Source organism: Populus nigra, chromosome 1 (genome assembly GCF_951802175.1).
Source record: "Populus nigra chromosome 1, ddPopNigr1.1, whole genome shotgun sequence".
NCBI lineage: Eukaryota > Viridiplantae > Streptophyta > Magnoliopsida > Malpighiales > Salicaceae > Populus > Populus nigra.
The window spans coordinates 45,914,879-46,195,260 of NC_084852.1; the positions used below are offsets into that span (position 1 = coordinate 45,914,879).

Here is a 280,382-nt window from a genome sequence, read left to right on the forward strand (position 1 = left end):
AAATTAAAGTTAAATAAAAAGTAATTTAATGTATTTGGTTAATAATGTTTTTGAAATTAAAGTTATAAAATAATTTTAAAATATATATATTAAAATTGATGGTTTTTAATTTAAATGTTGTAAATTTAACTATTGTTATTACTTCATGAAATAAATAATACTTTATATAAAATATTTTTTATTATATCATTTAAACCATTTACAATTCCATTATATACAAAATTCATTCGAAAAGAACTACAGTTTCTATAATTTTTTAAGCATGTAATAAAATTAGATAAAATATTATCAGGAATAAAATTTGATTTGATATTACAATGTGAGTGAATTTAATTTGCTCTACACTATTTTTTTGAGAAAAAAATATTATTTATGTAACAATGTATAACTAGTTTTTTTAAAAAAAATATATACAAAAACTAAATATACTGAAAAATTAAAAATAAAAAAGTTCCCTCAAACAATGCAAGTAAATTGCACTGTTCGTGAACAGTGCAAGGTGCACTTAAACACAGAAAATACTGTTCAATGGAGAATTTTTTTTTGTCAATAATGAAGATTGAACTTGGTAACTGATTTAACATGAAATAAGCAAATAAAAATGCTAAAAAAATAATCTGTATCACTTTTTTTTTTGTTTTTTGTAAATATAAAACATAGAACAAGTGAACGTTTATTAAACAAAAATAAAGTTGAGTTTCAGGAATCCAAAGCCATCAAAGCACGTAAAACAAAACCTGAACAAATATTGACTATACCATGTAATCAACCTCTCTCTCTCTCTCTCTCTCTCTCTCTCTCTCTCTATATATATATATATATATATATATATATATATATATATATATATATATATATATATATATATATATATATTTCAAGCAGGACTGGATAGAGTTCTACAGGCAGTACATAATTTACTTTCAGGGACATGGAGGCCAAAAGCTGATAGGAGTTGTGTGCTACAAATGACATGGATCATTTGGCTGGGAATTCATCTACCCTCTTTAGGCCTAAACTCAATTCCTTCAATAATGAGACCTTCCTTGGTAGTGTGATTATCAACCTCCCTTAGATACGCCACCACGCTGCCATCATCTTCATTGTCATAGAAAAACTCACCCATCTCAATCTCCATCCACCCATCGCTTCTCTCCCGAGGCAGTGGAGGCATATCATAGTCTGGAGGGACATCGAGGAACACACGGAGCTTTTCCTCGCCCACACTTTCTTCAAAGTTGACACTCAGTTCAACAAGTCTCTTATCAAAACCACTTGTGGAATCAGTCAGCTTAAACACAAGGTAAGCTGCATAGGTTGTTTTGGGAGAAAAGATTTTAGCATCTATTCTCCCCCTGACATCAAGCCACCACACGTACCCAAGCTCAGCCACCTCAGAGAACCTATAAATCCATTATCACAGAGCAATATGGCTGTGAAAATGACAAATTGGAATTTCAATGAAGAAAACTAACAAGGAAATAAAAGATTTATAATGTACACTGATGGGCTCATGGATTTCGGATTTGAAGATGACCTCCTTTGCGCAAATTAATTAATGCAGAAAACTATCAGCAACATTTGATTTCTTTTCTTTGTTATCATTCATGAACCTTTTAAGTTCTGAAAGAGAAGAAAAATGCTTTCCCTCTCTGACAAAAAAGTTATTTGGTCAACATCATCACATGTACCGACTACAGGAGTCGGCCAACGTCATAATAGCCCAGCAATTTCATTGGAGGAAATTTCCTATATATGAAGTTCAGGGAGAAAACAAGGAGCTCAGGCTGAAGTTTGGTTAATCTAGTAGAAATTAGGCAATTATAACCTTTCGTAACGACTGGGACACAAATACACAATAAAGTTAGCAAATGAGCGTAAGGGTTAGGGATCAAGAAAAGCAGATCAAGGACAGTGACAATAATGGCGGTGGCTAGTAAAGAGCAGCCAACGCTTGCATCCTTCTAGGATGGCCTGCACTGCTTTGGAAAACATATAGGTCATCCTTCTAGATGATCTATATATAGCTTGCAATCTACATTTTTTTATGAGAAGTCAGCATCACTCGTATTTGTTTTTGGTTATAGAGGTGAAGACATTGATCCTCCATTATGTTCAACAACAGCAACCATACTACTGAAGAAGAAAATCTTTTCCCATCATCATAAACTTCACAAGTCTGTCTATATATCTAAGAACCTCATTTAGTTCCTGACTAGCTATGTGCAAAACATCATCTGGTAAATACATCAGTAAAATGAGAGAGAGAGAGAGAGAGAGAGAGAGCAAACCTAGACTCATCTGGTAAGGGTTTCCATGTCCAATATCTAGGTGTATCTCCCCAGGTAATTGAAAGTCCTCTTGCTCCAATCATGTAGCATTTTTTCCCACCATGCTTCTCTAGTGCAAAGCTCTGTTTTAAGTTTTTTTAAAAAAACAAAGGAACGTCCAAGATCATCATAGTAGAACAGGAGCAAAAGAAAAAACCAATACTCCACTGAAACATGACTAGCTAAACCTCCTAAACTTGTGCAACTAATTGAATGCAGGACACACACGGTGGCGGAGCTAGGATGTTTTTCTTGGGTGGGGGAACTCATTTGCAATACCACAAATACAAATATAAATTATACTTTCAAAGATATGCTAAACATCAAGAAAAAACTTTTTAGGATGTATTTTCTATGTTGAAAATTGGTTTAAAACATGGTTGAAGGTCAAATTAAATGCAGGTTTATTCACATTGGGATTGAGATTTTGTTGAAAAACTTTCTTCAACGTAAATACCTTAATATAGAAGTTTAACATGTCTAAAATCAATTATAGATTAATGAAAAATTAATTCAATTTAAAAAGTTAAATTGCAGATGATAAAGGCTCTATACTACGTAGACTGTAAATCGCATGTGCCCACCAATTTGGAACTGGGTTAGCTATAAAATGATTTTTTAGTCCAAGAAATTATTTTTTATGAATACATGAACTAAAAATGAAAAAATATTTTGGAATAATGACGGTAAATGAAGAGACATGAATTGATTAACAAAACTAATTCATGCATCAATTTTAATCCCAATACTCTTGTATAAATAAGGATTGGATGGGGGTTGTTCAACACAACAAAATGACCAGCTCTTTTGTGTTCCTTCCATTGCTTTTTTCACTAGCTTTTCTTATTTCTAGATCTTTAGGTTCTTTCATCCAGAGCCGGTTAGATCAAACGATCAATTTGGACAATAATTTAAGATCTTTACTTGATGAAAAATTTTAAGAATAAATAAGATATATTTATTAATTATTATAAAATAAAGATTGCCCTTACTTAATAAAAGACTTAAAATACAAAATGATGATTACTCAAGGATTCACTTGTCAGGTATAGATAAAAAATTATTTTTAAATATTTCATTTATAATTTAGTTCAAGATCTCTATTCATCTTAAGTTGACTCTGCTGGCATCGTAGAATTTGAGCTTTTTTTTTCCTCTCTCTTCGATTGTTGGTGTCTTTTGATGCATACAACGAGGTCGATCGGTGTAATTTTGAGGCTACTGTGTTTTGCTATTACCATGATGAATCTTGATGAGAGAGATCTCACTAATGTAATGAATTTTAATCTTGATTTAATTTCTTGTAATCTTTATTTATTCTTTTTTTCCCTTGTAAAATAACATTTATCCCTCAAATAATTGCAGGGACGCTATCATAAAATTTTATTTAACCTGACCCACACATAATTCCGACACCAGTTCTATAACACAGATAAAGCAGAATCTTCCTTACCATGATACCATTGTTGACGAGGATAGGGCTGTTACAGAGATGGAAGTAAAGTTCCTTCTTGGATAAAGCGGTTAGCTGTGAGGATGATGAGGCTGGCGAGGAGGATATGATTTCAACATGATCGGAGGGCAGAAATCCTTTCCAAACGGCATCAGAATCTGCGGCTGACCGGAAGTTACGAGAGACCAGAGCAGATCGGCAAGCATCCCGTGGCGATGTGAACGAAATGATGTGGGCTAGGCACTCCTCTGGCAGAACTTGGGACATATCCATCTCCTTTTCTTTTTGTAACTTCTTTTGTGTTTTTTCCAAATGTTCTTACACCATATACACACACACTAGTTACCGCACAATGCCGCAAGTCATTTTTTGACATAAAAAATATAAAAAAAATAAAAATTTAAAAATTTTAGGGTTTCTTTAAAGTTATATCTAAGAATTTTGAGTTTGGCTACAACGGCCGACCTAAAAGTAATATTTATAATATTAATAATAACATTAAACTTGCATGACCCAAGTTTAAGTGAGTCTGACTGCAACACCGGATCTAAAAATATTGGATGTGGGTCTGTCTATAAGGTCGTGTCATAAAAGTGTGATAATTAAATAGATTAATTAAAAAAACAAAGAAAAAAAATCAACAGGAAAAAAAAATTAATGAAGAAAAAAAAATTTAAATTAATTGGGTTAACCCTTTAAACCAGGTTATCTCATAAAATTTAAGATTCGCGTCATAAAAGTTTGATAATTAAATAACCGTGCATGTGTGAATTCCAGCTAACACGTTCCATCCCATGAAGAAAAACCAAGTCCACTCCTGAAGCTCTCTTTGACAAGGCAAGGAGACATATGTTGCTTATTTAATTTAACACGGCAGGTGAGAAGCAGCTAAGAAATAACTTTGAAATTTACGTGACATCTCAAACTTCCAAATGCATTAATTAACTCCATAGGCCGTTTGTTTAGGAGGTTTTGTATGCCTTCAAAGGCAAACATAGACGCAGCATGTTTGATAACTTCAAAAACATAGTTTACTGTGTACGGAACCATTGGCTGTATGTTTCAATCTACGTTTTGTCAAATTTTGAATATATTTTTTTTTGTTAAAATTGAGTGCGGTTTGTACTTTTTGAATCGTTTTGATGTGCTGATATTAAAAATAATTTTTAAAAAATAAAAAAACATCATTGGCATGTATTTCGACACGAAAAACTATTTGAAAAACAACTACTACCATACTGTCAAACACACTCAAATTTTTTTAAAAAAGCAGCTTGCGGACACGTTTAGTAGAGAGTTTCACTCTTCACTAAAATGAACAATGGAGTAAAGCTTCAGTGTTCCGGCCAAATCGAATCTAGTTCAAAATTAAATACATTAAACCAAATTTGACCCAATAAAAAATTAAATTTTATTTATGCTATCTTGATAACATAGCATTTATAGAATTTGATCGCATTCTCAATTTTGTTCTTGATTATATTTTATCTGATATTGTTGCGCGCTTAAGAAACCAAGGAAACTGTAGTCCTTGTCGAATGTATTTCATATGTGATGGAATTATAGATAGTTTAATTGAATAATAAAAAATATTTTATATAAAGTATTATTTATTTCATGATGTAATAGCAATAGTTAAATCTATAATATTTAATTAAAAATCATCAATATATATATATATAACCTCAATTTGAAAATCAATTTTTTAACCAAATACATTAAACTAATTTTTATTCAACCTCAAATTCAACCACAGTTTTAACCAAACATATATAAATATCAAACTAACCTCAACTAAAAATACTTTTATAAAATAATTTTTTTCAAACCACAACTACAAAAGCTACCACAATACCAAACACACTTTGGAACAATTTGTTTTTTGGTGCAAAAGCATTTTTTTAAATGATTTCTTTTACTTTAGATTGATTTTTTTTGTATTTTTAGATTGTTTTAATGTACTAGTATTAAAAATATTTTTTTTAAAAAAATATTATTTTAATATATTTTCAAATAAAATATACTTTAAAAAACAACTATTATTATAATATTAATCAAGCTCTTAATCATGTTTGATATTAACTTTTAAGATGAGTATTCGAATGTAGAACAAGACATTTTTCAATTGGACATAACAAGTCATATGTGTTTGATGCACACATTGTATACAATATGACAAGTTATTTAATGTCTGCTATGTGTGTGTGTTGACTAATAAGTGTGTCTGAGAATGAGATATTGGTTGTTTTTAAAAATATTTTTTATATAAAAATATATTAAAATAATATTTTTTTTATTTTTTAAAAATTATTTTTTATATTAATATATCAATACAAGAAGGATTCACGGTCAACTTTTTTTTTTTTTAGATGAATGAGGCCGTGTGCCCTTTCTCACCAGGGATCAATTCTCATCGTAATATTTCTCGTACCCAAAGTCCAAACCTATTCCAATGACAAAAATTTTGTCGTGCCATGGGTGGTGGAACAAAGTTGTCCAAACCATGGTCATAATCATCATTTCTCAATTTTCTATATTGTTCATTATTTATTTATCACCTATTTATTTATTTAATTGATTTAATGAAATTTGACAAGTTTATTTGCAAATTATTTAAATAAAATTTTACATATAGGGTCTTGATTGAAAAAAAAACTCTTTTACTCGGGATGAAATTACATATACTAAAAACATTAGAGGACCAGAAAAATTCAAAAAGAACTAAAATGTCATGAAAATAAACATATGGGCTGAAAATAAATTGTTAAGAAATTCAAAGACCAAAATGATCTCTTACGAAAACTTTATGTATTCTTATCCTGTCGAATGCTCCCAGAACGATAAAAATATATGTACTTACCATGTTGAGTCCAATCCAATATATTCTAATTCAGTATAATCCAGTGCAATTTTATTTATGCTATAATGCCCAGCATGCCAATAATACCACGAAAGAGTAGTGGCAGCCTAAGTTACTATTTGTTTTTGTGCATGTGTTTTTGAATAAATTTTAATTTTTTTTATAATTTTTTTTTGAATGTTTTTGGATCGTTTTGATATTAAAAAAAATTAATAATTTTATTGTATTTTAAAGTAAAAAACACCTTGAAAAGTAACATCTATCAAAATACTAAACACTATCCGAGACGGGTAATTTAAATAATTTTAGTTTTTTAAAATAAATCTCATTTATATAAAACATAAAAAAAATCATAGATGAACGTAGAAAATTAAATGCATATAAAATAACTAAAAAATAACCGTTACTTAAAAGAAGCTAGATAAACTAAATAAAAGAAAGAGAAAGTATTAATTTAAATATAGATTTAAAAATTATTTTGAAAAAATCATAAATTAAAAAATACAAAAAAGAGAAAGGGTTAAGCACTGCTGAACCTCGCAAGCTAGGCTAGCACATCTACCCTATTTAATAAGAGTCTGCGTACTGAGGGCTTGATTTTTATTTTTTATGGGATGGATGACATGTCGTCTCCCCTAATTTACTTGGAAAACAAATTAAGTCAGATAACACGTCGTCTGATATTATCTAGTTTTCAGGCACTGTAGTGGTTGAAAAATCAAGGGAGAAGTTTTTTTGATCCAAAAACTGATTTGTCAACCCATTTTTTACCCGAGACATCTAGAAAACATTGCAGGTAACTTGATAAATCCATTCATAGTCTCAAAAAACCAAAAACAAAATCTCAAAACCTAAAACAAAAATAATTACCGGGCTTATATATGTTTTCCTAAGCAGTTTCAAGATTAAAAAAAAAACATCTAATGTAAACTTTCCTCGTCAAATGAAATAATTTGACACCAATATTTATCATTTTTGTATCCAAAATCAGTGCCAACAAAAATTTTTCTCTCTAGTGTTGGATTACAACAACTTTCTCTAAAATTACAAACAAGAAAAAAGATCAAATTGATTTTCTCTTGAATTTTAGAAACTAAAGAGACCTAGTATTTATAATTTAAAAATTACAGGAAGTGCGATAAATATTTTACCAAATTAACAATATACTAAAACTGCTCAGTGTTTCACTATGCAAGCCCCAGTGAAACGCTGAGCAGTCTTCTTCTTCTTCTTTCTTTGTTCTTTTTTTTTTTATGTTTTTCATTTTTTTATGTTTTTATTTTTTTTTGTTCTTATTTTTTTTCGTTTTCTATGCCTTTATGGGTTTTTTTTGTGTTTTTTTAATGAATTCTTTTCATTTAATTTTTTTTTGTTAATGTTAATTTTTTTATTTAGTTATTAGATTTTCATGACACGGATTCCGGGTTTGACGAGTTAACCTGAAATTTTTTTTTTGCTTTTTTTCTTTTTAATTAATAACATATACTAAAACTGTTCAGTGTTTCACTATGCAGTCTAGTGTGAAATGCTAGGTTGTTTTTTTTTTATTTTTAATATTTTTTTCTGTTTTTTTTTGCTTTTTATGCTTTTATGGGTTTTTTTTTTTGCTTTTTTTCTTTGAGTTTTTTTTCTTTTAATGAATTTTTTTTGTTTAATTTAGTTTGTTAATGTTAAATTGTTTTTTTAGTCATCAAACTTTCATGACACGGATCCCGGGTTTGACGGGTTAACCTGGTTTGACGAGTTAACCCAAAATTTTTTTTTTGCTTTTTTTAAAGTTTGATGAGTTAACCCGGAATTTTTTTTTTGCTTTTTTCTTTTTAATTAATTTTTTTCGTTTAGTTTATTTTTTAATGTTAAATTTCTTTCTATTTAATTATCAGACTTTCATGACACGTATCCTAGGCTTGATGGGTTAACCCGTTATTTGTTTTTCTATTTAGTTATCAAACTTTCATGACGCGAATCCCAGGTTTGACGGGCTAACATGGTTTGAAGGGTTAACCCAGTTAATTTAGATTCTTTTCTTTTTCTTCATTAGTTTTTTTCTTCTTGATGGTTTTCTTTTATTTGTTTTCTTTAATTAATCTATTTAATTATCACACTTTATGACACGACCTTGCAGCCAGACCCACATTCAAGGCTCTTGAGTCCGGTGTTGCAGCCAGACTCACTTAAACTTGAGTCATGTAAGTTTAATACTATTATTTATATTATAAATATTATTCTTGGGTCAAGTGTTGCAGCTAAACCAAAGGCTCTTGGGCATATCTTTGCAGAAAGACCTAACACTCTTAGATCTTACCCCTTTTTGATATTTTTTATGCAAGAAAAAAAATTTGACCCGTGGCGTGTGCCTTTGATTTTTTTTTCTTTTTCTTTTTAAGCCTTTTACCGTGGATTGCACAGTATAGTCCACAGTGAAAAAGCTAATGCTTTTAGTTTTTTTTTTGTCTTTTTTTAATTATTATTTTTAATTTAGTTTCTTAATATTAAATTTTTTCTATTTAATTATCAGAATTTCATGATATGGATCCCAGGTTTGACGGGTTAACCCAGTTTATTCAGATTTTTTTTTCTCTTTCTTCATTAGTTTTTTTTTCCTGTAGTTTTTTTTTCTCTTTTCTGTTTCTTTTTTAATTAATCTTTTTTTAAATTTATTTCATTAATAATAAATTTTTTTTCTATTTAGTTATTACACTTTCATGACATGAATTTCAGATTTGACAGATTAACCTGATTTGACAGGTTAACCTGATTGATTCAGATTTTTTTTTTCTCATTAAATTTCATCTTTTAATATTATATGCAGTCCATTTCATCTTTTAATATTGTATGCAGTCCATGGCAAAAAAATTGAAGCTTTATTCAAATCCGAATTCCAAACACAATCAAAACCCAGAAAGGATTAAAGATGCATATATAGCCCAATAATCAGAACCCATAAAAGATAAATTAACAAAAAAATCATTGCCTGGTATTCCAAGATGGAACTTTAGAAAAACACCAAAGAAGTGGGAGATGAAAGTGAAATCACAGCTTGAATCCAATAATCAGAACCCATAAAACCCTGAAAGGATTTAAGACGTTATAAATCCCTATAATCAGAACTCATAAAAAAGTAAATTAAACCAAACAAACCCTTGCATAACATCCCAAGAGGGACCGTCGAAGGACCAATATTTCAAATTATATACCTCGCCGCTCCATCGATCGTAGAAGAATCACCCCCAGCACAACCATCTCAGTCGCCACTGACGCGAGACCCAACCCACTTTCCCTGCAACGCCTTCTTCTCCAATGTGTCCCCTCTCTTTGTTTTCTTTTATCTGTCCAGCTTTCCCATCCTCTGTTCTATATTTTTTTTTTTTTTAAAGAATCACCGCCAGCATCACCACTCTAATCGTCACTGAAACGCGATCCAACCACCCTCTCTTACACCTTCTCCTCCGGCGCGCCTCCTTCCCTCTCCTTTCTCCTATCGGTCTGGTGCTCCCACCCTTGTATCTTTCATTGTTCTGATGTGATTTGAGGTGCAAATAAGAAAACAGAAAAAGAAAAATCAAAGGCACTGTGTTAGTCCACGCTGTATGTGTCTAGGTATACAATGTTTTTGCTACATGCATTAGTATTTTTTTGTTGATTAATGGTGGTAATGGCAGTGGGGGTGAGGGTTATATAATAGAATAGGCAGCCATGATGTGTGCCGATGATGGTGAAGATGATAGTGGCATGGTTATAGTGGTGTTATATTGTTATTTTGTTCACTGAACATTAAGAAACTGTTCGGGGCTGTATTAGCTTTTATTTTTAAATATATATTTTTAAATATATTTATTTAAAAAATATTAAAAATATTTATTTTTATGTTTTTAACATATTAAAATTAAGAATTTTAAAATTTTAAAAAATTATTTTAATATATTTTTAAATTAAAAATAATTTTAAAAAATACTATATACTACACTACCAAATAAAAATATAATTTTAATAAATTTAGTGTTTTTTTCATTAGTGTTCAAGGCTGTTTAATATTGAGTTTTAATCAGTTTTTTATGTTGAAATTTAATTTTTATTATTTTTAAATTGTTTTGATATTAAAAATATAAAAAAATATTATTTTAAAATAAAAAACTTTAAAAAACAACTTTTACCGTACTTTAAAATAACATACTAAATTACAGAAAAGCAGCAGAAGCCAGAGAGGCGAAACTAATTAAAAATTAGTAATAATTTATTATATTTATTGACTTTCCTTTCCTCTCTATATATATATAGGTGGAAGGACGATCCCTATAAAACATAAAATAAACAAAATCTCACTCGCTTTCCTCTACTTCTTTCCTCCTTCGCAAGTCAATCTCCAAAGAGGTATTCTCTATTTGACTTTCCTATTGTTTTTTCCGTTTGTTTCTCGAGTAAAATGAAGGAAATGTAAAAAAAAAACCAAAATTTTCGATTATATTTTCGTTAAATTTTTTTAGTCTCGCTTAACTGAGCCTACTGCAGACGGTGGGTTTTTTTTTTTGTCTTCGTCTGGCGTTGATGTTTATGTTAGACGCGCATTTTTTATCTCTTGTTTCAACTCATTACATTATTAATTTGATTATCTTTCGTGTATTATATATATAAATATTTCTTTGTTTCACTTTAGGTTGAATTCCTCTCTCTCTCTCTAATTAAATTGTAGTTTTGGCTGGTTTTAAGTGGCATAGCTCTTTAATTTCAGGGACCAGTGTAGTTTAGTTTAGGACTTAAATAAGTGCCTTTGTAATAAACTTTGTTATTGCCATTTAAAGTAAGTGACTTTGTAATTTCTTATAATTTAAAAAAATAGTGTTGATCTGGTTCTTATTTATTTATTTAATTATTTTTTGTGTGGATTCAGTTAACAATCATGGCAAGAAAGATGCTTATTGATGGGGAGGTGAACCAAACTAACCAAGTAGAAGAAGAGGCCCACTTTGATTTTGATTTGTTTGTTATTGGAGCTGGGAGTGGTGGTGTTCGTGCTGCTAGGTTTTCTGCTAATTATGGAGCTAAGGTATACTATCGTGTTCCTGATATTGAGGATATTAAAAAAAATAAAAAATCGAAGAAAACCTTTCATGGGTTTTTGATGGGGTTTGGGAAAATTCGTGTTAATATTTTTTTTTTTTTGCGAATATAGTATAATGAAGTTCAACGATATGCATATACTATAGTGTTAATTGTTTTATGGTCACTTTATCAAAGGATAGAAGAAACTAGCTTGGTGGGTTTTTGTTCATTGGGTTTATGATTTTTTTTGTTGTAAAGAAGGAGTTGTTTTTGATCTTGTGAGAACAAATAATTAATTCTGTTGCTTGATTGATGGAATTAACATAATATCGACTTGGTTGGATTCACTCGGGAAACTTTGTGTCAAACTGATTTAGCAAGTTTTTTTTCTTGTTAAGTGAGAAACTTTAGCTTTCAGTGATGTTAACAATTCCCTTTTCTGTGAAAGCATGATGGTTAACTGCTCACTAATGATATCCAACATTGTGTTTCAAGGTTGGAATTTGTGAACTTCCATTCCATCCTATCAGCTCAGAAGTAATTGGAGGGGTTGGTGGAACGTAAGTCCATTTGAGCTCTTAATTTTGCCTTCTTAGCAAACTATCCCTGTTGTTGTCCTGTTTAAGATTTACTATGTTTTAATTCAAGTGGGAGCTAAACAACATCTGGTGCTGTGTGCTTCTGTTTTATCTCCTTTTTTGGGGGGAGATTTATCTGGCAGTGGCATAATGCTGAGATGTTTATTATTTATGGTTTAGTTGAGTTCTTTTAACAGTTATTTGAGTTAACTCCAGAATAATTTAACAAAGGAAAACTGCTTTTAACATTGAATGACCTTTAATGGAATGTTACCTATAGGGTCATTTGTTTGACTAAATAAGAGATTTGGTTGGCATCGTAGTTACAAGTTAACAATATTAAGCAATGACACACTAGCTTTTGCTGACATGATCTCTAACTAGAATTGCTGAATTCTTACTTTCCTGGCCAATTGATGTACATTTGATGAGTTTTGAATGGTGAGACATGCTCTTGATTTTCCACTATGATGGTAAAGGAAGTTTCTTGTTATTATTGAGAACTTCAAGAATTGTGACTTTTGAGTTTGTTTTTATTTTATGTTAGGGATGACTACCATTGAATGTGAATTGACTGAAATGTTGAAACCTAACTTAAAATCAATGGTTTGTCTTCATTTGGTTTTGTAGGTGTGTTATTCGTGGTTGTGTTCCAAAGAAGATTTTAGTTTATGGAGCCAATTTTGGAGGTGAAATTGAGGTGAGAACAGGATACATACCAGAATGAAATGATCAATTTACTTAATGTGTTAGTGGCCATCTTGTAGTTTTTTCAAGTTGCAAAGATGGGAGTGAAGAGAACGTTCATGACAAATTTAGAACCTTCTGTGTGGAATGTGATTATCTGAGAGCATGTGGACATTGGACTGTGTGCTTCTATTGTTAAACATTTCTGAAATTGATCAATTTCAGAAACATTAAGTTCTACTTAAACTGAAATTTGATGTCTCACATTTGAAATTGTTTGAATGGTCAATGATACTTGTATTTTTTTTGTGATGACAAATTCTTTGCTTTAGGTTTTGTTGAGGTTGCCATGACATAAATGTTGTGGTGTTGATGACAAATTCCTCAGAAAACCATTGCTTTTCTTGCAACATACATAGAAATGGTTTTTTGTTCTTGATTGAATTTCTTCCACGAAACTAGAGATTTCATTTTGAAGAAAGGAAAACCACATTGAGTTCGATGGGCCAATGTGGTCCACAATTTCTTTCTATTTTTTAGATTTGTTGCCACGAACTTTGTTCCCTTATTTTAAGCTTAGCCTCTCTAATACACCTAGCTATAATGCGATTAATTAGGTGCAAAATAAATTCTTGACATCTCCTTCTCTCCTCTGGGTTACCAATAGACAGAAGAACTCCCTGAATAGAAATTGAAGGGATAGAAATATCTGAATCCTTTAGGCAAACCCTTCAATCCACAAGACTTTTGTCCTGAATCCACAAGAAACGGGTCTTGAAACCACAAGAACAAAGGAACAAAGAGCAGAATCCACCTTTTTAAGTGACTACACAAAAGGCATGTCTGATATTGTATGTTGTGCTGTATTTTGGCTGCTGTGCTCTGCTGCACTGTAAGAAAGAAAGTTCCAATTTTTCTGATCTGAAATCACTTTCTTCCATGTCTCGTCTCTGGATATCATTCTCTCTTACCTTTGTCTCTACAATTTCTCCATATTATATTCTAGAGATTACATCACAATGTATATGTCTGACACTTGACACTACGACACATATCACAAGACAATAACTTAACCACAAACTCTCAAGTTACTCAAACCAACTTTAATGAGCTAACTTATCAGTTTACTCTCCAGAACATTAACATAAACACGTCCTTCACTGGGTAAAAATTGATACCCTTTTGAAACATGTGTATACGGTGGTAGCAGGCTGGAGCACTTTCCCAACACAATGCCAGGATTTCCAAGAATGTAAAGGGTCCATGATCACTGTATTAAACAGTTAAAAGGATCTGTGCCCCATATTGGCAAGGCTCAGAATTAAAAAGCTGATTTAGAACTTCATGTTCAGTTTCTTCTAATGTTTGAGGATCGATGTGTTACCTGAATTTGCTGATGACAAATAATCACAGTGCCTAGATATGAAGTTTTTCATTCTTTTGGAAATAGGATTGCGAAGGAGAAAACCATCTTTGGTGGTCTATTAATTAAGTTGAAATCACGTAGTTATGCATAGGTGATTTTTACTACAATGATACCATTGTTGATGATGATGGGGTAACGACAAAGATGAAAATAAAGTCCTTTCTTAGATAATGAAGTTAGGGATGATGATTGAGATTGAGAGGCCGTAGTGCTGGAGATAACTTCAAGTAATCAGATGGCATAAACTCTCCCAGGCTGCATTAGAATCTACAACAGATTGAAAGGCATGAGAGACCAGTGATGATCTGCAAGCTTCCCGTGGTGATGTGGATTATTAGCTATGCACTTCTCCTGCAGAGCTAGCTTTAGTAATATCCATCCACGAGCTCAAACTGGCACAACTAAGCAACATGCAATGAAAATCTTGTGTGATAGTTTAAGAAAAAGTCTTCTACAACCACTTCCGCGTATGATCTCGAGACCAGCAAAAACTGTCGAAAATGGGGATCAACTGGCAGCTACCAACTTCATGGCTTTAAAAAGACTCCAGCAAGGGGCCACCATCCTGCTACTAAGCCTGCCCTTCATGCAGTCAATGCACATGGACCAGGCCTTAGCATGAACTTGGACGGCATCTAAGACCACCCACTGTGGTTCTGGCCTCTCTCTACTTTATTTTTTATTATTATTCTTAATTTCGATGTTGTTTAAAATTAATTTTTTATTCTTTTATAAAAGTGTGTTTGGTATTATGGTAGTTGTTATGGTTGTGATTTGAAAAAAAATATTTTATAAAAATACTTTTAATTGAAGTTGGTTTGAAAAAATAAGTGTTTGGTTAAAACTGTAGTTGAAATTAAGGTTGAATAAAAAATAATTTAATGTGTTTGGTTAATAATGTTTTTGAAATTAAAGTTATAAAATAATTTTAAAATATATATATTAAAATTGATGATTTTTAATTTAAATATTATAGATTTAACTATTGCTATTACTTCATGAAATAAATAAAACTTTATATAAAATATTTTTTATTATATCATTTAAACCATCTACAATTCCATTATATACAAAATTCATTCGAAAAGAACTATAGTTTCTATAATTTTTTAAGCATGTAATAAAATTAGATAAAATATTATCAGGAATAAAATTGATTTGATATTACAGTGTGAGTGAATTTAATTCGCTCTATACTAGTTTTTCGGTAAAAAAATATTATTTATGTGACAATGCAAAACTAGTTTTTTTTAAAAAAATATATATAAAAAAACTAAACACTGAAAAAAAAAAAAATTCACGCGAACAGTACAAATGAATTGCACTGTACACGTAAACATAAAAAATACTGTTCGATGGAGAATTTTTTTTTTTTTTGTCAATAATGAAGATTGAACTTGGTAACTGATTTAACATGAAATAAGCAAATGAAAATGCTAAAAAAATAATCTGTATCACTTATTTTTTTTGTTTTTTGTAAATATAAAACATAGAACAAGTGAACGTTTTTTAAACAAAAATAAAGTTGAGTTTCAGGAATCCGAAGCCATCAAAGCACGTAAAACAAAACCTGAACAAATATTGACTATACCATGTAAGCAACCTCTACAAACATATATATATATATTTCAAGCAGGACTGGATAGAGTTCTACAGGCAGTACATAATTTACTTTCAGGGACATGGAGGCCAAAAGCTGATAGGAGTTGTGGGCTACAAATGACATGGATCATTTGGCTGGGAATTCATCTACCCTCTTTAGGCCTAAACTCAATTCCTTCAATAATGAGACCTTCCTTGGTAGTGTAATTATCAACCTCCCTTAGATACGCCACCACGCTGCCATCATGTTCTTTGTCATAGAAAAACTCACCCATCTCAATCTCCATCCACCCATCGCTTCTCTCCCGAGGCAGTGGAGACATATTATAGTCTGGAGGGGCATCGAGGAACACATGGAGCTTTTCCTCGCCCACACTTTCTTCAAAGTTGACACTCAGTTCAACAAGTCTCTTATCAAAACCATTTGTGGAATCAGTCAGCTTAAACACAAGGTAAGCTGCATAGGTTGTTTTGGGAGACAAGATTTTAGCATCTATCCTCCCCTTGACATCAAGCCACCACACGTACCTAAGCTCAGCCACCTCAGAGAACCTATAAATCCATTATCACAGAGCAATATGGCTGTGAAAATGACAAATTGGAATCAATGCAGAAAACCAATAAGGAAATAAAAGATATACAATGTACACTGATGGGCTCATGGATTTCGGATTCGAAGATGACCTCCTTTGCGCACATTAATTAATGCAGAAAACTATCAGCAACATTTGATTTCTTTTCTTTGTTATCATTCATGAACTTTTTAAGTTCTGAAAGAGAAGAAAAATGCTTTCCTTCTCTGCCAAAAAAGATATTTTGTCAACATAATCACATGTACCGACTACAGGAGTCGGCCAACATAATAGCCCAGCAATTTCATTGGAGGAAATTTCCTATATATTAAGTTCAGGGAGAAAACAAGGAGCTCAGGCTGAAGTTTGGTTAATCTAGTAGGCATTAGGCAATTATAACACACAGATACACAATAAAGTTAGCAAATAAGCGTAGGGGTTAGGGATCAAGAAAAGCAGATCAAGGACAGTGACAATAATGGCGGTGGCTAGTAAAGAGCAGCCAGCGCTTGTATCCTTCTAGGATGGCCTGCACTGCTTTGGAAAACATATAGATCATCCCTCTAGGATGATCTATATATAGCTTGCAATCTACATTTTCTTATGAGAAGTCAGCATCACATTGATCCTCCATTATGTTCAACAACAGCAACCATACTACCGAAGAAGAAAATCTTTTCCCATCATAAACTTCACAAGTCTGTCTATATATCTAAGAACCTCATTTAGTTCTTGACTAGCTATGTGCAAAACATCATCTGGTAAATACATCAGTAAAATGAGAGAAAGAGAGAGAGAGAGAGAACAAACCTAGACTCATCTGGTAAGGGTTTCCATGTCCAATAGCTAGGTGTATCTCCCCAGATAATTGAAAGTCCTCTTGCTCCAATCATGTAGCATTTTTTCCCACCATGCTTCTCTAGTGCAAAGCTCTGTTTTAAGTTAAAAAAAAAAACAAAGGAACGTCTAAGATCATCATGGTAGAACAGGAGCAAAAGAAAAAACCAATACTCCACTGAAACATGACTAGCTAAACCTCCTAAACTTGTGCAACTAATTGAATGCAGGGGACACACGGTGGCGGAGCTAGGATGCTAAACATCAAGAAAAAACTTTTTAGGATGTATTTTACATGTTGAAAATTGGTTTAGAACATGGTTGAAGGTCAAATTAAATGCAGGTTTATTCAAATTTGGGATTTTGAGATTTTGTTGAAAAACTTTCTTCAACATAAATACCTTAATATAGAAGTTTAACATGTCTAAAATCAATTATAGATTAATGAAAAATTAATTCAATTTAAAAAGTTAAATTGCAGAGGATAAAGGCTCTATAACTTTGTTATTTAGTCCAAAACAATTATTTTAAAATAAAGATTGCCCCAACTCAACAAAATACCTCATTTATAATTTAGTCCAAGATTTCTATTCACCTTAAGCTAACTCTGCTTGCATCGTAAAATTTGAATTTAATTTTTTCTAAATCCATATGCCTTAATTTGTAGTGCAATTTTTCAAGATAGTGTTATTAAAATTTTAAAAGGTTATTTATTAAGAAATCGTTGACATCAAGTGACAATCAATATAGCTTGGAAAACAAAAGATATGATCCTTGATAACAACTTATTTTGTTTCCTATTTATTAGTTCAAATTTCATCAAGAAGTAGGATACTCTAAGCTTTAGTGATTCCTTTATTTTTGAAATATATTGTATATAATTCAATTATTGCATGTTCTGTACTTAAGCATAGTTTTGAAACCCGACCGATCCAGGGTTGGAACTGAGCCGTGTTTAAGAAAAAACAGGAAAAGAAAAAACCCAGAGAGACTCGGTTGACACGGCAGGTTGACCCGATAACCCTGTTAACCCGATCAAATCCGGTTGTAATCCGTTGACTTTTGTTTTTTTTTTACTAAAATAACGTCGTTTTGATTTAAAAAAATAATAATTGACCCGGGCGACCCAATGATCCGGTCAAAACCCGGAACCTAGGCCTCGGACCAGGCCGGGTTTAAAAACTATGTATTTAAGTCCATAATTTTTATTCATTTCATTATTACATGCTTGTTATGGTTTTGCATGTGTGTATCATCTTTTATGTGTATTCATTTTCATGTGATTTTTGCTTTCTTCAGTAGTTTTTCCTGCTCATTCTATTGTTTATTTTAGAGCTTTAGTTTTTTGCGTTGTAGAGAGAAGGCCTTAATATATGGTTTAACTTTTAATTGAATATAAAAAGAAAAGATTGATTAATTTGAGATGAATTTATATAGGAATTGTTGAAAAAAGACACAGAAATTCAATCAATTCGGAAAGTAATACATGGAAGGCAATAAACTAATTACATACAATTTTATCCCAAACCAGTTACTGAGTGTTTAATTATTTTTAAAAAATATTTTTTATTTAAAAATATATTAAAAAATATTTTTTAAATATCAACATATTAAAATTATAAAAAAACACTAAAATATTATTAATTTAATGTTTTTTCACAATAAATATATTTTTAAAAAATATCTAAAAACAAAATTATTATATTCCCAAGGGTTCATATTATTAAAACTAAATGAATTCGCAAATTTTATACGACAAATAATAAAATTTCATCTTTTTAGGATAGCCAAATCACAGAGAAAAAAAATAATTGAATTTCAAGATTTTTAAAAGTTCACATCTGACAATATCGTCTGTTCTGTGATTATTTTGTAATTTTCATTTTGTGCTATACTTATGCAACATTAACATAGTTATTAAATTTAATTTGAGATTAACTCAGTACCAATTTATGAATCAAATAAGTTTATCCGTGTTAATATAAAAATATAATATTATTTTTAAAAAAATATATTAACAAGTTTTTATTAGATTTTTACCCTGATTTTTTTTATAAAAATCACACAAAATTAGTTCATTTTACTTTTTAAATTCCAACTCAAACTAGGTTTTTGATCAACAGAATCTTAGATCAATCTACCTAGCCCATCTAAGTTTTATTTTTGAGAGCATTACTTTTAAAAAACACAGTCGGATATATTTAAGGATATATTTAAGAATGTAACGGTTGTTTTTTAAAATATTTTTTATTTAGAAATATATTAAATTAATATTTTATTATTATTATTATTATTAAAAAAATATTTTTAACATAATACATCAAAACAATTTAAAAATATAAAAAAAATATTCTGAAATAAAAAAAATAAAAAATCTATTGACTTTGAATTCAATTTCTCTGTTTGGGATGACATTAATGCAATTGAATTAAAAAAAATAATTTAATATTAAACAATAAACAAATAAGGTTTTAGTTACAAACGGGTATCTCTGTTCCTTCTTCTATGGGTGAATAACAAAGGGTTTTTATTTTCAAATAAAGATGGAAAAAAAAAAAGAGCAACAGTGATTTCTCTCACAGTTTTTTTTTCTTCTCATTTTCCTTTACCCTATTTCGTTTTCTCTCTTAGGTCGGTTCCTTTTCTAGCTTTTTTTCCCCTCTCTCTTCGATTGTTGGTGTCTTTTGATGCATACAACGAGGTCGATCGGTGTAATTTTGAGGCTACTGTGTTTTGCTATTACCATGATGAATCTTGATGAGAGAGATCTCACTAATGTAATGAATTTTAATCTTGATTTAATTGCAGGGACGCTGTCATAAAAAAAAAATTTAACCTGACCCACACATAATTCCGACACCAGTTCTATAACACAGATAAAGCAGAATCATCCTTACCATGATACCATTGTTGACGAGGATAGGGCTGTTACAAAGATGGAAGTAAAGTTCCTTCTTGGATAAAGCGGTTAGCTGTGAGGATGATGAGGCTGGCGAGGAGGATATGATTTCAACATGATCGGAGGGCAGAAATCCTTTCCAAACGGCATCAGAATCTGCGGCTGACTGGAAGTTACGAGAGACCAGAGCAGATCGGCAAGCATCCCGTGGCGATGTGAAGGAAATGATGTGGGCTAGGCACTCCTCTGGCAGAACTGTGGACATATCCATCTCTTTTTCTTTTTATAACTTCTTTTGTGTTTTTTCCAAATGTTCTTACACCATATATATTACTACTGGATGCCATGTCTGCACGTTACCGCGTGCTTGTGATATTTGTGATATATTTATGCGTTTTTGTGGATTTATGAAAAATTCATAAAAATATTATATTATTGTAACATATAATATTCTCAAGAAAAAAACTACAAAAATAATTTTTAAAAATATATATAAAAAACAAACTATGTAGCAGTTTATAGTATTTTATGAAACACTATACATTTATAATTTTCAACCAGTTCAATATTAAAAAAATAAAATTAACAAAGATAATTTTGAAAAAACCATAATAAAAAAATTATGTGGGAAATAACTATAGCAATCCACGGTATTTTTTTTTAAAAGTACAAAGCTAAATTCTCAACCAGCTTAATATTAAGAAAATAAAAGCAATAAAAACAATTTTTAAAAAAATCATATAAAAAAACAAAAATCATAAAAAAAGACCTATATAAGGAAATACTATAGTAATCCACAATGTTTTGTGAGGAAAGTTATGGTTGTAATTCTCAACCAATTCAATATTAAAAATAATAAAATTGACAAGCAATTTTGGATAAAATCATTAAAAAATATATAAAAACCATGTAGGGGACACTGTAGCAATCCACAATTTTTTTTTTAAAAAAATATAAAGCTAAATTCTTAACCATCTCAATATTAAAAAAATAAATTCAAAAAAGATAATTTTAGAAAAAAAATACGTGGAAAAATACTATAGCAAAACAAAAATCATATGAGAAAACACTGAAGCAATCGACAATGTTTTAAAGAAAAAAATTATAAAGCTAAATTCTCAACTAGTTCAATAATAAAAAAATAAAATCAATAAAAAAATTTTGAAAACAAAAAAAATGAAAAAACAGAAAAAATAAAAGAAAAACATGCGGGTAATGAAAAAAAACAAAAAATAAAAAAAATAAAAAAAAATATATAAAAAAAATTACAATACTTTCCACACGCGCGTTTTTGAGTATTAGTTAATGGCTTTTGTATACTTCAGCGTCGGAATCTCTTGGGTCCTTCACATTTCACATGTTAATTGTCCAATTGAATTCTCCTTCTATTTAGATTTTTATCAATCAACCCCCTGTGATGTATAATTAATGATCCGTTAAACAGACATGCAAGGCCACTCTTCCAATCAGATTTTAGCTCGTAATTTTGCTCTTTTTCCTCGATTTTTTCATGGCAAAGGGATGCTCTAATTCAAGTCCCATAAATGAGCTTTTAGGACTAAGAAACCTGTACAGATTTGTGCTAAGAATTGGCTAGAGGAGTGACTCTATGTGCCTATCATGTATGTATTTAATGGGTCATTAGCTAGGGTTAATTGGCCAAGACTTAAATAGATGGCGGGGGACTTGATTGAGACAAACACGATAGTTTAGGAGCAAATATATTCTTTTCTCTAAATTATAATTTCTAGATGCAAGTGTTTTTATATTATAATTCAAAAAGATACGCGGATACAACGTGTATGTGTGAATTCCAGCTGACACGTTCCATCCCATGAAGAAAAATCAAGTCCACTCCTGAAGCTCTCTTTCACAAGGCGAGGAGAACATGTGTTGCTTATTTAACACGGCAGGTGAGATGCTGCTCAGAAATAACTTTGAAATTTACGTGACATCTCAAACTTCCAGATGCATGAATTAACTCCGTTTAGGAACAGTTTGTTTTCCGGTGCAAAGGCATTTTTTTTAAATGATTTCTTTTACTTTAGATAGATTATTTTGATGTATTAATATTAAAAATAATTTTTTAAAAAAATATTATTTTAATATATTTTTAGATAAAAAATACTTTAAAAAATAATTACCATCACAGTACAAATCAAGCTCTTAACCATGTCTATATTAACTTTTAAGATGAGTTTCATATGTAAAACAAGATATTATTTGATTGGACATGACAAGTCACGTGTGTTTGATGCACGCATTGAATACAGTATGAAAAGTCATATTTAATGTCTATATGTGTGTATTAACTATTCAGTGTGTTTTTTAAAATATTTTTTATTTTAAAATATATTAAAATAATATTTTTTATTTTTTAAAAAATATTTTTAATATCAGCACATTAAAATATTTTATTCAATGTTTGATGCACGCATTGAATACAGTATGAAAAGTCATATTTAATGTCTATATGTGTGTATTAACTATTAAGTGTGTTGTTTTTTAAAATATTTTTTATTTTAAAATATATTAAAATAATATTTTTTATTTTTTAAAAAATATTTTTAATATCAGCACATTAAAATATTTTATTCAATGTTTGATGCACGCATTGAATACAGTATGAAAAGTCATATTTAATGTCTATATGTGTGTATTAACTATTAAGTGTGTTGTTTTTTAAAATATTTTTTATTTTAAAATATATTAAAATAATATTTTTTATTTTTTAAAAAATATTTTTAATATCAGCACATTAAAATAATCTAATAATCTAAAAATAAATAAATTTTAATTTTAATTAAATACAATTTGAACAGTGTTTCAAATCAGGATACAAATACGGCAAGGATTCTTAGTGCCCTTTCTCACCAAGGATCAATTCTCATCGTATATTTCTCGTATCCAAACCTATTCCAATGACAAAATTTTTATCGTACCATGGTTGGTGGAACAAATTTGTCCAAACCATGGTTAGAATCATCATTTCTCAATTTTCTATACTGTTCATTATTTATTTATTAATTGATTTAATGAAGTTTGACAAGTTTATTTGTAAATTATTTAAATAAAATTTTACATATAGGGTCTTGATTGAAAAAAAACTCTTTTACTCGGGACTAAATTACATATGCTAAAAAAATTAGAGGACCAGAAAAATTCAAAAAGAACTAAAATGTCATGAAAATAAACATATGGGCTGAAAATAAATTGTTAAAAAATTCAAAGACCAAAATGATCTCTTACGAAAACTTTATGTATTGTTATCCTGTCGAATGCTCCCAGAACGATAAAAATATATATACTTATCATGTTGAGTCCAATCCAATATATTCTAATTCAGTGTAATCCAGAGCAATTTTATTTATGCTATAATGCCCAGCATGCCAATAATACTACGTAAGAGCAGTGGCAGCCTGAGTTACTATTTGTTTTTGTGTTCGCATTGTATTTTTGAATAACTTTATTTTTTTATATTATTTTTTGAATATTTTTAAATTGTTTTGATATTAATTTTTTTTAAAATAATTTTGTTGCATTTTCAAACGAAAAACATCTTAGAAAACAACGGGTAATTTAAATAATTTTAGCTTTTTAAAATAAATCTCATTTAAATAAAACATAAAAAAAAAATCATAAATGAAGTAGAAAAATCTCTAGAAAATTAAATGCATATAAAATAATTAAAAAATAACCGGTATTTAAAAGAGGTTAGATAAACTAAATAAAAGAGAGAAAAAATATTAATTTAAATATAGATTTAAAAATTATTTTAAAAAAATACATATAAAAAAATCATTAATTAAAAAATATAAAAAGAGAAAGAGCTAGGCACTGCTAAACCTTGCAAGCTAGGCTAGCGCATCTACCTCATCTAATAAGGGCCTGTGTGCTCGGGAGCTTGATTTTTATTTTTATTTTTTATGGAATAGATAACATGTTATTTCTCCCAATTTATTACTTGTCAAATTTAATCACCTAAATCCCCCCTGCATTATTACTAATTATCAAATTTAATCACCTAAATCTTAGTCTTTTTACACAATAAAATAAAATTTTATTTTATAAAATCAAACATCAATCTAAAGTCATAGTTTTTTTTTTTCAAACTTGATCGGTTTGAGTTGATGAAAGATAAAAAAATAGAAGTGACTTGATCAATCCAAATTAACCCTCCTGACCCAGGTTTTTTCTCAAATTTACCCTCATAATATGTGATTCAGACATGTTTTGGAGTTCATTAATTTCATATTCTCCTTTTGCAGATATTGTAGGAATTACATTGCCTCTTGTGAGTAGATTAATGGCTTAATTTAGACTTGAGACCTGTTTCATAAAAAAAAATGTTTAAATATTCCTATGATGGCCTTGCTTGCAAGAAGTTCAAGGTGGTGAGTTTATGAAAGGAAATCAAGTCCCATGAAATGCAATTTCGTGGGAATTAAAACTCATTTCATTAACATTTCTCAAAAAAAAAAAAAACATTTATAAAATCAACAAGGTAAAGGCTAATGAGTGTTCCCGAAGCATCTATTAAGCATTATCCAGACACATTTATTATAATTCATTTTATTGTTGAATTATGATAAAAAAGAATAAAAATCAAACATTTAAATGAAAATGAACGATATAGATTATAGATATTAAGTAAATGTTATTTTGTACGGTAATGTTTTCTAATGTTTACAATAACTTCTAGAACTAAAAAGGAAAATACAGATTGATTTAGCTTATTAAATAACTTTTAACAAGTGCTCTAAGAACATAAGGTAATCAAATTTATAAAACAACACTAAGAGCAGCATAGAATGCGAAGGCAAGTCTAAACAAAATTATATTGATCTCACTATAAATCGCTTACCATCAGGAAGGTAGTACGAAAAGCATGCAGCACAAAATTATAAAGACCTGCATCTTTTTATGGAGTGCATAATATATAGACAAATGCAGTTATTAAAGAAGTTAAATAAAACAAAGTTCCAAATCTTCAATAATAAATGGGTATGAATTCTAGCTTTGTTTAATATATTAAGCATGGCAAAAACATTTGCAATGATCAGGGGTGAGCAAAAACAAATTGAAAAACCAATTAAACCAGAAAAAAATAACCGAAAAAACCGAATCATGAAAAAAAACTAATTAGAATTTTTAAAAAATCAACCAATTCAGTTTTGGTTTTACAAGTATGAAACCAAAAAAACCAAACTAAACCCAAACCGAAAACACCCCGGGCCAAATTGAAAAAAACCGAGCTAAACCGAAAAAAACTAAGCCAAATAAAAAAACCCGAGTCAAATAAAAAAAACCGAGTCAAACCGGAATTGATATGTTAGAACAGGTTTTGTCGGTTAGAACAGGTTTTCGTTCTAAAAAACCAAACCGAACCAAAACCGGTCGGTTTGAACATGTTTCGGTTTTAAAAAAACCTGTTTGGTTATTTTTTTGATAAAAACCAAACTAAATAAAAAATGATCACCCCTAGCAATGACTCAGAGAACAGAGCCGATCAATCAAAATCCTTGAAAAGGCAACCACAACCACCGTTATCCAAAAAGACTTCAAGGTAGCCACAACTACCACTATCCAAAAAAACCATGCTTTCAATTCTGATAAGTATAGCTTAATTGATCCGACACTGAATTTGCTCTTTAGAGATCACCAGTTCGAGTCCCACGAACTTCAGGACCACTGAAAACTTACATGGTCGTTAACTTCAGGGCCTGTGAGATTAGTCGAAATGAACGTAAACTGACCGAACACTAACATTAATAAATAAATAAAAAAGATAAAAAAAAAAGACCATGCTTTCGTTGCCAAGCCTCTATGTCATTGCCATCCCCTCAGGCGTAACGCCACCCAAGCCATTCTTCATGCCAAACAAAAGCCGAGAGAGAAGACCCCATCCATGACAAAAAATAACCCATCGATTAAACAAAAAAAAAAAAAAAAATTGTTCCCGAAAGCTTCAAATAGAGAGAAAAACAAAGACAACCCTAATCTTACGATTCAAAGTCTTGTTGTTAATCAATTGACTGATCTTCCAAATTAGAAGAATAAAATATATAAAAAAGTGTTGCTTTTTCGATATCACATGTAATTAACAACTTTCTAATACATCTTAGAAAAATACCGTACATGAAACCTATCTCGCTACTAATTGCTAGATAGCCCTGATCTCTGATGTCAATTATGATCAGAATACTAGAGTATCAAATTAAATGACAAACCTGATATAGCCTTAACAACACAGTGGTCTCAGTAAATTGGTGCATAATATTCACCAAATCGTCCTTGGTCTGCCTTCTTTTAACCTAATAACATAGAAACAGCAGCTTAACATAAGGAAGCAATGCCGAGTCAACCCAAAAGCAACTCAAATCCGAATTCCGAACGCAATCAAAACCCAGAAAGGATTAAAGATGCATATATAGCCCAATAATCAGAACCCATAAAAGATAAATTAACAAAAAAATCATTGCCTGGTATTCCAAGATGGAACTTTAGAAAAACATCAAAGAAGTGGGAGATGAAAGTGAAATCACAGCTTGAATGCAATAATCAGAACCCATAAAACCCTGAAAGGATTAAAGACGTATATAAATCCCTATAATCAGAACTCATAAAAAAATAAATTAAACCAAAAAAACCCTTGCATAACATCCCAAGAGGGACCGTCAAAGGACCAATATTTCAAATTATATACCTCGCCGCTCCATCGTAGAAGAATCACCCCCAGCACAACCATCTCAGTCGCCACTGACGCGAGACCCAACCCACTTTCCCTGCAACGCCTTCTTCCCCAATGTGTCCCCTCTCTTTGTTTTCTTTTATCTGTCCAGCTTTCCCATCCTCTGTTCTATCTTCTTTTTTTTTAAAGAATCACCGCCAGCATCACCACTCTAATCGTCACTTAAACGCGATCCAACCACCCTCTCTTACACCTTCTCCTCCGGCGCGCCTCCTTCCCTCTCCTTTCTCCTATCGGTCTGGTGCTCCCACCCTTGTATCTTTCATTGTTCTGATGTGATTTGAGGTGCAAATAAGAAAACAGAAAAAGAAAAATCAAAGGCACTGTGTTAGTCCACGCTGTATGTGTCTAGGTATACAATGTTTTTGCTACATGCATAAGTATTTTTTTATTGATTAATGGTGGTAATGGCAGTGGGGGTGAGGGTTATATAATAGAATAAACAGCCATGACGTGTGCCGATGATGGTGAAGATGATAGTGGCATGGTGTTATATTGTTATTTTGTTCACTGAACATTAAGAAACTGTTCGGGACTGTATTAGCTTTTATTTTTAAATATATATTTTTAAATATATTTAATTAAAAAATATTTATTTTTATGTTTTTAACATATTAAAATTAAGAATTTTAAAATTTTTAAAATATATTTTAATATATTTTTAAATTAAAAATAATTTTAAAAAATACTATATACTACACCACCATATAAAAATATAATTTTAATAAATTTAGTGTTTTTTTCTTTAGTGTTCAAGGCTGTTTAATATTGAGTTTTAATCAGTTTTTTTATGTTGAAATTTAATTTTTATTAGTTTAAATTAATTTTTTTATTTTTTTAGATTTTTTTAATATTAAAAAAAATATTATTTTAAAATAAAAAATTTTAAAAAACAATTTTTACCCTACTCTAAAATAACATACTAAACGACAGAAAAGCAGCAGAAGAGAGGCGAAACTAATTAAAAAATTATATTTATTGACTTCCTTTCCGCTTTATATATATATATATATATATATATATATATATATATATATATATATATATATATTTCACTTTAGGTTGGATTCCTCTCTCTCTCTCTCTAATTAAATTGTAGTTTTGGCTGGTTTTAAGTGGCATAGCTCTTTAATTTCAGGGACCAGTGTAGTTTAGTTTAGGACTTAAATAAGTGCCTTTGTAATAAACTTTGTTATTGCCATTTAAAGTAAGTGACTTTGTAATTTCTTATAATTTAAAAAAATAGTGTTGATCTGGTTCTTATTTATTTATTTAATTATTTTTTGTGTGGATTCAGTTAACAATCATGGCAAGAAAGATGCTTATTGATGGGGAGGTGAACCAAACTAACCAAGTAGAAGAAGAGGCCCACTTTGATTTTGATTTGTTTGTCATTGGAGCTGGGAGTGGTGGTGTTCGTGCTGCTAGGTTTTCTGCTAATTATGGAGCTAAGGTATACTATCGTGTTCCTGATATTGAGGATATTAAAAAAAAAAAATAATCGAAGAAAACCTTTCATGGGTTTTTGATGGGGTTTGGGAAAATTCGTGTTAATTTTTTTTTTTTTTTTTGCGAATATAGTATAATGAAGTTCAACGATATGGATATACTATAGTGTTAATTGTTTTATGGTCACTTTATCAGAGGATAGAAGAAACTAGCTTGGTGGGTTTTTGTTCATCGGGTTTATGATTTTTTTTGTTGTAAAGAAGGAGTTGTTTTTGATCTTGTGAGAACAAATAATTAATTCTGTTGCTTGATTGATGGAATTAACATAATATCGACTTGTTTGGATTCACTCGGGAAACTTTGTGTCAAACTGATTTAGCAAGTTCTTTTTTCTTGTTAAGTGAGAAACTTTAGCTTTCAGTGATGTTAACAATTCCCTTTTCTGTGAAAGCATGATGGTTAACTGCTCACTAATGATATCCAACATTGTGTTTCAAGGTTGGAATTTGTGAACTTCCATTCCATCCTATCAGCTCAGAAGTAATTGGAGGGGTTGGTGGAACGTAAGTCCATTTGAGCTCTTAATTTTGCCTTCTTAGCAAACTATCCCTGTTGTTGTCCTGTTTAAGATTTACTATGTTTTAATTCAAGTGGGAGCTAAACAACATCTGGTGCTGTGTGCTTCTGTTTTATCTCCTTTTTTGGGGGGAGATTTATCTGGCAGTGGCATAATGCTGAGATGTTTATTATTTATGGTTTAGTTGAGTTCTTTTAACAGTTATTTGAGTTAACTCCAGAATAATTTAACAAAGGAAAACTGCTTTTAACATTGAATGACCTTTAATGGAATGTTACCTATAGGGTCATTTGTTTGACTAAATAAGAGATTTGGTTGGCATCGTAGTTACAAGTTAACAATATTAAGCAATGACACACTAGCTTTTGCTGACATGATCTCTAACTAGAATTGCTGAATTCTTACTTTCCTGGCCAATTGATGTACATTTGATGAGTTTTGAATGGTGAGACATGCTCTTGATTTTCCACTATGATGGTAAAGGAAGTTTCTTGTTATTATTGAGAACTTCAAGAATTGTGACTTTTGAGTTTGTTTTTATTTCATGTTAGGGATGACTACCATTGAATGTGAATTGACTGAAATGTTGAAACCTAACTTAAAATCAATGGTTTGTCTTCATTTGGTTTTGTAGGTGTGTTATTCGTGGTTGTGTTCCAAAGAAGATTTTAGTTTATGGAGCCAATTTTGGAGGTGAAATTGAGGTGAGAACAGGATACATACCAGAATGAAATGATCAATTTACTTAATGTGTTAGTGGCCATCTTGTAGTTTTTTCAAGTTGCAAAGATGGGAGTGAAGAGAACGTTCATGACAAATTTAGAACCTTCTGTGTGGAATGTGATTATCTGAGAGCATGTGGACATTGGACTGTGTGCTTCTATTGTTAAACATTTCTGAAATTGATCAATTTCAGAAACATTAAGTTCTACTTAAACTGAAATTTGATGTCTCACATTTGAAATTGTTTGAATGGTCAATGATACTTGTATTTTTTTTGTTCTGTAAAGCAAGGATGCATGTGTAAAGTAAAGCATAATGCTTAGTATAGAAATTTGAGTAGTGGACATGTTTGATTTGTCTGACGCTGCCATGTCATATCCTATGAATTTTTCTGCCAAATGCAGACTTTAATATATGTGGGGATCTGCGTGGTTGTGGGGAAATTTTCTTGGATGTAATTTTCCTTTATTGTCTTTTTGGGTGAGGTGAGCTGTATTAAATGGTATTTGGTTTCATGAATGGAGGGGTTTGGTTTTGTAGGATGCCAGGAATTACGGTTGGGAAGTGAACGAGAAATTGGACTTTAACTGGAAAAAACTGTTGCAGAAAAAGGTGGGTGGCCCTTTGAATTTTCTCTTCATCTTTATAATGTTTGCCATGATCTTACATGAGACACCCTTTCTGGTGCTATTCACAATATCTTTTTGCAAGCAACTCAAAGGAAAAAATGATTTTTTCTGAAGGAAAGTTCATCCTTTATTCCATTTCTTGGTCTACCTTTTTTTTTGGAGGGTGTGAAAAGAGGTCAAGCTGGATTTTTTTCCTTCAACCTCATCCTTGTACGCCTGAAAAAGGGAAAAAGATGAAGTGATTGACCACTCTGCATTTTACTTCTTATCCTTCAATTCAAATATTGTTAACTTTGAAGGAGAAATCTATTTCTTCGAGCATTTAGATTCCATTTGTCCATTGTTTAAGATTATTTTTCTTTCAGAAATTCTTGGTACTTTTTTTTGGCTTTGTCTTGCCATAACCTAGAATAGAAACAGTTCATGATTGTGATTATATTGTTTCATCTATCTGCTGGTCAAAATTGCAGACGGATGAAATAATCAGGTTAAATGGAATTTACAAGAGGTTACTATCTAATGCTGGGGTTAAACTGTATGAAGGAGAGGGAAAGATTATTGGTCCTAATGAAGTTGAGGTGACTCAACTAGATGGGACTAAATTGAGGTACTCAGCAAAGCACATACTGATTGCAACTGGCAGTAGGGCTCAACGTCCGGCTATTCCTGGGCAGGTTAGTTTTGTGGTTTCTTCTTGAATGATCAAGAATCTCTGATGGGTATACTGTGTCATTGTGCATCCGAAACCTTAAGTCATTTAACAGTCAATATCCTTGTTGTCTGTTATGTGCTATTGAAGAGCTGTTGTTTTCTGATTATGAATTTAATATAGGTAAAATGTTTTAAGTTATCTCTTGTCCTGTCTTCTTGGGTAAAATGTTTTAAGAATTCAAATTTCCTTTTGATTACTAAAGCTCTAAGGATCATAACTAGTAGTTTTAGCTAAACTAGCATACCAGGCGGATCTGGTAAAAAAATAAAATTGTACTTGACAGAGAATAACCTACGTATTTGATGTGTGCCATTTCTTTTTATCTTGACTTGTCAAACTAGTAAAAGGTAGTGACTAATAGGTTTCTCTGGATGATTAAATTGAAGGATTGCTATATAGAACATACAGATAAACTTAGGCTGATGTTTATAGGCAGTGTAAAAGAAGTATGTTGGCTGGGGAAAATTGGACTAGTGAACACCATTGAGAAACACACTTGTTTATATTTACAAATTTCTCTGTATTGTTCCCACATGTAGATGCATGCCTGAAAATTACAAGTTTGTGTTCGTTATTTTCTTTGATAAGATTTATTGTAGACTTGTAGTTGCACTGAGATGCAACTTCAGTATGACATGGATTTGCTAATAGAAAATTAATAAATATGATGTGTATGCATGTAATGGGGCAGCATTCTTCTTATTGAAATTCTTTCCTAAATGTCATCTTTTGTTTCAACTAGAAAAGAAAGCATTATTGCTATTTATTATATGAGCATGTGCACTAATTGCTATTTATTATATCAGCATGTGATAGTGCACCTTATCGATTGTAACATGTGCCTGAATAATAATTGGTCATGAATCTTACAACCTTGTTTCATATTTTTATTTGAACAAAAATTTCTTCCTGCTCAACTCGTCAGTCTCTCAAGCCACCATGTGGATAGCATTGATTGCTTTTTATTTTTTTAGTCAATGAAAATCTTTTGCTTTGCCATAATCTTTTGCAAAGCAAACTTACATTTAATTATGCTTCATTATTTTGATATCAAGTATATATGTAAAATAATATATGTTTTCCAACATATGGCAGTCCAAGAGATTGTCATGTGTTGGGCTGTGGAATTTTACTTTTTACTTTTTACTTCTCAGTTTTTGGTTTTCTGTTTCAATGTAAACTTCTGTTTAATGATCCATGTGTTCCCATTGTGGTGCTGCTTAAGCCATCGTTAGCTTTTTCAGTTCAATTGTTTTCTAAACACTACACTTTTAAGGCTGCCCGTAGTTTATCCATTCAGGTGCATGGTGCTCATCTTTCAATCACATAGTTGATTCTTGATTGCAATTACTGCTGGAATTACCTAGTTGAATTTAATTTGCTTGAAATTTTTCACTGGGTTCAAGTTATGTCTGTGGTGTAGATAGCTTTTTGTTGGAGCTGTTTTTCTTTTTCTTGCGTGCTTACCTTATTTGTTGTTACTTTTTGATTATTTAGGAGCTGGCCATAACTTCTGACGAGGCATTGAGTTTGGAAGATTTGCCTAAGCGTGCAGTGGTGTTTGGTGGGGGGTAAACTCTCCAGAAGGCTTTGCTATCCATGTGTTTTATTTGCACATGTTCTAGCATGTGCATGATTTTGGATAAATATTTTTTTTCTTGCTCAGGTACATTGCTGTTGAGTTTGCTTCAATATGGCGTGGCATGGGTGCTACTGTGGATCTATTTTTCAGAAAGGAACTTCCATTAAGGTTATGATTAAGGCCTTAATGTTTGTTTTTTCTGAATGACCGAGTTGGCGTCATTTATTAGCACACACAATGTGTGTTTGCAAGTAAACTGTGTAAAGAATATGTTATCAACTGGGGTTACTCTTTTAATGTTTTCTTGATGATTACTTCCTGGTCTGAAAAACTCCTGGCCAGAATAGTTTGAGTTTTAACTTGTCCACAGCAGCCTTCACATTTTTCCCTTCTATATTGGTTAGGATTGGAACTTGTAATCTAGCAAATTTTGGTGTTTCATAGTTTAAGTGGCGATTGACATCCAAGTATGTTACTGCTGTTTTGTATTATGCTATTAAAGTGGTAATTTTAATTTGCCATCTGTCACACATTGTCACTAAGGAGTCGTGTGGCATTTTTGGTCCAAGCATTTTGAAATCTAGACCACAGTTGTGTTTCTCCTGCCAGTATATCTGATAGCTATCTAGTGCAGGGGTTTTGATGATGAAATGAGGGCCGTGGTTGCGAGAAATCTAGAAGGCAGGGGAATTAATTTGCATCCAAGATCAAATTTGATAGAGGTACTCTCTCTTTTATTAGAATTTGGTGTCATTATGGCATGCATTGCTTTTGTTTCCAGCTTTTTTTTTTCCTGAATTTTGTAACTTGTTGCTTTTTTTTCCAGTTTATGTTTTGACCGTTCTATGTTATTTATGATGAACCTTATTGTAAATACAGTTGACTAAAACAGAGGAGGGAATAAAAATTTACACCGATCACAAAGAGGAGCTGCTGGCAGATGTTGTACTTTTTGCCACTGGTAATAACAATCCTTGTTTAAATCACACACATTGTGAAGAAGTTCCATTATTAAGCTTGTATCGTAAATAGAAAGCATGCACTGCCATTTCCAGTCTGTGCAGCCGCATGAACCAGAATGTAATCGTTGGGTAAAAATGCAATTTACATGTGTTTTTTACTTGGTAGGTTCGTTCTGTCTGAGAACTTAAATCCTTTGTAGAAGTATTTGGTATTTTACTATTTTTCAGGGTAAACTTGTCCACATTTCTAGAGCAGTGTTGCCAGTACCATGGATTGATATGTTGGTGAAATGGTGATGTGAATGTTTGGGGACTGAAGATGCATATTATGAAGCGTTACAAGACTTTGGGTTGCTAAAGCAGAATGCAATAGGGTCACTGTAGAACAGGAATGAGAATTTGAATTTATAATTTATGTATCTCATGAAGTGATTAAAATGATAGTAGTGTAGAAGATAATAAGTATCCATGTTAGAATGAACATTCCAAATTGAAAATCATTGAAGTACAGGTATTTAAGGTAACAGGCATTGGTTTTAGGAGCCTCAATAAAAAAATATAAGGTGCCTTTTCTTATATTTGTTATTATTGGTTAACATATATTTGTTATTATTGGTTAACATAATCACCAATGTTTGTTTGTCAAAAACATTTGTTCACTATTCATGACGATGAAGTTATTGATATTCTTCTCTCAATTTTTACAGGTAGAGCTCCCAATACGAAGAGATTAAATTTGGAAGCTCTAGGCGTTGAGCTTGATAATGCGGGAGCTGTGAAGGTCAGTAACTTCAGCTGTCATTGTTTTAATCATTGAGCATTATGTTATTAGTGCACAAACTGCAGATGCCAATTTCAGTGTTATTATAGTCGTTTTGTTTTCTACATTCACTTCCTTGTAGATGGGTATTTATCACGCATGCTGCTGGTTGTGGGATATGGGATAATTTTATTGTATCCCTGATATAGGTGTAATTATTATTCTATAGTAATTTTTCCTTACACTCCGTCATGTTTGGCTGATATAGGATAATTTTTGGCGAGTTTTGTCTATTGATGCGTTTGTGTATGAAGAACGTAAATCTTGAGTAAAAAGGTTAAACCTGGTCAGAAGATGTCTCTGGAGATCCCTGCCATTGTGTTATGGGGTGGGGTTCTATAAAACACGAAAGTGAACTAAGAGGCTAGTTATGGAAGTGCATGTATATGCCACGTTGCATCTGATTGATCAAAAGGGCATTGATTACCAGCAAGGTTAAAAACACATGACCTTCATTAGGTTTCTGACCATGTAGAGAATATATTCTGTTATGACTGTATTGAAAGACCTAGCCGTTGAGACCATATTTGCTTTGTTTCTTGACCATTTTCTTTATTATTGTGTTTTTGTTGTTATTATTCTTTTTTTATGGTATTTTCTTGTTTTTTATCCACCATGTAAAAGAAACTATATTTTCAATTTACACTGAAAATCTTGTTCACATTTCTACAAGTCATGTAAAATGACTGGGTCCCTGCTACTTTCTTGATCAGGTTGACGAATACTCTTGCACAAACATACCTAGCATATGGGCTGTTGGTGATGTCACAAACCGAATGAATCTGACTCCTGTGGCCTTAATGGAGGGAACATGCTTTGCAGTATGTGTTTCTTGTGATCTGCTTTCGTTTCTTCATATTCATATCAATTTTTTTTTGCTCCTCCTCCCTCCCTTTTTGGCAATCTTGCAATTCATTTGATTTTCAGTGGATCTGTTTCTGATGTATTGCATGCAGAAAACTGTTTTTGCGGGGCAACCTACCAAACCAGACTACAATCACATACCATGTGCTGTATTTAGGTATCTGCTGTTTGATTTGCTTGGACTGTTCATTTTCTTCCACAATATCATTTTTGTATTATGCTAGTAGCTTTTTCAGTTAAATGAAAATACCATCATCGATAAGAAATATAGTGGTTATTGAAAGATTTTAAAATCGAAACTCATTAACCCTCGCCTTGAATTGTAGAAGTTTAGCTCATTAACACAAGTAACATCATTCTGCTGTTCAATGCAGCTAAGTCTTACACCTTAAATGTAGAAGTTTAAGCTTAATAGAAAATCTAGTGCTTGTGTTCATCTTTCTTCATTGGTAACTTGTGATATTTGGTAATCTGCAGCATACCTCCTCTCTCTGTGGTGGGCCTCAGTGAGGAGCAGGCGTTAGAGCAAGCAAATGGTGATGTATTGGTGTTCACTTCGACTTTCAACCCTATGAAGAATACTATCTCTGGGTATGTGCTGAAATTTGAAATCTTATTTGCTAAATAGGTCTGTATTATTACAAACAAACATATAGCATTATGGAATTCTTGAGAACATCACTCACAAAATGACAAATAAATAAGAGGTCAAAACACAACATTTGTAAACTTATACTGGCCGGGTAGAGAATATCTCTCAAGAGGTCTTGGACATTTGCTGCGCCTATAACTTAAATCCCCTAAATCAGATAGACTTTGAACATCCTCACTTACTTTTTGATAATAGTCATTCTTTTGTCATGAAACCAAAATTTACTGTTGCTTTTAAACTGAATTTCTCTGGTCTGGAAAGGAGTTTTTTAGGATTGAGTTATGTTTATGAACAAAGATGAAGGACATGATAAAATCATCAAAGCCTTGGGAATATATGGATTGGGATGTTCTCTCTGATCAGTGGGGTAGTATTTGAGCACCTGCCTCGTTTTACTCTAATTTGGTGAGGCGGGATCTGTGTCTTATGCATCCCCAGGCTTTTGGTGCTTAAAACATCTGTGTGCTTTTCAGTTTAATACGCATGTTCTTATCTTTGTTTCTAGACGACAAGAGAAGACGGTAATGAAGCTTGTTGTTGATGCTGAGACGGATAAGGTTCTTGGAGCTTCCATGTTTGGGCCAGATGCACCTGAAATCATGCAGGTGTGTATATTTTCTGATTCGTTAGCCATACCCATCCTGACGTTTTCTGCCCCCGTGTACTTTTTGTTATTCATGCATGTGCTGATCATTGTTTCTTGGTTATCATCTTCTCAGGGTATTGCTGTTGCGCTGAAGTGTGGAGCAACAAAGCAACAATTTGACAGTACTGTAAGTACCAAGTAACTTTCCTTGAGAGAGGGGCTAGACATAAGGATGTTAAGTGATTCTTTCCATTCCTAACATCCCCTTGTCAGGCTCTTATAACGACCATGTTCTTATATTGCCACCTCTCCCCCGTAATTACCTCATTTAATGAACGTAGAAGGGATGCCATCTTTAAACTTCTAGATTTTTATTTTCATGTATTAAGTTCTTTACGGTGGCATGTGTTCAGCTGGTGACGTGGCAAACAATAACTGGCCGTTCCCCCATTTTCGATTGTGTATTACTGAGGAGGTTTTTTCGTTTGTTTCCCACAGGTGGGAATACACCCTTCTGCTGCTGAGGAATTTGTGACCATGCGTTCAGTGACTAGACGCGTTACTGCTGGTGGCAAACCAAAGACAACAAATCCGTGAAAAACATCAGCAGAAAAAGAAAATCCAAAAATGAATTCTGCTTTTTCGTGGTCATCGGAAACTATTTCATGTTAGCAAGTGCAAGAAATAGAGGCAATTAGGGCGAGGATACGACTTGTCAACCCAATAAAAGTTCGCGTCATGATATAGTATTGTATGCCTGGCAGTTCAGATGCTTCTATGGAAACTATTGTTTCTTTTTTTTCACCTAAGTAATTAGATGTTACCTTTCAGTGGTGGACGAATACTATCTTAGAACCAATGTGGACTATTTGACTTTTTTTATCTCTTATTAAATATGGCATGCGCCTTTTTATGGTTTTGTGAAAAGTTATTGTGCATTGTTTAATGTTCATGAGGCAGGCTGTAACAGCTGCTTGCTTAAAGAATTTGTTGATGTCGATTATGGATGTTGTATCCTGGATCTATAATACAAGGCTCTTGCTGCATGTAAGATTAAGACCTGCTTGTATACAGATATATCAAAAAAAAGTCTCCGCTGTACCTAAATTGTTGTTTTTCCTGCACACACATCACATATTGTATACCCTTGCCCTTCACAGTAAGGACAATTTGCTCCTTCATCAACCCATTCCAAAAACTGCGGCATAGATTTTGATTGTGAGGATGTTGAAATGGAAAATAGTAATGAAAAATATAAAGGACGTGTGTATGTGAAATTTTCGTACCTGTGGCTCTATGTTCGGCTCACCAGTACCATCACATTCTGCAACAGAAAATCACTAATAAGCAACAAAGCATGAGATTGCGCAATACCAGAACTACTGTTAGGTTCCTAATGATCATCGTGGCTGCAAAAGGCGAACTGCAAACTGCATCATTTTAGGTCAAATGGCAAGCATGGGTAAACTTCTAAGAGCTTCCTCGGTGACATAATTGTCAATATTTGATTAGAAAAACATGCTTGTACTTTGGATGTTCAGATACCTTGAAAATAAGAGAGTAAGGCTAAAAGGTTAAATTGATTAATGGTTGCACCAGCTGCCAATTTTGCTGCCATTACATTGCCAGAAAATCTAAAACCATTTCCAGAGCCCAGGCTGCTGTATTTGCAGGCAGTGGGATATCTAACCAAATCAGGCAGTGAGGAATGCTACTATATATCAATAGCCAGCCGGTTAAACTATTTTTTTGTCCCTTGAATGTATTTTAATATATTAGGTATTCTCAGCTACGGACAAAAGCAATAAACAGGAGAAATCTGATTTCAGTCCGTCATGCCTGGTTAATAAGAAGCTTTTAAATACAATCAGAAAAAACGATACTTTATTCATAAATATGGATGTCCAATCCAGGTAGTGGCAACCAATTTACCTGTGCACAACAAACGACCCTCCCCACGACATGTAAGGCACTGTTTTGTGGAATCCTTCGTTTTGCTCCCACTAACTTGTTTCTTTCTGCCATTAAGTCTAGAAGGTTCTTCCCAACGATTCTCCCCCAGAAGAAATACTCTATGATGTGATTCCTCAACTTCTGTTACTCCTTCTTTCAGAACTTTCTGATGTATTTCTGAGATTTCTGTTACAGACGTAACAGCAGCTCCATCGGCACCTTCCTAATGTACAGTGGATTTGAAGTCAGCAGCATATTTTGAAATTTCACAATCTCAATGCATGTATTCTCAGTGTTCTTGCTAACCAGGGATCACTTGGAATGACATCTAAAACAATAAATATTCTGCTCATCAAAATTCCAAGCATGCTATCATTGCCGAAAGCATCTGTGCAAAGAGACAAATTTACTGGGATATGCATCCATCAGCACACATACACTCGAGTTATTTACTAACAACCCATTAAACAACGATAGATTACAAGTACAAAATTGTACGCTATATAGGACTAACAAGTAAGCATTCAGTATTGTGAGAATATCACAATAAGAGCTTATACATGGCATTTCCACCCTTTATTCAGTATGGTTACAAGCATAGTGCTAGAAACAAGGACTTTAGTTTGACCTGGCTACTTCAACAGTGTAACTCCAACATGGAACGCTTATGAATTTTTGAAAGCAAGACATTACTTTCAGATTTCTGATTAAAAAACTAGAAAGAGAGCCAGTGTTTGTGTTTTTCAGAAACAAGACTAGAGTATTTCCTGTCCTCACAGTCACCCATTCAAATGAAAATCAAGGGGATGATGCATTTGAAACAGAAACTAAGCACAACTTTTATACAATATCAGTCCCGATTATTCTATTGCTAAAAATATCATAATCTGCATGTACCTCTGCTGGAACAGTTTGAGCGCTTCCCTTTTGAGTTTCGCTAATACTTGAAATCGGAGCATCAATATGTTGCTCCATATATAACCTTTTGAGGAGCTCTGTAGTCATTATTCCATCTTCAGAGGCACCTAAAGATGCCTGTCAAGCAAGATCATATGTTATCTATTAAAAACTGATCAATCGAACTATCCACTTAAACTATTAGCCACAAGCTAAGAGACTACCAGGATTTTAGAGAAAACGGCATGTGCATATGCATGCATGTACCATTTCCATGTACGAGGGAATGATATAATCAACCCGCGTGACATTTATTTCTTACCACAAGATGGAAATCTAAAAACTTACTTGCCAGGTCTTCACAGCACGTTCAGTCCCACTTGAGAAGCTAGAATATTCCATGTCTTCTTCCCCTGAGTAAAATCCCAATTTTTGCAAAGCGTCCTGTAACAATCAGAAAAAGGTACGAAATATATCAAAATACAACACACAAGCTTCGAATATCACCACTGCAACAACTATTAAAGAAAAATATATATATGTAAAAAGCAGCACTCATATCATGTATTTGATAAACAATTCAAGTAGTACACATTGTTCTCCAAGCCTAATAATAATAATAATAATAATAGAAGAAGAAATGAAATTTAGTTAGTAAAATAGAGAGTAGAGTCAGACCTGCATCTCTTTTACTTGTTCTCCTTCGCTTCCTTTCCTTAGGGTTTTCCTCTCCTTCTCCTTCTTCTCCTCCAAAACCCTATCAATCACTTCCTTCTGTTCTTCCACCACATTCTCCTCCAACACAAGAGGTCTCGCACTGGACCCACTCTCTGCAATCAAATTGTTATTATTCTTGTCTTTCAAAACCTGCAGTAACAACCCTACTTTAGCTACCGTATCCTCTCCTCCTTGAAGGACTGAGATTCGATTCTCTAGTGCTTCGATTTGAAGCTTTAAGGATTGTATTTGAGTGAGGAGCGATTCTCTGTCGCGGCTCCAACGCTTCTCTTCACGGAGCCACCTTTCCTCTTCACGTAGCCACCGCTGTTCCTCTCGGAGCCACAGGGATTCCTCTCGGTCTGGATTAGAAGAGAAGCAGATGTAATGAGGTTTTGAAAGAGTAGAGCGCGAGAGTGGTAGTACTGTTGTGTGTTTGGAGAATTGGAGTGGAGAGAGTGTGCTGTGAGATTGCTTGTGGGGATGAAAAGGTTTAGGATTTAGAGAGAGGGGAAAACTAGAAGAAGACATTCTCATCATTATTATTATTATTAGATTTTTGGGATATAAAATAAAATAAAATGGAAAGGAGAGAAAGAAGAAGCCGCACTGCAAAGAAGATTTTTTTGCTGCTTCTTCAGAGTTTGAACTTTGAACCACACGATTGAATCAGAATAACAACAGCTGGCTGGCGGGAAGATAAAAATAATATCTTTTTTTATTTACAGTTTACACTTTCTCGGCTTTTATATTTTCTGTCTGGGAATTAGGAACATTGTTTCCTATCAACTTGGGCCTCAAGCCCCAAGCCCATTAAAAATTCTTCAGACTGTGAAACATAATATTTACAGTATTGCTAAAACAATCGTAATTGCTAAGCTCGGTCAGTAACCCATCAGTCTTTCCACCAGTTTATCCGAGTTGAGTTTTATTTCATCATGGCTTCAAAGTTACCATGATTAAAGGAGTAATTAGAAATATAATATCAATTTTTTTTGTTTAAAAATATATTATAATAATATTTTTAAAATTTTAATTTTTTACATTAATATGATAAAAAATAAAAAATTTTAATTTAAAAAAAAAATTAAAATTTTTTAGAAACATATTTCGAACTACTCCTAAACTATGAAAGCTTTTTAAAAATTACTTTTTTACATTAGCATGAAAAAAAATAAAAATAATGATTTTAAATAAAAAATTAAAATTTCTAAATTTGAAGGTTACAGTTTTAAGCTATGGAGAGCGAGGCATACAAAACTTCAATACTTTTTTAAAAGTTTGTAATTCAATAATTAACAAAAATAAAAACAATACATCAACCGTTTATAAAGAAATAAAAACCACCACAACTAAAAAAATCTAAAGCTAAGTTTGAAAAACAATTAAAACGTAAAATAAAAAACAATTAAAACGTAAAATAAACTAGGAAAATAAGTAAAACAACAAAAAGCAACATTTTATGAACTTAATTTGAAGCTCTTCTTGGCCTTAACTAGTTACGAGTCAATTCTTTTATAGAATTAAGATTAAACAGTAAATCTAAAGTTATCATGATTAGAAGAGTACTTAGAAATATAATAGTAATTGTTTTTCATTTTAAATGATATTAAAATAATATATTTATTTAAATTAATTTCTTAAAATAAAAAAAAATAAAATAAAAAAATTATTTTTTTTAAAAATGCCACGCAATTTCAAACTGCTCCTAAACAATGAAAATAATTTTAAAAATTACTTTTTTACATTAGCATGAAAAAAAAATTTTAATTTTAAATATATTTTTTTTATAAACACCAAAATCTAAACCATGAAAGTTTTTTTTTTTTTTTTTTCATGCCAGCATCCTCTTATTCAACAAATACATGCATGCACACTATGAGAAACAACTTCACCAACGAAAAATAAATAAATAAACAAGATTGATTAATGATTGTTGTTCCACATTTTGTCTCCCCAAAAAGGTTACTGTCCTACTGTATACGAAAGGAGTTTGCATCAACCAACAGGTTTTCTTGTAAGCCTTGTCCCTTGATCAATGTAGCTAATGACGCCTAGAAAGCAAGCATCTGATTCGCTAGAGCAACCTCTTCAAGACAACAGAACAACCAACGAATAGGTTTACGACAAGAGATCTACAAATAACCCATTGAATGTGGGCTCCATGGTACCCTTCGGCAGTAAAAAGATCTACCGGACTCCTTTCAGCTTAGTCAAGCTTGACGTTGGAGTAGAGAAGGGTGTCCCTTGTGATTGGCATATTGAGGAGATAGTAGATCTGCGGCAATGAGAAGATTAACCAAGAAATTGTTTTTATATTGCAGCAAAAATGAATTGAACTTCTAGAAAAAAGTTAAAAGAGTCCCCGGTATGGTCTGAAATCTCAACCAAATTGTTCTGAGATGCAAACACTGATAATTTAAAAATAAAAAAAACTACAAGTTTACTGCAGAATTTACAAATTAAGATGTGTATTCTTCTGTCATCTCATCCAAAAAGAGAGTACAGAAAGTTAACCTTCCATTAAGTTTGTCTGAAACCCTTGTTTTTAAGGGTATGCCTATGAAATATATTGATTGAAGAGATTCATACAAGCTATCATGTTTAAAGGTATTCCTTGTTAAGTGAAGGGATTAATTGAAGCTCACTTGTGAAGAAAACATTTAGCAAAGGCATTTGAGTAATGAAATTGGAAAAAAAAAAAAAAAATTCTGCCCGTTTTAAATTGGCATGGATAATTCTTTTCTTTGATAGCTTGTCCAGATACACGATGAATAACAGTTCTATCAACAAAACTTACTAAGAGCTGGGAATCAGGAACCCTGTGCAGAATCTTAGTCCTAAACTCGGCAATGTCACAAAAAATATGGATCATTTGTCTAGATTATTCTATAAAAAGGTTCAAGGATAGGATAGTTATTCAACCCACCCCCTTCCTTTTCCTTCTCCAAACCTATATGTCACATGCAATGCGTCTCATTAATTTACCAGTAAGCAATCAAGATTTTTTTTCTGCTTACAAAAAAATATGGATAAAGAAAAAAAGGGGTAGGGAATAGGGAACAGTAGCACATTAGAGATGTTAATTAGCTCCATTTGCAGTGTTCCTAAATTAATTAGAGGGGAAAAAACAGGAGAAAGGTTTTTGTTGTTAGATAATCTTACCCCCAAAAGAGTAGCAATGATAAGAACAATTCCAGTTATCCAAGCAAGGGTCATTCTAACCAAGGCCACTTCTGCAATGGTTCCATTGCTAGGTGTTTTTGTTTCTTCCAACCAACGTGCAGATGGCCGGGAAGTCAGCATGACATCCAGCACTGTTTCTGATTCTGATGCAGGTGCGGTGTTAAAAAAGATTACTCCGGCAATTTGACCTGCCCAATTATCATTGGTTATTGTAATACAACCATAATTTTCAGGTACAGCAATATGCTAAGGAACAACAATTACTAATGGAAAAAAAAAATGCAAAATTTCATCACAAATATAGGGCAGAAACATTTACAAGAGACCCGCAAAGCTAGCTTAAATTCTACTTTTTTGTCGATTTAAAGACCTTGACATTGATATAACCAAAATAAGACATCTACAATTGGGTAAATGATTGGAAGCACTAAAAAAAAACACTAGGTCACTACTCTTTTCACCCATCATTTACATGAAAACTACAACATTACAGCTTAAAATTGTGTTGATGATTTCCCAAAAACCCAAAAAACCAACCTTTGTAAGCTGTTTGCAATGAATCAAACATCTTGGACAATGTAGTAAGTAATAGCTCCAGCCCTTTCTGTGCAGCACCCTCGGGTCCATATTGCTCTCCCAAAGCCTGTGATGTGAAATAAAATAAGTCATGAGCTAACTGCTTTCTAGTTGGGATATTCTCTTGAAAGATTGGGGCAGAAAATAACAGAAACATTTTGCATTCTGAACTTGGACGATGTGGCGCAAAAAAAAATGTACGAATACTGAATAAATGATAAGCCATAACAGAATCAATCAATTTTATAACTATATGATTTCATTAAATGAAGAAATGAATCAGTGAAAACCGACAACTCACAAACACTCGAAAGGATGCAATCAAGATCATTATATATCACCCAAATCACTATATAGGATTCTATCAGAAAACCCTCTAGAACCAAAGGGTGAAGCCGACCGAAAAGGAAGTATTGATTTTTCTCTCAACCTCAAGAATTAGCAGGCTTACTTCACAATTCCACCATTGCTTCCTTTTTTCCACAAATTCACACACCAGTTAAATAAGATGATCGTTGTGATATAGTTTCCTAAAGTTAATTGCAATAAAAACCATTGTTGTCAAAATAAAAATTGAAAAAAAAGAAAAACCATGAACCAAAATTAGAAGCTGTTTGTTTGTATTCAGAGACTTTATATGCTCTTTCCTACGAGAGATTATTAGATACTCCCGATCACTCCCCCACTCACATAAGTGTGGGATCCATGGGTAGTTATCAAGGTGAGTCCCGCTTTGATGAGTCAAGGACCAATACACCAGGAGTTTTTATTTTTCTCCTTCCCTACTACATAAATTCTATGCTGAAGTAGATGATACACAAAATATTACATAAGAAATAAAAATGGATATCGTCACCTTAAGACCATCAAAACAGCCCTTCAATAACTCTGCAGGTGGATGAGTGCTCTGCGACAAATCTTCATGCATCTCTATTGCTCTTCTACTATTGCGGAACAGAGCTAGAAGACTTGCTATAAACTCCCTGTTTGCTTTCTGCAAACAATCAAAATCCAACCTTCTAATAAAAATCCGAAATTTATAAAATGAATGGTTCAATTTAAAATACAAAAGGTTATAAATAATAATAATAAAAGACCTTAGACATATGAAAACTTGTAGTGGCACCACTAGCCAGTGGGATTGCTAACTCTCCATTCCATGCTTCCAAGGGATCAACAACATATGATCCACCCAACCAAGATGCCTAAACAAACACATAATGCCAAAGTCACACATTCAAGCCAAATGATCAATGACTAAGAAGAGATCAATAACACAGGGAAAAAAAGAAATAACTGGGGGTAAATCAAAGTCAGGGCTTACAAAATCACTAATTTCCTTGTCAGTGAAGTCTGCCAACTCTTCATCTAGAGAAACCACTGAAACCTCTTCACCTGAAACGAACCTCGTAAAATAAATAGTCATAATAATGAAACAATCTTCATATTCTTCAAAGCATACAGAGCATAAGTACCTGGAAGTTGAATGCCAGCCTTATCTGAACCAAGAACAATCTCACTCTTGAAGGCACCATTGAACATGGCATTTGCTTGTTCAGCCACAGATGGGATTTCTGCGTGTCAAAATCATTCACTTCAATATCAAGTCAACAAAAGAAAACAAGTCAACAGCAAGCCAAGAGACCCTCGCCTCCAGTGACTTCCAGCATGAAAACAGCTCGAGGCCTGTTAAATGGAGTAGGCATGAGAACCTCGTTCAACTGCAGAAGCGAAAACAGAATTTATCAAAACCAACAATTTCCACAGGACAAAATTGTAGCTATACAAATTTAAGCCTGCACTACATGTTATTTCAAATGACCTTCAATGAACTAGCAGCTGAAAGAGCATCCGATGGCGCAAAACCAAGCAAGACCGACACAGCAGCACCAACTTCTTGAAGTGACATGGACTGTAAAAGCAGAAATATAATCATTCCAGCAGCGTTCGTGCTTAATGAATAGAAGCAGTAACAAAATCATTGTTCAACATTGAAGTAGACCATCAATGAAACACAATAGACGTGTAAAAGGTGATGGATCGACTCGCCTTAAGGTATCGTGACTAGTATAATTGTGCAAATTGAAATGCAGTTTAAACACTCATCGTTGCGATTTTTCTAGTTCAATTGAGAAATTTCTAATGCCAATTTAAATCATCTCAGGTAACAGCAACGAACACTGAGTAACTTCCCTAGGATTTCTATTAACCGATAAAATCCAATAAATTACACATCAAAATTCTGCATCGGTCAGCTTGAATTGAAGAAGCGTATAAATTAAGCATTGAAATGGCAAAAACCTGGACGACATCGTTTGGTGATGGAGTGCGCAGATATTGACGAGTCTGGCTATCGATGAAAAAAACCGAGCCAGCAGTCTCAGCCTGGAAGGGACAGGTTAATCAAATCAATCAAACGGTAACAAATTAGCAGATCATATCGAGCATAGATTGGTTTGCAGATATGTGTGTTGAGAAATATACGAAGAAAGAGAGGCATGTACCTCAGCTATTGAGAAGAAAAGAGAGAAGATGACGAACAGATGCAAAACGCTGCGTATTTGGAAATCCATTTGTCCAGAGAGAGAGGAGAGATCTGTGGTATCAGGAAAGGAGAGAGGACGCCTCGAAATTTCATTAATCACTTTGACCCGCAGCGGAAATTTCATTAATCACTTTGACACGCACTCCGCTGCGGGTCATGTATTTTTTCTTCCAATAAAAAAAATGAACAACCAAGCTTTTTCTATATGTAAGATTGTAAGTTAAGAAAAATATATTTAATTTAATTAAATAAATTAAAAATTATCTATGTAAATAAATAAATAAAAATTAATTATAAAAAAATAAAAATAAAAAAATCAAGAGATAGCATCAAATGATAATAAAAATAAACACACATTAAATTAATAAAATAAAATAAAAAATATTATGCAATGATACACAATATTAGAAGTATTATCTAAAAATAAATATTTTTTAAAAAATTCATTTATATAAAACATTAAAAAAATAATAGATGAATAATAATAATTTCTTTAAATATTAAATACACATAAAATAATTTAAAAAAATAAAAAAATCACATAAAATGACTATTAATTGAAATATATATATATATATATATATATATATATATATAAGAAAAAGAAAAAAATAGATCATATACAACTAGGACTGGCAAGGCATCTGGAATATTAAAAAATGGCCTCTGTGTGGGTGCTTATAATTTTTTTTTAAAAAAATAATGTAACGGATGAATGTCATCCTAAACTTTTTTAGAAAAAAATATCAAAAACAACGTGTTGTTAGTATTTACTTATATTTTGATCACTTTGATAGTTGAAAATTAAGTTTAATGATTCTTTTTTGTTCTATAAATTTATTTTTTACTCAAAACATTCTAGATATCTTAATAAATTCATCTATAATCTTAAAAAATTGATGAAACAACCAAAAATCTTGCAATCAACCCAAAAATAAAAATATTTTCGGGCTCATGTTTGTTTTCTAGATATTTTTAGATAAAAAAACACTTAAATAAAGTTTTTCTTGTCGAATGGAATTCGTTGACACTAAGATCGATTATTGTGGTGGTCGAATTCAATGTTTGTAGTGAATTTTCTCTATCTACCACTAGGATCTGATGATCATCTTTCTCCTCTTTCAAGCCGCAGAGTGGTAATAAAAAAGTTAAAATTGATTTTTTTGAAATTTTAAAAATTAAAAAAACTTAATTTTTTATAATAAAAAAGTATAAGAACTAAATTGAAGAACTCACCAATAGAATTAAGAATGGCACCTATCTGCACTTGAGGGTCTAGCTGTTGTGGTCAACCGTGTGACTTGTTCCGCCCCCGTCCCGGGTTCGACCCTCTATGTGCACGCCTGTCACCCTCGCGATGCCTTACCTGCCCCTGGGCTTGTAGGATGTCCAGTAGGCCGTGGAGAATAGTCGTGGTGCGCGCAAGCTGGCCCGAACACCCCACGTAAATAAAAAAAAAAAAGAAAAAGAAAAGGAATGGCACCTATCTCCCACAACCTCTTCATTTTAGTTTTTAGTTTTTCAATTTTACCCGCCCTTAATATTTTTAGCTAAATTAATCTTTATTTTGGTTCTTAAATAAAAAATTAAAAAGAAAAAAGAAAACGAACAAAAAAAACTCATGGACAGTGGACACAGTGAATTAACGGTGGCCATAAGAATGTATCTACAGTGCATGGAGTAACGGTGTTTTCCCCTAGTCATTTTTAGAGCATTGTTAATAGTGGGAAGACAACACGCGACGTGGTTCCATAATGGGCTTATTTGTGGACTTTGAGCAGTTATAACTGGGCTTCTTGTTTGTTTAGAAAGAGAAAAGAGATTTGGGCTGGTAAAAATTCGTTATAGTAAAAATAACGGTCGGCCCAAGTTAATGCTAATAGGCCCATAATTAAATTTCACGAGGCTGCCGTGGAAATCAGTTCGAAATCACTTATCTTGAAACCTTTTTTTTTTAAAAAAAAAAAACCACATATAGCATTTATTTGTTGTTAATAAAAGCTATAGGCTTATAGCTACTATATAAACTTCAACTAGATTATTTGATTTGTCTTCAATGGAAAGGGTAAAAGAAGGTAGAGAAATGTCGACCCAACTTTATGAAAAAAAAATTAGAGATAAAAAATAATATAAATTGACGATATATATATATATATATATATATATATATATATATATATATATATTAAAAGAGTGACAAGAGAAGTCTATCCTTTTTAATTATAAGGTGTTTGCTGCTTCTAGAAATGGTTGCTTGAAACCAATAAATAAAGGGAAATTTGATGTCATCATGCATACAAAATGCATACAAAATGCATGCATCATGCATACAAAATGCAGGCATCATGCATATCCTGATTAGGGGTGAATAGAACGCGCAACGTCAAAACAAAGTAATAAATTGACAGGCATTAATCATAAAGTTGATAAAATTACGTACTGAAAAGATCTTACAAAGGAAGACTAGATCTGTGAAGAGATCCATGATTTATCTTTTTGGCCTGCCATTTTCTCATGTTTATGACACTTTCCATTTAACTTCTTATCATACAATTATATATAACGAATGATATTATTATGCTTTTTTTGGGTGTATCGTATTGTAAAAATTGATGGGTAGGTTAGTGGATGATTGGGAAGCTAAACAACAAAAATTAAAGAATACATTGTTTTTTTTTTACGAGTGAGAGAGACTGTAGATGTAAACTCTAATTTTTTAAAATTTATTTTCTCTAAGATAATAATAATAATAATAATAAAGTTTTTCTTCTTACAAGATTTTTAAAACCTTAAATGGGTCAAAAATCATACCTCAACTAGAAAACACAAATAAAAAACTGAAATTACAAAGGAAAGAAGCTGAAAATCCAAAACTAAAAATCATAAAAGCTACCAAAACTATAGGTCTCAATGAGATTTTTGATATCTAAAGATTACAATATCCACATAGTGATGCAATGATATTAAAATTACAAAGGAAATTCTTGTAAAAATTTGAGCGCGATACAATGATCGAATAAAAAATTATGACCTATTTGAGCCATTATTTTGGTCTGATGAGACCATATTGTCTCTTAGACCTATACATATCCACTGGTACATAAATGTATATATTAAGCCATTCACATAATATATTTTTGGACAGATCCTCATCTAATTGTGACATATCAACATCTAACTGCCCAGAATTACCCGTTATTAATTACAAACCTTACTACATCAAATGATTATGAAAAATATTAACTCATCCATTAAGTATTGTTTGGCTAACAAGAAAATTATTGAAATCCATCTACCTAAATACAAAAATTGTAAGTGAGGATGAATAGGAAAAGACCTTTCCGTTCTTTGCTTGGATCTCCATCTATATATCTTATCAAACAGAAAACACCTTATTCAATTCATTCAATGTATCGATTGTTATTCTTCTTATATTTTTTTTAGTTTTATTTACATTTATGTATATATTATAATTAACAAGAGAGATCCACATAGACGTGAAATCTAAGAGTTTCTACATGAATTTGGCACGCTTAAAGTGAGGATTACCAAGCCCTTAACTCCGAAAACCATATAATATAAAGCATGATTTCTAGGTAAATGTCATGTTTCACCAATATCAACGGGGGATCATGCATTAAAAAGACAATTCTAACTTTTTTTCCTATTGGACTGGGTTGGTGGTTACAACTAATCATATATGTTTAGCTATTGGTATTGATTTGAAGAGGCGTAATTATAAGCCTAAATCAAGGTAATTAACGAAAGCACAGAGAATATATAGACTTTATCATTTTGTTGCCTATATATCCATCACAATCCGCAGGTTACTTGTGTAAGGGCCCATGGAATGACTAATTATGCATTACATATATTAAATCTTTTCTTAATTATAGGTTTTGTCTTTCTCTAACACAAGAAATCTGGTTTTCAAGATTTGCAGTCCTCATCTTTAATCCATGTGAACTAGTAATGGCAAACATAAACTAATAAGATATTGTCTGAAAACGCACCGTGTCATCAGTTCCACATATTTGGGATGGTCAATGATCAAAAGTTAAACCAAGTACCTTAACTAGCTAGGTACGTAGGAATCAAAGGATAGCTTATGCATTAAGTATATAATAATTCTACTTAAAAATATTCTAACTCGTGTATATATATTTTTTTTTTATTAAACCATACTGTAAGAATATATATAATAATAGAGTTTTAATTATTATTTTTTTGTGAAAGTCTTAATTATTAGTTGAAGAATCAATTTCCAACCGCTATATATACATATATAGTTGATTTTGAGCCCAATTTATAATCAATAATCTAAATATTAAACTCAAGAATGTTCTCTTCATAAATCAATTTCCAATATATATATATATATATATATATATATATATATATATATATATATATATATATATATATATATATATATATATATATCAAGATGACGCAGCAGCAAAGTTGTTGTAGGGTGACCTTAGCCAGCACCTTCAGAACAGGAATTGGTCTAGAAGAAATTAAAAGAGGTAGAGGTGACATTGATGGAGACTGAATTAAAGCTCCTGCGTGCTTTTACGTGGAAATTGCTTTACAGCATGCATGCGTTTTTCTTTCTTTTCTCAACATTTCAAAAGATGATCACCCTGGCACGTCACCTTGTAGAGGGGACTGTACAGGCAAATAAAGGTATGAAACGCTTTCTTTTTCCTTTTGGTCACCATCGCGGCCACCATTAAGGAGAATTTCTCAGCAAATTGAAAGCTGCAATCACACTAATCGCTTTTGAATTATTTATAGCACTTCCAACGGGTTTCTTGAGCTGCACAACCCAAATTATTGAGTCTCTTTATATAATTCTTTTTTTCACCCTAGCTAGCTGCTTATGATCCAGGGTTTTTTACTCCATATTTTCTTATGATTAGTGGTTTTCACAGCTCATTTACTCCATATTTTCTTATGATTAGTGGTTTTCACAGCTCATCTAAAACTCAATTAAGTCCTAATTCTAACGAATTCGAGTCGGTAAAGCCCACATAATAAATAAATTACAAACACACATAAAAGTTAATGCTGGTCAAGCTCTAGCTAGCTATCCCTCCAAACTAAAAGTCTACAACTATATAGCTCAACTTTAATAAAATCTCCCAAAAAAATAACATCCCGAGTAATTAACCTTGTATACCAACAAAGGAAAAGCATCACAATAAAACCTTCCAAAGAAAATCTCTCAAGACTACTACTCTTTGAATCGAAGCCAAACAATTAATTAATGAAAGCGTGTTTTCGTATCTTAACCCTTGAAATAAATAAAAAAGATTAATAACGTTGGGATATTGTCAATTATTCTTGAATATCACACAGTGGAGATATATGGTTCTATAATTGACAACACGTCATTGAATATGGAGGAGACATTGGGGTAGGGTTTCAATCGTCTCAAACATCCACATCGCATCCTCTATGGTTGTTTTTTAAAAACTTTTAAATTCCTTCCCTCAGGCCACCAATTAAGGAGAAACTGTTACGAAATCAAGGACAAAAACATGGATTATTTTATGAACAGTATTTCTTAGAACAAAGAATATTAATTTTAATTACCATCCTAATACCACCGTTTTAAAACTAAGATTTGACGTGTTAACCTTGAATTCATCCGACCTGACAGGTTGATTCATAACCTAGATCAATTCGGGTTACAAAAATATAAAAAACTCGATTGATCCAATTAAAAACTCAAATTGACATTTTTAAATCTGTTCTTCAACTTGTTTATTTTTTTTGTTAAAATAATTTTTTGATTTTTTTTTAAAAAAATTAGGTTAACTCCGATCAAAACTTATTTCAAGGACTTGTTTTGAATCAGATTTTAAAATTATGTCAGATATATACATTTTCCAATAATAGGAAAATCTCTTTTTTTATTTCATATCCACATAAACACAAGTAAGATTAGGGTGATGAGAATTTTTATTGTTATTTTCTGAATATATTATGATTTATATCTAATGTTTTCCCATCACTTAAATATTGATCGATTAATAGGAAAAAGAAACTAATTATTGATTAGTACTAATCTGGTGCTAGCAAGCAAAAAGGGATATTTAAAACATTTTGGTGAATTGGGTTTTTCTTGATTTAAAAGAGAAGCATATATAATTTTAATAACATGATAGTTTTTATATTCCGCTCTCAAAAACTTGAGCTTAAATTATAATATATTTAAATTATGTATTATATTAGTGTAAGGATAACTCTAAATACTTTGGATAGTTATATATATCATTAATGTGAATCTAGAATAACTAAAAAAAAAAACATTTTAAATTTAGACCTTAAATTTAATTCTAACAAAAGCTAGTTTAGGGAGAGAAAAGGATTCATCAAAATTTTGAAATTGAAAACATAGATTTTTCTACATTTGCTAATTGGCTGATGGTTTTTTCATGGAGTCAAGGCTGAAAACTTGGGTTCAAAAACATAAAAAGATGACATGAAACCTGAAATGCAGCAATAATTTCTACTGACTTTAACCTTCTGCCCTAGCCCCTAGCACTAATAGGCCAAAAGGAAGAGAACACTTTTGTTTGACTAGATTTACAAAAATAACCTTAACGTAACATGTGAATTTGTTTGCAGAACAAGCTATAAAGAAAGTGGGGACCCTATGCATCAGATCATGGAGACAAGTCCTGGATTTTCATAAGCAGAGAAAGCAGTGATTGAGGATATGATGCTCTTTGCTTTCTTTCTGTGTTAATCTTTTTTTTTTTCAAGTTTTCATTAAAGAAAAGAAATGGTACTGATATATAAAAAGAAATCTAAACAACAACCACCCAATATCTGTAAACTTCAAAGGGCTTAGCTGGGTTCTTCAAGTCAAACCAAAAACAAAAGATTTTTAAGGCAAGCAGCCAAGCCACAAAAGGCCACAACCCTCCTCTCATTCTGCTATATATCTTTATCTTTTCAGATTCTTTTTTTCGTACATGACCTAGACTACCAAAAGTTTGAACAATTAACAATATTTACAAGTATGGTTTTCGTAATATATATGACCTCTAATCAAGAAAACACACGAACAAAACAAAAACCAAAATTTGTAGCAACTTCAGTTGATTTGGGTTGGTTAACTTGATGTAAGGTAAAGTTCTTAGTATGATCCAAATTAAGACCCGACTCAACATAAATAGATGTTCTTCAAGACACAGTTTTGCCCTCCATTTTAGTTCAAATGTTAAATCCAATATAAAGTTCAATCATATTAATCAAGATTCCCTTGAAATTGATTTGTTGATGGCAAGAGGGGTAAAAATGGTATCACTGCAGAATGTTATTACAATACACATTCACATTTTAATTGGTAAGCTTATTATATATATATAAGCTCCTACTCTCCTAGCTTAAAACACAAAACAATTAAAGTGGTCTCAAAATTGCAGAACTTCCTTACCATCTGCCACCATTTTTTCTATATCTTGGTTTGGTGTTTTGAAGTGGTTCATGGATATTGATCCCTTCTGGATTACTGGGGGGTGGCTCATAATTACCGATTTTAACTTCATGGCACCAGCTAGAAAATCACCACTGTGCAGAACCACGACAAAATTACAAGCTATGGTGCTTTTTCTTGATCTTCTCTTGATTGTCCCTCTCCTTGCTCGTCCCATAGATTTATCCAAGAAACTCACGGCGGCTTCCTCACCTACAGGAACAAAACACTCTACCACAGAAATGCATCCACATGAATCAAAGTATGCACCACCTTCTAGTACCACTGCTGCTGCCGCCGCTGCTGATATGACAAGCAGTACCACCACCACAGTTCCTACCACTCCCGCAGCTTCTGCTTCAAATCAACAGTTTAAAGCCGCTGCCCATGAAGTACCTAGCGGTCCAAATCCCGAATCCAATTAACAAGTAAGCTTGAGGAATCCTCCTTGATTCCGGTCATTATTATTCCCATGATTTTAAACGATATATCTTCCTCAAATTTGATCAGCGAAGACATTAATGGGTTTCGAAGTGCATCACCTTCGCTGTCTATTTTGTCCTAGAGAAGCACTAGAATATTGTGTATATAGAGCAAGCAATACTTCATTAGTTTTTGTTCAATTTTGTGTATGTGTCAGTGTGTGTGTGTGAAATCTTAGTGTGCATGGGGTGATACTGTTGGTCCTCTGCAAGACCTTTTCAGGACAAGAATAATAGTACATGTGTAGTGAATTATTGTAATACTATAAGATTATATGCTCAAGTTCATCGTGTCGTATGAATATAATTATAACCTGGCTTGGTAGTGTTTTCTTTTTCTTTATTTATTTTTTCAAAGGGATAGTGGATGTTTTCAGCTAGGTCTAGCTGAGAAATATTCAAAGCCTAGCATGTAAACAATGCATGTCTTTTTAAATAGATTGTCATGATGAATTCAGCGATGCAAGTCCTTCGGATTCTTGAATAGTTGAGCTGATCAGTTCATGATGCAAATTGTGAGTGTGTGAAATCTTTGTCCCAGAGCAGAGATGAATGGTGTCCGATGTGTCCTCGTAGGACCTTCATCAGTACTGGGCACTCTTTGTTTTTTCTTCTGTTGAATTATTAATAACCCTGGATTTTTGCATTTGTCTTTTCATGCACAAAACACGAGATACCTGACACCAAAAAAAAGTCGTTTGGTATGATTTGATAACAATAACAATAATAATAATAAAAATCTTTAACTGAGGCTTTCGTGCAGATAATTAAAAAAAAAAACTGAAGATGGATGGTGGTGAATTCATGGTGTCACTTGGCCGTATTGCAATTTTATTTTATTTTTTTAAAAAAGGGGGGGTTTGATATATGTTTGGGGATAGGATTTTCTCTGTGATGAGATTATTTGGCATTTTACCATTGATCATGGGTAATGCGGTATTTATTTTTTTTTATAGTAAAATTATGTTTATGTTCTTAAAAGAAATCAATTGTTGAGTTGCCATGAAGAGTTTTTTTTTTATTTGATTGTACAAAGTAAAGTAATCGAACTACCCTTATAATTAGAAAAAAAAATTAAGCTAATGCCAAGAGTCTTTTTATCTTTTTATTTTTTATAAGCATGGTAAAAAATACTTAATTGTCCTTGAAGTTTATATTGTTAAGCACGGGGTTAAAAGATATTTAGATCATTGAGCATTTGGTTTTTTTGTTGTTATTGTGTTGGTTAGGTGTTGTTTTATCTTTAAATAAATGAAAAGAAATTAAAAAAATAACTTTAGTTTAAAAAAAAAAGTAAAATAAACCCGTTTTAGTTGTCTTTGAAAGGTTTGTACGGTTGATTCTAATGGTAAAAAAAACTGCTACATTGTTGCTTCTGCTTTGTCTTGGTGTCTTCTATATAAAAATATGGCGATTGTAATAAAAAGAACTCCGGTTTAGCGTTGCATCCATTTTTTTCTTCTTTCTTTACTTATTTTCTCGATGTTTGTGCCTTGCCTCTTGAATTTTCAATCAGCCCCTAAACTTTTTTTTATATATATATTTTTGGTTATTTTTTTATTTGAAATAATTTATAAAATAATTTTTTTTTTAATTTTATTCTCATTCAATTTTTTACTTTATCAAATTTGGTTTTTAAATTGCCTTTTTTTATTACACCCTCCACCAATTTTGTTACTATTAGATTTTATTCTCGTTTCTTTTTATTGTTTTTTTTCTTTCCAAATTTTTTTAGGTTTATATTTTTTTTTTACCTGATTTCATTTTTCAACTTTTAATTAGTTTGGATTTGAACTTCTTTTTTAAACTCGTATCTAGGATTTTACGAGTTGTAAGCTTTGAAAATTAACATAATTTTAGGAGATCTGTCCAAGATTGCTTTGATTTTTTTTAATCAATTTTTTTAATTAATATTTTTTTTAATTCCATACTTCAATATTTATTTAGTTGGAGATTGAGCTTTGGTTTTTTTTCCCTACTTTTTATGGCCTTTGTTTTTTGTTTTTAATTTAATTGAGTTATTTTGAGTCTTTTTATTTGTTGTTATTTTTTTAAAAAAAATTATTCTTAAATTAAATAGAATTGGTTGATTGAATATAGATAAATATTCAATTCATTTTGTTTTGTCCGACTCTAATTTCATCGTCCAGGTTTTTATAGTCAAATTTAAACTGTTCTACCAAACTTTTTTTTGTGATGAGTGACGTCTATATTTAAGTGATAATAGATTTTCAATGATTTTTTTTTAATATAATATCGGTGACTCATTTGTGTGACTCGTGATTCTTTAAAAATATTATTTTCATCTTAGCATCCTCTTGTATACTAAAAAATTATAATGTGCGTGCGGCATAGTATAAGTCACTAATTTAGTTGACTGCTATATGATATATTGTTACTCCCTAAAATAAATTGCAATATGGGTCAACAATGTATTGCTGATTTGATCGAATTTATCACTTATTCAAAGGTCGAGGGGAAAAATGAGTTGGATTAAAAGAAAATTGACTTAAATTCGATCAAATTAAGTCATTTGTGTGATTTTCAATGATTTTTTTTTTAATATAATATCGGTGACTCATTTATGTGACTCGTGATTCTTTAAAAATATTATTTTCATCTTAGCATCCTCTTGTATACTAAAAAATTATAATGTGCGTGCGGCATAGTATAAGTCACTAATTTAGTTAACTGCTATATGATATATTGTTACTCCCTAAAATAAATTGCAATATGGGTCAACAATGTATTGCTGATTTGATCGAATTTATCACTTATTCAAAGGTCGAGGGGAAAAATGAGTTGGATTAAAAGAAAATTGACTTAAATCCCATTTCTTTTTTGTTAAATCAGTGAATTGAGAATTGAAATTGTCAGTACCTTAGCAAGAAATGAACTGAAAATGGAATTGGAATTCAAATGAAATGGAATAAAAAAAATATAATTTACACGTCATTCAGCGAAGATATGTGGCCATTTTTCGGTGGAAACAGCCATGGCTTCTGATTTCCTGCAATTTGTATTGTCACTATCAAATATAACCAACCATTCAAAGCAACATACCTTTGCGCGCATTTGTTCTATTTTTATGGGAATATTTCTTAGCTTGGATTTAGAAAAATCCTTCAAAACATGTAAAAGAATTTTATCAACTCTACCAATGGCAAGCATTGCATCAAACAACCCAGTTTAAAAAAACAAGAATTTCTTTCTTCCCAACTACCGATGCCCCTTTTCCACCAACTCGTTATCACGTTTTAGGTGTCAGATTCTAATTTATTAAGCTTTAGACTAGCAATGCAGGGCTTCGCCAGAGAGGACAGCCCTTTAAAAAATTAGCGTATGCCGCTATCTGCGGCGTGCACACGGTATTCTTTAGTAAAAGGCGAAAGAATAGTTCGCTATGTGCTCACCGCGCGGCTGCGTGGATTAGTCGTGTGTTGTGGACTGCTTTAAAAAGGAGCTCTTCATTTGGTGGATTCTCTCTTTAGCGATGTGGGAGAAATCCTTAGCAATGTTTAGCTGCTTCGAGGCTTGCATTCTCGTCTGTGCCCATCAGTTTGAGAGTGTTTGTTTATATGGTTATTTCTGTTTTTCAAATAAATCACATAAATAAAATATTTAGTAAAATTTAAAACGTTAATGATTATGTGCGGAATCCATTATAATTTATGCTTTGACGGCAGAGTACTCGAAAGCAGTATTTATCTATTATTGTCGTGCTTTTATAGAGTGAATTAATTTATTTTTTATTATTTATTTAAAAAAAATAGTAAAGAATGTTTTTATTGTTCATGTCTTGATTAGGTCTGGCTTAAATTTAATCATTGGACCGCGTCCGGTCAAGTAAAAAAAATCTTCAATTTTTTTAAATTATTTTTTACTTGAAAAATTAGTGTTTATATTATTCAATGACACTACATAAATTAGAAGGAGATCGCATGATGATGTAACATTTACAGAATTGCAATCTCAATTTTGTTTCTGATGATATTTTACCTAATTTTATTGCACGCTCAAAAAATCATGGAAATATAGTTTTTATCGGATGAACTTCTTACATGATGAAATTGTAGATACGTTAATGGAACAATAAAAAATATTTGATATAAAATATTATTTATTTAATGATATAATAGTAGTATTATTTATTTAATGCTATATATATTTTGTTTTGAATATTTATTTTTCAATTTCATCCTTTAGAATTTAATTTTTATATTAATTTTGGTCCTCCTTTTTATAATTGTTATTTGCTTTTTCCTTATCATATTTTAATTGAAATTTTTTATTTATCAAATTTGATCCTTATTCTTTTGATTTTTATTTATTTATTTATTTTAAAAAATAACTTTTCAGTAAAGTAAAGAAACAGTTAGTCTTTCTGACTAGAGGTGGTCATCTCTCCATAGCTACCGCATCAGCGAAGTCAAGGAGAAGAAGTCGAGAAGTAGAATGGGCTTGGTTCAATAATGTTAACTCGGGTGGGCAAACATTAATCTGCAAAAGAAATCTTTCCTTTCCACACTTCTTAAAATTGCTTGCTGCTCTTCTTTGTCCTTCGTTTGAAAGGAAAGAAATTAAATGCTAGATGTCTCACTACTAGTAACATTCTTGAGCCTATCTATTTTTTTTTACAGTCAACTATTAACTTAAAGGAACTTTTGAATGTAATCTTACCAGTACCCAGCCTCACTTCCATGGTTTGCGTTGTAGTTAGGACTTGCTATGATCTGTGTTCGATTTTGTTAAGCTTTGTGAGGAGGGTTTGGCTCCTATTATTTTTTCCTTCTCCCTCTTCGATAATGAAATTCCATTCATCAATTCATGTGCAATTTATATTTATATTATATTTATTAGCACAATCAGATGGGAAGAACGCATGGAAGATGGTCCATGAACTTAAATTTTGAACCACGCAAGCACCTCATATCTTTAAGGCAAAAGGTTTTATTTGCTTGCTATCTCAATCAATCATGCCCAAGGAGTTTAATTTTACCGCTAATATTCAACGTCCTAAAGAAATTACTTAGGCGTGGCATAATTCCAGAAACTCCATAATTCCAGAGGAAAAGAGCCTTAAATAAAAGTTGAACCTGCTCTGCTGGGCTCACCATGGGAAAACCCTTCAAAAGTTGGCATTTGCCGCAGCGGCGAGCACACGGTTTTCTATAGTAAAAGATGAAGGAATAGCTCGCCGCTCTGTGTTCACCGCCGCTGCGTGTTTTGAAAATGTTCATAGCAGCTCTTCATTTGCTGAAATTAACGCTTTAGTAATGTGAGATTTCTCTTTTAAGGAACTTGACAAGTGATGGTTTGCCTTGGGACTACAATCTTGTCTTGGCCAATTTATGATGTCCATTTAACGTAGATTTCCTTAAGTTCCTGTTGACTGGGTAGTTATCAAGAGGCTCAGCATTGAAGAGTTGAGCTTATTCTACATGAGCTCGAGGAACCTCTCTAGCACATCTGGAAAGTGTTAACTGCTTTGATCACGTATTTCTTTTCAGGATTAGTGAAGTTAAAATTTGAGGCCTCCTATGAATACTATTAAACTTAAACTACATCGATCGAGCTGATCATAAATTTAATAATATAATCATCCAACTAGGTTAATTGAGATAATATAATATATCAAATACATATAAATTAGGTGGAATTTGATTAAAATTAAAGGTTGACTCATCAACTAAATTATGTTATTATAACTTTTACATAGCTAATTTTAAATTAAAATTAGATAGAGAGTCAGAGAATTCAAAGTTGATCCCAGAATTGAGTATAATAACAATATCAAATAATTTATTAAGATTTAAATAAAATTTTTTAATTTTTTAAAATATAATCAAATCCATAACATAGCATGTCGAGAAAACTAGTGGTGGTCTAAAACATGTATCCTTAGATTAAACAAGAAGAATTGCACTGGTTTTAGAAGTTTTGGGACAAAGCGTGGATGCTGTCCGGGGATAACCACTCTATTTATTTTCACACTTCTATTGTTGTTACTATGAAAATAATAAATCGGAAAATGGTCGTGGAATGATTTTGAGCTCTTAATTTTGTCTGAATCCTTCAACTGGAGACCCAATCTCGTACAGTGAAGAGAAAAACCAGGGTTGTAAACCTCTAAGGTTACATCTTAACATCGTACAAGAATAAAGAAAATTCTTTAATATTTTATAAAAGCTTCAAATAATAGTCCGAATAATCAAAAATACTTTAACTATTTATATAAAAATCCTAAAACCGATCCAATTAAAAGAGTCTAAAGATAAATAAATAAATAAAACTAATTAAAATCTTAAGGTAAATAAAAAAATAACTAAAATAGACAAAACAATGAATCTAATTTTAGAATATGACTCTGTTTTTAAGCCTGGAACTATCTAGTACATAAATATGTCAACACCTTCCACGTCACATATGCTGGTTTTGAGCACCCCTCTTGTATTTATTAATACTTTTAATGGCCAATCCTGCAAATAAATCAGCTTTGAAGGGCTCTATTAATTCCCTCTCTCTCTTTTTTCCTGGATAAAATTTGTTGTTTTGTGATGTTGCTCCAATGCCTGTTTCTTTTTTATAAAAGGGTAAAATATGTTTTTCTCCTTGCAGATTCATCAATATTCCTACTTTTATAGCTATAGATTTCTTAATGTTACCCCTATAATTTATAGACATGTCTTTTTTATCTTTTATTGTAAGAAATTCTAAAAGATACGAGTATATTTTTATTGTAGCAATCCACAATAAAACATCTAATTTACTTCTAACTTAGAACCAAATAACTAATTATTAGAGGTAATTCAATAATTTCATAAAAATTCATTAGTTGGTGTCAAATTTAATTGGGGCAATTCAATATTTTTATATTTATAATGTACAATAAAATAACTATACTACTTTTAGAATTAAAATCTTTTAAGAGAAACATACATGAACATTTTTATATTTTAAATTTTTAAGGATATTAAAATAACTTAAATACAATTAAAAGTGAGTTTTCTTTCATTTACAACAAGAGGCATTTTGTATTTTTATTCAGGTTTTTTTGTTTTGTTATTGTAAGGTTGATAGAGGGGCAATTTTATTATTTTATAAATATAAATGTTATTAAAAAAATGTTTATCACTTGCATTGTATGCGTGAATATGCAAATAGTTGTCACGCTCTTCGAGCAGCATGTGAGGTGTCACTCGGCGGTCAAATACCAACTTTGAGAGTAACGTTCAAATCATCTCAGTGACCCCATCATTCTTGGATGATTAACTTTGAGAGTAACGTTCAAATCATCTCAGTGACCCCATCATTCTTGGATGATGTGTGTGATCAATAGATCTTTGATTTAGTGTTGATGACTCTTTTTTTTTCTTTTTCCTATTTGATTTTCAAGAAAATTACTCTTTACCTCTTATTATTTAGTTTTTTTTTTCACTTTGCAACTAGAGTTAAATGAGATTTTGAAATAAATAAAATGACAATAATACCTCTCTATATATTAAAAGCATGGAAGGTAATCATTAGCACACAACTTAATCTCCTTTTCTTTTCGTGCTATCCTTTTTTTTCTCACACTCTTTATTAAATATAAATCTAGAAGGAAAATCCAAACAAATATCCATGGTTTAAGATAAAATCAAATATAAATTTACCTTTTCTTCTTATGTTTTGATGTTACGATCGATTTCTCATCTAAAATTCGACAACAAAAGGTATGTTCAACTTTATTCTAGATTTTGAAATTTGTTAGTGCATTTTGTTCTTGTAAAGTCATTAAAATACATGTTTTGTTTCCTCAATTTAACAAAAATAAAATAAAATAAAATCAATAGTTTAAAATTAAAAATAAGAATCCTGAAGGCATAACAGCCCTAAACAACTGGATTTTACTAGGTTTTTTCATGTTCAATCCATAGATTTCTTACTCTCAAACACGTTTTGAAAACCGCGAAAGTCGTTATTTGATTTTTTTATGAAAAAATCGCAAATTGAAAAGGTAGACTTATCATTCACACATAACCCTAGCTTTTTAATTATTGTCCAGTGTAATTATGCAAAAGAGTGAATTTGTAATTTTCATAGCTAGCCAAGAGTAGAAATTATCGATGCTGACAAGTTAATCAACACGGCTATTCGAGTTGATGGGTAAAGTTATCCTGAGCGTTGGAGAAGCACAGGAAAAGTCAGCAGAAGAAGTGCTGGAGAAAATGGAAGTATTGATTGGAAGAAGGCATCAAGGAATTCTTTGCAGAGGATATTCAGACAAGTGATGGGAAAAAAACTGGGATCTATGGACATTCTGGTGAGTACGACATTTAGCACCTACAAAGCTTATCAGGAAGTCCTCGGTGTCAAAGTTCTTGAACCAGAGAAAAGAATCCTCCGATAAACACACATGGGTACTGAGAAGTTTGAATGAGCTTCCTGTGGTGCAAGAGCTGCTCCCCCCCTCACGACAAACTTGTCTCTATCAAATTCTTTTGCCCATGTGTAAGGATAATCCTTTAATCCACAAAATTGGTTTCGTTTGCTCTCTTCCAAGTTTATTATCGACAATAATTATTTCTTGGTTTAAAACATGGATATATAGTGTTTTTTTTTGTTTTAAAAATATATTTTTAAATAAAAAACACTTTAAAAATAATTATCACTACATTTTAAATTCTCTTATTATAAAAATAAATTTATCAATCACTAATTTTAATATAGTTTGTGGATCAATGGAGACTAGATTTTTCTCAAATGATCTTAGTGATGCATGTACTTGATATCAATTTAATATTTGTGATTTATAACAAGCATGTGGACGAGTATAAGGGATTGTTTGAAATCGTTATTTATGTTTGGTTCAGGATCATTTAAAAAATTTAAATATATTAATCTTATAAGAGATTTAAGAGTAAAAATTAATTGTGATCAAGAAAATTATTAACACTCTTCGTATATCCTAAACCCTATCTGAAGTAAGTTATTTTATAGTTTGATAAGATCTAAGAATTTTAATGATTTTTTGGCTTATAGTTTATCTGTAATCTATAATTTGATATTTATTCATAGGAATAAATCCAAAGTTTAAAAATTTATTATAAGTTTATATATCCAGATAATGTTTTAGAAAAAAATTATTAATAATTTGTGTATTACTATAAAAAATACTAATAAAAATTTAAAATAACACAGAAATTTGCGTTTTGTTCCTTTTGCAGGTGACGGTGCCACCGCCGGCACAAGAAGGAAGAGAAGAAGAAGACGTGCCCAATCCACCGGTTTTCTTGTTTTCATCAGCGACGGCGCGTGGATCTGCTTCTCTCTTTTACTCTCCACACAGAACTTTCAATCTGGAGCTGAGCTTCGTTGTTGATGGTGGAGGCTAGCGGTTCCTGCCGGTGTGGAGAGGACTTATTGGAGACGATGGTTGTGGAAGGGAACTGCTGCCATTGGCTTTGTTCCTCTCGCGTGATTGATGCTGCTCACGGTTGGGGCAAGCTATGGTGGTTGTCCTTCTCTTGGCTGATGGTTGTTGAAGGAGAAGGTGGGGTCAGTTCATGGAGGCTAAGAGAGGGGCTGGATCTCCGGTGAAGACGGCGCTGCTGCGGCTAGTGGCGAAGGAATCGGCTGTTGATGGGGGTTGAACAGATCGGTCTGTGTTGTTTTTTTGATAAAAAACGCAAACTGACCACGGAGAAGAAGATCTGATGATGTCTATGGAGAGGAAACAAAGGTGGCTGGCCGAGAGTGGGTTGGTTCGGTGTTGATGAGGGAGACCTGGGGGTGAAGGTTGAAGGTTCTAGATGAGAGGATAACGGGGGCTGTCCTGGTTCGGTGGAGGCCAGTCTGTGGGATGGGTCTGGAGAAGAGGAAAGTGATGGCCAGTGGCCAGGAGATATCTGGGGAAGACCTGGGGGAAAGGCTCTGATTTTTTACGGGTGTGTTTGATATTGTAATGATTTCAAGGTTTAAAGTATATTTTATTTAAAAATATATTAAAATAAAAAAATTATTTTTAATATTATTACATCAAAATAATTTAAAAAATATATATAAAAATTCATTTTAAATAAAAAAAATTAAAATTTAAAAGAACACGGTGCAATAGTGTTTTCAAACACATCCAAGGCTGACAAAGACATGGTTAGTGGAGCTTCTACGAGGGATGAATGCATGTTTGTTTTTGAGTTTTAAAAATATTTTAAAAGTAATTAATTTTTATTTTAAATTAATATTTTTTTATTGTTTTTAAAATATTTTGATATGTTAATATTAAAAATAAATTTTTAAAAATAAAAAATATTATTTTAATATATTTTTTTAAAAAATTACATTAAAAAGCAATTGCTATCATATTTTTAAACATTCTCAAACCTATCTAAACAAAAAAAAAAAAGGAGTGGGGCAACTTTTTTTAGGTTTAGATCCTGTTTTGCCTCTTATATTTCTCCCAACCATTTAAGTGTGTGTAACCACAATCTATCTATAAATAACAAAAAGTTTGTTATTTTTAATTGTTTGCTCCATAAGCAAACTTGATGAACAAACAATTTAAAAAATAAATTGATCCCTCCACTTTTTTCTTTTCATATTTCATCCCATGTAAATTTTAATTTTTTTTTATTTTTGGTGTTTTGAATATTTTTGAGAAAAAATGACTTCAATATGATTTAAAAGGCATAGTGAAGACTGAATGCATAAGAAAAAAAACACCGCAAGTAACACAAAGATATTAAAAATATATTTTTTTAGATTTTTGTTGTTTTTTTGTTGTTGTTTTTTTTGTTTTCAAAAATTTATCAAAAATTAAGAAGCAACAATAATTAAAAAAAAATTAAAACCATTATTTCAACTACTTAAAGTTATATAAATGATTTCATTTGTTCTCAAGCCGTCTAAAAGAAAAATATATCATATCCGGCATTATTTTTTATTTCATTTTTACTTTCGTAGTTTCGACCGAATTGTTTGCCCTCGTATAGGGGTAACTCTACAATCTCCAGGCATCATTGTCGTGTTACCTTCTGCTGGGCTTGACAACATATATTTTCCATTAAAATAAATATCAGTTTTCTATTGATTGATACCAAACAATATTTGTCTCTCGCATATTAGCAATCACTGATTTATTGTCCCTCACTTCGGAGATTTGATGTACAAAACAGAGATTTTCTTGAGATAAAAAATATGAAAAATGATTTTGAAATATTTTTTTGTACTAAAATCTCGTAAGGATAAATATGTCCAAACATATATAAAGTGCCCTATGCTAGTTTTTGTTTTTTAAATTATTATTTTACTTGAAAAACATTAAATTAATATTTTTTAAAGACTTTAATGTGCTGATATAAAAAATAAAAAAATCTAAAAAAATATTATTTTTATATTTTTATAATTGAAAAATACTTTGAAAAAATATTATACATCATATATATTACCAAACACACAAAATATTTGCCCCATTAATAATAAAAAATACAATTTCTTAGAACTACAATGGTCAATTATTAAACACTATTTTTGCTAGGGTTGCTTGATTATTGTGACGAATATCCTTGAAATACTTGTTAGGAGTTATAAGAATTTAAAAATATCATTGTATAAAATAGCATTTATTTAATGTTTTTAATAAATATTATTAATTTCTTTTTTAAAATTTTATTTTATAGCATAAATTAATAATAAATAAAGTTTAATAAATATGTTTAGATAATGTTTATTATAATATGGTTTTGATTATTGTTTGGAGACAAATAAAGCATATATAAAAAATAAAGGCAAAAATATGTTTAGTTGAAAGGACAAAAATATAAACATAAAAATATATATTCATTAGATAATTTTGGAATGAAATTTTATATTTCTAAAACATGAGGTGAAAGGAACATGTCTTCATAAACAATAGTTGTTATTTTTTTTATTATGAAAATATCTTTATAAAATACTTCTAATTCCAAAAATATTTTATGTTATTTTCCTTCTTATTTTTTTTATTTTCATTTTTATTCTATCCATCATTTCTTTTTGAAATAGTTATCAAACCTAAATCGTTAGCTTTTCCCATGCTAGCTACTCTAATCCTCAATCGTTTTTATTTAACTCTCTCTCTCTCTCTCTCTCTCTCTTTATGGCAGGCCGCGGTGTCCAAAAGGCATCAATGTCAATACTCCGGTGTGGCTATTATATCTACAACGGCGGCAATCCAGGCCGTCATCTTTGCCTTGTGCCTCCATCGTACGGACCAAAGCAAGTGGAGGCTGGGATGGAATGCTAGACTTTTGGTAACTGTTTCAATAACTCATTTTTCAAGCTGTGGAAATGTTTTAACAGCCTTAAAATCAACTGTATTTCTTAATATTTATAGCCAACAAGTATATATTTAATTATCAAGCATTTATTCATCATGACCAAAATTAATTAAAGGAAAGATCGGGAGAAAAAAAAAAGAGGTTTTGAAAAAGGAAATTGTTTTTCTCTGCTAACATAAGAGGAAAGAATCGTCTAGTTCAATACTGATATTAAGTTGCCCCGTTGGATTTTTGTCATGCAGGATGTTTTTTATTCAACATCTTTCCCGCTTAACATTAAAGTTACGCGAAGGAGAGGGCCTTTTGTTCGTGTCTATTTTTAACCCTTTCGCACTTGTGATGGCAGCCATTCTAGGGTCTGTACTGCTAGGAGAAACGTGGCGACTAGGAGAAGGTATTGTCAACTACTATATATGTTTATTATATATTTTAATTAATTTCCAACAGGGCCTACAAATCGTTAACCCATTCATATAGCCCTTACAAATTGTAGAAGTAATTAAGACCTTGAGTTCTAATCCTCTGTTCTTTTCCCACATAAGAAAATGAAAAAAAAATTAAGTGTAATTTAATTTTTCATGAAAAATATATGCATCTTGTACCTGTCCATGGCTTCAAGCTTTGACGTTTCCCCCCCTGTTCTGCGAGACACAGCATGTTAGGAGCAGCACTGGTCGTGTGTGGATACTATATGGTGTTTTGGGGTAAAAGCAAGGAGACAGACAGTCAGACACGATAACAGAAACACCAGCTGATCAGCCAAAAAGCTATCAAGAACCAGAATTAGCCGCTATAGCTATTAAGTAATGCCATCATTTTTACAATTGATTGTAATGTATGTAAACAATATCTATAGTCTCTGTGCGTAAAATATATTAATAAATTAAAATGGATGTAAAATTAATTCGTAGTTTTTTTTTTGGTTTATCGGATCTGTGCTTTCTTATCTAAGAAGGAAAGAAAAAGGTGACATAAATTAAGCTGGTCAGTACCATTCGAGAGTAATTCTGGGTGATAAATCGATCATGATCATCATGGATATATACGAACTTATCTCTTCCAAGTCATCGATCCATGCATGCCTATATGCAAAGAAATAAGTAAGGCCACTTCCCTCCAAATTAAAGAGCAAATTCATTCTCTCTCTTTATAGTTTCAGCCTATATGCAAAGAAATAAGTAAGGCCACTTCCCTCCAAATTAAAGAGCAAATTCATTCTCTCTCTTTATAGTTTCAGGTTCGAGCCCTTATATAATTGTTAATTTCAAGACCCGTAAAATTAATCGAAGTACACGTAAACTGACCGGACCGAACAACCACATTAAACTTAAAAAAAAAGAGCACATTCATTGCACCTCCTTCTCCTCTCCATCGAATTAAAGGATACCTAATTCGTTCTGTCAATTAAGGCATGCATGTCGTGTTGCTGTACGTACGATGGCCTTCAGTGTGGCTTGCAAGTTAGGTTTGGAACATCAATGTCTGAAAACACATATGGGAGACAGGACGTTAAGGGTCACCTCATTGGTGGCTCATTTTTTCCGCGGACAGGTCGCATGTGGATATCATACAGATTGGTTGGGTACAACTTAATTTGATTATTTCTGCATTGATCTTCAGATGATACAAAATACAAAATACATGCATGGTTATGGTTTACAAAGATTCCACCATGATATGCATGAAGAGAAAACTATATCACGAGTTACGACGGACGTACTAGAACAGTATGATCAACCATTTCCAGTCCAGAATGCTGAGAAAGAATGAACTGTAAACACCCTTTTAAGTAACATAAACTAGAAAGTGAAACATCTAGTGCATTAGGTTTCGTAGTGGCTCGTGGTGATAAACAAGAACGTTTCTTCTTTGTTCTTCCTTCCTTCTCTGCTGCAAAGCACATTAAGGACTTGATTAATTTTTAGTGACCACCACCACCACCTCCTCCAAACCCACCACCTCCACCGGCGCCACCTAGTCCACCACCAACACCACCACCAGCTCCAAACCCTCCTCCAACACCTCCACCAACACCACCACCTCCCCCAAATCCTCCACCGCCACCTGCACCGCCACCTAAACCACCTCCTCCACCAGCTCCACCACCAGCTCCACCTCCAAGCCCACCACCACCACCAAGCCCTCCACCAGCTCCACCTCCACCTCCAAGCCCTCCACCACCACCAAGCCCTCCACCAGCTCCACCGCCAGCTCCACCACCTAGCCCTCCACCAGCTCCACCCCCTAGACCACCTCCAGCACCTCCTCCTAGTCCACCACCACTACCTAGCCCTCCACCAGCTCCACCTCCCCCACCAAGACCTCCACCAGCTCCACCGCCTAGACCACCTCCAGCACCTCCTCCTAGTCCACCGCCACCTCCTAGACCGCCACCACCAGCTCCACCGCCTAGACCACCTCCAGCACCTCCTCCTAGTCCACCACCACCACCTAGCCCTCCACCAGCTCCACCGCCCCCACCAAGACCTCCACCAGCTCCACCGCCTAGACCACCTCCAGCACCTCCTCCTAGTCCACCGCCACCTCCTAGACCGCCACCAGCTCCACCGCCCCCACCAAGACCTCCACCATGTCCACCACCTAGACCACCTCCAGCACCTCCTCCTAGTCCACCGCCACCTCCTAGACCGCCACCATGTCCAATACCACCACCTAAACCACCACCATGACCAATGCCACCTCCTAGACCGCCACCATGTCCAATACCACCACCTAAACCACCACCATGACCAATGCCACCTCCTAGACCGCCACCATGTCCACCTTTAAGGCCACCACCTCCTCCTAGACCACCACCACCTCCAAGGCCTCCACCACCTCCAAGGCCTCCACCATCACCACCACCGAATCCACCTCCTGCACCACTTCCAAGGCCGCCGCCACCCCCTACGCCTCCACCAAATCCACCACCCGCACCACCACCGAGTCCACCTCCAAGGCTGCCGCCACCCCCTGCACCTCCACCAAAGCCACCACCCACACCACCTCCAATACCACCACCAAGTCCTCCACCTGCACCACCTCCTATGCCGCCACCACCAAACCTACGGCCGTGTATAAACCCCTTCTTCAACAAATGGGGACGACCCAACAAATGCTTATCGTCTTTGTCACCAGTAGTAACATGATCAGCCACAACTAAAGCATTCAGAAGAAAAGCACACAAGAGAGCCCCCACAACACGGTGACCAGTTACAAGGCCCATTTTGCCAGTATAAACATACAAAACCAGCAGAGAAGAAGAAAAAAACCCTTAAGCTAGCTAGCAAAGCTAACTGTGTAGTAGTGCAACAAGAGAGTGTAATATACACATGTATATATACTCATAAGCAGAAAGAAGAGAGATAGTGTGCATAATTAATTTGTACTGAGCATACACTATACAAGATAGATCCAGAATAACTCTTAAATGTCACGCGTTTACAAGAGTAAATGAGACCCATCAGCTATTGGACAAGGAATTTATTGGTCCAACTGTGCTCTCCAACAAGCTCAGTACTGACTCGGTATTGAACGAATTATGATTGTATTCTGTTGCTTGAAAAAGATTAGCTTAGGGTTTTTGACTTGATGAGTGACTTCATAGAGCTTACTGCTATCAGTTTTCCCTCTCAATGAGGAGTCAACTTGGATGCTAGTGCTTGAGCTGGCTAGCTAATTATTTTTTATATGAAATTTATGAAAAGGATCAAAACCAATGAATCTCATTCAATGATGCAATTAATGAGCATACCAAACTATGTTCCCAGCCACGAGTACTGTCTCTCTCTTTCTCTCACGAGCTAGGCGGCCCAGATTTTAACCCGCTTGGAATTATATAATTATATGATCAATATATAGAGCTGGCCGTAGCCAGCTCGATGGAGAAGATCTGTATCAGCCCTCTGCTGTCAATATCGATTTCATAATCAAGTTGCAGTAGCTAGCTAGCTTGCTCATGCAAATGCCAGAATATATTGAATAGGTTATAGCTATAACTACGTAAAAGTGTAAAAGATAAGGTTTAAATAACACCATGCATGCGGCATTTAATTAAATTACGAGCAAGAAAATGCTTATCCATGCATGCCAAATTTCTATCTAAAATCTGGTGTTACATCGTGTCTGTTCTTAATTTTCTCTCGCAATATACATGTGTGCCAACACACACTTAAAGTTCAGTTCATTGGTAATTGACTTTAATCGTCTTAATTCTTATATATAACGTCGTAATCTTATATATTTGGATTCAACTCTCGGGGCGGGTGGCAGCCATATCTAATTCTTATACGATCTCAATTGTGGAAGTATCGTACGTACGTATAAGCTTAATTTCTCCGTGCTGTTGTAACTAACTGTGAGCACAGGGCCTTTTTTCTTTTTTTTACCAGAAGGTGGGTGCGTAACCTACTAATTTTCCTGTGCTGAAGTACGCAATAAATGAAAAACAATTGTAGTTGGGATGTTCTTATCATTTTTTAATGCTAATGAATTTTGTTTTTTAATTTCCTCTTATTTTATGTTTGTTTTTTTAACAAAACATTAATTCAAAAAATAACTAATAAAATAACACTAATTATATTTATCATTTCGGGACCATAAGATTTTCTCACGGTGTATACTCAATCAATTCTGGTGTGATTTTGACTTATTTCAAAGATATTAGTAGGATATGGCAGCTAATTAACCGGACTGATCTCAAGGGATTAATTTTCATAATATGATTAGAGAGGATAACGTTAGATGATTTGGGAATTGAGAATTTAGGAGCTGGAAAAGATATCCTGTTCTTGCCATTTAACTCGATCGAGGCAAATTATTGAATGCATTGACTGAGTACAAAGTTACTGACATTTATTTTTCCACGGCGCCGTTTTTAAACATACCTCCACAAGTCACACAATACCACGCCATGACTCGAACACGAGGATGGTTATTTTGAATTAGTTATACCTGAGCTGCAGCTTTCAACGTAGCTGCAACACTTGACCAGGGAATTAATGACTTGGAAAAAAGATCCTTTTTTTTAGCAGTCAGAAAAAAGATCTGTATTAATGTTACGTTATTTGAGTAATTTAGATTAATTGTTTGATTCAAAATGATATCATTATATTAATTTAATAGAGTTTGGATTGAATTAACAATTAAGAAACTAATCCGAATTAAATTTTAAATTCTATTTTCTCGAATCAACTTGTCAAGAGAAACTTAAGCAGTAATTGTTGCAGTGAACAAATAGCAACAATGACAGAGAATCGACATTGCTAGTACCAAGCTAATATAAAGGAAAAAGTTCTACCCAAAATAAAGGAAGCAAAAGTTCAGAGGTGCTGAGGAAGCTAGTGAAGAAGCAATGGCTTTGATTGATTGCTCAGTGTTTTACGAGCAAAACTCCAGATATTGATGCCATTAATCTATTTTCTAGCTTCCCCACAGATATATTATTCAAAAAAAATTTAAGCAACTTTTAAATATTTTTTTATGTTAATTTTTTTTTACTCCATCTGCAATATATCGCGTATCAATCATCCCATGGATCATCAATGTGTGTACGTACGTGTAGATAACTTGGTTATTAATGTGTGTATGTGTAGTCTATTCTCCGAATTAAGGACAGACGATAACTATCAGCTAAAAAAATGGTAAAATTCTTGTAGTTACCGAATCTGAAGAGTAATTACTTTATTTTTCAACCGGGCAAACCTGGAAAAACAAAAGCTCTTTTACTTATATAGATAGTCATAGCTTTGAATCTAAACTATTTTTATATCAATTTTACCAAAAAAAAATCAAAATTCTCAATTAAGAACTTTCATTCATTTCAATATTCTTCTAACAAAAGTCTTTTATCAAAACCATTTAATAGATGACCCAGTGATAAGAGTTTAGAATTAAGAGGTTTGTTTTTTCTATAGTCTCAGGTTCGAACTCTGTGGTTGCTAATATGATGACGACTAGAAACTTTCATGATCGTTAACTTTAGGACCCGTGAGATTAGTTGAAATACACGCAAATTAATCCGAATATTAATGTTAATAAAAAGAAATTTATTGATGGAATATAGAAGTTAAATCAACTATCCTAATGATGTGATATCAATTTCAGCCAACGAATGTCTCTATAATGTTATTAAAAATTGGCAGGTAAATGTAATTAGATAGTTTTGATCTTCAAAGTTTCTCTATGACATATATTTTACCTTTAGAAACATTAAATTTTGGACCATTATTATGCTCAAGTCCTTGAGTTTTTTAAGTTCCTGAATGTCATTAATTTGACAGTCCACTATTGGTGTCTAATTCCTCTCCATCAATCCACACATAGCATTATAGAATTAAAATCGATATTGAAACTTATTTTCCATTTTCCTATAACAATAATAGATAAAATAGAAGAATATTAATAAATAAATTATTAGTTTCTTTTTGGTTATAAAAAAGCTAAAACTTCAAATTTCTTATTAAGAAAGGGAATATTAATACTTTTTTTTTTGGTTTGACAAGAAGACTATATATTCTAATCAATTTACGTATTCTTTATTTTAAAAATGTGAGATTCTGTGTATTTAAAAAATTAATTATTTTTTCTATGAACTAATCCTAAGGTTTAGACTAAAAAAATAAAGAAAAAAATTATTAGCTGATAGTAAAATGTATTAAAAATTCATCAGTATTCTGTGTTAATTATTAATTATGATACATGTTGCTTTTATAAAAATATTTTTTTATTTAAAAATATATTAATATATATATACATATATATTTATTTATTTTATTAGCATATCTAAACTATAAAAAAATATTAAAAAATTAATTTAATATTATCTTTATAAAAAATATATTTTTAAAACACTTTAAACAATAAAATCAGACATTAACACAATCCAAACACTTAAAAGACTATTTGAAATTGTAACAACAATTATTTTTTAAAATGTAGTTTTTTTTGAAAATATTTTTGTTTAAAAATATATAAAAAGATATATAAAAAATTAATTTTAAAAATTAAAAACAATTATTTTTTTAAAAATTACTTTTAAAACATAAATTGGACCAAATACGTGGAACAAATTTTCGTTAACATGATCCATTAATCCAGACCTCATGGATGTATCCAACGTGGCAAAAGTCCACGCGCCTTTTTTACTTTCGTCCACGTCACCGATTTATCCGGCCATCTCTAGTTTCAAACCTGCACGTACACCGAACCAATAATCCCACCCCAGACTCAAACCTTCCACACCCCAGCTTCGGATCCTGCTCAGACTCTCCTCTCGAGTCTCGACTCGAGTAGACTCTCACCAGTCCGCCCTCTCACTCCGTTAAAACTTCCTTCTCGCACCTTTAAAATAACAGAGCCCCAAGCTTCTACCTTTTCTATTTTTTTTTATTCATCGCATAAGTTGTAAAATCAAAGGTAATCGCTAAATTAATTATTTCAACAATATTCTGGTTTTATTTGAATTTTTGTGTTGAATTTTTTGAATTTTTTTGCGTGATAATTGTTGTATTCAGTGACAATGCTTGATCAATGGAGATCGCTATTACACAGAGTCCGTGATCAGTAATAAATCCTTTTTTGATCCGTATAATTTTTCGAAATTAAGGTAAGTTGTTATGTATTTAGTTTTAATTTTCTTAGAATTATGAATTTTCTATAAATCTCGAAATTCTGTGGATTGTGATTTGAATTTGATCGATCAATTTTATGTGCTACTACTGGCTGAGTTTTTGTTTGTTTTAGTTTAGGTTCTTAGCAGTTTTGTTTGGTATTTTTGAGCTGAAATCATGGCACAGAGTAATTGGGAAGCAGATAAAATGTATGTGATCTCTTGTTTCTTCAATTTTTATTTTTGTTAATTTATTGCTTGGTCTTTTATTTTTGTTAATAATTAGGTTTTTGATAATGGTATTTTTTTTAAACTGGCTGATTTTTTACAGGCTTGATGTGTACATATATGATTATTTGGTGAAGAAGAAATTGCATGCTACTGCAAAATCATTCATGACTGAGGGGAAAGTTCACCCCGATCCAGTTGGTAAGGCCCAGAATCTTACTTTTACTTTACTTTTCAAGAAGCGTGGGGGAAAGGTAGCTTGTTATAGCATAGGTTTTTGCCATAATTATGCTGGTGTTTTAGAAGTTAATGGAAGTGACAGTAGTCGGGTTTTTTTGGCTTGGCTTTGAATCAGCTGCCTAAATATGGTGCAAAAGGAGTTGAAATGTTTAAGATATAATTACTAGTTTGAATGTGCAGCGATTGATGCTCCTGGGGGGTTTCTTTTTGAATGGTGGTCTGTCTTCTGGGATATTTTTATAGCAAGGACAAATGAGAAACATTCCGAGACTGCTGCAGCGTATTTAGAGGTGGGTTTGATTGCCTGCCTTCCTATTATGCATCTTCTGTTGAAGTTCTTTACTTGGACTGTTGCATTGATGTGTAGGCACAGCAAAGCAAGACAAAGGAACATCAACAGCTGCAACTAATGCGTCAAGCTCAGTTGCAACGAGGGGGTCCTAATAATCCAGTCGTTGGGGGTCCGGTAAATTCTATTGGTTCTGAAGGAATGCTCGGGCAATCAAATGCCAGTGCACTGGCTGCAAAAATGTATGAGGAACGTATGAAGCATTCCAACCAAATGGAGTCTGAAACATCCCAACCGCATCTTGATGCTAGGATGGCCCTCCTCAAATCAACTACAAACCATCCAGGGTAAATTTCTTTGTAGATGTTATTAGACAGTTTTTATACCCAATATTTGCATGCTGATTCTTTTGTGCCGACACAGCCAATTGGTCCAAGGAAATCCTGGGAGTGTTACTGCAGCACTGCAGCAAATCCAGGCACGAACTCAACAGAACGCTGTCACTACTTTAACAAAAAGAACTATATTTGCTGCAACTCTGAGTTCTGATTTTTTGCTTTCACAATTTCATTGAGTGCTTGATTCATTCAACAGGATGTCAAACCTGAAGTGAGCCTGGGTGCTGCCCAGAGATCTTTGCCTATGGACCCTTCAACCATTTATGGGCAGGGAATCATGCATTCAAAACCTGGAATTGGAAATGCAGGTAAATATATTGGATCCTTTATTGCAGAAATGGTACTTGAGATGAGAGCATATAAACACATGCATTTACAAATTGATTTTCGCATTATTCCTGTTTGTAAAAACTAGGCATCTGGTTTTTAAGAATAAAGTTTTAGAACTAATTTTGTCTTGCATAAATCTTAACTAACAGAAGGAATGAAAACTTCCACTGCCCATAAATTACTTTCCTGACTGTTACCTATGAAACTCCTTGGTCATTTAACAAATTAAAAAATCTGTTACCATGTGCTTCAACTCTTGATGTGGTGATCTAACTGTAACATATAGTATGTCAATATGAGAAGGTAAAACTGCGAAGTCCTTCAGAGTGCTTGTACTTTCTTCTCTGTTTATTCATACAGTCATAACTTTCTCCCGCTTGATTTGACCTATTGATTGAGATATTAATGTACTTGCTTGCACCAAAAGAATCTTTCTCCACCAGTCTCAAACCCAAGAAGGGTGTTATAAAGATTAAGAAGGTCGAGTGTCTCCTGTCTATGATCATAGCAGTGTCAACTATTCTTTTTCTTATTTAAGTGCATTCATTAAGGATTCCTCTGTTAGCTAGGTATTGGCTACTTGCGCTTCTGAATTATTATTTTGAATAAAGGTCCATGTTGATGTCCCTTTATTTTGTACAGTCTAATATGTGGGACTGTTTTTCTACCTACTTATTTCCAACCACTTGGGACAAATACGTTGGCCCATCATCATTGTGCAGCTTTATTGAAGTCTAGATCTTGCACAACAACAATCATCAAACATTTCTTGCATATCCAGTTGACAACTTCTGGTATATCCAAGATTTTAAAATCCATAATTTCAAAATGTTATTGTAAACAGACTTCTTATCATGCCATATATATCAAAATAGATATCTCATGGTTGATTTAGATTTTGAATAACTAACAAAATGCAAGCAGTACATAGAGGTAATGGTATTTTGAATTCAAGAAAATAGATGAGTGTCTATTCACCTTGGATAAAAATCTTCCCTCCAACTTATTCTGGAAAATCCAAGAAGAATTCTACTGTACTAATCCCCATCAAGTTTTATGTTTAGAATCTCTTTTATTTTAATTATTTTTAATTTATGTTCAGGATTGAACCCTGGAGTCAATGGTCTTCCCTTGAGGGGATGGCCCTTAACAGTAAGTTCTATACTGGAGCTCATTTGTTCTGGAGATTTGATTAAAAATCTAGCTGGTTGTTCACAATGTGGGCTATTATTGATTATACAGGGACTTGAACAAATTCGTCCAAGTTTGGGTGCACAAGTTCAAAGGCCTCTTTTACATGGTCCTAGTCAGTTTCAGCTTTTGCCACAGCAACAACAACAGCAGTTATTGGCACAGGTCCAGGCACAAGGCAATCTTGCTGCTTCACCAATGTATGGAGATATGGATCCACGGAAGTTTAGGGGATTGCCAAGAGGGGCTTTGAACAGCAAAGATGGCCAACCAAATGTAAACGATGGTTCTATCGGTTCTCCAATGCATTCAACTTCATCTAAGGTAGGATTTTCTACCTTGAATTAGGATTTTCTACCTTGAATTAATCCAAATTTTGATGTTTTGAACTGTTCTCATTGGGTTATGAGTTCTTAATGCTTTATGTGGTTGTGTGTCTTGAACAGATGAATTTGCCACAGATGCAACAATCATCCTCTCAACAAGATCCTTTGCACCCACAGCAGGTTGTGTTTTCTTAAATGCACTTAATAATATACACCTGGTTTAACATGGAACAAAATTTTAAGTTCCTTGAGACCTCATGCTTTATTATCCACTCTACTGCATTTACCCATGAGCTCAATATTAACTAGTGGCAAGATGAATTTCCTTTCCTAAATATCCCATATAATTTTATTGTTAAAGCACTGACTAATGCTTGTTTATGGTGTAATAGAGTAACCGAAAGAGGAAAGGCCCTTCATCTTCTGGACCTGCTAATAGTACCGGTACTGGAAATACAGTGGGCCCTTCTAATTCACAACCATCAACTCCATCAACTCATACTCCTGGTGATGGGATTGCCACAGCTGGCAATTTACAGCATGTCAATAGCATGCCAAAAGGTTTGATGTACAGTGGTGATGCAACTGGAGCTCTTGCATCATCCACAAACCCACTGGTATGCACTCTTAACAAACTTACATGCTGTGACGTGAATAACCTAGAGATGTGAATGTAGCATCTGGAATCTGCTGTTTGGAAGCCACAACAACCCCATACTGCTAATGGAAAAATGGTCAAGTGTAGGGTTATCAGACTTTCTTGTATCACTCTTAACAAACTTACAAGCTGTGACTTGAATAACTTAGAGATGTGAATGTAACATTAGGAATCTGCTGTTTGGAAGCCACAACAACCCATACTGCTAATGGAAAAATCGTCAAGTGTGGGGTTATCAGACTTTCTTGTATTGTTACAAATGCAATTAGTTTATATTTTTGCCCAATGAAATTGCTTGTCCAAGCACTCATATAAATCTTTTATTTATTTCTGAGCCTGTGTTGCTATTTTAATGTATTCCTTAGTCAATTTAAGTTATACTGTTGTGCTTTTAGTGGAATATTCTTCACGGTATTGCCCAAAGTTGGTCCTATCTATTTCCTGTGTTTTGACTTTCTATCTCTTTGCAGGAAGACATTGAGCATTTTGCAGATGTTGGCTCCTTAGATGATAATGTGGAATCTTTTTTATCCCATGATGATGGAGATGGAAGGGATTTGTTTGGTACTTTAAAAAGGAATTCCTCTGAACATGCTGCTGAAGCTTCAAAGGGTAAGCAATATTTTCAATTCCTAGCACTATTAATTTTTTCAAATTGACCATAGCAATGCCTATTTCTTGACATCTCAGGTTTCAACTTCAGTGAAGTTAGTTCGATACGCAAAAGTAATGGGAAAGTTGTTTGCTGTCACTTCTCTACAGATGGGAAATTGTTGGCCAGTGCTGGGCATGACAAGAAGGTATAATGCATTGTATTGTAGCCTGAAAGGATTAATTTCATTTTCTGATTGCCATGTTAAGGCAATTTTGGATGATTGAACTTTTTACTTTCATTTTGCTTGCATATCTTTGGATGCTGACTTTCAGATTAGTTAGTGCATACCTGCACTAATGTGGACAATTGTAACGAGCTTATAATGCCCATGTTAATCATGTTTTGATTGCTAGCCAAATACACTATTTCCCTGTTCCTCACTAAATAGATGATTCAAGTCAGTTTAGAAATCATTGCTTGCACTCCAAGGTTCGATGAGTTAGAGCATGAAATTGATGAGATATTGTGTTGGGAAACTATTAACTAAATAAATATTGTATGAGGATATATATTTAAATGCAGCAATTTCTACAGTATCCTATAAGTGATCATTTTTACATATATGGCATCATCTCGTTCGGCTCATCTGCTTCATCTTTCTATTCATTAATTGATGGATAGTAGGTTAATTATTGCAATCATATAGAGTAACAGTTACACCTTGCTTAGGCTTATCCATTGGGTTGATACTTATCAGGGACCTGCAATTGCTGTATTTCATTGTTCTTGCTGCTGCATGTGCTAGGATAGTTTGTTGTTCTTCTAATCTTCTTGTTTTTGTCATCATTGGATGTTATCACTGTATGGTTCTGTTGGACCTGCACATGAAGAGCGTGTCATTCCTAGACCTGATTAATGTAAGCTTACTGCAAGTTACCTAAGACCTCATTACTTGCTGAATAGGAACTCAACACAATTAGCCTTGTCAAGTTTAACCATTGATGATAACCAATTTGGGTAGTTTAATTGCATCAACTAACTCCTTAACGTTTCAATACGTTGGCCTGGTTCATTCAAAGATGAGCTACTTTACGTGTAAAATCACAATCTCTTGATATTTATTTGGGTGAGAAGGTGTACTCACCTTGAGATGCCAAGGAAGCTTGTGATCTTCTCTTATGTATTCTGGTATTGCCCCCTTTTGTGCTAATTTTTTTTTGGATATCCTGGTGGATGAAATTGAGGGCGACCTCTTTAGAATAAACCTTAATCCCTTTGCCAGCACTCTTAATTCTTAATAGTTATTCTTATATATTGTTTTTTCCCCTGATAAGAGTATTTGCATTTTTTTTGTTAATCCAATTGCGGCTTGATAACCACATTTTGAGTTAATTTTTGTGTACATACTCATGGCCATTTTTCTACTTTCTACTAGGCTCAGTTAAATATCTTTTATATATATGGTGCCGGTCTTTCAGAACCTGGAGAGCAGATGGGCTTTCTTATTAGCATGTGGTACTCATGGTTCCTAGCATGCACCCCACTTTTTTTCTTTTTATTTGTGTGTGTTATGAACCATGGTTCACCATTATTATAATTGGATGGTGGGGAGTATTGGAACTTGCACTCCAGCGTCTACAGCTTCAGCCATACAAGTCAATAGCCAACGCTTCATTCATTATAAACCTTGGTTTATAGGTCATGTTTGTTGAAGAAAGTGGAAGCATTTTGAGAATACAGTGAAGAAGGCGGACAATTGTAGAAGGGAGATGATCTCTGAAAAAATGAAGACAATAACTCTCTCCTTTTCTTAATCAATTTAAGATCATTGCTATACTTTTGTACAATGTCATATTGTGGAAATAAGTTTTTACAGTCTAGTTACCACATTCTAACTTGAAAATGTGATAATTGACATGTCTGAAAATTTCGAAGCATCTGGTCTTTAAATACTTTGCATGTGTTACTTTTTAAAATTGAAAGAGATCTGTATTGTCAGCTTGGTGTTTTTTATTTTCATTTGCTTTCCTTTTCTACAAGCAAGAACAGAATGCTCAAACTGGATAACTAAAATATGAATGCTACATGTGGACATTTATGCATTTTTTCTATTACTCGTATCACATCACTGCAACTTAATGAAATACTAAATGACAGGCTCCCATAATTTCTAAACTACCTTTTTTTTTTTGTTTTTCAGTATTCTCATTAAATGAAATTGTAAAGTTTCATGCATACTATACTTACAACAATCGAAGCAGAAAAACATAGGTGGACTAATAAACATAGGACTAAGCCATAATAAAATCATTCCTTTAGATATTGTTTTAAGTTTTTGCTTTTTTAATCAGCAAAAGCAACTATGAACCATGAAAATTGACATCTTGTTGATAAGAATTGATGTGGATTTACTTGTTTTCACGTTAGTAGGTTGTTCTTTGGAACATGGAAACTCTGCAAACTGAGTGCACTCAGGAAGAGCATACCCACATTATTACTGATGTTCGTTTCAGGCCAAATTCAACTCAGCTGGCAACATCGTCATTTGATACAAGTGTACGCCTCTGGGATGCTGCAGAAGTGAGTTTTCTATCTCTAATGCTTTCTCACAAAAATCATCCATTCTTTTGTATGATTTAAGTTATCAATTGGGTAAAAATCTATTGAAGTCTTCAATTTTTTTTTGCCTCAAACTATTTGTCAGTTCCATAAGTTTACTGCTGCTTTTTTCTTTGGCCATGGTATAACAATTTTTCTATACTTGAATTCTTTTATTTATTTATTTTTCTTCTGGGGGCTTGCTATTATGTCGCATAGGTAAATCATCACTCCTTTTCAAAACAACTGTATTTTCAGGTTTAAAAACAATGCCAAAAAATTTCCTGAGACTTGGATATTTTTTTTTCCGTTTAAAAAATTATGGTCCCTGTGCAACGTAACGCGGGCATACAAACTAGTAAGCACTAAATGTGGTTATCCTTGCAGCCAAGGTATTCCTTGAAGACATTTACAGGGCATACCTCACATGTGGTGTCCCTTGACTTCCACCCTAAGAAGAATGATCTTTTCTGTTCCTGTGATGGTAACAATGAGATTCGCTTTTGGAACATCAATCAGTATTCTTGCACCCGGATATCCAAGGTTAGCCATGAAGATCCTTTACATGTATATTTTTTTTTGTTTTTGTTCTTGAAGTTCTGATGATTTGAATTCCTTTTCTATTCTAAATTTTGGACATTTGATGGAGTAGGGGGGGACTGCACAAGTTAGATTTCAGCCAAGAATCGGACAACTGCTGGCTGCAGCTTCAGATAATGTCGTATCCATCTTTGATATTGAGTCTGACAGACAGACACACTCATTACAGGTACTGGTCTTGAACTTAGAAGCTGAGAAAACTAATAAAACCCCTTTCACATTTGTTATGTGATAATAAATGAATCCTTTTTACTCTAGGGGCACTCCACAGAGGTGCATTCTGTTTGTTGGGATGTAAACGGGGAGTACTTGGCTTCTGTCAGTCAAGAGTCTGTTAGAGTGTGGTCATTGGCCACGGGAGATTGCATTCATGAACTTAGTTCGAGTGGGAATAAGTTCCATTCTTGTGTTTTCCATCCAGGCTATGCCACTCTCTTGGTTATTGGAGGATACCAGGTAAATTTTCTTTTGATACTAGTATTTAAGTTTTAATTGTGTTTTTATAAACAGCAGAAATGTGCTGTTGCCTGTAATTGATCCTGCTTTGGAAGTGAGCACTTCAAGTTCCATTTTATTTGAAACAGATCAACCTTGTTGCATTTTTAGGAAACAATCCAACGATATAAGGACTTTGTTTCAATTTTAACCCACCTTTTGCAATTCATAGGAATGTTGTGTGCTTGTGTTTTAGGAAACAAAGTATCTTCTTAACTTCATGGGATCGTAATATCTATTTTCAGAGAACTTTCAGCGTTACAATTGTTGATATTTTATACTTATTTGTACTTTTAACAATTTCATTAATTACTAATGTTGGTTTCTATTTTCTTTTCCTTGGGTTGTAACCATTGTTCTAATTCAGTCATTAGAGCTCTGGAACATGGCGGAGAACAAGTGTATGACAGTTGCAGCTCATGAGTGTGTGATATCAGCTTTGGCTCAATCACAAGCTACAGGGATGGTTGCTTCTGCAAGTCATGACAAATGTGTGAAGATATGGAAATAAGCGTTGCCATTTGGTGCTTCAAATCCCCCGATTTCAACTTGCTGGCCTTTCCATTCTCTGACATGGTCTTCCAGTAAAAAAAAAAAAAAATGATATAAAAGGATACAGTAAATTTGTTTTGTTTTTCTTCTCTTATTTTAATTATTTGTATATGTAACAAGGGGAATCTGAGGTTTCCCTGATTTCGACTAGCTGTTTGAGTGTTGCATCTGTTATGATCTGAACACAAATTACTCAGAATGATTTAGTGCAAGTGTACTTGTTTTGCGAGGTCCCTCAGCATGCTGATGCTTTGATACAAAGGGCATTGAGTTGAAAGCTTTGTGATGGAACGTTTTCTTTACGCGTCTGTTCCTGTTGAAGATTGAACCGATATTTAGGCAGGTAAATATTAATGATTGTGAGGTTCTTTTCTTGATACCCTCTGCCTTGGATGACATTTCTTAGATACGACATTTGCTTCTTTTCTGTATAATTGAAAAAGAAATCTTCTATCTAATTGTCTATTCTTTTTAACTCATTACTTTTTTTTAATGATATTTTTTTTTGAATTAATTTTCACATGATAAGATTACCTAATACATTTAAGAGTTGGAGTTTTAACTCATCTCCTTCACTGTTAAAATGAATATTGAAGGTGATTTTTTTTATTCCTTTTTTTTTCTCAATCAATTCCTTAATTTCATCTTTAAAATTTTTATTGATTTTGAATGTCTTCATAAATTGTTTGGTTTTTTTATTTGTAGAAATCATAATTTTAAATAAATAATTTGATATTTAATTTGCACTTGGTTTTATAAGTTTCTATTTGTTATCCTACTATAGTTTTTTTTTAAAAAAATTCTAGTAGAGTTTATTATCCAAATTATAAATTTAATAGATTAATTATAAATTTAATAGATTAAGCAGTAAAGTGTTGATTGATCTGATAAGTCGATGTTTTAATATTAAAAAAAAAAATTACATTGAAGTTTTCTAAAAAAACTCTAAATCATGTTATTTTACTGATTTATGTAGTTTTCGGATTTATTAAGTTAATTTTATGTCGTTGTGCCATGTGTAATAACAATTATAAAAATAAATTTACAAACCATTCACTCACATAAGTTGGCTTTGATGCGATTTGCAAAAATTGTGATGAGCTTAACACTATAAAGATAGTGGGAGCGTAAAAGTAACTTGTTTTTCTGTAATATATATATATATATATATATATATATATATATATATATATATATATAAAATTATTTTATATTTATATTTCTTTTAATCAAATATATGTCTCTTATGTGATAGGATACTAACTAATCATAACTTAGTTGTTTAGAGTACCTGTAACTGTGTGACGGTTATACGTGGATTGCAATAAGCAAACAATATACAATTAATTTTATTTATTACTATTAAATAAAATATATGTAAATAAATATATGATGAGTATCCTTTTACAATCAAGTGGTATTCTCTTACACCACCTGAACCCACGTTTCCTGTATAACTGGAAGCATCAATATTATGATCATAATAACAAAATAATTTATAAATTTGAACACATTGTGTTCTTCTTAAATAGTCGTTACTTAAAATTCTGATTAATTAAATATCAAATTTGGACACATAACTATCCAAGTCAAATCTGATCTATTATTTCCATTATGTTCGTATTCAATTAAAATTTATAGTATAGCTTTGATCACCAAATGCGTACCCCGACGAGACAGTAGTGGTGGTGGTGATGGTAAATAAACAGAGGTGATATTTGTCTGTAACGATGAGGCACCAGGCTACTCCTTAAAAATTCGATGTCAACTCAATAAAAATAATTATTTGTATGTGCTTGAATTCAAATTTTCTCACCCTTTATCTAAAACAAATATGTGTGTGTATCAATTGAGTTTCACATGCTAGTAAACCATCATCGATGGATTGCTTGCCCGAAATTAGAATAAAATTGAATTTACCATTGTGATATTATTAACTTATCACTAAAACAGAGTGTTTTTTTTTAAAAAAAAATTTAGGTTTTTCATCTTTTAATATTGAAGTTATTGAATTTTTTTTATTTTGATTTGTTTTTTTATATACCATTGATTTAATATATTAACTCAGGTTGACTCAGATTTTTTTAATAGATTTTTTTTCAATGTCATAATTTAATATTGAGTTCGTTAGGAATTAGACTTCATAATTTATTTTAATTTTTTTCATATAAAGTTATCACAATTTAATAATTTGAGTTATAAGTTTGGTATGTTAATCTGAGTTGATTTAGGTCTTTTTTGCCATTTGTTATTTGTTATTTTTTTATTTCATCATTTAACATTGAGTTAATTGAGAATTTAGCTTTATTATTTATTCTGATGTTCTTTATATATGTTTATGATGGTCTCATAACTCAAGTTGCTGATTTGGCAGATTAACCCGAATTGATTCAATATATTCTTCTTAATATTTTTAAAAAAAATATTGTTTTAATTATTATTTTTTGTAATCAAACCATGTTTAACAAGTTTTTTAAATTATCTATGAACCTATTAAATCAATCATGTCATATTGAATTAACTCCCATAATTTAAGTTTTTTTATACAAGAAAAGATTTAAGTAACACCTAACTATTTCTTTATGTTAAAAAAAATTAATCTTTAGCACAACATAAACATATTAAAAGAAAAACTTTAAAAAGGATCGGTGTTTCGATGTAAACTATGAGGGTGTTTCGATGTAAACTATAAGGTAATTTACTGTGGATTTACACAGTGTAATTACTATTATGTCCTTTACACAAAGTTTTTGTCTTGCTAGTGGGGTAAAATGATATTTTTCTAGGGGGTCCAAAGGTCATTTGTAATATTTTTTTAGTGTTTTTGGATCGTTTTAATGCACTGATATCAAAAATAATTTTTTTAAAATAAAAAAATATCATCTTGATGCATTTTTAAACGAAAAGCACTTTGAACCGTAACAACTACCACAACCCCAAACAGGCCATATTAATTTTCATATTTTTTTTCATTGTCAAATTGCATAGATACCCTCAAAAAGAAAAAAATAAAATAAAATGAAAGACTAAGAGGGGTTTTGTGTAATTTTCTTTTTTTACAAAAAGAACAATTACTTCATTGTCCATAATCAAAAAAATTAAAGGATGGGTCAAAGGGTATTTTAGTATTTTTCTCATGTTTTTTTTATACTCTATTTGGATTAGGGGCAAATTAATATTTTTCATAAATAAGAATGAAAATAAAAAAGAAAAAGCTATTGGTGCGTGCGTTGCACGCACTAGTGAGTGGATGCTGCTTGTGCCTTTTGGACGACACGTGTAGCGTCGTACAACAACTAGAATTTCCCAACCACCATCTCTTCTGAAGTGTCCAGTGAAGGCGAAGCTGTTGGGGCGGTGCATTGCTCAAATCATGACGGTTCAGTGGCAGTTGAGTTTTTTCTCCTTCCTTTATTTTCTCTTTCATCTTCTTAAAATTCACGTCAATCAAAAATCAGGGTTGTCCTCCCATTTATTTTGTCTTTCAACTGTGCTCATTTTCTCTTGATGGATCTTTATTTGTTTTGGATTTTTTTTAAATTTTTTATATTTCAATTTCATCATTTTTCATTTGATTTTGTTTAGTTTTTGTATCAATTATGGTACTCATTTTTTTTAATTTTTTTTTTATCATTTTCTTGATTTGTTTTTTCTTTCAATTTTCTTCTTCAGCATTTTTTTTTTCAGATTTGGTTCTCATTCTTTTATTTGTTTTTTTTTAATTTTTTTTATTTCAATTTTATCCCTCAACATTTTATTTTATTTACTTATTTATCTAATTTTGGTCTTCATTCTTTTAATTTTTTTCTAATTTTTTTATTTTTCGATTGAGTCCCTCATTTCTTTCTTTCATTATTTTTATACGAGATTTAATCATCGTTGTTTTTATTACTATTTGTTTTCTTTTTTATTTTTTGATTGTTAAAAATTTTGTTCAAGATTTTTTTTTGTAGGGTCATTTCGGTCTCATGACCAAGGTTGTTGGTTTCAAATATTAGTCCAATTTAACTTTGATGTTTCTTTTTTATTTCATCATTTGATATTAAACTATTGGGCCTTAAGCTTTCTATTTTTTCCCTTTTCTTTGTCTGGAGTTATTCCAGGTCGCATGTTAGTCAAGTTAACCTGAGTTGCTTTGGATTTTTTCAATGTTTTTATGTTTTTATTTTTTTATTTTCATCATTTGACGTTGGACTATTGAGTCTTGATATTTTTTATTTTTTTATGCTTTTTCTTTCTAAAGGGTTATCTAGGGTCGCAAATTTGTTAGGTTAACCAGGGTCACTCGAGTTTTTTTAATATTTTTTTATTTATTTAACTTTTTTTTTAAAGTTATTTCTGAAAAAATATTTTTTTATCCCAATCTCATGTCGCAGGTGGTGAGTTAATAAAGTATACCCGGGTTGACTCAAATTTTTTTCTCCTGCATTTCTTTTAAATTAATTTTTTTTAATTTTATTATTTAAAATTAGTTTTACTGGGCTTTGAACCTTCTAATTTTCTTTTCTCATTTCTTCCTTTGAGATTATCCAATTGCAAATTAACCTAAATTTATTAATGTTATATCCTTTAGATCATCTAAATATATTTTTTATACTAGAATTTTTTTTTGACATATCCCTCAGTACAGTGCGCCAAAAAAAATGTAGTCTAAGCTAAAACATAATGAATAACCCTAAAAAAACTATATACAGAATGTATATATATAACCAACCAACCAAGCCATGCATAGATTGACCAATACTCAAGCGCCTTGGGGATGAAGCCTTGAATTCGTTTCTTTACCAATTGACAAGTGACATGGGCTGTCTTTTCCTTATCCCTTCCCTTCCTTAGTTTCTTTTGCTAGGAAAGCCACCCAAAATATGCAGAGCACAACTCATAGCTAGGTTTATAAAGAAAGACACATCCTCGTACTCGTGTCTCCTTTTATGCTTTCTGTCTCTCCGTCTCTTTAAATTGAGAAATATGGAAAATCAAGAAAACAACAGAACCCCATCAGCAGAAGAATCGAAAATGCAATGCCAAAACGATAATAACTATGAAATTCCATCCCCAAAACATCATCACCAAAGGGAAGAAGGCAATGACCATGAAGAAGAGGAGGATTTCCTTGGCCAGTTTCAGTGCCCTGTTTGCCTGTAAGTCTTTAATTGCCCCCCTTTTTTTGTGTAGAATTCAATTTATTTAAAGTTGATTGAGCCATGCTTTTCCATGTTGACATTTTCCCTTTTGTAATGCTTAAAGCTTCCTTCTGTTGCCGTTTAATTAGTTTTGGTAAAAGTGTTTTGTTTTCTGTTAAATAGTAAAGGAGAAAAAAGGGAACGAAGTTATAATTTACTGTAATGTGCCAAAAAGAAACCAATTTTTCAATGTTTTATAGAAGAATAGCTTGACCCTTTTTGCTAGACAAGAAGTGAAAAAAAGGGTCATATTGCAAGATTTTTCTTTTTTTTGATTTTGTGTTTCACCTTTGTGCTTCAATAGTTCGTTAATTGTATTGGATTTCTAATGTATGCTTAAAAGATGCATAGTTAAGATTTTATGGAGCTTTGCCATTTAAACTTTATGATAAGGGTCAAAGTTAGATGGAGTTCCTTTGTTTTTAATTTGGATTTAGCTTCTGTAATTTCTATGGTAACAAGTTAGTTGTATGGTGTCTCTCTATACATGGCCTTGAACCATGAGAATTATGCAAGTTAAGCAATGTAAATGTAGAATTTGACGGAATTAACATGCATGATTGTTTATAGAATTACTCACTTGTGCATCTTAAATGATCCGAAAACAAATTCAGCAGTAACATGACTGGCATTGAATTTGTGTCTGCTTGTCCCAATTCGTCATTTAAAGAAACTGGGCTGTCAAGATCATTTTTTGAAATTTAATCAACATTGTGTGAGTTACATTGCACTGATGATGCCGTGACTGACAATATACATTCAAGTATTTCATTTTCGGAACATGAAATTAGATTAAAATGGAGTGCTTTCCAGAAGCTTTTGGGCATAATGTACATGTCCAGCTTCCTCCAATGATAAGAGTGATCATTTGTAGAAACTTCTTGTATATAAAAATTAGCAAGTTCAGTTGAGGATGCTACACATTCATTTCCAACTGTTTTTGATATTCACGGGGACAATTTTAAGATCATTGACCTTTACTAGAAAAAAATAAATAGAATTATGAGGCCTTTATGCATTTTTTATACTAATCAATGCTTGTTTATAATATTGATAATAATTTGGCATCTGTGGTTGAAAAAGCAAATGAACAGCTAATCTAAAATTCTAGAGTCATGCAGACTATCCATACTTGGATCTTTTGGGAACCATGTATTGTTTCCTATGTTTGCATGTAGAAACAGAAGGCTCATGTTAATGACCAAAATTACAGCTTTGCAGATGTGACCCCAGATAGTTGTTAATTAAGCAATATCTCAATCAATTTTTCTCTCTAGTGTATGACATGTTTAAAGGGAGTTTCCTTTATTTTACAGGGACCTACTTTACAAGCCAGTTGTTTTAGGTAAGGAGGCAAAACTTTCAATTTTTTATACTGGGTGCTTGTAATCTTATATTTACAAATCCTTCCTTTTTTTCCTTTTTTTTTTGTAGCATGTGGCCACTTTTCATGCTTCTGGTGTGTATTTCGTTGCATGAATGGCTTTCGTGAGTCACACTGTCCAATTTGTCGGCACCCATTTAATCACTTCCCACGTGTGTGTCAATTGCTGCATTTCTTACTTAAGAAGATCTGCCCTATAGCCTATAAGACAAGGGAAGGAGAAGTGGAAGGTAAATATCTTCGATATCCTTTTTTTTCTTTTTGCTGCATGGATTTCTAATTTTGATCTACTAGCTTGGCTGTTTTTGATCTAGAGCTATTTACAACTAGCTGATCAAGAATGTTAGAATGTCCTGGTGTTAGCAAGTATTAAAAATGCAGTCATTCGTTTCTAGAGGAGAGCCACTATTACAGCAAACACTTTTTTGCTATGACACTAATTCTTGTACTTGCTGTGCAATTCTGAGCCAAACTTGGCTGAGAAAGAGCTGCAGAGAGTGAAACCAAATTGTTTGTTTTGGCTGGACATGTGGATTGATTCTGCATGTGTTATTGAAGGGAAAAAACTAATGATTATGTTTCAGAATAGTAGATGCAGTTGTTTTCATTACTTGCAAAACTCTTTAAATGGTCTTGTCATTGTTGTAAAGCTTTTTGGTAAATTGTATGTTTGAACCATTACCTGCTCCCCTCCCCAAACTGTTCTGCTCTCTCTCTGTCTCCCACTTTGATGCACTGTAGATATACCATTTACCTTTTCTTTTTTCAATACGAGACATCTCTTCATTTTGCCAAAGATAGAGAAAACAGAATGAAAAGTTTCTTCTTTTGCTGTGTCATTTCTTTGTTTCAGTGCTCCAATGGCAAGTGAATTTAGTTATAATTTTCCTATATGTGCAAAGTGGTGTTGCCTGGTAGTGTGCAGTTGCATTTGTTCTTGCTTCTTAGTGGTTGAAAGGAATAGAAACAGAGACTTTGGAATGTCAGTTACACTTGTAGAACTTAAAGTATTAAATCTGTGAAGACAATTTGCAGTGACAATTTAAATTTTGATGGGAACAGATTTTTGAGGGTTGCATCTCCTTGCCCCTTTGCAATTGCTCCTTGGACATTCCCTTTCGTTTTATTAGGAACCTTGGACATTCCATTGATCACACTCGTGCATCCCTTAACAGCTCCACCACTATGTTGAATCTCTTAGCGGTTTGACTTATATTAATATTATGAACGATAATGTCATTTGAAACAGATTGATGCAATATTTTCTTATTTGGTTGTGCAGAAGAAGAAAAGAAATTTGGCCTTTTCTCTCCACAGTTTGGTCATCATTCATCTGGATCACTTCCTGGTGAAGAGCTAGATGTCCCAAGCAATTCTCTACGTCTACCCACCCATTCACAAACCAAATTGGGTTATGATAGTTGTTTTTCTTTAGGGAAATTTCCAGAGGCAATTGCACATAGTGTGGATAATGTGAAAATTATGCCTTCATCACCATTAAGTATATCTGAAGGCACTGCAAATGCAGCCATCAAAAGTTGCAACTTGATTAGGACAGGGCTTGGACGTGGAATTCAAAAGCAGGCCTCTGTTGCTGACTTGCTGTGTGCTGAATGCAAGAAACTGCTGTTTCGACCAGTAGTTCTTAATTGTGGCCATGGTAATCTCTAATAAACTGCATTTACCCAGCTAAAACAGAAGAAATAGAAACATTATTGTCAAGTACTTAATCTAATATTTTCTCTGTGCAGTGTATTGTGAATCTTGTATCATCATCCCCATGCAAGGAATTCCTAGGTGTCAATTTTGTCAAAGTTTGCATCCAAATGGGTTCCCGGGTGTTTGTTTAGTTCTAGAGAATTTTTTGGAGGAGCACTTTTCTGAAATTTATGCAGGGAGACGAGAAGGTTTGCCCAAACTTTAACTTGTCAGTATCAAAACCTTTAACTTGTATCTTGTCATTTGCTCTTGTCAGTGTCCGGGCTTCATTCCCAAATCTGAAAATGAATTATTAAAGTAACTTTCCTGAAATATAAATTTTTCTATTAAGCTACATCATTCTTTGTGTGAGGTAAAACTTAAGCAAATCAACCTCTTAATAGACCAAAGAAGGAAAAAATTCCACAAAGTTTTCATTTGATAGTGATGATAGGCTCACTAGATAAAATGAGAAATATGGAGAAAGAAATTAAGATCAAATGGGGTTGTCTGTTCAAATTGTCTCAGCCTTTCTTGTTCTTAGTTTTCTCCTAGATTGGTATTGCTTTGACATTCTGACAAAGAACTTCGTTCTGTTTCTTTCTTTGATTTGTCACTTATTTTCCTCTCACATTTGGACACATGATGTTTGCGTTCACAGCAGACAGAAATCTTAAGAGAAAAATAGTTTATCGCACCTAAAATGGTTGCACAATTACTCTTCTCTAAACTTTAAGGATACTTCTGTACAACAGTACATGTCAGTCAATCAGGAAATATAAGGAGTAATTGAAGCCAATTGACTTCACAACAAGTCTAACCATACCATTTTCAGATTTTTCCCAGAATGTCAATGGGCTTCTAACCAATCCATTTAATTTTCAAACAATTCATGCAAACACATGCAGATTTTGATTTGGGCCCTCACACATTGTGTGCCCAACAACTTGTTTGCGTGAGCATGTGTTGGTTGGTGATTCTTCTTGAATTTGTTCACTTTCTTATGAGTTCTCATGTTGCAATTTTCATATTTATGCGTTTTCATTTTGCGTTGAATGTATCTTGACTTCAGGTTCAACACAAGCTCAACAACTAGCTCCACGGTCATCATCAGTACCTTCTAAGGTTTATTCATCATGGATATTTGGCAATGGACCCAAGGTTCACATTGGAGTTGGGTGTGATTCTTGTGGGGTAATGTTGTTAATTTTTAATTCCCTTTGTCTATCGTGTTTGATAATTGAAAAGGTAGTTTATATATGTATGAACAAGATTCAATCTCAGATGCATGATTTCCTTTAGAAAGCTTGACACTTCTGTTGAATGCGTTCTCATAATTGGGATGACATCTTCTTACTTGTTACTGTATCTATCCTTGGAACATCCCTTACTTTCCCTTTCTGTGCCTATTATTGTGCTTATTCTCATCTATTACTCAACAAAAATGAATTCCCCTTTTGAAAATCTCTTGCTAGACATGTTTTTCTTATTAGAGTAATGTGGAATTTTTACTTAGGCTGCGATGTGAATGTTACTGTCATCCTAAAATGTGGTTATGTTGCTCCATTCAAGGAAAGTTGGTAAATATTTATCGAAAGTACATCAAATACACTTGGGTAGTTCAGTTATTTTTACAATATATATAGTACTAACACAGCTAATGCAAACTAGTCCAGCATGCCATTTTCATTATGGTAGAACTATTTGAACGAATTCAAAAGCTTTGAACTTTCATGACAGATGTCGCCGATAATTGGGGAAAGGTACAAATGCAAAGACTGTTGGGAGGAAATAGGGTTTGATGTATGTGAAGCATGCCACAACAACCCCTCCAACATTTCAGGCCGATTTAATCAGCAGCATGAGCCAGGGCACAATTTTGAGATTGTGCAGCCACAGGGCAATGTTGAACATGTACACATGCGGGATCTTGATCAATCTGATGTTCCAGAAGATGAAGATGATGATGAACATGATTTTCTTGCTCCAGCCTTGTTAGATGATGTTCTACCGGATATAGAAGATGGCTCTAATGACATGGTAGATGTTTCTGCTTCGGTTTTGTCAAATGATGTTGCACCAGATCAAGAAGACGGTCCTGATTTCTCCTAGGTCAGCTTCGACTAGAGAAAAACCGACAAGGTACCACCACCAACGCTAGTTTGCTAGGTGAGAATGATGTAAAGATAGAAGAAGCGTTGTAAAGGAAAACGATAGTAAAAAGAGAAATAAATTTGTCATAAACGCACTGTGTAGACACATGAAAACCTGATAGAGGGATTTAGCCTTGGTATAAAAATGCATGTTCCAAGTAAGAAACTCTATGGTAACTCACAGGTTACTACAAGTAATTATCTCCTTGGAGAGAGTGCCTTTAGGATACTTAGTAAGAGTCATTTGATGATTTAAATCAAGTTTATTTTTTTTACTTGTATAATTTATTATGAATATTTACAAATTCTACCATTCTACATACAACAGATGTAATCAATACAATTTATTTTCATCAAATATTTGATTTTCATTCTCTATTTTTTTGCCTTTTTTATATCACAATCTAACAATAAATGAAATATAATAAATATATTTAAATATTATTGACGCCCCAACATTGATATAATTTCCAGGTATCGATGGACCAACAATTTTATATTCATCACTAACTTGCCATCTTTATCTTCATCCTCCCCAGTCAATCTTTAAGCGAGCTCCTCCTCTGTTTAACTTCTTTTCTCTGTAACTCTCTTCTTGTACTTTTTGTACAAACAATACCATGGAGTTCAAGTTTCGAGCTTCAGACAATAGGGTGATGCCAGTGTATTTCTTCTTGGTTTCTTGTGTCAGTTATTTTTAAGAACAAGCATTGCAAGTCCCATGCAATTTTCTTTTCTTACCTCTAATTTCTCTAATTCTCTGTTTCGAGTCTATTTTCAAATATTGTTTGTTTTTTTTTTTTATTTGTACAGTTAGGAACAACACAACCTAGTAGATTGCGCTTTCCTAACAATGCAAACTGTGATTTTTTCTCAAAACTTTTTCATGCTTGCTATTTTCTTAATTTTTTTTTGGAAAATTGCTATTTTTTTAAAAAACAAAACTTAGCTTTTTACTCACATTTGTTGCTAATCAAAATTGTTAGATTTGGTTTTATTAACAAAAAAAAAAAATTAAAACTCCAAGCACAAATACTTTAGTGATTTTACAGTAGCTCTAGATTCAGTGGTATTGTCAATTAAAATAGTAAAATTACTATTTTATCTTTATTAACAAAAAAAATAAAAAATTAGCCTTGGAAATGGGGATAATAAGGTATTTCTCATATTAAAATAACTAAAATACTTTTAAAGCAAAAAATTATTGAATTGGCTCTTTTCTCTTTCTGCAACACAGTAAAATAATTGAATTTAAATTAAGCTTATGTCCAAGGGTTTTTTGGTATTTTATTATGATATTTTTATAATTATTTAGTTCGGTTAGGAACAATTTGATACTAAAATACTCTTTAAAATAAAAAAAATATTGAATTGGTCTGTAGGGGCTATTTTGACTTTTATCTTTGTACGACACAGTAAAATAACTTAATTGTCTTTGAATTTAAATTATCTTAAGCTTATGTCCAAGGACTCTTTGGTATTTTTATAATTATTTAGTTTGGTCAGGGGTAATTTGATATTTTAGTATATATAAAATATAATTTAATATTAAAAAGTTAATGGTGCATATTGTCCATACTGACATACATGGCTATGTTCATAATTTTTGGACGGCACATGCAGCTTTGTCTAATCTGTAACAATGTTTGAATCTTCATGATAACACCTCTACCATTTGGTGGCACGTGTGACTAACATCCTTCTGGTTTGGCAATAATAACATTTTTTTTTATTTTTTTCTCTCCTCCTTAATTTTTATGTTTATCCCTATAAATTTTCAAATCATCTATTCAATTTGTTTTACTTTAAGATTTGGTCCCTATTCTTTTTATTAATTTTTTTATTTTAAATAATTCATGAAATTGGAATTTTCTTTCAATTTTATCATTATTTAATTTTTTTATCTGTCAAATTTGGTCATCATTAGTTTGATTGCTATTTTTTTATTTTCTTAATTGAATTTGTTTTTCAATTGCATCTCTGAATGCTCTATTTTATTTTTATTTCAATTTTGATTTTTATTTTTTTAATTGTTATTTGTTTAGTTTTAGATTATTTTTTATTGAAACTTTATTTTTTAATTTTATCTCTTAATATTTTATTGATTAGGGTTTTGTTGGTCTAGAATTTGGCTTCATGATTTTTTTGGGTTTATTTTCTATGAGATAATTTCATTATCAAGACTCGGGTAACAAGTTTGAAAAGTTAATCCGAGTTGACCACTATCTTTTTTTTTCCTTTTTTCACAATGAATTTTTTTTTCAATTTCATCTTTCTATGAGGTTAACCTAATCCTATGTATCGAGTCACAAGTTTCATGACTTAACCCATGTTGACCTAGGTCAAGTTTGTTTTGTTCGATTTATTTGCTGTTGTCTCAGGCCAAGTTTGTTTTATTTGAGATAGTTTTTAAATTGAATTCTTTTATGATTTCATCCTTCCAATTTTCTTTCCTATCAAATTTGATCTTTATTTTTTTATTGCTAATTTTGTTTACTTCGGCCAATTCTTTTTTCCTTCAATTTCATCTTTAAATATTAAATTAGTTGGGAATTAACTTCTTGATTGAGCTTGGATCTAAGACTTCATATGTTACAATTTAATCATCCTTAAGTTTTTTTTCCTATCAAATTTAATCTCATTCTTTTGATTGCTATTTTTTTTACTTTGACAAATATCTTAAATTGATTTATTCCTATTCATTATTCAACATTAAATTGATTGGGAATTAAGCTTCTTGATTTAACTCATGTCTATGATTTTACAAGTTACGTGTTTTAGAGATTAACCCAGACTTAGTAAGTTTGTCCTAGAATTATTATTATTTTCAGTTCCATCCTTCAAGGTTGGAGATTTTTGATATTGAACTTCATGATTTTCTTTAATTTCTTTTCTATTCGTTTCTCCCGGTCCTATCACTAAGACCGTGAGTTTTGTGTGTTAGCTTGGGTTGACTCGGGTTTTTTTAATATTTTTTTATTTAACATTTTTAACATTTTGTCTTTCAATATTAGGTTGTTTTAGAATTAAGTTTCATAATCTTTTTTTTGTTTGCTTTCTATTGGGTTGTCTCAGTCACATGATCCGAGTCCTAGAGTTTGGTTGGCTTGCCCGATTTGCTGGTTGTTTTTTTTTGTTTTAATTAATTTTTTTTTAATTTTATCATTTTACATTGAATTTGCTTGGAGTTGGACTTTAGATTTATTTTTTTTTACTTTATGCTGACTTACCTGGGTTTTATGACCTGACTTGCATATTTGATATGTTCACTTAGATTGATTTTTTTTTTTTCGTTTTTTTTCCATTTGATTAGCCAGAATATGAGCTTTGTTGTCTTTTTTTTAGTAAATGTTTTTTTAGCAAGTGCCTATTATTTTTTTGTTTAAAGATCCATTTACTGTTGCTATCTATTTTTATATTATATAATTAAATTATAGTGGCCTGTGGCACAACACGGGCCACAAATCTAGAGTAATTGGTGAACTAACATCCTTGAAATCCTAGTTTAAAGTACTTGAATATATATATTTATATATCTTTTATTGCCAGATAGGTGATTTATTGCTAATCAAAATTGTTAGATTTGATTTAATATGTACTTGCTAAACTAACATCCTTATACAAAGCACTTGTATCGGACTGCGATCTAATTGGCCTTTTTTGCAACCTTTACTGAATGGCATTAATTGTTTCCGTTTTTCCTATTTTTTTCTTCATTTCTCAACGGCTGCATCAAAAGCCAGCATCCTATTGAGTAACAAATATTTGGTTGATATAAAAGGAAGAGAAAAACTCTTGACAAGATGGTGGACTCTTTTAAGAGAAGGATGTCAGGACGCTTGTGCCATCCATTAATGGAAGTCCTTCCATGCACATTAGCAACCATTTTGTGTGATGACGGCCCAGAGATGTAGATGTCAGTGTTACATGCTTCTCTTAATAGGATTGCCCCCTTGATCTTATTGCTGGAAGAAATTGAATTGTGCTAAGTTGTTAGAAGAAATTGAATAAAATCAACTGGTTTGTGGAATATATATTGTGTATTTATAGGTTTAAATTTTTTAAGTAGTCTCCGTATAAGGAAAATGCTGCCGAATATTTTTTTAAAAATATGAATCGTTTAATTTTTTAATATGTTAATTTATATAGATGTCTAAGGCAAAGTCTATTGTATGTCGCAAAGACATGATCGCTGCTGGTTCTTCTAGTAGCGATGCTAACGACCACGAGTTATTAGGTGCCGACTAAGAACAGACATTTGAGGCACATGCATCGACTCACGATGCGGGCTTGTCGAGTGCGATGCCGCAACGTCAAGGGAGTCCATTCACAGCGGGATCGATCTTTTTACACGAAAGTACAAGGTCCAGTGGAAGGACGACATTTCAATGTAAGTTTGTTTTGCTTTTATAACTATATGTTTAATGATTTTTGAAAAAATAATATCATTTAACGAATGCAATTTCAGGTTTACAAAACATTGAGGCTGCTCTAACATTAACATCGACCTTTAAATTGTCAATGAAAATTCTATTGTTTCAATAGAGCTAGGTTTCCAAACATCCTGAATGAAAATTGTAGGTCGATGCATGCTTTTCAAGGTTCAATTTTAGTATTAACTTAAATTTTTTTAATGTTAATTTTGGTTGTTTATTGAAATTACTGAAATTTTTATTTTTATAAATCTTTACTTTAAGGGAAAATTTAAATAAGAGAAAGCTGATGATAATGTTGCGAGGAGGGTTTGAGAAAATCACGCTGCAATTAAGTAAGATTGAATTCAGGATAATTTTTTTATTTCAAATATTAAAATTTTATTTTTCATTTACTAATAGATAATTAATTTATATCATATAAGTTGCGTGATTTTTTATACGAGATGCAAAAGAAACCAAAAAAATACAAAAAAAAAGAGCTTTCAAACTAGAATGACATAGCAGTTTAGAAGGATTTTAGACCATTTTATGTCTCAGAGGCTGTATGGGTGGAATACATTTAACATGTGATGTCCACACGTTTCACTCGACGATCACAGTCTAGTATGGATAACCGAAACCGGCGTGTTCACGGTTTCATTACCACCTACACCGGCAACTCCGTTTTGTTTGTTTCACAGATGAAGTGGATGGTAGGATTTTTTTTTATTACATCTATTTTTTTTATTGCAGGTTATGATTCTTGGACGTGAGCCAAGCCTGATTGAGGTTTTTTTTATTGAAATGCCTGATTGAGGTTTTTTTATTGAAATGCATGTGTGGAGTTTTTTTTTTCCAGGACACATATAACAAACTGTTGAAGGAGAGATACGAGGACAATCCTTCGATCCATCCAGATATCAATCTAGATTTGTGGTTGTAGGCAGGATCGTTTGGTGGGCCCGATAGAAATCGGGTGTGCGGACTCTCTAACATTACGACTGAGAATTTACGGAGGACCCGTAGTGCTTCGACAGTTGGATGCTCGCAATCAATTCCGAGCGTTCAAACTCTGAAGTTCACAGTGATGTTAAACTAACGAGTACATGATCAGACAACTCATCTTAATGATAAATAAAAACGACCCATTGTTGATTATGAAGAACCCCGCCGATTGGTAATGGAGATAAGATCATATGTAGGTGGTTCATATGCACCCCCTAAATGGCCTCACGATCCTAACGATGACCAACCTCCTCTTTCTTCAGTGCCGTCTCTATTTTAGATTTATTGTATTTGAATGTACAAAGATTTAAAATTGTAATAAATATTTGATTTTTATACTAATTTATTTGATTTTAATTATTTTTCTACTTATGTTCAATATGTTTTTTTTAAAATATTTTTAAAATATCACTGACATGGTTATCGAGTATAGAATTAGATGTATTAAAAAACATATATATATATATATATATATATATATATATATATATATATATATATATGAATCAGGATTTGATTAAATTTAACAATATCTATATTTTATCTATTATTTATCAAATAAAATAACAATTAAAAAAATCAAATATTTAAATAAGTTCAAGTTTACATTCATCAAATTCAAATTAAATTATCATACCTACCAATATAAATGGGGACTACCGTGTACGAAGTTCTGAAATGACTGTCTTTCAAATATTCCTCTCCACCTATCTCTTTCCTCTCCACCTATCTCTCAACATGTCTGGTGCTTCCCTGGAAGCAGGGAAGTCATAAACAAAGTCTAAGCTTGATGAAAATAAGTTGGATGAAAACAAGGATAAACTTGTTTATGGGCTAAATCAAGTGAATTATAAAATTTGGACTCATAGAAAAAGTACAAAAAAAATATGATCAGACTTGTAAAAAAAAATTGTAAGTGAAGTTAGGCAATCTCAATGGTGCATCCTCAAAATATAAAGTACTGTAAATAATGTATAGTTAATAGATGATTATCTATAATATTCCCTGTCAACAATAACGAATCAATATATAATAATATTTGCTACGTGATTGAACTAAGTTTTTAGCATCTTTAAAACTTGTTTATTAATAGGTTTGTAATCACATTAATTATAATCAATAAATATATAACTTAATTGTTGGCAAATAGTTTTTAATTAGACTTATAGTTTGTAAGCAGCAATCAATAGGGTTCCAATATTAGGCTTGCAGTTTGTAATGAATTGAATAATCATCCAATGAATTTCAGTTTTTTAATCCCGACCTGTTAAGTTATTTTTTTATATTCAAAGCATTCAAATTATTTGATTATTCCGCAAGTTTTAATTTGCTTTTTACATATTAAAATACCATAAAGATTTTAAAATATCATTATAAGTGTGGAATTATAAGTATAAAGTTGTAAGAATAATATCCATAGTTTAAATTATTAACATTAAATTTAATATTAAAATACTCATATTTAAAAACATTTAAATACAACCATGCAAAATAAAGAAGATAACAAACATTTCAATTATTTAAAAACAATATATAACAATAACCTCAAAACCATTTTAAAATACTCATATGATTTCATCTTAGAAATATTTAAAAAAATTATTCTACCACAACCCACAAGATTTCACAAATCTATATAGAACATAACATCTAAAACCTAAGAAATTTAATTCCAACCAACAACACACCTCTCAGTTATCTTTAAACGGATGCGTGGAGTGGAAGCAATTCTAAGTTAAAACAGGCCAGCGATAGGTGCCGACAGATTTTAGTAGGTGTTGTAGACTTCTCCTTGAATGACAATAATGGCATCTCCAACGGGAGAGGTAAAAGAAATAATAATAATAATAATAATAATAATAATAATAATAATTTAGCTTTCCTCCTCTGATGAGATAGTTAAATAAAGAATTAAAATTTCCTTTTTATCAATAAAAAGTCATTTCTAATCCTAAATACCTATCAAAAAACTAAAAACATTAAAATTTATTATTTCAAAATTCATTATTTAGCATCCATAACTTTTTTCAATGACTTTTGACAAAAAAAAAGTAAAAGGTATTAATATTAAGTATATTAAAATATAAATAAGTTGTTAAGATATTTTTTTTAATAGAGTATACATGCAAAAAATTATATTTATATTATTAAAAAATTATATCAACAATTTAACTTTTTTAAATGGTTTTTGCCGATATGCTCCGACTATTTGGAAAAGATACCGTAGATACGTGTTTTCAGTGCACTGCTGCTCCTCCCTTCATAGCAGCATTTGTGCCCTGTCCCCCCGCGCCCCCCCCCCCCCCCCCCCCCCCCCCCCCCCCACACAATTAATTGCATTAGCATGACATAGCGAAATGTTATTTATTACTTACCTGCCCCATCGGTCACCTGCCCTCCGCTTTAAGGGTGTACGTGATTGAATTTTTTTGTATAAAAAAATATATTTTTAATTTTTAATAAGTTATATTTTGTATTTTAAAATAATTATATCTATAAAAAAATTACTACATATTACCGTAATTCAATCTAAAAAATACAGGAACATCTACCAGCTTTATTTTTTTTGTTTTTCTGTTTTGAAAATATTTTTAAAAAATTAATTTTATATCATTTTAATATAATAAAATAAAAAATATCATTTTAATATATTTTTAAATAAAATATACTTATATCTCAAACGTTACCGCGGCCCCAATTACACCCCACTATCTTGCCGCCCGCCCAGCTACGAGGGTTCGCTATCCATTTTTGCTTATACCTTCCTCTTATCTCCTTCGCCGACACGTTACTCCCACAACTTATTAACAGAGACTTCCACTTCATGGCAAAGTTGTCATCTTCTCAAACATTTTTATTTTTCGAATTCGAAAAAACTCTATTTTGAAAAATGCATTTGAGGACCTTCTTTTCAATCATGTTTACTGCTTTGTGATCATCAACACGAGATCTCAACTCCCAAGTTTTACTATCAACCATTAAGTTGAACAAATAACTGGAGTAATATATATATATATATATATATATATATATATATATATATATATATATATTGAAGGATAAAAAAACCACAAACTCTAATATAAAAAAACTCCAACCTTGCATGATAAAATTGAAAAGAAAATTTAATCCCAACCCGATCTAATATTAAAAGATAAAAAAATATTAACTTTAAAAAATTATTAAAGTCAATTCAACAAAAAATGAAAAATAGAAAAAATTGAGATAATCCAAGTTATTTTTAAAATTAATAAAAAAAATTATATAAAAAAATAAATAAGAATAACAAAGCTCAATCTCCAATTGAATAAATATTGAGAGATGAAAACTAAAAAAACACAAACTTAAAAAATAGAGAAAAACAAAGCAAACCCGGACAAACCTCCTAAACCTGAGTTAATCTCTATATTTTCTAACCTGTAAAATTATAGATTTGGGTCCAATCAAGAAACTCAATTTTTAACCAATTTAATATTGAAGGATGAAATAAAAAAATCAATTTAAAATTTTTTTCAGAGTAATAAAAAAATAACAATCAAAAGAATATGAATTAAATTTGATTGAAAAAAACTTAAGGAGGACGAAATTGTTAAAAAAATCAGTTAAAAAAATTATATCACATAAAACAAATAGAAATAAAAAAATGATGATCAAATTTAAAAGATGAGAAAATAAAGTGGGATGAAATTGAAAAGGAATTTCAATTTTATAAACTATCTCAAACAAAAAAAAATAGTAATAAAAAAAATATTATCAAATATAAAGGAATAAAAAATTGAAGAAGTGTTTTGAAATTTTTAAATGATAGGCATAAAAATTGATGAGGAGAGAGAAAAAAAAACTGCTAGCACCAAACTAGAGGGTGGTTGGCCAAACATTGTTCATCATAAAGAGAATACTGAGACTATTCAAACAATCATTGAACTACCTTGTATGCGCTGCTCACTTACTAACATGTGCAATACATCAAGTGTTTTTTTAATACTATTTAATATTTATTAAAAATATAAAAATTCCACCGAGTCAATTTGAAACAAAGTTTTGTTTTTATTTAAGTCAAAAGTTATTTTATACTAAGAAATTGTTTGGTAAAATCAAATAAATATATTTGCACACCATAATAGAAACATAAACCAAGCCATAAAAAAGTTGTTATACCATCTATTTATAAAGCTAAATTACATATTAACACATGCAGATAATTTTAGTAAAACTTGCTTCTCATATTTCAATAACAATACCTCAAAAAAAAAAATATTTCCAATTTGTGAACTATAATACTTAATATCTGGATGTACGTTTCTTTTATTTTAGGAGTAACTAAGTCATTTTAATAGGTAAAAAAAATAAAAAAATTAAGTACAATTTGAAAATAACAATTTTCATGATGAAAAAATTGAATTGCCCCACTGCCTGGTTAAGTGGGTTTATGATTGAAGAGCAATTCAATCATTATGCTATTATATTATTATAATATTATATGTGTAGGTACACAATAATTTCACGGGGACTTTTAGTTTTTCTACAAGAAATTATTCGAAAATTAGGAGTGCATAGATGAATAAGGTGATTGTGAGCAGGGGCGAAGCCAGGGAGGGGCTAGCAGGGGCCCCGGCCCCTGCAAGGAATTTTTTTTCCAGCTCTTCTCTTTATGATATGTATAATTTTAGCTTAAGTAATAAAATAATTAAAATCTTGGCTCCTCTTAATTTTATTTTCTACTTCCGCCACTGATTGTGAGTTATCTCTAATCCAACGGCTATTGTACTCACGATTCAACTCCTCCTCCTCCTCGTCTTTTGAAAAACATTCAACTCTTGTTAAATTGCGTATCTAAATTTTTAATAGAGTGTTACTGTTATCAAGGATTTATATATTCTGCAGTCAATTTACTTGTATTTCCATAGCTGTCATCGCTTGTTCTTGAAGCTGTCCTTTATTCAATCTGAATTAATTAGTAGCTAGGTGCATGTCAATTTCAGAGTCACAATGACAACATCGCACTGATGGTGGTTTTTGTTGGGTTTCACGTCATTCGTGATTGTTGTCTTATGCTTTGTTATGAGTATCTAGAGTAATATTTTTTTTATAAAAAAATATTTAAAAGTTGGTAATAATTTATCTAGTAGAAATATTTTTAAAAAAACTATGTGAAGATTAATTAGATGTAAGTTGGTTAACTTGAGAGGTCTAAAAACTATTAACAATCATGTAACAACTGCAACAAGCAATAATATCATTTCTCCTTCATCCTCGTACAACTTCATAACAACTCTGCAGCAGCAATAGAAAACAGCAGCAAAAGACAGTAGCAAGTGACAGTAGCGGCAACAACACCTTCATCCTCATCAGCAATCAGCAATCAATCTTAATTAACTCCTATCACATCTACATCTAGGATTGTAGGGACAATTACTCCAATGGCTAATATTCAAAACTGTAATCAATCATACATGGAAGCCATAACTGTGGCAGATCAAAGACAAATCAATAAGGAATCAACAACTATCTCAAAGAAACCAACGGTTACTTATCATATATGGAAACTACAATTGTGACATATTAAAAATAAATCAATCTGTATAAATAAAGAATCCTGTAATCATGAAAAGAAATAAAATTACGGAAAGATAATAGTTACTATTCTCTATATATAAAGAGCATCTTGTATATGTTAACAAATATGCTTGTGTCAGTATTTTATTGTAATAGTAGTAAATTTATCTTCTTCATTTATTGTCTATTTTTTATTTTTATCTAAAACAATTTGAATAACCAGTAAAAAATTAGCTCGACTCAAAATAAATATTATATATGATATTTTATATATATAAATATTGGGACGATAACATATTAGATTGATTCAAGTTAACCTGCTAATCCATAATAAGCCTAATATTGAAGGATATAATTGAAATTAAAATTGAAAAATTGATTAAAAAAACACAACAAAACAACTCAAGTCAACTTAATTATAATAATTTGCTAAACTTGTGACTCAAGTCATGAGATGAAGATAATCTTATAAAAAACAAATCAAAACAAATAATGAAACTTAATTCTCAATCAACCAAATATTGAAGAATGAATTTGAATAAACAAAATCAATTAACAAAAAAGAAAAAAAACTCAGGTCAAACGAGTTAACTTGTCAAACTCATGGTCTCGGTAATGAGACTGAGACAACTTTATAAAGGTAATTTGAAAAAAATTATGAAATTCAATTCTCAATAAATTTAATATTAAAGAATTAAATTTAAAAAAACAAAAAAGAATACTATTGTAATAAATAGTATTTTACGAGGAGGAGGCGAATATTAAAACTCCTTCCTTCTTTACTTTTTTTTTTGTTAGTTAATTACAAAGGTATGTGCATATATATATATATAACATTTATTTTCACTCGTCTTAATATTAAATTATGAGTTCATTTAATATGATTTTTAAATTATGATTTGCAACTTTTAATAGTAATTAGAAGCTTGTTTTTCATAGATAATTTATAATAATATATTTTTTTTAAAACAAGAAATACAGTGTTAGGATCTATAAGTTAAATGTTAAAAATCTCAACTTTTAATAAAAGCTGAATTTCTTAGGCATAATTTTCTAAAAAGTTTTGTTTTTATTTAAGTCAAAAGTGATCTTTACCAAACATGTTGGAAAATTATTTGGTAAAACCAAATAAATATATTTGCAGCATAATAAAAACATAAACCAAGACATAAAAGAAAGTTGTTTTCAAGTATTAATTATATGTTGATTAGAATGTCAAAGTTAAATTTGTTTTCAAGTATTAATTTTTTTTTAAATGAAAATAAAGTTAAAAAAAAAAAACTTTGATTGTACTCTGACAATTAAAGTTTAAAATTTAAGACGTGTTGATTGCTAATTTTGTTTTTTTTAATTGAGCTTGATTCCAAACCTAGTGCTCAGTTTCAAGTCTAGATATTTTATGCTTATTTTAATCTACTCACCTTTAAATATGTTTTCATCACATACACATATATCAATAATTTAATTTTTAAAAATATAATTATCTTAATCTACTCACCTTAAAATTATTAGCTTGTATTTTCAACTATGTTAGATTTTAATTTTATAGTGGTGAAAATATTTTATTTGATATGCAATTGATTTACTTACTTATTTTATTATTAAAATTATTTAAAAGATTTAATGATTAAGTAAATCATAATTTAATTATGTTATCTTTCTAGCAATGAATTGTTTTTTTTATATGATGATGAAAAATTCTTTCTTAATATACTTTTGATGAGTAGAGAAATTACTATTTCGAGTTAGTTAAAAATTTAATGCTTATTATAAATTAAAATAAAAATAATAATTGTTTCAAACATTACAAACTTGATGATAATATATAATGTTTTACAAGTCAGTTTATATTATTTTGTTATGTTTTATTCCTCATAAATTAAATTGAATTTATATATATATTCACATTATTTTAAACATCATTGTTAAACATAATTTCATCATTATTTCTTGTTTTGTCTCATTTACTCATCTCAATTTTATCATTTCTTTATTTAAGATAATAACTACGTACACACTACGTGTGTTTGATAAAACATTGTGTATAATGTTTTTATAGAAGTGTTTTTTAATTATAAATATATCAAAATATTTTTTGTACTTTTAATATTAGCATATACAATTATAAAAAAAACTAAAAAAACCAATTTGGTAAAAAAAATATTTTGAAAATTACATTTTAGAAAGCAAGTTAAATAAGTAGCTATAAAGGTACTGCGTACTTGGCTCTTCTGCTGGGAGTGAACTCCACAAGTCACGAAATATCTTTATCTAATCAAACTTTACCGAGACTAAGACTTCACTTTTCTCTTTATATACAGTGCATTTTATAATTTCTATTGCTAGCCATTACTGAAATAGAAGAGAAGTGATTTTTTGATACTCAAGAAACTGAAGGAAGAGACTGAAGCAGTGTCATGTGGAGGCTTAAGATTGCAGAGGGTGGCAATGATCCACACATATACAGCACAAATAACTTTTTGGGGAGGCAAATATGGGAGTTTGATCCTGATGCTGGCACCCTTGAAGAGCGAGCTGAGGTTGAAGAGGCTCGCCAAAATTTCTGGAGAAACCGCAACGAGGTCAAGCCCAGCTCCGATCTCCTTTGGAAATTCCAGGTATATAAACACACATACAAATTCACAGAATATGTTTTCTTATATATATGTTTCTATGTTTTGCTATTTCCAGAAATAGGACACATGGAGAGTGTTCAAATAATCTGATGAGAAATTTTAGTACATCATTAATTACCTTTTTAGTCACTTACTTTTATTTAATAAAATGCAGTTTCTAAGGGAGAAAAAATTCAAGCAAAGAATTCCTCAAGTCAAGATTGAGGACGGTGAAGAGATTTCCTATGAAAAAGCAACAAGTGCTTTGAGGAGGAGTGTTCATTTGTTTTCAGCCTTGCAGGCTAGCGATGGCCATTGGTGTGCTGAAAATTCTGGCCCAATGTTCTATTTCCCTCCCCTGGTTATTGCTCTCAATCCCTGCCATCATTTTACCTAGCAAAAAATATTAGCCAGAAGTTTCATCACCACCTAGAATTGGCAACATGGCATTTTTCTGGTGATCATTTGGCTACAAAAGCAGCTAGAACTGTGTTTTTTCCCGTAAAGAAATCGAAGCATGTTACACAAACGAAACTATATTAGGCACTGAAATGGGATGATTGCGACTCGCATGCCATCCATAAGTAACTAATAATATTTAAACAATACTGAGCGCATACTTAATAAATTGATGTCAACAAAAAAAAATAAATTTTAGTATACTAAATTATGAAAGAAATTGGGAGACCATTTGGCAAAGACTTTTTGACTTTTGGGCAAGTACTTTTGGATTTTTGTAACATTTTTTTTTTTAAATCTTCAAGCTTTCTGTAGCTAGTATGATTTTACTATACCTCTGCGATGTTATTGTAATTTACCCTTGCTGAATTTAAGACAGGCTTTCAAGCGCAAGTAATCCCACTCTTGAAACCCTTCTGACAGGTTCAAATGCTTGATCGTATAGATTTCTTGCCTTGATTTAACTTGATTGAAAGAGTTGAAATCTGAAAAGATGTTATTTGAATTTTTTCATTTCATATGATTTATAGCTTGATCTGAAGAACTGGTGATCAGAACGTAAAAAAAAACAAAATCTTGTATGCTTCAGGCCATGTTGCTGTTTAACTCTGCTTTCACGAGTAGCATCAGAAAGAATATGGAAGCCTGTTTACTCAGTTGTCACAAATATGCAAACTATAATTCAGATATTTTGTGCGTTCAGTTTCTAACGGAAAACTTTTTTCCCCCTCAATGCAGGTTTTTTCTCTGTATATTACAGGGCATCTTAATGCTATCTTCTCTGCAGAGCATAAAAAAGAAATCCTACGTTACATATACTGTCATCAGGTAGAGTATGATTGTTAATTACAGGAATGACAAAAGGAATAGCTTTATCAAAGTAATTTTGATTTTTTTCTCTCTTTTTCGTCTTGGCTTTAAGGATTTACCAGTATCAGATTGCTAATGTGCTGCATCTTATCTTGTAGAATGAAGATGGTGGGTGGGGATTGCACATAGAGGGTCACAGCACCATGTTCTGCACAGTCCTGAACTACATCTGTATGCGAATGCTTGGAGAAGGACGTGATGGTGGCAAAGACAAAGCATGTGAAAGAGCAAGGAAGTGGATTCTTGATCATGGTAGTGCAATTGCCATAAGCTCTTGGGGAAAGACTTGGCTTGCGGTACAACATATGATTCAATTTAATTTCATACTGTTAAACTAGTTATTGGTTGCTGGTTGGTATCATTAGTAGAATGTTTTCTGTCTAGTAAAAAAACGAAAGAAATCTTTATCTATATGATTCTTGTCATGTTGCTTCTATATGTTAATTTTGTTTCTAATTGTTTGATTTTCCTGTGTTGTAGATACTTGGTGTGTATGAGTGGGCTGGGTGCAATCCAATGCCCCCAGAATTTTGGTTCTTGCCATCTACATCTCCCATTCATCCAGGTTTGCATTTTGTTTTATGAAGTTGCTGCAGCATGAAACTTATATATAAACATTATGAAATCCTTCAATAATTTTAGCATATGATTGATGGAAATTGCAAATACTCGAGCTAGTGCTTAATTTATCATTACGGATTTTCTTTGAGAGTTGCCACCTTCATAGTTTCTAGAATTCTGTCCTTAACTTGAATTTAGTTGCTTGTGTAAAGCCTGCTTTTAGCTCTGCCATTCCAATCATGCATTTCATAAATGCAGGAAATTTGCTGGGCTACTGTCGGCTCACTTACTTGCCTATGGCATACTTGTACGGGAAGAGGTTTGTTGGTCCAATCACACCTCTCATCTTACAAATTAGGGAAGAAATCTACAAGGAACCTTATGAGAAACTCAACTGGGGGAGAGTCCGCCATTTATGTGCAAAGGTCAGTTGACTTTTGGCAGCTGATCTTCAGAAAATGATCTGAAAACATTTAATTTTCTTCAAAATCTGTTTTATTTCTTCAGGAGGATAACTATTATCCACATACTTCGATACAAATATTGTTTTGGGATGCTATTTATACTTTTGGCGAGCCCCTTCTTACTCGGTGGCCCTTCAACAAATTGAGAGAGAAGGCTCTCAAAATAACAATGGATCACATCCATTATGAAGATGAGAGCAGTAGATACATTACCATAGGATGTGTCGAAAAGGTAACACATTTGCAGAGCAATGGCGAAAAAAGAAAACCAGTACAGTAAAACATTTGCCTATTACACATGTTCTTTAATTGTTGGACATTTGTACCACTGAACTGGAACAGCCATTAGATATGCTGGTTTGCTGGGTTGAAGATGCCAATGGGGATTATTTTAGGAGGCACCTTGCTAGGATCAAGGATTATGTGTGGCTTGGAGAAGATGGAATAAAGATGCAGGTCGGTAACCTTCTATCATTATAATGGTACCTAAACGGTTCACGTCGTCTTTCCATTCACTGATTTATGGTATCAACAAAAACATGAAGAATTCTCATAAACTCGAGTTTATGCTTATTTAGTCATATTCATTTTAGAGTTTTGGAAGTCAAGTGTGGGATACCAGTCTTGCCCTTCAAGTTTTGATTGCCAGCAACCTCTCAGATGAAACAGGACCTGCACTTAAGGAGGGGCATAGCTTCATAAAGAACTCTCAGGTTTCCAAATTTCATATCCTGAAATTGTTTCTTCCTCTCACACGTGTTTCTTGTATTTAGTTATGTTTTGGCATGCTGCTTTTCTCATCCCACATCAAATCTTGAAGGTCACTGAGAATCCTCCCGGAGACTTCAGAAGGATGTTTCGCCATATCTCTAAAGGATCGTGGACTTTCTCTGACAAAGATCATGGCTGGCAAGTGTCTGATTGCACTGCAGAAAGCATGAAGGTATGTTCTAGTTTTCTGCTGTAAGCAATACTATAACAAGTTGAGCTTTTTCCTTGAACATTTACCATCGCAACATACTTTGTGATTCGCATGTTCTGCAGTGTTGCCTTCTTTTTTCAACAATGCCTCCGGAAATCGTAGGTGAAAAAATGGAACCTCAGAAGCTTTTTGATTCTGTTAATATTTTACTTTCTCTTCAGGTGAGGATTAGTTGCATTCAAATGGTGACCTTTGTGTACCTAAAACTCATCATCATTCCTTGTTATTTCCTTGGATTTGCTCCTTTCTAGAACACGGTATTCACGAAGTAACAATCAGCTCGATTTTATGCAGAGTAAAAATGGTGGGGTATCTGCTTGGGAGCCGGCAGGGTCTGGATTATGGCTGGAGGTAAGTTCTTCAAGTCATCGAACTAAACTCGAAATGTTAAGCTTAAATTCTGTATGTTTTCCTTCAAGACTTGACTTGGAATATGGTATTTCAACTGTGACGTCTCTGCTGTTCAATTAGTGGCTCAATCCTGTGGAGTTCCTAGAGGATCTTGTAGTTGAGCATGAGTAAGATTCTTGAACCATTTTACTTCAAATAGTTAAGCAATATTACTTATTGAGCACCTCCATTAGGAATGTGGAAATGTTGAAGACTAATAAAACAGCGATCCAGGTATGTTGAATGCACATCATCAACAATACAGGCATTAGTCCTATTTAAGAAGGTATACCCTGGCCACAGGACAAAAGAGATCCAAAATTCCATCATAAATGGTGTCAAGTTTATTGAAGAGTTGCAGAAGCCTGATGGCTCATGGTAAGATCCATTTAAAAGAGCTGCTACATTCTTTTAAAGGCTGATGTACAGTTTGCAGAAAATTGTCAGGGAAATGACTAAATATAGCAAGAATTACTACAGGTATGGAAACTGGGGAATATGCTTTATCTATGGTACATGGTTTGCTCTTGGAGGGCTAGCAGCTGCTGGAAAGACTTACTCCAATTGCCTGGCTGTTCGTAAAGGAGTTGATTTTCTACTTGGATCACAGAGAGATGATGGTGGATGGGGCGAGAGTTACCTTTCATGCCCTAAGAAGGTAATACCATTTTAAAGATTTCTAAAGAACCCATTTATGCAATAACATTTTGGGTGCGTGGACCTTCTCATTCCATCTCCCATGGTATCAATGGGATCTCCTCCTTCAACTTTCTAAAGCTAAGAAAGTTTACCGGTGCATGTTGACGCAGGAATATGTACCTCTTGAGGGTAACCACTCAAATCTGGTGCAAACTGCAATGGCTATGATGGGTTTAATTCACGGTGGTCAGGTCAGTTTAATTAATTTATAATTTAAAGATTAATAGTCTATCTCTTCCTATATATATTGTAATGCACTTGTGCTTCTCTTGCCACCAAAATCCAAGATTTGAAGTTCCTTTTCTAATAGGCGGACAGAGACCCTGCACCCCTTCATCGTGCTGCCAAGTTATTGATTAATTCTCAAACAGAACTTGGTGATTTTCCCCAGCAGGTAATTGACTTATTTCTGTGCACACAAAGAATAAATCATGAGAAAAAAAAAAAAAAAACAGAGAGAGAGAGAAGAAGAAGAGAAGCTGCATGCCGTTTAAGAAAATCCTTGAAATAATCACTCATAAAAGAAGATTTATGGTGAGATTTTCGGGGAATAAGAGACAAAGAATTGTTGTTTGTCAATTATCATCCCCTTAGATTGTATGTTTTAGCTCGTTATATCCCACGTTTACCAACGATTGAATAATAATACTGCTTCTTCGTGACAGGAAATCGGAGGAGTTTTTATGAGGAATTGCATGTTACATTATTCTGCGTATAGGAGTATCTTCCCCATTTGGGCTCTAGCAGAGTATCGCCGGCATGTTGCCTCGCCAACCAAAAATATTTGAACCAAGATACGGAAAAATTTGAAAATAGTTGATGGAAATAAAACTGCAAAATAAGTGAATAAATAGATATTCAAAAAAAAAAAAATCAAGCAAGAAGGATCATACATTGTTCAGGGGATGTTTGTAAATTTTTTTCTGAATTTTCATATGTTTGTTTTTTATAAATATTTACATGATGATTAGACAAAATAAAATAATAAAATATTTTATGTTCAATATTTAAGCTTAATTCATTTTCTTTAGATATTGCATACATATTAATCTATTCAAAATATCATGAAAAATTTTCAACCACAATTACTATCATCTTTCTATTATTACCTGGCCACCATAATCTACACTACCATCTTTATCGTTACATCATCCCATTACTCCATGTATGTTTGAAAGGGGATTGTGATTATTTTTTTAAAAATATTTTTTATTTAAAAAAATATTTTTTATTATTTTTTAAAAATTAATTTTAATATCAACACATTAAAATGATTGAAAAACATAAAAAAATTTAATTTTTTAAAATATTTTTAAAATATAAAAACAAACCGTACCTCCACCATCACCTCAGCTCTCAAATCACCATCACAATATATTAGTCACTCTACTGCCGCTATATTTTTTATACATGTACTAAACATTGAAAATTTTATGCAAAAACAAATGATTTTACTTATTACTAACATTGAATGAACCAAAATACTTTCGTTGTGATAATCATATTAATCCAAATAAAAAAGGGTTCCTTTATTTTTTATAACGAAAATCTAGGCGAAAATATTGTTTGAAATCTTAAAACAAGAGGTATACCATTGCTTGTAGAGCTAGTTTACTAAAATAGTTTTTTTGGAGAAGCCAGAGCCCAAAGCCTTAGGACATATAAGAAGGCAAAAATATAACAAAAATCTAAAAGAGCTCGCGTGGAGGCAGACACGAAACATTATAGATTGATTGCAAAGTATAATATGGATTTTGTCTTTCTGTAACAAAACCGGTGGCCTACCTTTTTCGGAAAGTACCGTCTTTTTCTAAGGGTCAATTAATGATTATCATATTAATTAGAAACTTTTTTGTTTTTATATATATAAGGATATTTTTGTAGTTGCATCATGGTTTATTTTCCACAATATATGCCCTTAGGGCTTCTTTTGTAATTTGCTTTATTATAATATTAACAAATCTATAAAGTAGGCCTACGCGTGCTCCACAAGTGTAGGCACGTCATTGCCCTTTTCGCCATTCTGTGGCACATGAGAGCATGTACGGTGGTTAAAAAAAAATGAATTACTTACTCACCCTGACATGAAAGGCAGCAACACATCTTTTAGGATGACACGTTTTGTCATCTGCGTGATGGTTTGATGATGATTGATCTTTTTTCTCCTCCCCTTCTTTTTTCTCTCTCAAGCCTCGGTATATGTGTAGAGCTTTGACAAATTCAATTGTATCCTCCAATTTGTATTTGTTTTGGATTTGATTCTCAATCTTTGAATTTCTATTCTTTTTAGATTTGTTGCTTCTTTAAATTTGCTTTATCTTTAATTTCATCCTTAATCATTTATTCTCATTAGATTTTTTTATCCAATCTAGTCTTTATTCTTTTGATTGCTATTTTTTTTTTATCCTTTTCATTATTATTTTTTATTTTGTCCTTGGGAGTTTGATTTAATTTTATTTGGTTTCCAATTTTGATCCTCATTTTTTTATTGCTCTTTTTATTTATCATTTTCTTTATTTATTTTGTTTTCCAATCCCTCCTATCCAAAATGTGCCATCGTCTTCGAGCTTAGGCCTTCAGCTATAGAGGTAAGCTTCATGTTTTTCCCTCTCTTTACATTTTAATTAACTTGTAAGTGTAGCATGCATGTGTGAATAGTTCATGCACGCTTGTAGGGAAAAAAACCAATTGATTACTAGTCTAAATTAGTAACCAGGCCAGGTTAGCTGGATCTGGCCCAACCTGTATGATTGGGCTCGATCCAACCCAGTTAAAAAAAGAAGAGTGGGTTAGGTTGGGCCTTAGGCCTAGCTTACCAAAATTGCTTTTGTTAAGGGTGTGTTTTGCCAAACACACCCTTATGATTTGCCTATGTATTTTATTCATTTTCTATTTTGATATTTGGCCAACAAGCCCCTTTTTTACATCATAAAATTCCATAAATATTTGAAGATCTTCATTGATTTATTTATGGGCCCCTCACGCTTTGTTTTATTTTTTTTCTTTGTGTATTGTTTGTTTTTCTATTGTATGCTCAATCTACGAACCTTTACTGTTAAATGCAAACATGTTGTGCAATGCATCTTTTTTCTTTCTTCTTGTCTAAAAAGAGCAAATAAAAAAAAAGGGTAAAAAAAAAGAAAAAGGCATAGAAAATTGTTTCTTCTTCATTAAAAATTCAAAATTTTACGAACTTATTCATTGGCGTCAGAGTCAGGATTATCATATTTTTTGGGTTTGTGCAATATTTACCAACGCCAGAGTTGAAAACATTCGTAAGTAAATGTTCATTGATGCTAAAGTAAGAAACATTATAGGAAGAACAAAAAAAAGGAGAACAAATTCTTAACAATATTAGACATAACCAATAATGCAGCCCGCCTCAGGTAAAACACTTAAGGGGTGATATTATCTTTCATTTCGCGTAACTAGTCCCGTACCATAGATTATCTATTGATCAGTTAGGATTTATAGTAACCATAATAATAGGTGATGACTCTTTGAATGAGACATTTTTCCCCAAAAAACAAGATACCAAATATCTATTTTTTTTCCATGAAAATTTTTAAACGGTCGTTACGATGTCCGAGTGTGATAAGCTTAAGAAATGAGGAAAAAACAAAGCAAACCCGAACAAACTTTCTAAACATAAGTTAATCTCTAAAATTCCTAACATGGAAAATCATAGACCCGAGCCCAATCAAGAAGCTCAATTCCCAACCAATTTAATATTGAAGGATGAAATAAAAAAAATTAATTTAAAAGATTGTCAGAGTAAAAAAAAATAACAATAAAAAGAATGAAGATCAAATTTGATAGAAAAAAATAAGAAGAATGAAATTGGTAAAAAAAATCAATTTAAAAATTATCTCAAATAAAACAAATAGAAATCAAAAGAATGGACTAAATTTGAAAGATGAGAAAATTGAAGTGGGATAAAATTGAAAAAGAATTCTAATTTTATAAACTATTCCAAACAAAACAAGTAATAATCAAAAGAACATGATAAAAAAATAAAGGAATAACAATTTGAAGGACAACTTTGAAATTTTAAAATGGTAGGCATGGAAATTAATGAGGAGAGAGAAAAGAAGAAGAAGAAAAAAGGGTTGCTGACGTCAAATTAAAAAGTCATTAACCACATGTACTGTCTCATTACAGAGAGGATGATAAGACTACTCAAACAATCATTGAATGACATCACATATGTTGTGTGCAACACATACGCTAACAAGTGTTTTTTTAATAATATTTAATTGTTATTAAAATATAAAAATATTGAGTCAATTTGAAACAAAGATTTGTTTTTATTTAACTCAAAAGTGATTTTTTACTAAACATGTTGGAAAAATTGTTTGGTAAAATCAAATAAATATACTTGAACCATAATAAAAACATAAAGCAAGCCATAAAAAAAGTTGTTATACCTTCTATTTTTAAAGCTAAATTGCTCATTAACACGTGCAGATAATTTTAGTAAAACTTGCTTCTTAGGATTTTAATAACAACACCTCAAAAAAAAATATTTCCAATTTGTGAACTATAATATTAATATCTAGATGTAAATTTCTTTTATTTGAGGAGTAATTAAGTAATTTTAATATATAAAAAAAGTAAAAAAATGAAGGTGTCCCTGACAATTCATGATGGAAAAATTGAATTGCCTCACTGCCAGGTTTTATGATTGAAGAGCTATTATATTATTATAATATTATATGTGTAGGTACACAATAATTTCACGTGGAGTTTTAGTTTTTCTACAAGAAATTATTCGAAAATTAGGAGTGCATATATGAATAAGGTGATTGTGAGTTGTCTCTAATCCAACGGCAATTGTGTTCACGATTCAACTCCTCCTCCTCCTCCTCCTCCTCCTCCTCCTCGTCGTCGTCGTCTTTTGGAAAACATTCAACTCCTGTTAAATTGCGTATTTAAATTTTTAATAGAGTGTCATCAATGATTTATATATTCTGCAGTTAATTTACTTGTATTTCCATAGCTGTCATCACTTGGTCTTGATCGGAGCAGTTCTTTATTCAATCTTAATTAATTGGTAGATAGGTGCATGTGAATTTCACTATCACATGGACACCATCGTACTGATGGTGATTTGTGGTGGGTCTAAGTCATTCGTCATCATTGTCTTATCTTGTGCTCTGTTACGGGTAGCTAGAATTATCTCTCTGTTCTTTTTTCTTTTTTTTTAATAAAAAAATATCTAAAAATGGTTAATATTTTTTCTAATAAAAATAATTTTATTTACATTGTTTTACACATTATTATCAAATATAATCTTATCTTTATTTTTGATTTTATCTCTTATTTTATCTCTTATACTCATCTCAACTTTATCTTTTTTTATAATTCAAGATAATATCTAAATACTAAATATATGTTTGATAAGACTGTACATAATGCTTTTATAAATGTGTTTTTTAATTACAAAAGTATTAAAAAGATTTTTTTTAATTTTAATATTGGCATATACAACTATAAAAAAGACAACTAAAAAAATCAATTTTACAAAACATTATTTTCAAAATTACATTTTAGAAAGCAAGTTAAATTAACTATAACTAAAATAAATTAACCTTTTACTGTGAATTGAACTATGCAATCCACAGTAAAAGAGGGTGATGCTTCTGTTTTTTGCCTTTTTCATTATTTTTTCATTATTTTTTAATTATTTTTTTTGTTTGATTTAGTTCGTTAATATTATTTTTTTCTATTTAGTTATCATACTCACATGACACAGATCCTAAATTTGACAGGTTAACCCAATCGATTCAGATTTTTTTTTTCTTAATTAGTTTTTTTTTTCTAATTTCATCTTTTAATATTAATTTAATTGAGAATTAAATTTTATGATTTGTTTTGTTTACTTTTCATTATATTATCGTAATCTTATAAGGGGATTTTATTATATCCCTCCTCACAAAGCACTATTTATTGGAATAATGTTTTCCTTTATTTTTTCCTTTTCAATTAATTTTTTTTAATTTTATTTTTTAATATTAATTTTTTTTCTATTTAGTTATTATCTTGCAGCCAGACCTACATCCAAAGCTTCTGAGTATGTTGCAGTAAGATCCACTTAAATTTGGTTCATGTAAGTTTAATATTATTATTAATATTAAAAATATTATTATTTTTATTATAATGAAAATTGCTAATATAATAATTAATAAGTTTTTAAAAAATATTATTAGATATAAATTTTTCTCTTTATCTAATGAAATATCTTTATCTAATAAAACTTCGCCAGACTAAGACTTCATTTTTCTCTTTATATACAGTGCATTTTATAATTTCTATTGCTAGCCATTACTGAAATAGAAGAGAAGTGATTTTTTGATACTCAAGAAACTGAAGGAAGTGACTGAAGCAGTGCCATGTGGAGGCTTAAGATTGCAGAGGGTGGCAATGATCCATTCATTTTATAATTTTTGCAGAGTGTTCAAATAATCTGATGAGAAATTTTAGTACATCATTAATTACCTTTTTAGTCACTTACTTTTATTTAATAAATGCAGTTTCTAAGGGAGAAAAAATTCAAGCAAAGAATTCCTCAAGTCAAGATTGAGGACGGTGAAGAGATTTCCTATGAAAAAGCAACAAGTGCTTTGAGGAGGAGTGTTCATTTGTTTTCAGCCTTGCAGGCTAGCGATGGCCATTGGTGTGCTGAAAATTCTGACCCAATGTTCTATTTCCCTCCCCTGGTTATTGCTCTCAATCCCTGCCATCATTTTACCTAGCAAAAAAATATTAGCCAGAAGTTTCATCACCACCTAGAATTGGCAACATAGCATTTTTCTGGTGATCATTTGGCTACAAAAGCAGCTAGAACTGTGTTTTTTCCCGTCAAGAAATCGAAGCATGTTACACAAACGAAACTATATGAGGCACTGAGATGGGATGATTGCGACTCGCATGCCATCCATAAGTAACTAATAATATTTGAATAAATACTTAATAAATTGATGTCAACAAAAATAAAATAAAATCAGTATACTAAATTATGAAAGAAATTGGGAGACCATTTGGCAAAGACTTTTTGACTTTTGGGCAAGTACTTTTGGATTTTTGTAACACTTTTTTTTTTAAATCTTCAAGCTTTCTGTAGCTAGTATGATTTTACTATACGTCTGCGATGTTATTGTAATTCACCCTTGCTGAATTTAAGACAGGCTTTCAAGCGCAAGTAATCCCACTCTTGAAACCCTTCTGACAGGTTCAAATGCTTGATCGTATAGATTTCTTGCCTTGATTTAACTTGATTGAAAGAGTTGAAATCTGAAAAGATGTTATTTGAATTTTTTCATTTCATATGATTTATAGCTTGATCTGAAGAACTGGTGATCAGAACGTAAGAAAAAAAACAAAATCTTGTATGCTTCAGGCCATGTTGCTGTTTAACTCTGCTTTCACGAGTAGCATCAGAAAGAATATGGAAGCCTGTTTACTCAGTTGTCACAAATCTGCAAACTATAATTCAGATATTTTGTGCGTTCAGTTTCTAACGGAAACCTTTTTTCCCCGCCAATGCAGGTTTTTTCTCTGTATATTACAGGACATCTTAATGCTATCTTCTCCGCAGAGCAAAAAAAAGAAATCCTACGTTACATATACTGTCATCAGGTAGAGTATATTTGTTAATTACAGGAATGACAAAAGGAATAGCTTTATCAAAGTAATTTTGATTTTTTTCTCTCTTTTTCGTCTTGGCTTTAAGGATTTACCAGTATCAGATTGCTAATGTGCTGCATCTTATCTTGTAGAATGAAGATGGTGGGTGGGGATTGCACATAGAGGGTCACAGCACCATGTTCTGCACAGTCCTGAACTACATCTGTATGCGCATGCTTGGAGAAGGACGTGATGGTGGCAAAGACAAAGCATGTGAAAGAGCAAGGAAGTGGATTCTTGATCATGGTAGTGCAATTGCCATAAGCTCTTGGGGAAAGACTTGGCTTGCGGTACAACATATGATTCAATTTAATTTCATACTGTTAAACTAGTTATTGGTTGCTGGTTGGTATCATTAGTAGAATGTTTTCTGTCTAGTAAAAGAACGAAAGAAATCTTTATCTATATGATTCTTGTCATGTTGCTTCTATATGTTAATTTTGTTTCTAATTGTTTGATTTTCCTGTGTTGTAGATACTTGGTGTGTATGAGTGGGCTGGGTGCAATCCAATGCCCCCAGAATTTTGGTTCTTGCCATCTACATCTCCCATTCATCCAGGTTTGCATTTTGTTTTATGAAGTTGCTGGAGCATGAAACTTATATATAAACATTATGAAATCCTTCAATAATTTTAGCATATGATTGATGGAAATTGCAAATACTCGAGCTAGTGCTTAATTTATCATTACGGAATTTCTTTGAGAGTTGCCACCTTCATAGTTTCTAGAATTCTGTCCTTAACGTGAATTTAGTTGCTTGTGTAAAGCCTGCTTTTAGCTCTGCCATTCCAATCATGCATTTCATAAATGCAGGAAATTTGCTGGGCTACTGTCGGCTCACTTACTTGCCTATGGCATACTTGTACGGGAAGAGGTTTGTTGGTCCAATCACACCTCTCATCTTACAAATTAGGGAAGAAATCTACAAGGAACCTTATGAGAAACTCAACTGGGGGAGAGTCCGCCATTTATGTGCAAAGGTCAGTTGACTTTTGGCAGCTGATCTTCAGAAAATGATCTGAAAACATTTCATTTTCTTCAAAATCTGTTTTATTTCTTCAGGAGGATAACTATTATCCACATACTTCGATACAAATATTGTTTTGGGATGCTATTTATACTTTTGGCGAGCCCCTTCTTACTCGGTGGCCCTTCAACAAATTGAGAGAGAAGGCTCTCAAAATAACAATGGATCACATCCATTATGAAGATGAGAGCAGTAGATACATTACCATAGGATGTATCGAAAAGGTAACACACTTGCAGAGCAATCGCAAAAAAGAAAACCAGCACAGTAAAATATTTGCCTATTACACATGTTCTTTAATTTTTGGACATTTGTACCACTGAACTGGAACGGCCATTAGATATGCTGGTTTGCTGGGTTGAAGATCCCAAAGGGGATTATTTTAGGAGGCACCTTGCTAGGATCAAGGATTATGTGTGGCTTGGAGAAGATGGAATAAAGATGCAGGTCGGTAAACTTCTATCATAATAATGGTACCTAAACGGTTCACGTCGTCTTTCCATTCACTAATCTATGCTATCAACAAAAACATGAAGAATTCTCATAAACTCGAGTTTATGCTTATTTAGTCATAGACTTTAGATTTGCAAACCAGAAGTAAGAGATGGCGATGGAGTATGATTTTTTCCTTTTCATATTCATTTTAGAGTTTTGGCAGTCAAGTGTGGGATACCAGTCTTGCCCTTCAAGTTTTGATTGCCAGCAACCTCTCAGATGAAACAGGACCTGCACTTAAGGAGGGGCATAGCTTCATAAAGAACTCTCAGGTTTCCAAATTTCATATTGTTAGACAATTGACATTTTAACTCTAGTATTTCAGTTTGTCTAAATCAAGTATTGTCTGTTTTCTTTTCTTTTCATTTCTGTTTTGATTTGGTCAAAGTAAATCCCTTGTTTTTCTGAAGTTGTTGCTGAGTGAGTGGAAGCACATTGTCCACTACAGAGTTAGTGGTAGCACATTGTCCACTACAAAGTTAGTGGCTGATAACTAGGGAAGTTTGTTAAGTTTTCTCATGTATTTAAAGACATGCAGTTAATGAAATACTCATTGAGACATTTTATCAAACACCTTGTGTGTAGTTCGTGTTCTTCATTACTCAGCATTGTTGTTCTTGATTGTGCATCCCTTCACCTGCACAAAACATAGCAACATAATTCTCAACAGTGGTATCAGAGCTCTTTTAGATCTTATAGGACCAAAACATTTTTTTCAAAAATCTCAAAAAAATGACATCCAACAACCTACTTTTAAACTCCCCCATTATATTCACTGGCAAAAACTACCACATTTGGTCAGTGAAGATGCAAGCTTTTCTTGAAGCTTATGATCTTTGGGAAATTGTTTCCGAAGACAAACCAGTAGCTCCCTTACCAACAAATCCCACTATGGCTCAAATCAAGTTCAGTAGTGAGGAAAAGGCAAAGAAATCCAAGGCAAAATCAATCATCCAGAATTCTGTGGCAGAAAGCATTTTCTACAGAATTATGGCATGCAATTCAGCCAAAGAGGCTTGGAACAAACTAAAAGAAGAATACCAAGGCAGTGACAGAACAAGGCAAATGCAAGTGCTGAATTTGAAGAGAGATTCTGAGGCACTTAACATGCAAGAAGATGAAACAATCTCCAAGTATTCTGATCGAATTTCACTAATTATCAACAACATCAGATTACTTGGAGAAGACTTTCCTGACAGCAGGATTGTGGAGAAGGTTCTTGTGACTCTTCCTGAGAGGTTTGAATCCAAAATCTCCTCTCTGGAAGAATCAAAGGACCTCAGTAAAATCTCATTAGGTGAACTAATGAGTGCTCTTCATGCACAGGAGCAACGAAGAACAATCAGGCAAGACAGATTGACAGAAAGAGCCTTTTATGTGCAAAAACAACAAGCTGTAAAAGGAAAGAAGTTGCTTAATCTGAGAAGTAAAGGCAAAAATGAAGGGGGCAACACCAGTGAAGGTTCAAAACAGAAGAAGTTTCCTCCTTGCACTCACTGCAAAAGAAACACACATTCAGAAAAATATTGCTGGTGGAGGCCAGATGCAATTTGTGGAAATTGCAAGCAATTAGGGCACATCACAAAGGTCTGTAAGTTTAAAAATTCAGACCCAAAACCTCAACAAGCCCACCTTACGGATGAAGTTGATACACAGGAGGAGCAATTCTTTGCTGTCACTTGTTTCTCAACAAATGATTCAACTGATACTTGGCTTATCGATAGTGGATGCACACACCATTTGTGCAATGATGCTGGAATGTTCAAAACCCTTGATGAATCTTACAAATCCAGAGTAAAGGTTGGCAATGGAGAATTTCTGGAGGTCAAAGGCAGAGGGTCAGTAAATGTTCAAACAAGTTCAGGTATCAAAATCATTCCTGATGTGTTATTCATACCTGAAATCAGTCAAAATTTGTTGAGTGTTGGACAAATGATGGAGAAAAACTATTCTTTTCAGTTTAAGGATCATAAATGCACTATCTTTGATCCTTCTGGAGAACAAGTGTTCTGTGTAAAGATGAAAAACAGAAGCTTTGTTGTTGACTGGGATAAAGTATCCAATCATGCATATGTGAGTGCTACTCAGGATATTTCAAATCTTTGGCATAAAAGATTTTGCCATTTCAATCAAAAGGGCTTGTCAATTCTGAAACAAAAGGAAATGGTTGAAGCATTGCCCACATTGAATGGTGAGCTTCAATTGTGTGAAACATGTCAACTTGGCAAGCAATCCAGGCCACCATTTCCTAAAGGGCAAGCAGGGAGAGCCAGCCAAAAGCTTCAGCTCATCCACACTGATGTGTGTGGACCTATGAAGACAGCCTCATTATGTGGTAACAAGTATTTCATTCTCTTTATTGATGATTATACTAGGATGTGCTGGGTGTATTTCATCAAATTTAAGAGTGAAGTATTTACAATCTTTCAAACATTCAAAGCTTTAGTTGAGAATCAAAGTGACATGCAAATTAAATGCTTAAGATTTGACAATGGTACTGAATATACCTCAAATCAGTTTCTTGAGTTTTGCAACAGCAGAGGCATTGTGCACCAGTACACTACACCATACACACCACAACAAAATGGTGTGTGTGAGAGGAAGAACAGAACAGTAATGGAGATGGCTAGATGTCTCTTACTTGAAAAGAAAATGCCAAACAAATTATGGGCGGAGGTAGTCAATACCTCTGTTTACTTGCTGAACCGACTTCCAACCAAAGCACTGGAGGACAAGACACCATATGAAGGCTGGAATGGTGTCAAACCTGCTGTAGATCATCTTCGAATCTTTGGCAGCATATGTTATTATCATATAGCTAAGCCAAAGAGGAGCAAACTTGACAACAAAGCTCAGAAGGGAGTTCTTGTGGGCTATGGAATAACTACCAAAGGATACAGAATCCTTTGCTTACAAACAGAGAAGGTAATTCTCAGCAGAGATGTGAAGGTTGATGAAGCAATCACATGGGATTGGGAACATCAGAAAAATATGATTTCTGATCAACCATTCACCATTCAACCTCAGCTGGTAGCTGATGAATCAGTGGATGACTTTCCAGTTAGAGGCACAAGATCATTGGAAGATATTCACCTAAGATGCAACATGGCAATTCTAGAACCAACCAGCTATACTGAAGCTCAAGAATTTCCAGCATGGAGGAGAGCAATGGAGGCAGAAATGGAAATGATCAACAAAAATGCAACATGGCAGTTGATTGAAAGGCCTAAGCATCGCAAAGTGATAGGTGTAAGATGAGTTTTTAAAACAAAACTCAATCCAGATGGGTCAATATGCAAATACAAGGCTAGATTGGTAGTAAAGGGTTATGCTCAGCAATATGGTGTGGACTATCTAGAGACCTTTGCTCCAGTAGCAAGGTATGATACTATTAGACTTCTCATTACACTTGCAGCACATAACTCTTGGCAAATTCACCAACTTGATGTCAAGTCTGCCTTCTTGAATGGATTTCTTGCTGAAGAAATCTTTGTAGAGCAACCCAATGGGTATGTTGTTAAAGATAAAGAAGATTATGTGTATCTACTTAAGAAGGCCTTGTATGGGTTGAAACAAGCTCCCCGAGCTTGGTATGACAGAATGGACACACATCTGTTTCAACTTGGGTTCAGCAGAAGCCAAAATGAAGCAACTTTGTATGTGAAATCTTGTGGTAACCATTTTCTAATTGTATCTATTTATGTAGATGATATGCTTATCACAGGAAGTGAACTTGGAATGATCCAAGAGTTCAAAGACGAAATGAAGAAGATGTTTGAGATGTCTGATCTTGGAATGATGAACTACTTCCTTAGAATGGAAGTGATGCAATCCAGCCATGGCATTTTTACATGCCAAAAGAAGTATGCTTCAGACATCCTAAAAAGATTCAAAATGCAGGATTGTAAACCAGTGGGGACTCCTATGACAACAAGTATCAAGCTTAGCAAGGATGATGAATCTGAAAAAGTGGATGAAAGTTTGTATAGAGGCTTAATTGGCAGCCTTCAATATCTCACAGCAAGCAGACCTGACATATTGTTTGTTGTGAGCATTCTTTCAAGGTTCATATATTCTCCAAAGGAGACTCATTTTATTGCAGCAAAAAGGATACTTAGATATATTAAAGGTACCATTGATCTTGGTATTTTCTGTCCAAGATCATCATAAGGAGCTGTGGAACTAAAAGGCTATACTGACAGTGACTGGGGAGGCTGTGTTGATGATTCAAGAAGCACTTCAGGGTATTTATTCTCACTCAATTCAGGTGTCTTCACCTGGAGTTCAAAGAAGCAAGAGACAACAACTTAGTCCACTGCAGAAGCAGAGTACATTGCTGCTGCCGCTGCTGTCAACCAAGTAATTTGGTTGAGGAAAATGTTAAAGGATTTGGGACATGAACAGATTGAAGCTACTAAAATCATGTGTGATAACAGTTCTGCAGTATCAATTTCAAAGAATCCAGTCTTTCATGGACGTACAAAGCATATCAAAATCAAGTTTCATTTTATTAGAGAAGTTCAACAATCTAATGAAGTGATGCTGATTCATTGTTCTTTCAAAGAACAACTTGCAAATATATTTACCAAACCACTACCTAAAGAGAGATTTGAGACTTTAAGACAAAAGATTGGAATTTGTCGTCAAAATGTCAAGGAGGAGTGTTAGACAATTGACATTTTAACTCTAGTGTTTCAGTTTGTCTAAATCAAGTATTGTCTGTTTTCTTTTCTTTTCATTTCTGTTTTGATTTGGTCAAAGTAAATCCCTTGTTTTTCTGAAGTTGTTGCTGAGTTAGTGGAAGCACATTATCCACTACAGAGTTAGTGGTAGCACATTGTCCACTACAAAGTTAGTGGCTGTTAACTAGGGAAGTTTGTTAAGTTTTCTCATGTATTTAAAGACATGCAGTTAATGAAATACTCACTGAGACATTTTATCAAACACCTTGTGTGTAGTTCGTGTTCTTCATTACTCAGCATTGTTGTTCTTGATTGTGCATCCCTTCACCTGCACAAAACACAGCAACATAATTCTCAACACATATCCTGAAATTGTTTCTTCCTCTCACGCGTGTTTCTTGTATTTAGTTATGTTTTGGCATGCTGCTTTTCTCATCCCACATCAAATCTTGAAGGTCACTGAGAATCCTCCCGGAGACTTCAGAAGGATGTTTCGCCATATCTCTAAAGGATCGTGGACTTTCTCTGACAAAGATCATGGCTGGCAAGTGTCTGATTGCACTGCAGAAAGCATGAAGGTATGTTCTAGTTTTCTGCTGTAAGCAATACTATAACAAGTTGAGCTTTTTCCTTGAACATTTACCATCGCAACATACTTTGTGATTCGCATGTTCTGCAGTGTTGCCTTCTTTTTTCAACAATGCCTCCGGAAATCGTAGGTGAAAAAATGGAACCTCAGATGCTTTTTGATTCTGTTAACATTTTACTGTCTCTTCAGGTGAGGATTAGTTGCATTCAAATGGTGACCTTTGTGTACCTAAAACTCATCATCATTCCTTGGTATTTCCTTGGATTTGCTCCTTTCTAGAACACGGTATTCACGAAGTAACATTCAGCTCGATTTTATGCAGAGTAAAAATGGTGGTGTATCTGCTTGGGAGCCGGCAGGATCTGGATTATGGCTGGAGGTAAGTTCTTCAAGTCATCGAACTAAACTTGAAATGTTAAGCTTAAATTCTGTATGTTTTCCTTCAAGACTTGACTTGGAATATGGTATTTCAACTGTGACGTCTCTGCTGTTCAATTAGTGGCTCAATCCTGTGGAGTTCCTAGAGGATCTTGTAGTTGAGCGTGAGTAAGATTCTTGAACCATTTTACTTCAAATAGTTAAGCAATATTATTTATTGAGCACCTCCATTAGGAATGTGGAAAAACCTGTTGAAGACTAATAAAACAGCGATCCAGGTATGTTGAATGCACATCATCAACAATACAGGCATTAGTCCTATTTAAGAAGGTATACCCTGGCCACAGGACAAAAGAGATCCAAAATTCCATCATAAATGGTGTCAAGTTCATTGAAGAGTTGCAGAAGCCTGATGGCTCATGGTATGATCGATTTAAAAGAGCTGCTACATTCTTTTAAAGGCTGATGTACAGTATGCAGAAAATTGTCAGGGAAATGACTAAATATAGCAAGAATTACTACAGGTATGGAAACTGGGGAATATGCTTTATCTATGGTACATGGTTTGCTCTTGGAGGGCTAGCAGCTGCTGGAAAGACTTACTCCAATTGCCTGGCTGTTCGTAAAGGAGTTGATTTTCTACTTGGATCACAGAGAGATGATGGTGGATGGGGCGAGAGTTACCTTTCATGCCCTAAGAAGGTAATACCATTTTAAAGATTTCTAAAGAACCCATTTATGCAATAACATTTTGGGTGCGTGGACCTTCTCATTCCATCTCCCATGGTATCAATGGGATCTCCTCCTTCAACTTTCTAAAGCTAAGAAAGTTTACCGGTGCATGTTGACGCAGGAATATGTACCTCTTGAGGGTAACCACTCAAATCTGGTGCAAACTGCAATGGCTATGATGGGTTTAATTCACGGTGGTCAGGTCAGTTTAATTAATTTATAATTTAAAGATTAATAGTCTATCTCTTCCTATATATATTGTAATGCACTTGTGCTTCTCTTGCCACCAAAATCCAAGATTTGAAGTTCCTTTTCTAATAGGCGGACAGAGACCCTGCACCCCTTCATCGTGCTGCCAAGTTATTGATTAATTCTCAAACAGAACTTGGTGATTTTCCCCAGCAGGTAATTGACTTATTTCTGTGCACACAAAGAATAAATCATGAGAAAAAAAAAAAACAGAGAGAGAGAGAAGAAGAAGAGAAGCTGCATGCCGTTTAAGAAAATCCTTGAAATAATCACTCATAAAAGAAGATTTATGGTGAGATTTTCGGGGAATAAGAGACAAAGAATTGTTGTTTGTCAATTATCATCCCCTTAGATTGTATGTTTTAGCTCGTTATATCCCACGTTTACCAACGATTGAATAATAATACTGCTTCTTCGTGACAGGAAATCGGGGGAGTTTTTATGAGGAATTGCATGTTACATTATTCTGCGTATAGGAGTATCTTCCCCATTTGGGCTCTAGCAGAGTATCGCCGGCATGTTGCCTCGCCAACCAAAAATATTTGAACCAAGATACGGAAAAATTTGAAAATAGTTGATGGAAATAAAACTGCAAAATAAGTGAATAAATAGATATTCAAAAAAAAAATCAAGCAAGAAGGATCATACATTGTTCAGGGGATGTTTGTAAATTTTTTTCTGAATTTTCATATGTTTGTTTTTTATAAATATTTACATGATGATTAGACAAAATAAAATAATAAAATATTTTATGTTCAATATTTAAGCTTAATTCATTTTCTTTAGATATTGCATACATATTAATCTAATCAAAATATCATCAAAAATTTTCAACCACAATTACTATTATCTTTCTATTATTACCTGGCCACCATAATTTACACCACCATCTTTATCATCATATTATCCCATTATTCTAGGTATGTTTTAGAGTGTAATTATGGTTGTTTTTTAAAATGTTTTTCGCTTGGAAAAACATCAAAAAATATTTTTTTAAAATTAATTTTGATATCAGCACATCAAAATGATTAGAAAATATAAAAAAAATTAATTTGAAGCAAAAAAAGTAAAAAAATTTAATTTTTTAAAATACTTTTAAAACACAAAAACAAATACTTCCACCTACACCTCAGCTGTCAACTTATAATCACAATATATTAATCGCTTTATTGCCACTATATTTTTTATATTAAGTAATACTCTAAAAGGCATGTGAAAACTATTGTAGCTTTCCCACGTCTTTTACTAATATATTTACTTATTAATATATTTATATATTATAATTATTATATTATAATAATTATTATTATATTATATAACTGTTTTTTTCTTTTTTTTTGTTTTTTTAATGATTTTTTTTGTTTGATTTAGTTTATTAATGTTAATTTTTTTTTATTTAGTTATCAGATTTTCATGATACGGATCCCGGGTTTTATGGGTTAACCTGATTTGACGAGTTAACCAGGATTTTTTTAATTATTTTTTCCATTTAGTTTAGTTTGTTAAAGTTAATTTTATTTCTATTTAATTATCAAACTTTCATGACGCGAATCTCAAATTTTACGGGATAACCTGGTTTAAAGGGTTAACCCAATTAATTTCAATTTTTTTTCTTTTTCTTCATTAATTTTTTTTTCTTCCTGTTGATTTTTTTTCTTTGTTTTTTTTAATTAATCTATTTAATTATCACACTTTAATGATACGACCTTATAGTCAGACACATATCCAATATTCTTGGGTCCGGTGTTGCAGTCAGGCTCCCTTAAACTTGGATCATGCAAAGTTTAATGTTATTATTAATATTATAAATATTACTCTTGGGTCGGGCGTTGCAGCCAAACCCAAGATTCTTGGGTATAACTTTACAGAAAAACCCAAGATTTTTAAATCTTTGTTTTTTTTATATTTTTTTATGCTTAAAAAATAACTCGCGGCATCGCGCGGTCATGTAACTAGTATGTACTAAACATTGTAAATTTTATGCAAAAACAAACGATTTTACTTATTACTAACATTGAATTGAATGAATGAAAATATTTTCGTTGTGATAATCATATTAATCCAAATAAAAAAGGGTTCCTTTATTTTTCATATTCTCAACTTAAATCAAATACAATTTTTGTTTAAAAATTAAATAAAAAGACTTTTCTCTCCGTCTTTAAATTATGCATTAATAAAGAATAGAAAATCAAGAAGACCCAACTACAATAGTTTATTGGAGAAGCCAAAGCCCACATCCCTAGAAGATATGAAAAGGGCGAGAATCACCCTATGCCCCTGTTCTATCAATTTTTTGTAACGAAAATCTAGGCGAAATCCATGGTTGTAGACTTATAGCCCCCTTAGAAACAGGTGCAAACATCATTCCTTAAAAAAAAAAAATTTAAAAAAAATTTATTTTTTATTTATTTTGAATCGTTTTGATATGTTAATTTTAAAAATAATTTAAAAAAATAAAAAAAATATTATTTTAATATATTTCAATATAAAAACACTTTAAAAAATAACAATAACTATATTTTTAAAAATATTATTTTACAGAGAAGACCTAGCTCAAATAATCTGTTAGAGAAGCCAAAGCTCTCTAGGAGATACGAAAAAGGCGAAAATCACCCTATGGCCCTATTCTATCAATTTTTTATAACGAAAATGTAGGCAAAAATATTGTTTGAAATCTTAAAATCTTCAAAATAATAGGGGGGGGGGGGGGGGGCAACTAAAATAGCTTTATTGGAGAAGCCAGTAGGACGGGGAGGGGGGGGGGGGGACCCAAATAAAATAGCTCAAGCCAGTAGGACGGTGGGGCCCGGGGGGCACCGTCGCGGGGGTGGGGGGGGGGGGGGCGATCAAAAAGAGCTCGCGTGGAGGCAGACACCAAACATTAATAGAAGTATAATAACGATTTTGTCTTTCTGAACGGGTTAAATGATTATTATATTAATTAGAAATTTTTTGTTTTTTTTATATATATATTTCTACGAGTATTTTTGTAATTGCATCATGAACTTTTTCATAATATTCATATACCCTTAAAACTTTTTTTGTAAGTTGATTTATTATAATATTAACAAATCTATAAAGTAGGCCTACTCATGCCACACAGGCGTAGGCATGTCATTGCTCTTTTCACCATTCTGGTGGCGTATGAGACCATGTACAATGGATAAAAAAGATCGATCACCTACTCACCCGACATAGAAAGCGGCAATGCATCTTTTAGGATGGCACGTTTTGTCATATACACGATAGTTCGACAACGATTGATCTTTTTTCTCTTCCCATTTTTTTTTCTCTCCCAAGCCTTGGTATATGTGCAGAGCTTTGACAAATTCAATTGTATCCTTTAATTTCTATCTGTTTTGGATTTGGTTCTCATTCTTTTGATTTCTATTTTTTTTAGATTTGTTGCTTCTTTAAATTTGCTTTATCTTTAATTTCATCCTTAATCATTTAATCTCATTAGATTTTTTATTACCATTTTTTTTTATCCTTTTCATTATTTTTTTTATTTTGTACTTGGGAGTTTGATTTAATTTTATTTGGTTTTCAATTGATCCTTATTTTTTTATTGCTCTTTTTATTTATCATTTTCTTCATTTATTTTGTTTTCCAATCCCTCATATCCAAAATGCGTCATTGTGTTCGAGCTTCGACCTTCAGTTACAGAGGCAAGCTTCTTGTTTTTCCCTCTCTTTACATTTTAATTAACTTGTAACTGTAGCAGGCGTGGGTGAATAGTTCACGCACGCCTGTAGGGAAAAAACCAATCGATTACTGGTCTAAACTAGTAACCAGGCGGGGCTAGATGGATCCGGCCCAACCTGTATCATTGGGCTCGATCCAACCTAGTTAAAAAAGAAGAGTGGGTTGGGTCTGGGCCTTAAGCCTAGCTAACCAAAATTGCTTTTGCTAAGGGGGTGTTTGGCAAAACACACCATTATGATTTGCCTATGTATTTTATTCATTTTCTATTTTGATATCTGGCCAAACAAACCCCTTTTTTATATCATAAAATTCCATAAAAATATTTGGAGATCTTTGTTGATTTATTTGTGGGCTCCTCATGCTTTGTTTTATTTTTTTTCTTTGTGTATTGTTTGTTTTTCTATTATATGCTCAATCTACAGACCTTTATTGTTAAATGCAAACCTGTTGTGCAATGCATCTTTTTTTTCTTCTTCTTGTCTAAAAAGAGCAAATAAAAAAAAGGGTAAACAAAAAGAAAAATGTATAAAAAATTGTTTCTTCTTCATTAAAAATTCAAAATTTTATGAATTTATTCACTGACGCTAGAGTCAGGATTATTACACTTTTTGGATTTGTGCAATATTTACTAACGCCAGAATTAAAAATATTCGTAAGTAAATGTTCATTGATGCTAGAGTGAGGAATATTATAGGAAGAACAAAAAAAAGAACAAATTCTTAGCAATTTTAGACAAAACCAATAATGCAGCCCGCCTCAGATAGAACACTTAAGGGGTGATAATATCTTTCCTTTCGCGTAACCAGTCTCGTACCATAGAATCTCTATTGACTAGTTAGGGTTCCTAGTGACCATAATAATAGGTGACGACTCCTTGAATGAGACATTTTTCCCCAAAAAACAAGATACCAGATATCTGTTCTTTTCCATAAAAATTTTTAAACAGTCATCGCAATGTCCAAGTGTGATAAACTTAAGAAATGAGGAAAAAACAAAGCAAACCCGAACAAACTTCCTAAACGTAGGTTAATCTCTAAAATTCCTAACATGGAAAATCATAGACCCGAGCCCAATCAAGAAACTCAATTCCCAACCAATTTAATATTGAAGGATGAAATAAAAAAATCAATTTAAAAGATTTGTCAGAGTTAAAAAAATAGAAATAAAAAAATAATGATCAAATTTGATAGAAAAAAAATAAGAAGAATTAAATTGATAAAAAAATCAATTTAAAAATTATCTCAAATAAAACAAATAGAAATCAAAAGAATGAGTACCGAATTTGAAAGATAAGAAAATTGAAAAGGAATTCCAATTTTATAAACTATTCCTAACAAAACAAGTAATAATCAAAAGAACATGATTAAAAATAAAGGAATAACAATTTGAAGGACAACTTTGAAATTTTAAAATGATAGGCATGAAAATTGATAAGGAGAAAGAAAATAAGAAGAAGAAAAAGAGTTGTTGGCGTCAAATTAGAAAGTCATCTATGTCATTACAGAGAGGATGCTAAGACTATTCAAACAATCATTGAACGACCTCGCATCTGTTGTGTGCAACACATGCGCTAACAAGTGTTTTTTTAATAATATTTAATATTTATTAAAATATAAAAATATTGTTGAGTCAACTTAAAACAAAGTTTTGTTTTTATTTAACTCAAAAGTGATTTTTTACTAAACATGTTGGAAAAATTGTTTGGTAAAATCAAATAAATATACTTGAACCATAATAAAAACATAAAGCAAGCCATAAAAAAAGTTGTTATACCTTCTATTTTTAAAGCTAAATTGCTCATTAACACGTGCAGATAATTTTAGTAAAACTTGCTTCTTAGGATTTTAATAACAACACCTCAAAAAAAAATATTTCCAATTTGTGAACTATAATATTAATATCTAGATGTAAATTTCTTTTATTTGAGGAGTAATTAAGTAATTTTAATATATAAAAAAAGTAAAAAAATGAAGGTGTCCCTGACAATTCATGATGGAAAAATTGAATTGCCTCACTGCCAGGTTTTATGATTGAAGAGCTATTATATTATTATAATATTATATGTGTAGGTACACAATAATTTCACGTGGAGTTTTAGTTTTTCTACAAGAAATTATTCGAAAATTAGGAGTGCATATATGAATAAGGTGATTGTGAGTTGTCTCTAATCCAACGGCAATTGTGTTCACGATTCAACTCCTCCTCCTCCTCCTCCTCCTCCTCGTCGTCGTCGTCGTCGTCGTCGTCGTCGTCTTTTGGAAAACATTCAACTCCTGTTAAATTGCGTATTTAAATTTTTAATAGAGTGTCATCAATGATTTATATATTCTGCAGTTAATTTACTTGTATTTCCATAGCTGTCATCACTCGGTCTTGATCGGAGCAGTTCTTTATTCAATCTTAATTAATTAGTAGCTAGGTGCATGTGAATTTCACTATCACATGGACACCATTGTACTGATGGTGATTTGTGGTGGGTCTAAGTCATTCGTCATCCTTGTCTTATCTTATGCTCTGTTACGGGTAGCTAGAATTATCTCTCTGTTCTTTTTTCTTTTTTTTAATAAAAAAATATCTAAAAATGGTTAATATTTTTTCTAATAAAAATAATTTTTTAAATTATAATGAGGTTTGACTAGATATAATTTGATTAATTTTACCGATTAAAAAATAATTAGGATAACCGGTAAAATAAATAATTCAACTCAAAATAAATATTATAGATGAAATTTTTTATAAATATTAAGACCATAACATGTTAGATTGATTCGGGTTAACCTGTCTATTCACAATAACCCTAATGTTGAAGGATATAATTGAAATTAAAAAATTAATTAAAAAGAATATAAAAAAAATATTTACATTGTTTTACCTATTATTATCAAATATAATCTCATCGTTATTTCTGATTTTTTCTCTTATTTTTTCTCGTATACTCATCTCAACTTTATCTTTTTTTTATAATTCAAGATAATATCTAAATACTAAATATATGTTTGATAAAACCGTACATAATGCTTTTATAAATTTGTTTTTTAATTACAAAAGTACTAAAAAGATTTTCTTTTAATTTTAATATTGGCATATACAACTATAAAAAAGACAACTAAAAAAACTAATTTGGTAAAAAACTATTTTCAAAATTACATTTTAGAAACCAAGTTAAATTAACTATAACAAAAACAGATCAATTTTTTACTGTAAATTACACTATGCAATCCATAATAAAAGAGGGTGATGCTTTTTTTTTGTTTTTTATCTTTTTATTTTTTTTACTTTTTTTATTTTTTAATTATTTGTTTTTGTTTGATTTAATTTGTTAATATTATTTTATTTATTTATTTATCATACTCATATAATATAAATTTTAAATTTAACAGATTAACCTAGTCGATTCGGTGAGAGCCAAGATACCATTTTGTTATGGATTTTTTTTTCCTCACAATTTAGTCTGTTTTTTTCATTTGATTTAGTACGATAATATTAAATTTTGCCAAGAATAAACTTAGCTCTTCTGCGTCCTTAGCTCTTCTGCTGGGAGTAAACTACACAAGTCATGAAATATCTTTCTCTAATAAAACTTCGCCAGACTAAGACTTCATTTTTCTCTTTATATACAGTGCATTTTATAATTTCTATTGCTAGCCATTACTGAAATAGAAGAGAAGTGATTTTTTGATACTCAAGAAACTGAAGAAAGTGACTGAAGCGGTGCCATGTGGAGGCTTAAGATTGCAGAGGGTGGCAATGATCCATACATATACAGCACAAATAACTTTTTGGGGAGGCAAATATGGGAGTTTGATCCTGATGCTGGCACCCTTGAAGAGCGAGCTGAGGTTGAAGAGGCTCGCCAAAATTTCTGGAGAAACCGCACCGAGGTCAAGCCCAGCTCCGATCTCCTTTGGAAATTCCAGGTATATAAACACACATACAAATTCACAGCATATGTTTTCTTATATATATGTTTCTATGTTTTGCTATTTCCAGAAATAGGACACATGGAGAGTGTTCAAATAATCTGATGAGAAATTTTAGTACATCATTAATTACCTTTTTAGTCACTTACTTTTATTTAATAAATGCAGTTTCTAAGGGAGAAAAAATTCAAGCAAAGAATTCCTCAAGTCAAGATTGAGGACGGTGAAGAGATTTCCTATGAAAAAACAACAAGTGCTTTGAGGAGGAGTGTTCATTTGTTTTCAGCCTTGCAGGCTAGCGATGGCCATTGGTGTGCTGAAAATTCTGGCCCAATGTTCTATTTCCCTCCCCTGGTTATTCCTCTCAATCCCTGCCATCATTTTACCTAGCAAAAAATATTAGCCAGAAGTTTCATCACCACCTAGAATTGGCAACATAGCATTTTTCTGGTGATCATTTGGCTACAAAAGCAGCTAGAACTGTGTTTTTTCCCGTAAAGAAATCGAAGCATGTTACACAAACGAAACTATATTAGGCACTGAGATGGGATGATTGCGACTCGCATGCCATCCATAAGTAACTAATAATATTTAAATAAATACTTAATAAATTGATGTCAACAAAAATGAAATAAAATCAGTATACTAAATTATGAAAGAAATTGGGAGACCATTCGGCAAAGACTTTTTGACTTTTGGGCAAGTACCTTTGGATTTTTGTAACATTTTTTTTTTAAATCTTCAAGCTTTCTGTAGCTAGTATGATTTTACTATACCTCTGCGATGTTATTGTAATTTACCCTTGCTGAATTTAAGACAGGCTTTCAAGCGCAAGTAATCCCACTCTTGAAACCCTTCTGACAGGTTCAAATGCTTGATCGTATAGATTTCTTGCCTTGATTTAACTTGATTGAAAGAGTTGAAATCTGAAAAGATGTTATTTGAATTTTTTCATTTCATATGATTTATAGCTTGATCTGAAGAACTGGTGATCAGAACGTAAAAAAAAAACAAAATCTTGTATGCTTCAGGCCATGTTGCTGTTTAACTCTGCTTTCACGAGTAGCATCAGAAAGAATATGGAAGCCTGTTTACTCAGTTGTCACAAATCTGCAAACTATAATTCAGATATTTTGTGCGTTCAGTTTCTAACGGAAACCTTTTTTCCCCCTCAATGCAGGTTTTTTCTCTGTATATTACAGGACATCTTAATGCTATCTTCTCTGCAGAGCATAAAAAAGAAATCCTACGTTACATATACTGTCATCAGGTAGAGTATGCTTGTTAATTACAGGAATGACAAAAGGAATAGCTTTATCAAAGTAATTTTGATTTTTTTCTCTCTTTTTCGTCTTGGCTTTAAGGATTTACCAGTATCAGATTGCTAATGTGCTGCATCTTATCTTGTAGAATGAAGATGGTGGGTGGGGATTGCACATAGAGGGTCACAGCACCATGTTCTGCACAGTCCTGAACTACATCTGTATGCGAATGCTTGGAGAAGGACGTGATGGTGGCAAAGACAAAGCATGTGAAAGAGCAAGGAAGTGGATTCTTGATCATGGTAGTGCAATTGCCATAAGCTCTTGGGGAAAGACTTGGCTTGCGGTACAACATATGATTCAATTTAATTTCATACTGTTAAACTAGTTATTGGTTGCTGGTTGGTATCATTAGTAGAATGTTTTCTGTCTAGTAAAAAAACGAAAGAAATCTTTATCTATATGATTCTTGTCATGTTGCTTCTATATGTTAATTTTGTTTCTAATTGTTTGATTTTCCTGTGTTGTAGATACTTGGTGTGTATGAGTGGGCTGGGTGCAATCCAATGCCCCCAGAATTTTGGTTCTTGCCATCTACATCTCCCATTCATCCAGGTTTGCATTTTGTTTTATGAAGTTGCTGCAGCATGAAACTTATATATAAACATTATGAAATCCTTCAATAATTTTAGCATATGATTGATGGAAATTGCAAATACTCGAGCTAGTGCTTAATTTATCATTACGGATTTTCTTTGAGAGTTGCCAACTTCATAGTTTCTAGAATTCTGTCCTTAACTTGAATTTAGTTGCTTGTGTAAAGCCTGCTTTTAGCTCTGCCATTCCAATCATGCATTTCATAAATGCAGGAAATTTGCTGGGCTACTGTCGGCTCACTTACTTGCCTATGGCATACTTGTACGGGAAGAGGTTTGTTGGTCCAATCACACCTCTCATCTTACAAATTAGGGAAGAAATCTACAAGGAACCTTATGAGAAACTCAACTGGGGGAGAGTCCGCCATTTATGTGCAAAGGTCAGTTGACTTTTAGCAGCTGATCTTCAGAAAATGATCTGAAAACATTTAATTGTCTTCAAAATCTGTTTTACTTCTTCAGGAGGATAACTATTATCCACATACTTCGATACAAATATTGTTTTGGGATGCTATTTATACTTTTGGCGAGCCCCTTCTTACTCGGTGGCCCTTCAACAAATTGAGAGAGAAGGCTCTCAAAATAACAATGGATCACATCCATTATGAAGATGAGAGCAGTAGATACATTACCATAGGATGTATCGAAAAGGTAACACACTTGCAGAGCAATCGCAAAAAAGAAAACCAGTACAGTAAAATATTTGCCTATTACACATGTTCTTTAATTTTTGGACATTTGTACCACTGAACTGGAACAGCCATTAGATATGCTGGTTTGCTGGGTTGAAGATCCCAAAGGGGATTATTTTAGGAGGCACCTTGCTAGGATCAAGGATTATGTGTGGCTTGGTGAAGATGGAATAAAGATGCAGGTCGGTAAACTTCTATCATAATAATGGTACCTAAACGGTTCACGTCGTCTTTCCATTCACTCATCTATGCTATCAACAAAAACATGAAGAATTCTCATAAACTCGAGTTTATGCTTATTTAGTCATAGACTTTAGATTTGCAAACCAGAAGTAAGAGATGGCGATGGAGTATGATTTTTTCCTTTTCATATTCATTTTAGAGTTTTGGCAGTCAAGTGTGGGATACCAGTCTTGCCCTTCAAGCTTTGATTGCCAGCAACCTCTCAGATGAAACAGGACCTGCACTTAAGGAGGGGCATAGCTTCATAAAGAACTCTCAGGTTTCCAAATTTCATATCCTGAAATTGTTTCTTCCTCTCACGCGTGTTTCTTGTATTTAGTTATGTTTTGGCATGCTGCTTTTCTCATCCAACATCAAATCTTGAAGGTCACTGAGAATCCTCCCGGAGACTTCAGAAGGATGTTTCGCCATATCTCTAAAGGATCGTGGACTTTCTCTGACAAAGATCATGGCTGGCAAGTGTCTGATTGCACTGCAGAAAGCATGAAGGTATGTTCTAGTTTTCTGCTGTAAGCAATACTATAACAAGTTGAGCTTTTTCCTTGAACATTTACCATCGCAACATACTTTGTGATTCGCATGTTCTGCAGTGTTGCCTTCTTTTTTCAACAATGCCTCCGGAAATCGTAGGTGAAAAAATGGAACCTCAGAAGCTTTTTGATTCTGTTAACATTTTACTGTCTCTTCAGGTGAGGATTAGTTGCATTCAAATGGTGACCTTTGTGTACCTAAAACTCATCATCATTCCTTGGTATTTCCTTGGATTTGCTCCTTTCTAGAACACGGTATTCACGAAGTAACATTCAGCTCGATTTTATGCAGAGTAAAAATGGTGGGGTATCTGCTTGGGAGCCAGCAGGATCTGGATTATGGCTGGAGGTAAGTTCTTCAAGTCATCGAACTAAACTCGAAATGTTAAGCTTAAATTCTGTATGTTTTCCTTCAAGACTTGACTTGGAATATGGTATTTCAACTGTGACGTCTCTGCTGTTCAATTAGTGGCTCAATCCTGTGGAGTTCCTAGAGGATCTTGTAGTTGAGCATGAGTAAGATTCTTGAACCATTTTACTTCAAATAGTTAAGCAATATTATTTATTGAGCACCTCCATTAGGAATGTCGAAAAACCTGTTGAAGACTAATAAAACAGCGATCCAGGTATGTTGAATGCACATCATCGACAATACAGGCATTGGTCCTATTTAAGAAGCTATACCCTGGGCACAGGACAAAAGAGATCCAAAATTCCATCATAAATGGTGTCAAGTTCATTGAAGAGTTGCAGAAGCCTGATGGCTCATGGTATGATCGATTTAAAAGAGCTGCTACATTCTTTTAAAGGCTGATGTACAGTTTGCAGAAAATTGTCAGGGAAATGACTAAATATAGCAAGAATTACTACAGGTATGGAAACTGGGGAATATGCTTTATCTATGGTACATGGTTTGCTCTAGGAGGGCTAGCAGCTGCTGGAAAGACTTACTCCAATTGCCTGGCTGTTCGTAAAGGAGTTGATTTTCTACTTGGATCACAGAGAGATGATGGTGGATGGGGCGAGAGTTACCTTTCATGCCCTAAGAAGGTAATACCATTTTAAAGATTTCTAAAGAACCCATTTATGCAATAACATTTTGGGTGCGTGGACCTTCTCATTCCATCTCCCATGGTATCAATGGGATCTCCTCCTTCAACTTTCTAAAGCTAAGAAAGTATACTGGTGCATGTTGACGCAGGAATATGTACCTCTAGAGGGTAACCACTCAAATCTGGTGCAAACTGCAATGGCTATGATGGGTTTAATTCATGGTGGTCAGGTCAGTTTAATTAATTTATAATTTAAAGATTAATAGTCTATCTCTTCCTATATATATTGTAATGCACTTGTGCTTCTTTTGCCACCAAAATCGAAGATTTGAAGTTCCTTTTCTAATAGGCGGACAGAGACCCTGCACCCCTTCATCGTGCTGCCAAGTTATTGATTAATTCTCAAACAGAACTTGGTGATTTTCCCCAGCAGGTAATTGACTTATTTCTGTGCACACAAAGAATAAATCATGAGAAAAAAAAAACAGAGAGAGAGAGAAGAAGAAGAGAAGCTGCATGCCGTTTAAGAAAATCCTTGAAATAATCACTCATAAAAGAAGATTTATGGTGAGATTTTCGGGGAATAAGAGACAAAGAATTGTTGTTTGTCAATTATCATCCCCTTAGATTGTATGTTTTAGCTCGTTATATCCCACGTTTACCAACGATTGAATAATAATACTGCTTCTTCGTGACAGGAAATCGGAGGAGTTTTTATGAGGAATTGCATGTTACATTATTCTGCGTATAGGAGTATCTTCCCCATTTGGGCTCTAGCAGAGTATCGCCGGCATGTTGCCTCGCCAACCAAAAATATTTGAACCAAGATAGGGAAAAAATGGAAAATACTTGATGGAAATAAAACTGCAAAATAAGTAAATAAATAGATCTTTCGGGAAAAAAAATCAAGCAAGAAGGATCATACATTGTTCAGGGGATGTTTATAAATTTTTTATGATTTTTGTATGTTTGTTTTTTATAAAATATTTACTTGATGATTAGTTAAAATAAAATAGTTTATAGTTAATATTTAAACTTAATTTATTTTCTTTATATATTGTATACATATTAATCTATTCAAAATATTTCAACCACAATTATTATCATCTTTCTATTATTACCTCTGTGGCACGTCGGAAAATCTCGCGCGGTGTCCTCCTGGTCCTGGCAATTTTCTCTCTGTTATTGGAATTGATTTTGTTGGAAGTCGCCACCTAGTATTTAATTGAGGGTTACTAGGAAACCCGGATATACTGGTCTTGTCAGAGATTCACGGGTAAGGGACTGGTTGTGGCTAGGAAAGGTATTAGCACCCCTAACACACCCTACCTGAGGTAAGCTACTTCGTGGCTGTGATGTGTTAAAGAAATTTTAAAAATTTTATCTTTTTATCGGAATTTAGAAATACAACTTCCGTACAAGTTTGTACTTCTACCTCGTGATCCAATCAAAATATTAAATCATTCTTTATTCTTTTGCCGTCTCATTATAAAAAGATTCCTGAATTAAAAACAAACATGCATTTTTCATATTTTTTTTTGTTTTTTTTCTTTTGTTTTTGCTTTTTTGTTTTTTTGCTTTTTCTTTTTTACATCCACAATACAAATTATAATATTCAAAAATAAATAAAAATTACATCAAATAATTCAAACTTTACAAAACAGTCCTCAAAACTCTAGGAATTGCAAAGGAAGTGCTTTAGGAACTGCAGATATTCGTGCAGGAACGCTGGCAGCGCGTGTTCCAACGCGCCATCGTTCCTGGCGGCGCGTGGCTTCACGCGCCGCCGCTGATGCCGGAAACGGGCGGATCTGTCCTGCTTTCTCCTTCTCTGCCCTTCCCTGCCGGAAGTGAGGGACACCACTACCTGCAAAACAATCAAAACGCAACACAACAGTTGATTTTAGTTTTCATTTCCTTTGTTTTTTCAAATCTTCTTCGGTTTCTTCCTTTTTTAAAATCTGTCCCGTTTCTCTGCCTCCTCCGCAGATCGGTCATCTTCTTCTTCTTTCGGTGGCAGATTCGCCGTGGAGGACCCAACGTCGTGGGTGAGGAGGCGGCGTCGCTGTTATGGGAAAGAGGCGCCGCTGCAAGGCTGGCGGAGTTTGCTGCTGGAGGCCGGTCTGCGGGTTAGGGGATCGCCTTCTTCTCCTCTGTTTCGGGTGGCAGATCGGGTCTGTGAGAGAGGAGTTGTTGCTGGGTCGTTGTTGCTGGGTCGTTGATGACGGGTGGAAGAGATGACCGGTCTTGGCTGGTCTGCGGCCGTTGCTGTTGAAGGAACCGAAGGTGAAGAAGATGCTGCTACTGCTGGGGGGAGGAGCTGGAGACGACGCCGCTGTGACGAGCTCTGTTGGAGGGAGACGGTGCTGCTGCACGGGGAGTGGCCGGTCTCTGTTTTTGGAGGAGAAGACGGGTTGTTTGAGCTGTAATGGCCAGCTTGGCCGTGTATGGGGAAGGGAGATGTTGGATGTGCTCTGGCTGTCAAGAGGGAGAAGGAAAATGAAGGCTTGTGCAGGGAAGGGAGTCCGGCTGGAAGAGGTGCAGCGGCTGTGTGGAGAGGAGGAAGCAACCGGAAATTAAAAAAAGAGAGGGGGGCGGCGGCTGCAGGAAGAAGAAGATTAAGTTTTTTAGGGTTAGGTTCTTTTTTTTTTTTTTTTGTTGTCAAGAATGACCCCCCTTGCTTAGCTGAAATTGTAGGCTATTTATAGGCAAAATATTTTTTTCGGGCTTCAAAATTGGTCCCTCAAGTTTTGTGTTTGGCCCCCTAATTTCAATCAATTCACTTGGTAAAAATTAAATTTGATCTCTTAAAATTCCGATCTTTTCAATTAAGTCCAAATTAAGCTCCCAAACTTAATTTTTCACCAATTAAGTCCTCCAATTAATTTGACCCGCTTAAAGTATAATTAAGTCCTTGAACTTAATTAACTCCTTCAATTGGACCTAAATTAATTCTTAAACATAATTAAAATTTAATTTGGCCCATGATTAAATCAAATTGGCCCATTAAAAATTTAATTATGTCATTCGACTTAATTTTTATGCAAATTCGTCCAATAATCATTTAATCTGACCTTTGAATTTGCATTTTTTATTTTTGGGCATAATAGGGTACAATTAGGCCTTGAAATTCCTCCGAAAATTGCATATTGATTTTTGCCTATTTTTGCAGTCTTTCTTGATCAGCTTTCTCCACATCGTCAGCCTTTATTTTATTTTATTTTATTTTGAAAGAAAAGTGAATTTTGGGGAATCATCCAAAATTGGATGATGACAACCTCGTCACCATAATCTACACCACCACCTTTATCATCACATCATCCCATTACTCCACCGTTACCTACACTCTTAACTCATCATCACAGTATATATTAGGAGCTTTACTGCTGCTATATCTTTTTATATATATAGTAAACATTGTAAATTTTATACAAACAAACGAGTCTATGAAAATATAATCTTTTATGTTAGGATACTGACATGCAAACCCAACAAGATAAAAGGCAAAGAATAGGATAAAATGAGAAATTAGACACACAAGAATTTATGTGGTTTACCCAATTTAGCTACGTCCACGAGCAAGTATAGAAGGATTTTACTAAGTAATGTGGGAATTACAATTTCGCTCTATTAATAGGAGAACAACTGAAATCTCTCTATTACTAGGATAAAACACCTCACTTACTATTTCACAAATACCTCACAACTTTGTGGGATTACTCTCCTTCACTCTCTCTTCTTGCTCTATTGTTTCTCTCTTTTTGGTGTGATCAATATGGCAAGGATGCACTGCCTATTTATAGGCAAACATCCTTGCCTTTGTCTTGTAAAAGACAAGAGCAAGGCAAGTGGCACCAATTGGTGCTGCAAGTGGCACCGAATTAGTGCCCATTTTGTTGACTTAGCCGCACCAATTGGTGCCAGCTAGCTTCACATTCTCCCACTTGAAGACTTTGATGATTTAATCAAGTCTTCACACTTGATCATTTGTGATTCTTCTATCCTTTCTATACTTGTCATCTTTATGCTGCTTACATTTCTGCTAAGCCATAAGAGAATCTGCACCATATATACTTGTCAGTGTTGACTGGTTTGTTCAAAGCATCTGCTGGGTTTTCCTTTGTGTTAACCTTCTGAAAATCTACACTTCCATCTTCCACCACTTCGCGAACAAAGTGATACTAAACATTTATGTGTTTTGTTCTTGAATGAAACGCGGGATTCCTTGCAATATGCAAGGCATTCTGACTATCATAATACAAAGGAATCTTCTCTTATTTGTGCCCGAGCTCTTCCATAAGTTTCTTCATCCATATTGCTTCTTTACAAGCTTGTGTAACTGTCATGTACTCATCTTCTGTTGTGGATAACGCTACAACATTCTGAAGTTTAGAGACCCAGATCACAGCTCCTCCTGCAATTATGAACACATAGCCTGTAGTGGATTTTCTTTTCTCAAGGTCGCCAATAAAATCTGAATCAACATAACCTCTAACAGTAAATTCTGATCCTCCATAACATAATGCGGCATCTGAGGTACCCTTGATGTATCTCAAGATCCAATTAATAGTATTCCAATGCTCTCTACCAGGATTTTCCATGTATCGACTAGCTGCTCCCACTGCTTGTGCAATGTCTGGTCTTGTACATATCATGGAAAACATTAAACTTCCCACTGCTGATGCATACGGTACTCGAGACATCTCCATCCTCTCTGCTTCATTGCTAGGAGACATACTTGAGGATAATTTGAAGTTAACTGGAAGTGGGGTGGAAATTGGCTTACAATCTTACATGTTGAAGCGTCGCAAGATCTTTTTCAAATAATTCTTCTAAGAAAGCCAAATCTTCCTCTTACTTCTGTCTCGGTGAATTTGCATCCCTAGAATCTTGTTAGCTGGTCCCAAGTCCTTCATATCAAACTCCCTAGCCAACTGTGCCTTCAATTCTTGGACTCGATCTTTGTTGGGGCCTATTACCAACATGTCATCCACGTACAACAACAGAATGATGAAAACATCATTCTCTTCAAACCTCTTGTAATACGTACAATGGTCTGAACTGAGTCTGTTGTACCCAAGGCTAATTATGAAGGAATCAAATCTCTTGTACCAACACCTCGGCGCCTGTTTGAGACCGTATAGAGATTTGTTTAACCTGCAAACCAAGTTCTCCTTGCCTGTTTCAGCAAAACCCTCTGGTTGGAGCATATAAATTTCTTCTTCAAGTTCTCCATGAAGAAATGCAGTTTTCACATCTAACTGCTCTAAGTGAAGATCAAATATAGCACACATTGCCAAGACTACTCTGATTGTAGTAAGTCATACCATCGGAGAAAATATCTCATTGAAGTCTATTTCTTCTTTCTGAGCATATCATTTCACCACCAATCTTGCACGATACCGCTCCACTTGATCATTGTCATCACGCTTTATCTTGTAAACCCATTTGTTACCAATGGCCTTTCTTCCTTGTGGTAGCGGAACAAGATCCCAAGTGTTATTCTTATACAGAGCTTCAATCTCCTCTTGCATTACTGTCATCCACATAGATACATCTGTGCTTTTGATAGCCTCATGGAAAGTTGATGGCTCTCCATCCTCTGTTAGAAGACAGTATGCAATGTTGCTCTCAATAACATATTCTGAGTGCCAAGCCGGTGGTCTTCTTTCATGAGTTGACCGTTGAACTTCAGGAGTTTCAGACTCTATTTGTTCTTATTCTTCATGCTCTGGTGCAGCTTTAGAAGAAGTACGATTCTAAGTATTTTCCATCGGGACTTCTGTAGTCTCCTTTAAAATGCTATTATTTTCTTCCATTTGCATTTTATCTTCTGTAAATATAACATCTCTGCTGATGACTACCTTGTGGGCAGTGGGATCCCACAATCGATATCCCTTCACTCCATCAGCATATCCCAAGAATACACATTTTCTGGATTTTAAATCCAGCTTACTAACTTCTTATGTATTGTACATCACGTACACGAGACTTCTAAATATATGCAATCGAGAATAATCAGCTAGTTTTCCAGTCCACATCTCCATCGGTGTCTTCAGCGCAATTGCAGTTGATGGAGATCGATTTATCACATAACAGGCGGTATTGACTGCTTCTGCCCATAATGACTTTCCTAGACCTGCAGCCTTCAACATTGCTCTTGTTCTTTCTAGTAGAGTTCTGTTCATTCGCTCTACCACTCCATTTTGCTGTGAAGTGTATGCCGTTGTGAACTGCCTTTTGATAGCTTCATGTTGACAAAAGTTATCAAATTCATCACTGGTATATTCTCCTCCATTGTCAGTCCTCAAACACTTGATCTTCTTTTCAGATTCAAGTTCCACCTGCGCTTTGAAAGTTTTAAAGACTGCAAGCACATCTACTTTCCTTCTAATTGGATACACCCAACATCTCTTGGAGAAGTCATCTATGAATGATACAAAGTATCTTGCTCCTCCCAAGGATACAACCGGTGCTTGCCAAACATCAGAGTGAATCAAGTCTAAGATGCATTTGCTCTTAGTTGTTGATGTGCAAAACTTCAACCTGTGCTGTTTACTTGTAACACAGTGCTCACAAAAAGGTAAAGTAACCTTTGTAAGCCTAGGGAGTAACTTCTTATCAGAGAGAACCTTTAAACCTTTCTCTGACATGTGGCCTAGTTTTTGATGCCACATCATCGTCTTCTCTTCTGCAAGACTGGCTGATGCGATTGATGTTTTTGCCCCATGATGTGTTTCTCCCATTAATACAAACATGTTTGCAACTATCTTTCTTGCCTTTAAGACCACCAACGCTCCTTTGACAATTTTCATAATTACATTGTCTGTTCGGATCTTACAGCCAAGACTATCAAATTGTCCTACAGATAAAAGATTCTTCTTCAAGTCTTTCACATGTCGCACTCCTGAAATAGTACAAATTAGGCCACCATACATCTTCAATTTGATGGTGTCAATGCTAGCAATCTCTAAAGCATGATTATCACCCATGAACACTGAACCTTCAGAGATGGGTTCATATGTATGGAACCAATCTCAATTAGGAGTCATATGCCATGTTGCTCTTGAATCTATTAGCCAGACCTCAGTGAGCTCTTCTCTATCTGTAGAGACTGTCGTTGCTTCACTATATAAAACCTCTCCGTCTTCTAAGGTGCTTGCAACACATCCTTGAGGTTTTGATGACTCTGCAGTATTCTCTATACCCTTTTTAAACCAACAATCCTTTTTGAAGTGCCCTTTTCTGCCACAGTTGTAGCATTTCATAATCTTCTTACTTCTTGATTTGGACCTCCTTTGCCTTTGACTCCCACTAGAGTCACGCTCCGTTGGTCTCCCTCTTGACACCAATAATGCCTCTGCTTGGTTTGAACTATTTCTGTCTCCTTTATTTTTACGCCTATTTTTTTCTTCCAAGATGACGGCTGCAACATCATCAAAGACTAAATAGTCTGTGAGGATATTATTGGTCAAGTTGATAATGAGCTGATCATACGAATTTGGAAGACTTTGAAGTAGAAGCTCTGCACGTTCACTTTCCTCTATTTGTTGACCCAACGTAGTGAGTTGTGAAAATAGAGTTCTTATTGTGTTGATGTGGTCAGTCAACGCCGTGGTTTCTGCCATTCGAAGGGTATAGAGTCTCCGTTTTAAGAAAATCTTATTGTGCAAAGTCTTGGACTCATATAGCTTTGTTAAAGTCTCCCATATCTCCTTAGTTGTTTTCTTCTCCGCCACACTTGATAATACTTCATCGGCTAATGCTAAGTGTATGTTAGCAATAGCATTGCCATCCATCTCATTCCATTTTGCATTATCAGTGATCTCCGTGGGCCGATCCCCAATTGCTGCTAAACAATTGTCTTTCCTTAAGATTGCCTTGATTCTCATTTTCTAGAGTGAGAAATTGCTCCCATTGAACCTTTCAATCTCATACTTTACTGCCATTTTATTCACCGTGATCTATTCAGCTATTATCGTTTCACAGATCTGTAACGTATATAGAAATAGTATCGTGTGAATAATACTTCACTAAGTAAGTTCCCAGGAAAGATTGGAGGGGTCACAAACGGTCCCACTTAAAACCCAATCTCCTTAGACAGAACTTTCTAGACTGTATTTAATCACCACACTGACTTTCTATATATGCCAACAGTAACATATGTGAATAGTACCGTATGGATGAATAGTACTGTATAGGTGAATAGTGTCGTAGACGTGAATAGTAACCGTATACACGAATAACTTTTGTGTATTAACAACACCAACCAGAAGGCTCTGATACCACTGTTAAGATACTGGCATACAAACCCAACAAGATAAAAGGCAAAGAATATGATAAAATGAGAAATTAGACACACAAGAATTTACGTGGTTCACCCAAGTTGGCTACGTCCACAAGCAAGTATAGAAGGATTTTACTAAGTAATGTGGGAATTACAACCTCTCTCTACTAATAGGAGAACAACTGAAATCTCTCTATTACTAGGAGAAAACACCTCACTTACTATCTCATAAATACCTCACAACTTTGTGGGATTACTCTCCTTCACTCTCTCTTCTTGCTCTCTTGTTTCTCTCTTTTTGGTGTGATCAATATGGCAAGGATGCACTCCCTATTTATAGGCAAGCATCCTTGCCTTTGTCTTGTAAAAGACAAGAGCAAGGCAAGTGGCACCGAATTGGTGCCCATTTTGTTGATTTAGCCGCACCAATTGGTGCCAGCTAGCTTCATATTTTACTTATTACTAACATTGAATGAACAAAAATATTTTTTTTGTGATAATCATATTAATCAGTGTCTATTTTGTTGACTTAGCTGCACCAATTGGTGCCCTCCTTTTTAGTGTATTTTCTGTTTGTGTTAATTTTTTATTTAAGTTTTAATTAAGACATTTCTTTTCTTAATTGATGACCATTCAATTAAACAAAAAGTAGATTTCTAAAGACAAGGTTATTAAATCTATAAAGAATATGACCTAAGTTATGGATTAAATGAATTAATCTAGTTGAACCTAAGTCTATACAAAACATTGTCGCTCATTTTTTTTTTATAAAGAAAAGGTTGGATTGATATTGTTCTAATTTAAAATAAAAACTGAGTTTGACCTAATTGACATAGTTAACTTAGCCATATCTTAGGACCCGAGTCCATCCAAAATATCATCATATTAATATTTATAAGAAAATTAAAATGACGACATCTATAAATTTTTCGGTGAAGCCTGGTTTTGGGCATATAAGAAACAAGTTTGGTCAAGGGGCCTCTAAGTTGACCTACACTATTTAAAAAGATAATTTTTTTTTAATCAGACATATGTCTTGTTTATTTTTATTTTAAAATGTTAAAGATTTTTTTATTAACGTGGGTATCTGAGATAATTTACGCGCACCTCGACTAATCTCATGGACTCTGAAATTAATGACCATGTAAGCCTCTAGTGATCCTGAGGTTTGTGGGACTCGAACTGGTAACCTCTAAAGAGTAACCTAAAACCTGACCAGTTGAGTTAAGATTTTAAAGATTATTTTTTATTTTAGTGGTGGTCATTGCTTTTGATTTTTATTAAATGAATGACATCAACGACATTTTTTGTGTGTGTGTACATGTTATGGATATTAATGAGAGAATGAGGTGTTAAAGTAGCAAGTTATTTTAGATTCACAATCAAAAAAGAAAAAAAAAAGTGAAGCTTATTATATATGTGTATAAAGAAAATTTCTATCGCCTTTGGAAGTTGAAGGCCTTGATAGCGGCGGCAAATAGGAAAGCAAAGAGGACTGTCCAGCCAAGAACCGCGGCTGCAACTACTCCGAGAAAATCATGGTCGAATCCGAAATAGTCCTTCACAAATTGTTTCACTGTTTGAGTTTCGGTGAGGTCTTTCTGTATATCTCCAAACTGGGATACAAGCAATCCATACAAGGACCATGATACTGGACAAGCCCAATAGTACCATCTCCACCATATAGGTATGCTCTGTTACAGACCGAAGCACAAAAATGAATCACAAAATTATTCCACAAGGAAACCCGACACTACGGAGATTTTGAATTTGAAATGATAAGATAGCGAACACTTACGGGCCGAGGAACTATAAAACCTGAGAATAGGTTCCATATTCCGTAAAATGCAGAGGAAACTATGGCAGCGATGTGGTGGTTTGGAGTTATTGCAACAGCCATCATTCCGTAGAAGGTGAAGTATAATAATGTGAAGTACATAAAGAATAGGTACCAGAAGAACTTCGCAACTGTCCATTCAAATCCAATCATCGCATAAACTATAAAGCCATAGGCTGAAGCTTGAACAAAAACATATGGAAGCTCGATCAGGACCTGCAACACAAGATGGAAGTTTGGTAAAGAAAACATGCATAACATTCTACTTGACGCCAAGTGAAGTCTCTGTAACGCCTGATGAATTGTGTTACCTGTGCAAAGGCATAGGGCAAAGCTGAATACATTCCAGCAGCTCTTTCCCTGTAGAAGACAGTTCTTTCAACAGCCACCACTGGCTGGACGGATGATGCGTTTTGGACACCAATGAAGAAAACAGCTGCATACATCGAACCCATTGCATTCAAAAGATCTTGGGTACAATTCCTACAGTTTGTGAGAGAAATTAGATCAGCACGTTGAGGCAAACCACCAAAGTCTGAACTTTTAAATTGTTTCAAAGAACCCCGATGTGGCTTACAATTTGGATCCAAGGTCCCAGAACATTGTCCCAAACATCAAGGCTATAAAGGTTGTGAAAAGAAATCTCACGGCAGTGTATGGTGGATTCCTCCAATATGACCAATGTTGCTTCCATAAGCAAGCCATACATTGTGTGAAAAATGATGTTGGGTACTTCGTAGGGAAACAAAGGTCTGTGGAGCGAGGAGCAGGTGTGCTTAATTCCGCAATGAGTGCTTTGGTTCTCCTGAATTATGTCACACACCATCCACAAATTTTAGACAAATTCTTCACCAAATTCTTAATTAGCATATTTTTCAGTTTGTACCACTTAGCCAAGTACTTTATCTGACCTGAACAGATCTGAATTCTTGTAAATGTTAGAAAAATCAACCTCCAAAGCCATTTCTTGTGCTGAACTAGAAATTTCCAGCATCCAAGTTGCTGGATTATAACCATCTCTAATTTTACCGACTCCTTCAATTGCCTTCACAAATAGAAAGGTATATGACTTAGTCGATGGTTAGTCTGAGTATAGGTCTGAACATACAACTGTTTGTGTTATTTGATAATTAATCACGTCAAACATACCTCAAAATATTTTATTAGATGGGTAGAATGGCGACCCAGAGGCCCCACATATATCTCTTGTCCTCCTCGTTTCATCAGGAATAGCTACATGCCATTTTAAATAATGCAGACTGTTATGGTGATAAAATCATGGCGAAGTTCTGATAGAGATAATTTGCTAACATTTCTTACCTCATCAAAAGCTTCAAATATGTCAATACTAGGCTGATGGATGGTGCATACAACTGTTCTTCCTGTGTCCACAGTGTTCCTAACTGTTCTCATCACAATGGCAGCGGCTCTAGCATCTAGCCCTGAAGTTGGCTCATCCATGAATATGATAGAAGGGTTTGCAACTAGCTCAACTGCAATGGTTAGCCGCTTGCGCTGCTCAGTGGACAAACCATTCACACCAGGCAACCCCACTAATGCATGGCGCAATGGATTCAACTCCACAAGATCCATGACTTCCTCAATGAACATCTGGAAGCAATTTTGGCAAAGCATAGGTTAATTGGTCGTGTCTGGCTGAATTGAATTGAATTGAAGCTTTCAAGCACCATCACTACAAATATCAACTTCACCAGTACCCTTCTTAGCTATATAGAAAAGGTTCAGTGATCTTGATCACAGGATAAAATATAAAATGGAAATGCCTGTTCAACTAGGGAATGCTGATTAAGTGATTGAACTTGATCAGATGACAAGCAAGCCAAAAAGGAAACAAGAAAGATATAAAGAAAAGTTCACAGAACCCCGACATGCACAACGATTCCCAGATGCCTAAAACATGTTTAAGGCAGAGAGCGCCTACCTTTCTGCTTTCAGAGTCAACTTCAGGGGGTAGACGAAGCCAAGCTGAGTAGAGTAAGGATTCATAGACGGTAACTTGTGGAGAGTGAATATCAGTTTGCTCACAGTATCCAGCAATTCTAGCAAAAGTTTCTTGCTTCTTTGGGTACCCTGAAATCTTGATGTCTCCCTCAATATATCCACCAGTTTTCCTACCAGCTAAAACATCCATCAAAGTTGTTTTTCCAGCACCACTAACACCCATCAAAGCTGTAAGGACACCGGGCCTGAAAGCACCACTCACACCTTTCAAAAGCACCAATCTATCTTTCTCAACACCTTGAACTTTCATTTCCTGAAAATTTCAATACCAATATGATCAGTTTTGTCATGTTCTGTGAATCATATCGCATCAAAGTGAGATATAATCGTACTTTACAAAACTTTGATACCTGTGGCATGTCAACGGAGTAAATAACGTCATCGAATGTGATGGAATGCGGTTCAAATGGAAGAACCATTCCTTTCTTCCTGTTACTGCTGAACTCTCCAATAGCCTCTGAACTACTTCTGCTAATTCCAACTCCACCCTCTGTTGAGAAATTGAAATTATATTGGTAATTAGTAACCAATAGCTTAAAAAATGGAGGACAAACACACTTAATTAATGGAGTTCTTTTACCTGTGTTAGTTCTGTGACTACTTGCATGGTTCGATAACTGAATAGCTCGTTCGGTGTTGCGGGCAGATTCATCACTTTCGGGCTCTTCAGATATAACAGCCTGAGGCTTATCAAATGCTGCCAACATGATTTGCAGCAAATTAAAATAAGATCCAACTTTCAAGAGGTGTGAATTTGAGAAGTTAACGACACTTACCATTGAGGAAAGTGAGAGCCAATACGAAGCAAAGATTGAATAGTAGTATGAATCCTACTGTCGCCCCTATTCCTATCCAATACCAATATGCTTCTGTAAAGAACCCTCGACTCTTCAAAACTTGGATTCCTAGTGGTTCTGTGGAGCCTGCAGGAATCTGTGATTCGAAAAATAACTTCAGATACCAGTTGATTATTGAGAGCCGAAGGCACAAATATACAGACGGTGAGTTAAAGAAACCATACATGACTCCAACTATTTCCAAGGAACTCATTCACCACTATTGCGTTCTGCCCGTACATCAATGGTGAAATCCAGTAACCCCATATCCACCATTTCTTTATTTGCTCTGTTCCATTAAACAAAAAACATAGAAGATGAATTCCTCCAGGTACAATAGTACACTCATCATACCTCTTGACAAGACGAAGCCACCCAATGCAAAAATTGCAAGGAGCACAAATGACCCGAAGGTGTTGGCAACAATCATGTTCCTTCCAGCTGCGGCAATAAATCGAAATAGTGCAGATGCCATCTGGTTAATTAGCACAAGCACCAGGTACAGCTTAAAAAGCCTGCAAAAAATGAAAGAAAGAAACACAACCTTGTTATAACAGCTGGATCAGAATGGATTCTGGTACAAGTTTACAGAAAATTAAGAATTCTTATTTACCTCGCAATGTTTGGATCAAATCCGATTACATAATAGGTTATGAACACCCAAGTAGCAACTTCAACAAATGAAATGGGAATTTTCAGGATCCATGAAGGAATTGAATATGCTAATGGAGGAAAGAATAGGAGTTCCCTATGCTTGTAAAAAACAGGAAGCTTGGCGATGGTCGTAGATTGCTCTGCCGTACCATTAAACATGATCGCGGCCACAGTGAAGAACAAAGCACCAGTATAAATTCCACCATCCGTGACTGTATCTCGAGGCATATTGGTCCGGAAGAAGAGTGTCATTGAAATGATTGCCAATATTGTAAGCTGATATGAAGAGAAAAGGTGTCACGCTGTACGCAAAATTCGAAAGTGAAAGAAACTTAGATATTGTAATGACTGTCGATAATTACTTGGGATATCCTGAAGATGTAGACAAATGAGTTCCTCTTCATGAGCAAGTATTCTCTTGAGAAGTTAGCTTTAAGCAGATCCATCTTTCCAGCTCCATACTTTTTGTTTACCAATGCCGCTGGATGGTTCTTGGTCTTGTCAAATGGGATTGAAAGCTCCTCTATGATCCTTCGTCCCACGCTGAATGATTGAAATGCCTCAGCAAATTCGTTGACGGTGACAAACCTGTAAGGCTGATCTTTACGTGCCCAGTACTGCTCTTGATCTTTCCTTGATGTCACCTGCAATGAATTCATTCATTATGATAACACACAAGGCTCTTCTTATAGCCAATAGAAGATCATATTGTAACAAAGGCGCAAACACAACTGCCTTCTTTTTGCTTACTTCTTGCAAAAAGTCAGCCACGCCCTTTCTTTCAGGGCACTTGAAGCCCATATGTTCAAAAAATTCATGCACATCATCACGAGGCCCCTGGTACACAATATGGCCATCTGACAGAAGAATAATGTCATCAAAGAGATCATAAGTCTCCGGTGCTGGCTGGAGAAGTGAGATGACAGCGGTGCAATTGAGAATGTGAACGGTTTGCCTTAATGAGTTCACAATTTGGTAAGTTGTTGAGCTGTCCAAGCCAGTAGAAATCTCATCCATAAACAATGCCCTTGATGGCCCGACCAGCATTTCACCTATGATCCATTACTGTAGATTAGTAGAACGACAAAAAAAAAAAGTAATTGGTCCCTGATACTAGGATTGGACTAATGGAGAATGTTACCAGTTGTAACACGCTTCCTTTGCCCTCCAGAGATACCCCTTATCATTTCATCCCCTACCATGGTGTCTGCGCAGACTTCCAATCCTAATATCTGTAATTTTTAGAGAAGGCACAAAAAATTGAAGGGATATCATTTTCATGGTTTCTGAAGATTTTAATGATGCTAGAGTACTGCACACTGATACTACCTTTAAGACATAGTCGGTGATGATATTGGCCTCTTCAGCTTGTGTTGCTGCTGCCTGCAATATCAGAAACAGCTGAAATTTTAACTTCTTTTAACAATTCTAGTAAAAAATCAAGAGATTTAATAAATTGGTGAAGTAAAAAGAAGGGCCATTAAATACAGTTTAAATATCAAATGATAAGAACATTAATGGACTGAATAACGATGTTGTTTTATAAAAATGTTTCTGTGTCCTTTCCTTGTCATTTTTCAAACAATTATACAGAAAATAATAATACCTTTCCTCACCTTCATGAAGACATCAACATCAGGATCAGGCTTAATGTTGGCTTCTTTCTCTCTTCTGGACAACTCCGCCAACATGTCTGTCAAATGCCAAGATTTTCTCGAGTTATAGATCACCAGAGTAACTTATGATTCTGATGAAAATGCAAAGAGAGTTTAGTCCATTATTCTAACCATGCAAGTATCCAGCCCCTTGGCACCTGGCAGAGAACGCCAAAGTTTCCCTTACGGTCATTTCTCCTATGTGGAGATCATGTTGACTGATATAGGCTGCTGTTCTTTGTGGTACAAACTCATTCATCTCATGACCATTGTAAGTCACACGACCAGAAAGCTACACGAGAGAATTCATCTTTTCAAATTAAAACAGAAAATTAAAACCTAATCCTCATGGATTATACAAATTTACAAGAATATATCACAACCTTCAGACTAGGATCGAGTTTTCCAGCCAATGCCAACAACAGTGTGGTCTTCCCAGAACTTGGAGGACCCAAAAGCAAAGTCAATCTATAACATGTACATCAATAACACAAGAATTAAGAATCGGCTACTAATAATTGAAGGAATTTGTAAGCAAACAGATTTTAGATCATGATCATCTTACCTTGATGGTTTGACGATTCCGCCAACATCCTTTAGGATGGTGAATGGTTTCTTTCTATTTGGAAGCATATGAAGAGAAATCAATGAACCCTTCAAAATTGATAGAAAGGTGATTAGTTGACAAGAAAAGCATGACCAAATAAAAAAGAAGTATCATGTTTCATTAGCAATAACTGATGTTGAATGTTTGCTAATGTCGTTACCTCTATTATATTAAATATGAACTTAGCAAATGAAGGCAAAGCACTACGTCCTACATAAGCTTCAGCTCCAATATTTAGATGCTCGTACCGAACCTCAATTGTTGGAAACTGAATTCCAACCCTGAAACACCAAAAATTACAGAAAAATCAAGAGCTTCAACAGACAAAACAGAGTTCCTCTGTATTCCAAGCAAAAGGAGGGAGAACAAAATCCATCTTTTCTTTTTAGATCAATCCCTTGCCAAGTTATGTCATAAAAGTACAGGTTTCCATCTAAGAGCTTGATTCCTTTCTAACATTTTCTCTGCAAACTAAACAAAGTAAATGCACATACCAAAGGAGAAACACGGAGAATATTTTACCTTTCAATACGACTATTGAGTTTCCACAAGAACTTCTCATTATCCTCGTCTGCAGCTTTGACCAGCCTTTCCAGCAGCTGTTTTCTCTCTTGGACTCCAAGGTTTTCAATATCTACCTCACTAATTACACCTCTTGATGCACTCATCAATATACCTTTCCTTAAACGATCATAAGTGGGTAGTTTCTCAAGTGCTGCCCATTTTATAGCCTCTTCATCATCTTCTTCTCTTGAAGATATAGAAAATGCTTCCACCGTAGTGTTTCTCCATACCGAAGAACCTGATATTAGCTTTATAAATATCAGCACTCTCCATTGATGATGGATCAGTACACTTAAACAACAAAAACAAAACAAACCCCAGAATTTGTTTCCTCTTTCTTGGTTATGGAACTTGAATCAAAGAAATCTTAACAGACAGCTAAAATGAATCAAACCCAGATTTTGTTTACTTGATAAGGGAAACAAAAGGGAATTGGAGCGTGCATGAAAAATGAGTTCGAAATGTGAGGATATATATTATAGTAATACATAAGTACACTACTGGTGGCTCTTCATGTGAGCACTCAAACTTGTTCGCCTTTCTATCAAGAGGAGAAAACGAGGGGGAAAAAACAGAGGGAAAATTGTTGAAGCTGCAGTTGCTTCCTATTGTTTGATCATGTTAACGAGGGTGTAGTATTTATTTTCAATCTAGTAGAAAAATATTTTACCTTTCAAAGTCTATCATGCTATTCATAGCATTATTCAGCGAGTGCTCAGCGTATTTCAGTAAATGAGAACAAGATAAGATATCATGGACTTGTACTAGATTTTAATAACAGTAATAGAAATTTCCACATTACAGAGATGTTCATAACGGTGCAGTATCACAAAGGATATTACTATCAGATTCAGGACTAAGAGGCCTGTACTTGAGAGAGCTTGTTCATGAGTTAATATATGGAAACCTCTCCTAACGCAATCTCCACTATAAACGTGAGAGAAAGTAAGGAATGTAATTTAACAGCGACATCATTTCCTAGAATTCTATTCTAACACTAATTTACAAGTTCCCACAAAAAATGAAGCAGTGTGTATAGGTTTCTGGTGAGAAGAAGGCAAAGTCCAAGAAAATCAAAGGAGTAGATATATAGACCAGTGATCGATCCTCTAGATGGTTATATGCTAATGAAGTTTTATGATCGGTCCAAGAAGTTCTATAATAGTATTAACACAAAAAAAGGTTTTGTATTATGAAGAAGATTTAATAAGAAAAGAGTTTTCTATGCGTTTTTATTGTAATAGAGTTTAGTTTCAAGAAAACCATCCCACGACACCAAATGGAACTACAGTACATTAATTGTTGTTCTTCGTGCGTGGGAGACAGGGAAGATATTATATGTCCCACATGCAATAATGCAAAATGAAGAGTTATGAAAGATGACTTTTTTCAACAAAAAAAAAAAAACATCAAGATTACAAAATTTTTTATAAAAAAATCAAAATCATAATTCATAATAATCTAACTATAAAATTTTTATTTTATATTATTCAAATTAATAATTATTGTGAAAAAAGTTATATTACTAAGAAAATCTTTATATTAGATTTATAATAAAAATTAAATTCATGATACTAATAAACTATGAAAATATATAAAAAAATAAATTTAATCTTTTACATTGCAAAAAAGTGCTTGCATCTAAAAATATATATTATATATGTCCTTTTTTTATTTAAAAAACAATAGGAAAATTATGAGGAATTTCTAAAATGTGTTCTTCAAAATAAGAGCAAATTTAGAAAACTAGTTTTTCTACTTTTGGAAGGAGAAATATTGTATTTGAACATTGAGTTTTTTGTTTTCCTTTTTCTTACTCCAATTTTCAAAAATAGAAAAATATTCTATTTTTTAACTATCTCTTGTTTTTTTTATATTTATTTAAGGAGAATTTCTCTACCATATTTGTTTGCTAGAAAGTCACATTTCCGTATCATATCCATTATATATGTCATATGCAACATCGCGACCAGTAATATCGTAAAAATAGTAAAATTAAAAGTAGGGGCTGCTATCTAATTTTACAATAACTAAAAATTCTAACTGATCTTAGTCAAAATTCTAGATAAGGGGTTGATTATGTAATAAAAAAAGATATAATCATCTTATTCATCATATCTAGGGTAAGTTGAATTGTTGTTTGTTTGTTGTGCTAACCTATTTTGACAAAAGATAGGTATTGGATTTGACATAAACATGTATTTTTCAATTTAAATATTTGTTAATCAACCATCAATGATATGAGACGAGAATTAGTCATCTAATCCTGATTTGGACTCTCAACTTAGGTGACAAACAATATGCTATAATGAAAAAAAAAAACTATAATAATCACCTAAAAACACGAATGTATGCCCACTAATTTTATTATCTAGTAGTCAACATTCAAATATAGAAATCAATAACGGGTAGCCTAATTTTGGGTTGAATTCTCAAAAAAAAAACCAATTGATACCATATGCCACAATGAAAAAAATATATCATAACAATCATCTAGAAACACGAATGTATGATCACCAATTTTATTATTTTTATTATTTGATAATCAACATTCAAAAATAAAAATCAATAAGAGATAACCTAATTTTGAGTTGAGTTCTCAAATAAAAAACAATTGATATATTGTTATTAAACACAAGTCTTAACACAACTCCACAAATATATCCACACATAAAAAAAAAAAATTCACTCACATATTACAAATAATTCAATACAAAGCAATGAATATAAACAAATATAATCTACCAAAAAAAAAAAATTCACACCTCACAAATTACTCAAAACAAAATAAATAACAATAATATTCAACAATGCATTTAAAAATTTAAAAACCACCATGTATAACGCAAATAATTCTAAAAACAAGTAAATCACACATTAGGGGTTAAAATTAACCTTTAGAAGTCATTGAAGTCGGCTGGAACTTGACTGGAAGGTCGAAACGAGGTGAAACAGTGCTAAAAAAATAAAACAGTGGTGGCGCGTGTACAAAACATGTGGTGGAACTATAGGTGTTATGGAATGGTTTTCTCACTCGCAAGCGTGCCGGGGGGCGTGAACTCTATCCACAGGTTGCCCCTCCTCTCCTTCTTGCTTTCTAACCGGTGATGGATGTCACTACTGCTCACGGTGGGAGATCAGTGGCTGCAAAGTTTGGTTTGTCTTCTCCTCTTTTCTGCAACAATTTTTAGGATTGTTTTTTTTTTTTAATATTAATTTTTTTTTATTTTGTTAGCTAGGTTTTTCTTTGCAAGAATCTCCTCCTTCATTCTTTATGCGTGTCCCCTTTCTCTTTGTGGTGTTCTCTTCTTTATTTATATTTCCCAGGATCGTTTGCAAAACATGAAAAACTAAATTGTAAAAATAATATTAGGTAATTATATTGTTTCTTTCTTGATTATAGATTCTAATTAATTAAGTTTCCTTTTCTTAATGAGTAGATTAATTAAGTTTCCTTTTCTTAATGAGTAGGATATCTATCGATAGTTTTCTAATTTTGCTTGATCCTGCAATTTATTTAATTTTTCTTTTTTTGCATAATCGCCCATTAATAAAGTATTACAAGTAATAATCTTTGTTTGCATAATCGCCCATTAATCATTTTTCTTGGCCATTTTATCAAAATATATAATAATGTTGTAATTGTTACAGAGTAATATAAATCATATTTTATAACTTTACCTAATAGTTTAAGTTATTGAATTGAAATGGTTCTTTAACATGCTATCAAAACCTTGATGATCGAGTGGTCACGATTTCAAATCTCACCGTCTCTATTTATTTGATAAAAATCAAGCATAAATTAATATGAATCTATACAAATTTCAAGTTTAAAACACTTTCATTTAAAAGAATTTGTTAGAAAATAATATAATAATCTTAAATCTTTCTTTTTATTTCAAAACATTACAGGTTTTTAGCTGTTAAAGTTTTGGAATTTTAACAGGTAATCATTTTGGAAACCGTTCTGGTCCTAATCATTTCGATTTTTTTTATAATGATCAGTTATTATTTTTTATTTTCAAGTTGATGATGTGGTTAAATAGGATGACATGTGCCATAGCACTATTGGCTGATCAATAATATGAAGTAGTGAACCAGGTTCACCTCCAAATTTTTTGTTTCTCCTACGTACTCATCTTGTCTTAAACCAGTCATATTAAGATTAAAAAAAAAGAATTTTATTTTTAATTATTAAGGAATATAAAAACCTCGTTAAGCATATAGAAATAGAATAGTAAAAAATAAATCATTAATTTCAAAACCCAAATAAATAGGAAAAGGACATGGAAGTTACATATAGATTTATGAGACGAAGTGTGTATGCAGTTTGTGGAACTACAAGCATTGATTAACATTAACTTAATTATCTTAGTTAATAAGTTTCAATAAACTATATTAACGTGTTTTTACAAACTTGAAATACTAAAATAGCTAGCCTACACACAGAAAAGGGAGAAACATAGAATGAAGCATGTAAAGAAAATCCCTATCGCCTCTGGAAGTTGAAGGCTCTGATAGAAAAGGCAAATATGAACGCAAAGAGGACTGTCCAGCCAAGAACCGCGGCTGCAACTACTCCAACTAAATCATGGTCGAATCCGAAATATTCCTTCACATATTGTTTCACTGTTTGAGTGTCGTTGAGTTGTTTCTGTATATCTCCATACTGTGATACAATCAATCCATACAGGGACCATGATACGGGGCATGCCCAGTAGTACCACCTCCACCATACAGGTATCCGCTGTTGTAAAAGACCAAAGCAGAAAAAGAATCACAATATTGTTCCTCAAGGTAATTACCAGTCACTATGGAAACTTAGAATTTGAAATGATTAAGATATATAGTAATATTTAGCACTTACAGGTCGAGGGACTATATACCCCGAGAAGAGGTTCCATATTAAATAAAATGCGGTGGAAACTATGGCAGCAATGTGGTGGTTTGGAGTCACAGCCACAGACATCATTCCATAGAAGGTGAAGTATAATAATGTGAAGTACATAAAGAACAGATACCAGAAGAACTTAGCAGCAGTCCATTCAAACCCAATCATTGCATAAACTATAACACCATAGACAGCGGATTGAACAAATACATAAGGAATCTCAATCAAGACCTGCAACATAAGATGAAGTTTTGGTGATCAATGCATGAAACATGCAATAATAATTTACTTGATGAGGTGAATCCTAGATTACCTGTGCAAAGGCATAGGGCAAAGCTGAATACATTCCAGCAGCTCTTTCTCTGTAGAAGACAGTTCTTTCAACAGCCACCACTGGCTGTACAGCTGATCCATTTTGAAAACCAAGGAAAAGAACAGCTGCATACATTGAACCCATAGCATTGGAAAGATCCTGGGCAGTGCCCCTACAGTTTGTAAGACAAGTTAGATGAATTGGTAGAACTGCATGTGGCAAACCATCAAAGCGTCACCTTCTATATATATTGTTTAAGCTAGCCGTTGTGACTTACACTTTGGAGCCAAGGTCCCAGAACATTGTCCCAAACATCAACCCTATAAAGGTTGTGAAAAGAAATCTCACGGCAGTGTATGGTGGATTCCTCCAGTATGACCAGTGTTGCTTCCACAAGCAAGCCATACATTGTGTGAAAAATGATGTCGAGTACTGCGTAGAGAAATAAATGTCCTTCGAGCCAGGAGCAGGTGTGCTTAGTTCTGCAATAAGTGCTTTGTTTCTCCTGAATTAAGCCACGCATCAGAGACAAACTTTAGACAAATTGAACTCTAATTCTCAATTACTAAGTGCTTTACTATTTCATAATCATCAAAGCTTATTTGGGAGGGCTTTAGAATATTTTTCAGTACTTTAAAAAACTACTTTAGCTGACCTGAGCAGATCTGAATTCTTGTAAATGTTAGCAAAATCAACCCCCAAAGCCATCTCTTGTGATGATGAAGTAACCTCCAGCATCCAAGTTGCTGGATTATAGCCATCTTTAATTTTACTCACTCCTTCAATTTCCTTCACAATTAAATGAATATTAGTCAATTATAGTTGGTATGAACATAGGTTATTTAATTATTAACCAAATTAAACATACCTCAAAGTACTTAATCAGATGGGTAGAGTGACGACCCACTGGCCCAACATATATCTCTTCACCTCCTCGCTTCATCAGGAATAACTACAATGCCATGTTAATAATCCAGATTATTATGTTGATAAACTCTTGACAAAGCTCTAGCTCAGATAAATTGTTAACAATTTTTACCTCATCAAAGGCATCAAATATATCTATACTGGGCTGATGGATGGTGCAAACAACTGTTCTTCCTGTGTCAACAGTGTTCCTAACTGTTCTCATCACAATGGCAGCGGCTCTAGCATCTAGCCCTGAAGTTGGCTCATCCATGAATATGATAGAAGGGTTTGCAACTAGCTCAACTGCAATGGTTAGCCGCTTGCGCTGCTCGGTGGACAAACCATTCACACCAGGCAACCCCACTAATGCATGGCGCAATGGATTCAACTCCACAAGATCCATGACTTCCTCAATGAACATCTAGAAATGTAGAAGTTGACTGGGTTAGGCCGACTAAAAAAACCATAATATTTAGCACAATCACCGCATAAGATCAACTTCACCAGCAGTATCCTTTGCTAGATAGAACCGGGACATTGATCTTGATCTAAGGATAAAGTATAAAATGGTAAAGCTAAATTAAACTTAATTGGATGAAACAAGCACGAACACAAGAAAATATTCACGGAACCCAAATCTGCACGCTAAATACCTAATGTATGAAGCATATTTAAATTCAAGGCAGAGGGTGCCTACCTTTCTGGTTTCAGAGTCAACTTCTGAGGGTAGACGAAGCCAAGCTGAGTAGAGTAAGGATTCATAGACGGTAACTTGTGGAGAGTGAATGTCATTTTGCTCACAGTATCCAGAAATTCTAGCAAAAGTTTCTTGCTTCTTTGGGTACCCTGAAATCTTGATGTCTCCCTCAATATATCCACCAGTTTTCCTACCAGCTAACACATCCATCAAAGTCGTTTTTCCAGCACCACTAACACCCATCAAAGCTGTAAGGATACCGGGCCTGAAAGCACCACTCACACCCTTCAAAAGCGCCAGCCTATCCTCAGCGACTCCTTGAACTTTCATTTCCTGCAAATCTCAACACCAACATGATCAGTTTTTCCATGTTCATTCAATCATATGACATCAAAGCGAGATATAATCGTACTTCACTAAATCTTGATACCTGTGGCATGTCAACGGAGTAAATAACGTTATCAAATGTGATGGAATGTGGTTCAAATGGAAGAACCATTCCTTTCTTCCTGTTGTTGCTGGCCTCACCAATGGAATCTGAACCACTTCTGTTAATTTCAACTCCACTCGCTGCTTGTAAATTGAAAATATATCAATAATTTGATACGTAATAGGCTGGAAAATGACTTGAGCACTTCATTATTTGAGTTCTTTTACCTGTTTTGGTTTGGTGACTGATTCCACGGTTTGATAACTGAACAGCTCCTTTAGAATCACCACTTTCCGGTTCTTCAGATATAACAGCCTGAGGCTTCTCATATGCTGCCAACATAATTTGCTATATATTAATATAAGCTCCACCTTTCAAGAGGTATGGCGTTGTGAAGGTAATGACACTTACCATCGAGGACAGTGAGGGCCACAACAAAGCAGACATTGAATAGTAGTATGAATCCTGCTGTTGCCCCGATTCCTATCCAGTACCAATACGCTTCTGTGAAGAATTCGCGACTCTTCAAAACTTGGATTCCTAGTGATTCTGTGGAGCCTGCAGGAATCTGTGATTCGAAAAATAACTTCAGATACCAGTTGATTATTGAGAGCCGAAGGCACAAATATACAGACGGTGAGTTAAAAAAACCATACATGACTCCAACTATTTCCAAGGAACTCATTCACTACTATTGCGTTCTGCCCGTACATCAATGGTGAAGCCCAGTAACCCCATATCCACCATTTCTTTATTTGCTCTGTTCCATTCAACAAAAAAACACAATGAGTTCCTCCAGGTTTGGAAGAAAAAATATAATTTTCGAGTGCGATATTATACTCATCATACCTCTTGACAAGATGACGCCACCCAACGCAAAAACTGCGAGGAGCACAAATGACCCGAATGTGTTGGCAACAATCATGTTCCTTCCAGCTGCAGCAATAAATCGAAATAGTGCAGATGCCATCTGGTTAATTAGCACAAGCACCGCGTACAGCTTAAAAAACCTGCAAAAAATGAAAGAAAGAAACACAACCTTGTTGTAACAGCTGGATCAGAATGGATTCTGGTACAAGCTTACAGAAAATCAAGAATTCTTATTTACCTTCCAATGTTTGGATCAAATCCGATTACATAATAAGTTAGGAACACCCATGCAGCAACTTCAACAAATGTAATGGGAATTTTCAGGATCCAAGGCGGAATTGAATATGTCCATGGAGGAAAGAATAGGAGTTCCCTTTGCTTGTAGAACACAGGAAGCTTTGCGATGGTCATAGATAGCTCAGCCATACCATTAAACATGATCATGATCGCAGTGAAGAACAAAGCACCAGTATAAATTCCACCATCCGCGACTGTATCTCGAGGCATCTTGGTCCGGAAGAAGAGTGTCATTGAAATAATTGCCATCATTGTAAGCTGATACGAAGTGAAAAGGAGTCACATTGAATGCAAAATTTGAAAGTAAACAAAACTTGGATATTGTAATGACTATCGATAATTACTTGGAATATCTTGAAGATGTAGACAAATGAGTTCCTCTTCATGAGCAAGAATTCTCTCGAGAAGTTAGCTTTAAGCAGATCCATCTTTCCAGCTCCATACTTTTTGTTTACTAATGCCGCTGGATGGTTCTTGGTCTTGTCAAATGGGATTGAAAGCTCCTCTATGACCCTTCGTCCCACGCTGAGTGATTGAAATGCCTCAGCAAATTCGTTGACTGTGACAAACCTGTAAGGCTGATCTTTACGTGCCCAATACTTCTCTTGATCTTTCCTAGACGTCACCTGCGAAAAACTCCTTCATTATCGATCATGAAGATTGTGATACTTACACGAGGCTCTTTTTATTGAACATAGGAGATCCTAGTGTAGTAAAGGTTCCATGTAAAACCGCTTCATTTAAGCTTACTTCTTGCAGAAAATCTGCCACGCCTTTTCTTTCAGGGCACTGGAAGCCCAAATGTTCAAAAAATCCAAGCACATTTTCACGAGGACCCTGGTACACAATTTGGCCATCTGACAGGAGAATAATGTCATCGAAGAGGTCATAAGTCTCCGGTGCTGGCTGGAGAAGCGAGATGACGGCAGTGTAATTGAGAATGTGAATAGTTTGCTTTAATGAGTTCACAATTTGGTGAGTTGTTGAGCTGTCCAGGCCTGTAGAAATCTCATCCATAAACAATGCCCTTGATGGTCCGACCAGCATTTCACCTATGACAGATCAATGGAGATTTTTGTAGATTAATTGGAGAGTGAAGCGAAATAATTTTTCTCTGATGTTAGTTATGGAGTAATGGAGATTTTACCAGTTGTAACACGCTTCCTTTGTCCTCCAGAGATACCCCTTATCATTTCATCACCTACCAGAGTATCTGCGCAGACCTCCAATCCTAATATCTACAATTTCCAGAGAAGTTAAGAGATTTAGAGATATTCTGTTCACGTTTTCTGAATACTTTCATGACATTTCAATGCTACATAGTGGTACTACCTTTAAGACGTAATCGGTGATGACATTGGCCTCTTGACCCTGTGTTGCTACTGCCTGTAATACCAGAAACAACAGAAAATGAACATTGCTTTCTACATCATCGTAGCTTATTCTAGCTACTATAAAGGAAGTCTAATAGGCAAAATATTAATATCTTTCATCACCTTCAAGAAGACATCAATATCTGGATCAGGCTTAATGTTGGCTTCTTTCTCTCTTCTCGACAACTCTGCCAACATATCTGACAATTGCAAGGATTTTTATTTAGTAGTCATGTTTAAATTATGAATATTGAACAGATCACTAGAGTGGATTATGATTCTGTTCGGATATGCAAATAAAATCTAGTCCATTATTCTAACCGTGAAGGTTTCCAACCCCTTGGCATCTGGCAGAGAAGGCCAAAGTTTCCCTCACGGTCATTTCTCCTATATGGAGATCTTGTTGACTGGTATAGGAAGCCGTTCTTTGTGGTACGAACTCGTTCATCCCATGACCATTGTATGTCACGCGACCAGAATACTGCAAGAAAGAATTCAGCTTCTCAAATTAAAGCAGAAAACTAAAGCTAAGTCCTCATGGAATACACAAATTTACGAGAATCTATCACCACCTTAAGACTGGGATCAAGCTTTCCAGCCAATGCCAACAGAAGAGTGGTCTTCCCAGAACTTGGAGGACCCAAGAGCAGAGTCAATCTAAAACATGTACATAGCAAAAAACAAAACTTAAGAATAGGCAACTAACTATTGAAGCAAACAGATTCTAGATCATGATCATCTTACCTTGATGGCTTGATGATTCCACTAACATCCTTAAGGATGGTGAGTGGTTTCTTTCTACTTGGAAGTATACGAAGAGCAATGAGTAGACCCTTCAAAATTGATGTACGAGTTATTAGCTAACAAGAAAGCATCATATTTTGGCAATCGGTAGTAATAACTGATGTCAAATGTTTGCAGCTGTAGTTACCTCTATTATACTAAAAGTGAACTTAGCAAATGAAGGCAAAGCACCACTTCCTACATAAGCTTCAGCTCCAATATTTAGATGCTCGTACCGCACTTCAATTGTTGGAAACTCAATTCCAACCCTGAAACGCCAAAAATCAAGAACTTCAACAGCCAAAACAGAGTTCCTCTGTATTCCAAGTAAATAGAGGGAGAACAAAATCCATATTTTCTTTTTAGATCAATCCATATATCATGAAAGAGAGACTAACAAGTATCCAATTAAGTAGAACCATTTTGTTTCGATCTAAAAGCTTGATTCCTTTCTAAAATTTTCTCTGCAAACCAAACAAAGTAAATGGACAAACCAAAGGAGAGTATTTTACCTTTCAATACGATTCTTGAGTTTCCACAAGAACTTCTCATTATCCTCGTCTGCAGCTTTGACCAACCTTTCCAGCAACTGTTTTCTCTCTTGGACTCCGAGTTTTTCGATATCTACCTCACTACTCACACCTCTCGATGCACTCATCAATATACCTTTCCTTAAACGATCATAAGTAGGTAGTTTCTCCAGCGCAGCCCATTTTAGAGCCTCTTCATCATCTTCTTCTCGTGAAGATCTTGAAAATGCTTCTACAGTACTGTTTCTCCATACAAACGAACCTGCTCTTAAACTATCTCTTAAACTACTACTAGCTTTGTAAATATCAGAACTCTCCATTGATGGTGGATCAGTATACTTAAACAGCAACTAAAACAAACCAAACCCCAGATTTTGTTCCTCTATTCCTCTTTCTGGGTTTTGGAACTTGAATAATAGAAATCTAAATGAACAGCTAAAATGATTTTGTTTTCTTGAGCTTCCAAGGGAGACAAAGTATTGAAGTGGAGCGCCAATGAAAAAATGAACATGAATGTGTGGATTCTTAATAAGGACTCCTGGCGGCTTTTTAAGGACTACTGGCGTCTTTTTTTTTTAAAGGTCAAACTTGTTTACATTAGGCAAACAGCAGACTATTACGGGGAGGAAAAAACGAGAAAATAGTTGAAAGTTCTTTGCTTAATTATTTTTGAAATGGAAAAATATGATTTATTATTTTTTAATATATTTTTTAAAATAATATTTTTTAAAACTTAAAATTTCAAGAGACTTATATTATATTATGTTTAATTTTTATTAAATAAATAAAAATAATAAAATTAAAACTCATGACTGTGTAATTATTAAAATTCTAATACCATGTTAAAGAATTATTTCATTTCAATAATTTAAGCTGTTTGATAAAGTTATAAAATATAATTTATATTATTTTTTAATAATTGTTAATATGAATGAAAAAACACTTATATTAAGGTTTAAAAAAAAATTAATTAAAAAAATATTAATAAATTAATATAAATCTTTTCTTACATCCTCGGAGTTGAATTTTCAATTTTATGAATTCTCCATCCAATTGGAGAGATTGATAATTAATGGCGAAAATCGTCGAAAGTTATTTGCTTCCTGTGACCAAGTCAACCACACTGTACTTATATTCAATATGTGTGAAAAACAAAATATCTTTCAAGAATCCTGTCCATATCAGTATTCAGTCAGTACGAAATTAAAGTTTATAAAACCTTTATTTTGAAAATATCTATTAGTTGAATTTTCCATTCATTTCCTCCGGTTAGAGAGATTGATGATCATGAGTCCTTAAAGAAAAGTTTCTCCCATTTCCATCCTAACAATGTCATGCATTTATATCAATTTGGAAATTGAACTCCTATATAAATTAATTGGTCCTTAAAGAAATTGTTTTTTTTTCAAAAAAAATACATGTAAAAAATAATTAAGAAATAAAAAAACTGATGGCTGGGATGTTTTTTATTATTATTTTTTGTTTCTATAAGCTTTTATTTTATTTAAAATGGTGGATGCAGTGAATAAAATTCTCTAGTTAAACCAAGTCCCTATAGTTAGGAATTTCATCGATGTCTTTTCCAATGACTTACCTCGATTGTCTTCGTGCAAGAAGTTTAAGTTTTGCATTTATTTGGTTCTAGATACCAAACCAATATCAATGACATCATATATAATGGCGCCAAAAGAGTTGAGGAAACTAAAAGATGAGCTGCAGAATTTATTGAATAATGAAACCCAATAATTTCCCTTTTTATTTTTTTTATAAATAACAAGCTATTTTTTAATGATAATTATATTATATTTATTGATTATGGGATGCCTAGCTAATGTTTGCAAAATTGGAAGTAGGGGACTATATATTGAGAATTTATTGATAGCTGGGGACTAATTTGAGCAACGCCCTTATTTTAAGATGACAAGAAAATTGCAAACAATAAGACAAAGGGAGATTCTGAAAAGTCTAACATTGGCAAAGTTTGAATGGTATTCAGTTTGATTTGTCCACGTGATTTTCTTCTCGTATAAATAATCAAAGCACATGGAAATGTGAGAATAATAATATAATATATATATATATATATATATATATATATATATATATATATATATATATATATATATATATATATATATACTTTTCGAAAATAATGAGAAGCTTCTGAGTTAAAATTGATTTGTCATGGTTGGTATTCAAAGATGGTGAGAGCCACAGAGTTTTTCGGTAAGGTGGGCCATGATTTTTTTTATTATAATTATTTATATATAAAAGTGGTTCTAATTGACCTTAATATTATTAAAATTGAATAATTTTAAACCATTCATTAATATCCATTACAAACTTCCGTTAAATTAATCAGGCACCGTTAGTTGATTTAAATAAAGGATACAAAGCATATCAAATATATAGCTTAATTAAAAACATTAAACTCGTTTATCATAAAATGAAACCCACACATTACCCCTTTTTTTTTATATAAATAACAAGCTATTTTTTTAACGATAATTATATTATATTATATTTATTGATTATGGGATGCCTAGCTAATGTTTACAAAATTGGAAGTAGGGGACTATATATTGAGAATTTATTGATAGTTGGGGACTAATTGGTGCAACGCACGTTTGTTTGCAGAAAAGTGATTTTTTTTAAAAGTAAATTCCGGACAAGTAAATTATTTTTTGATGTTTGGTAGTGTCATGAAAAATAAGGTGGAAAATATTTTTCAGTATTTGGATATGTTATGGAAAATGAGTTGGAAAATAGCTTATTAATATTTTTTCATGTTTATTAAAATAATAAAGAACAAATCTTACAAATTAAAAAGTTGAATGAGAATGGAATTGAAAAAAATCTAATTTCATAAATTATCTCAAATAAAATAAATAATAATTAAAATAATAGAGATCAAATCTAACAAATAAAAAAATTTAAAAGATGATGAAATTAAAATAATTATAATTATAATTTCATAAATTATTTTAAATAAAAATAAGTAACAATCAAAAGAATGAGGACCAAATTTGATAGATAAAAATTTTCAAAAAAAATGATAAGAGAAAAGTAAATAACAATCATAAAAATAAGGACCAAAGTTAATATAAAAATCAAATTAAATCAAATTTTAAGGGATAAAATTGAAGAAAAAAGATTCAAATAAAATATATAACAATCAAAAGTTTGAGGATCAAATCTGATATAATCAGCAAATAATATGATATTTCTAAATTTTTCATAACTTCTGAAAAATGTTTTCCGCACAAAATAAAAGGAAAAGATTTTCTTGGAAATGAAGCTAAATTTTTTATTAACTAGAAAGTATTTTCTATTGATCAACTTTTTTAATAAGAAATAAATATAAAAAGGTTTGAAAAGCAATATTTTTAAAACTACTTTTCAACAAACAAATATAATACAAGAAAATTGCAAACAATAAGACAAGGGAGATTCTGAAAAGTCAAAACAGGCAAGCTTGAATGGTTTTCAGTTTGCTATGTACACATGATTTTCTTCTCGTATAAAATCAAAGCACCTAGAAATGTGAGAATAATATATGTATATACTTTTCGAAAATAATGAGAAGCTTCCGAGTTAAAATTGATTTTCACGGCTGGTATTCAAAGATGGTGAGAGCCATAGAGTTTTTCGGTAAGGTGAGCCATGATTTTTTTTATAATAATTATTTTTATATAAAAGTGGCTTTAATTGACCTTATTATTATTAAAATTGAATAATTTTAAACCATTCATTAATATCCATTACAAACTTCTGTTAAATTGATTAGGCACCGTTAGTTGATTTGAATAAAGCGTACAAAGCATATCAAATATATAGCTTAATTAAAAACATTAAACTCGTTTATCATAAAATGAAACCCACACATTACCCTTTTTATTTTTTTAATAAATAACAAGCTATTTTTTAACGATAATTATATTATATTATATTTATTGATTTTACTATTAATTTAAATAAAACAATAATAATAATGATTAGTTTTTATCTTAATTTTATCTTTGATAATCTCCAGCTTCCAGAAACGTGAGATTAAACGATATCCTTTCAAATAATTAGAAGTTACTGGTCAATTAAAATTGATTAGTTGAGATCAGTGCTCAAATATGGTACTGAGAATTTTCAAGTTTTCTAGTCATAATTTCTATCCGGATAATTCCTAATAAACAACAGAGAATTAATGCACGTTATATTCATTTTTTTAAGAAAAAAAATAGGTATATATATATATATATATATATATATATATATATATATATATATATATATATATCAAATCCATAAAAAATCATTATTGATCTTCAAAATTTATGGTCGTGGTGATGGGTGATGGGTGATTTTATGGTGAAATATTTGGACTTTGAGAAATAAAACGTGAAAAAGTCTCTAATTCGGATAAAATTGGGAAAGTGCTTGCTAGAAAACAGAGGCAGTTAGGAACAAATTATAATTACTAAATTAGTGACAACTAAGCATCTTACTAACGGATTTGAACTTACGTGGATTAATATTCATGTAGTTTTTGAAACTATCATAACTAATTAATTAATTTTGCTAAATCACAAGGATTAAGTTATAATAAACTCTTTCGAATTAAAAGTTACGTCAATATATTACCAACCGTTCTCTACTAAAAATTTGACTGCTTTTTGGGTGAAGCTACTCTTCTCCTTTTTTCAATTCAGTTTTATTTTTTTTTCATTTCTCCTATTTTTTCTTTCAATTACATCCTTTTTTATTTTTGATTTCATTGTTAATTTTTTTTTTATAATAATTCAGGGTATCTTTGAACTAGCAAAGTTAACTAAATCATATTGAGACAACTTCAATACGGTTTAATTTTAAATTTATGCTTAGTAAAGAGTTGGGTTGAAATATTTTTTTATAAATTTCATCATTTTTTTTCTCAAATTCATCCCCATATATTTTTTATTGGTTAGTTGGGTTGTTTTTTGATAGGCTAAGTCGATTGGGTCTCTTCGAGACAACTCCCACACAATTTAATTTTAAACCTAAGTTGGGCAAGGAGTTGGGTCATGAGATCTTTTTCTATCAATTTTATTTTTTAATTTCATCCTAGAATTTTTTTTACTGGTCAAACAGGTTATCTTTAAACTAGATAAGTTGATTGGTTCATATCAAAAGAACTCTCACACAAGTTATTTTATATTCTTTTTTTATATTTTCTCTTCCTTCAAACTCTGTACCTATTCTTTTCTTTCTTATGTGCACATGTTGCAAAGGATGAGCATTTATGTTTTAACTTTCTAAATAGATGGTAAAATATTAGGAGGTAAAATAAAAACTTTGAATCACAATTTATTATAATATACTTACTATTAATTATTTTTTATTAAATCAATTTTGTTTAAGATGTAAGAACAAACAAAAGTAAATAATTATTATCTCTAATAGTAGATCAAGTACATCAAAGTTCTTTAAATTATTTAAAAATATATAATTATATAAGGTTCAAATTATGTATCATTTATAACTTTATTAATTTCCAATCAAGTCTTTCATAAAACTAATGAAATCAAATGATATAATTTATGGCATTGCTTTCAAAAGGAGTAATTAAAAATTTATATTGAACACACATCAAGAATTTTATTTCATTGTAGGATATGATTTCTAATATTCAATAATTACTTGTATAAATATTTAATTTTTTTTAAATAAATATGTTTAGATGGATATTTGTATTCAATATATTCATCAATTGACATAATAAATAATGATAAATGGTGAATTTCAAGACTGAGTATTGCATATTTTATGATTGCATTAATTTAGTGCAAAAAAGGCCTTTCTATTATGGTATTGTAGGCTAAAATCATGTTTATCATCATAAAGGTTTGTTGAAGGGTGAGGCACCTTGAGTACATGCCGATCATGACAAAAATCTCTAAGGCACCTTTTTATGGGTATTATTGATCCTTTAGTTCCATTCAATAGGGTTTTCACATGAGTCATCTTTGAGGGATCTATTGTTATCTAGGATATTACATCTATGGAAAGGATGTTGACAGAGCTATCATAATCCACCAATATCATGTGGACTCTATGGTTAGCCAAAATCATGGAAATAACCAGTGTGTCTTTATGGGGATAAGTCACCCTTTCTCCATTTTCTAGAATGAAAACAATGGGCTCGTGTTATAGGCTTTGTTGGCAAGCCATTGTAAGGATCTATTTCTTATATTTCCTCTTGCCACTAGAGGTGTCTCCCCTACCCAAGTACCTCTCAGAATCACATTAATCTCAAGTAGAGCTTGGATAGGTTAGCTAGGTTCTTCTTTATCCTGATTTATGTGGGCATTCCCCTTAACAAACTGCTTCAAGTATCCCTTAGATATCAGTCTTTCGATTTCATTCCTCAACATGAAGTAATCTTCAGTATCATGTCTTTTTTCCTTGTGGAATAGATTAAAAAAATTAGAAGAGCATGTACGGATGTGATGCCATGAAAGGCGGGTATTAAACATAGTCTTTTATTTTGATAACCATGAAAAATATTGTGAGGGTGGTGTTTAAGGGAATAATGTTCCTTATCTCAAGGTATTGCACGCGCTTCCTCACTGGTCTTTTATGACATTTCTTTGAATTATTCTCTTTACTAGGAAAACAACTCCGCTTGAAGGGCTTTTTATCTTGAGCCTCTTGATAAAAACAAGGAGGTCCATGTCACAATATATTAGATTTCTCTATCCGGATGTGATTTTTCATAACCTGTTTTACTTTCATAAAGTTTCAGTCTGGCAGGGAGTATAAGCCCTCCCACATGGAATATTCTCTTACCTCATTTATCAAAGCTTCTAAGGTCATTGAATCAATCAATTCTTCCATTTGAAGTATCTCTTTATTGAACCTTTTCAAATATGCTCAAGTGGACTCCCCTCATATCTGAGTAACGCCAAGGAGTTCAGTAGAGCTTCTTTTGGCAGGTATGCTGGTGTTGAACCTTGACACGAGTTTTGCACAAAGATCATTGAAACTCGTTGTAAAGCTTGGCTCTATATTGTTATACTATGCTCTAGCTGACCCTTTAAAGGTCGTAGGTAGAATCTTGCACAAGCTTCACCATCTTGGATGACCAGCTCACAGTAGCTATGCATGTTTTGGACATGCTTTCTAGGAGCTGCCAAACCATCATAAGGTCATCTTTATAGAGATATACTCATTAGGGATATGGATATGTAAGACCCGTCTAGACAAAAAAGATCCATTTATCTTATAAGGACCATCTTAAAGGTGTTGACCGACCATACTTCTTCTAGACTTTTTCCTGACAGGCTCTAGCCAAAGGATTCTAGCATGGAACAACATGATTGATGGTTAATTTCTTTCTCATAGTGGCCAAAGGGATTATATTTGGATTGATGGTTTATTGGGATAGTTTTAAGTCGGTAAGAATGATCCCTCGGGGGCTAGTGAATCATTCTAGTGGAAAGTTATCCATGTTATTTTTCCTTGTCTTTTCTGGTTAAAATAGTTGTCTCTTAGTTGAAAGATTGGTAATGAAGAAGCTACATCACGTGTTGGAGCTTGTGATATGGTGAGGTTTGACGTTGTCCCTGGGATGCCAAAATGACTTGGATAAGAGCTTGCTTTTAGTTAATGAGTTGTTGAAACTCTAAAGGGGATGGTATAGTAGATGTATTAGCTGTTACAGGGAGGTTTATGACATGTCTCATCCTAGGGGTTTCTTGATTGGCTGTAATTAATAGTGATTAAGGGACTTAAAAAACCAGCTCTAGAAAAGTAGTTGATGACTTTTTTATTGTTTTCCCACAAATGACACCAATTGATGATCTCCCGGGATCCAATATACTTAGTAATAGTGTTTGAGTATTAAGAAAATGGATGATCATACATTCACATCAATATTCCATTCCTAGGGACATAAAGAGCAGATGATTGGTGATAGAAGTCTTATTTCCTACAAAATAGTCTTTTATCAAATTTAGGGACCTTCTGATGCTTAAGTCTGTGACTCTATAGTAATGGTTGTGAAGAGAAGAGCATTAAACTCTAAGAACAAGAACATTCACTCTCAGTTTTGGTGCAATAAATTCTTTTAAAATGTATGATAAGAAAATAACGATCGTAAATCATTTTACCTTGGTGGTTCGGCAGGTATTTATAGTCCCTGTATTTTGAGCCTTTTTGTTTAAGAAGATGCAAATCTTTTCCTTTTGAATATCTTAGTAATGAAAAAGTTTTTTACTCCAACATTAATGCTGATAGAAATATTTTCTTACACAATATTAATATTAATGAGAATTATTTTTACACGTCATTAATGTTGATGAACAAGCAGTAGAGCTAAGCACATAACTAGACATATGATATAGTTAAATTTAGAGATGTTAAGTCTAACATTTTGTGAGATCCAGAAGCATTTAAGCTCTGCAAATTGCTGACATGAAAAATATTGTATATAGAAATATACAAAGGGTCAGTTAAAGAAACCATACATGACTCCAACTATTTCCAAGGAACTCATTTACTACTATTGCGTTCTGCCCGTACATCAAGTAATAATAATGGTAAGTTATACTTAAATCTGAGTATTAATTAATGTATATAAAAAAACACCATGGCCCGTCGACATATGGAAGTTGAATAGAATTGTCATGAATTGTCGGCCAATCAAAACTCGTGAATCATGAGTGAAATGACGTTTTACCTCTCTGTTTTTCCACCAGCATGGGCCATGGGGCACAGGTAATTCACGTTGACACGAAGAAGTTATGTCTATTATATCATCTTTAATGGAAGATGTTATTTTTTAAAAAAAATAAATTGATAAAATAATATTTTTAATAATATAAATATAGTTTTTTTATTATATATATTCTAATGAAAAATATTATTTAAAAAATCAATTGTATTAGAGTGGAATAAATAAGTATTTTATTTTTTTAATGATTTTGATATTATTATTTTTCACATGGCTATATTTAATTGGTTTATTTTTTTATTGATCTTATTTTATTAATTAATTTTGGTTTTTTAAAAGATATATAAGAATAATATTTATAGAAAAAAATATTTTAACATTTTATTTAACTTTCTTTATAACATGAAAAATAAATGAAGAAAAGTCAAAATATTACTTTTTTTAGTTTTTGACTCTCCATTTTACACCTGCGTGCGTTGGAGTTGCTCGTTTCCACAGTTTTTTGGGTTTCTAGAACCACAGCGATATAATTTTCCATCGGCAGCATCAACTGATTGGATTGTGTGACATCATTCATGAAAACTTACTTCCAGACTACTTGCTCATCAAAAAATTGTCTGAATATGATTTTAACCATTGTCAAGATAAATTAGAAAGTCTATACATCTATTTAAGTAGATAAATTAAAAATTATTTATGTTAATAAATATAAAAAATAAGTGTAAACATGTTTATTCAACTTGTCTCACTACATATTGAATAATTTTTTTTAATTAATAATTTTTAACATCGGATAAAAAATATAATTATAAATCATGTTTATATATAATAAAATAAAATAAATATTATATATATTAATAAAAATATTTAAAATTTCAAGTTAATTTTTAATATAGTAGAAAAATAAAATAATGTTGCAATTATTATAGTGAAATATCTTTTTTTTTAGTTTTTGTATAATATTTTCTCCAAACAAATATAAAAAAAATACAAGAAAAAAACATAAAATATTTAATGATAGAAGATACTTCTGGAGGTCAATCATAAATTCACAATTTTATTTTCTAAAAAATAATATATATGATGACTACCTCTTTAAATAGGCAAAGAAAACCTTCATCTACTAAAACAACAACTAGGAATCTAAAATAAATCCTCACACAAAGTGTTTGTTGTCGCAATAAACTTTTTGGATAATTAATTTGAGATTTCGTAAAATTAAAAAATAATTTAATACAACCCCAATAATAATAATAATAATAATAATAATAATAATAATAATTGTCATGACCCGAATCCCGGATCCATGACCGGCACATAGGCAAGGTTCCCCTCCAAGGTTCCATACCTATGCGAACCCAAACTTACACACAAACTTATCCTAACTCAATCAGAGTTCAACGCAGCATTAATAACAAAATCAACTTCATAATATAATTGAATTGTCTTAATACAAGAGTTTATATAAGTTCAGAGTTTTGGAGCACTAACTAGACATAAAGGAAGGTACAAATTACAACCAAAGAGCAGGTTCTGAAGGTCCAACAAAATGACCTGCTATCAAGCTATAAGCCTGAAAAGGATAAATGATGAGATGGTGAGTTCAACAACTCAGTGAGTAGATAACGTTCAATATACACACACGAGGTAATACAACAATGAAAAATATATATACAAGTATGACTTTAGGTTCTTATGGAATTGTTTCTCAAATTGGCCATAACAAGAATGTCATATGGTAAAACTCGTCAGAAAATCAAAATGCAATGAGCATGAGGCTCCGTACTATGGGATGATCAGTCCACACAGGTTGGTGACTCCCCCGACCAACTAGGGTTCAGATATGATGTGCACAAAGACTAACACTACCCTGTTAGCATGGGTATTCTGATTGACATACCATAGGTTCATAATCATAATCAAACAGACATATTCATATCTCAAGGCTCAACTCATGACATCAATCAAATGAGCTATCAATTCAGAAGTCAATTCAGAATATATATATTGGTTCATATCAATAATTCGGATTCAACAATTGATCATGCTTATCATAACAAGGATAATAATCAACATATATATTATCAAAAAGCATGATCCAATTCATATTAACAAATCAAATATTTATAATATTTCTCATGCATATGGAAAATTATCCACTCACCTGACTCGAAAGCAACAAAACTCAAAGCTGATATCGAAGGAAATCCTACTGACGTCCCGCCGGTGGAATATCAGGATTATCTGAATACAAAGGAGGCATATTCAAGAACGACTCGAAAGAATATATAACCTATGTAATACACTTATCTAAGGGTATATTCCATAACCCTAAATGTTTTTAGACTAAACTAGTTATTTTCTCAAAAATCCAAAATTAACGGTTTTCCCGAAATCTAATCCATAATAAAGCAAATAATAAAACTTGATAATAATTCACTAAATAACCCTTAATTATTCATCAAACAAATCTGAAAAAGCTAATATTACAGCTAGGGACTAATCTAGGATTTATCATATTTTTAGGGTCAAATTGTAATTTTTGTCTAATTGGAGGACCAAATTGAAAGTGTTAAATTCTCTTATCTATACAATAATTCTGTCCATAATTCATATTTTGTTCTGTTCGGATTCTCGGAATATGCTCCAGGGACCAATTTGTAATTTTCCAAAGTTCGGGGACTAAACTGTAATTTTCACAAATTGAGGGACCAAATTGAATTTTCATCATCTTCAACCTCCAATCCAGAATTTTAACAGAAACCTACTGTTCTCCCCTGATTTTTAACTCAAAATTCACCATTCAAACAAAACTATAACTCAAAATCATCATAATCTTCCATAATCAACTAAATCATCAATTAACCACAACAATCAACCCCTAACATTCAATTTAATTCATCAATTAAACTCAAAACACAAATTTCATAACCCTAACATTTATCAAAATCAAAATTAAAGCTTAATTAACACATATTTATACATAATCTTACCTTTTTACTTATTTCCTCCAACTCCTTTCTATTTCCTTTCTAATTTCCCTCTTTTCTCTTCTTCTTCTTCTTTCTCCCTTCTCCCTTCTCTCTCACGATTTACTCTCAAAATATTCAGATCTCCTTTTTTTTTCTTTCTATTTATATTTATCAAGTTTGTTGAATTACCACTATACCCCTTATTCATTTATTCTAACTTTTAAGCCTCCAAGGGTTTTATTGTATTTTCCTACTCATTTATTCAAAACATCACAATAATACAGGGCATTCTAGGTTAGCTTTCATGGACCAGTCAGGTTGCGTTTGTTTTTCACCAACTTTTGCATTTGCGTTGAAACAAACGCAACAAGGCATTTGGTAACAAATCAAATTGCATTTGTACTGCGGGGCCCATTAAAAAATTAAGTTTGAAACACAGTTTTTGTGAATCAATTTTTACATGTTTTTTAAAATGAGTTTCATAAAATCCTATTTGTTTTTGCGTTTCAAAAGCGTTTTTTGAAAAAAAATAAAATTTTTTATTTTTTTCTTTGCTTCAAATTGATATATTTTTGGTGTTTTCAGATCATTTTGATACGCTGATATCAAAAATAATTTTTTAATATATATATATATATATTATTTTAATGTATATCCAAGTAAAAAGCACTTTGAAAAGCAACCATGATCACAATTCCACCAAATATTTTATACGTGTTTTTTACTACACATAAACTTTAACTATAATTTTTACCAAACATATATTTAAATCTAATTAATCACAACTAATTATACTTTTTTTAAAATTACCATAGTAAAATTAACCTCAGAAACAAACATGTAACTTTCTACATGACGGAACTAGCCTTTACACAGGGTGCTCTGCAGCACGTGGCCCCAATAGTTTTTGGGAGGGAGCAAACTCTCAAGCCTCATATGATATCTGCTAGAATAACCCTTTAAAGTTAATAATAACAATAACAAAAACACACCCTCCTCTAACCTATTTTTAAAAAATTAAAATAAAACAAATTTTTATGATTTGAACAGTTGACCTTGGTCAAATTTCTATTGAACATAATTAAAAATGAGAATTTAGAGAAAAAACAAAACAAAAGGATGAAAGAGAGTCGTTAGAAGATACTTCAGTGAGAAATGAATAGATAAATACTTTGGCAGTTTTTTTTTTTTACCGTATTATTTGACCAGAAAAGGAAAGTGATAAATTATAGAAGGGTTTATTTTAATATTTTCAATCTGCACTTTACGTGGAGCGTAAAAAAAAGTCTCCTTGACCTGAAATGTTTCCTTCCTTTGATATCAATACAGAGACCAGACAATGGTATCGTCTCGTGTTTACCACGTTTTGCGTAGACCAATAAACTACGTACCGTGACGCCTGCTCTTTTTGAATAAACTTTGAAAATGGCTAACTTGTAAACATGACTTAATAGAAATATAAGCCTTAATATTATAGTAAAAATGATGTTTTTATTTTATATTTGTTTAGTATTGTGGTAGCGATTGTTTTTAAAAATACTTTTTACTTATAAATATATTTAAATAATTTTTTATTTTTTAAAATTTAATATGATACTGCTCTTTTTTGATATTAACATATTAAAATAATCAGAAAAACATAAAATAAATTAATTCTTAACAAAAATAATATTAAAAAATTTTAAAAACACGCGGTCATCAACATTCTCAAACACTTTTTAATCTAGCCGCAAGCATATCTAACCCTTCACTTTCTTTGATGTGTTTGTTTTTGTGATTGAAGTTGAGGTTTGTATATAGAACTCACCGAAAACACTAGGAAAAACAAGAAAAACATATTCATAAATATGTTCGTGAAACATGATGTAAAGGAGGTAAGCAGTAATAGCATGGAAAAGAGCCAATTGACTATTGAGCTCCGACCATATAATATTCTACAATTTAGATGGGCTCTTTGAATTTTCTTATTTCTTTTCCCTTAACAACCAGCTAGAAAATGCATAAATAGATGCCTTGATATGCAAATGAAAGACTATATAGATGCCTAGCTTTCTAGTTTCAGCATCAATTTCGAGGGGTCGACGAAGCCAAGCTGAATAGAGTAAGGATTCATAAACGGTAACTTGAGGAGAGTGAATGTCATTTTGCTCACAGTAAAAAAGTTTCTTGCTTCTCTGGGTACCCAGAAATTTTGATGTCTCCCTTGATATATCCACCAGTTTTCCTTCCAGATCAAAGTCATTTTTCCTGCACCACTAACACCCATCAAAGCTGTAAGGACACAGGGCCTGAAAGCACCACTCACACCCTTCAAAAGCACCAATCTATCTTCAACAACTCCTTGAACTTTCATTCATGAAAATTTCAACATGATATAAAAAGTTGTCTTGTTTGTGAATCGCATCACATCAAAGCAAAATTCCATCTTCTCTTGATACCTGTGGCATGTCAATACTGTAAGTAACTTCATCAATATTGATGGTGATGGAATGTGGTGCAAATGGAAGAACCATTCCTTTCTTCATGCTGCCACTGGCCTCGCCAAATTAAGGACTATGAACCACTTCTTCTAACCTTTCCAACTCCACTCTCTGCTTGTAAATTCATATTATAGGTAATTAAAACCTCATACATAATCATTGAAAAAGAAAAAGAAAAGGAATTAAAAAGATTAACACACTTTCAACTGAATTGTTAACCTGTTTTTGTTATGCAGCTACTTCCACGATTCGAAAACTGAATGGCTCTTGTTTTCCCGCCAGATCTCTCACTTTTGGATTATTCAGATATTAACAGCTTGAGGCTTCTCAATTGCTGTCCGGAATGATTTGCAACATATTAACATAAGCTCTGGTCACTTTCAAAAGCATGAAATTGAGAGCTGGCGTGTAGCCGCCAATGAATTGAAACACGTACATGGTGATTACCCCGATTCCTATCCAATACCAATATGCTTTTTTGTAAAGAACTTATTGCATTCCTGGTGATTCTTTGGAGTTTGAGGTTTCAGGAATCTGTGATTTGAAAAGTAACTTTACTTTTTGTAAAGAACTTATTGCATTCCTGGTGATTCTTTGGAGTTTGAGGTTTCAGGAATCTGTGATTTGAAGAGTAACTTTAGAAATGGTTAAATTTAGAAATGACTTGTTCAAGAATTTTTACATGATTCCAACTATCTCCAAGGAACTCGTTGACTACTACGGCATTTTGTTCATACATCAATGGCGAGATCCAATATGCCCATATCCACCATTTCTTAATCTCATTTGAGGCTGTAAAATAAAAACATTGTTCCTTTGAAGCTTGATTGCAAAATGTGAATCACTAGAATTACAATAATATACTCTTCATACCTCTGGAAATGATGAATCCACCCAACACAAAACGTGCAAAAAGTGCAAATGTCCCCAAGGTGTTAGCAATAATTATGTTTCTTTCAGCTGCGGCAGTAAATCGAAGTAGTGCAGATTCCATCTGGTTAATTAGTATAAGCAGAAGGTATTTCTTAAAGAGCCTGCAGGAAGTAGATTGGCTTGTTATACCAGTTAGATCACAAAAAATCCCTTTCGCAAGTTTCCAATAAAGTAATTCAATATTCTTGTTTACCTTCCAACGTTTGGATCAAATCCAATTACATAATAGGTTAGGAACACCAATCCAAAAACTTCAACGAATGAGAGAGGGATTTTCAGGACGGATGGAGGAAGAGAATATGACCATGAAGGATAGAATCGGATGTCCCTTTGCTTATAAAACACCGGCAGCTTTGCAATGGTCTGAGATATCTCAGACATACCATTAAGCATGATTGGCATTGAAGAATAAAGCACCACTATAAAATCCTCCATGAATTTTGGTGCATCTTGGTGACACACTCCTAGACGCCACCCACTGAAGAGCAATCATTCCCAAGAGCCAAATTGTCACGACCCGAGTCCCGGATCCATGACCGGCACATAGACAAGGTTCCCCTCCAAGGTTCCATACCTATGCGAACCCAAACTTACACACAAACTTATCCTAACTCAATCAGAGTTCAACGCAGCATTAATAACAAAATCAACTTTATAATATAATTGAATTGTCTTAATACAAAAGTTTATAAAAGTTCAGAGTTTTGGAGCACTAACTAGACATAAAGGAAGGTACAAATTACTACCAAAAGAGCAGGTTCTGAAGGTCCAACAAAATGACCTGCTATCAAGCTATAAGCCTGAAAAGGATAAATAATAAGATGGTGAGTTCAACAACTCAGTGAGTAGATAACGTTCAATATACACACACGAGGTAATACAACAATGAGAAATATATATACAAGTATGGATTTAGGTTCTTATGGAAGTGTTCTCAAATTGGTCATAACAAGATCATATGGTAAAACTCGTCAGAAAATCAAAATGCAATGAGCATGAGGCTCCGTACTGTGGGATGATCAGTCCACACAGGTTGGTGACTCCCCCGACCAACTAGGGTTCAGATACGATGTGCACAAAGACTAACACTACCCTGTTAGCATGGGTATTCTGACTGACATACCATAGGTTCATAATCATAATCAAACAGACATATTCATATCTCAATGCTCAACTCATGACATCAATCAAATGAGGAGCTATCAATTCAGAATTCAATTCAAAATATATACTGGTTCATATCAAGAATTCAGATTCAACAATTGATCATGCTTTATCAAAACAAGGATAATAATTAACATATATATTATCAAGAAGCATGATCCAATTCATATTAGCAAATCAAATATTTATAATATTTCTCATGCATATAGAAAATTATCCACTCACCTGACTCAAAAGCAACAAAACTCAAAGCTGATATCAAAGAAAATCCTATTGACGTCCCGCCGGTAGAATATCAGGATTATCTGAATATAAAGGAGACATATTTAAGAATGACTCAAAAGAATATATATATATAACCTATTTAATACACTTATCTAAGGGTGTATTCCATAACCCTATATATTTTTGAACTAACTAGTTATCTTTCCTAAAAACCCAACATTTAACGGTTTTCCCGAAATCTAATCCATAATAAAACAATTAATAAAATTGGTAATAATTCACTAAATAACCCTCAATTATTCATCAAAATAATCTGAAAAAAGTAATATTACAGCTAGGGACTAATCTGTAATTTATCATATTCTTAAGGGTTATATTGCAACTTTTGTCAAATTGGAGGACCAAACTAAAATTTATCATAAATCCATGAATATACTGAAATTATGTCCATAATTCATCCTCATTTCTGTCCAGATCATCTCATTATACTCCAGGGACCATTCTGGAATTTTACCAAATTTTTAGGATCAAATTGTAATTTTTGTCAAATTGGAGGACCAAATTGAAAGTGTTAAATTCTCTTATCTATACAGTAATTCTGTCCATAATTCATATGTTATTCTGTTCAGAATCTCGGAATAGGCTCCAGGGACCATTCTGCAAATTTTCCAAAGTTTGGGGACTAAACTGTAATTTTCCAAAATTGAGGGACCAAATTGAATTTTCGTCATCTTCAACCTCCAACTCAGAATTCTCACAGGTTACCCACTGTTCTTGCCAAATTTCTAACTCAACATTCACCATTTACACAATTCATAACTCAAAATCATCATCTTTCAATTCAATCTCTCAAAATCAACCAAATAATCAAATACCCACAACAATTAACTCTATAACATTCAACTTAATTCATCAATTAACCCAAAACACAAATTTTCAAAACCCTAACATTTATCAAAACCAAAATTAAAAGCTCAATAATACAAATTTATACATTTAACAACTTAAATCTTACCTTTAAACTTATTTCCTCCAACTCCTTTTCTTTTTCCCTTATTTTCCCCTCTTTTCTCTTCTTCTTCTTCTTCTTCCTCCCTTCTCTCTCACGGTTTGTTCTTAAATTTCAGATCTCTTCTTTTTTTTTTTCCTTCCTTCTATTTATATTTATCAACTATTTATTCAATTACTACTATACCCCTCATTTAATTCATTCTAACCTTTAAGCCTTCAAGGGCTTTATTGTATTTTCCAACCCCTTTATACAAAACATCACACAAATCACAGCGAAAAACCCGCCAACTCGAGATCCTACCAGCAATCACATACTTGCGTGTGGGTTGGGGTGCACAGTAATTTACAGGAGGTCACTCATCTTAATATTGTTCTAACCCAAACACGTTTTTGTTAGGATTGTTGCCATTATGTGCAGCAATCATAGAGCATCTGCAGCCTATCTTCTAGAAGAGGATGACTGCCATTACCATTGTCAAAGAGGGCTGTTAGGTGCAGCCACCGTTGTTGAATGAGCTAGAGTATGTTGTAACCCTCCATGTATGTTGTAATCCTTTCTCTATATATCTCTAATAATATGGACTCTCCCATGGATGTAGGCAGTTTTGCCGAACCACGTTAAATATTGTCTCAGTGTGCTTAACCCTCCTATAAGCAACTATCAGAACACCACCGGTCCGCGCATGGGGAGCCGGAATCCCCAACAATTGGTATCAGAGCACATAGTTTAAAGGGGTGTTTGATTTTTGCTCAAAAATAAAAGTTCTCAAAATGGTGTTTTGACCATACCAATGTGTGGAGGAGGCCGAGACGAAGCCACTGGTGAAAACGGCGTCAAAAATGGACGTCGGACATGCCCGCACGCGCCGACGAGGTGGCAGTCTACAGTAAGCATGCAAAGGATGACGTCAGCATGACATAATTGTGATGTCAGCATGCACAGCAGGCATGCCAGGGATGACATCAGCATGATGTAATTGTGATGTCAGTATGCACAGTTGGCATGCCATGTTAGCGACCAGTCATCTGCCATGTCATCACAGCGGGACCCAAGCCGAGCCGAGATGAGCCGAGCCGTTTATGGAGCCGAGCCGAGCCGCGAGCAGAGGGATAAGATTCTGTGCAGCAGATTGAATCTGGGCCGTTCATCAGGCCAAAATTGTTTTGATCAAATCTTAGCCGTCTGAAATGCGATTTGGACGATTTCAGACTTGTTTCCAGCTAATTTGATCATTCTGGATGCAATGGTACGGTTCGATCATTGAGATTTGAGACCAAAAGTGGCAGTGGTGAATTAACAAAAGAGATTGCCCGATCAGGAGGCATCCGATGGTCTTCATGGTGGTCGATGGAGATGGAGAAGAAGAAATCGCATATGTTTGCCCAATTACATGTGCTAAACTGCTAAGTGGGAAGAATTTTAATTGCCTTGAGGGAAGGCAAAATTGGGATACTCTGGACACCCGGTTATGTGGACAATTTGAGGTGAAGAGTGAAAATTGATGAAGACCAATCTTGACGAATCTAAGAACTGGTAGTCTCGCCAGATGTTGAGAAATCATGTATTAAACCAGTATATTCCAGATCACTTGTAAAGGAAAGCCGCAACAAAGCTAGCAAATGGTTGTATATACGGAAAGACAGTACGATGGATAGATATGGCCTAAGAAGTTCTGTCTAGGAGATTGGGTTTTAAGCGGGACCAGTGTGACCCCTCCAATCTTTCCTGGGAACTTGCTTAGTGGAAGGATTATCCATACGGTACTATTTTCGTATATATAGCAGTTTGTAATGAAACGGTTAAAGACTAGCAAGACGACGGCACAAGGGAACAGTTGGGTTCCGTATGTTCAAGGATCTGATGAAGTGGTGATTTCTCCAATGAAGTTAGATTCGGTGACTGTGATTTCTCGAGGGAGAATTGATGAAGACCCTGATAATGGAAGAGAAATACAGCAAAGGGATAAAGATTGGCACCCTATTTTGACTTGGACAGATGTTGTGACAGGATGAGCTGTTGTCAAACATAAGCAAGGAATATGGAGAAACCTGGAGAATAGAAATTGCACGATTGCACACGGAGATTGTGCTGGAGTACCCGTAGGATCCAACAAGGTACTGTAATGAGACAACAGGTGCAAGGAGAAGAAGTGTTCCCAAATGAAGCTCAGAGCAGAGACTGTTAAAGTTTGTACAACAGAAAGTCTCTTATGCTCTTGATGAAGACAACATGCGAAGACCTTTCAATGCATGCAAGGATGGAAAGAGAGCTGTTGTAAAGGCACCTAATTGAGGGGGTGCAAACGCCTATGATAAAAGGCGACCGCTTATGATGAAAGGCGAAGACACCAAAGAGACTTGGTGTAGGTGGAGCTGTCAAGCAGAAAGGCATAGAAGCTCCAAACATAGAAATCAAGGTGGAGGATTGCGAAGAGTATACCGCAAGTTTCTCTTTCTATGTGATTAGTGGCAGCTATCTCTCCCATAGTGCACATGGTGGTAGAGAATTCTGGAGCCACTTTCAAGCATCTCAGCTGAAGGAGGATGCGACCACCTATGAAAGGTGAAGACACCTTAGATGGAAGGTGTGTCAGGGCCGTGATAGAAGCCCCAGTTCATACCGCCTCATGACAACGGGCAAAAACACCTTAGAGAAGGTGTGAGGGCCGCGATAGGAGCCCCATTTCAGACCGCCGCATGACGACGAGCGAAGACACCTGAGGAGAAGGTGTGAGGGCCATGATATGAGCCCAGTTCAAAAACGCCCCAGAGCCAATGTGATGGCTAGATATGAGTGGACAGGTGTATAGCCAATGAAGTGGCTATAATTAGTATAAAGACAAATGCAGGATTGACTTTCATGGATATTGCCCCCATGCTAAAGATCAATGAGCTAGAAGACATTTGCCTTGGACAATAAGAGTGTGACTTGTGGAGCATTAAGACGCGGCTGCTATGAAGGAGCATAGGGCATGCACAAGTTCCGGGAACGAGTTGACTCTTGTCAAGGTGGTGAGCTCGGTAATGGCATTATAATACTCAGAGTATGAAGACAAATATGGATCAACCTTTAATGGGCTGCCCCCATGGTTAAAGGTGGAGAGCTACCTGGACTCTTACGACTAAGAGCGAGAGACTCACGGAGAAGTAAGTCGTGGTTCCTAGGGTGGAACAGAGGGCAGGCGCAATTCCTGGATGCGTAGACTCTTGGAAGAGTGGTGAGCTCGTGATCATATTGAGATACTCAGATAATGACTGTCGCACTTGGAAATAGAAATTTCCGTTTGAGGGGGTGTTGTAAGCCTTGATGTAAGGCTTGATGAATCATTCCGGACCGAGCATGGTTGATAGGCTTGAAAGGGAATGTTGTGTCCCAGAGACAAGCGTTAACACTCTTCAGATGTGAAGTGGCAGACCATCTGGTTGTAGTGATCCTTTTGTGTGAGAAAAGGTGTGCTTTGGTGACTCTGGTGATTGAAAGGTTTGGCAAGTACCTGGAAACTTGGCCAAAGACGCTCTCGGAGTGGTAAGCTTGAAAGAGCTGCAGAATGCAAGCATGTGCTGAAGAAGCAAGAGAACAATTGCCCATATAAATGGCAAAGGGGGTGATTCTTAGGATTGTTGCCATTATGTGCAGCAATCATAGAGCATCTGCAGCCTATCTTCTAGAAGAGGATGGCTGCCATTACCATTGTCAAAGAGGGCTGCTAGGTGCAGCCACCGTTGTTGAATGAGCTGGAGTTTGGCAGCCACCAATGTTGACAACAAAGCAAGAAGAGCTGCCATGAAATGCCTATAAATAAAGGCATTATGTGAGAGCAAAATGAAGAGAGTGTGGTGAGTGCAGTAGAGAGATCAAGAGAGAAAGTGGGGCTGTAATGACAGCAGCCTTGCTGCCATTCCAGCAGCTGCAAGTGCAGCAAAGAGCAGCTCCTCCATGTATGTTGTAATCCTTTCTCTATATATCTCTAATAATATGGACTCTCCCGTGGATGTAGGCGGTTTTGCCGAACCACGTTAAATATTGTCTCAGTGTGCTTAACCCTCCTATGAGCAACTATCAGAACACCACCGGTCCGCGCATGGGGAGCCGGAATCCCCAACAGTTTTAACTTTGAAGTTCTGGATCCGGTGCATTAATTATATTAGATACACAAGTGCAAAAGTAATGTTATACTCTACGTAAAATTTGGAAGAAAAAGAAATCATAGTTGTCACGATCTGAATCCCAGATCCATGACCGGTAACGCAGGAGAGGTGTCGAAAGGACACCCCACTTACATTAAGACTTAGAACAGACATATCAAAAAAATAATTTATTCAAAATACGCAGCATTTCATAATCTTCAGAAATACTAAATTATTCAAAACTGATGAAACCAAAAGATAATTTAAAACTCTTCATCAGTAATTAAAACAAAAACAATAATCCATAATATTCATTATATTGTCAAAATCCAAACTTAATTAAAATAAAGTAATAGTGGAGTGTCTAAGACATTGAATCGAAACTAAAAGGAAAGTCTCGAAAATAAGCAAGGCATACCGACCCAAAACTAAAGAAGTAGGAACACTCAACAAAGTTCACCTGCTATCAGAAACTAGGAACCTGAAATAAGAATAAAGGGTGAGTTCAACCAACTCAGTGAAGGAATAATATTTAATATACATTTTAGATATTTTAGATATTAATAGTTTGCAAGATGATTTATCTTGATATACATATACATATATATACTAAACATATTATCATAATGTAGTGAAATACATGTCAGAGACCAGATGACACCCGAAGGTGACCACTGTGGGATGATCAGTTGCCACAGGTTGATGCCTCTCTCACCAGCTAGGTATACAAAATACTATGTGCACATAGGCTAACTACTCTCTGTTAGCATGGAGTTACTAACAAGTCCCATATCAAGACATAATAGATATTTACAGAATCATCAGAGAAACGTATATCATATCACATAGAATCTAATTCGACATATTGCGAGTGTAAATTCAAGAATAAATGAGTACTCGGAAAATAAGCAACATATATAAATATTCAAGAAATTAACGAGTTGTACTCATTGTATCATCAACATACATATTTACTTATCATATATGCATATTAAAGATTATCCCACTTACTCGAAAAATATAGAACTAAAAGGAATATCAGAAGAAAGATATGAAAATCCTATTGAAGATTGTTAGGAAAACCTACACTAATATATGAAATATACTCAAAAAAACTCAAACAAAAGATCCCAATGCATAAAATAAACCAGGTTTAGTCTCCTAGGTTTAGGGACTAAAACAACAATTATCCAAAACAGGGACCAAAACGTAATTTTACCAAAACTGGACCAAACTGTAAATACATAACCATACTGAAATTTCACCCATAAACCATCCTTAATTCTGTCTAGAACGAACCAGGGACCGAACTGTAATTTTTATAAAGTTTAGGGACTAAAATGTAAATTCCCAAAATTGAGGGACCAAACTGAAAATATTCCAAATCAATTATCAAACTGAGATTCATCATCCTTAACCTCATAATAACTCTGTCCAGAATCTTAAAATACAATTAGGGTTCAAATTATAATTTTCCCAAAGTTTAGGGACTAAACTGTAATTTTCACACATTGAGGGACCAAATTGAATTTTCATCATCTTCAACCTCAAACCCAGAATTTTCACAGTTACCTACTATTATCTCCTGATTTCAAACACAAATTCACCATTCAAACAAAATCATAACTCAAAATCATCATCTTTACCTACAATCTCTCAAAATCAACTAATTAACTCATTACCCACCACAATCAACCCATAACATTCAAATTAATTCATCAATTAAACCCAAAACACAATCTTCAAAACCCTAACATTTATCAAAACAGAAATTAAAAGCTCAATTAACACACATTTATACATAATCTTACCTTTAAATTTATTTTCTCCAACTCTCTTCTCCTTCCCTTATCTTTCCCCCTTTTCTTCTCTTCTCCCCTCAGTTTTTCACTTTTAAAACGCAGCTCCCTTCTTCTATATTTATCAACTCTTTATTCAAATACTACAATACTCTTTATTCATTTATACTCATTTTTAGCCTTCAAGGATTTTATTGCCTTTTACCTACTCATTTTATTTCAAAACATCACAATGATAATGCAAGAACTGTAAATAATTACTTGGCAAAGCTTGAAGATGTAGATAAATGAGTTCCTCTTCATGATCAAGTATTCTCTTGATAAGTTTGCTTTAATCAGATCTAACATTCCAACCCCATACTGTTTGGTTGCCAAAGCAGCTGGATGATTCCTAGTTTTGTCAAATGGGATGGAAAGCTCATCTGCAATCCTTCGTCCCACAATGAATGATCGAAATTCCTCAGTAAATTCGCTGACAGTGACAAATATGTAAAGGCTGATCTTTACGTGCCCAATACTGCTCTTGATCTTTCTTAGATGTCACCTGCAATGTGTTCATTCATTATTCCCAAGGCTGATCTTTACACCCATACTAATGGCGTTTCTTATCAGAAATCCTATTGTAATAATTGTGCTAAACAAAAGTACCAAGTTTATGCTTACTTCTAGCAATAAGTCAACCACTCCGTTTTTTTCAGGACACTTGAAACCCATCTGTTCAAAAAATTCAATCACATTTTCAAGAGGACCCTGGTAGCAGATCCATCTTTCCAGCTCCATACTTTTTGTCAAATGGGATTGAAAGCTCCTCTGTAGCCCTTCTTCCCAAATTGAATGATTGAAATGCGAAATAGTCCTTCATTATCGATCATGAAAATTGTTATTGACCATAGGAAAAATCCTAATTAATCCTATTAATTATTAATATTCTTTTTCTTGTTTATTTATTTCAACTCAGACAAAAGACAAGTACACTCTCATCTAACCCACTTGTGCAGCTGTACTCCAAGGTTCATCAATTCTATCTCCAATGTAAGACCGCTATAGCCACCATCTGCCAATCGAGACAGAGTCGTTTGTCCTCACACAAACCAAACGCACAAGCTATTAGTCAACATGGGTGCAGTTTGATCGGTTATCCTCAGTGAGCGTAGCGTGATGATAAAAAATTTGAGATCTGGATAACAGGTCTCGAGTTCGAGTAAGGACGTGCATCTTATGTAAGAGCCTGAGACAGCCGGGATTTTACTTACTCACCTAGACCTATAAAATACACTTTCCAAAGATAAGGTTTCAATCTTTTTTAAGTTTGATCGGGTTGGTATTTCTGAGGCAATTTCTCAGCAAAACAAGGTCACGGTAGAGGCAAATGTGGCACCTCTAGGTTCCTCCGCACGCTGAGAACTTTGTTTGGAGAACCCGTAAGAATACTCTCCCTGCTAAACTTAATCTGTGGAAGAGGAATTAAGGTACCCAACTAGATGAAAACTGCGATTTGTGTGTCGATCTTCTCTAAATATTGTTCTCCTGAACGATTGTGATTTATTAAGCTGTTGGTATTTGGTCTTTATGGAAGCAATGTACGTACTCTCACAATTTTTCCGATCTTGGACCGATGACCTGAGGTTTGTCTTTTATTATCAAATGGAAAATAAGCATAAACTGTTCGGCAGATTCAAAAGCAGACATACAATAATTAATAAAAAAAATTATGCCAAGAAGAAGGGGGGCATTCATTGCTTTAGGCAAGCTTTAAAGCAAGACGGGGCATTCATTGCTTTAGGCAAGCTTTAAAGCAAGACCAAGAAATTCTTGTACTCGTATTAATATAGCTTTAAGCGCTTTGCGAAATTGACAATAAAACCTACATAGCCTATACAGAAAGTAAACGAATTAAAAATAAAGTAAAAGCATATATATGTGTGTGTGTGTGAATAAAATTTCTATCGCCTCTGGAAGTTGAAAGCCTTGATAGCAAAGGCAAATATGAAAGCAAAGAGGACAGTCCACCCAACAATTGCCGCTGCGACTACTCCAAGAAAATCATGGTGGAAACCAAAATAATCCTTCACATATTCTTTCACTGTTTGAGTTTCGGTAAGGTCTTTCTGTATATCTCCAAACTGTGATACAACCAATCCATACAAGGTCCATGCTACTGGACACGCCCAGGAGTACCATCTCCACCATATAGGCATGCTCTGTTATAGACCAAAGCACATAAATGAATCACAAAATTATCCCACAAGGTAACCCAACACTATGGAAATATGGAATTTGAAATGATAAGATAGTGAAACACTTACGGGCCGAGGAATTATAAACCCTGAGAACAGGTTCCATATTCCATAAAATGCAGAGGAAACTATGGAAGCAATGTGGTGGTTTGGAGTCACTGCAACAGCCATCATTCCGTAGTAGGTGAAGTATAATAATGTGAAGTACATAAAGAACAGGTACCAGAAGAACTTCGCAACAGTCCAATCAAATCCAATCATCGCATAAACTATAATGCCGTAGACTGCAGCTTGAGCAAAAATATACGGAAGCTCGATCAGGACCTGCAACAAATGATAAAAGTTTGGTGAGGAAAACATGCAGTACATTCCTACTTGACAAGTGAAGTCTCTTAAAGCCTGATGAATTGTTACCTGTGCAAAGGCATATGGCAAAGCTGAATACATTCCAGCAGCTCTTTCTCTGTAGAAGACGGTTCTTTCAACAGCCACCACTGGCTGCACGGATGATGCGTTTTGGACACCAAGGAAAAGAACAGCTGCATACATCGAACCCATTGCATTGGAAAGATCCTGGGTACTACTCCTACAGTTTGTGAGAGAAATTAAATGAGCACGTTGACGCAAACCAGCAAAGTCTGAACTTTTAAATTGTTTTAAAGAACCCCGTTGTGACTTACACTTTGGAGCCAAGGTCCCAGAACATTGTCCCAAACATCAAGGCTATAAAGGTTGTGAAAAGAAATCTCACGGCAGTGTATGGTGGATTCCTCCAATATGACCAATGTTGCTTCCATAAGCAAGCCATACATTGTGTGAGAAATGATGTTGAGTACTTCGTAGGGAAATAAAGGTCTGTCGAGCCAGGAGCAGGTGTGCTTAATTCCACAATGAGTTCTTTGTTTCTCCTGAATTATGTCACACATCATCCACAAATTTTAGACAAAATTCGTCACTAAATACTTAATTAAATGCTTTATTATACCAAAGTCAAAACTTAAATGCATGGTTTTAGCATATTTTTTAGTTTGTACCACTTAGCCATGTACTTTATCTGACCTGAACAGATCTGAATTCTTGTAAATGTTAGAAAAATCAACCTCCAAAGCCATTTCTTGTGCTGAACTAGAAATTTCCAGCATCCAAGTTGCTGGATTATAACCATCTTTAATTTTGCTGACTCCTTCAATTGCCTTCACAAATAGAAAGGTATATGACTTAGTTGATGGTTAGTCTGAGTATAGGTCTGAACATACAACTGTTTGTGTTATTTGATAATTAATCACGTCAAACATACCTCAAAATATTTTATTAGATGGGTAGAATGGCGACCCAGAGGCCCCACATATATCTCTTGTCCTCCTCGCTTCATCAGGAATAGCTACATGCCATTTTAAATAATGCAGATTGTTATGGTGATAAAATCATGGCAAAGTTCTGATAGAGATAATTTGCTAACATTTCTTACCTCATCAAAAGCTTCAAATATGTCAATACTGGGCTGATGGATGGTGCATACAACTGTTCTTCCTGTGTCCACAGTGTTCCTAACTGTTCTCATCACAATTGCAGCAGCTCTTGCATCTAGCCCTGAAGTTGGCTCATCCATGAATATGATAGAGGGGTTTGCAACTAGCTCAACTGCAATGGTTAGCCGCTTGCGCTGCTCGGTGGACAAACCATTCACACCAGGCAACCCTATTAATGCATGGCGCAATGGATTCAACTCCACAAGAGCCATGACTTCCTCAATGAACATCTGGAAGCAATTTTGGCAATGTATAGGTTAAATGGGTGTGTCTGGCTGAATTGAATTGAATTGAAGCTTCCTAGCACCATCACTACAACTATCAACTTCACCAGTACCCTTCTTAGCTATATAGAACAGGTTCAGTGATCTTGATCACAGGATAAAATATAAAATGGAAATGCCTGTTCAACTAGGGAATGCTGATTAAGTGATTGAACTTCATCAGATGACAAGCAAGCCAGAAAGGAAACAAGAACGATATAAAGAAAATTTCACAGAACCCCAACATGCACAACGATTCCCAGATGCCTAAAACATATTTAAGGCAGAGAGCACCTACCCTTCTGGTTTCAGAGTCAACTTCAGGTGGTAGACGAAGCCAAGCTGAGTAGAGTAAGGATTCATAAACAGTAACTTGTGGAGAGTGAATGTCATTTTGCTCACAGTATCCAGAAACTCTAGCAAAAGTTTCTTGCTTCTTTGGGTACCCTGAAATTTTGATTTCTCCGTCAATATATCCACCAGTTTTCCTACCAGCTAACACATCCATCAAAGTTGTTTTTCCAGCACCACTAACACCCATCAAAGCTGTAAGGACACCAGGCCTGAAAGCTCCATTCACACCATTCAAAAGCACCAATCTATCTTGAACAACTCCTTGAACTTTCATTTCCTGAAAATTTCAATGCCAATATGATCAGTTTTGTCAAGTTCTCAGAATCGTATCACATCAAAGTGAGATATAATCCTACTTTACTAAATCTCAATACCTGTGGCATGTCAACGGAGTAAATAACGTCATCAAATGTGATGGAATGTGGTTCAAATGGAAGAACCATTCCTTTCTTCCTGTTATTGCTGACCCCGCCAATGACCTCTGAACTAGCTCTGCTAATTCCAACTCCACCCTCTGTTGGAAATTGAAATTATATTGGTAATGAGTACCCAATAGGATTAAGAAATGGAGGAAAAACACACTTCATTGATGGAGTTCTTTTACCTGTGTTTGTTCCGTGACTACTTCCATGGTTTGATAACTGAATAGCTCGTTCGGTTTTGCGACCAGATTCATCACTTTCAGGCTCTTCAGATATAAAAGCCTGAGGCTTATCAAATGCTGCCACCACGATTTGCAATAGTTTAAAAGCTCCAAATTTCAAGAGCTACGAATTTGAGAAGTTAATGACATTTACCATTGAGGAAAGTGAGAGCCAGTACGAAGAAGACATTTAATAGTAATATGAATCCTAGTGTTGCCCCTGCTCCTAGCCAATACCAATATGCTTCTGTGAAGAACCCACGACTCTTCAAAACTTGTATTCCTAGTGGTTCTGTGGAGTTTTCAGGAACCTATGATTTGAAAAACTTCAGATATCAGTTGACTATTGAGAGCCAAAAGCGCAAATATACAAATGACCAGTTCAAGAAACTATACATGACTCCAACTATTTCCAAGGAACTCATTCACTACTATTGCCGTCTGCCCATACATCAATGGTGAACTCCAGTAACCCCATATCCACCATTTCTTTATTTTCTCTGTAGCATGAAACAAAAAGTAAAAAAGAATTCTTTCATATTAAATTGCAAAATACAATTTCAAAGCCTAATCATAATACCTCGTGACAAGATGAAGCCACCCAATGTAAAAAGTGTAAGTAGCGCAAATGACCCAAAGGTGTTAGCAATAATCATGTTCCTTCCAGCTGCAGCGATAAATCGAAATAATGCAGATGCCATCTGATTAATTAGCAAAAGCACGAGGTACTGCTTAAAAAGCCTGGAGAAAAACATCACCTTGATATATCAGCTGGATCAGAATGGATTCTCGTACAAGTTTAAAACAAAAATAAGAATTTTTATTTACCTTTCAACATTAGGATCAAATCCAATCACATAATAGGTTAGGAACACCCATGCAGCAACTTCAACAAATGCGACGGGAATTTTCAGGATCCATTGAGGAAATGCATATGCCCACGAAGGAAAGAATCGGAGGTCTCTTTGCTTGTAAAACACAGGAAGCTTTGCGATGGTCATGGATAGCTCTGACATTCCATTAAACATGATCATGATTGCAGTGAAGAACAGAGCACCAGTATAAATTCCACCATGCCTGACTGTATCTCGATGCATCTTGGTCCGAAAGAAGAGTGTCATTGAAATGAGTGCCATTATTGTAAGCTGATACGAAATGAAAAGGTGTCACACTGTATGCAAAATTCGAAAAAACAGAAATTTAGATAATGCAAGATCTGTCGGTAAGTACTTGGCAAATCTTGAAGATGTAGACAAATGAGTTCCTCTTCATGAGCAAGTATTCTCTAGAGAAGTTAGCTTTAAGCAGATCTTTCATTCCAGCTCCATGAGTTTTGGTTACCAAAGCAGCTGGATGGTTCTTGGACTTGTCAAACGGTATTGAAAGCTCCTCTACAGTCCCCCGTCCCACATTGAACGATTGAAAAGCCTCAGCAAATTCGTTGGCTGTGATAAACCTGTAAGGCTGATCTTTTCCTGCCCAGTACTGCTCTTGATCTTTCCTTGATGTCACCTGCAATGAATTCATTCATTACAGACAAAGATTATGATAACACATAAGGCTCTTCTTATAGACAATAGGAGATCCTATTGTAACAAAGGTGATGAACACAACTGCCTTCTTTATGCTTACTTCTTGCAAAAAGTCAGCCACGCCTTTTCTTTCAGGGCACTCGAAGCCCATATGTTCAAAAAATTCAAGCACACGTTCACGAGGCCCCTGGTACACAATTTGGCCGTCTGAAAGGAGAATAATGTCATCAAAGAGATCATAAGTCTCAGGTGCTGGCTGGAGAAGTGAGATGACAGCGGTGCAATTGAGAATGTGAACGGTATGCTTTAATGAGTTCACAATTTGGTAAGTTGTTGAGCTGTCCAAGCCAGTAGAAATCTCATCCATAAACAATGCCCTTGATGGTCCAACCAGCATTTCACCTACGATCCATTGTTGTAGATTAGTAGAATGAAGAAAACTAATTGGTCCCTGATACTAGGAATGGACTAATGGAGATTGTTACCAGTTGTAACACGCTTCCTTTGTCCTCCAGAGATACCCCTTATCATTTCATCACCTACCATAGTGTCTGCGCAGACTTCCAATCCTAATATCTGTAATTTTAAGAGAAGGCACAAAACATTTGACAGATATCATTTTCAAGGTTTCTGAAGATTTTTATGATGCTAGAGTACTGCTTATTGATACTACCTTTAAGACATAGTCGGTGATGACGTTGGCCTCCTCACCTTGTGATGCTACTGCCTGCAATACCAGAAACAGCAGAAATCGTAACTTATTTCACCAATTCTAGTCATCGATCAAGAGATTTGATAAATTGGCGTAGAATTTGTGAAGTAAAAAGAAGGGCCTTTTAATATGGTTTAAATATCAGATAATAAGAACATTGATGAACTGAATAATGATGTTGTTTTATAGAAATGTATATCCTTCTTTCCTTGTTATTTTTCAATCTATTAGTACACAGAATAATAATATATTTCCTCACCTTCATGAAGACATCAACATCAGGATCAGGCTTAATGTTGGCTTCTTTCTCTCTTCTGGACAACTCCGCCAACATGTCTGTCAAATGCCAAGATTTTCTCGAGTTATAGATCACCAGAGTAACTTATGATTCTGATGGAAAATGCAAAAAGAATTTAGTCCATTATTCTAACCATGCAAGTATCCAGCCCCTTGGCACCTGGCAGAGAACGCCAAAGTTTCCCTTACGGTCATTTCTCCTATGTGGACATCATGTTGACTGATATAGGCTGCTGTTCTTTGTGGTACAAACTCATTCATCTCATGACCATTATAAGTCACACGACCAGAAAACTGCATGAGAGAATTCAGCTTCTCAGATTAAAACAGACACTAAAAGCTAAATCCTTATGGATTATACAAATTTACAAGAATATATCACCACCTTCAGATTAGGATCAAGTTTCCCAGCCAACGCCAACAACAGTGTGGTCTTCCCAGAACTTGGAGGACCCAAAAGCAAAGTCAATCTATAACAAGTACATAACACAAAAATTAAGAATTGGCAACTAACTATTGAAGGAATTTTAAAGAAAACAGATTTGAGACCATGATCATCTTACCTTGATGGCTTGACGATTCCGCTAACATCCTTAAGGATGGTGAGTGGTTTCTTTCTATTTCGAAGGATATTAAGAGAAATCAATAAACCCTTCAAAATTGATAAAATGGTGATTAGTTAATAAGAAAAGCATGAGCAAAAGTATCATATTTCAGTAGCGATAATTGATGTTAAATGTTTGCTAAAGTCGTTACCTCTATTATATTAAAAGTGAACTTAGCAAATGAAGGCAAAGCACTACTCCCTACATATGCTTCCGCTTCGATATTTAGATTATCGTACCGAACTTCAATTGTTGGAACATCAATGCCAACCCTGAAACGCCAAAGATTACAAAAAATCAAGAACTTCAACAACTTTTCCAATCAAAAAGAGGGAGAACAAAATCCATCTTTTCAGCTTTTTTTTTTTCTGGATCAAAAACTTATTGAAGTTATGTCATGAATGAGAAATTAACAAATAGCCGATTGAGTATATAAGCATTTTTCTCTGCCTCTTAATAAATTAAAAGTCAGTTCTCTCTAAATGTTTAAACTCCATGAGGACATTTTCTCTATAATTAAACAGAGAAAATACACATGAAAAAAAAAAGGAGAAACAATGGAGAAATTTTTACCTTTCAACACGGTCCTTGAGCTTCCACAAGAACTTCTCGTTATCCTCTTCTGCAACTTTGACCAACCTCTCAAGCAACTGTTTTCTCTCTTGGACTCCAAGCTTTTCAATATCTACTTCATTAGCTACACCTTTCGATGCACTAGTTAATATACCTTTTCTTAATCGATCATAAGTGGGAAGTTTCTCAATTGCAGCCCATTTTAGAGCCTCTTCATCATCTTCTTCTCTTGAAGATCTTGAAAATGCTTCCACCGTAGTGTTTCTCCACGCTGAAGAACCTGCTCTGAAACTATCTCTTAAACTACTACTAGCTCTATAAATATCAGCACTCTCCATAGATTATGGATCAGTATACTTAAACAACGACAAAAACAACCAAAACCCAGATAATGTTTCCTCTTATTATCGTTGCTTCGTTTTGGATGTTGAATCAAAAGAAATCTTAAAAAACAGCTAGAACCAATCAATACCCAGATTTCGTTTTCTATGTTTTGAACTTGAACCAGAGAAATCCCAAATCTTTGGGGTTGATCTTGCTCTTAAGGTGAAGAAAATGTGGAGTGGGGTGTCCCCGAATAAAGCAAGAGCATGTTTTATATGGATGCAGGAGTACAGGACTGGTACGTAGTGGTGGCTGAAGTGCTCAAACTCTTTTTTTATTATTATTATTAATTAAAATTTTAAAGAAAAAATAAAACAAAACGATGAAAGAGAAAATCGTTAGAAGATGACTCTGGTGAAAGAAATAATAATAATAAATAAGTAATTGATATTTTAGTATCTTCAATCTCCACCTTCTCTGGAGTTTCTTCCTGTTTATAAGTCATGATAATATATATATATATATATATATATATATATATATATAAGATATTCTTGAAACGTCAAAAATAAGCAAGTAATAGAGCCCTCTTGATTTTATATCTTAAAAGTGTTTCTACGAATATTTTTTATTTAAAATTAAATTTTTTAATATATTTAAATTGTTTTAATATTATAACATCAAAAATAAATTATTATTAATTAAGATATATATATATGTATGGCTTTACAGTACTATTCCTTTAGGTTAGGCACATTATTATTATCTTGGTTATAGTCTGGTCCTGCCTCCGGATGTTGATGTTGCTGTATTAGTCTAGATTGTAATTAAGTTGGTTCGTTGCTTTTGTTATCTTTTCAAACTCAAATTCCAGAAAATTATTAAATGAAAAGAAACTTATATTTTAGTTAGCAAATATAATTTATACATGTTTTTTTTATAAAATGACATTTAAAATTGCCTCCCAAAATTTTTTTTAAAAAAATAAATTTTTATCCTTTTATATTTTATGCAAGGTAATATTTGGTATTGCGTTTAAAATTATTTTTTTTAAGATTTAAATTATAAAAATTGTGTTTTTGTTTTACAATCTTGATTTATTGATATTGATTTAATATTTTTTTTTTAACATAAATACACCCTTATAAAAATACTCACATGCAAGTCAAAAGATTCTAGAATTGTGATTTTCAATTACCAATTAAATGAATCACTTGAGAAGGTATTTTCGTGCAAGAACATCTTCAAATATTTTTCATGCACACAAAAAAAAACAAAAAAACAAATTATGTCAAGGAAACCATGAAAGGGAAAGGGGAGAAGGAAGGAGAGAAATGATTCTAGAAGTATGATCATCGTGTGAAGGTCAACATTTGTGGGTGTGGCCGAGGAGCCGGAGGAGAACTCTCCCTCTTCAAGTTCCCTGGTTATTAATTGACAGTAGACGAGAGGCATTAAGAGTTTCCAGCACGGTTTAGCTGGCTTTCTAGAACCACGTCCGTAATGTTAATTTATTGTGAAGTAATGAATTTGTGGGAAATGTGTTGATGTAGAAATGATCCAGGAGATACTGAATCAAGAAAATAAAAACATTGGGTTGGGAATTTTATTTGTGAAATTATAGGAAATTGTAAATAATCTGGTATGCTATATATATTTTAGAGGGAACCCTTCAGAAGTTTGGTTAAACAAAAAATCATGCTACTATCAATTAAGAACAAAGTTGGTTAAAAGATGTGTTTAAGAGGTGAGGTGTTATATTTAGAAATCGTTTGGGAACACGGTGTAAATCACGTTCTCAAAAAAGTTAATTTTTCTTTGCTAAAATTTAATATGATTTGTATGTTTTGAATTGTTTTGATATGCTGATATCAAAAATAATTTTTAAAAAATGAAAAAATATCATTAACATGCATTTCGACACGAAAAATTATTTGAAAAGCAATCGCTACCACACTGCCAAACATACTCATAGTTTCAAAGCTTAGTGATGGTCCAATGAACTAGTGTATTAATGCTAGAATTGAAATGATGTTTCAAGATGGTTCAAACCAGGCAAGAAACTAGGACCGATCGACCTCTTCCTAGATCGGGGAAGGGAGCTGAGGTTTATTATCAGGATGATCGGATAGAGAACTTATTGGTAGATATGAGCTCTCTCTCGATACATATTATATATTTTAATATATTTTTAATAAAAAAATGTTTTTAAAATATCTCTCTCTCTTTCTAATATAATATTTGAAACCCTATCCTTGACGGTCCACCGAAAAGATGAATTTAATTTTGATATGTAAAAATTGGCCTAAAAATACCCTAACATAGGAAGAAAAAACATCAGTAGCTGTTAACAATAAAGAAAAGTGGGTGGCAACAGGCTTACTCTACAGTTTAGGACTGTCCTCAAACTAGAAAGAGCTTTCTGTGCTAAGAATCCAATTTTGCAAACTAGCTAGCTCTCATTAATTAATGGTTTTTAAAGTGATACGGGTTGGAGATATGAACAGGATCGTGATGTCTAGCTTTGTTTTTAGTGGATTTTTAACATCTCTATTGATTCTGCTCATATCTCGAATTAGGGATTCGTAGATGTCAACTAGCGATTATTTAAGGCGATCGATGATCAACAATTACCACCAATTTCTGATGCGATAACCATATTTATTTCTTGGACAACGTCATGTATGTAACTCTTGTCCAAATTGTCGCAGGAAAATAAATATATAAAAATATAATATCTAGTTTATAATTAATTATGAAAAATTATAAATTCTTTATAAACTTAATTACAGTCATAATATAAAACAAGTATGCATACAAAACAAAAATTAAATTAGAATATACAGAGAGATTGAAACTAATTCCTGGTATACATATTAAAACATATATTAAAATAGTACTTAAAATAAAAACATATAAAGCAATTACTACTTGGAGCTCTTAGAATTTAATCATGTTAACGATTTTTGTTGTTATTGTTCCTCGTTTGGTGTAAAGAAATTCTTTTCAATAAACCGTTCAAGATTACAATTTCTTATTATTTAGGTGTACTTTGAATAAAGTACAACGAACTAAAATGAATAATATTCAATATCTTTTTAGAGAGATTACGCTTAATCTTTGGAGTAGAAATAAATAATGGAAAAATAAGTTAATTTTTAGAAAAACCAACAACAAGAAAAGAAAAGAACTCAAGAAAAATCCTGGATTCTCTTCCACTTATCTAGGACACTTATTTATAGAACTTGAAAACCAAAACATTAATACTCATAATTCATGAATCTTTGTGATTCATAAATGTTTTATTAATTATGATGAATGTTCATAGTCTATTACTTACTCATAATTCATGAATATATATAATTCATGAAAGAATTCATGAATATTCAAAATATTAATAAAACCTAAGAGTAACTGGAAAATCATTGTTTAGTGGAATAGTATTCCACAAAAAATTATTAAGCTGGATAGGCAAGAGTTCTTTTTACAAGTTCTATTAGTTATTTGTTAAATTGATCGGGAATAAATAATTTTTTTGTATTTTTAAAGAATAGTTAAACAATTAAAATATATTTAAAAAATAAAATATTAAAAGCGACATCAATAGGCGTTTTTATATTTCCAAACTGTTTTTTTTTTTTTTGTTATAATCAACTTAGCTAAGGGATAATTTGGTATTTTAACAAATATAAAATATATTTAAAAAACAAAACGTGATTGGCATGTATAATAGGTGTGAAAGGTGTCTCTCGATAGCCAAAAATCCCTTTATATCATGTCATTGGAAAAATATGTAATATACTTGTCCCATATCAAAACTTAATAAACAATTCATGTGGATGTAAGTTATATATAATTGTCTAACATTGAAAAATTAAGAAATAATAAATATAGATGTAGATTATATAAAAAAAATATGAAGTGTAGTATAATTATATTTTATCAAAAAATTAAGAAATAAAGCAAATAAATGCAGGCTATATATAGTTATCTCACGTTGAAAAATTAAAAAATAATATATGTTGATGTAATCATGTATAGTTATCTCACATCAAAAAATTAAAAAACAATGCATGTAGATATAGGTTATAAGAAAAAATACAAGGTATGAAGTATAATATAATCACATTAAAAAAATAAAAAATAATGCATGGAGATATAGGTTATAAGAAAAAATACAAGGCCTGAAGTATAATATAATTATCCTGCATCAAAAAAATTAAAAAATAATCCATGTTTTAATTTTATTATTATTAAAGAAAATGATACACCTCAATAAAAAGGATGGAGATGGTGGGAGCTAGTGATAATATTAAGGAAAATGAAAGGAAAGTTGATGTTAACTATTTAAATAGTGAAAAAAACCACTAATATGGTTGAGATAAATCCTCAATTCTAGCAAATTGTAATAAGAAAGTTTACTTAGTATAAATTTAGACTTTAACCTTTGATTAATTACTGGGAATGAAAGGAAAGCTTTTCTTAGACTTTTGTTTTCAAAGAAGAAAAACTATAAATTTAGTATTTGACCTTTGATTAACTATTTGATCACCCGACTTTCAATTCGAGTTTAGAACTGTTCACGTTTTTTTTTTTTTTTTCTAATGGTGATGTGGTGGCTGTGTAGCACACGATTTGTGGGTTTACCGTTGAAACTGGTTGATTGGCCTGTCATCATGCACGGTCCACGTGAACAGTACGAAAAGAATAGGGCACAAATGCATGAACATTTTCCGCACTGCTCACATGAGAGTGAACAGTAAAAGCAGCCGAGGACCTGGCTTGAGGAAATTAACACTTAATTAAAAACAAATTGCTAACCAAAATATTGTTGTTATCTCTGCTGTAAATTTTGGATTTATGTTTTTTAAATTATTCCTGCTTGAAAAAATATGAAATTATTTTATATTAATTATCTTTCCTCCTATTGGGGGACAACTCGTTCACATCTAGATATTTTGTGGCACGTGTCAGCCCATCACAAACTGGGTTCATGCATTTTTTTCTTCCACGAAATTGACATTCATATAAGAATTCCGAGGGTTCAAGCAAAGCACGTGCCTGACACGTGGAGCTAAATTGTCGTGCCTAACATTTTTCTCTAACTTGCCCATAACTATGATAGCAAGCTAATTTATCACCAAACGAGTGATGCAAGGCATCATCTCAACATTGAACGGTTATTATTTAGAGTGTGTTTGCTATTTAGGAAGTTTTTATATTTATGATTTGAAAACAATAAGTTTTAAAAAACTATGATTAGATACGGTTAGTTGGATTTAGATACGTTTTTGATAAAAATTATGGTTGAGATTTATATACAGTAAAAAACAAGTATAAAATGTTTGGTAGTTGTGTGGTTGCGGTTGCTTTTCAAAATACTTTTTACTTGGAAATGCATTAAAATATATAAATTTTTATTTTTTAAAAATTATTTTTGATATCAGCGCATCAAAATGATCTGAAAACACAAAAAATTATTAATTTAGAGTAAAAAAATTAAATTTTTTCAAAAGCGCTTTTGAAACGCAAAAACAAACAGAGTTTTACGAAACTCAGTTACAAAAGCATGTAAAAAATATTTCTCAAAAACTATATTTCAAACTTAATTTTTTAGTGGACCCAACATATTTTAGTGTGTAGCCAAACATCTTACAGTGTTTTTTGCATCGCAAACACAAAAGCTCCGTGTAAACAAACACACCATTAGTCGTAGTGAAACAGGACATAGCCCTGATATAGCTAGTAGACATCTATAAAAATTTTGACAAAAGTAATTAATGATATTTTATTAATTATTTAAAAAAATAATAAAAATATTTCAACTAATTTTTTTTTATTCTAATTATATCTTTTTATTTTTTAAATTGACTGAGAAAAGCTGTAAACCTAGATAGTCGTCCTAAATAACTAGATAAGAGAGGGGGCAGGGATCGGAAATACGTGGCTTTCTTGTTTTCTAATGTGAAGTTAGTGACTTTGCCGTAACCCATTGATTGGATGAGGATCTAGTATCAGCCATTGCCCTTTCATGAGACCACTAGCAAGTCAAGCCGAGAATTCTGACAGAGTTCAGTATTTTTTTTTTTTTTAATCTCGATTAAATTTCCGGGTTCTTAAGCCGACGCTCACAGAAATTTACCATGCAAAACAGGGTAAGTTATAAGTTTTTTATATCATAGGGATAATAAAAAAACCTAACTAGTAAAATTCGAACCTGAGATAGTTTTGATTAATTTAAGTCTATCTTCGTATTTCCAGGAGACTTAGAGCCCATGTTGGCATGAGACAGAGAGTTCAGTTTTGAGCATCCTTTTAATTTAAGCCCATCTTCGTATTTCCAGGAGACTTAAAGCCCATCTTAGCATAAGACAGGATATCCTCTCTCTTTCTTTCTTTTTTTTCCCTGGTTTCGGCAGAATACAATAAAAGGATGGAACCCAGTACATTAAAAGAAAAAACTCAAATATACCATCAAATTATTAATTTTGCATTCGAACTATTATATATATATATACACTTAATCAAGTAATTTTAAAAGTTGCATGGTAAAATCGATATAAAAAATAATTTGAATATAAAATTGAGATTATCTATGTTCTAGTGCAATATAGCATGCACTAAACGAGTGAACATGAAGAATCTTTGAAGTATGAGAGACGATAACCATTTTATTTAACATGGAGACCTTAGCCATTCTTCAGCAAGTTCTTGAGCATTGCAGGATGGCAGAAAAAAAAAAAAACCAAAAAAGAAATGAATGCTACTTGGCAATGTGACTATTTAACAAATCTACAATCTCAAAAAAAAATAAAAAATTCACATAAACTAAACTGAAAACTACAATATTCAATCCAGTCAAAGAGATCGAGGCAACCCAACTAGAGTGATGGGTACTCGTGAAGTACTTGAGATATCTCTTTTGACTTTGTGTAGATAGATCTACATGGCCTAAAGTATATAAAAAAAAGGTGATGGAAAGGCCCAATTCTATAGTTTTAAGAATAGAGGGACCTATATAGGAGAATCATAAACTTTGGGGTGCTATTAAATCTCTATATACGAGGTCTCTAAATCTTTTTGAAACTTGTAATTAGCTCCCCTGTCAACCTTAGGCACAGCCTATGCATTAAAGAGATCGTTGCAATCGATAGATCTTTGTGCTTTCATGATTTATTACAATATTCTACACTCGACAAGATTAAAAATATAGTAATGAAAGAACAAGCTGAAAGACACACACCAAGATTAATGCTAACATCCAGTTCTTTAATGGCGGAGCAATCAATGGTTGTGGAATCTGAAGTGGGGAGCATTTGCACTGGCTCATTTTATACAGCATCCGGTGCTGGTGGCACAGAAGAAAATGGTAGTTGCTCCCTTGGATTATCTGGTATTTCAGGCACTAAAGGTGCAAAATAAAGGTCGGGTGCATTTGAGGTGGTTGATTCTACAGGTGGTGGAAATTGTGGAGGCTGATCATCAGGTACTGGTGGAGAAAATACAGGGACTAAAGGTGTTGGTGGTGATCCTATAAATGGTGGAAATGGTGGAAAATCTTCCCCTGGTGGTGGTGGTGATAATATCGGTAGAAAAGGTGTTGGTGTGAGCTCGTCAGCTGGTGGTAAATCTTGTTGTGGTGGTGGATTAAATAAGGTAAATGGTGGTGATAGTGTAAATTCATCTGGTGGAAAATTTGGTTGATCAGTACTTGGTGGGGAAAATATTGGGGATGGTGTCAACTCATTATCTGGTGATGGGATATCTGGTTCTGTTTGGTGGGTCAAATATTGGAACTAATGGTGGTGTTGGTGTAAACTCGTCATCTGGTGGTATGTCTAGTTGGTCTGTTGGTGGATCAAATATTGGGACTAGTGGTGGTGGAGGTGTGAATTCAGGTGGAGGTAATAGCCATGGATTTATTGGCGATGGTGTCACTTCAGGTGGTGTTGGTAAAGGGACCAGGGGAGGTGGTGGGAATTCTAATGGTACTGGAGGAGGAGAGGGTGGTGGTGATGGAGGGGGAGGGGGAGGTGGCGGTGACAGGGGCGGTGGGGATGTAGCAACTGGTTGTGGTGATGGTACTAAAGGAGGTTGCACAGCTGGTGGTGGGGAAGAGAGCGGTGGTGACAATAGTGGCGGTGACGAGGGTGGTGGGGATGTAGCAACTGGTGGTGGTGATGCATGGGACTACGGCAGGTGGTGATGGTACTAAAGGAGGTTGCACAGTTGGTGGTGGAGATAGAACAAGTGGAGAAGGAGAAGGCACTTGAGGATGCAATGGTGGAGTTCTCCTTCTAGGAGGGGAGGGTTTTGGTGAGGGCTGAAATGGGTTGTCTGGTGAGATGGAAGTTGAGAAAGGCCATTGGCCACAGCTTTTAAATAGGTACTGGAATAATGGGTCATAGTTGGATGATCCTCTTGATCTTCTTCCACTACTTCTGCTCTGTCTACCACTACCTCCGCTGCTTCTGCTTCTAGTACTGCCGCTGCTACTTCTAATTCTCTTCTCTCTTTTTTCTTTGCCTCTGGTAATTTGTTTGTGTTTGAGGTGAGCTCTCACTTCTGAGAGTGATTCTGCTATCAAAAGAAGTGTTAAGAGAATCGCAATCACTTTGTTTACTTTCATTTTTCTTGCTTTCACTTCGTTTTGCTACTCCTGTTAATCTCTGTCTGCATGAAAATGGTAACGAGTGCGCGCGCGCGCGCGTGTGTGTGTAGTGTCAAATATATGGGTTGAAAAGGAGCTTGCATGAGTAGCATTAATGCTCACGATTCTACCTTAAGGCATCAATTAAACTTAATCTACTTTCGTTTCAGGGCAAGTTTGTGGAGTGTTAATGTCCTGTTGACGGTAATGCCACCAGTCATGTGAGTATCAGGAACCATTCAAGGGATGGGCATGCCCTGAAGAGCAGCATCACCTTGTGTGGTGCTTAATTATGCCACCGTCTCCATTAATGGGCAGTAAATAGCAAGAGATGAGACCTGAGCGAGGCCAGCTAGTCTTCCGAGTTCCGATGGACCAATAGAAATGGACAGGGGCAAAGCCTTGCAAAGTCTAGGCTGTGGACAGTGAGTCATTGAAAGGTGGGTGAAATGGGATACTGCTCACTGTAATGGCTGCCTAGGTTTTTGTGCCATTTGTTTTTACGAGAAGAACCTTAAATGCATACAATATGCCTCATTTGAATGAATGTAAATCCTATATTTATTCTTTTATTATTATTAACAACGTTTTTGTTCTGGTCAGTTTATATATACCTTAACTAATTTTTATGGATACTAAAAATAATAATTAGATAAATCTCCAGTGACCATCAATATTAGCAACCACATGACTTGAACCTGAGACCATAAAAAAAACAAACTTCTTGATCTCAAGTTCTTACCATTAGATCACCTATTACATAATTAAAAATCATGCTAAATAGTGTAATTTTTTTAATGTAAGATATAATAATGTTACCATCTGTTAGTTTCATATATTAATCAATTCTGTGGATCATAATTTAGTTAGATTAATTTAAAATATTCATAGTTTAGAGTTTGATTTGGTTTAAATTTTAAAACATTAACGTGTGTGAAATCGGATTAAAATAACAAACTGATTCTATTTTAATAGAAATAATTAAGTCAAATTAATCTAATAACTAGCAAATAAATTCAATAAATGAGGCTATTTTTCAATTTTTTGTATTTAATTTCTTGTATTTTCAGTTACTAATTTAATTCTTGTTCACAATACAACACGAAAGGCATTGTTTTTTTTTTCTTTTTGCAAGAGTTTAAGTTTAATTCCTAGTCAAGTCATCTAAGAAGAGTTTTTTTAAAAAAATAAAAATAGGTGACAATTCTCTGTGAATTGTTCTAGCGATAGAAAAGAAATAAATAAATAAATAAACAAACTTTTCTTTTTATTCTCCTTGTTTTTTCCTACTGTAAGCAACTCATGGTCACTAGAGGCCCATAGACCAATTACAAAGTATTTCGAGTTTCAGCCCAGAAAAGAGGCTCTACCCAGACCAAACACAACCAATTGACCCAAATCCAAGGTCCGAACCCACCTAACCGAGAAGCTCAGAATCTTTAGATCTATTAGGACCACCCAATAACAACTGTGCCATCCTCATCCTAGCCTAGACATAAGATTCTAAATACATGGCCTTTATATTTATAGAAAAATTATAGGATAAAAATAAACTTAAACTATATTATTCTAACAAGAATTCTAAACTATATTATTGGACAAGGAGTTCATCTGGCCGAGTGTGTTTTCTTGGGGAGCTCTGATGTTGTTTTTTAAGAAGAAGGATAGGTCATTGAGATTGTGTATAGATTACAGGCAACTGAATTAGATAACAGTTTGAAATACATACCCATTCCCTTACATAGATGATTTATTTCACCAATTGCATGGAGCTCAATTCTTTTCTATGATCAATCTTCGATCTATGTATCACCAGTTGAAGATAAGGGAGGAAGACATTTCAAAGATAGCCTTTAAAAATTGGTACAATAATTATGAGTTCTTAGTAATATCTTTTGAATTAACAAATATGTCAGCGGCTTTCACAAACCTAATGAATAGAGTGTTCGGACAATTTATTGATTGATTTCTAATAGTTTTTATCAATGATATTTTGGTGTGTTCGAGGTCTAAAGAGGGACATGAGCAGCACTTGAGAATGATGCTTCAAACTCTACAAGATCATGAGTTGTATAGCAAGTTCTTAAAAAGCAAGTTCTGGCAAGTGTAGCATTTCTTAGGCATGCAATGTTATAGAATGGTATATAAGTCGATCCTCAAAAGATTATCGGAGGTTCGTAAGAAATTAATTAAGAAATAAAGAAAATTCTAAAAGTTTTTATTTTATTCAAAATAAAATCTTTTTTCTTAAATATTTTTTTATAATTTTAATAATCGAGCAATTTTAAATATTTTATTTCATAAAAGTATATAAAAAAATTATTTCTTTTATTAGATAAGAATATTTAACAACTAATCATTTTCAAAACATGTTTTATTTTCATCATTTTGAAATTTATTTCTCAAACTTTTTTTAAAAAAATTCTATAATACTTAATTTTTAAGAAAAAAATAATGGCAGGGAATTTTTAGAAATTTTTAACCTCTTTGGAAGAAATTAAATTTTTGTTTCTTAAAAACTAAAAATATATAATGAGGGAGCATTAGCCTAGTTCTCGCTAATATTGTTCCAAAGATTGAGGATAACGTAAGCTGTTTGTGTTCGCAGATTATTGATCACATCAAGCATACCTCGAAGTATTTTTTGTTTCGGTAATTATAATTGTGTGGATCAGTTTACATGCATCTCGACTAATTTTTTAAGATTCTAAAATTAACAACCATGTAAATTTTTAATAACTCTGAGGTTTATGGAACTCGAACGAATAACCTCTAGAGAGCAAACTCAGAGCTTGACCAGTTAAACTACATTCCTCATAATTAAATAGGTAGAATGGCAACCCAATCGCCCTATATATATATATATATATATATACATACATATATATATATATATATACATACATATATATATATATATACATACATATATATATATATCATGTCAGAAATAGCTACAATACCGGTGTCAAAAAAATCCAAATTATTTTTCTGATGAACGCACAACCTCATCGAAAGCTTCAAATATGTCCAAGTTGGGCTGATGGATGGTGCATACAACTGTTCTTCATGTGTCCACTGTGTTCATGACAGTTTTCATCACAATTGCAGCAGCTCTAGCATCTAGTCCTGAAGTTGGCTCGTCCATGAATTATAGAGGGATTTGCATGAAGTTCCAACTGCAATTGTTAGCCGCTTGAGCTGCTCAGTGGATAGACCAATATTCGCACCAGGCAACCCATCTAGTGCTTGCTGCAATGAATTCAACTCGACAAGCTCCCTGACTTCATCAATGAACATCTGACACCAAAGTTCGCAATACAAATAAATACGAAGGTCATTCGGTGTAAGCCTTTTGTTTGTTGATCCATGGATGAATTGAATGGAAGTTTCCAGTAACGCTAAAAATAAGACAAGCACTTGTAATTTGCTAGAATGAAGAGGACCATTACAATTTTTTCGAAGGATAAATTTTAAAAGTAGACGTGCCAGGTGAGCTAGCCATTCATTTTTTCGAGGGGTCGACGAAGCCAAGCTGAATAGAGTAAGGATTCATAAACGGTAACTTGTGGAGAGTGAATGTCATTTTGCTCACAGTAAAAAAAAAAGTTTCTTGCTTCTTTGGGTACCCAGAAATTTTGATGTCTCCCTTGATATATCCACCAGTTTTCCTTCCAGATCAAAGTCATTTTTCCTGCACCACTACCACCCATCAAAGCTGTAAGGACACAGGACCTGAAAGCACCACTCACGCCCTTCAAAAGCACCAATCTATCTTCAACAACTCCTTGAACTTTCATTTCATGAAAATTTCAACATCATATAAAAAGTTGTCTTGTTTGTGAATCGCATCACATCAAAGCAAAATTCCATCTTCTCTTGATACCTGTGGCATGTCAATACTGTAAGTAACTTCATCAATGGTGATGGAATATTGTGGTTCAAATGGAAGAACCATTCCTTTCTTCATGCTGCCACTGGCCTCGCCAAATTAAGGACTCTGAACCACTTCTTCTAACCTTTCCAACTCCACTCTCTGCTTGTAAATTCATATTATAGGTAATTAAAACCTCATACATAATCATTGAAAAAGAAAAAGAAAAGGAATTAAAAAGATTAACACACTTTCAACTGAATTGTTAACCTGTTTTTGTTATGCAGCTACTTCCACGATTCGAAAACTGAATGGCTCTTGTTTTCCCGCCAGATCTCTCACTTTTGGATTATTCAGATATTAACAGCTTGAGGCTTCTCAATTGCTGTCCGGAATGATTTGCAACACATTAACATAAGCTCTGGTCACTTTCAAAAGCATGAAATTGAGAGCTGGTGTGTAGCCGCCATTGAATAGAAACACGTATATGGTGATTACCCCGATTCCTATCCAATACCAATATGCTTTTTTGTAAAGAACTTATTGCATTCCTGGTGATTCTTTGGAGTTTGAGGTTTCAGGAATCTGTGATTTGAAGAGTAACTTTAGAAATTGTTAAATTTAGAACTGACTTGTTCAAGAATTTTTACATGACTCCAACTATCTCCAAGGAACTCGTTGAGTACTACGGCATTTTGTTCATACATCAATGGCGAGATCCAATATGCCCATATCCACCATTTCTTAATCTCATTTGTGGCTGTAAAATAAAAACATTGTTCCTTTGAAGCTTGATTGCAAAATGTGAATCACTAGAATTACAATAATATACTCTTCATACCTCTGGAAATGATGAATCCACCCAACGCAAAACGTGCAAAAAGTGCAAATGTCCCCAAGGTGTTGGCAATAATTATGTTTCTTCCAGCTGCGGCAGTAAATCGAAGTAGTGCAGATTCCATCTGGTTAATTAGTATAAGCAGAAGGTATTTCTAAAAGAGCCTGCAGGAAGTAGATTGGCTTGTTATACCAGTTAGATCACAAAAAATCCCTTTCGCAAGTTTCCAATAAAGTAATTCAATATTCTTGTTTACCTTCCAACGTTTGGATCAAATCCAATTACATAATAGGTTAGGAACACCAATCCAAAAACTTCAACGAATGAGAGAGGGATTTTCAGGACGAATGGAGGAAGAGAATATGCCCATGAAGGATAGAATCGGATGTCCCTTTGCTTATAAAACACCGGCAGCTTTGCAATGGTCTGAGATATCTCAGACATACAATTAAGCATGATTGGCATTGAAGAATAAAGCACCACTATAAAATCCTCCATCGATGAGTGAATTTTGGTGCATCTCGGTGACACACTCCTAGACGCCACCCACTGAAGAGCAATCATTCCCAAGAGCCATATCACAGGGAAAAACCCGCCAACTCGAGATCCTAACAGCAATCACATACTTGCGTGTGGGTTGGGGTGCACAGTGATTTATAGGAGGTCACTCATCTTAATATTGTTCTAACCCAAGCACGTTTTAACTTCAAAGTTCTTATGGGATTCGGTGCATTATATTAGATACACAAGTGCAAAAGTAATGTTATACTCTACTAAAATTTGGAAGAAAAAGAAATCATGGTAATGCAAGAACTGTAAATGAGTTCCTCTTCATGATCAAGTATTCTCTTGACAAGTTAGCTTTAATCAGATCTAACATTCCAACCCCATACTGTTTGGTTGCCAAAGCAGCTGGATGATTCCTAGTTTTGTCAAATGCGATGGAAAGCTCATCTGCAATCCTTCGTCCCACAATGAATGATTGAAATTCCTCAATAAATTCGCTGACAGTGACAAATATGTAAAGGCTGATCTGTGGAGATTTGTCTAGATTTTATTGATAATAACAATACCCCACCACTATGCTTAATGGAAGCACCATTAGTGGTTAGTGCCACAATTAGTGGCATGTTTCAAGGCTCTCCTTTCTGCTATCCTTCCTCCTATAAATGGAGATAATTAGTGATTAGTGAGTGGTGTGCAAGTGAAGAGGTGTGTGCAAGTGTGCAGAAGAAAATAATGCAACTGTGAGAGTGAAAGAGTGCAGATTTGAGAGAAACACCGAGTGTAAGAGTGAAACACTGGGTTTTGTGGGATTGTACTGGGTTGAGTTGAGTGTTTGTATCATTCCTCCAATAATATACAATCTGCTGCCTCCGTGGACGTACCCGGTTTTGGGGAACCACGTAAATCTGCTTGTTTTTGTGTTTTATTTATGTTTGCTTTCGGTCCAGTATGCGCAACAAATTGGTATCAGAGCATTAGGGAAGCTTAAACACAGAAAAACACGTTTTTCAGCTCTCTGTTCAAAGTTGCAGAATTTTCAAAGTTCTCAGATCTTGATTTTGACTAGCTGCGGAGATTCCTCTCGTCGATACGAGTCCGGCGATATAAAGATCATCGAAATCGAAGTTGAAACGAGCCATGTAGAGCTCGCCGAAGTTTTGCTGGAAATCTGCCGGAAAAACCAGTCAGTGCCGGAATTCTCGCCTGAGAAGACGGCCACGTGAGAAGACGGCCACGTCATCCGACACGTAGGCGCTGAGTCATCATCCACGTCATCAACAGAGGGTCCACATCGCCCTGTCATCAGACACGTCATCTAACAGTGACAGAATATTCTCTTGACAGAATAAGAATATTTCGTTACCAGTAAGAGAATATTCCCATGACAGAATATTCTTTATCAGAGACAGAATATTCCTTCCCTGAGTCAACTCGGTCAGATTAGTTTTTTGGCCAACTTAGTGATTTTTTGACCCGTTTTTGGCCGAGTCAAGTTGGTTCCTAGCATTTTCAACCATTTCGGACGCAATCGTGGTGTCCGTTTTGTTAAATAGCATAGCGAAGTTACTGTTTTGGCACTTTTGAGCATAAAAGTGTGTGTTTTTAACAAGTTCGGAATTCCATTTGTAATCCAAAGACGTCCTAATGGCTGATATTCCAGAAAAAAAATCAGTGGGGAATGCTAGTATACCTCCACATTACATCCCGATATCGAGTACCAAATTTGAGGTGGAGAAGTTTGATGGGAAAGGTAATTTTGGCATGTGGAAATGTGAAGTCATGGATATGCTTGTCCAAATGAATTTGGATTTCACTCTAGAAGATAAACCAGAGGATCTGGATGATAAAATCTGGGAAAGGATAAATCGGCTGGCTTGCAATTCCATCCGACTTTGTCTTGTAAAGGATCAGAAGTACGCCTTTTCAGAACAAAACTCTGCAAAGGAATTATGGCAAGCACTGGAGGACAAGTTTATGAAGAAGTGTATAGAGAATCGTCTCTACTTGAAGAAAAGGATCTTCCGTTTTCAGCACAAGAAAGGTACTTCTATGAATGAGCATCTAAATGATTTTAATAAAATGATAGCTGATTTGAAGAATTTAGATGTGGAAATTGATGATGAAAATAAAGCTCTGTTGTTATTGAATTCACTGCCTGACACATATGAACATCTTGTCACCACTTTACTATATGGTAAAGAAAAGATTAAATTCATTGATGTGTCCAATGCTTTGGTGAACAATGAGTACCGGAAGAAGGACCAAATTGTTCATAAGGAGTCAATGTCAGAAGCATTGACAGTTAGAGGCAGAACAAACCCCAGAAGATTTCGAGGGCGAGGGAGATCTCGCTCAAAATCCAAAGGAGAATCATCAAACATACGATATCTTGCAAAAGATGAGTGTGCCTTTTGTCACAAAAAAGGCACTGGAAGAAAGATTGTCCAATTAAAGGCAACAAGGAAAAAGATGAACCAACTGTGAACGTTGCACGAGATGAGGATGAACGAGACTCTGCATTCATGGTCTCATCACCAGAAAACCATTCTGGTGAATGGATTCTTGATTCTGCATGTTCTTATCACATGTGCCCTAACAAGCACTTATTCTCGAGACTCGAGGAGTTCGATGGAGGAGTTGTGTTGATGGGTAATGATGATGTTAGTGAGATCAAAAGGATTGGGACTATCCATCTGAAGATGCATAATGGGGTAGTCAAGACACTAACAGATGTACGGTATGTACCTGATTTGAAGAAAAATCTCTTCTCACTTGGAGTCCTAGAATCTAGTGGTTATAAGATTATCATGCATGGTGGAGTCCTGAGAGCAATCTGTGGTGCATTAGTTGTCTTAAGAGGCACGAGGATAGGAAACTTATATTTCCTAGATGGATCTACAGTTACTAGTACAGCAGCTGTTTCCAAAAGTATAGAAGATGATGAAGCAGATAATTCCAGACTTTGGCACATGCGCTTAGGGCATGCTGGTGAAAAGGCTTTGCAAGGATTAGTCAAGCAAGGTCTGTTAAAAGGCGCCAAGACTGGGAAGGATGGGTTCTGCGAGCATTGTGTTCTTGGAAAACAGACAAGGGTCAAGTTTGGCACTGCAGTACACAACACAAAAGGGATCCTAGATTATGTTCACACAGACGTATGAGGACCTTCAAAGAATGAATCTATTGGAGGTAATCGTTGGTTTGTTACTTTTATTGATGATTTCTCAAGACGAGTATGGGTGTACATGATGAAACACAAGAATGAGGTCCTTGATATCTTTCTGAAATGGAAGAAAATGGTGGAGACTCAAACTGGAAGGAGAGTTAAGACTCTTCGATCAGATAATGGTGGTGAGTACACTTCAGATCCTTTCTTTAAAGTTTGTCAGGATGAAGGGACCAAACGACATTTTACTGTTCGCAAAACACCACAACAGAATGGAGTAGCAGAACGCATGAACCGCACATTGGTGGAGAAAGTCCGATGTATGCTATCACATTCGGGACTAAGCAAAGTGTTCTGGGGCGAGGCATTAAGCTATGCTCGTCATATTATGAACCGGTTACCTTCAGCAGCATTAAATGGAAGAACCCCCTTGGAGGTATGGTCAGGCTCTCTTGTAAATGATTATGACTCTATGTGTATATTTGGTTGCTCAACATATTATCATGTTACTGAGTCTAAGCTAGATCCTAGAGCCAAGAAAGCTATATTTTTTAGCTTTAGTGGAGGAGTAAAAGGTTACAGACTTTGGTGTTCTGAATTAAAGAAAGTGATCTTGAGTAGAGATGTCACTTTTGATGAATCTGGAATGTTACAGCAAGAGAAATCACAGGAGAAGGAAAAACAGTCTGGTGATGCACAACAGGTGGAGTTGGAGACTTTAGTCATTCCTGTAAAGACTGTTCAGACAATCCCTACTGAAGGAGATTCAGATGAAAGTTCAGATGAAGAGGATGCAATAACTCCAGCAACCATACAACAAGAATCCATTGCAACGAGTAAACCAAAAAGGGTTATCAAGAAACCTGCTCGGTATTGTAACATGGTGGCTTATGCACTTCCGGTGATTGATGATGGAATCCCCTACACCTACAAAGAAGCAGTACAGAGTGTAGAAGGTGCAAAATGGAAAGAGGCAATGGATGAAGAGATGAAATCTCTCCACAAGAATCAGATTTGGGATTTGGTACAACTCCCTAAAGGAAAGAAGACAATTGGTTGCAAGTGGGTATATGCCAAGAAGGAAGGTAATCCTGGAAAAGACAACATCCGATTCAAAGCAAGATTGGTAGCAAAAGGCTATGCTCAGAAGGAGGGGATAGATTATAATGAGGTATTCTCTCCAGTTGTTAAGCATTCATCAATCTGTATTCTGTTAGCCTTGGTTGTACAGTTTGATTTGGAGTTAGCCCAACTTGATATGAAAACTGCCTTTCTACATGGAGATTTGGAAGAGGAAATTTACATGTCTCAGCCAGATGGTTTCAAAGTCACTAGGAAAGAGAATTGGGCTTGTAAACTGAAGAAGTCATTGTATGGATTGAAACAATCTCCTCGCCAGTGGTATAAGCGATTTGATAAGTTCATGGCAGAACATGGATACATACGGAGTCAATTTGATCACTGTGTATATTTTCGCAAACTTCTTGATGGTTCTTTCATCTATTTGCTCTTATATGTGGATGATATGTTGATCGCATCAAAGAGCAAGGTGGAGATTAATAGACTAAAAGCTCAACTGAGAACTGAGTTTGAAATGAAGGACCTTGGAGAAGCTAAGAAGATTCTTGGCATGGAGATTCAGAGAGACAGAAGAAAAGGCACAGTCTGTTTGACACAGACCCAATACTTGAAGAAAATTCTATAGAGATTTGGGGTAGATAGTAAGACCAAGCCTGTAAGCACACCTTTAGCTCCTCATTTTAAGCTAAGTGCTTCAATGTCTCCACGCACAGAAGAAGAGCGCAAGCATATGGCTCAAATTCCGTATGCAAATGCAGTTAGTGCATTAATGTATGCAATGGTTTGTACGAGACCAGATATTTCACATGCTGTCAGTATGGTGAGCAGATATATGCATGATCCGAGGCAGCATTGATTGATCACGAGGATTGGATGGAAAAATCTTGCCAAGGTGGAGATTTGTGGAGATTTGTCTAGATTTTTTTGATAATAACAATACCCCACCACTATACTTAGTGGAAGCACCATTAATGGTTAGTGCCACAATTAGTGGCATGTTTCAAGGCTCTCCTTTCTACTCTCCTTCCTCCTATAAATGGAGACAATTAGTGATTAGTGAGTGGTGTGCAAGTGAAAAGGTGTGTGCAAGTGTGCAGAAGAAAATAATGCAACTGTGAGAGTGAAAGAGTGCAGATTTGAGAGAAACACCGAGTGTAAGAGTGAAACACTGGGTTTTGTGGGATTGTACTAGGTTGAGTTGAGTGTTTGTATCATTCCTCCAATAATATAAAATCTACTGCCTCCGTGGATGTACCCGGTTTTGGGGAACCACGTAAATTTGCTTGTTTGTGTTTTATTTGTGTTTGCTTTCGGTCCAGTATGCGCAACATGATCTTTACATGCCCAATACTGCTCTTGATCTTTCTTAGATGTCACCTGCAATGTGTTCATTAATTATTCCCAAGGCTGATCTTTACACCCATACTAATGGCGTTTCTTATCAGAAATCCTATTGTAATAATTGTGCTAAACAAAAGTACCAAGTTTATGCTTGCTTCTAGCAATAAGTCAGCCACTCCGTTTTTTTTCAGGACACTTGAAACCCATCTGTTCAAAAAATTCAATCACATTTTCAAGAGGACCCTGGTATACAATTTTGCTATCTGACAGGAGATTAATGTCATCAAATAAGTCATAAGTCTCTGATGTTGGCTGAAGGAGAGAGATGACGGCAGTTCCATAAAAAATGTGAACGTATTGCCTTAGTGAGTTCACAATTTGGAAGGTTGTTCAGCTGTCCAAACAAGTAGAAATCTCATCCATAAACAATGCCCTCTCAGGTCCAACCAGCATCTCCCATAAATAATTCTAGCAATGATTAAAAGGAATTATATGCTTTTTGATGTTAGAAATGAGGACAATTTTTTGATTGGATGGTTAAATTAAAAATAAAAATTACAAAGAGATAAAATAAAAATATATGAGGATCAAATTAGAAATAACAAAACACAACAAACTTAGATTGAAGAATAAAATTGAAAACCACCATAACATTGACAAAAGATCCTAGAAAAAAATCAAAATTAAAAGAAAAAGGATTAAATTGAGAAATATTATATATGACAAATTAGAATTGAAGATTAAACTTTAAAAAACAAAACCTTTCACAAAAGGGTCAAGAAAAAAAATCATAAATCAAAACTATAAGGAACAAAGTGGAAAAAATAAAATATACCAAATTGGGATTAAATGACTAAATTGAAAACAAATAAAATTTTTATAAAGATGTCAAAAGAATCAAAAATCAAAAAAATAAAGATTGAAATAAAAATAGAAAAAAAAAAGGACAAACCTGCATTTTTTAGCGAGGAGAGAGAAAAGAAAAAAAATAAAAAAAACAATCAACAATAAACCACCACACTAAGGACAAAATATGTTGCACCTGGTGGAAGAGAACGTGGCAGCACATCCAACAACACGGCAAAATGGATTGTTTGGTCACCAAGAGGTGGCATATCCCAGGTGCTGGCACGTGGAAAGCACCTGTCAACAACTTTATTAATTAAAAAAATAATATTTCAAGAAAAAAAAACTAAATTAAAGATCAAAATGTTGTCTAAGATTTATTTTTCATAGATTGTTATAGCAAAGTTGACTTTTTATTGTATTTAAGAAAATAAAAAGGCCAAAATACTTTTTGTCAACTGATATAATTTTTTTAAAAAATAAAGGTAATTAAATTATTTAACTATTTTAAAATTATGGAAAAGATATATATATATATATATATATATATATATATATATATATATATATATATATTCACCATTACAGCATAATAATGATTTTAACCTTTGAAAAAAAATCACAAGCCTTGATTTTAAGGTATTTTAATATTTTTTTACACAACTAATTAGTTATTTAATGATTAAAGGTATTTTAATATTTTTTTACACAACTAATTAGTTATTTAATGATTATATATATATATATATATAGCTATAAAGAATTTTCTTTTCATTTTAGTTGTTTTTTTATATGTCATCATATTGTGGGGATCATAAAATCCTTATCTTTATTATTTGTGTATAATTACTTATTTAATGATTTGATTAAATAATTAAAATTATGATAATACAATATCTAACTGTTGAATCCGACTTAAATTTTTTTAGATAATTTTACAAGTATTTTTCTAATGAAAAGCCCTTTCATCCTTTTTCCGAGAGTTGGATCTCTTAGATTTAAGCCTAGAAATTATTATTTGAGTCAATTTTGTTATTATTTTTAGATTTGTTTTGATTTTCTTTATGCTTTGTGACTTTAAGATGTTTCTTAGTAGAAATAGGGTTTTCTAACTTATTTAAAGTTCTTATAAATTTCTTGATGAGACGGTGTCATTTACTTATTTTTTTTATTTTTTAAAAAATAAAATTATAAATTTAGAGTTAATACCTATCAATTTTTTTCTCATTAAAACTTCTATATTATATGTTATATTATTGTCCTATTATATTACGCCAGCATCACTTTGCGATGGTCGTAGATAGCTCTTCCATACCATTAAACGTGATCGTGGTCACTGGGAAGAAGAAGGCACCAGTATGGCAGTATACAATAAAATAAGAATCCTTGTTTACCTTTTCAAGTTCGGATCATACCAATTTCATAGTAGGTTAGGAACAACCATGCAGCAATCAATTTTGATGGGAATTTTCAGCATACATGGAGGAATTGAATATGTCAATGCAGGAAAGAACAGTTCCCTTTGCCTGGAAAACACAGGAAGCTTTGTTTTGGTCGTAGGTAGCTCTGCTATACCATCAAACATGATCGTGGTCGCAGTGAAGAACAAAGCACCAGTATAAATTACTCCATGTCTCAGTGCATCTTGGTCCGAAAGAAGAGTGGCATGGAAATCAATGCCATTATTGTCAGCTGATAGAAGATCAGTAAAAAGTGTCATGCAAAAAAAAAACAAAAACCTTCGATCCTGTAATGACTGTCGATAATTACTTGGGATATCCTGAAGATGTAGACAAATGAGTTCCTCTTCATGAGCAAGTATTCTCTTGAGAAGTTAGCTTTAAGCAGGTCCATCTTTCCAGCTCCATACTTTTTGTCAAATGGGATTGAAAGCTCCTCTGTAGCCCTTCTTCCCAAATTGAATGATTGAAATGCGAAATATTCCTTCATTATCGATCATGAAAATTGTGATACTCTTGTTATTGACCATACGAAAAATCCTAATTAATCCTATTAATTATTAATATTCTTTTTCTTGTTTATTTATTTCAACTCAGACAAAAGACAAGTACACTCTCATCTAACCCACTTGTGCAGCTGTACTCCAAGGTTCATCAATTCTATCTCCAATGTAAGACCACTATAGCCACCATCTGCCAATCGAGAAAGATCCTTTGTCCTCGCACAAACCAAACGCACAAGCAATTAGTCAACATGGTTGTGCAGTTTGATCGGGTTGGTATTTCTGAGGCAATTTCTCAGCAAAACAAGGTCATGGTAGAGGCAAATGTGGCACCTCTAGGTTCCTCCGCACGCTGAGAACTTTGTTTGGAGAACCTGTAAGAATTCTCTCCCTGCTAAACTTAATTTGTGGAAGAGGAATAAAGGTACCCAACTAGATGAAAACTGCGATTTGTGTGTCGATCTTCTCTAAAATATTGTTCTCCTGAACGATTGTGATTTATTAGGCTGTTGGTATTTGGTCTTTATGGAAGCAATGTACGTACTCTCACAATTTTTCCGATTATCTACGGATGACCTGAGGTTTGTCTTTTATTATCAAATGGAAAATAAGCAATAAACTGGTCGGCAGATTCAAAAGCAGACATACAATAATAAATCCCTTTTAGTATCATCGGTTCTCTATCCACACTGTTTTTTCAAGGCATAAAGCATGGATCTTCAATGGGCATTCATTGCTTTAGGCAAGCTTTAAAGCAAGACCAAGAAATTCTTGTACTCGTATTAATATAGCTTTAAGCGCTTTGCGAAATTGACAATAAAACCTACATAGCCTATACAGAACGTAAACGAATTAAAAATAAAGTAAAAGCATATATGTGTGTGTGTGTGTAAATAAAATTTCTATCGCCTCTGGAAGTTGAAAGCCTTGATAGCAAAGGCAAATATGAAAGCAAAGAGGACAGTCCACCCAACAATTGCCGCTGCGACTACTCCAAGAAAATCATGGTCGAAACCAAAATAATCCTTCACATATTCTTTCACTGTTTGAGTTTCGGTAAGTTTTTTCTGTATATCTCCAAACTGTGATACAACCAATCCATACAAGGTCCATGCTACTGGACAAGCCCAGGAGTACCATCTCCACCATATAGGTATGCTCTGTTATAGACCAAAGCACATAAATGAATCACAAAATTATCCCACAAGGTAACCCAACACTATGGAAATTTGGAATTTGAAATGATAAGATAGTGAAACACTTACGGGCCGAGGAACTATAAACCCTGAGAATAGGTTCCATATTCCATAAAATGCAGAGGAAACTATGGCAGCAATGTGGTGGTTTGGAGTCATTGCAACAGCCATCATTCCGTAGAAGGTGAAGTATAATAATGTGAAGTACATAAAGAACAGATACCAAAAGAACTTAACAACAGTCCATTCAAATCCAATCATCGCATAAACTATAATGCCGTAGACTGCAGCTTGAACAAAAATATACGGAAGCTCGATCAGGACCTGCAACAAATGATAAAAGTTTGGTGAGGAAAACATGCATTACATTCCTACTTGACAAGTGAAGTCTCTTAAAGCCTGATGAATTGTTACCTGTGCAAAGGCATATGGCAAAGCTGAATACATTCCAGCAGCTCTTTCTCTGTAGAAGACAGTTCTTTCAACAGCCACCACTGGCTGCACGGATGATGCGTTTTGGACACCAAGGAAAAGAACAGCTGCATACATCGAACCCATTGCATTGAAAAGATCTTGGGTACTAGTCCTACAGTTTGTGAGAGAAATTAAATGAGCACGTTGAAGCAAACCAGCACAGTCTGAACTTTTAAATTGTTTTTACAGAACCCCGATGTGACTTACACTTTGGAGCCAAGGTCCCAGAACATTGTCCCAAACATCAAGGCTATAAAGGTTGTGAAAAGAAATCTCACGGCAGTGTATGGTGGATTCCTCCAATATGACCAATGTTGCTTCCATAAGCAAGCCATACATTGTGTGAGAAATGATGTTGAATACTTCGTAGGGAAATAAAGGTCTGTCGAGCCAGGAGCAGGTGTGCTTAATTCCACAATGAGTGCTTTGTTTCTCCTGAATTATGTCACACATCATCCACAAATTTTAGACAAAATTCATCACTAAATACTTAATTAAATGCTTTATCATACCAAGTCAAAACTTAAATGCATGGCTTTAGCATATTTTTTAGTTTGTACCACTTAGCCATGTACTTTATCTGACCTGAACAGATCTGAATTCTTGTAAATGTTAGAAAAATCAACGTCCAAAGCCATTTCTTGTGCTGAACTAGAAATTTCCAGCATCCAAGTTGCTGGATTATAACCATCTTTAATTTTGCTGACTCCTTCAATTGCCTTCACAAATAGAAACGTATATGACTTAGTAGATGGTTAGTCTGAGTATAGGTCTGAACATACAACTGTTTGTGTTATTTGATAATTAATCACGTCAAACATACCTCAAAATATTTTATTAGATGGGTAGAATGGCGACCCAGAGGCCCCACATATATCTCTTGTCCTCCTCGCTTCATCAGGAATAGCTACATGCCATTTTAAATAATGCAGATTGTTATGGTGATAAAATCATGGCAAAGTTCTGATAGAGATAATTTGCTAACATTTCTTACCTCATCAAAAGCTTCAAATATGTCAATACTGGGCTGATGGATGGTGCATACAACTGTTCTTCCTGTGTCCACAGTGTTCCTAACTGTTCTCATCACAATTGCAGCAGCTCTAGCATCTAGCCCTGAAGTTGGCTCATCCATGAATATGATAGAGGGGTTTGCAACTAGCTCAACTGCAATGGTTAGCCGCTTGCGCTGCTCGGTGGACAAACCATTCACACCAGGCAACCCTACTAATGCATGGCGCAATGGATTCAACTCCACAAGATCCATGACTTCCTCAATGAACATCTGGAAGAAATTTTGGCAATGTATAGGTTAAATGGGTGTGTCTGGCTGAATTGAATTGAAGCTTTCTAGCACCATCACTACAACTATCAACTTCACCAGTACCCTTCTTAGCTATATAGAACAGGTTCAGTGATCATGATCACAGGATAAAATATAAAATGGAAATGCCTGTTCAACTAGGGAATGCTGATTAAGTGATTGAACTTCATCAGATGACAAGCAAGTCAAAAGGAAACAAGAACGATATAAAGAAAATTTCACAGAACCCCAACATGCACAACGATTCCCAGATGCCTAAAACATATTTAAGGCAGAGAGCACCTACCCTTCTGGTTTCAGAGTCAACTTCAGGTGGTAGACGAAGCCAAGCTGAGTAGAGTAAGGATTCATAAACAGTAACTTGTGGAGAGTGAATGTCATTTTGCTCACAGTATCCAGAAACTCTAGCAAAAGTTTCTTGCTTCTTTGGGTACCCTGAAATTTTGATTTCTCCGTCAATATATCCACCAGTTTTCCTACCAGCTAACACATCCATCAAAGTTGTTTTTCCAGCACCACTAACACCCATCAAAGCTGTAAGGACACCAGGCCTGAAAGCTCCATTCACACCATTCAAAAGCACCAATCTATCTTCAACAACTCCTTGAATTTTCATTTCCTGAAAATTTCAATACCACTATGATCAGTTTTGTCAAGTTCTCAGAATCGTATCACATCAAAGTGAGATATAATCCTACTTTACTAAATCTCAATACCTGTGGCATGTCAACGGAGTAAATAACGTCATCAAATGTGATGGAATGTGGTTCAAATGGAAGAACCATTCCTTTCTTCCTGTTATTGCTGACCCCGCCAATGGCCTCTGAACTAGCTCTGCTAATTCCAACTCCACCCTCTGTTGGAAATTGAAATTATATTGGTAATGAGTACCCAATAGGATTAAGAAATGGAGGAAAAACACACTTCATTGATGGAGTTCTTTTACCTGTGTTTGTTCCGTGACTACTTCCATGGTTTGATAACTGAATAGCTCGTTTGGTTTTGCGACCAGATTCATCACTTTCAGGCTCGTCAGATATAACAGCCTGAGGCTTATCAAATGCTGCCACCATGATTTGCAATAATTTAAAATAAGCTCCAAATTTCAAGAGCTACGAATTTGAGAAGCTAATGACATTTACCATTGAGGAAAGTGAGAGCCAGTATGAAGAAGAGATTTAATAGTAATATGAATCCTATTGTTGCCCCTGCTCCTATCCAATACCAATATGCTTCTGTGAAGAACCCGCGACTCTTCAAAACTTGTATTCCTAGTGGTTCTGTGGAGTTTTCAGGAACCTATGATTTGAAAAACTTCAGATATCAGTTGACAGTTGAGAGCAGAAAGCGCAAATATACAAATGACCAGTTCAAGAAACTATACATGACTCCAACTATTTCCAAGGAACTCATTCACTACTATTGCCGTCTGCCCATACATCAATGGTGAAATCCAGTAACCCCATATCCACCATTTCTTTATTTTCTCTGTGGCATGAAACAAAAAGTGAAAAAGAATTCTTTCATATTAAATTGCAAAATGCAATTTCAACGCCTAATCATAATACCTCGTGACAAGATGAAGCCACCCAATGCAAAAAGTGTAAGTAGCGCAAATGACCCAAAGGTGTTAGCAACAATCATGTTCCTTCCAGCTGCAGCGATAAATCGAAATAATGCAGATGCCATCTGGTTAATTAGCAAAAGCAGCAAGTACTGCTTAAAAAGCCTGGAGAAAAACATCACCTTGATATATATCAGCTGGATCAGAATGGATTCTCGTACAAGTTTAAAAAAAATAAGAATTTTTATTTACCTTCCAACATTAGGATCAAATCCAATCACATAATAGGTTAGGAACACCCATGCAGCAACTTCAACAAATGCGACGGGAATTTTCAGGATCCATTGAGGAATTGCATATGCCCATGAAGGAAAGAATCGGAGGTCTCTTTGCTTGTAAAACACAGGAAGCTTTGCGATGGTCATGGATAGCTCTGACATACCATTAAACATGATCATGATTGCAGTGAAGAACAGAGCACCAGTATAAATTCCACCATCCGTGACTGTATCTCGATGCATCTCGGTCCGAAAGAAGAGTGTCATTGAAATGAGTGCCATTATTGTAAGCTGATACGAAATGAAAAGGTGTCACACTGTATGCAAAATTCGAAAAAACAGAAATTTAGATAATGCAAGATCTGTCGGTAAGTACTTGGCAAATCTTGAAGATGTAGACAAATGAGTTCCTCTTCATGAGCAAGTATTCTCTAGAGAAGTTAGCTTTAAGCAGATCTTTCTTTCCAGCTCCATGAGTTTTGGTTACCAAAGCAGCTGGATGGTTCTTGGACTTGTCAAACGGTATTGAAAGCTCCTCCGCGGTCCTCCGTCCCACACTGAACGATTGAAAAGCCTCAGCAAATTCGTTGGATGTGATAAACCTGTAAGGCTGATCTTTTCGTGCCCAGTACTGCTCTTGATCTTTCCTTGATGTCACCTGCAATGAATTCATTCATTACTGACAAAGATTATGATAACACATAAGGCTTTTCTTATAGACAATAGGAGATCCTATTGTAACAAAGGTGCTGAAAACAACTGCCTTCTTTATGCTTACTTCTTGCAAAAAGTCAGCCACGCCTTTTCTTTCAGGGCACTCGAAGCCCATATGTTTAAAAAATTCAAGCACATGTTCACGAGGCCCCTGGTACACAATTTGGCCGTCTGAAAGGAGAATAATGTCATCAAAGAGATCATAAGTCTCAGGTGCTGGCTGGAGAAGTGAGATGACAGCGGTGCAATTGAGAATGTGAACGGTATGCCTTAATGAGTTCACAATTTGGTAAGTTGTTGAGCTGTCCAAGCCAGTAGAAATCTCATCCATAAACAATGCCCTTGATGGTCCAACCAGCATTTCACCTACGATCCATTGTTGTAGATTAGTAGAATGAAGAAAACTCATAGGTCCCTGATACTAGGAATGGACTAATGGAGATTGTTACCAGTTGTAACACGCTTCCTTTGTCCTCCAGAGATACCCCTTATCATTTCATCACCTACCATAGTGTCTGCGCAGACTTCCAATCCTAATATCTGTAATTTTAAGAGAAGGCACAAAACATTTGACAGATATCATTTTCAAGGTTTCTGAAGATTTTTATGATGCTAGAGTACTGCTTATTGATACTACCTTTAAGACATAGTCGGTGATGACGTTGGCCTCCTCACCTTGTGATGCTACTGCCTGCAATACCAGAAACAGCAGAAATCGTAACTTATTTCACCAATTCTAGTCATCGATCAAGAGATTTGATAAATTGGCGTAGAATTTGTGAAGTAAAAAGAAGGGCCTTTTAATATGGTTTAAATATCAGATAATAAGAACATTGATGAACTGAATAATGATGTTGTTTTATAGAAATGTATATCCTTCTTTCCTTGTTATTTTTCAATCAATTAGTACACAGAATAATAATATATTTCCTCACCTTCATGAAGACATCAACATCAGGATCAGGCTTAATGTTGGCTTCTTTCTCTCTTCTGGACAACTCCGCCAACATGTCTGTCAAATGCCAAGATTTTCTCGAGTTATAGATCACCAGAGTAACTTATGATTCTGATGGAAAATGCAAAGAGAGTTTAGTCCATTATTCTAACCATGCAAGTATCCAGCCCCTTGGCACCTGGCAGAGAACGCCAAAGTTTCCCTTACGGTCATTTCTCCTATGTGGAGATCATGTTGACTGATATAGGCTGCTGTTCTTTGTGGTACAAACTCGTTCATCTCATGACCATTATAAGTCACACGACCAGAAAACTGCATGAGAGAATTCAGCTTCTCAAATTAAAACAGACACTAAAAGCTAAATCCTTACGGATTATACAAATTTACAAGAATATATCACCACCTTCAGATCAGGATCAAGTTTCCCAGCCAACGCCAACAACAGTGTGGTCTTCCCAGAACTTGGAGGACCCAAAAGCAAAGTCAATCTATAACAAGTACATGACACAAAAATTAAGAATTGGCAACTAACTATTGACGGAATTTTAAAGAAAACAGATTTGAGACCATGATCATCTTACCTTGATGGCTTGACGATTCCGCTAACATCCTTAAGGATGGTGAGTTGTTTCTTTCTATTTCGAAGGATATTAAGAGAAATCAATAAACCCTTCAAAATTGATAAAATGGTGATTAGTTAATAAGAAAAGCATGAGCAAAAGTATCATATTTCAGTAGCGATAATTGATGTTAAATGTTTGCTAAAGTCGTTACCTCTATTATATTAAAAGTGAACTTAGCAAATGAAGGCAAAGCACTACTCCCTACATATGCTTCCGCTTCGATATTTAGATTATCGTACCGAACTTCAATTGTTGGAACATCAATGCCAACCCTGAAACGCCAAAGATTACAAAAAATCAAGAACTTCAACAACTTTTCCAATCAAAAAGAGGGAGAACAAAATCCATCTTTTCAGCTTTTTTTTTTTCTGGATCAAAAACTTATTGAAGTTATGTCATGAATGAGAAATTAACAAGTAGCCGATTGAGTATATAAGCATTTTTCTCTCCCTCTTAATAAATTAAAAGTCAGTTCTCTCTAAATGTTTAAACTCCATGAGGACATTTTCTCTATAATTAAACAGAGAAAATACACATGAAAAAAAGAGAAACAAAGGAGATTTTTTTACCTTTCAACACGGTCCTTGAGCTTCCACAAGAACTTCTCGTTATCCTCTTCTGCAACTTTGACCAACCTCTCAAGCAACTGTTTTCTCTCTTGGACTCCAAGCTTTTCAATATCTACTTCATTAGCTACACCTTTCGATGCACTAGTTAATATACCTTTTCTTAATCGATCATAAGTGGGAAGTTTCTCAATTGCAGCCCATGTTAGAGCCTCTTCATCATCTTCTTCTCTTGAAGATCTTGAAAATGCTTCCACCGTAGTGTTTCTCCACGCTGAAGAACCTCCTCTGAAACTACCTCTTAAACTACTACTAGCTCTATAAATATCAGCACTCTCCATAGATTATGTATCAGTATACTTAAACAGCAACAAAAACAAACCAAAACCCAGATAATGTTTCCTCTTATTATCGTTGCTTCGTTTTGGATGTTGAATCAAAAGAAATCTTAAAAAACAGCTAGAACCAATCAATACCCAGATTTCGTTTTCTATGTTTTGAACTTGAACCAGAGAAATCCCAAATCTTTGGGGTTGATCTTGCTCTTAAGGTGAAGCAAATGTGGAGTGGGGTGTCCCCTAAACAAGCAAGAACATGTTTTATATGGATGCAGGAGTACAGGACTGGTATGTAGTGGTGGCCTACCATTTGAGTTGTTCAAACTCTTTTTTTTATTATTATTATTAATTAAAATTTTAAAGAAAAAATAAAACAAAACGATGAAAGAGAAAATCGTTAGAAGATAACTCTGGCGAAAGAAATAATAATAATAAATAAGTAATTGATAGTTGGGTTCCTATTATTTGACCAGAAAATAAATAAAATAATAGATGGTTCTATTTTAATATCTTCAATCTCCACCTCCTCTGGAGTTTCTTCCTTTTTACCACGATTTGCACGCGCCACGCCTCTCCTTTTTGTTTGTCAATGTATCTAGAACATTGCTACCGAAAAGACATGGGGCGTCTGTCGAAAAATAATAACTTTATTAATTAATAAAATTATTTATAAGTCATGATAATAAAAAATATATAAGATTTTCCTGAAACGTCAAAAATAAGCAAGTAATAGAGCCCTTTTGATTTTATTTTTTAAAAGTGTTTCTAAAAATATTTTTTATTTAAAATTAAATTTTTTAACATATTTAAATCGTTTTAATATGATAACATCAAAAATAAATTTTAAAATAAAATAAAATAAATATTTTTAATGTATTTTTAAAATAATAATCCATGCTACAATTCAAATCACCTTCTAAAAAAAAGTCAATTAATTATATTGAGCTCTGACAAATAATAACGTCAAATATTTGTTTGTCAATTTATGCACTTTGAATTTTCCTCTTTCTTTGACATCCAGCTATTAAATGCATGAATAAACAGAGGACTCCTTCCTCATTGTCTATGTTGAACAATACCGAAAGTATAGAAGAATTTGAATTTTAAGTATTTGATGTAATGGGAAAGGGGAAGGGGAAGAAGGAAGAAGAGAAATGATTCTAGAAGCATCATCGTGTGAAGGTCATCATTGGTGGGTGCGGCCGAGGAGCCGGAGGAGGACTCTCCATCTTCAAGTTCCCTGGTTATTAATTGACGGTTGACGCGAGGCATTGAAGTTTCCAGCACGGTTTAGGAAAGATATTAGATCACTGATAATGTCAAGATTGGTTTCTGCGGTTGATTTTATGCCCTTCCCCAAGTCTTTCCAATTCGAACGGCCGCCGCCCCCACCACCCCCAACCATAAAAGGGAAAAAACAGATCATCTGCTTCTGAGATATATATGAACAATATCGTGTGAACAGGTTGACTGATGATGTCAAGATTGGGATATTTGTTTTTTATTATTATTATTTAGGTTTAAATTTGGAATCAATGTTGAGAGGGATCTTTGTAAATGTACCATAATTAACTAATACTCTAAAAGACAAGACACGGGGATAATACTTTAGCTTTTCTCATGCTTTTTAATATGCCTTATTATTAATATATTATATTATTATTATTATAACATATTTATTTTGTTTTTTTTTTGCTTTTTTCTTTGAATTTTTTTTAATAAATTATTTTTAATTTAGTTTCTTAATATTAAATTTTTTTATTTAGTTATCAAACTTTCATGACATGGATCCCGGGTTTGACGGGTTAACCTAACATGTTTTTTTTTGTTTTTTTTCCCTTTTTTTTGCTTTTTTCTTTGTATTTTTTTCTTTTAATGAATTTTTTTTGTTTAATTTAGTTTCTTAATATTAAATTTTTTTATTTAGTTATCAGACTTTCATAATACGGATCCCGGGTTTAACGAGTTAACCTGGTTTAATGAGTTAATCCGGAATTTTTTTCTTTTTAATTAATTTTTTTCGTTTAGTTTAAGTTGTTAATGTTAAATTATTTTATATTTAATTATCAGATTTTCATGACACATATCCTGGTCTTGACGAGTTAACTTAGTTTAACGGGTTAACCAAGTTAATTCATATTTTTTTTTCATGCTTTTTCACTGTAAAATGCATAGTGCAGTCCACGGTGAAAAGGTTGATATTTTTTTATTTTTAATTAATTTTTTTATTTTGTTTGTTGATATTAATTTTTTTCTTATAAGTTTTTTCTTCTATTATTTTTTTTTTGAATTAATATTTTTTTATTTAATTTAGTTCATTAATATGAAATTTTTTTCTATTTAGTTATCGGTTGATGCCTTTTTTTCTATTTAGGTATCGTAGGTTTGCCTAATTAGAGAAATTTTTTTTCTTTTTTCTTTTTTCTTTTTTGTCGTTTTTATGTCTTTGACTGTGGACTGCACAGTGCAATCCATAGTGAAAAAGCTAATGTCTTTTGTTTGTTTTATTTGTTTTATTTTTAATTATTTTTTTGTTTAATTTAGCTTGTTAATGTTTAATTTTTTTCTATTTAGTTATCAAACTTTTATGACACGGATCCCTAGTTTGACGGGTTAGCCTAATTAATTATGGGTAACCCATCAATTTTTTTTTCTATTTAGTTATCAAACTTTCACTACACAAATCCGAGGTTTGACGGGTTAACCTGCTTTCAAGGATTAACCTAGTTAATTCATATTCTTTTTCTTTTTCTTCATTAGTTTTTTTTTTGTTTGTTTTTTTGTTTGTTTTTTTCTTTTTAATTAATCTATTTAATTATAACGCTTTTATGACATGAATTTGCAGTCAGACCCACTTTCAAAGCTATTGGGTATGGTATTGCAAACAAATCTACTTAAACTTGGGTCATGCAAGTTTAATGTTATTATTAATATTATAAATATTACTCTTAGGTCAGACGTTACAGTCAAATCTAAGACTCTTGGGTATAGCTTTGCAGAAAGATCTAACACTTTTAGATCTTAGCTTTTTTTATATTTTTTATACAAAAAAATTGACTCACAGTATCGCGTGAGTCATGTAACTAGTATTGATTCGAGAGTGTGTTATTAAATTCATTAGGATAAAAACTCAGTTTCATTGATTCATGTGTAAGTTAGACCAAGAATATCCTTCAAATCAAATAAAAAAAAAGGTTACATGTATTACGTGGCTTGCTCTAAAAAAAAAGGAGAAGGTAGCATATAGGTAAAATATAATATTGTGATGGTGATAGTGATTGTTTTTTAAAGTGTTTTTATTTGTAAATGTATCACAATGATAATTTTTTATTTTTTAAAAATAATTTTTAACATTAGCATATCAAAATTATTTAAAAACATAAAAACATTATTTAAAATAAAAAAAAATAATTTTTTCTGAAAACACGGTCACGCTGCAGTATCAAACCACTTGTGACATAATTGCATATCATAGTTTCGTTGTCAAGCTTCTTTGATAGGTTTTTTTAGCATGGGGGAATGATAGCTTCTATTCTTAAATGTTTTTAAAGGTATTATTTTATTTACTTGATTTGTTGATATCATTTGTTGTTTTATTTTTAGTTTCCTCACATTAGCTTCAAGAAAAGAATATTTAGTGTTTTAATTCATGTAATATAATAATATTAGGGTTATTTTGGACTTATAAGACAACATGAATATTATATTATGAAGATGTAATTAGTATTGTTAATTTTTTTTATTGTAAATATACATGAATTAAATGTGTAGTACATTATTTTTTTGTTTTATAATTATAGGATTGATATATAATAACATTCTTTCATGTATATGTGGTGTGGTTGGTTAATATATAAAAAAAATTATTTTGTAATGTTAACTTACTGTGAAGTAATGAATTTGTGAGAAATGTGTTGATGTGGAAATGATCTAGGAGATACTGGATCAAGAAAATAAAAACATTGTGTTAAGAATTTTATTTGTAAAAAAGAAAATTATATATAATTTACGTGATATTTTAGAGAAAACTCTTCAGAAGTTTGGTTTTAAAAAAAATCATGCTACTATCAATTAAGAACAAAGTTGGTTAAAAGATGTGTTTAAGAGTTAAGGTGTTATATTTAGTATCAAAGCCTAGTGATGGTCCAATGAACTAGTGTATTAACTATTAATGCTAGAATTGGAATGATGTTTCAAGATGGTTCAAACCAGGCAAGAAACTAGGATCGACCTCTCCCTAGCTTAGGAAAGGGAGCAGAGGATTTATTATCAGGATGATCAGATAGATAATTTATTGGTAGATATGAGCTCTCGTTAGGGGTGTTAAAAAAAACCGAAAAACCGATTAAACCAAGAAAACCGGAAAAAAAATAACTGAAAAAACCGAACCGTGAAAAAAAAACCGATTAAACCGATTAAAATTTTGAAAAAACCGACCGGTTCGGTTTGGTTTCGGTTTTTTAAATTTAGAACCGGGAAAACCGAACCGAACCGAACCGAAAAAAACCGAGCCAAACCGAAAAAACCGAGCCAAACCGGTTTAAACCGGTTTTTGCTCTAAAAAACCGAACCGAACCGAACCGAAACCGGTCGGTTTGAACCGGTTTCGGTTCGGTTTCAGTTTTTTTTTTTAAAAAAAAAATTCGGTTTGGTTACTTTTTTTGATAAAAACAGAACCGAACCGAACCGTGAACACCCCTAGCTCTCGTATACATATTATATATTTTAATATATTTTCAATCAAAATTTTTTTAAAAAAATACCTCTCTTTTTCTCTCTAATATAATATTTGAAACCTATCCTTGACGGTCCACTGAAAGGATGAATTTAATTTTTATTTGTAAAAATTGGCCTAAATCAATTTCTGACGTGATAACCATATTTATTTCTTGGACAACATCATGTAACTCTTGTCCAAATTGTCAAAGGAAATTAAATATATAAAAATATAATATCTAGTTTATAATTATGAAAAATTATAAATTCTTTATAAACTTACAATCATGATATAAAACAAGTAAGAATACAAAACAAAAATTAGAATATACATGAGAGATTGAAACTAATTCCTGGTATACGTATTAAAACATATATTAAAATAATAAACATATAAAGCAATTACTTGTTGGAGCTGTTGTTGTCAAGTATCAATAATTTATTCTTAAAACATTGTCGTTCCTTGCTTGCTGTAAAGAAATTTTTTTTAATAAGCCTCTCAGAATTATAACTTTTTATTATTTAAGCGCACTCTAAATAAAATACAAATAAAATACAACGAACTCAAATAAATAATATTCAATATCTTTTTAGAGAGATTACACCTAATCTTTGGAGTAGAAATAAATAATGGAAGAACAAGTATATTTTTAGAAAACCCAACAACAAGAAAAGAAGAGAACTCAAGAAAAATTCTGGATTCTTTTCCACCCATCTAAAATACTTATTTAATTTATAGAACTTGAAAATCAAAACACTAATATTCATAATTCATAAATGTTTTATTAATTATGATGAATGTTCATAATTTATGACTTACTCATAATTCATAAATATATATAATTTGTGAAAAAATTCAGAGATATTCATAATTCATGAATATCCAAAATATTAATGAATGTTTATATTTCATGGATTCCTCATAATTTATGAATGTTCATAATTCACGAAAGAATTCGTTTATAGATCATGAATTCTGCATAATAACATTTATTTTCATCACATAATTAATATATTGATTCATGTAAGATATTTTAGAAACTAAAAAAGATTATTGATCAAACAAAAATTTAATAACAAAATTTTTTTATTATCCAAAACCAAGCTTAAACTCATGAGCCCATATACCCACTATCCAATTCAAAAAGTTATTTTGAGTTTGAAACTTTTATTATCTAAAAGTTTTTTTTAGAATAATTTCTCATGCACTTTTAATTATTTTTTAAAACAAGTTAATATTTCATATTACTACTTATTTTGAATTATAATTAAAATGCAATATAATTTTAACCCTAAATATGAACACAACTCACTTATATAATCTAGCTTTGAAAAATCAACTATATGTTTTATAAAGCAATTCCAGCAGTAACATCAATCAATTTGTTGCTATATAGTTAGTGATATATCTTTTTTACAAATCCAAAAGCAAAACCAGCCAATATTGAGCTATCAAATCTAAGTTATTCTTATAATACAACGACGTGACCCAATAATGCAAAATGGCCAAAGGGATTGTGTAAAAGTTGATTAAAGTGAAGATAGGAGACAATAATAGCCTTGGAGCATCCAATCTCCACTAAGGTATACCCCATGAAATAAATAAATAAAAATTTCACCTTTTTTAATTATTATATGCTTCACCAGGTTGGAAAACTATGTGGGTTCTTTACAAGGTTGAATTGAGGTTATTGACGATGAAATAGTAGACTTTCCATAATTAAGTTAGCAGGACAGTGTCGGCAAGGGATGTGCATGAGGAAGTTTTGTTCTGATAGAACTATTTGGAAACGCGGTGTAAATTATATTTTTAAAAAATTTAATTTTTTTTATTTTGCTAAAATTTAATATGTGTTGGATTTTTTGATGTGCTGATATCAAAAATAATTTTTAAAAAATAAAAAAATATTTTTGGCATGCATTTCGGCATGAAAAATTATTTGAAAAACAACCACAACCACACTGTCAAACAAGCTCTAAGGAATGAGATATCAAATATTATACATATTAATAGAATGTTTGATATTATAATAATAATTATTTTTAAAATATATTTTATTTAAAAATATATTAAAATATTAGTACATCAAAACTATTTAAAAAAACATAAAAAAATTCAATTAAAAAAAACATTTTTAAAACACAAAAATAAATATAACTCCAAAACTTATTAAATAACCATGATTCTAGTTAACTTGCATAAAAACAAGATAGAGACGTTAAGTTCTTTGTCGATGATAATATCAGAGCATGATTAAGGATGAATGTCTTGAAAATTAACAAATTAATGTCAGGTGAAAGTGATAGTGTTGCGAGTACTGTTGTCCACTTGATAGAAACATGGTCTCGGAAACATCAACTTGCATGTTTTTTTAACGTAGGTGCGTGCATGGATCCTTGTATACCTCTTGTATGGTGTAATGCCCCTCCGTCCATGATATATTTGATCAAGGGAGTATTTGTTTATATACTTTATGCTTTTAAAATTATTTTTCATTTAAAAAAATATTACATTTATATTTTACAACTATTTTTTTGAAAGTTTTGATGTGTTAATATAAAAAATATTAAAAAATTATTTAAAGATATTTTTAATTAAAAAAATATTTAAAAATAAACATTTACATTACACTACCAAGTATTCACTAAGTTTGACAGTGGCATATAAAATTTCTTATTTATTTGTTAATCCGATGGGATTTTATAAAAATACACGTTTCAAAATAATAATTATTTGTAAAATCCAATCAACGCGATTAATTCTAATTTAATTAAACTTGTCACTTTGATTTTAGCTTTAACAAATGAAATATAAATAAAGAAATGTTTTTTCTTTCTATACTACCATGTGAATGATGATGGGACTTTTAATAATCGAAAATAACTAAAGAATTTAAAGAATACGCACAATCATTCGAGTGTTTTTTTACTGTTGGATATGTTTTACTCGTAGTTATTAAACTCAATTTAGGTTTAAGAAATAGATTTTTGAGTTTCAAGTTAATCTAGAAAAACTAAAAAAATTATGTTTGAAATTTTAATATTTCACATAAATTTTTTTAAAATAATACATGTGTATATATAAGCTCTAAAAAATAATATGAAACATAAAATGTACTATAATTATCTCTAATTTAAAAGTTAAGAAACAATCTATATGGATATAAACTATAAAAAATATGTAGTATACTTGTCTTATATAAAAAATTTAATAAATAATTCATGTGGATATAAATTAGATATAATTGTCTAATATTGAAAAATTAAGAAATAATATATATAGATGTAGACTATAAAAAAAATAAAATATAGTATAATTATATTTCATCAAAAAAATTAAAAACAAAATACATAGATGTAGGGTATATATAATATAGTTATCTCACGTTAAAAAATTAAAAATTAATATATGTGAATATAGTCATGTATAGTTATTTTCCACATTAAAAAATTAAAAAACAATACATGTAGATATATATTATAAAAAAATATAAGATTTAAAGTGTAGTTTAGTTATTTCATATAAAAAATTAAAACATAATTTATATTTTAATTTTATTATTATTATAAAAAATGATATTCTCAATTAAAAAAATAGAGATGGTGGTCGCCAGTGATGAGTGATGATATCAAGGAAAATGAAAGGAACGTTGATGATAACTATTTAAATAGTGAAAAAAACCACTCATTGGTCGAGATAAATCCTCGATTCTTGCAAATTGTAATAAGAAAGTATACTTAGTATAAATTTAGACTTTAACCTTTGATTAATTACTGGGAATGAAAGGAAAGCTTTTCTTAGACTTTTGTGTTCAAAGAAGAAAAACTATAAATTTAGTATTTGACCTTTGATTAACTATTTGATCACCCGACTTTCAATTCGAGTTTAGAACTGTTCACGTTTTTTTTTTTTTTTCTAATGGTGATGTGGTGGCTGTGTAGCACACGATTTGTGGGTTTACCGTTGAAACTGGTTGATTGGCCTGTCGGTACACATGAACAGTGCAAAAAGAATAGGGCAAAAATGGATGAACATATATTTTTTTTCTAAAAAAATAAAACCCCACACTGTTCACATGAGAGTGAACAGTAAAAGCAGCCAAATTTCGTAATTAATTAATAACAAGAGGATATATTCACGTGTTTATTATGGGTGGCTGAAACTGGCCATGGAAGGTGAGATGTGTGTTTATCTTATATTTATATATATAATAATATTCGTGGCTTGTCTGTGTGTACCGACAGATCCAATAATTATTTTAGAAACGCGTTAATTAGGGCTCCGTTTATCTATAAATAATATATCCAAAATATTATTACATACATGCAAGGACCTGGCTTGAGGAAAATAACACTTAATTAAAAACAAATTGCTAACCCGTTATCTCTGCTGTAAATTTAGGATTTATGTTTTTTAAATTATTCCTGCTTGAAAAAATATGAAATTATTTTATATTAATTATCTTTCCTCCTATTGGGGGACAACTCGTTCACATCTAGATATTTTGTGGCACGTGTCAGCCCATCACAAACTGGGTTCATGCATTTTTTTCTTCCACGAAATTGACATTCATATAAGAATTCCGAGGGTTCAAGCAAAGCAGGTGCCTGACACGTGGAGCTAATTTGTCGTGCCTAACATTTTTCTCTAATTTGCCCATAACTGTGATAGCAAGCTAATTTATCACCAAACGAGTGATGCAAGGCATCATCTCAACATTGAACGGTTATTATTTTGTTTTCAAGGTAGTTTTTGTGTTTGTAATTTGAAAAAAATAAGTTTTCAAAAAATATAGTTATGTGTGGTTAGTTAGATTTAGGTACGTGTTTGATAAAAATTATGGTTGAGGTTTATGTGCAGCAAAAAACATGTACTCAAATGTTTGATAGTTGTGTCGTTGCGGTTGTTTTTTAAAGTGTTTTTTACTTGGAAATGCATTATAATATATATGTTTTTATTTTTTAAAAATTATTTTTGATATCAGCGCATCAAAATGATTTGAAAACACAAAAAAAATATTAATTTAAAGTAAAAAAATTAAATTTTTTCAAAAGCATTTTTAAAACGTAAAAACAAACAGAGTTTTACGAAACTCAGTTACAAAAATATATTAAAATTATTTCTCATATTTCAAATTTAATTTTTTAGTGAGCTCTACAATAAAAAATACAATTTAATATGTTACCTGCACCACAAATACAAAAACTCCAAGTAAACTAACACTCGCAGTAAAACAAGACATAGCCATGACATGGTTATTAGAGCTTGTTCATCTATGAAAATTTTGACAAAAGTAATTATTAATTAATTTTTAAAAAATAAATATAGAAAATATAAAATTTATGATACATAAAAAAAATATTTCAACTAATTTTTTTTTATCCTAATTATATCTTTTTATTTTTTTAAATTGACTCAGAAAAGCTATAAACCTAGATAGCCGTCCTAAATAACTGGATAAGGGAGTGGACATGGATCGGAAATCTTAAAGATCAACTTGCATTGATTGGATGAGGATCTAGTATCAGCCATTGCCCTTTCATGAGACCACTAGCGAGGCAAGCAGAGAAATCTTAAAGATCAACTTGCATGTTTTTTAATGTAGGGATAGCTTGTCCTTATTGCCTCTGGTGTGCATGGATCCCTGTTTACCCTCTTGTTTGGTGTTATATGCCCATCCGTCCATGATATATATATATATATATATATTTTAGTTTAACGTGAGTGTCCGGACTAGCCTGCGCGTACCTCGACTAATCCCACGGGCCCTGAAGTTAACGACCATGTAAGCCTCCAGTGGCCATCATATGAGCAACCACAAAGCTCGAACCTAAGACCACAGAGGGAGCAAACCTCTTGGTCCCAAGCTTTTACCATTGAGCCACCACCTAGATGGTTGATATATTTGATTAAGAGAGTCTTTGTTTATATAGTTTATGCTTTTAAAATTATTTTTTATTTACCATATAAAAACAGGGTAAGTTATTAGTTTTTTTTAGCATGACCGCAATAAAATATAGTTAGTAAAATTCAAACTTGAGATAATTTTGATTAATTTAAACTCATCTTTGTATTTCTAGGAGAATTAAGGCCCATGTTGGTATGAGACACAGAATTCAGTTTTGAGCATCCTTTTAATTAGGCCCATCTTCTTATTTTCAGGAGATTTAAAGCCCATGTTAGTATGAGATAGAGAGTTTAGTTTTGAGCATCCTTTTAATTTAAGCCCATCTTCTTATTTCTAGAGACTTAAAGCCTATATTAGCATGAAACAGGATATCCTCTCTCTCTCTTTCTTTTTTTTTTTCCTGGCTTCGGCAGAATACGATAAAAGGATAGAACCACTACATTAAAAGAAAAAACTCAAATATACCATCAAATTATTAATTTTGCATTCAAACTATATATATATATATATATATATATATCAATTTTACTTTTAAATTATTTTAATTTCTTAAATAAGTACTTCTATAGAACACCAAATAAAAAATGTGAAGTTCCCCATTAAATTACTTTATTTAAAAAAAAACAAAGGTACAATTTAAATAAAAAGCTTTTAAAATAGAAAAGGTCCTTAATCAAGGAATTTTAAAAGTTGCATGGTAAAATCGATATAAAAAATAATTTGAATATAAAATTGAGATTATCTATGTTCTAGTGCAATATAGCATGCACCAAACGAGTGAACATGAAGAATCTTTGAAGAATGAGAGACGATAACCATTTTATTTAACATGGAGACCTTAGCCATTCTTCAGCAAGTTCTTGAGCATTGCAGGATGCCAGAAAAGGAGCTTGCATGAGTAGCATTAATGCTCACGATTCTACCTTTAGGCATCAATTAAACTTAATCTACTTTCGATCCCTCCTAATCATATAACTAGCCTGGTTCGTTTCAGGGCAAGTTTGTGGAGTATTAATGCCCTGTTGACGGTAATGCCACCGGTCATGTGAGTATCAGGAACCATTCAAGGGCTGGGCATGCCCTGAAGAGCATCATCACCTTGTGTGGTGCTTAATTATGCCACTGTCTCCATTAATGGTCAGTAAATAGCAAGAGATGAGACCTGAGCGAGGCCAGCTAGTGCTCCGAGTTCCGATGGACCAATAGAAATGGACAGGGGCAAAGCCTTGCAAAGTCTAGGCTTTGGACAGTGAGTCATTGAAAGGTGGGTGAAATGGGATGCTGCTCACTGTAATGGCTACCTAGTTTTTTGTGCCATTGTTTTTTTTACGAGAAGAACCTTAAATGCATACCGTATGGCTCCTTTGAATAAATGTCAATCCTATATTTATACTCTTTAAGAATCATGCTAAATAGTGTAATTTTTATATATATAAGATATAATAGGGCTACCATCCGTTAATTTCATATATTAAGCAATTCCGTGGATCATAATTTAGTTAGATTAATTTAAAAAATTCATAATTTAAAGTTTGATTTGGTTCAAATTTTAAAACATTAACGTGTGTGGAATCAGATTAAAATAATAAAATTATTCTATTTTAATAGAAATAATTAAGTCAAATTAATCTAATAACTTGAAAATAAATTCAATAAATGAGTATTTTACAATTTTTTGTATTTAATTTCTTGTATTTTCAGCTACTAATTTAATTCTTGTTCACAATACAATTTTTTTTTGCAAGAGTTTAAGTTTAATTCCTAGTCAAGTCATCTAAGAAGAGTTTTTTTTAAAAAATAGGCGAAAATTCTCTGTGAATTGTTCTAGCAATAGAAAGGAAAAAAAATAAAATAAAAAGCTTTTCTTTTTATTCTCCTTATTTTTTTCTACTGCAAGCAACTCAGGGTAACTAGAGATTCATAGACCAATTACAAAGTATTTCGAGTTTCAACCTAGAAAAGAGGCTTTACCTAGCCCAGACACAACTAATTGACCTAAATCCAAGATCGGAGCCCACCTAATCAAGAAGCTCAAAATCTCTGGATCTATTAGGACCGCCCAATCACAGCCGTGCCATCCTTATCCTAGCCCAAACACAAGATTCTAAATACATGATCTTTATATTTGTAGAAAAATTATAGATAAAAATAAACTTAAACTATATTATTTTAACAAGAATTCTAAATATTAGTTCAATAAAAACGTTGATTGATCCAAATAAAATAGATCTAAAATCCCCTCTAAAATAAACCAAAACAATTCCTCTAAAATAAACTCAACAAAAATATTTTTTAGGCTTGAACTTGATATTCTAAGCTCAAAGCATAGCAGGGAACCTAATAAATTTAGACCCATGCATTGTAGCTCAAGCCCACCATCCAAGAAGCTTAGGCTTGGGCTACTGCCCAAGCCCAACTCCCTGAAATATAAGGGCTCGAGCTTGGATAAGAAACCTCTGCTTAGAAGCCCCATCAATTTCTAGATGTTGTTTTTTTTTAATGTTATTAATTTCATCATCCATAACATTTTTTTGTTTTATTTCTTTAATGATATATTTGAAATTAATAGGATCACAGTCTTAGAATATAATGAGTAAGTTGATTATGAGATTGATTGATTTCATTTAACTCACAATCATTTGTCCATACAAGCCTTTTTTTAACATATTGTAATTGTTGACCATTTTATGCTGATGTTACAAGTGGGCTTTAATATATATCATTTTAATGTCAAAGCATAAATCATCACACAGCTGATAACAAATAAGTTCGTTCGTTGATATTCATTGCAACCATAAACAATAAATAACATATATTTGGAGGAGGCTTTAATCAGGCTAGGAAACATCTTTCTTTCCTACATTATCATACAAGATGGGAATCATAACAAAAAAAAAAAAAAAACAAACAAACAATATGAATATTATTTATTTAGTTTTTGTAAGAAATTTATTATTAAAAAATTTATTTAAAACCCGATGGAAGCTCCATGGATGAGAATTGATCCATGGTGTGAAACGGATAGAAAAAATTTCTCATGCCCCAATCTATGAGATGATATTTTTGAAAATTTTAAAATTTTTTCTATTTTATCTGTTTATTTTAAATTAATATTTTTAAATAATTTTAATGTGTTATATCAAAAATAATTTTTAAAAAACTAAAATAATATTATTTTAATATATTTTTTTAAAATATTATTTTAAAAAATAATTATTATGATAGTTCTAAACACTCTAAAATCACCGTCACTTTTGGTCTACGCAAGCATCGAGCCCTTTTTCTTTTTTTTTTTTCCTCTCATCCTAGAACTCCGCTACCATTAAAAATAATGCTAGGTTCTTGACCTTTTCTTGTACATCTTCTTCAAACTCTAAACAATAAGAAGCACATGGCTCCATATTGTTGTCGCCCTTCAGGACAAAAAAACACTTGGTGTACGTTCTCAGAGAACATCAAGTCAAAATTATACTTTAATCAAGATTTAATTGATATTTTTAATTAACCCTCCCTTGCAATGGTTTGAAGAAGACTTGTCAGCGGTGATCACTTTTTTCAACCATCTTGGTTGTTTTCTGCTAATAAACGACACAGATAGACACATTGGTATGGATACAATAACAAGCATCTCTCTGTTTTCCAGGAATATTTTCGAAACATAAACACAAACAGCTGCATCCTGAAATATTGTGAGAAGCAGCATTTAATTAATTTTCCAACTTTTGTGCTTCCATTTTAAACTCCTCTACGTTCACTCCCAACAACCTAACATTGGCTGCACAACTCAGAGATAAAATTGTGCAGAGCCCCAAATAACAAGGGAGTTTGATTATATAAGCCATGTACATGCAGCTGGTCACTTTCTCATGGTTAGCAAAATTAAAAAAGAAGATGGATAATCAAGTGATGAACAAATTTAATGCTCTGGTGCAATCCTTGCTCAGCAGCATAGAAATCACAGATGCACTTCTGTCTTCCATGTTTCCATGTTGTTGGCAGGAAATTAATAAAAACTCACATGGGAGTTGTGAACGCTTTTTTTCTCCTCCTTTTTTTCTCGTTTCCTGCTGTAAGATTAACGTTGGTGGTTTTTGGGATGTGGCAGGGAGTGGAGGCTGCCTTAATGGGAGTCACACAGAGTCACAGACACAGGTCATGTCCAGCTATTTCTCTCTTTTTGTCACACATTTGGAGCTCTCAATTACTTTTGCTTCGACTGCCAAATGTTCAACACAGAGCGGAAAGCCTAAAAGGAAGACAGATATGAGGGGAAGGGGGGAGATACTGTTATCCGGATTGTCACCTCTTCTGTTACTGTCATCCGCTTCTTTTTTGGGTAGAAAAATAGGTTTGACTAATTGGGCAAGGGGAGAGAGAGAGAGAGAGAGAGAGAGAGAGAGAGAGTTGTGAAGGCGCTTTAACGAGGAAGATGAGAGTGATCGTCACGTTCATCCTGCTTGCCTGGACTGGAATATGAGGGGACCCTCTTCAATTATCATCATTGAAATCTAGGAAGAAGATATTTTAGCCGCTTGATTATAATCTTCCATTAACGGGAAACAAAGAAAGAAAAAAAGAAAAAAAAAAAAGAGTATTTTGAAATTGAAATTAGAGGGAGGCATGGACGAGAAACCAAAAATAATTGATCCACGCCCCACACCTGAACCGCCCTTTCCAAAAGCTTTTTCGGGGAACTCCACGGCCCCATCATTCAAATTTCAATTACTGCCACATGATTTTCATGTCCATTTTGCCCCCCTCCTCCCGGCTTTTTTATTTTGAAACGCAGTTTAATTAAAGTTTTTAAATAATAACATATATTAATAAATATTTTAAAATTAATATAATTTAATCACGGTAGAAACAACTACTATTGAAAATAACAGATGTGTCAAAAATAATTCCTCGATCAAATTAATTAACAATTACAGAAATTAATTCTAATTTTTTATATTAAAATCTAATGGACAATAAAAAAAATTTAAAATCTAATAGCAAAGAAAAAATAAGTCACCGAGAACACATCAAAACTCTATTTTCAATACATCTAGTATGGTTAGAAATACTTCAACAAAAAACTTAATTTCTAAAATAGAAGATATCACTATATAATTACTATTCTCAATAGCAGTTGTGTATAGAAATAATATTAGAAAATACAGTTGTGTTCAACAGCTATTCTTAATAACGGTTTTGTACAAAATCAATATTGAAAAATACAATTGCATTCAAACTATGCGATTTCACAAATGTTTTTTCTACCTATATCATCCTTTTAAAATTTTTACCAAACTATTATTTTTTTTTTATAAAAAAAATCCCCTTCTCCCTCCATTGTTCATTACCAGATAAAATCCTTTTTTATTCAATTAAAAAGAAAAGGTGTCTGTTTGTTTGCTTTAAAGAATTATTTTTGCATGATAAAAAAATAAAAATTTTATTTAAAAAAAAAAAGAATTTGGAGAAACCGGAACTGCCCTTGGTTTCCGTCTGAAGGAAATGCTATCTACCATCGCTTTTAATCAGTCGTTTTATACACTTGTCGTATAAAATTGCCACGTTTGATATTTTTCACTTGAAATGCAGATAAACGTGGTAAAGGTGAAATGCAGATAATCTTGAAAGTACACGTGGCTTCCTGAGGGAGCGAGTGCTGAAAGGGAGACTGGTAAAGGTGAGTGCCCCTAGCTTTCCTCATCCATGTAACGAGTCTTCGTTTTATCTTCTCTGCAAACAAATACACTTTAGATTTTCAAGTTAAAACACTACAAGGAACCTCCACACTCTATTACAGCAAAGGACAAATCTCTCTTTCTCTCTCTCTCTCTCTCGTCTGTTTAGAGAACAAGACATGAATGTTCTTGGTCTGTTATTGCCCATGTGGGCATTGTTAAATACATCTTTGTTTTTCTTGCTTGATGCCAGAGGTGAGTCAACTCCTTCCACCATTTCTGTCTCTCCTCTTCCTAAGAAACATAAACCCAAACCCATGTTTCTCTTCTCTTCAAAAATGCAAGCTCAATCTCCAGGTGTGTTAATAATGCTCTTTTTCTTTGTTTCCAAGTTTGTGTTTTTATTTTCCATCTTGGTTCTTGAACAGTCATTGCCTTTATGTGTGTGTCTATGTACTTCATGTACTTACATGGGGTAAAGGGGCTTGCTTTGTTTCACATCACACACTCAAATTTCAAACCCCTAGCACCATAACTTGATTTAGTTTGGGGAATGCAGGGGAAGAAAACTAGAAATTGTTGTAATGTAACTTATGTCATTACAATTTCTCCTTTTTTCCCTCTTGGTTTCTCCCTGAACAAGAAGAGGATGAATTCTTCTTGTGATTCTGTAGCTCAAATGTGATTTTTTCCCCTTTCATAATTTGGCTTGAATATTTCTCTCCAAAACTTGTCATATCAGTTCCTCATGTTTCATTTAATATATTTTTCTTTTCTCTGATGGATGTGTTTGAGCTTTATTTTTTTTTTTAAAAAAAATTGTATCTAATTGTATTGGACAAGTTGAGGCTTTTCTTTGAAACTATATTTTACTTAGGCTCCCTTACTGTTTATCCAGGAATGCCTTTGGTTCCTGTGGTTGAAGAAGTGCACCACCAAGATTTGAATAAGAAAATCCTGATAGCACTAGTTGTTGCTTCCACTCTCCTTGGTGGAATAGTGTTGTTTTTCTCATGTTTCTGGATCTACAGGCTGAAAAAATCTAGGAAATGCAGGGCCAAAAGTAAAGGCGATGGTATCTTCTTTACACGAGTTAAATTTGCTTTTGCCGCTACATTTTTCCTTTTGAGGAATGTTACAAACAATTGTGCTTGTTATGCTCACTCAGTCTTGCTACTTTTTTGTTTAAATTTAACATGTAGATGTAGCTAAAAGGCATTTGCCGAGTCCGATTGGGGATAAATTTAATCTCTTGAGGATGGCTGGGAAGAAGGGTTCAGTTGCAGTTATGGAATATCAGTTGTTGCAAGCAGCAACAAACAATTTCCGGGAAGATAATGTTCTAGGACAAGGTGGTCATGGATGTGTCTATAAAGCTCGTTTCAGTGAAAAACTCCTTGCAGCTGTGAAGAGATTTGAAGGTGAAGCACAGGACATTGGAAGAGAATTTGAGGTAATGTCTTTCATGAAATTGATTTGGATATTGTTTCAAAGCATCATGGCTTCTTTAATTTTTCCTTTCTTTTCATTTCAAATTTTGTTTGTAAATGCAGAACGAGCTGAATTGGTTAACGAAAATTCAGCACCAAAACATAATTTCTCTTTTAGGTTACTGCCTTCATGGTGAAACAAGGTTTCTTGTGTATGAAATGATGCAGAATGGGTCTTTGGAAAGTCAATTGCATGGTATAAATCTTCTCCTTCTGAATTTAAAAATAAAAATTAGAAGATACCAATTTGTACCTTTTTTTCTTATATATTTTATGTTATTGATGAACATTTAGGACCAACACATGGATCAGCATTAACATGGCATCTGCGAATGAAAATTGCTGTTGACGTTGCAAGGTAATTTCAACTCTCAATTTTCTGTTTTGCACTTTATTCTCCTTCATTCTCCTTTTATTTTCCAAAGGAAATCCATTTTTTTATGCTAACTACTTGCTGTCACCAAAAACGTTGTTGACCAGAGGACTAGAGTATCTTCATGAGCATTGCAATCCTCCTGTTGTCCATAGAGATCTAAAGTCATCTAACATTCTTCTGGATTCGAGCTTCAATGCAAAGGTAAAAGCCATCCATGTATAACAAATTTATCAGTTCCGCACTCCTCATAAGTGCATGTTCAGCATCATTTTGTGATTTTAACTACAATGTTTCCTCTGACGAGTCTTTACTTAATTCAGCTTTCAGACTTTGGCCTTGCTGTAACATCTGGGATCCAAAGCAAGAACATAGAGCTTTCAGGAACTTTAGGTTATGTAGCACCAGAGTACCTTTTGGATGGTATGTCAAATTCTGTTCAAATCTAAGAATATTGCCACTTCCATTTTGTTGACTGTTGTTGGTAGATATCCTACTTTTTATATTTCCGCTCATCACAGAATTTTTTCTTTCTTTCTTTAATGATTTCTTAGTCTATTAACTATCACATTTTTAGTCATAAAAATTATGTTTTTGGACTCTCTGATGAACTCTTCACAGTTCAAACTTCTGTCACGTGAAATTTGATCATTTTCCAGCAAGCATCATTGCTTCTGCTAAATGCAATGTTGTTGGTGAGAGATTCTGATAATGGATGGTTAATGAAGATTTTTTATAAAATAGTTTTAAAACAATGCAGTGTCTTGTAGCATTTCCCCCTTAAGGCTTAATTTGTTTACGAGTCTGAATAAACTCCGTGAAAAGAATTTTTTCAGATGATGAACAAGGCAGGTTTCGCTATGGCCTCTAATCCTGAGACTTGCCTGGTGGTGATAGATTTTTGCAACACAAGATCCATGGAAAACTTTTCTATTTCATTTTCAAGAACTATATAATTCTACCAGCAAGTATTTTTTTCTACCTTTATGTTCTGGATAGTAAATGGTATTAAACATTTCCTGCATCCAGTCTTTCTTTGATACAGAATGAGGCCTAATTGCTTGGAAAGAAACGTATGATCACTTAGTTTTCTCTTTCCAGGTAAACTAACTGATAAAAGTGATGTCTATGCTTTTGGAGTTGTCCTTCTGGAACTCCTGATAGGAAGAAAACCAGTGGAACAGATGTCTCCAGATCAATGTCAGTCTATAGTCTCTTGGGTAATTTTCCTTGAACCATATTTTAGCAGTCATGCCTTGAGGACTGGAGGTAATATCAATCAGGATTCCTTGAGGTTTTGGAACTTAACGGTCCATCATTGTTTACATGTAGGCCATGCCTCAGTTCACTGACAGATCGAAGCTTCCAAACATTGTGGATCCTGTTATCAAAGACACTATGGATTTAAAACACTTATACCAGGTACATTGAATAGGAATCTATATATTGGTGTGCCTACAAGTTTTCTGTTCTTGCTTTTAGCATACAAATTTAATCATCATATTACCTTTGAGTAGGTAGCTGCGGTGGCAGTATTATGTGTGCAACAAGAACCGAGTTACAGGCCATTGATAACAGATGTCCTTCACTCCCTCATCCCTCTCATACCTCTCGAGCTTGGAGGGTCACTAAGAGTTACAGAACCTGTTCCTCTTGCTCTGCCTTTGCACTGATGACTTGAGTATAACCCAAACTGACAGCATCCTTTGTACATTCAGATGTGTGAAAGTCATTAGAGAAAAGATTTTTGTTTTTCATTGTTACCGTTGTAAATTGAATTGAATTTTAAGATGAGTTTTTGGCAAGCAGCATCTTCAACTTTTGGATCTATCAGCAACACATTTTCCCAAGGTTTAGCAAGATGCCCTCTTATCAGATGAAATGGAGGGTTGTAGCCGTTAAAGGACAGTAGTATAGGGGTGGTGAGATTATAGTTTTTCTCAGACGAGCATGTTTCATTCTAACAATCGTTATTGATCAGCAGACATTGTTCTATCCTTCTGTTATGCAATATTTAATGCAAGACATGACTTTTCCTCACCTTATAGGTGCTGTAATCTGTTAACTTGTAGCTTTTGTTGACCCTTAGTTTTCTTGTAGTCACATGCAATGCCTGACTGGTTTATTAACATTTCCTGCCAGTCTGATATTCTAACTAGTATGAGGGCCTGTACACACCGATAGACGACTTTGAACTCCGTGTAACTCAACTAAATACGGAAATAAAGCTGGAGTAAGCCAGCCAGACCTGGCTTATCTGCTTTGCATATTTACCTTAAATTATCAGAGTTACTGAACCTCCTAACGAAGCAGGAGAGAGCTAAATTCGATCGGCTATGGCAATATGTAACTGTAGCAATTATAGCCAATACTTTTGGATTCATCATCCAGACATGTTAATTTTCATTCGGCAGATACAATACCACCTCCTAAAACAGAACAGCAATTGGTATTGAAGAAAGTATAAGCCAAATGAGGGGGCCAAAAAGAAGAAGATAAATGTCTCAAGCAGAAGTTTGGATGGCCTAACCCAAAAGGACAAGGCTGCAATCAAATAAGTCTAAAATTTCTTGAAGTCATCAGTCAAGGATTTTGACTTAAACCTACCCACTGGGATACAGACACAAGGAAGATGGTAGAATCTATGCACAGATCCTAGAAAAAAAATTTGAAGTTTTCTTTGTTAGCATCAACACGTAAAATCAAGCATATTATGCCGGGTTGAAATGTGTATGCATGTTTATACCTTCAAAACTGACTGTATTCTATTTTATTATCTCATGATGTAGAACAACAATGATGATGACGATCAATTGTAAGAGACAGTGTAATGTCTGTCATACATCATGACACCCAGTTATTTATCTTACCGATGGATCAACATTTTTTGCAATTTATTAATTATTAATTTTGAACCTAATTCCTTGTTTAGAAAGTCTAAGAATACGAGGATAATTAAATGAGAGGTGAGTATACTTAATATTTCTCAATTTGGTAGGATGTCAAGTTCATGACATGAGTCTAGGTTGCTTCCAGGTTCAATGCATTTAGACTTGGCTGTAAATTAAGCTCAAATAGATATAAATTTAATGAGTTGTCAGACTTAATGTTCTTAAGTTCAGCTATATGCTGAGTCTAAGTAGACGTGAGTTTGGTAAGCTGATAAACCCAATGTTTTTGGTTTCAATTACGTGCTGAACCAAAGTAGACATGAGTCTGGCTAGGTGTTAGACTCAATGTCCTTTAGTTTAGCTACTTGTAGAGCCTAAACGAATATGAGTTCGACAATCTGTTAGACCCAACATACTTAGACTCACTTACATGTCGAGCCCACGCGGGCATAAGTCTAGGAAACTGACAGACCCGCTACCTATAGGCTTGGTCTGGAAGCTCGCCAAACCCAACACCCTTGGCTTTAGCTACGTGCCGAGCCCAATGGGGCATGGGTCCAACGAATTGCCATGCCTATCGCTCTTAGGCTTGGTTGCGCGCCAAGTCTATTTATGCATGGGTTTGGAAACCCTCTCGACCCATCAACTTTGGATTTGGTTGTGTGCCAAGCCTAATTGGGTATGAGTTTGGCTCTCTACCATACCTGTTGATCGTGGGGAAGGGCTATAGGTCTAGAGATCATTATAGGTATCATGTTGGACCATAAAGCTCCGTTTAGTTTATTCTTATGACTTTTAATATAAAATGTTAATGTCAAGAATATTCATCTTCCTACACCTATGTCATTATGTGTATAAAAAATCTTCTAATGACTTATCATGTTTTCATCTCATTAATATTGTGTAAGAGATATTTGTTTCTCATTAATGCTAGCAGGAGAGAATGACTTTCCAACCCTTCTATTTCAGCAAAATGATAAGGTTTAAGGGCTATAAATATCCCCGAACTATTTGGGTAAATGGTTCATAATTTTTGTTCTCTAGACATTAATACTTTTAAATATGAAAACATTTATTATATATAAACAAAAATAAACACTCATGTTCTTGGGATATGAAGCTTATTCTCTTATTTATTGTAAATTTGTTCTTAAAAGTTACTTATTTTATCATTTGAAGGGTTTTTAAACTCTATAAAAAAAAATATTTTACAAGTGTTAGGTCTTTTACCATCAATCATTTACTTCTTAAGTTCTGGAGAATAAAATATTGACATGAACATATAATTATTTATTGTCCAAACCATAAAAAATATTATTACTAAGCATATTTGATTTTAAAACATCACACTTAATGACATATTTTATGCCTGCATTTGACACACTTGGCATGATACTATCAAGGAATCAAATAAAACAAACCCCATAAAATTGGAGATATATTCTTGCATTCATCAAAAGTTCCACATCCTTTTTATTGGACACGCAATACTTGGCCTCGTTTCCCTATCTCTTGCCATTTCTAGAAATGGTAATATCAAGTTCGATCCGCACTAAAAGCACCAAGAACATGCCTTTTAAGATTGTTCATCCCGGAGGTCACATAGAGCTCCATGATAAGCCTGTTCTTGCAGCAGAGGTCATGCTTTGTAATCCAAGATGCATAGTCGCCTATCCACATGTGTTCCAGCAGCCTTGGGCTATTGTTGCGCCGGACACCATGCTACTGCTTGGTCAGAAGTACTATGTTATTCCTATAAACACCATCAGAAAACTTCAGCGCAAGCCCATCAAATATTCTCAATCTCCAATCAATGATGTCCAAGCCAGCAAGACCCCTAGAAATGATGAAAGGGGCTGTCGCATCCCATCCACTTGCTGGTTTTTTATCAACAAGAACATGAAGTCACCGAGTCCTTGCTTTCATAGAGAAGATGAGAGAGCAAACACCACGGGAACTAATATCAAGAGTAAAGAAAAAAAAAAGAAAAAAGAGTAAAGCCAACAGCACTGTGGAAACAAAAACATCAAGCAGCAGCTGGTGTTCTGGTACCAAGGGACTTGCCAGGAAGAGAAATAAGGAGATGACAACAGGATCACCCAACAGATGTGCATCTCTTGATCGTTGGCAACCAAATCTAGACAGCATTGTAGAAGAATACGAAAGCAATTAAGCATGTTACAATCTCTTTACAATGTTTCATGTAAGAGAATTATGAGTCGGACTAATTATGAGTCGGACAAAAACAGTGGAGAAATCACTGATATATCAAAGTTGCTGATGAATATATTCGAGTACTTTAGTTCCCAGCTGCGTAGGATCAACGGACTTCATGTGATTTTCTTGTTAATCATTTTTTTTTTTTTATAAATATCCATCACCGTAGTTATAATAACTAATGTTTTGGTTAAATAGATTAAATCAATTAAATTTATAATTTTCTAAAACCTCCAATTGTTGTTTTATGATTTAAAAAAATAATAATAAAATCCTAAAACAAAATTATAAAAAATCTAAGTTTTTTATTAATTCAGACCTGCTAAACTTATGACATGACTAATTAAGTATAGAATTAATGTTGCCTCCGAGTGATATTGTTTCACTTTCAATGGAAAAGTCTGGTTGGTTTTGGAGGATCACCAGAGAAAAGACACAAGAAACTCAACCTGATTTATACTTGTTATTTTCAAAGCATACATAAGCCATTGCTATATCAAAATAGCTGTGCTTAGCTGTGTGTTTATTTGTATTGTGTGAAATTCAACTTCTTTATTTCCCAGCACAGCGACAAAATTGTTGAATAAGAATAATTCAAAAATCATGACAATGCAATCATTTATTCACATTTCTAATTTCATGAACAAAAGATACGCACCCACTTGGGAAATCCCAAAGATAATGACCTCAATGAGGGGGGGAAAATCCTGCTCGTCTCGTCTTCTCAACTTAAGGGAGTTTGGGATTCTTTTTTAGAGTTTTTTTTTTTAAAAAAATAAATTTGATATAAAAAAATTAAATTAATATTTTTTTAGTGTTTTTTTTATGACTTTGATATACTTATTATTATATATCTTTGGACTCTACATGTAAAAAAATTCAAAAAACCCCAAAAAAATTAAAAATTAAAAATAAAATATATGTATAAGTGGGAAGAACTAGAATAATGACCAAAAAAGTACCAAAAACTAATTGAGAAGGATGAACATGTATAAAATGTTGGAGAATTGACAGTTCAATATTAATTAATGAAAGCCTCTTATTGAAGAAGAACAAAAATAATTTGAAAAGAATAATTTAAAATTAAATATTTAAAAAATCAATTAGAATAATGAAATTACAGAGTGATTAATTCCCACAACAGCTCCGCATCAATCTCAAGCACCTTCCTCCTGTACATCCAGCCACCACCACCTGTCCCAGGGTATAACGAACAAAAAACCTCCCTCAATTCTTCTCTTTTTTAAATGGGTATTAAGCAATTTTTGTTGTTGCTGTGTTCTTGATTTATGTACTTGTGTTTATCTATATATATCTTCATACTTAAATCTTTTTTTTTTCGTTTTCTGTCATGTGGTTTTTCAGATTAATAAGAAAGACAAGCCAAGTATGAAGTATGTTTCAAAAGGTGCAAGGGCAGGACCCAAAGAGGAGCTGAAGCAGGCAAAAAATCTTGATGATGAAGCAAATACAACAGCAGATTTATTGGCAGATATTGATCTATCACACAACATCAAGACTGAAGATGACTCCAACACCATTATCAAGAACACAACCAAAGTTGGTGAAATTAACAATGATTAAAGCCTCTAGTAATGACTCGGGTAATTTTTTTAATTAAAGACTAATAATTAGTTCCACCAAAAGTGTCCGGAAATTAACAATGATTATAAAGTTGTCAATGGACGTGATTCTTTCATTATAAATTCAAAGATTGACATTAATCTGTTACCAAAATGTTTAGCTGGGCCAAAGATATCTGCCAAATCACAATTGCTGGAGACTATTGCATGAAGTATCAGTAAAACTAAAGTTTGCTAATGTATTTAGAAATCGTACGTGTTTCTGTGTTGTACGAAATAGCTAGACCTGCCGGTAGTGCAGGCGTTTTTGCAGCCAGAGCTGATAGATTCGAAGGAAAGCAGGCAAAGCAGCCTGGAATGGCCACCCCGCTTTTTTACGTGCAAGACAAGGATAGGAGAAAAAGGTCTTATAACACTATGGGGTTTTGGTAAAGATAAAATAAGTTCAACGGGACCCTCTATTGTTTTTAAAGGTTTTTAATGTTCTGTAAGCTTTGGAAGGCAAAGGTGCAGTACTAAATTAAAATTAATAGTACGAAAAGAGTCGACTTTAATATAAAAATAAGTGATTTGAGGGGCTCTACAATAACTTGGAAAGTCTTATTTCCACTTAAATTTGTGTATATTTTCACGGAATTATGAAAGTTGATGGCCATAAAATAAAATTTCACTTAAAGCAGCATAAACGAGGAGTATACTTGTTTTTGTGTTAAAAAGTAATTTTAAAAATTTTAATTTTTTAATTTTAAATTATTTTGATATGTTAATATTAAAAAAAAATTATTTCAAAATATTTTAAAATAAAAAATACTTTAAAAACTATCGTTACCCCCAAACATTACTAAACATTAAAGGATAAAACCTCTTCTGCTTTTCTAGTTTCTGGCTAATTGGGCATAATTTAACCTCATCTATGTATCCATAGATTATATTATTACTATGTAATACTCAAAATCCAATTAGGAGATTCAGCTCCGCCACCAATTCGAAGAGAAATTCAAATCTCGCATGTGTTTTTCTCGAAAAGCATTTGCAGATTTTTGGCGAAATCTCTAATTCAATTGGGTTTTTAATATATTCATTTTATTGTAAAGACTAAGGGAGTTTAGATTTGGCTTCATTTTCATATGACACCCAGTTGAGTTTATACAAGTAAAAGCAGAGTTGAGGATTTGCATGTTTCTGGTGTGTGTGGGGGTGTTGTCTCTTCTTGCTGGTTCAGTTTGGCGTCACTGCGTGGTGGGGGACGACAGAAGCTGCTAGCATTTCTCGTCGTCTAGTAGTCGGAGACTGATAATAACTATTCATGAAAACTTACCCAAGTGGACAAGTCAGTATAATTTTGAAAAAATAAGCATGTTTATGCATGCGATCCAGTACCCTGCCTGCAGCCTCCCTCGTTTACCAAATTAACAATCTTAACTCTAGTCCATTGCGAAGCCCACCTGCCCTGAGGCCTAATGGCCTCACCTTCAGGCAAAACTTTTCAACATGCTTTTTGTGGTTTTTTAGAAATTATTTTTTATTTATAAAAATTAATTTATAAAAAAATATTTTCTAGTTAAAAGAAAAATATTTTTTTTTATTAATTTTGGATTGAAGATACTTTATAAAAATTATAAAAAAAATTCAGAAATATTTTATTATTTGTTGATTATATCAAATTTGATTCTCAATCTTTTAATTGTTATAGATTTTGTTTTGAATTTATTTTTATTTCAATTTTAATCCTTATTTTTTTATTTTTTTTTGTTTTTTCTTATTATTTTCTTAATTGAAAATTTCTATCTATCATATTGGGTCCCTATTTTTTTTATTACTATTTATTTTTATTTGAAATAATTTATAAAATTTTAATTTTTTTATCTTCATCATCATCATTTTTTATCTTGTCAAATTTAGTCTTTATTATTTTAACTATTATTTATATTATTTGATATAATTTATAAAATTAGATTTTTTTTCAATTATATCCTTCAACCTTTTTATCTATAAGATTTCATCATCATTTTTTAATAAATTTTTTAAAAAATATTAATAAATTCTTTTTCAATTCTTTTCTACATAACAATGCAAAATATTGGAAAACTTCTAACTCCCCCGAAAAATAATAAAAACAAATGTTAAGATAGAAAATTTTCCTGCGGTTAGAATGGTAGGTTTCCTTATTAGGAAAGAGTTGAAGAAAAAATTAGAAAACAATCGGAGTGTCTTCCTGTGCTTTCTTTCAAACGCTTTTGCCCTACTAAAAGCTCACCTTTTCTAATTCAAACGCTGTAGTGTTGTTGAACGGTTTCATTGTCAAGTCCCTTGAGTTTCACCAACAATTCCGCATGACCCTCGAGCGTGTGAAGCTCCCTCAGCCTAGAACAGAAGAGATCACGAGTGGAATTAAGATATACAAATGTAGATAGGAAAGAAATTGTTGTTAGTGAACAGGAAAAGCTTTGTTGATCATTACCTGGCAACTTCAGCACGCATCTTGGCCTGTTCAGCAATACTAGACAACTCTCTGTGGTTGCTCTTGTCACGGTAGAGTTCCGAGCCTTCAGGAGGATGCACTCCATCAATGGTTCGTTGAGCAGCAGACCATTTTGCCATCCTCTCTCCTTTTCCATAATCCTTCTTTGAGGTGAAAGCAGTCTGCATAATCAAGTATAGCAAAGGTAAATATTTAACAGAGGGGAGAAGGTTTTCTAGATGAGACTTGACATCCTTGAACATAGAAAGATTTATAGAAAAAAGAGACGATTCCACCGACCTTATTTTGGAGGAGATTATCCCAGGCTCTGCCACTCAAAGCGTAGCGGATTATGAATTTGAGGAAATCAAGAGGGATGTAGAAGATAATGCTGTAAAGCCAGATAACAACTGCCCATCCCCATCCAATGCCATGGATTCTCGCAAATCCCCAGTTGCAATACACAGTAATGAGTGTTGCAATCTTAATGGCAAACCAGAAACGTACATCACTGGGTTTTTCTTTCACGATATGCAAAGAAAAAAACCCGGAATGGAAAGTTCTAAACAACTCACCAGTTGTGCTAAAACAAAGGCACCCGCAAGGTAACCACCAGGGCATTCGACAAAAGACCAGCTTCGGGACCTAGTAACAAAAATGAGTGCCTGACTGACGATGCTCACTTGCAGGTATATAGCTGATGCCAGCTCATCACGGTTGTTCCTGATGGACCTAACACCAAATTTATCCTGCAAATATTTACAGTGTGCAGTCAATATCAGTACTCCAGACAACTGCACAGCAGTAACGAGCTGACAGCAAGGGACAAGCGTTACAAGTTCTTGAAACCACATATGCTTTATAGAAATATAAACAGCATGATAAAATCATGTGCTAGTTGTAAGGTTCATGGAATTTCTTACAGAAAAGAAGTCGGAACTGTGAGCAACCCAGAAGAATAAAACAGTCATTAGAGCTAAGTAGGTGCCTAGAATGACACCAGTAGCAAATATCTCCTTAAGTTTCCAGGAATCAGGAATTCGAGATGGTTTCACTCTGTCTTTCGAGATAGTCATGATTGTTCCATCGTTGAGTATCGCAATGATCAGAATCATGAACGGGGAAAAATCAAATTTCCAAATTAGAGCAAGGAGCAGAAAACCCAGCACAATACGGATGGTTATAGATACTGCATAGATGGTGTAGTTCTTCATTCTCTGGAAAATGGCTCTGCTTGTTAACACAGCACTCACAATCACACTCAATCCTGGCTCTGTCAGGACTATGTCAGATGCACCGCGGGCTGCATCAGTAGCATCGGCCACTGCAATTCCGATGTCTGCTTTCTTCAATGCTGGCGCATCATTTACACCATCTCCAGTCATCCCGCAAATATGCTTCCTAGCTTGCAGCCTCCTTACAATCTCGAACTTGTGCTCTGAATGTTTGATCATTAATTAATTTCTTTGATATGTTGTTTATGCATGCAATGAAATAACTAGGAATATTTTTTTCCATGTCTCTCAATATATGTTGTTTATGCGTGCGAGATGAAAAAATTCTCCACCTCTCTTAATATATTGTTTTATAAAACCATTCCATGTCTCACCAGCTAATTCCAAAATGCCGAATAGATCCTTGTAATGGATGCTCATGAAGGATTTAACTTGTAAGAGCTTGTATTTTTTGTTTATTATAAGAAAAAAACTTAGTGAAGCATTAGATTGATGTAAACAACATACGTCATGTTCAAAACTGTAGAATTTAGTCCAATTACCAGGGAAGACGCCAGCAAAGCCATCAGCCTTTTCGATAAGCTCATCAACAGGAAGGGCTGCCGTTGAATCATCCGGGTGCAGCCCAAGGAGGGCAGAAGAGGGATACATGTTGGTTCCCATTCCAAGCCTCCGACCAGTCTCCTTACCAATTGCTAGCTGATCACCAGTGATCATCTTAACATTGACACCTAGATTGAGGGCACGAGTAATGGTCTCTGCACTGTCATGCCTTGGAGGATCGAAGAGAGGCAACAGGCCCACAAATTCCCATGGCCCTCCAGGGCTTTCCTTGGTTTTCTCCGGAACAATCTGCAAAGAAAAGACAGCTAAATCATATAGAGTTGTATCTGTAATTACTTCAATACACAATTCTGAGGAAAAGAGAATATGAACTCACTTGTCTACAAACAGCTAGAGAGCGGAGGCCTCGTTCAGCAAACTTATCAATGATGGCATTAGCTTTTCTTTCTACATCTTCCCGGAGGTTGCACAATGCAATGATCTGTTAGGAGATTTTAAATGCCGTAAATGATATAGTGCAATACAAGGGAGGGAAGAAAAAAGCAATACAAGGCAATCGATGATCTATAACCTGCTCGGGGGCGCCTTTGCTAACTCGGTGCCAATTGCCATCAGAGTCGATATACGTTATAGCTGTACGCTTCTCCACTGGATTAAATGGCAAGAAATGCACCTCAGTGATGCTTTCTCTGGCCTGCAGAGTGAAATAAACTCACGGTCAGGCTTTCAGTTATATTCAAAGGTCATAATAACCTAACAATTGACCTGGTGAATGAGGTAAACAATCAGGTGGAGAGTAATGGTCTCCTGACAAGTTGCACAAAAGGGAAATCAAGCTTGATTGAAGTAAGATGAAAGTGCAGCAAAATTAGCTCCACTTAAATAACAAATACATATCAAGGATCAACTTGTGATTTTAAGTCTGATTCCACTTCTTTCTTCTCTTGTATGATGCTACTAGTCATCATCTCATCCATTTTCTCTATTCAGCGAGATTATTTAAAAGATTGTGTTGCTATAGCTGTGCTGCACCTTAATAAAATGTCCGCAAAGGTAATCCTTCTCTTTTTTATTAGCCAAGCTTGTTAAGAAATTTGAAGTTAGGAAGCACAGCATGTTAGTGCCCTCATAATGCTTGTGCGAAACAGGCAAGAAATTTAAAGTGTTGACATATCTCAACTGTAACATTACCTCCTCGGGATCTGCCAACATCCCAACAATACATGCATCAATAGCATCCTGATTCTCAACCCTGGAGGCCCTAGCCCCTAGCAAAATTAACGTGTCCTTGTCAACATCGTTAACAAATACCTGAAAATTAAACAAATGCATCAATAATCAGTGAACCAACAAGGAACGAACAATTAGGAGGGATGACTGCCTAAAAAATAATCACACCATATAAATTTAATGACTGCCTTCCATCCTAAAACTGAAAGATTCCACGTCAGTTCAATAGTGATGCTCTAGCTTATGATATATTTGTAAACTGACCTCAACCAAGCTCTTGTCTACTGTAAGTATGTTAAGAGTGAGGGTACCGGTCTTGTCACTGCATAATACATCCATTCCAGCCATTTCTTCGATAGCCGTCATCCGCTTAGTGATAGCTCCTTGCTGCGAAAGCCAGTGGGATCCAATTGCCATTGTCACTGACAACACGGTTGGCATGGCAATTGGGATCCCTCCAATGAGAAGCACCAAAATATTGTCAATACCATCCCGGTACTTGCGCCTCTGAATAGGCCACATTACAAGTGCCTCTATGACTATTCCCACTACAATGGAGATTATGCAAAAGTTTCCAATGGATATCAACACCTGATCAAACCATATCACCATCAAGAATCCATCACCAAAAAAAAGTCAGAAGATACTTAAAAGTTCACTAATGAAACTTTAGAACCTGCAATAGAGACGTCAGTGATTTGTTAAACATTCTTATAATTCAAGTTTCGTCCTTTCAAAAAATAAAACATCCGCTAAAAGTATGCTTTCATAAAACATAAGCTGTAGTATTTAATATGTAACAATTTGTAGGATTACTTGATAATTTCTTGAGCTGATTTCAAATTATGGAACAATTTTGGCAAAATAATATCATAACTCAAAACGGGGCGGTGAGTTATTTGGACAATAAGTTTTAATACCATATAAAAAACTAGTTCACCTTCAAAACTTAAATTGTTAGCCTCATCTCTAATAGTATTATATTTCTACAATTTTTCCCCAGTTAGCTCAGTACCTTTTGGAAATGCCCCACTTTATTGGTGCTATCTACGAGATGAGCAGCTTTGCCAAAAAAGGAGTGCACCCCAGTGGCAATCACAACAGCTTCAATCTCACCATGCTTGCAGGTAGACCCAGAGAATACTTCATCGCCTGGCTTCTTTGTAACTGGCAAAGACTCACCAGTGAGAGCAGACTGATCAATCTTAAGCGGATCACCCTCCAGTAGACGAGCATCTGCCGGTATAATGTCTCCCAGCTTGATACTGATCACATCTCCTGGGACCAAGACAGCAGCCTCTTGCTCAATCCACCTTCCATCTCTCAAAACCTGCAAACAGAATTATTAACATTATCAAAAAATGGAAGTACTAGATCTTCTTTTTTGTATCTAAGTAATTACAGACTTCCAAATTAATCGAGCGAGTGACATTCTGGTGTGGAAATACCATACCTTGGTCTTCAGGGCAAGACCTGCCATAAGAGCAGCCGCAGCATTGCCTGCACTATTTTCTTCATAGAAACTTATAGTTGAGTTCATGAGAAGCAATACCACAATACCCAAAAAGTCTTGCCAGTCTGGTGGCTTGCCCTGCATTTATATTAGTTCTCACAGATAATTTAACTATTTACGAGCAACTACAACTGAGAAATCAGAGACACCGAAAGAGAGAAAGAAGTGAATGCTCTCTAACCTCTCCGTTTGCCAAGACAATGGCCACGATAGCAGCACCCTCCATGACCCATGAGAGTGGGTTCCACATAAAACCCAAGAATTTCAAAAGCTTGCTCTCCTGTTTCAAACAATCCAGCTTATCAGTCATTCCATATCTTATACAGCTTAAAAATTAACAACATAGAAAAACAAAGAAATATTGGAGATTTTTTTTGCCCTTTTCTCTTCTAGCTTGTTTGGACCGAAAATTTGAAGCCTCTTCTGGCCTTCCTCGGTAGACAGACCCTCTTTCGTGCATTGCAATTGTTGAAACACTTCCGAAACTGGAATACGGTCCTGTTATTAAATTGCAAAACCAATAAGTTATAAATCTCTGATATTTTAATTAATTAGTATACTCAACAATATCATGCTATACTTCATGAATCATGACTAACTGAATCACAGAGAGAGTCTGCTGAAATAGAATATGTCCCCGCATTTCATGAATTATTTCAAGTATCACTATGCGAAATATTGAACATGTCATTAAACTAAGAATTAAAGAATCTAGAAATCTGAACTTCATACGTCAAAGGAAAATCAGATTATAAATTAAAGCAGCATATAATCAATTACTTCCTCCACTAGCCACTGAGGCACACTCTTTTAAACGATACAAACATTCTATATATTCAATCATCAACTGCATATCATTAACATGCATACGATGTTTTTCGGATTTGTTGTTGATCATCTCATTTTTTAATAATGACAGCAACTTACAAGATGATGATGATGATGATCTTCAAATCTTGGAAACAAAAACACCAATGTAAAATACTTGAAACAGTTTCATAGCAAATTAACAAAAACCTGAACGTACAATAACACGTAAAACAGGACTCTGATATCTTAAAAACGAAGAGCAAAGCACTCCAAATCGTAGAGAAGAAAACAGTTAAAGGAAGATCACAATATCGTAAACATTTTTTTGAGAGCCGAGGCAGTAAGTTTACGTAACAAATAGCAGCAGCAGAGCTTATAAAAATGGAGTAGCCAAACACGACTTACATTACGAAAGCAGAAAAACGAAAACAGAGAGAGATCCGTAACCAAACAGGTTATCGTTACGATATACAAATAAGAACAATATATCATCAATATCACAGTACATGCATATAAAACAATGACTACACAAAGGCTTAAAAAATATAAGTGAAAAATAGGAGGAGTCTCACAAGGTCGACGTTCTCGTTTTTGATTTCCTGCAAGCTAAGCACCATGCCGTCGGCGGTGGTGGCAGCAGCGATGTCGTCGTAGCCGTCGTCAGCCATTTCCTCGCAAAACCTAGCTAGGTAGCTATTCGCATTTGACTGAAGCAAAGTAAAAGAGAAGGGAAAAAGACTCTATCACACACTTTGTAATTTATAAGCAAAGTTGTTCAGTGAAATTCAGTCTCCAGTTTTCGAGTAGTGTGTTTGTTTTCAAATATGAAATTACACTTCTCACCTCACCAGTACCAGCTACTCTACTCTTTCAACTGTTTGAATCCATCCCAAGATTATTTTCCTACTCTATACTCACGGCCTCCTACTGGTTATTCCCATGACAGACCAGTAGTACGACTCTTGAAAGGTTTGTTGCTTTAGGGACACGTGGTGGGATTTCGTTTGATCCATGGTTTTCGGGGTTTTCAAATTTAGCTGCCAGGTGAAGGTTTTATGGGAATAATCCCCAAACATACCGGAAACGTGTTCAAGCAAGAAAATTAATGACACAGGAGGCCATCGTTTTGGTCTCATGACAGTTCGACTCATCGTCTTAGCTACGCGACGAACGTTTATTGGTTTGGTTTCCTCCGTTTTCAGTGGGCCTAGCTTGGAATTTCAACGCCGAACCATGCACGAGGCCCATCAAGGGGCATTGGCCCCATTCACTGATCACAGATATCAGATAAACTTTTTTCTTTTTCTTAACAAGCCCAATTAGGGATGCACACGTTCAAATGAGCTAGCTTCGTTTAATGGGGTTATATTGATTTCTCAAAATCAGATGCTGATGTAACTTACATGGGAGCAAAGGATGCATTATGTGGTGGGATCAAAGTTTTATATGGTGCGTGTGTGATATGTTATTACAAGTTTCCCATGAAACCATACGATATTTTTCTTTCTTGAATTTCCATTTTGTCTCTTTTCGTTTGAGGTGGGAGATGAGAATTTGTGAAATGTTTAGAGAATAATCACCAAGATAATGAATTAAGGGTATCCTGCGAGGAAGAATCAATCTTCCTATTTCTATTAACGATTCTATTTAACTTTAGACTTACAATGATAAGGTACGATGATGTTATTAACGTTGTTCTGCAGATGGCCAATGGTGAAGTTCATGCTTGCTAGCAGCCCATTTTCAATACAAAAATATAATCTAAAAAGGTCACAGTAGCTATATATAATTACATTGTGTATATATATAGCCCGGAATGAGCAAAATCCTCTTAATTGGCAACAAGGTAATATCAGCACATAGATCAGATAATGATTAGTGTTTATAGGAAGATGCATGCATCCTAATTATATATCTTATATGCTGTCTTTTACAGTTAGGTGAGAAAGGGAGAGGAGCAGCAGTGCCAAATTGCCGATCTATGTTGCTTACTCGTGTCGCCAAAGGAAACAAAAAGCAGTGTCCTTTTGCCTCTTAGCCATGGAATACGATGAAGGGTAAGCTAAAAACAATGTGGCTGCTTGATGCGGCGAGACACACATCATTGATATATTATACAACATGGGCTGCATGCCCATGTGAAGAATCGGAATAGAGAGAAAAATATATATATATAAATCAATGAAAGTGCCTGCAAATGATCGACCGATATTCCTGATCATAAGGGTGTGCTCGAAAAGGTTATTAAAAGGGATAAATATAAAAGGAACAAAGAAAGGGGAGACACTTTAACACAAAATGTAGTCGATCCTAATGAATATTTGCAATCTAACTAAATAAAGAGAAAGAAACTAGACCTTGTACTGCCCATATGTGGAGAGAGAGATGGTACACGCATATCTCTCTGTCCCCTTAACCTACCTACGCCACAGGAAGGTGTGGCTAAAACCATGTGCAATCCCAACATGCACATGCATGCAACTATTTGGATAACATGGTTTTGCATGTGAAGGAAGTATGGGGGTGGAATATAGGGACAAACAATTTGGGTTTTGTTTTGTCTAGGAACTCTATCGTGTTCGTTTCATTCTACTGCCATTGATTGCTTTTCGATTCATCGAGGAAAGTTTTTGAAAGAAAAGATGTGCATGGGGGACAAGGAGGGTGCCTTGGCTTTTCCAGGAGTACTTCACCACCAACCTTAAAGAAAAAAATAGTTGGCGGATCTTTGTATTGCGCGCTCACTCAATTCCAAGTATCTAAATCCAATGATAAAACAGATCCAAAGTTCAACATGGGATTGAAGTGGTCATGATTAAGTTTTTCACTGGGATAAATCCCACATGATTGTCTCCCCCATGATTTGGACACCAGATTCCATGCACTAGCTAGATCGTTATTCTTGACTGCTTTTTTAGCAATCTTAAGGTGAAAAAATCACCTTGCTTGTATTATTGTGTGTAATAAGTAATTTCGTCACTCTACCACAGGTACGAAATATGATTTCTTTCATGTATTAAAAAAAACAACTATAAGTAGTTAGCCCTAATTAACACTATGTACCAGGAGTAAATTTAACATAATAGTGAAATAAAGATTTTGTTTTTTATTCTAAAATTATTAGGTCTTGTATAGGCCGGGTAGAATAGTTTTTTTTTTAAATGATCAAAAAATCATTTGCTTATTGAATAAACAATAAGTTCCTTACATATTTATTCATTCAGCACATCAAAATTAAGATTTCTTCTATACATGCTCTTTACAAACCGGTACGAGAGAGTGTGTTATGCTAAGATCTTCAGTAGGATAAAATTGAATCTAATGAAGATTGGAGAGGGGAAATTGTGATTATATAAACAACTTGGACGAATTAAGAGTACTGCCATGCATGATAATGCTGAGGGGCTAGCTAGCTAGCTATTGGAACTTTAGCGGGGAATGGTTTGTGGGCGACAAATCAATTCCCTAATAGATGATGATTAATGATGAAGCATGAGGTTATATTATACGAATGGATCCCACCATTATTTCGATATTTAATTAAGAAAATAAATCTCGAAGTGGATGAAACAAGAATGCAAACAACTGTAGTATTTTAATATGCCATGCACAAGTACTATTAATTTTGGTGAAAATTATTCATTCCACAAGAGGAGCAAAAAAAGCAAGTAGTCGACGTTCAAAAAAGAAGTGAAAGCGTAACGTCAGTAATTTGAGTAGTAAACATAACAGTGAATAGGGAGATTAATTCTCTAATAATTAATGGAAATAAAATTAATTGCAGGGTCACTATGAATTAATTAGTCATTTCTGTTCCTCGATCGCCTATATATCCCTTGATTAATTTACGAAAACTTTGATTATCCCTTAAGTAAATCTTCTAATCATTATCCACTGGAGTGATTAAACTATTATAAATAGCTTATGCTAATTAATCTACGAGAGAACCGATGGTTAATTAATGACCACATCAAAAGGTCGTGTACAAGCTAAAAAATACCTTCACACGGAAGTCTTGTATTATGTATGTGAAAGTTATTCAACTCGTGACCGTTAAATGTATGGCTAATGAGTTGGATAGATTAATTTAAGTTGATTTAGATAGATTAAAATAATATTATTTTAATTTTTTTTAAAAAAAACTAAACTATATTTTAATTAGATAGTAAATTAATCTATCGAATCATTTGAGTTTATCTCGATCGACTTCCGCCTAGTTTTTTTAAACTTAACATGAACTAGGTTCTATATATCCACTAAATCGGGCTAATTTTAATAATAATATTCTAGGTATATATAGACTAAGATTGTCTGTGTAATATTTATCATAAAAGTTATTGCTTCAAAGCAATCAAATTACTCTAATTAATGGCTCAGTGAAGTGACATGTAGGTCCATAGAATTGAAAATCGCGATCCCTTGTCTAAAAGCATGGATTGATATATTCCCTTTGCAGCTAGGGCTATGTATTAAAGTTTAGATCAGCCGTCAAAAGTTACAGACAAAGTGTATTTCCCAGACGTGGATTGTACTCAGCCTTGATCAAATATTCAAAAAGAAAAGGAAGAGCTTAATTTATACGGACAAAAACTATAACATATATATACTTGATAAAGATTTTGGAAAAAACAAAAAAAAAACATATGCTTCTGATCAAATATATATGATATTGTTAATTTATATCGTAAGTCAGAGCCATGGGATTGATCCTAGTGTGTAGAGCCTCGTATATATTAATTAATTAAATCAAGAAGTGTCGAAGGATATATCTCTAAACAAGGAGTAAATTAAACAACAGGTTGATCAGTTAACACAAGCATGGTTTTTTTCCTTCCTTCTTTTTCATCACTTTAGCAAGTGAGGATGCTTGTATTGGTCAAAAGGTGATGCTTTTGAAGAAATCAAGGGATCTAAGCTGGAAGGATAGCGAACCTGTCAAGTCTCTTATCACCTTGCAAAAAGAGAGCAGGCAAAGACGAAGAGAATGTTTATTGAGGGACACGATGCACTTGTATGATTGGGCTCCAATTTTTGTAGAACTTGTCCTTTTCCAGCACATGTTCACACATATATTCCTTGGACACACAATTAAATGTTACAAAAGGGACAGGAAAACAGCATCTGGAAGGATATTTTCTAATCGTTAATATATAGCTAGGGCCTTAATTTGAGATTAAGAAATGTGGCATTGGAACTTGAATCAATTAGCTAGTACCTAGCATCATGGATTTAATGTTTTAATCATCCTATATGTTAGATGCTATATGAACTCGAGTCCCTTGTAGACGTTAGTTTGGGGGCAATCCATCTTTTTCTACATGTGGGGTCTTTTTATTATTATTATTACAAGGAATAAACAGTAATCTCAGGCACGAAACCTTCTGCAAAGAGATAAACCCTACTGCATTTCTCAGATCCCAAAGTTTCAAAAAACCATGATGGTGGAGATTGGAGTGATATATATATATATATAATGAAGTGAAAGTGTTATGATCTCTCATGACTTTTGGAACCTTTGGGATTTGGATTCTTTACCAGATCAGAGAAGCTCAAAAAAGGGAAAGAAAGAAGGGATCAATATCTTTCATATGATGCCATATTATGTCATCGATCGATCCTGCATCTTCCTTTTCTTTATTCTTCTGTTGTTTGCACAAATGACATTAGCATATGCCTTAGATCATCAGACAAGGTGAATGCACATCAGGTTGCAAACCTTTATTTACTTCCATCCACGCTACTTTATCTATGTTTAAATATTTAAGTACTGAGCTATACATTTAACATATAAATCTTTATGACGAGAGACTCTGAAAATTAATAATTAAGAGGGTGATTAAGTTTCATTAGCAAATAGAAAACTGCTGCTACATATCTTATTTCTTATGACAACAACTCTCATGTTGAACCTACAGAACAGAACTCCATGGACCCACAATCTAGCAGCTCCTCTATCATTTGCTCTATATGATGAGCTTCTAGTGACTTAAAATGCTGCTGGTGATCACCATTCCCTACTTGACTATCCTCACCAGCCCAGTTACCCTCCTGCCATTTTGAGCCGGCTTCGACAGTTTCTCCGGCAATGCCATGGCTAGTGTCAAATGTCTTCTTGCATTGTGCTTCGTATGCTTGTTTTGTTACATTTTTCTTGGTTGCTTGTAGAGATGCCATGTGACATTTGTGTAGCTTGGCTTCCAAGGTAGCTGAGAGAAGCTTCGATGAAGATGATTGTGGCTCATTGGGATTGTAAGGGAAATTTGTACGTGATTTTGGCCCACACATTAGCCTTGCCGCCTCATCGTATGCTCTCGCTGCGTCCTCCGCCGTTTCGAATGTGCCCAGCCATATTCTAGTCTTCCTGCAGTCCAGAAGATACACGAAACGTTTGATTTTAGTACCAGAGTTTAAAACAGCCGGAAGCTCACTTAAGACTTTCGTTAGTGCAGAAAAACAACATAAAAAAGGGATTTGTGTGTGTGTGTGTTCCAGGGGACAAAAAACGTTTCTTCAAATTTTCTTTGGGCATATATAGAAACCTCTCTTGATAGTTAAAGAATGAGTAAGGAACGTTTCAAGAAAGCGGAATTACAGGAGAGGATGGCGAATTTCGGATACCCAAGAACCCCAATGCCTTTGACGGACGCCACGGTATCGCTGTTGTGGTCTAGTCATGGTGATCGAGAAAAGAAACGTTTCAAATGATCTAGAAGTCTGATATGTGTTTGTGAAATGTTCTGAGAGAGAAGATTGTAAGAGCTTGAGGAGAGGGATCGGGAGGGGGGGAGTCATGGAGGTCTATATAGGGGCCTTTTGCGGCCTTGTGGTTCTCAATTGAGCTAGTGGGCCCATAGCCCTTTTGTTTTTTTCCTCCTCTCTTCTCTTTTGATTTAGAAATCATCTTCACTGGGGTAAAATGTGTTTCTGCCAACCCTTCCGTGGCAGCTTTACCCTCACAAAAACATAAATCGTTGTCGTTCTGCGAGTTCTGCTCATTTACAAATTGCAATGTGTGAAGAAGGGAAACTTGCAGTAAAATATTGATTTAATTTTTTTTAAATAATATAATTTTAAATTGAGAACCACAATTGCAATGTGTTAAGAAAAGAAACCGGTAAAATGTGATCGACTCCATCAAAACTGGTTTGATTATTTAAAAACAATGTTGTTTTAATTTTTTTAAAATAATATCATTTTAAATTAATTTAGTAATTAATTTATCCAACTCATAATCTAGATCTTAAATGGAATCATAAATCATGTGCAATTTAACTTTGTTTGTAAAAGTATTATCTGCCTTCAATGCTGATTAATAATCACATTGAACAATAATAATGGAGCTAATTTTTTGGATCATTAAACCAGTCACATCTCTTTTGATACTTGGAGACCTCCCTAGCTACAAAATTGAAGCGAGGCTATACCTTCCTTTATACCCAAGTTTATTCACAATTAATATATTTTACTGGTAGTAGTGCGTGGGATTATAATAATTATTATTTTTTAAAATATTTTTTATTTAAAAATATATAAATTTATTTTTAATATTATTATATCAAAATGTTATGGGAATATCAAAAACAATTAATTAAAAAAATTAAAAGCATGATTCAACAGTAAAAACAAACACTAATTTAAGGTGGCAGTTGGAAGACAACGGTACGTGGCTCACATCACAGTTGCTAAACATATTTCCCATCCATGAATATGATCCATCTGCCGTACTGGAAGGTGGAGACAAACCATGTTTCATGCAATTTTCAGGCCCATGCCCTTGCCTTCCCTCCCTCCCTCGGGCTTGTAGGCTAGTAGCTGCTATATTTGACCGTGTATATATATATATAAAGATTGATGTTGACATCAATGTCTGCCCATGCTTTGCTTCCGATCTGCTGTTAGGTCACATCCCCACATGTAGATGCTACTGACACTTTAAATTGCCAAAGCAAAAGGAGCTCCTACTGCCTTGCTTGGAGACCAAATGCATGTTGAATGAATTTGAAGCTGAGATGATACCTTGCGTCATGTTTCCTGGGAATTCTCTCATGATGATGGACGATTTTGCTTAGATTCTGGAGAAACGATTTTCACTTATTTATTCATATGTATATTGAATCCAAGAGTGGATTCTGTATGGCAATGATTTAAGTTACACTTAATATTTTACCACTAGAAGCCATGTTGGTCTCCTATTCAACTTCTAAACCCTAACTATTCTCTTTCCGGGGTAAAAAGAAAAAAAATGTTATTTAGAAATTTTTTTTTTTAGAGTATATTTGGTAATATGGTTGTGATTGCTTTTCAAATAATTTTTCATGCTGAAATGCATACTAATGATGTTTTTTCATTTTTAAAACATTATTTTTGACATCAGCATATCAAAACAATCCAAAACATACAAAACATATTAAATTTTAACAAAAATAAAAAAATTAAATTTTTTAGGAACGCGGTGGAAACAGTTTCATCTCCACAAGGGTATCCATAATCAAGTGGAGGCTATTATTATTAGGTATTGATTCAATCTAGAAATAATTGATTTTTATAGTTTTAAAAAATAAAATTGAAACAATTAATTTAATCTCGACAAGGGTATTTATGACTAGACAAATTATTGGGTTGTTGGGTCAATCTATAAATAATTAGATCCCTGTAGTTTTAGAAAATGCAATTCAATCCTTGATATTTTGGATTCAAGATAGAGATAATCCATCTCTCTAATCGCAGTAGCTTTTTTAATTAAAGACAAAATTCTGGCATTAAGAACACTTTGTTAATGTTTGGTTGAGAAGTTTGACCATTGACCATTATCATCCACTAGAAAATGGCAACGATAGTAGACATATAGGGATTAGACTTTTTCACAATTCCGAAATATAATTAAAACCCAATATATATGCATGGATTTGCTAATTAATTGTAGTAATTAAGATCGGGTGCATAGAAATATTCGAAACCACAAGGATCACGGCTGCCACTGAACGCATTATTGTAAGAGTTAATTGTTGGAATGAAGCTTGGATCCTTGACAAGAAGTCATGAATCATGGAGAGCTAGCTAGCAAGGCGTGATGATATTGGTCAAATGACCTATAAAAAGCATCGTGATATCTATATACATAGACCTACTGTATAAAGCATCTCAACTAAAAATCGCATGGCTTCATCAGAATTTGATTGTTTTTTCAAAGAGAAAAATCTTTTTTGCCCCATTTTATATCCATCCTTGTCGCAGAGCTCTTATGTTGATATGAAGACTTTGTTCCAAATGACATGTTAAACGTTTAGCTTCCACACTTTGTTCCTTTGGGTGGTTCTCTATAGATATGAAGACATGTTTGTCATCAATATAAATTATTGTTTTTTTTGTTAGTCGTGATGCTGGCCAGGCCTCCTAGCCTCCATGATCTTCATAGAGGTTCTCTCTCTCTCTCTCTCTCTCTCTCTCTACACCCACACACACACACACACACACACAGAGACGAAGAAATGTTGCTTTTGGCAAGTAGAAAAATCAACAAACAATGACAAAACCCCATGAAGAAAGTTGTTTCCAACCACTATCGGGAAGGACCCTTGTTCAGTCCACAAATATATAGAGTGTGATCAGCGTGATCTCTTTTTGTTGCAAGCTTTTGGAACAAAAATGAAACATTCCAGCATGCAAATCTACAAAAGAAGGAAATTTAACAAATTTGATTAAAATATCAACGTCCATTACAGAACATTTCCACCAGAAGACTAGGAATTTTACAAGGCAACAAGCTTGAAAAGGCATTTAGTTCGTGACTTGGAGAAAAAGGAAAGATAACGCGTGCTGGGATAATCATACATAAGTCCAAAAAAACAAACAAAAAGGTAATATTTTCTATGCAGGGAGTAATTTTTTATTCTCTCTTGTAATCCTGCAGGCAATTACGAACCTTAATAAAAAGCTGGTTGGGTGATCAGTCCACCCATCCTCATCTCCACTCACTGGATTGCACTAAATCCTTGAGCTTATTTTGCCCGGTAACATTATTTGTCTTGTTGCATTCCCTCTTTGTAATGATAACTACAAGTAATATATATATATATATATATATATATATATATATATATATATATATATATATATATATATATCATTTGATATAACAAAATTAGTTAAGCCTCTCATCTTTTAAAAAAAAAAAAATTATTCCATAGCCTTACAATTAGAATTTAGAGATTTCTGGGTGCGTTTAATTTTTAAAATAATATTTTTTATTTTTTAAAAAAAATATTTTTAACATTAACATATTAAAACGATACAAAAATATATTAAAAAAATAATTTTATATAAAAAAAAAATCGAATTTCTGCACAAAGTACCAATCAGGGCTAAAACTTGGAGTGGACGATCATAAACCTCCATTCATATATATTTTTGTTTGCTGTTTAGAAAACAAATTGTAGACTCAAGGTACAATATTGATAGCAAAGCAAGAAATAATTTGCTGTTGATTTTCTGCACGGGAGGAAATGCAGAAAGAATTTGGTCAAATTAAAAGGATATATCGAGCCTCTGTTGCAACACCAAGACTACACGCAAAAAAGTCACCAAACATGGCATGCACTACACGTACTACTATATAACAGCACCGCTGAATCAATGGAGAGCCTAAAACGAGGGTGGAAAACCATTGATCTACATGAACTCTTATCGCTAACCCAAACTTTCTCTATTGACAGCACCTGTCGACTAAGAAAAAACAAAAGAGAACTGCCAGCCAATTTTCTCTATTGACAACACTTCACCTTCTAGTAGTTCCTCCAACCCTTGGCTTTCCTTTCACTTCGGTTTCCTGCAGTGAAAAAGAACACCATTGCATTGCATGATCAAATCCTTGCTCATTTTACGGGGGGAGGATTTCAGTTGGGCTATACAAGATGCAAATTCAAAGTGATTCACTTGAATGGACCTGAGGTAAATGCAGATAAATATAGGTCTTCGCTGTTGCTGGGTTGTGATTTTCAGCACCCTTGCCCCAATCATAACACACCTACAGAAAATAGAAAGAAGAATCTCAGTGCCATTAGGCATAATGCTTGGGACATCTTTATCGTTGCAGCTAATAAGACTTCTAGAAATTGCCTCTCTTCATGGAGATAATGATCATTGAAAGGAATATAACCGCAGGTTATAGAAAATGGAAAAAAGGGTACACACCGCATGCGCAAAAATCGAGCCATCATTATTGAATGTACTGCAGGGTATTGGTAGAGGGCACCGTGACATCGCCTGGCAATCAGATAAAGATGTATTACATAACTGCATGCTTTGAATTGGAAAGATAAACATGAAAGCCAATGTTACAACAAAATAATATACAACTAATCTATCAAAAATAAACTAGAAAAATTAGTTGGAATAAAAGTTATGGAGACAACCTTGAGTCTCTGTTTGCTATCCTTGTCCCAAAAATTAAAAGCACCATCAGATCCAGCAGTTGCAAACGTGTGATGCACCTGAAGAAACAAGATGGGTACATGTTAGGATGTAGGGTGTAGGCATGACATAAAAAGCTTATATTTTAAGTGCCAATAGGCCCCGTTAAGAGTAATAGGCATGCAAGAAAGAGATGACATGTTAAAAAGTACTATATGCACTGATCATAGAAATCTCCTAACAAAGGCCATCCACACCAGTTCTCTTACTACTAATACAAGTGGCCAAGGAAACCAGTTATTTCTAAAAACATTTCTACAATACACTAAAAAAGAATGTAGAAAGCAGGAGCAATTATATACCACCATACATGATAGTGTTAGGTAGACAACGAGGCCTGTAATAATATACCGTCACTACAGAGTTATCGATACAGCTCAAGTCAAACTATGGTAGCTATGCTGACACCTATAGAATAACCCAATCCTCCAGAATAGATTTGCATGTGTACATGGCAAAGTGAAGTGCATGAGATTTGGAATCCGAACATAACAAGTATAGTTTATCTACATATGGTTTCTGTACATCCCCAACTATTTTGGGATTGAGGCTTGGTAGTCCTTGCTGTACTGTTTTCATATATGCCATAACAAGTTCCATATTCCAACCAATCAGATGAGTATAGCTTTAGCTCACCAGATCACTCCTGGTTTTTTTTTAATAAAGAATTACAGCTCTATAAAACTAAAGCTGCTGATATCAAGGTTTTTTCTATGACAACACCATCCTACCAAACATATTTTTTGACGGTAAAGTAATATCCAGAATGGAAATGAAAAAACTTACTGGATGGAAGTTCAAGGAGTTGACTGAGTAAATCTCATTGTTATCTCTGTGGCATTTGAAGGTGAAGTTTTTACTTTGTTGAGCTTCATCCAGATGATGTACACCAACCCTTCCCTCTATTGAACCGACCTATACAGAAACACAGCACACAATCCAGACAATTAACCACTACGATCAAAGAAATAGTCTTTGCAATATGAAACAAAAAACAAACCCAGTTTCCATCAAAAAGTATTTAGAGCCAGTAGATGACTAAGAATTGCTAAACAAGATAACATATTTGAAAAGGAAATTGAGATGAAAAAAAAATACTAATTCACCCCCACATATCAATATCATGGAATACCAATGAAAATGCACATGAAAAATACCACAAGCACAACAGAAAACCAAATGTCAAACTATAAATTGAACTTGGCAACAGGAGAACTATATGCACAAAAACCAGGGGAAAACACCAAGAATTTTTAGTCTCAAGTAGCTCCTTTTAACAGATCACAAAACAAATGCAATGTCAATCCTTGCTGCTATAAATCATGTGATGAATGGCAAAAGTTGAGACTCAAACAACTAAAGAACACCCATACTGATTGAGGAATTATGTTTCTGAACATATGGATGTGCACTCTTGTGTCTATAACGCACAAACATTAATTACAGTCACCTCAAGAAATAAAGATAAAAAGGTCAATAGTGAGCACATACCAAGAAGCCTTGTTGATCAGGAAAGGCAGCTATACATCTTGTCTGATACTTCAATGGTGAAGGGATTTTCTTAAATTCAGTCTGGTGGCATTTAAAAAAAATGATCAGAATAGAATGTTCTCAAATATAGATAGATTACTATATAACAATAATATGCAGAGGGTTGGAACCAAAACCAGTAGTTCATAAAACTAAAAGTTGTTCCTTGTAATGATTTTCTACTATTTTTTTCTGGATAGGATATATGATAGTATGGAAACATCATCTCATCCTTAATGGGCGGAGGACCCAAACACCCTTGAACTTTTAAATCCCAAACAAAAATCTAATTTCTGTTGTGCAGTAACATGTAAGCGCAGAAGTTATGGATAAGAAAAATAAAGCATTAATATGACAGGAACTTGTAACAAAAAAACCCAAATCCCAGTCTAAGAATGTCAGACATAATTTATCAATTTTTTCTGCATGTTTTCAATAGAAAGGGAAACGACAAGTAAAAAGATACTTTGAAATACAATTAAAGAAACAAGACACATCCACTCGTTAAAGAATGATACTCATGGAAACAAGCAGTTTACTTGGTAAAATAATAGTAATGAAAAAAATGAAGAATGGCAACAAAAAAATGGTTCTGGTGAGAGAGGGAACTCAGAATATTGATCAATGATGTTCCTGTGTAGAGTTAAATTGGAAGGCACTGCTGCATTTTATGTTCTGATTTCATAGAAAAACTTCTCATTTATAATCCTATTTTTCATCAAAAAAATAGGGTATTGCATCTCAAAACCACCACAGAATTTGATACCAATGCCTATGTGGTGATATATTCTCCTCCACTTTATGCACTGTCATGTAAAACCAAGACTTTTTACTCGGGTATCTACTGCTCTGGAGCTATTCTAAAGCAGTACCAACTTAGAGAACTGAGGCATTTTGAGAAAGAACAAGAAAATGCCTTGACAACCACCTGATAGGTTGCTCACATGTTAAATCATGTCATTTGTAAGCTTGTAACTTAGACCACTGCTATCATAATCACTAATCTAAAATGCTAAGCCCCGGCATGTTGAACATTTTTGTTTTGGCAGAAAATTAAAAGCAGTGTAAAATTGTGGGGCTGTGAAACAGCATTTCAGTAAAACAATTTAGAAATTCAGGATCATCAGAAATCATTACCTGAGGATTTTGCAGGTTATAGACTACCATGTTTCTGTCTGCAGTGCCAACGACCATCAAAGGATACCGCACTGTCATTGCATAACAGCGCTCACCAAGTTGCTGAGTGTGTACTGGAGTTGACTGCCTTAAATCCCAGTACCTAAACACAGCCAACAAAAAACATAAAGAAGTAGCCAGTGTAATTTTGTTACAAGGGTGCATGTCAAAGATGAAGAGCACAAACTGAACTGCATATATCAGTACAAGTATCACAAGAAGCTCCAAAATGTTGGATCATCTCCTAAACCAGTTCTCAAACCCTAGGACCACTAATGATTACACATGCAATTTGGTACACCTTCAAACCAAGCAAACAAATAATGTTGTCCCATTGAGATAAGAAAGGATCAGCAAATATTGCATGATCATGCTTCTTTTTGCCTTTTATTATGAAGTCACATAACTAAAAAAATTACTTGAACGCATAATAATGGATTTCTCAAAATGCAAACTTGTTAAGTACTAAAACAGTATAACCAAAATGCTAAATTTGAATTCTGCTCATCTAAAGGCAAAAGATAAAAAAAGAATGAGACAAACGATTGCCAAGAGAGCAACATTCACAATTTACGATAGTCAGAACACCTAATGAGGTATTTAGCCATCATGCAGAAAAACTGATGAATCAAATTAGCCGTAACATTAAGGAAGGAAAAAAAGAATCTTACTTCAAGGTTTTGTCGAAACTTGCTGTGGCTAAGCAGTTCATCTCGGGAATCCATGTAATCTCTTTGATAGGGGCATCATGCATCGCAATGGTTACTGGTTGACCACCAGAGAGCAAAGGCCACATCTTAACCTGTTTGTCGCACCCTCCAGAAAAGACAGTTGTTCCATCATCCTTCCAACTTGAGCACAACACCTTCAATATCAATATAAAAAAGTAAACAGAGCGTTAGAATTATAAGGATTTAAGAATATCAGTATCAATAAATGGGCTTGTAAATAAAAGGACTTGATCATCACCGGTTGGTCATGTGATATTGAAGCCTTGGGAACACTGCCTACAGTGGTCCCATTCCTTGTAATTTCCCAGCATCGTACCTATGAAAAATTTCAAACAGCACGTGTATGAATTCTAAATTTAAACAAACAATGGAAGTAAGTAGCATGCAAACTATAAGAAGGAAAGTAATGACCCAAAACTAAAACGAGCATCTAACATTAAAATAATGGAATACTTTTGTTAAACAAATTGCTTGCTTCTAACAAAAATCAATTCGTCAATCAACTCTCTTAGCAAATTTTAACAAGCATAAAATCGAGATAGTGAAACCTAAAACATTAAACAAACCTGATTGTCCCAAGAAGTTGCGACTAAGAAGTTGGCTTTCGGACTGAAAGAGAGACTCGAAACCGAGTCGCTAGGAGGCTGTAACACCTGTAATCAATGATTTCAGGTCATCAAACTAAAATTAGACAAGAAATAAGTGCTTAGACTTAATGGTTAAATGAGTCTGAATAATAACAATTTCAAGTGTTCAAACAGCTCAATTACGCTTGAAATCTATTTTTTTGCTACTATATTTACATTACTAAAAACAATCATGAAAAAATAACTAAATCCACAATCAAGCTCAAAAATCAAAGAAACACACTTAAAAAATCAAAGAAACACACTTAAAAAATCAAGATAATCAGTCGGAAAAGGCAGATTAGAAAGTGAATTAAGCACTAAAAACAATAACAGATAAATAATCAGTCAAAAGAAATTACCTCAATGGATTTATTAGGGTTTGTATTAGCCGTACCGGCAGCGCCAAAAGCAGACATTTCTTTCTGCAAATAAACAAAGAGTTAATCAGAAGCTAAACAAGAAGTGCAAAGTAAAGATTCAAAGAATCTGTAATGAACAGAAGAGAAGCAAGGAAAAATAAAATATAGAGTACCTACGAGACAGAGGGAGAGGGAGAGGGAGAGGGAGAGGGAGATGCAGGCAGCAGGGGGTTTAAAAGTAGAGAGGGAAAGAAAGGTAATGTAAATGTGGAAGTGACTTCGCTCTCGGTGACTGTTTATATTATATCTGAGCGTGAAATGCAGAGGGACCGGTCTCTGGGGAGTGGATACCATGGTTCTGAAACCAGCCCGGTCTGCGGATCTACTCAAAGATCTGTTTATCCATGTCTTAGACCGGTTGCGTTTTTTGGACCAGTTATATGATCTGGAAAACAGAGTCGATTCAGCGGATCCACTCAAGATCCGAGTAATTTGATTAAACCCGGATATGACTTGGTTTTTACTTCAAAATAATATTGTTTTTGTTTCAGTTTTAAAAAGAATGTTTGGAAACGCGAGTTAATTCATGTTTTTAAAAAAATTTAAAAAAATTTTAATAGTTAATTTTTTTATGTTTTGAATTGTTTTGATATGTTGATTTTAAAAATAATTTTTAAAAAATAAAAAAAATATCATTTTAATATATTTTAGCATAAAAAATACTTTGAAAAATAACCACAATCACCTTTCTAATCAGGCTTTTAAAAACAAAATTGTCCAAAAAAATTTTATTTTGGATAAAACTTAAAAAACCATTTACTCAATGAATCTGCTGAACCGTGGATTGACTTGTTCAACTTATTACTGGAATATAATTTAGGCTAGGTTTCAACACATCCATGTTTAGTGAGATGGTGTAAGATTTTTTTGTAAAAATACTATTTAATAAAAAAAATATATTAAAATAAATTTTTATATTAACACATTAAAATCATAAAAAACAAACAATCCCTTGATTATATAATTATTTCAGGCCTGGATTTAAGCATGACTTTTCAGGTATAGAGCCCAACTAGCCATTTAACCTGTGATTCTCCGCGGGTTGTAAGTTCTCGGCATGGGACTATTTGTCAGCTGCTGTGTATGGGGCAGTGTCATTGTGCCATATATGTGGTCCTTCACGTGCCTCGGCTCGGCGTGATGATTATCCAGATCTCCATGCTACTGCTATCCGAGAAATTTTGTTTCGATACTGTGAACATGGTGTTCAGATGAATCACAACGACCATTCATTGAGAATTATTAATCTTGACATTCCATTATCATGGTTGCATGAAGCTATGGCATGCTTTTGATTCTTGCATGGTTCTATCTGTGTTGTCATTTCATATATCTTACCTTTCATCTTGCTCTTGCCTTGGGTGACCGCATTTGATGCTACAACTGGTTTCATGCATGGAGACATGTACTGCACCAGTAACAACTCAAAAAAAACCTCAAAAGGAGGGTTGCCTTTATGAAGTGAAGTCTCATTTTCATCTCTCATTCCCACAAAAGCCCCATTTATTTCCCTCTCTGTTTCTTTCCACACACACCATGGCAAAAATCTTGTATGTTTTGCAGCAGCAAAATTTGTCCTGCACCAGCTAGCTTATTGAACGTCAGAATTCCTATATATGGGTTTGGCTTAATTAACTAGCTTCTTATGTAGAGATACAATACTAATTGTCTGCTCTTTTCTTTTCACCATTTATGACATCAACTGATATAAACATGCTTTCTGCGATACCCCTGCTATGATATCAAGGACCCGTGTTGGTTGACCAGTTTTTAACTTGAACAGTTCATCGGGGTCACTAGCAAATTTTATATCTGTCTGTTTCCACTTTGGCGAGGAATACCAAAATGAATTTATAATCGCTTGTAAAACATCTCTTTATGCCTGTCCTGGTTGACAAATTACATATTATATTTGATCATGCCATGCAGGCGGTTTATTTCCGCTGCCATGGGGATCTCCCGAAGGCCCGCGAACACTATCTTGAATGTGCAAATTGGCAAAAGGCTCATTCTATTTTTGTAACTTCAGTTGCTCATAAATTATTTTCGTCAGGTAAAAAAGCTTTTGTCTTTATAGTGTTAAGTAACACATGCTGCGTGTTTCTCATCTTGATGCTGTATGCTCCTGGTAGGATTCAATCATTTGGAAGCCACCAATCCTACCTTTACAAGAGAGAAAAAACACTTGGGTCTTCTTTTTGGGCTTTATGTAAATTGTTTATAAACAGATTCTTATAGGCTACAGCCCAAA

General features: G+C 33.5%; 21 protein-coding genes, 4 long non-coding RNA genes, 1 other non-coding gene and 4 pseudogenes across 35 annotated transcripts; 9 read left to right on the forward strand and 21 right to left on the reverse strand.

The window, feature by feature from the left end:
* Window positions 1-853: 853 nt before the first annotated feature.
* Window positions 854-4,095, reverse strand: LOC133696908 (putative F-box protein PP2-B12). The gene is made up of 3 exons (XM_062119208.1): window positions 3,784-4,095; window positions 2,292-2,413; window positions 854-1,403 (listed from the first exon to the last, which is right to left on the reverse strand). Exons 1-3 carry the CDS (start codon window positions 4,054-4,056, stop codon window positions 995-997), a joined length of 804 nt encoding a protein of 267 aa, XP_061975192.1. The 5' UTR covers window positions 4,057-4,095; the 3' UTR covers window positions 854-994.
* A 6,791-nt stretch (window positions 4,096-10,886) lies between these two features.
* On the forward strand, window positions 10,887-13,267 carry LOC133701683 (glutathione reductase, cytosolic-like). Of its 2 annotated transcripts, none has more exons than XM_062125707.1 (4): window positions 10,887-11,014; window positions 11,532-11,687; window positions 12,179-12,243; window positions 12,892-13,267. In XM_062125707.1, exons 2-4 carry the CDS (start codon window positions 11,541-11,543, stop codon window positions 12,986-12,988), a joined length of 309 nt encoding a protein of 102 aa, XP_061981691.1. In that variant the 5' UTR covers window positions 10,887-11,014; window positions 11,532-11,540; the 3' UTR covers window positions 12,989-13,267. The 2 variants fall into 2 exon arrangements, with proteins under 2 accessions (XP_061981691.1, XP_061981699.1); XM_062125715.1 differs by lacking the exon at window positions 10,887-11,014 and adding an exon at window positions 11,286-11,441.
* Window positions 13,268-15,933: 2,666 nt separating this feature from the next.
* LOC133696586 (F-box protein PP2-B10-like) lies at window positions 15,934-20,592 on the reverse strand. The gene is made up of 3 exons (XM_062118838.1): window positions 20,283-20,592; window positions 17,359-17,480; window positions 15,934-16,528 (listed from the first exon to the last, which is right to left on the reverse strand). Exons 1-3 carry the CDS (start codon window positions 20,553-20,555, stop codon window positions 16,120-16,122), a joined length of 804 nt encoding a protein of 267 aa, XP_061974822.1. The 5' UTR covers window positions 20,556-20,592; the 3' UTR covers window positions 15,934-16,119.
* Window positions 20,593-25,093: 4,501 nt separating this feature from the next.
* LOC133703321 (uncharacterized) lies at window positions 25,094-27,507 on the reverse strand. Its single transcript, XR_009843868.1, has 3 exons — window positions 26,991-27,507; window positions 26,515-26,598; window positions 25,094-26,153 (listed from the first exon to the last, which is right to left on the reverse strand). It is a non-coding gene; the product is annotated as an uncharacterized LOC133703321 (long non-coding RNA).
* A 576-nt stretch (window positions 27,508-28,083) lies between these two features.
* LOC133680885 (glutathione reductase, chloroplastic-like) lies at window positions 28,084-37,518 on the forward strand. Its single transcript, XM_062103910.1, has 17 exons — window positions 28,084-28,242; window positions 28,333-28,488; window positions 28,983-29,047; window positions 29,696-29,765; window positions 30,325-30,396; window positions 30,884-31,087; window positions 32,623-32,696; window positions 32,792-32,875; window positions 33,342-33,429; window positions 33,587-33,668; window positions 34,377-34,450; window positions 35,203-35,310; window positions 35,446-35,510; window positions 35,831-35,944; window positions 36,511-36,610; window positions 36,725-36,778; window positions 37,090-37,518. The coding sequence occupies exons 2-17, from the start codon at window positions 28,342-28,344 to the stop codon at window positions 37,186-37,188; spliced, it is 1,500 nt and encodes a 499-aa protein (XP_061959894.1). The 5' UTR covers window positions 28,084-28,242; window positions 28,333-28,341; the 3' UTR covers window positions 37,189-37,518.
* A 47-nt stretch (window positions 37,519-37,565) lies between these two features.
* LOC133680886 (protein disulfide isomerase pTAC5, chloroplastic) lies at window positions 37,566-40,810 on the reverse strand. Its single transcript, XM_062103911.1, has 6 exons — window positions 40,120-40,810; window positions 39,790-39,885; window positions 39,442-39,579; window positions 38,524-38,767; window positions 37,878-37,915; window positions 37,566-37,789 (listed from the first exon to the last, which is right to left on the reverse strand). The coding sequence occupies exons 1-6, from the start codon at window positions 40,696-40,698 to the stop codon at window positions 37,694-37,696; spliced, it is 1,191 nt and encodes a 396-aa protein (XP_061959895.1). The 5' UTR covers window positions 40,699-40,810; the 3' UTR covers window positions 37,566-37,693.
* A 1,250-nt stretch (window positions 40,811-42,060) lies between these two features.
* On the reverse strand, window positions 42,061-46,593 carry LOC133680888 (uncharacterized). Its single transcript, XM_062103912.1, has 11 exons — window positions 46,425-46,593; window positions 46,222-46,305; window positions 45,743-45,832; window positions 45,572-45,641; window positions 45,396-45,494; window positions 45,245-45,315; window positions 45,018-45,125; window positions 44,777-44,914; window positions 43,882-43,987; window positions 43,324-43,532; window positions 42,061-42,436 (listed from the first exon to the last, which is right to left on the reverse strand). The coding sequence occupies exons 1-11, from the start codon at window positions 46,587-46,589 to the stop codon at window positions 42,368-42,370; spliced, it is 1,209 nt and encodes a 402-aa protein (XP_061959896.1). The 5' UTR covers window positions 46,590-46,593; the 3' UTR covers window positions 42,061-42,367.
* Window positions 46,594-57,745: 11,152 nt separating this feature from the next.
* On the reverse strand, window positions 57,746-57,861 carry LOC133681204 (U5 spliceosomal RNA). The gene has a single exon (XR_009836454.1). It is a non-coding gene; the product is annotated as a U5 spliceosomal RNA (small nuclear RNA).
* Window positions 57,862-68,316: 10,455 nt separating this feature from the next.
* LOC133680980 (glycine-rich cell wall structural protein-like) lies at window positions 68,317-70,132 on the reverse strand. Its single transcript, XM_062104053.1, has one exon. It carries the CDS (start codon window positions 69,962-69,964, stop codon window positions 68,660-68,662), a length of 1,305 nt encoding a protein of 434 aa, XP_061960037.1. The 5' UTR covers window positions 69,965-70,132; the 3' UTR covers window positions 68,317-68,659.
* A 3,798-nt stretch (window positions 70,133-73,930) lies between these two features.
* LOC133680890 (transcriptional corepressor LEUNIG_HOMOLOG-like) lies at window positions 73,931-83,226 on the forward strand. Of its 2 annotated transcripts, none has more exons than XM_062103916.1 (19): window positions 73,931-74,154; window positions 74,253-74,344; window positions 74,482-74,557; window positions 74,679-74,776; window positions 74,996-75,105; window positions 75,183-75,451; window positions 75,528-75,582; window positions 75,699-75,810; window positions 76,935-76,984; window positions 77,075-77,347; window positions 77,470-77,529; window positions 77,742-77,966; window positions 78,478-78,619; window positions 78,698-78,807; window positions 81,033-81,182; window positions 81,588-81,743; window positions 81,853-81,969; window positions 82,059-82,256; window positions 82,663-83,226. In XM_062103916.1, exons 3-19 carry the CDS (start codon window positions 74,526-74,528, stop codon window positions 82,804-82,806), a joined length of 2,301 nt encoding a protein of 766 aa, XP_061959900.1. In that variant the 5' UTR covers window positions 73,931-74,154; window positions 74,253-74,344; window positions 74,482-74,525; the 3' UTR covers window positions 82,807-83,226. The 2 variants fall into 2 exon arrangements, with proteins under 2 accessions (XP_061959900.1, XP_061959899.1); XM_062103915.1 differs by having other exon boundaries at window positions 74,487-74,557.
* Window positions 83,227-87,569: 4,343 nt separating this feature from the next.
* Window positions 87,570-93,643, forward strand: LOC133687907 (E3 ubiquitin-protein ligase PRT1-like). Its single transcript, XM_062107249.1, has 7 exons — window positions 87,570-87,988; window positions 89,347-89,375; window positions 89,465-89,644; window positions 90,697-91,074; window positions 91,166-91,321; window positions 92,185-92,306; window positions 92,853-93,643. The coding sequence occupies exons 1-7, from the start codon at window positions 87,816-87,818 to the stop codon at window positions 93,222-93,224; spliced, it is 1,410 nt and encodes a 469-aa protein (XP_061963233.1). The 5' UTR covers window positions 87,570-87,815; the 3' UTR covers window positions 93,225-93,643.
* Window positions 93,644-106,490: 12,847 nt separating this feature from the next.
* On the forward strand, window positions 106,491-112,287 carry LOC133687591 (lupeol synthase-like). Of its 3 annotated transcripts, XM_062107051.1 has the most exons (18): window positions 106,491-106,859; window positions 107,032-107,217; window positions 108,054-108,143; window positions 108,284-108,481; window positions 108,666-108,750; window positions 109,005-109,171; window positions 109,254-109,442; window positions 109,553-109,666; window positions 109,804-109,923; window positions 110,031-110,153; window positions 110,255-110,353; window positions 110,487-110,543; window positions 110,664-110,710; window positions 110,817-110,960; window positions 111,063-111,240; window positions 111,392-111,472; window positions 111,592-111,675; window positions 111,947-112,287. In XM_062107051.1, exons 1-18 carry the CDS (start codon window positions 106,659-106,661, stop codon window positions 112,067-112,069), a joined length of 2,286 nt encoding a protein of 761 aa, XP_061963035.1. In that variant the 5' UTR covers window positions 106,491-106,658; the 3' UTR covers window positions 112,070-112,287. The 3 variants fall into 3 exon arrangements, with proteins under 3 accessions (XP_061963035.1, XP_061963036.1, XP_061963037.1); XM_062107052.1 differs by lacking the exon at window positions 110,255-110,353; XM_062107053.1 differs by lacking the exon at window positions 111,947-112,287 and having other exon boundaries at window positions 111,569-111,675.
* Window positions 112,288-117,808: 5,521 nt separating this feature from the next.
* LOC133680898 (lupeol synthase-like) lies at window positions 117,809-127,891 on the forward strand. Its single transcript, XM_062103924.1, has 17 exons — window positions 117,809-118,000; window positions 118,830-118,919; window positions 119,060-119,257; window positions 119,442-119,526; window positions 119,781-119,947; window positions 120,030-120,220; window positions 120,330-120,441; window positions 120,642-120,761; window positions 125,627-125,749; window positions 125,851-125,949; window positions 126,083-126,139; window positions 126,260-126,306; window positions 126,417-126,560; window positions 126,663-126,840; window positions 126,992-127,072; window positions 127,192-127,275; window positions 127,543-127,891. Exons 1-17 carry the CDS (start codon window positions 117,809-117,811, stop codon window positions 127,663-127,665), a joined length of 2,091 nt encoding a protein of 696 aa, XP_061959908.1. The 3' UTR covers window positions 127,666-127,891.
* Window positions 120,824-123,795, reverse strand: LOC133680899 (uncharacterized). 2 transcript variants are annotated; one of them, XR_009836399.1, is made up of 6 exons: window positions 123,177-123,795; window positions 122,997-123,049; window positions 122,387-122,498; window positions 122,122-122,307; window positions 121,241-121,985; window positions 120,824-121,126 (listed from the first exon to the last, which is right to left on the reverse strand). It is a non-coding gene; the product is annotated as an uncharacterized LOC133680899 (long non-coding RNA). The 2 variants fall into 2 exon arrangements; XR_009836398.1 differs by having other exon boundaries at window positions 120,824-121,985.
* A 6,436-nt stretch (window positions 127,892-134,327) lies between the features above and the next one.
* Window positions 134,328-140,219, forward strand: LOC133680900 (lupeol synthase-like). 2 transcript variants are annotated; one of them, XR_009836400.1, is made up of 18 exons: window positions 134,328-134,741; window positions 134,913-135,098; window positions 135,925-136,014; window positions 136,155-136,352; window positions 136,537-136,621; window positions 136,876-137,042; window positions 137,125-137,313; window positions 137,423-137,536; window positions 137,737-137,856; window positions 137,964-138,086; window positions 138,188-138,286; window positions 138,420-138,476; window positions 138,597-138,643; window positions 138,754-138,897; window positions 139,000-139,177; window positions 139,329-139,409; window positions 139,506-139,612; window positions 139,878-139,993. XR_009836400.1 is itself a non-coding variant. In XM_062103926.1 (18 exons), the coding sequence occupies exons 1-18, from the start codon at window positions 134,541-134,543 to the stop codon at window positions 139,998-140,000; spliced, it is 2,286 nt and encodes a 761-aa protein (XP_061959910.1). In that variant the 5' UTR covers window positions 134,329-134,540; the 3' UTR covers window positions 140,001-140,219. The 2 variants fall into 2 exon arrangements, 1 of the variants encoding a protein (XP_061959910.1); XM_062103926.1 differs by having other exon boundaries at window positions 134,329-134,741; window positions 139,529-139,612; window positions 139,878-140,219.
* Window positions 140,220-148,855: 8,636 nt separating this feature from the next.
* LOC133680906 (pleiotropic drug resistance protein 1-like) lies at window positions 148,856-155,914 on the reverse strand (annotated as a pseudogene).
* A 4,056-nt stretch (window positions 155,915-159,970) lies between these two features.
* On the reverse strand, window positions 159,971-167,261 carry LOC133680902 (pleiotropic drug resistance protein 1-like). The gene is made up of 24 exons (XM_062103929.1): window positions 166,717-167,261; window positions 166,353-166,473; window positions 166,166-166,254; window positions 165,994-166,078; window positions 165,743-165,902; window positions 165,545-165,621; window positions 165,381-165,434; window positions 165,196-165,286; window positions 164,799-165,100; window positions 164,393-164,674; window positions 163,990-164,306; window positions 163,731-163,891; window positions 163,538-163,641; window positions 163,293-163,449; window positions 163,109-163,213; window positions 162,882-163,021; window positions 162,452-162,784; window positions 161,885-162,175; window positions 161,714-161,797; window positions 161,501-161,634; window positions 161,123-161,350; window positions 160,846-161,017; window positions 160,509-160,763; window positions 159,971-160,388 (listed from the first exon to the last, which is right to left on the reverse strand). The coding sequence occupies exons 1-24, from the start codon at window positions 167,052-167,054 to the stop codon at window positions 160,131-160,133; spliced, it is 4,338 nt and encodes a 1,445-aa protein (XP_061959913.1). The 5' UTR covers window positions 167,055-167,261; the 3' UTR covers window positions 159,971-160,130.
* Window positions 167,262-176,846: 9,585 nt separating this feature from the next.
* LOC133687861 (uncharacterized) lies at window positions 176,847-178,540 on the reverse strand. The gene is made up of 3 exons (XR_009841053.1): window positions 178,432-178,540; window positions 177,603-177,682; window positions 176,847-177,011 (listed from the first exon to the last, which is right to left on the reverse strand). It is a non-coding gene; the product is annotated as an uncharacterized LOC133687861 (long non-coding RNA).
* A 1,914-nt stretch (window positions 178,541-180,454) lies between these two features.
* Window positions 180,455-190,930, reverse strand: LOC133682383 (ABC transporter G family member 40-like; annotated as a pseudogene).
* LOC133689588 (uncharacterized) lies at window positions 182,458-184,339 on the reverse strand. Its single transcript, XR_009841328.1, has 3 exons — window positions 184,228-184,339; window positions 183,213-183,292; window positions 182,458-182,623 (listed from the first exon to the last, which is right to left on the reverse strand). It is a non-coding gene; the product is annotated as an uncharacterized LOC133689588 (long non-coding RNA).
* Window positions 190,931-191,939: 1,009 nt separating the features above from the next.
* LOC133697215 (pleiotropic drug resistance protein 1-like) lies at window positions 191,940-199,445 on the reverse strand. Of its 2 annotated transcripts, XM_062119657.1 has the most exons (24): window positions 198,896-199,445; window positions 198,474-198,594; window positions 198,281-198,369; window positions 198,103-198,187; window positions 197,852-198,011; window positions 197,680-197,756; window positions 197,382-197,435; window positions 197,194-197,284; window positions 196,809-197,110; window positions 196,407-196,688; window positions 196,005-196,321; window positions 195,757-195,917; window positions 195,573-195,676; window positions 195,331-195,487; window positions 195,138-195,254; window positions 194,908-195,047; window positions 194,478-194,810; window positions 193,856-194,146; window positions 193,685-193,768; window positions 193,447-193,580; window positions 193,068-193,295; window positions 192,802-192,973; window positions 192,457-192,711; window positions 191,940-192,351 (listed from the first exon to the last, which is right to left on the reverse strand). In XM_062119657.1, the coding sequence occupies exons 1-24, from the start codon at window positions 199,231-199,233 to the stop codon at window positions 192,094-192,096; spliced, it is 4,350 nt and encodes a 1,449-aa protein (XP_061975641.1). In that variant the 5' UTR covers window positions 199,234-199,445; the 3' UTR covers window positions 191,940-192,093. The 2 variants fall into 2 exon arrangements, with proteins under 2 accessions (XP_061975641.1, XP_061975633.1); XM_062119649.1 differs by having other exon boundaries at window positions 192,457-192,973.
* A 7,046-nt stretch (window positions 199,446-206,491) lies between these two features.
* On the forward strand, window positions 206,492-207,425 carry LOC133682389 (uncharacterized). The gene is made up of 3 exons (XM_062105721.1): window positions 206,492-206,630; window positions 206,706-206,875; window positions 206,928-207,425. The coding sequence occupies exons 1-3, from the start codon at window positions 206,492-206,494 to the stop codon at window positions 207,423-207,425; spliced, it is 807 nt and encodes a 268-aa protein (XP_061961705.1).
* Window positions 207,426-210,852: 3,427 nt separating this feature from the next.
* Window positions 210,853-219,125, reverse strand: LOC133682398 (ABC transporter G family member 40-like; annotated as a pseudogene).
* Window positions 219,126-220,851: 1,726 nt separating this feature from the next.
* LOC133682404 (ABC transporter G family member 40-like) lies at window positions 220,852-221,468 on the reverse strand (annotated as a pseudogene).
* Window positions 221,469-222,193: 725 nt separating this feature from the next.
* On the reverse strand, window positions 222,194-229,768 carry LOC133680907 (pleiotropic drug resistance protein 1-like). Its single transcript, XM_062103933.1, has 24 exons — window positions 229,179-229,768; window positions 228,761-228,881; window positions 228,568-228,656; window positions 228,390-228,474; window positions 228,139-228,298; window positions 227,967-228,043; window positions 227,669-227,722; window positions 227,481-227,571; window positions 227,096-227,397; window positions 226,694-226,975; window positions 226,292-226,608; window positions 226,044-226,204; window positions 225,860-225,963; window positions 225,618-225,774; window positions 225,422-225,538; window positions 225,192-225,331; window positions 224,762-225,094; window positions 224,146-224,436; window positions 223,975-224,058; window positions 223,737-223,870; window positions 223,359-223,586; window positions 223,092-223,263; window positions 222,747-223,001; window positions 222,194-222,641 (listed from the first exon to the last, which is right to left on the reverse strand). The coding sequence occupies exons 1-24, from the start codon at window positions 229,514-229,516 to the stop codon at window positions 222,384-222,386; spliced, it is 4,350 nt and encodes a 1,449-aa protein (XP_061959917.1). The 5' UTR covers window positions 229,517-229,768; the 3' UTR covers window positions 222,194-222,383.
* Window positions 229,769-245,878: 16,110 nt separating this feature from the next.
* Window positions 245,879-249,713, forward strand: LOC133689841 (probable receptor-like protein kinase At1g80640). Of its 2 annotated transcripts, XM_062109910.1 has the most exons (10): window positions 245,880-246,167; window positions 246,709-246,885; window positions 247,013-247,263; window positions 247,364-247,496; window positions 247,595-247,658; window positions 247,781-247,877; window positions 247,997-248,096; window positions 248,775-248,893; window positions 249,006-249,095; window positions 249,191-249,713. In XM_062109910.1, exons 1-10 carry the CDS (start codon window positions 245,990-245,992, stop codon window positions 249,344-249,346), a joined length of 1,365 nt encoding a protein of 454 aa, XP_061965894.1. In that variant the 5' UTR covers window positions 245,880-245,989; the 3' UTR covers window positions 249,347-249,713. The 2 variants fall into 2 exon arrangements, with proteins under 2 accessions (XP_061965902.1, XP_061965894.1); XM_062109918.1 differs by lacking the exon at window positions 246,709-246,885 and having other exon boundaries at window positions 245,879-246,167.
* Window positions 249,714-256,470: 6,757 nt separating this feature from the next.
* LOC133689863 (ATPase 9, plasma membrane-type-like) lies at window positions 256,471-260,445 on the reverse strand. The gene is made up of 10 exons (XM_062109942.1): window positions 260,119-260,445; window positions 259,816-259,935; window positions 259,196-259,318; window positions 259,001-259,105; window positions 258,603-258,912; window positions 257,749-258,263; window positions 257,401-257,574; window positions 257,126-257,308; window positions 256,826-257,007; window positions 256,471-256,728 (listed from the first exon to the last, which is right to left on the reverse strand). The coding sequence occupies exons 1-10, from the start codon at window positions 260,374-260,376 to the stop codon at window positions 256,632-256,634; spliced, it is 2,067 nt and encodes a 688-aa protein (XP_061965926.1). The 5' UTR covers window positions 260,377-260,445; the 3' UTR covers window positions 256,471-256,631.
* A 412-nt stretch (window positions 260,446-260,857) lies between these two features.
* LOC133682412 (plasma membrane ATPase 4-like) lies at window positions 260,858-262,845 on the reverse strand. Its single transcript, XM_062105756.1, has 5 exons — window positions 262,750-262,845; window positions 261,746-261,865; window positions 261,549-261,647; window positions 261,308-261,445; window positions 260,858-261,184 (listed from the first exon to the last, which is right to left on the reverse strand). Exons 1-5 carry the CDS (start codon window positions 262,843-262,845, stop codon window positions 260,858-260,860), a joined length of 780 nt encoding a protein of 259 aa, XP_061961740.1.
* A 5,149-nt stretch (window positions 262,846-267,994) lies between these two features.
* On the reverse strand, window positions 267,995-268,961 carry LOC133689854 (ethylene-responsive transcription factor ERF003-like). The gene is made up of 2 exons (XM_062109930.1): window positions 268,770-268,961; window positions 267,995-268,538 (listed from the first exon to the last, which is right to left on the reverse strand). Exons 1-2 carry the CDS (start codon window positions 268,850-268,852, stop codon window positions 268,076-268,078), a joined length of 546 nt encoding a protein of 181 aa, XP_061965914.1. The 5' UTR covers window positions 268,853-268,961; the 3' UTR covers window positions 267,995-268,075.
* A 3,590-nt stretch (window positions 268,962-272,551) lies between these two features.
* Window positions 272,552-278,462, reverse strand: LOC133694299 (protein RAE1-like). 2 transcript variants are annotated; one of them, XM_062115790.1, is made up of 12 exons: window positions 278,249-278,462; window positions 278,072-278,134; window positions 277,650-277,736; window positions 277,322-277,399; window positions 277,024-277,217; window positions 276,314-276,455; window positions 275,138-275,218; window positions 274,433-274,561; window positions 273,589-273,666; window positions 273,368-273,439; window positions 273,120-273,200; window positions 272,552-273,002 (listed from the first exon to the last, which is right to left on the reverse strand). In XM_062115790.1, exons 1-12 carry the CDS (start codon window positions 278,423-278,425, stop codon window positions 272,952-272,954), a joined length of 1,233 nt encoding a protein of 410 aa, XP_061971774.1. In that variant the 5' UTR covers window positions 278,426-278,462; the 3' UTR covers window positions 272,552-272,951. The 2 variants fall into 2 exon arrangements, with proteins under 2 accessions (XP_061971774.1, XP_061971780.1); XM_062115796.1 differs by having other exon boundaries at window positions 278,245-278,383.
* Window positions 278,463-280,382: the final 1,920 nt, after the last annotated feature.

Bases quoted from the DNA above. Each gene is read 5' to 3' on its own strand.
- LOC133696908 (XM_062119208.1), bottom strand. From the start codon at position 4,056: ATGGATATGTCCCAAGTTCTGCCAGAGGAGTGCCTAGCCCACATCATT. The intron at 2,414-3,783 runs GTAAGGAAGATT...AACTTAAAACAG, and splicing joins TCGTCAACAATGGTATCATG to AGCTTTGCACTAGAGAAGCA. The intron at 1,404-2,291 runs GTTTGCTCTCTC...ATGGATTTATAG, and splicing joins CCCTTACCAGATGAGTCTAG to GTTCTCTGAGGTGGCTGAGC.
- LOC133701683 (XM_062125707.1), top strand. From the start codon at position 11,541: ATGGCAAGAAAGATGCTTATTGATGGGGAGGTGAACCAAACTAACCAA. The intron at 11,688-12,178 runs GTATACTATCGT...TTGTGTTTCAAG, and splicing joins CTGCTAATTATGGAGCTAAG to GTTGGAATTTGTGAACTTCC. The intron at 12,244-12,891 runs GTAAGTCCATTT...TTGGTTTTGTAG, and splicing joins ATTGGAGGGGTTGGTGGAAC to GTGTGTTATTCGTGGTTGTG.
- LOC133696586 (XM_062118838.1), bottom strand. From the start codon at position 20,555: ATGGATATGTCCACAGTTCTGCCAGAGGAGTGCCTAGCCCACATCATT. The intron at 17,481-20,282 runs GTAAGGATGATT...AACTTAAAACAG, and splicing joins TCGTCAACAATGGTATCATG to AGCTTTGCACTAGAGAAGCA. The intron at 16,529-17,358 runs GTTTGTTCTCTC...ATGGATTTATAG, and splicing joins CCCTTACCAGATGAGTCTAG to GTTCTCTGAGGTGGCTGAGC.
- LOC133680885 (XM_062103910.1), top strand. From the start codon at position 28,342: ATGGCAAGAAAGATGCTTATTGATGGGGAGGTGAACCAAACTAACCAA. The intron at 32,876-33,341 runs GTTATGATTAAG...TATCTAGTGCAG, and splicing joins AGAAAGGAACTTCCATTAAG to GGGTTTTGATGATGAAATGA. The intron at 35,311-35,445 runs GTATGTGTTTCT...TATTGCATGCAG, and splicing joins TGGAGGGAACATGCTTTGCA to AAAACTGTTTTTGCGGGGCA.
- LOC133680886 (XM_062103911.1), bottom strand. From the start codon at position 40,698: ATGATGAGAATGTCTTCTTCTAGTTTTCCCCTCTCTCTAAATCCTAAA. The intron at 39,886-40,119 runs GTCTGACTCTAC...TGATTGTTACAG, and splicing joins AACAAGTAAAAGAGATGCAG to GACGCTTTGCAAAAATTGGG. The intron at 38,768-39,441 runs GTACATGCAGAT...ACTGTACATTAG, and splicing joins CTCAAACTGTTCCAGCAGAG to GAAGGTGCCGATGGAGCTGC.
- LOC133680888 (XM_062103912.1), bottom strand. From the start codon at position 46,589: ATGAAATTTCCGCTGCGGGTCAAAGTGATTAATGAAATTTCGAGGCGT. The intron at 43,533-43,881 runs GTTGGTTTTTTG...ATAATTGGGCAG, and splicing joins ATTGCAAACAGCTTACAAAG to GTCAAATTGCCGGAGTAATC. The intron at 42,437-43,323 runs GTAAGATTATCT...TCATTGCCGCAG, and splicing joins TCATTGCTACTCTTTTGGGG to ATCTACTATCTCCTCAATAT.
- LOC133680980 (XM_062104053.1), bottom strand. From the start codon at position 69,964: ATGGGCCTTGTAACTGGTCACCGTGTTGTGGGGGCTCTCTTGTGTGCT.
- LOC133680890 (XM_062103916.1), top strand. From the start codon at position 74,526: ATGGCACAGAGTAATTGGGAAGCAGATAAAAT. The intron at 77,967-78,477 runs GTATGCACTCTT...ATCTCTTTGCAG, and splicing joins CATCATCCACAAACCCACTG to GAAGACATTGAGCATTTTGC. The intron at 78,808-81,032 runs GTATAATGCATT...TCACGTTAGTAG, and splicing joins GTGCTGGGCATGACAAGAAG to GTTGTTCTTTGGAACATGGA.
- LOC133687907 (XM_062107249.1), top strand. From the start codon at position 87,816: ATGGAAAATCAAGAAAACAACAGAACCCCATCAGCAGAAGAATCGAAA. The intron at 89,376-89,464 runs GTAAGGAGGCAA...TTTTTTTTGTAG, and splicing joins TTACAAGCCAGTTGTTTTAG to CATGTGGCCACTTTTCATGC. The intron at 91,322-92,184 runs GTTTGCCCAAAC...TCTTGACTTCAG, and splicing joins TTATGCAGGGAGACGAGAAG to GTTCAACACAAGCTCAACAA.
- LOC133687591 (XM_062107051.1), top strand. From the start codon at position 106,659: ATGTGGAGGCTTAAGATTGCAGAGGGTGGCAATGATCCACACATATAC. The intron at 110,544-110,663 runs GTAAGTTCTTCA...CTGTTCAATTAG, and splicing joins GGTCTGGATTATGGCTGGAG to TGGCTCAATCCTGTGGAGTT. The intron at 111,241-111,391 runs GTAATACCATTT...ATGTTGACGCAG, and splicing joins ACCTTTCATGCCCTAAGAAG to GAATATGTACCTCTTGAGGG.
- LOC133680898 (XM_062103924.1), top strand. From the start codon at position 117,809: ATGCAGTTTCTAAGGGAGAAAAAATTCAAGCAAAGAATTCCTCAAGTC. The intron at 118,920-119,059 runs GTAGAGTATATT...CTTATCTTGTAG, and splicing joins GTTACATATACTGTCATCAG to AATGAAGATGGTGGGTGGGG. The intron at 120,762-125,626 runs GTTTCCAAATTT...CAAATCTTGAAG, and splicing joins GCTTCATAAAGAACTCTCAG to GTCACTGAGAATCCTCCCGG.
- LOC133680900 (XM_062103926.1), top strand. From the start codon at position 134,541: ATGTGGAGGCTTAAGATTGCAGAGGGTGGCAATGATCCATACATATAC. The intron at 136,353-136,536 runs GTACAACATATG...CCTGTGTTGTAG, and splicing joins GGGGAAAGACTTGGCTTGCG to ATACTTGGTGTGTATGAGTG. The intron at 139,178-139,328 runs GTAATACCATTT...ATGTTGACGCAG, and splicing joins ACCTTTCATGCCCTAAGAAG to GAATATGTACCTCTAGAGGG.
- LOC133680902 (XM_062103929.1), bottom strand. From the start codon at position 167,054: ATGGAGAGTTCTGATATTTACAAAGCTAGTAGTAGTTTAAGAGATAGT. The intron at 163,022-163,108 runs GTAAAAGAACTC...ATTTACAAGCAG, and splicing joins CAGTCACCAAACCAAAACAG to CGAGTGGAGTTGAAATTAAC. The intron at 160,389-160,508 runs GTAAGTGCTAAA...CTTTTACAACAG, and splicing joins GGTATATAGTCCCTCGACCT to CGGATACCTGTATGGTGGAG.
- LOC133697215 (XM_062119649.1), bottom strand. From the start codon at position 199,233: ATGGAGAGTGCTGATATTTATAGAGCTAGTAGTAGTTTAAGAGATAGT. The intron at 197,436-197,679 runs GTGAGGAAATAT...CTGGTATTGCAG, and splicing joins ATGTTGATGTCTTCATGAAG to GCAGTAGCATCACAAGGTGA. The intron at 195,048-195,137 runs GTAAAAGAACTC...AATTTCCAACAG, and splicing joins TAGTCACGGAACAAACACAG to AGGGTGGAGTTGGAATTAGC.
- LOC133682389 (XM_062105721.1), top strand. From the start codon at position 206,492: ATGGCGGAGCAATCAATGGTTGTGGAATCTGAAGTGGGGAGCATTTGC. The intron at 206,631-206,705 runs GTGCAAAATAAA...GCTGATCATCAG, and splicing joins TGGTATTTCAGGCACTAAAG to GTACTGGTGGAGAAAATACA. The intron at 206,876-206,927 runs GTAAATGGTGGT...TTGGTTGATCAG, and splicing joins GTGGTGGTGGATTAAATAAG to TACTTGGTGGGGAAAATATT.
- LOC133680907 (XM_062103933.1), bottom strand. From the start codon at position 229,516: ATGGAGAGTGCTGATATTTATAGAGCTAGTAGTAGTTTAAGAGGTAGT. The intron at 226,976-227,095 runs GTAAGCATAAAG...AATTCATTGCAG, and splicing joins TGGCTGACTTTTTGCAAGAA to GTGACATCAAGGAAAGATCA. The intron at 225,095-225,191 runs GTATTGAGATTT...TGAAATTTTCAG, and splicing joins ACTCCGTTGACATGCCACAG to GAAATGAAAATTCAAGGAGT.
- LOC133689841 (XM_062109910.1), top strand. From the start codon at position 245,990: ATGAATGTTCTTGGTCTGTTATTGCCCATGTGGGCATTGTTAAATACA. The intron at 247,497-247,594 runs GTATAAATCTTC...ATGAACATTTAG, and splicing joins TTTGGAAAGTCAATTGCATG to GACCAACACATGGATCAGCA. The intron at 249,096-249,190 runs GTACATTGAATA...ACCTTTGAGTAG, and splicing joins ATTTAAAACACTTATACCAG to GTAGCTGCGGTGGCAGTATT.
- LOC133689863 (XM_062109942.1), bottom strand. From the start codon at position 260,376: ATGTGGCCTATTCAGAGGCGCAAGTACCGGGATGGTATTGACAATATT. The intron at 259,319-259,815 runs GTAATGTTACAG...TTCACTCTGCAG, and splicing joins TGTTGGCAGATCCCGAGGAG to GCCAGAGAAAGCATCACTGA. The intron at 257,008-257,125 runs GTCGGTGGAATC...TTGATTATGCAG, and splicing joins ATAATCTCCTCCAAAATAAG to ACTGCTTTCACCTCAAAGAA.
- LOC133682412 (XM_062105756.1), bottom strand. From the start codon at position 262,845: ATGGCTGACGACGGCTACGACGACATCGCTGCTGCCACCACCGCCGAC. The intron at 261,446-261,548 runs GTTAGAGAGCAT...ATATAAATGCAG, and splicing joins TTGTCTTGGCAAACGGAGAG to GGCAAGCCACCAGACTGGCA. The intron at 261,185-261,307 runs GTATGGTATTTC...TTCTGTTTGCAG, and splicing joins GTCTTGCCCTGAAGACCAAG to GTTTTGAGAGATGGAAGGTG.
- LOC133689854 (XM_062109930.1), bottom strand. From the start codon at position 268,852: ATGACTAGACCACAACAGCGATACCGTGGCGTCCGTCAAAGGCATTGG. The intron at 268,539-268,769 runs GTAATTCCGCTT...TCTGGACTGCAG, and splicing joins GAAATTCGCCATCCTCTCCT to GAAGACTAGAATATGGCTGG.
- LOC133694299 (XM_062115790.1), bottom strand. From the start codon at position 278,425: ATGGTATCCACTCCCCAGAGACCGGTCCCTCTGCATTTCACGCTCAGA. The intron at 277,218-277,321 runs GTGATGATCAAG...TTGATATTGAAG, and splicing joins CAATATCACATGACCAACCG to GTGTTGTGCTCAAGTTGGAA. The intron at 274,562-275,137 runs GTATGTGCTCAC...GTTTCTGTATAG, and splicing joins CTGATCAACAAGGCTTCTTG to GTCGGTTCAATAGAGGGAAG.